Genomic DNA, 288358 nt, shown 5'->3' with positions numbered 1-288358 from the left:
CCAGCAAAACAATCACTAAAAAATGAATAATTTTCTGTTCTAGTTTTCAATTTAAAAAAATAATTCAGAAACACTTTTTTTGCAATTTTTTCTTTTTTTTTAAGACAATTTTTCAATGAAAGGAATTTCTCATTCAAAAAAGTTCAATTAGCTGTAGTATTTACACAGTGTCATTGCTATGTGCACTGCTTTACAGATGTGTAAACAGAAAAGGTTCTTGTCCAAAAAAATTTAGGCCCAGATCAGCAAAGGTATTCAGGCTCCTAACTTTCATTGATTTCAGTGGAAATTAGGAAACTAAATACCTTTGTGGATCTGGACCCTACAGTCTCAGGCCCAAATCCTGCAATTGGGTCCCTATAGTCATACCTGAGCAGAGCTTCACTGAAGTCAAGGGGGCCTCGCATAGCAAGAATCTGCCAGCAAGAGATCTGATTTCAGGATCAAGAGCTATACCAGACAAGAAGCAGACAAAGAAAAGAAAAGGGATGTAGCATAAAAGTAAGGTTTTTAAGTTTCTGCATTTTTTTAATATGACTACATTTTCAGAAGGCATTCGGGTGACACCAGGTTTCCTGTATAGCATTTAAACAGTGTGAGAGAAGGGAAAAAATCCAAAGTAGCTTATGACCTTTTTCAGTACTTAATGCTGCTGCAAATGAAAAAGACGAACCAGTCCCAGAAGGAATGAAAAATGCTTCCCACTATTCTTTCATACAAAAGCACTCTTTTTGCAATGAGTCATCTGGGAACTAAGCTGAAATTATTCCTCCCCGCCCCCCTCTGCAGCCCTTAGCAAAGGGTGGGAGGAGAATAGATCACCTTTGTCAATCATTATTTGAATAGGGGTCATTGTGTTAAACTGTCATCTTGGTTTGCTAATGATTGATAAGTTAGCTCTGTGAACCTTATAGCAGACAAGTGGCAAATGTGATAATTTACTCTCACCCCCACCCCTTCCTCAGGACTCATGTAAAGCAGGCTGAGATTTAAAGGTGACATTGCTTGTTTGCTCTTCTATGGGATACAGTACAAAGAAAAAGAAAAGCATGCAAAATGCAGAATTGCTATTATCAAATCATAATTGATATAGCCATATGAGTAAAAGCCTGGGTTTAATCTTTACATGTGTTTTCAGATCATATTAAGATACCAGGCTATTTGCAAAGTGAATGCTGCTTGAATGTTACCAGGAAGGCTCGCTACTTTCCCTTTTTTAATATTACCAGACAGCCATGGTTTTTTTCCCCTTAGGATTATGATGAATATCTCTTATGAGTGATAAATCTGCCCATAACAGAGTTTTTTGGAAGTTCTCCCCCCCCAAATTAATGATATGTTGCCACCAACTCTTGCTTTTGTTATCTTCACACATCAGAGGCTAAGTCTACACTTGGAGCTAGAGGTGTGAAGTCCCAGCTTGTATAGACATATTCATGCTAGCTCAATGAGAGCTAGCACACTAAAAAAGTACATAAGAATAGCCACCCTGGGTTAGACCAATGGTCCATCTAGCCCAGCATCCTGTCAGCATCTGGACCCATGAGAAAGAGGCCCATAAGGAATTTCACCAGGATTTCAACAATTTCCACCCCACCATCAACCTCATCCTGGACCAGTCCACACAAGAGATCCACTTCCTGGACACTGCAGTGCAAATAAGTGACGGTCACATAAACACCATCCTATACCGGAAATCTATTGACAGCTATACTTACCTACATGACTCCAGCTTTCATCGAGACCACATCACATGATCCATTGTCTACAGCCAAGCTCTAAAATACAACCTCATTTGCTCCAATCCCTCAGACAGAGAGAAACACCTACAGGATCTCTATCAAGCATTATGGAAACTACAATACCCACCTGCTGAAATGAAGAAACAGATTGACAGAGCCCAAAGGGTACCCAGAAATCACCTACTACAGGACAGGCCCAACAAAGAAAATAACAGAATGCCACTAGCCATCACCTTCAGTCCCTAACTAAAACCTCTCCAGCGCATCATCAAGGATCTACAACCTATCCTGAAGGATGATCCCTCACTATATTATTGCCCTTATATAAATCGATGGTACGCCCTCATCTCAAATACTGCGTACAGATGTGGTCTCCTCATCTCAAAAAAGATATACTGGCACTAGAAAAGGTTCAGAAAAGGGCAACTAAAATTATTAAGGGTTTGGAACGGGTCCCATATGAGGAGAGATTAAAGAGGCTAGGACTCTTCAGCTTGGAAAAGAGGAGACTAAGGAGGGATATGATAGAAGTATATAAAATCATGAGTGATCTGGAGAAAGTGGATAAGGAAAAGTTATTTACTTATTCCCATAATACGAGAACTAGGGGTCATCAAATGAAATTAATAGGCAGCAGATTTAAAACAAATAAAAGGAAGTTCTTTCTTCACGCAGCGCACAGTCAACTTGTGGAACTCCTTACCTGAAGAGGTTGTGAAGGCTAGAACTATAACAGAGTTTAAAAGAGAACTGGATAAATTCATGGTGGTGAAGTCCATTAATGGCTATTAACCAGGACGGGTAAGGAATGGTGTCCCTAGCCTCTGTCTGTCAGAGGGTGGAGATGGATGGCAGGAGAGAGATCACTTGATCATTGCCGGTTAGGTTCACTCCCTCTGGGGCACCTGGCATTGGCCACTGTCAGTAGACAGGATACTGGGCTAGATGGACCTTTGGTCTGACCCGGTACGGCCTTTCTTATGTTCTTATGTTCTTATTATGTTCTTATGTACTCTCACAGACTTTGGGAGACAGGCCAGTCCTCCCTTACAGATAGCCCCCCAACCTGAAGCAAATACTCACCAGCAACTACACACCACACAACAAAAACACTAACCCAGGAACATATCCCTGCAACAAATCCTGTTGCCATCTCTGTCCACATATCTATTCAAGGGACACCATCATAGGACCTAACCACATCAGCCACACCTTCAGAGGCTCATTCACCTGCACATCTACCAATGTGATATATGCCATCATGTGCCAGTAATGCCCCTCTGCCATGTACATTGGCCAAACCGGACAGTCTCTACGCAAAAGAATAAATGGACACAAATCAGATGTCAAGAATTATAACATTCAAAAACCAGTTGGAGAACACTTCAACCTCCTTGGACTCTCAATAACAAACTTAAAAGTGGGAATTGTTCAACAAAAAAAAAATTAAAAAACAGACTCCAATGAGAAACTGCAAAACTGGAATTAATTAACAAACTGGACACCATCAAATTAGTCCTGAATAAAGACTAGGAGTGGATGGGTCACTACAAAAACTAAAAGCTAATTTTCCCATGCTAATTTCCCCCTACTGTTCCCCCTTCTTGTCAACTGTTTGAAATGGGCCACCCTGATTACCACTACAAAAGTGATTTTCCTCCTGTTGATAATAGCCCACTTTAATTGAATTGTCTCGTTAGAACTGACCCCCCGCTTGGCTAGGCAACTCCCATATATATACCTTCCTCTCCATGCATCTGATGAAGTGGGTTTTAGCCCATGAAAGCTTATGCCCAAATAAATTTGTTAGTATCTATGGTGCCACAAGTACTCCTCATTGTTTTTGTCTTCCAACAGTGGCCGATACCAGATGTTTCAGAGGGACTGAACAGAACAGGGTAATTTATAAAGTGATCCATCCCCTGTCATCCAGTCCAAGCTTAGTGGCAGTCAGAAATTTAGGGACACTCAGTGTCATGTTCTTCTGTACCAAATATAGACTACTCATAGAGCTTGCTTATACACACCAGATGTATTCATCAAAAGATTTAATTCTAGATTTCTAATTAACAACCCGAACCTGTAAAAACTTGGTCATCTGATTGTCCATTAGTTGCAACATCTGGTTGTGGTCAGTTTGGAATCCTTACGTCTTCTTCGTGTGCTGTATTGGCCACCTGTAGAGTTTGCTCTTTAGATTGTTCTTTTTGGCAAACAAACTGTAACTGTTGATGGTTTCTGTTGAACACTCCACTGTCAGTCTCAATTGCATATGATCTGGGCACTGAATTCTTTTTATTTATGACAGCTGGAGTTGTCCATCTTTTTGCTCCATCCAATTTGACATGGACATGGTCACCTGGTTCTAAAACTGGCAGTTCTGTGAGTGACATCTGTTGTAAAAGTGTTCATAAACTCATTTTGCCTTTTTATCTGATTTGGCTACTCTCTTCATGTCTGGCCACTTTGGAAATATGTTATTTTCTAAAGTTGGAACTGTTCTGAGTTGTCTTTCCATCAGGAGTTGTGCTGGACTATATCCAGTAGCTGCTATTGGTGTTGATCTGTAATTTACAAGAGCAAGGAATGGATCTTCCTACTGTAGAATTTCCTTGGCTGCAGGTACATGTAGGGATGCATAGCTCCCGAATCGCCAGCCCATGGGCGCGGCAAACTGCTCCCATGGCTACGAGGCAGGAGTGACCTTCAATCCAGCGTTTGTGTTTGGGAAACTTATTTGGCTGATTTGATTGTTCCCTCGCAGCTGGTGTTCACGCGCTCAAGAGATGGGTTCGTTATCTTATGTGCATGTATACTGCCTGGCTTTTCTATGCGCAGGAATGTAACCACTAAGAAGTGTTGTAAACAAAGTAAGGAGAGAAATAAAAACCCCAGGAAAGTTTTCCTGGGAGGCTTTTTGCAAGAGGCTTGTAAAGCTCTCTGGCTACCAACAAACCTGGCGTTCTGTTTCCTGCGTCGTCACCACAGCTGGTGACCCCGACGTGATACCCCTCTACTCACCGGCTGGATACGCCGAGCGCGCCCGCGGCTGTTTGCCGCCCCTTATTCGTGAGTATGGGGGGGAGACTTTCCAGTGCCCAGAAGGAGCACGCAAGAGAGTTACAAAAGATTATAAGGCAGCGATCATGTGTCGTTGTCTCGGTCGCTCATATTGAGGACCTTCTAAGGGAAATAGATCGCCAGTGCCCCTGGTATCCGGACTGCAGGTCATTACAGCTTATTGATTGGATACGGATTGGGATCACCTTGTATAGTGAACCCCGTGCCCCAGTTCAGCACCTGCTGCTCTGGCAGCGTTGTAAGGAGGCGCTGGAGGGGTTCGGCCCCGACGGCCTTAAGCCGGTTTCCCTTTTGCCCCCAGGTGATGGGCCACCCCCCTCCTGCCCGCAGCTGACCCCCCCTGCGCCGCCGCCCGTGGCGGCGCCCCCATGCCTACCGGGCGGGCGGGGGGGCGCTGTTGCCGCGGCGGTGCAGCCGGTGTGCAAGGCCGGTCTCTTGACCGACAAGGAATCCAAGTGTGGGTTCGAGGCGTTCCCCGTCTCTAGGCGGGATAATGGAAACGGGGGGCGAGTAGTGGACTGGGAAGCTCTCCCCTACTCGGTTCTGCACAAGCTCCGGGGGATCTTGAAAGGTGTGTCAAACGGTTATCACTTGCTCCCCCAAGATTGGAAAGACATATGTCGCATGGTGCTGTCTCCCGCGCAATACGTTGTGTGGGACAGCGAGTACCAGCGAGAGGCGCTTGCGGCAGCAGCACAAGGTGGGGGGGCTTATCTTGCTGAGCAGTTATATGGCACAGGGCAGTTTTCGGGCATCCCCGAGCAGGCGGTGGGCACGCCCCAGGTAGCTTTTCCCATCATTGGCCAGTGTGCCCGTCGCGCGTTTCGCAGGGTCCCCGCTGCGAGCGAGTCCTCTAAGTCCTTCGACCCTGGCGGAGTTGCTGCAGGCGTGTACTGATGTAGGCACTCAAACCCATCAGATGGCCCTGCTGACAGCTGCCCTGCACAAGGGGCAGAAGCCTCAGGGGAACTGCTTTAACTGCCACCATCCATATTGATGATTAGGCGTACGGCCCTCCCCCTCCGTTGGCTCACTGATGAGCCCATATGGGTTGCGCAGTGGCCGCTTTTCCACAGAATATGTGCAGTGTATATTGTAGCAGAGGTAAAGGAAATGCAAACCTACCAATATAGGTTGTGTTGTCTTGTTCAGATCACTGTGTGTTTGAAAGCAGGAGGTAGAAGTAAAAGGCAATCAAAAGACTGGGAAAGTTAATTGTGTCCCTTTTAAGTAAAAATCTTTAAGCTGTAGATAGCTTTGGATTTGGAAGCAAGCCAGAAAGCATTTGTATTAATGCAAGTTTCTAACTAATAAGGTAGAAGCCACTGAAATCTAGGCTGCCTATGAACACATACAAGGAAACATTTTAAGCAATGACTGACTGCCCAGAAGGGGTAGACCTCTGTTCTTTTGTTTTTCAGATCATCAGAGAAAACGGATGCCAGCTGAACAGCATTCAATGTACCATGCATTTACTGGCACAATAGGGATTATTTTTGTGTTTTATGGCAAAAATTGTTGTTAAGAATTGCATACCAACAGTCTTTGGAAGCAAGGACATGGAAGGTTAACCCACTCCCCATATTGCCCATGGGATCCTTCTGGCTACCTCAGATTTCTAGCCAGAGGGCTGGGGAGGGAGGAAAGCGATTGGACACCAGAGGTTGTACCGAGTGCACTCCTCAAACGTGGGTGTGCTTGTCCCGGTTTGTTGCTCCAAAGCTCTGTAATAAAGTTATTTTACTGGAAGAGTGAAGGTTTCCTTTGTAGGTTAAAAGAAGCCGAGAAAGGGAGAAGAGGAAAAAGCACAGAATGAGTTAACTGAGAGGAAAATACAGCTAGCAGGCTCATCCAAGGCCACAGCCAAAACTTGGCTGACCCCCAAGACAAGGGGGGGGGGCTTAAATGTGCCCGAGCAACTATGAGATCTGCAAAACACTGCCAGGCATTAATGAAATGTGTTAGGTTTCTTTTCTCACAGGTAGAAAAGTGTTATCCAAAAATCCTAGCACCCCTGCCATTTATTAAAACCAGGAGATTGAGTCTATGTAAAGTCCATCAACGAAAGACTGCTTTGGCTCCATGCTGGAAAGGCCCTTTCCAAGTCCTGTTAACCACCAACACTGCTGTGAAGTGCCAAGGACTGACTGCCTGGACCCATGCTTTTCACTGCAAAAAGACCCCTTCACCTCGGGAGGACTCTTTGACTGATGATAAGCCTATTTCTCCTTCTAGTTCTGCTGTGCCTTTTGGACAGCAGGAAAAAGAAAAAAAAGACAAGGTGAAGTGCTAGTAACCTCTCCCTTGTCCACTGACAGACCTACTGTTGCTCTGAATTTTTCCAGAAAAAGCAAAACCATTACAGGGTGATGTGCTAGTAACCTCTCCCCTGTATGATGCTAAACCACACTGTTTCAGGAAAAGAGAAGAAGGAACACTTGCTTCATTGAAACCACAAAGTCCAGGGATTCCTGACTACAAGAGACATTAAGAACTGACCCTGGTGAAGAAACAAAAAATTATACACTAGCAGGAAGAAATTTGTGGAACCCATTCTTGGGAACGTGGTATTGATTGGATTTTGGGGTTTATTCTACAGGCTGCGCCCTGTGTTTTGGATAAGTCCTCAGTATGTATTGCCTTCCCTAATTGGATTTTAAATGATAAGTACCAAAGGCACCTTGTTGCCATTGCCCCTGCTATCTCCTTTATTACACTATTACCCCTGTAACACATCCAAATACAGACAATGACCCAGAAGTTGCTGACAGAGATGGTATTGAATATCACTGAGGCTGGGAAGGCATTGCAGTGGGATCTAGCATGTTCAGGCTTGGCCCACTGCCCTTACAGACACATCAGGAGTACCATCTGATCTGTGGCCATGGAGACATACTTAGAGACTTTCTCGGTAAAAGTGCAAACGTTCTCAATGCTCCTTCCAAGCATATGGACCGGTTGAGGGGGTGTGGCCTCCCACATACCGAATCCTGCCGGGTCCATGGGGAGGATGCATGTGGGATTGAGTAATTCACCAAAACATCTGGGAAATTAGACTACCTGGTATGCCCAGTTAATTTTAGTCAGTGCTCCTGGGATTACACCTGACAGGACACTTACTTTTTCAAGTTAATGACAGCTGTGTGTATGTTAATGACACCACATTACAAGACATTTGGGTCCACCTGGCACAAGTATTAAATCAATCTGATTTCTGCCTGGCCGTTGCCCCGGACATGCAAAGTCTGTTAAGTACCTGCCTTGTTCCTGTCTGCAAACCACCCAGCAACATCTGGGGTGTGAGACAGTAAAAGAAATGTGTCGTTTTAAGCTTACTGATAATAGTTTTGCATGCAATAGCAAATTGATATGCTAAAATGTTATGCTTAAGTTATCCGCCAAGACGTTTTTCCTTTTTGGTGGGATTATATCTAGTCATAGCTACTCTTAGAGTGGATAAAGACCCTTTTATAGTATGGGGTCCTAGTTTTGATTTTTGGCGTTTTACTTTGCTGCTTTGTTTAATGTATACCCAATCTAGTGACATTGTGCATGCTACCCTGCAAAGGTGCTTTATTTAAACACCGCATCTATAAAATAAAAGAGGGGGGGATGTAGGGATGCATAGCTCCCGAATCGCCAGCCCATGGGCGCGGCAAACTGCTCCCATGGCTACGAGGCAGGAGTGACCTTCAATCCAGCGTTTGTGTTTGGGAAACTTATTTGGCTGATTTGATTGTACCCTCGCAGCTGGTGTTCACGCGCTCAAGAGATGGGTTCGTTATCTTATGTGCATGTACACTGCCTGGCTTTTCTATGCGCAGGAATGTAACCACTAAGAAGAGTTGTAAACAAAGCAAGGAGAGAAATAAAAACCCCAGGAAAGTTTTCCTGGGAGGCTTTTTGCAAGAGGCTTGTAAAGCTCTCTGGCTACCAACAAACCTGGCGTTCTGTTTCCTGCGTCGTCACCACAGGTACAGCTCTCTAAACCTCTCTGTTCAGTAGTGGGTAATGTGGTCTGATAGTAATATGATCAAAATCATGTTTCATTCAGAAATAACTTAATTCTGTTGCAGTGAATTGTAGTCCATTGTTTGTCACTAGTTGTTCTGAAATACCAAAGTTAGCAAAAGTGCACTTCAGTTTCTCGATAACACTGCAACGTGGTATGTCTTCCAAGTACATTATTTCTATAAACTTGGAAAAATAGTCCACTACAATCAGGTAATGAGGTTCTCTGAATTTACAGATAGTCTCTTCTAAGGTCTGTCTGGTAGAGATGTTGTTATTCTATATGGTTCAGCATTGTCTCTTAAGTTTATTTGTACTGGATCTTCTTTCAAAAGTCCAATATCATCAAATCCTCTGTCAAGTTCTTCCATCTTTCTCACTAGGCCCCTCATGGCTGCCATGCAGTGGTTGAGAAGGTTGTTGGTCTTTGATGCTTTGATCACATGCCCTCTGAATACATAGCCTTTGTCTTTGTTTCTTTGGTGAACTGACCCATTCAGTCCAGAATATATCCAGGGCACTAAGAGCTGTGACAGGTGACTTCAGCTCTGGGGAGGTGTCATAACTATAAAGGGAAGGGTAACAGCTGTCCTGTGTACAGTACTATAAAATCCCTCCTGGCCAGAGACTCCAAAATCCTTTTCCCTGTAAAGGGTTAAGAAGCTTAGGTAACCTGGCTGGCATTTGACCCAAAGGACCAATAAGGGGACAAGATACTTTCAAATCTTGTTGAGGGGGGGAAGGCTTTTGTTTGTGCTCTTTGTTTGGGAGTTCATTCGCTCTTGGGACTGAGAGGGACCAGACATCAATCCAGGTTCTCCACATCTTTCTAAACAAGTCTCTCCTATTTCAAACTTGTAAGTAAATAGCTAGGCAAGGCGTGTTAGTTTTCTTTTGTTTTCTCAACTTGTAAATGTACCTTTTACTAGAGTGTTTATCTTTGTTTGCTATACTTTGAACCTGAGGCTAGAGGGAGGTCCTCTGAGCTCTTTAAGTTTGATTACCCTGTAAAGTTATTTTCCATACTGATTTTACAGAGATGATTTTTTACCTTTTTCTTTAATTAAAAGCCTTCTTTTTAAGAACCTGATTGATTTTTCCTTGTTTTTAGATCCAAGGGGGTTGGAACTGTATTCACCAGGAGTTGGTGGAAGGAAGGAGGGGGAATGGTTCATTTCTCCCTGCTTTAAGATCCAACGGGTTTGGATCTGTATTCACCAGGGAATTGGTGAAGAGTTTCTCAAGGCTTCCCAGGGAAGGGAATCCACTTGGGAATGGTGGCAGCGGACCCGATCTAAGCTGGTAGTTAAGCTTAGAAGTTTTCATGCAGGCCCCCACATTTGTACCCTAAAGTTCAAAGTGGGGAAGCAGCCTTGACAGGAGGGTTGAAAGTGACTGTAAGTCCCTTCTGAGATGACTATGACGTCAGTCCCTGAGTTAATTTTAAAGTCAGTAGTCTTGCCATGAGTATTCAGTTTCACTCTCCAGCAGGCTCTATGTCATTAGAAATGATAGATCCCAGAAACAATGGCTCTTGCTTGTCTGTAATATGAGTCAACTCCCTGACTGCTTTGGTGTGGCAAACAGCTGCAAAATGTCGATATGTCATACATGTATTATACCATGTGCCTCTGGTTGGACATGCATTATCTCTTGGGATATGACCTTTGTCCCTCTGAGCCTGGTTGTTCTCTCTCCTGGCCTCAGGAATTTTGTGATAACTTTTTAACACAAGTTTCTGTTTATAGTTTCTAAGATAGTTTCAGATTTTTCAAGTTGCTCCTGCCTTTTGTTTTGTTGTTTGACTAATTCTGTCTATTTTGCTATCTGTACAGTTGTGGCTAGGGTTAAATCTTTCTGCAGTAGTAGCTGCTGAGGAAGGTTTTTATCTGTTAACCCAATAGCCAGCCTGTCTCTGATATTTTCGTGTTTTGCAGTCACAAAATCACTTTCAGCCAACGTATGAAGAGCTCTTATAAAATATTCAACCTATTCCCTTGGTTCTTGAATTCTCTGGTGAAAACATGCTCTTTCATAAACCACATTTCTCTGAGGTATAAACATACCCCAACATCAAACATAGCCAGAACCTTTTCATAATCATCTTTCTGACTGTCCTCAATACAATCAAAGGATTTAAAGCTATGCTATGCTTGCTTTTCAATCGCATAAATTAAAGATACCTGTATATTTCCAATTTCTTTGTGGGGATTGGTAGCAATGTGAAATATTGCAAAATATTGTTTCCAGTCTGTCTATTGTGAAGGTTTGTCAAAACTGAACTTCTCTGGGGTAGTGAAAAGTGGTATGTGACCCAGCAACCTTTATTGCTCTGTTTCTTCTGCTTCTGTTCTCAGTTTACTTCTGACACCATGTAATTTCTTCTGTACCAGATATGGACAGGTTATAGAGCTTGCTTATACACACCAAATGTGTTCATCATAAGATCATTTAATGCTGTGCCAGATATGGCTAAGGTTTGTTTAAATAAGGTATTTTATATGAATTATATGAAGAAGTACTTCCTTGTGTTTGTTTTAAACCTCCCACCTATTAATTTTGTTGAGTGATCCCTGGTTCTTGTGTTATGTGAAGGGGGAAATGATATTTCTTTATTCACTTCCTGCACATAATTCTTGATTTTTAGACCTCTATCATATCCCCCTTAGCCATCTCTTTTCTTAGCTCAACACTCCAGTCTTTTTAATCTCTCCTCATATGAAACTGTTTCATACCCCCAATAATTTTTGTTGCCCGTTGCTGTATTTTTTCAAATTCTTTAGATATGTGGAGAGAGAGAGAGAGAGAGAGAGAGAGGCTGCAACCACAACTTCATGCAATATTCAAGGTGTGGGCGTACCATAGATTTATATAGTGGCATTATAATATGTTCTCTTATTATCTAATTATTTCCTAATGGTTCCTAACATTGCTAGCTTTTTTGACTGTCATGGCACATAGACAGAAGTTTACAGAGAAATATCCACAATGACTCCAAAATCTTTTCTTTAGTGGTAACAGCTAATTTAGACTCCATTAGTTTGTACGTATAGTTGGCATTATGTTTCCGAATGTGAACTACTTTGCATTTATCAATGCTGAATTTCATCTGCTGTGTTCCTGCCCAGTCACCCAATTTTGTGAGATCCTTTTGTAATTCTTTGGAATCAGCTTTAAATTTAACTATCTTGAATAGATCTTCAAATGTTGCTACCTCACTGTTTACCCCTTTTCCCAGATCATTTATGAATATGTTGAACAGCACATGTCCCATTACAGATCCATGGGGGACCCTCTTATTTATCTATCTCCACTGTGAAAAATGATGATTTATTCCTACCCTTTGTTCCCTATCTTTTAACCAGTTACTGATCCACAAGAGGACCTTCGCTCCTATCCTGACTCCTTACCCTGCTTAAAAGCCTTTGGTGAGGAAGCTTGTCAAAAGCTTTCTAAAGTCCAAGTACACTATATCCACTGGATCACCCTTGTCCACATGTCTGTTTATCCCTTCAACAAATTATAATAGATTGGTGAAGCATGATTTCACTTTAAAAAAATCTGTGATGACTCTTCCCCGGCATGTTGTTTTTACATGTGTGTCTGATAATTCAGTTCTTTTCTATAGTTTCAACCAATTTGCCTGGTACTGAAGATGATAATCATCCATGGATTTCTTTTGCTCAGTTTTATCCCATTATAGACATATACCCCTCTTAGGATAACGCTAAACAAATCCTCTCAATTTTTGTTGTTTATTGCCTTAAAACACATGTGGACTTTTATTCTTCTCTTCTTTTTTCTTTAGCCAACACAGTAAACACAGTTGCATATACAGTTGAACCCAAAGAAAATCTGTAGCAACAGAAAAGACCAAAGATAATTTAACTGCATGTCCATCTCATATCAGCATAAGAATACTTATGCTAAACATTCTGTTCCACCTTGTATTTCCCAGACCTGAAGAAGAGCTCTGTGCTGCTCCAAAGCTTGTTTCTCTCACCAACAGAAGTTGGTCCAATAAAAGACATTACCTCACGCATGTTATCTCTCTAATATCCTGGGACCAATCAGGCTACAACAAAACTGCATATTCTTATTAATACCAACTTACCTTTCCTATTTTTGTTGGAGGAATAGTCAGATATTTTTAATGTAAAATATAATCAGGATAGAAACATTAAAAGGTCTTCTTTGTAACATGATAAAGAGAGTGGGGAGGAAAGGACAAAATCTTTTGTTTCATTTGTAGGTAACTTTTCAAGATGAACAGGCACAGTAAACCTTTTAAAAAAATTTGGGGGGGACCTCCTAAAATCCAACCACAGTAGCAGAATTTGTACATCAGATACAAAAAATGATAAATACATTTTAAAATGAAATAGATGTAAATATCTTAGGATCTAATTCTGCTTCCATTCATCAATGGAAGAGTTGTCTTTGACTTCAAAATATGTAGTATTGAGCCTGTACTTTCTTGCCAGGACCGAAGTTTAGCATTCTTTGCTTCTCTTCACTGAGGCCTCAATCTAATATTTAACTACTAAAGTACTTAAGTTTACAAATAACTTAAGCAAATGAGTAGTCCCACTGAAGTCAGCAGTCTCTGTGAAGATGCAGGTGTCTTTGTTATCACATTGCAAGATCAGGACCTAACATGCTAAAAAACAAAAACAATAACAGGAGGCATTTCTGGTTCAGTTTCAGCTGCTTTTGATGCCATGCACTGTTTCAGAAGACAGAATGAACCCAAAGCTTGGTTCTTAATGAGAAAAAAAAGTGTTTGGGTTGATTGCTTGAAATAGGGGAATCTGAATTTAGTCTTTCATGCACAGATGACAAGTAGTAAACAATACCAGAGGTCCCCTGAAATTGGATTTTTTCCCCCCAGGGAAATGAAGTTATTTTTTTTGGTATTGCAAACAGAATCTTCTACATTAACCTTTCCCCATCATTGGCTTGGAGAGCTCTCTAAAGTAAACTAACATAAGAAATGTAGGGCTTGGCAATGTTCATTTCTCTGAACATTTCAGGTAGTGCTAATTACAATGCTATAATGGGAGCAGATGCTGTTCTCTACTTCTGGAACTCATGTTCACACATGGTACAGTCTGATAACTGCCTGCTACCCACAGGCCCAAAGTTTCCCTTTTGAAGTATTCAAATCAGCATTATGTCAACTCTCTTTCCCTTTTCACATGTGACTTGTCACACGTACATGATCTTTATTTTTTCTCCAGTACTTGTCACAATATCCCCCACATCCTCATAGGATGAATAAATTAACGTAATAATTTAATCAGTCATCATGTGATAGATAACACCCCCTTTCTTTTGTTTATATACACACCACACGCACACCCGTCATAATAATTGCTTCATTTACAATATTACTGCAGAGGCTCAAATGTGTTCTCTTTCCCTCTGCCTCAGACTTTCTCCTGTCTTTCATATATATATTGTTAATTTTGGGTTAGAAGATAAATTTAAATTACTCTTCCTATATATGGTTTGGTTTGCAGTGAGGTCTGTTCTCAAGCTGATAAAATGAAAATTAAAAATGTATTCTCTGTCTCTTATAAAAGATGGCTGAAAAGAGTAAAGTTAATAGCAGAGTCAAATTTGAATGAGGCTTATTTAAAGGGACAACTAATAATTGAAGATTTTGCAGTTATTGGGGATAACCAAAAAAGTACCATCCTAAAAGAACTGAAAGGGGGGAAAGTCATTTTAATCTTTAGGCCATATCACTCTGACTAATCAGTATTTGATATTCATTAAATGAGGAGGCATCTTATAATCAGTAACCTGTGAATGATTAAATTTATATAGAAGCATTAGATTAAATCTGGGCTGAACAAGAAACCCGTTAACCAGAAGCATGCCAAATCACTAGATAGTAAACTGAATGCTCTTAAACAAAGAAGTTGTTTTCATGGCTTGTGTAGAAAGTACCCCTTTCACCCTTGCTTTTGTGAGACACACCTGATTGCCTCCTGACAGAACACCTTGTGGCCTGTTAAATATTAGGAAAAATAAATAGTTGCTATTAAATCTGATCAGTTGATGTTCTTCTGAGCATCCGCAAAGAGATGAAATATCTCTCTCAGCTGTTTGGAAACCAGTGCAGATACAGTGACACACTCAGTCTCTTTTACATATGTCCCAAACCACCTGGCAAACATCCAGAGTGGTTTATAAGGAGGAATAACTGCAAAGTCTTGATTGTCATGGTTATGATGTTCTCACCACAGCTATCACCTGGGAAATGGAGGAAGAGGACCCCAGTAGTTTCTGTCAAACTTGGATATTGGTTTACAGCACACAACATAATTCATTATATACAGAGCTATAAAAGGCCTGTGCATGGTAGTAAGAAAAGTAAACCACACACACATAAAAATAATAAAGACATATATACTCTAGCCACCAGCTTAAAGAGTGAGAGAAGAAGAGAAATGAACTAGATACAAAAAGTGGGAATTTTAGAAGTGTTTGGCATTGACCTAACTCTACCCCCATTGAAGCATTTACCATTCTCTTCAATTGGAGCAGCATTAGGGCAAGGCTGAGCACGTCTGAAAATGCCACCTCCCAAAAAATCATAGACTTGGATCGATAACCAAGTGCTCACTTCAGTGTTTCTTGGAGAAGAAAAGCTCCCATTAAAACCAATGGGAGAGAGGTGTTTGTTTCCCTCCCTGCCTCAAATACCAAAGTACGTCCCAAGGCTCCAAACAAAAAGAAAGAGAGACTGAGGGCATAATTTTAATCTCTCCTGAACACCTTCATCCAAACAAAACAAAAAGACCAGCTCCACGGTGTGAAAAGAAACCCAGTCACTTATTGTTACACTGGTTATTATAACAGACACCTATCACTGAAGTAACTGGCCCAACTTTGCATAGTTTAAATCAAGGCAAACCAAAAAAAAATCTCAAATGAACAGTGTTAATCTAGCAACCCCAGGCAGTACCTGGCCAACTCACCTGAAAGGATCAAAGGAAGGGATTGCCAGGAGAAGATTAAAGGCCTGCCCTTGAATATTGCTGAGCACCCTCATTTCCCATTGACTTCACTGAGACAGCAAGTGTATTCAGCGCCTCCCAGTATCAGCTCATGAGAGGATTAGTGCTCCTCAGTCTTTCTCTTTTATCATTTTAGGGTAGCAGGTTAGCTGCTCTGGAACACCGCTAAGGGATTTCAGTTTGTCATTAGATGAAAGCCTGAACAATACGTCAAATATCCTTGGGAGAGCGGGTATAATGCCTCTTCATATTACCTTCCTGCAGTGTGTGCATTTCAATAGTTCTGCCTGGTCTTTCCAAAGGGGCACAAATGCATGAGAAGTCTCCTTGAAAACACACACACACACACACACACACACACACACACACCGTACTTAGGAGAGCTAGTCAATAGCTACTCCTTCTACATAGGGCAAAATAGTCCCAAGTTCACAATGGGAAGTGGAGCAAGGAGCAAAAGGAATCTTACAGATTGTGAGCTCAGTGTAAGGACCAAGGACAACCGCAGTCCCTGCACTCAAGGTAGTGTAGGAACTGCTTCTTCCATGTGACCCCCAACACTGTGAGGTACCCAAAAGTAGGTCTGTTTTGGATGAGTTGGAATAGTGTCATTAAAACCACTAGTGCCCTGTTGACATACACCATAACTAGTGTATGTGCCCTTTTTATGAGCCAGTTACTCAGCTAATGTAAACTGGCCAAGCTTAGTTGGAGCCTATGGAGATCAACTGGTGTAAATCAGTGTAACTCTGGCCCTGTAGTTGGGGGTGGGGGGAGTGCTTAGATATTAATGTGATTGAGCCATATAAGCAGCTAGGTAGGGACTGTCTTTTTGTTCTGTGTTTGTACAATGCCTAGCATAGTGGGATCCTGGACCATGACTAGAGCCCCTAGGTGCTCTGATAATACAAATAATACATTATAATAACAGATAGACAAATAGACGCAGATGAGATAAATAAAGAGCATGTCCTGAATAGTGGTACCTCTATGGCCCTATGGATGTGCACCATACTTCCTAACATTTCACTGAAATTTTGCATTTCATCAAACGAGTCAACAGAAACAACATAGTTCCTGAATGCACATGGTATACAGGTATATGCCAGATTGTTAAGTCATTTCTCATTACCATCAGTTAAATGTTTACACAGAGATATCTGCTAAATAAGTGGCATCGCTCAGCATCCTATCACACATCCTATCCTTTCTGATTACCAGATAGGTAAAATCAGGGCTAATAAGTATTTTCTTTGGAAAAATGGAAAAACTCTTTCAATAAATGATTTGATAAATATCATCCTAACTTCTCTAGCTATCGTGAATCTGTTGCATTTATTTTGGCAGCTGGAGACTAGGATCACCTTGGTTCCAGTAACAGGAATAAATGCAGGAGTGAAGATGGAGAGGGAAGTGTTTTATAGCTCCCAGGGTCACAAATTGAAATTTAATTAAAAATTGAGATCCAAAATCTAGTTGTGTTTCCCCACCGACAGAGCAAAGAGGGGAAACATTTAAAAATTATACCTTCTTGTAGCACATCTTTAAGGGCATTTGCACCATTACATGTTTAATTTATAGAATTTGTGGAAATGTTTAGCATTTTATTACTAATTTAAAATGATGTGATTGATTTTGCAATGCTAAAATTACTAATTGTTTCACTTTAATCTTTCCTAATTAACCTGTAAAGTAACACTTTAATAATACTAATTTAATTTAAAATGACATTTTAAAATAGTTGGCAAAAAGCACCTCCATAAGTCAAAGAAACAATATGCAAAGTCAAACTCACCACTCCAGCTATAGTAAAGAAAGAGATGGTGAATAACTTAATATTAGAGATCCGTGTTTGGAGATCTTTAAACATATGTTTATATACGATGCTGAGTAAAGCTACTATCAGTGTATTTAATTGGCTAATTAACCATTTGCTTCTGAACGCACACCCTCCTATGAAAATTGTGGCCTCAATCATACCAGGTGCTGAGCCCCTGATTCCAATCTACTAAAGTACTGAAGCATGTGCTTATCTTTAGGCACTACTAATCCCATTAAAGTCAGTGGGACTATTCCTCTGCTTAAAATGATCATCATCTTGCAGAATCAAGCCCTAAGTGACATATATATCATATCTCATCTCTCTCTCCATTTCACCTGTCTATACTTGAATTTCATTGCATTGTCCTTAGCTGCCTACTCAAAGCTAGGTTCTCCTCGAAATGTCAATTTACCACTGAATCTCAGAATGGGAAGTGAAATTGAACCCAGCTAATGATAAATGCAACATCTGTAAATCCAAGTCAGAAATTCTGTGACAGACTATGTTAATGGCAAGTGATGTTAGGAGCTGAATGTAATCCAGACATACGTTACAGACTATCAGTAAAGGATGCAGAGTCTCAGGGCTTGTATACAGGGGTGGGTAATGTGCTCTACAAGGGTGTGGTTTCTAAACTGGTCTGTATAGACCCTGATGCTGCACACTAAGGTTCTCTAGGGGCACTTTAACATAGTACTGTTGCAAACTGTGCTACATTACAGCACACCAGCAGGGTCTACACACACACACACACACACACACACACAATTACATTCCTCTGAAAGAGAATGGCTTGGATGTATGCACACCTCTGGATACAAAGAACACATGTAATGAGTAGAACATGTTGGAATCATTAATAATATTTGAAATTATTAATATTAGTATGGGAAACCACCAAATACTAATTTAACTATAAATTCCTTTATTAAAACCAGAGGACAAATGGTACTTATGCAATTGCTCTAAACATACCTAAATAATAAGCAATTTGCCACATCCAAACAGTAACAAAATATGTATAAGTATTTGATCAAGATACTTACAAACAGCATAAATCCAGTGGTGCTTAGACCCATATCAGTTGGCTCCAACATGGTCAGGGAGGTATTAGCAATGAACACTTTAAGAGTATGTCTACACAGCAATGTAAACCTAGGGATAGTGGGACTTGAGTTAGCTGACCCATGTCAGGGAACCCTGGGCTTCAGTGTCTACACTGCATTTTAAACCCTAGGTTAAGTACTTTCTGATCCATGCTCTAACTCGAGCAGTGCAGAAACCCGAGTCAAAATAACCCTATCCCAGAATGCCTAGCACCCCACCCCCACCCCCAGCATCAACACACTAGCCCTACAGCCCATCCTGTTTCCTAACTATGGCGGTGCTATTGAGGAGACTCAGGTGCCCATAAGGAGCACGAGTACATAAACTGCATAATTTGCTCCTTTGGTGGCTGTCTGAACAGGCTTTGTACTGAACTACCACCTAATCTGAGAATTGGGCTCTCCACCTCTAGGCTGAGTCACATTGGCAGGAAAATGCCCATGTGCACCTGCCCTGAAGGTAATTAGGACATCAGTCTCCAGGGCTGTCAAACTATTATAATGAAACTTTACACTTCTTAATGTTTAAAATGAGATGTTCATTGAAGGTGTTGTTGTTTGTTTGTTTGTTTTATTTTTGTCTGTTTGTTTTGAAGTTTGACATAAAATGTAGGTTTCAGAGGAAAACCACACACACACCACAGCCTGGCTGCTGTCATCTGTGGAGCGGTGAAGTGCATCCCCGGGGCTTGGGGTTCAGTGTGCTCCAGAGCCCTCTGGATTCCTTATCTCTGCCTCCATTGCACTGGGAGACAGGGATAAGGGATCCCCGTGAGGCTGTGGGGAAGTTTTGGGACTGGCTCCCACTCAGTGCCCTCATAGTATGCACTGCTCAGGAGCCTCTGCATACGCAACCCAAGGGAGGGTGGGGGTAGGGGGGGCAGGCACAAGAGACAGAGAAACTGGATTTCTAGTAGAAATACTGACCCAGCCTTAAATATAAGCTCGTTGGCAATTGTGTGTAAATAAAGGGGGAGGGGGAGAAAGAGAGAGGGCAGGGAGAGAGAGAGAGAGAGAGAGAGAAATTACATGTCTTTTCAGAGTACTGTGTCATGGAATATATCTTTTACATGCATCATTGCATGTCTGCTTACATCAGGTTGAATCCTATCATCTGATGCACAAGTGTCAACGTACCCTGATGCAGTGAGACACAAGTGTCACATTGTGTGCAAGGCTTAAGGAAACCCTTTGTATTGTAGAAAGCTCCAAGATCAGGATAATAATTGAACTGACTGTGAACCTGTGAGTTGGCCTATTTGAAGACAACCTAAAGTACTTATATGCATAGGAAGTCAAGATCTTGTAACAGAATTCCAGTGAACTAAAGTATTGTTTCTGGTATAATGGAGGGAATGATCTTCATTGTTAGTAAACAATAGGTTATCTTTGTTTTCTGCTCTACACTTAACTGCCTGAATAAAAATACATTTCCTTTGTATTAATCTTAATGTAAATTCCCTTGCAGCTGGGACCACTGAGATGCAAATTCATATTTGTTTTTTTTAATGAGTAAGACTTTGAAAAAGTTTTACATACTAAGCAAACATAAATGGTTTGACAATACAAATATTATTTATGTCCAAATAAACAGCTACGTGCAACAGGGCACCATCATAGTGAAATGTTATTCCCCTGCAAAATAAAGTCACTACGATCCGAGTATCACGTGAACAGAAGGAGCCCACCTGCAAAATACCCTCCCTTGTTCAGCAGGGGAATGGCAAGAAGGCCAGCAGAAGGGGGCACTAACTGCAATGGAAGGGACTATATAAATCCCTATTATGACCTCAGAGGAGAGCAGCAATACCAAGATTCACCTGGATCCTCTTCACTATCTATGGGAAGCAAATCCAGAAAGGTTGGGAGCAGGAGATGGTGACAATTTCTCTCCTTTTCCCCTCCTGGGTTTCACCAGAGAGGAGGAGTGCAAATGTGATGATCCCCTTGGAATGCAGCATTGAGCACCTGTCAGGTAGATGATAACTGCTCCAATCTTAAAAAGATGAACAACACAGAACTAAGTTATACTAAAGTAAAAAATTCACTATCGGCCTGATTCAAAGGCTACTGAAGTCAATAAAAAAATTCCCTATAAGGGTATGTCTACACTACGAAATTAAGTCGATTTTATAGAAGTCAATATTTAGACAATGATTTTATACAGTCGATTGTGTGTATCCCCACTAAGCGCATTAAGTCGTCAGAGTGCGTCCTCAATACCATGGCTAGCATCGACTTACGGAGCGGTGCACTGTGGGTACCTATCCCACAGTCCCCACAATCTTTGCTGCCCATTGGAATTCTGAGTTAAGCTCCCAATACCTGATGGAGTAAAAACAATGTTGCGGGTGGTTTTGGGTACATGTCGGCAGTCTCCCCTCCTTCCTTCCCTCCCTCCATGAAAGCAACGGCAGACAATCATTTCGTGCCTTTTTTCCTGGGTTACCCGTGCAGATGCCATAGCATGGCAAGCATAGAGCCCACTCAGCTCACCACTGCTGTGGTGAGCATAGTAAACACCTCACACATGATCCTGCAGTATGTACAGAACCTGGCTAGGAGCTGCCGGCACAAGGACGATTGTGAGGAGGACATGGACACAGACGTTCCTGAAAGCATGGGATGTGGCAATTGGGACATCATGGCAGAAGTGGGGCAGGTTGATACAGTGGAACACTGATTCTGGGCCCAGCAAACAAGCACAGACTGGTGGGAGCGCGTAGTGTTGCAGGTATGGGATGATTCACAGTGGCTGCGAAACTTTCGCATGCGTAAGGCCACTTTCCTAGAACTTTGTGAGTTGCTTTCCCCCACCCTGAAGCGCAGGAATACCAAGATGAGAGCTGCCCTGACAGTTGAGAAGCGTGTGGCAATAGCCCTGTGGGAGCTTGCAATGCCTGACTGCTACCAATCAGTCGGGAATCAATTTGGAGTGGGCAAATCTACTGTGGGGGCTGCTGTGATCCAAGTAGCCAAGGCAATCAATAACCTTCTGCTAGCAATGGTAGTGACTCTGGAAAATGTGCAGGTCATAGTGGATGGCTTTGCTGTAATGGGGTTCCCTAACTGTGGTGGGGCGATAGACAGAACGCATATCCCTATCTTGGCACCGGACCACCTTGCCAACCAGTACGTAAACTGCAAGGGCTACTTCTCAATGGTGATGCAAGCACTGGTGGATCACAAGGGACATTTCACTGACATCAATGTGGGATGGCCAGGAAAGGTGCATGACACTCTCATCTTTAGGAACTCCGGGTTGTTTGAACAGCTGCAAGAAGAGACTTACTTCCCAGACCAGATAATTAGTGTTGGGGATGTTGAAATGCCTATCGTTGTCCTTGGAGACCCAGCCTACCCCTTGCTCCCATGGCTCATGAAGCCATACACAGGCAGCGTGAACAGTAGTAAGGAGCAGTTCAACTATAGGCTGAGCAAGTGCAGAATGGTGGTAGAATGTGCATTTGGATGTTTAAAAGATTGCTGGCGCTGTTTGCTGACTAGGTTAGACGTCAGCACAACCAATATTCCCATTGTTATTGCTGCTTGCTGTGTGCTCCATAATATCTGTGAGAGTAAGGGAGAGATGTTTATGGCTAGGTGGGAGGTTGAGGCAAATCGCCTGGTGGCCGATTTTGAGCAGCCAGACACCAGGGCAATTAGAAGAGCACAGCTAGGTGGCTGCCCATCAGAAAGGCTTTGAAAACCAGTTTCATGATTGGCCAGACTATGGTGTGACAGTTGTGTGTGTTTCTCCTTGATGCAAACCCGCCCCCTTTGTTGATTTTAATTCCCAGCAAGCCAACCACCCTCCCGCATTCGATCTCAGCTGGCAAAGGAAATAAAGTCACTATTGTTTTGAAACCATGCATTCTTTGTTTATTAATTTTAAAAAAAGTGAGATAACTGACAAGGTAGCCTGGGTGGGGTGGGGGAGGAGGGGAGGAGGGAAGATCAAGGCCACATTGCTTATAGTAGCTACACTACAAATCAAAACTGTTTGAATGACAGCCTTCTGTTGCTTGGACCATCCTCTAGAGTGGAGTGGCTGGGTGCCCAGAGCCTCCCCCCTCCCTCCACCCGCGTTCTTGGGCATCTGGGTGAGGAGGATATGGAACTTGGGGAGGAAGGCAAGCGGTTATACAGTGCATGCAGCGGCGGTCTGTGCTCTAGTTGCCTTTCCTGCAGTTCCCTCAGACACCTGAGCATGTCCATTTGCTCCCCCATTAGCCTCAGCATCGTCTCCTGCCTCTTCTCATTGCGCTCATTGTATGCTTTCCTGGCCTCTGTCACTGTATGCCTCCATGCATTCAGCTGTGCCCTATCAGTGTGGGAGGATGGCATGAGCTCGGAAAACATCATCATGAGTGCGTTTTTTTCACCTTCTAATCTGAAATAACCTCTGGGACGCAGATGATTGGGAGAAACATTCTGGGTAGAAACATTTGCACCTGCGGAGGGATAAAAAGGGAGAGTAGAATTTAAGAAGATACATTTCTGAGAACAAAAGGGAGATCTTTTCACAGTAAATCAAGCAATTCACAGCAGACAGCACATGTGCTTTAGGTACAAGGTCGCATTTTGCCTTTTATATTGAGCGCCTGCCAGCATGGTGACACATCACACACAGCTGGGCAACAGAATTCAGTTTCCAGGCAGCCATGGTAAGCCAAAAGGTATGCGGGGTTAGCTTCTTCCGTCTTCATAACATGTGGGAATGGTTTCAAACTGCAGCGCCCTCCTTTCCCATAGGAAGCAATGCTGGTTGGGTTTGCCATTTAAAAGGAGGGGCTGCGGTTTTCAGGTGGATGTGCAGCAACCCCTCCCCCCACTCCACCGCGTGGCTTTTCTCTGGGATGAGCCCTTCGCTCCTCCCCCCACCATGTGGCTATTCTCAGGGATGATCCCTTTTAGCCAAGTGCAAACAGCCCAGCATGAACGGGGTCCTTTTACTGTTCCCTTACAAAAATTCTCCTATTTCATGAATGATATCACTCTCCTGAAGCTAACACAGAAAGATATAGACCATAAGTTGCTTGAATGTGACCAAAACCCAGGACCATTCGCTGCCATGCTTTGTGCTGCAATGATTCCAGACTACTTGCTACTGGCTTGGCATGGTAAAGTGTCCTACCGTGGAGGACGAAATAAGGCAGCCCTCCCCAGAAACCTTCTGCAAAGGCTTTCAGAGTACCTCCAGGAGAGCTTCATGGAGATGTCCCTGGAGGATTTCCACTCCATCCCCAGACACGTTAACAGACTTTTCCAGTAGCAGTACTGGCCGCGAATGCATCCCAAGTCTTCAGGGCAAATCAAAAATTAAACACAATTGTTTTTAAACCCTGTAGCATAGTTACAAATGTGCACTCACTAGAGGTGCCTTCTCTGGCTTCAGGATCCGAGAACCCACCTTGGGAGGGTATTGGCTCCAGGGTGATGAAAAGGTCCTGGCTGCCAGGGAGAATGGATTTTCTGCTTGCCTGCAGCGCATTCTCCTCCTCCTCCTCTTCCTGTTGCTTGAGACTCCCCCCTTGCAGGTGTCCATGGACAGTGGTGGGGTAGTGGTAGGGTCCCCCGCTAGAATGCCATGCAGCTGATCATAGAAGCGGCATGTCTGGGGCTCTGACCCGGAGACCGTTTGTCTCCTTTGTCTTTTGGTAAGCTTGCCTGAGCTCCTTAACTTTCACGTGGCACTGCTGTGTGTCCCTGTTGTAGCCTCTCTCCACCATGCCCTGTGCGATTTTGGCATATATATTAGCATTTCTTCTTTTTGATCGGAGTTTGACCTGCACAGATTCTTCTCTTCATACAGCAATCAGATCCAGTGTCTCCTGTTCGGTCCGTGCTGGAGCTTGTTTGTGATTCTGGGACTGCATGGTCACCCGTGCTGCTGAGCTCGCCACGCTGACCAAACAGGAAATGAAATTCAAAATTTCCCAGGGCTTTTCCTGTGTACCTGGCTAGTGCATCGGCATTGAAAGTGCTGTCCAGAGTGGTCACATTGGAGCACTCTGGAATAGCTCCCGGAGGCCAATACCATCGAATTGTGTCTACACTACCCCAAATTCGACCCAGCAAGGTCGATTTTAGCGCTACTCCCCTCACCGGGGAGGAGTATAGCAGTCAATTTTAAGAGCCCTGTCAAGGTTCCTTCCCCACTCTGAACTTTAGGGTACAGATGTGGGGGACCTGCATAAGAAGCTCTAAGCTCAATTAACAGCTTAGATCTGGTCTGGCTGCCACTAATTCCCTTCCCTGGGTAGCCTTCAGAGACTTCACCAATTTCCTGGTGAACACAGATCCAAACCCCTTGAATCTTAAAACAAGGAGAAATTAACCATCCCCCCTCCTTTCTCCCACCAACTCCTGGTGGATCCAGATCCAACCCCTTGGATCTAAAAACAAGGAAAAATCAATCAGGTTATTAAAAAAGGCTTTTAATTAAAGAAAAGAAAGGTAAAAGAAAACCCTCTGGGAGAGATTAGCATACCAGCTACTCTCACAGACAACAGATTCCAAACATAGAGGATGTTCTCCTGGACAAAAACTTACACAAAAAATACCCAAATATCCAATTTGACTATTCCTCTAATTGCACAAGACAGGTTACAAAGAAATAAACATAAACCTATTTATTTCCTTCACTAATACTCTAATACTCACTACTTAATAAGAGGCTGAATTCTGGAGCTTTCCCACTCCGGTCCAAAGTGAAAACTCTATAGACAAAGGGAACTTCTCTCCTTCCCTTTGAACCATCTTGTCCTCCCATTGGTTCCTCTGGTCAGGTGTCAGCTAGGCTAGGTGAACTTCTTAACCCTTTACAGGTAAAAGAGGTATTAACCCTTAACTATCTGTTTCTGACAAGCCCTTTAGGTAGACGGAACGGGGTTGGTTGTGTAGACACATTGCTTATAAAATCGACCTAACGCAGCTAAATTTGACTAACCACATAGTGTAGACCTGGGCTAAGAGAAGTGATAATGCACCGAAATGTCCGGACACAATTTGGGACATTTACTCCACTTCACCCTGTAAAGTTTCACTGTATTAGCTGTGATTGTAACAGAGTTTTACTGTGTCATGTATTACAGTGCATAAAGAATGCCTGTATAGAGGGCATTTATGATATACTTAAAACATTAAGAAGTTTATAATGGCAGATGGAAATTTCCCATGAAGGAGCAGACAAAATGCTTGGTGGTAGTATTGTTACCTTCTCCTCCTTTCCCTGCTATATTATTTTTATTAATGTTGTGACATGATCAGTGTGTGTGTGTACATGACAAGACATAAAATAACCTGGCAAGACATAAAAGTCAAAACATTTCAACTAATTAATTATAAAATACAATACAATTTGTTCCATCAATTAAGTCAAAACCAAATCTTTCAACCTTATCAAAATGAAATATTTACTTTAAGAACATTGTCTATGATGTTTGCAATACTTAGTATATAATAATGTAAGACACAGAATATCCATCTTGTGCTTCTGGTAATTAAACAATGCTACAGAAGACCTCGAAACAGTTATACTAATGGCAACAGTACAGTACGCCAAAGACAAATCTTTTCAGATTTGTCTGCAGAATGTAAGTTTTCATGTAGAAATGAAATCTCTCACCCTGTGGTTGTGGAGATAGCCTTCACTCCCCAAATCAATAGATTTCTGTGTTGTTCACTCTGCGGCTAGACAGACTAGAACAATCTAACACCTGGAGAGGTCTGAATTTCTTTCACCTGAATAGGGTTTTAACTTCAAAAGTTTATTTTTGACCATTTAAATACGTAGGGCTCAAGTTTTGGTCTCTTACAAGCCCAAGAGCAGACCAGGACCAAGTCTCTGAGGCTATGTCCAGATTGCAATTAAAAACCCATGGTTGGCCCATGCCAGCTGACTCAGACTTGTGGGGCTCAGGCCAAGGGGCTGTTTAATTGCAGTGTAGACAATTGGGCTCAGGCATGAGCCCCGGCTCTTGGATGCTGCGAGGTTGGAAGGTCCCAGAGCTCAGCCCAACCTCTGCAATTGAACAGCCCTTTACCCCATGTCAGTTCGCACGGCCCAGCCATGGGTGTCTAACTGCAGCGTAGACATATCCTCTGTCACACTTGAATTCCGATTGCTCCCGTTCCCGAGGAAGTAAGCTGTGCTAGCCCTAATCATGACATATGTATCCCTCTATGCAGGCTCAGCTGTGTTGGCCGGATTATTGACGAACACAAAGCCAAGGCTACAGCCACTCCCTGTTCACTTCCCATATCCCTGGGTGGAAAGAAGAGTAGCAGCCCCAGGGAGGCTTTTCTCGACCCACAGACTGCACTGCTACCTATGACCCACACAGGAAGGAAATGTGCTCCCTACACCACCTTACTCCCCTGTGCAGGTGCATTGGGGCACATGCAATCTCCTCCTAAGACACTGAGGGCAAGTTTGCGAAGAGGCCTCAGATGGGCCTGCTGTGAACATGCCATGTTATGTGTGAAATCAAAAGCATGGATGAAGTTTTGTGCACTCTCCCTTGTGACTTCAAATGACACAATTTTTGTACCCAGTTTGCAAATGCAAGTAGATTTGGTGCATGTACATACTATGAATGGTAGTACACCAAAACCAGGCTGAACACGCAAAACCGTGTACAGACGAACAAAGGCAACATTGTCAAAATGTATCCCTTAAATCTAAGAGACTGGAATGTCATTATGAAACATTTTATGGTGTTAAAGACTCCCTGACCTTTCAAGGAAAATGTTAACAATAGTTCATTGGAAACAACGGTCTCAAATGATCCCTCATGGAAAAAATTGATGAAGATCGACAAACAATCCTTATATTTCATATTTTTAAAAATTTGATATAGATTTGCTTGTAAGAGAAGTAAGAAGAAAGTTACAAATGCATGAATATCAAATATATCTGAGGGTTTTTTTTGAAAAGCCAAGCGTATTATGTGTTCAAGTATTTTCAATGTAAAATCATTTCTGAGAATAATTTAAACTTCAATAGCAAGATTTTAAGACAACCGTCTGAAGAACATTGCAAAATAAAAAAAACGTCATGGAACTGCTAACAAAACTGAGAGACAAACCAAACACCCTTATTCCCCTCCAAAAAAGTAATGTAGGTTCAGCACAACTGTACGGAATATTATTTTATAAAGTTGCAATAATACCCTGTCTAGATTAGAAAATTAGGTCTCATATTTAAAACCATGTTAGCTAACACATTTTAACTAGCACATTTTTAAACATGCCCTCATAGGCCCAAATAACCTGTTAAATCTTGTCTACACTTATTTTTAAAAGTGTTCTAGTTCATCTGTTTTTAAACATGACCGATTTTTGAAGTCTAGACATGGTCTGTATACACTCAGTTGGCTAGTAAAGTAGAACATATGTAAGGATAAATAACATCAGTCCTATGTAAATACAGATAGGAGAAGAAGGAAAAGATCTGCTGGAAGGAGAAAAGGAATCTATAACAGAGCTAGAATTGATCAGATTTACTCTAGTCTGTACAAGGCTCAATATGTCTGTCTGTTCTCCCAGGTCTCTATCACTATAGTCTAGGAAAGAATACCAGCTCATACAGTATTGTGGAAGTTTTTCTTAACCTTTTATAAGAGGGCTCAGTTTATCCACGTCAAGAATGTTCCCATTTTATTTTTACAACAGTTTAGTTTGGGTGAGTGCAGTGATTTTCCAGTTGGCAGACAGAGCCATTCTGGATCGTAAGACCCAGATCCTCATTTAGTTAATAAAAGTCAATGGAGTCATTGGAATTTACACCAGCTGAGGATCTGGCCCTGAGGTTATATCTGCATTAACAAAACTTCTTAGCCACAACTCAGCACTGGAGCAGCTTCCCTGCTGGTTGCAGTTGTAAAGTGGTACTCCGGCCAGAAGTGCTTTTTCAATGAAAAATAGGTTTTTCTATTAAATAAAAAGTTTCCACAGAAGGTGTCTGCTTTCCATGAAAAATTTCAACTTTTTGCCCAAAAAAACTGAAAACCCTAAAACATTTAGTTTTTTTATGAATATTCAAAATTAAATATATGAGAGAGAGAGAGAGAAAGAGAAGGAGGGAGAAAGAGAGGAAGCGGGAAGACAGCTCAAACAAAAGATTCTTCTTAGGATGAGTTATGACTGAGAAATAATTTTATGCTGCATTTCTAATTTGGTTGATGAGAGGAAGATTTATTTAAAAATAATGTTGTGGGTCTTTCCTTCATACTGAAGATTGATATTCTCTGAACCTGTATGCCCGAATTTTTCAAACTTGGATACCTAAAATTATGTCAGGTGTATGCTAGAAGGAGTTTGCCTTTATAGCTATACTGACAAACCCTCCTAGCGTAGAACCAGTTATACTGGGAAAAGATTGCTTTTGCTGGTATAGCTTATATCAGTTCCCCAAACAAAATAAGCTATACCAGCAAACTCAATGTTATGATGGTACAACTACATCTACCCAGTATAGAAATATCATAAAAAAACCACAACCCTAACCAACATTCTTATACCAGCAAGTTGCTAGTTGTAAACCCAGCCTTAGCCATGTAATTTCTAATTCACACTTGGATAATTGATCTGAATTTCAGAGCTGCTCTGCACCACAGCTTCCACTGAAATATGGGAGTTATGGGTGCCCATCAATTCTGAAAGATCAAGCCCGTTATTGATGTGTCTAAACATGGATGTAGGTGAATTTAGGCACCCAAGTTTGATTATTTGGCCATAGCTGCAATTAGATCATTAACCAGCCAGTTTTCATTTACTAAAAACCTGGACTAGATTTGAAAGAGGTGAAAAACTCTTAATTCTATTGTCAATCCACTCGACCATCCAGTCTCCTTGTGGATGCATGCTTATGTAAGCAGAGTCAGGATGAGCTCTACCCTGACATCTGGTGGTGAATTCTGGCGAGTGTGGAAAAGAACTCCAGGGGCTGATCTTGTTTGCATAGGCACACCCACTCTCCTGGCATGAAACAACAGCAACTCAAAGTGGTTACTTTGGCTGGTGTGGGATCCCCAGTTTCTCTGTTATTGGGGCAGGAAGAATAAAGTTTTGTTACCCTGATTCTGTGAATCAAGGCCAGTGGAACTGTTGTATGACAGAAGGACTGAGTGAGTCATTCACCATTACCTAAGTAGCATTTGCTTGTCAAGGGGCATGGGTTACAAAACCCAGTGAATTGAGAGAGGTTGGGGGCAAGTGTTGGTACCTGGTGGTGTGGGGTCCCTTTTGTGGGCCTGAAACACCAATTGCACCTCCTCCTCTCTCCACTGTTGAATGTCAGAGCTAACTTTGATTCCTTTAGGAGTCTAGTTACAGGCTGCTGAGCTGAGTTCACTTTGGGCCAATAGTGCACCAGCACTGGGGCTCCCTTACTACTAGCTGAAATCACTAAGAGCTGAAATCACAAAAGAGCTAAAGCTATTTAAGAGCTGAGATCACTGAGGCTGTGTTAACTAGTGGGGGAGCCTGAAGCTATATTGCTAAGCGGCTGGTGGAGCAGCTAGCAGAGTGGAGCCTCGCAGGGGCGAGTGGAGCGGAGCGGAGTGGCTCACAGGTCGGTGAGCGGAGCGGAGCGGCTGGAGGAGCAGCTAGCAGAGCAGTGCAGAGCGGAGCCTTGTGGGAGCGGCCCAAGGGACGGCTGGAGCGGAGCGGCGCGGCTCACAGGTCGGTGAGCGGGGCGGAGCGGCTCACAGGTCGGTGAGCGGAGCGGAGTGGCTCACAGGTTGGTGAGCGGAGCGGAGCAGCTGCCAGAGCAGTTCGTGGGACGGCAGGAGTGGGACTGCGGGTGGAGTGGAGCGGCTCGTGGTGAAGGCTGCGGTGGAACCCCACGGAGAAGCAGCCGGTTGGCCTCGGATCACATAAGGTGCCCCTTAACACCCTGCTCACCCCACCCCTTGAACTCTGGGGCTGCACTGATCAGGGACAGAGACTTTGGGGGGTTGTCGGACTTTTGGGACTTTGGTGATTCTTGGGTTGCTGGACCCAAGAGACTTTGGGATTGGTGGACTTTTGGGACTTTGGTGATTCTTGGGTCGCTGGTTTCAAGAACCAACGGGAAAGGACACGGCCCAATTTGCTGGGGTGGGTCTTCGCTCATGGTTTGGTCTATGAACTCTAGTTGTGGTGTTTTCCCAATTTAATGCTATGTCGTTTACCTCATGTTATTAAACATTTTCTGCTACACCGAGGCTCTGTGCTTGCGAGAGGGGAAGTATTGCCTCTTCGAGGCGCCTAGGGGTGTGTGTAAGATTTTCCCAGGTCACTGGGTGGGGGCTCGAGCTGGTTCTGTGTCACGCTGTTGGGAAGGGACCCCTATGTACTGAACCCGGCCCTTGCTGCTATCAACTTGGCCTGGCAGAAGGGTTACATTTTGGGGGGCTCGTCTGGGATCTCTGGGTCAGTACCCCTCGCAAGCACATCTTGGGTGATTCATTAACTTGGGAAAACCTAAAAATCTTCTTGTTGTTGTTTTGATCTGATATATTTGTAAAAAATTTTACAGTTTGTATAATGGCCCTACACTTGCTAGAGGACTGGTGCAAGGGGATGAATGTTAACCCTAGGAACTGTCTTTTGGTAACGGGGGTGCCGGAGGCGTTAGATGAGGGTGCAATAGAACCTATCTTAAGGGTATCCACTGAGTACCTGAGTAAGTGCAAAATGCGTGGGCGCATGTTTGTGAGGGAGGAGGGGGGCTTTTGCTGTACTGTGCGAGCTGCCATCGGCTGTGGAACCCCTACAGGTTCCAGGCACGATAGCCGTGGAAGATGGTGAGTGGACGGTAATAACCACTGGGAGCCAGCCCTCACCAGTCCCTGCCTCTGATGTAGAGTTTTTAAAGAAAATGTCGGCCTTTTTGGGGAAAGAGGGAAAGACTTTGGCTGATATGCCAGGTCTGTTGGGCCTTGACCCAGGAGTCCCACACCGGGAGAGTGCTCCTTCACCTGATGAGTGGGTGAAGGCTTTGGGGCAAGCATTAGAGAAGGTTATGCCACCCCACCCTGAGTCAAGCCCCTATCGTAAACTGAGGTTGTTTTCTGGGGGTCCCACCCCAATACCTGGGGAGGAAGCATTTGAACCCTGGCTGGAACACACCACTGAAATGCTGCAGGAGTGGGCGGTGCCTGATGCTGAAAAGAGAAGGCGACTAGTAGAGTGCCTCAGGGGGAGCCCTAGATGTGATTCGCACCCTGAAGCTCAGTAACCCTGGGGTCAAGGTGAAGGACTGCCTAGAGGCCCTTGATCATGCCTTCGGGAGAACCGAGGGCTCAGATGATGTCTATTGCAAGTTCCTCAATGCCAGGCAACAAAAGGGAGAGAAGGTTTCTGTCTATATCCAGAGGTTGGAGAAACTATTGCAGAGAGCCATCATGAGGGGAGCAGTGGCAGTTGGGCAAATGGACCGGACTAGATTGGCTCAGATTGTGAGAGGAATTCAATATCAGAACCCAATCATTCTCCACCTCCGATTAAGAGAACGGCAAGACAATCCACCGAGTTACTCTCAGCTGATAAAAGAGGTCCAAGAGGAAGAAGAGAGGCAGGCAGCTGGCAAGGTTTGGGAGGTGCAGTCACACCAGGCGACTGGCACAACATCCATCCGAACGCCCAAGGCACTGATGGTGAATCCTCAAGAGGAACTTACCCAACGAGTGCAGGTCCTGACACAGAAAGTGGCTGAATTAGAGAATACCATCGATTCAGCAAATACTTCAAGGTACAAGGAACCCTCCACTACCACGGTTCAGAAGACTACATTTAGAACCTCTGCCCCAACGAGGCAACAAGGGAAAGGACAATCCTTCTTCTGCTACCGGTGTGGCCAGGGTGGGCACATTGCTGCAAGGTGTCAGAATGCAGAGAATCCCACGCTAGTATATCAAAAGCTGAGGACCACCTGGGGAAAGTCGGGAAACGGCCCCAGGGCCTGGGAAGGGAGCCGCCTAGGCCTACAGGGTGTGGAGGCTCCCCTGGAAAGAACCATGCAGCCCGAATCCCACCAGGATTGATAGGACCCCGAGCGGAGGTAACTATAAAGGTTGAAGGAACAGAATGTAGAGCAGTGCTTGACACAGGATCCCAAGTGACTATCATATTCCAGTCTTTCTACCAGCAGATGCTTAGGCATCTGCCTATACGGCCCCTGACAGGGCTTGGCTGTGTGGCCTCAGCATGGATGAATACCCCTATCAGGGGTATGTCATAGTACACCTGGAATTCCCAGAAGAGATTGCTGGGGTAAGACAGGAGGTGGACACTGCTGCTTTAATATGCCCTGAACCTAAAGGAGCCTCTGATGTGTCCGTGCTAATAGGCTCTTTAAGGTACTCGCAGATTACTGCAGACAGCGAGCAGGGGACCAATATCTGAACACCTTGGTGATACACACACACTGTGCCGCAGCCTACAGAAAAATTGAGGACACAAGAAAAGTGATGCCTGATTTGCCAGTGGGAGCATTGAGGTATGCGGGCCCGGTCCCCTTAGTGGTTCCTGCAATGACAGAAAAGGAAGTGATTGTCATGAGTACCTGCCTAAAAGACAGTAAGGGAACATTAGCAATGGTAGAGCAGCCGACCGAGGGAGGGCTCCCAGAAGGAGTGCTGGTTCTCAGTGGAGTCATAACCCTACCTGCTGAAGCCCAGGAAGAGGTGACTATACTGATTGCTAATGAAACACGCCGTGACATGTTTATAAAACCAGGGCAGAAGATTGCAGACATCTTTGAGCCTGAAACCATTGTGAGACCCCAGTGTGAAGCTGAAGTTCCAGTGATGGATCCTGCAAAGTTTGACTTTGGGGACTCACCATTGTCTGAGGAGTGGAAGGATCGCCTGTGGAAGAAGCTTTGCGAGAGATCCAAAGTATTCTCACTGCATGAGTGGGACGTGGGATGTGCCAAAGGAGTGGAACACCACATCAGGCTACAAGATCCCCGACCCTTCAGGGAGAGATCTAGGAGGATTGCTCTCTCTGAGATGGAAGACGTATGCCATCATCTTCAAGAGCTGATCGCGAATGGTATCATTACAGAGTCCCAAAGCCCCTACGCCTCTCCCATTGTGGTGGTTCGTAAGAAGAGTGGGAAAATCCGTATGTGTATTGACTACCGCACTCTAAACAGGCACACTACAGTTGACCAATACACCATGCCTCGAGTACAAGATGCCTTGGACTGTTTGCTGGGTAGCCAGTGGTTCTCTGTGTTGGATCTTCGGAGTGGATACTACCAGATCCCTCTGGGAGAAGAAGATAAGGAGAAGACAGCCTTCATCTGCCCGTTAGGGTTTTACCAGTTCGAACGCATGCCCCAAGGGATTTCTGGGGCACCTGCCACATTTCAACGTCTCATGGAGAAAGTCGTGGGAGACATGAACTTACTACAAGTGTTAGTTTACTTGGATGACCTGATTGTGTTTGGAAGAACCTTGGAGGAGCATGAAGAAAGACTTCTTAAAGTGCTTGATAGGTTGGAGGCGTATGGTTTGAAGCTTTCAATTGACAAATGCCAGTTCTGCCGAACCTCAGTGAAGTATGTGGGTCACATTGTATCCCAGAAGGGTGTGAGTACTGATCCTGACAAAATAGAAGCACTCACTACCTGGCCACATCCAAGTAACTACAGAGAACTCAAGACCTTTCTTGGATTTAGTGGTTACTACCGCAGATTTGTGAAGAACTACGCTACGATTGTAAAACCCCTGAATGATCTTACCAGGGGATACCAGTCCAACAAGAACAAATCTAAGACCAAGAATAAGAGGAGGCCTCCAAAGCCTCCTGTGCAGAGACATTATGGCCCCTTCGAACCGTTTGGGCCAAGGTGGGATGAGAGATGTGAGAGGGCTTTTCAGGAAATCATTAGTCGCCTAACTCATGCCCCCGTCCTAGTCTTTGCTGACCCAAGCAAACCATTTATCCTACATACTGATGCCAGTTTGGAGGGTCTGGGAGCAGTACTGTACCAGGAAGTGGAAGGCAAACAAGGATCTTGCTATCATGCAAACACACTTAATATTAATGAACTACTAAGGCCTCACCCGCACACTGCAAGTAATTTTATTCTGCATGTAAGCAGAACTCTCTCTTAAATGAAGATTTTTGCAGAACATGTGATGTTCACAAGATTGTGGCCATGTCTATACTTACTGGGGATCAGTGTTGCTGTGATGGATGTAGCAGCGGTCAATTTAGCAGGTCTAGTTAAGACTCACTAAATCTACCTTAGAGCACTCTCCAGTCAACTCCAGTACTCCACCAGAACGAGAAGATTAAGGTAAATTGACACGAGAGGCTAGGACAAGAAGCAATGGGCTTAAATTGCAGTAAGGCAGCTTAGGTTGGACATTAGGAAAAACTTCCTAACTGTCAGGGTGGTTAAGCACTGGAATAAATTGCCTAGGGAGGTTGTGGAATCTTCATCATTGGAGATTTTTAAGAGCAGGTTAGACAAACACCTTTCAGAGATGGTATAGATAATACTTAGTCCTGCCATGAGTGGAGGGGACTGGACTAGGAGGCCTCTCAAGGTCCCTTCCAGTCCTACAATTCTATGATTCTGTGTCCTTAGTCTGGGAATACCAAGATACAGGCTTTATTTTAAGTCTGTCAGCTCCGTTTTAACATTAACAAAGAGAAGAAAACAATAAGGTAATTTTCTACTTTTTAAAAAATGGAAATAGAGTTCAGTGCCATAAGGACTTTGTTACCTTGACACAGCAAATTGTCTTTTTTTTCCCCTACCCACTTACAGAGTATAATCAGGCACACTTTCACTTGCAGAGGTAATTCGTGCAGATCTAATAACTTCCCAATTTACTGGGAGGGCAAAATCTCAGTGATTCCTCTTCAATCACCCTTGATGATTCTTGAGGTTCAAAGGTTTTGTTCAGCTCTTGTGTTAGAGAGTATTCAGTATTCTCTGTTTTCACAATGTCAGGCAGTCCAACCACTCCATGATTTTTAACCCACAATTTATTTTCTACTTCAGGGTTTTAATTTCTTTAATAACCTGTATCTGATTGTGGCACTAAATAGCACACTGAATAACTTTCCATGTAGTGTCAGATACTCTATCTGAGACCTTCTCATGATTTTTGCTCCACTGAAGTAATAATTTCATGTAGTGAACCTGTTCCCCCATTTATCATCTCTTTGGCTTGAGTCATCATATCAAGTATTTATTTCCAATGAACAATCATTAAAGAGTTTAACTTGGTGCTTAAAGATGACTGTGTGTCTTTAGAGAGCTACCTGTCCTTAGGTCCTGTCAGATTCAAGAGAGAAAGGGGGAGTTTGAGAGGGACAGCAAGAGATCCTGCTGCAGAACAGGCCACCAGGTGAGAGGTGAGAGTACTAGCTATTGGTGTGAGTGAGTTTGCTCGACTGTTTGAATTTTAATTGTGATTCTGATTTCAGATTACTTCAGTTTCAGTTACAGCTGCTGTGGCAGTTGGGACTGAGTGCCTGACCTTGTTCCCTTGATTGCCTTTGATTGGCCTTCCCCAGTGTGACTCATGAGTGACTGACCTAGGCAAGTAGGCTTTAAAAGCCAGAGGCAGAGCGACCAGGGGAGCAGAGCAGACAAGGGGCTGCAGATAGGGGAGTTTGACAGAGGGAGGCTTACGATGGTTAGGAAGACCCGCAACACCTGTGCCACCACTGCTTCTATCTCCTCCACCTGCGCCTGTAGCCAGACAGAGCTCCTGAGCATGGATGCTTCTACCCAGATCCTGGTGTGGTTTTGCAGGGACTGTAACTTGCAATTTCCACTTACTGATATCCAGGCTGTGGGGGCATCCAATCCAGGTGCCTGCTGGTGGAATTTCTGAGGCAGCAGGTGGCAGAGCTACAGGAGGAGGTGGCTAGGTTAAGGAGCATCCAAATCCACGAGCAATTCCTGGACAGTGTCCATGTGGAGACAGCTGAGGTAGCTGTCCCAGTACACAGGACTGCTGACACACCACTGGTGGAGGAGGAGACTTCTCAGGGTGGACAGCTGGTTACTTCTGGCAGCAGGCAGGGCTCCACCCCTGCTCCGAACCCTTCCACCATGGTAATAAGTAACTGTTATGCTCTTCTTGATACCGGAGAGAAGGAATCACCCCCTACAGTAAAGGAGGAGAAGCCTCGTACCCCTAAACTTGGAAGGTCTGCTACCACCACTGTGAATAGGAAATGTAGGGTAGTGGTGGTCGGAGACTCTCTGCTGAGGGAGACGGAGGCGTCCATCTGTCGCCCTGACATTTCATCTCGGGAGGTATGCTGCCTGCTGGGGGCCCGTATCCGAAATGTTACGGAGGCATTATCGAGGATTATCCAGCCCTCTGACTACTACCCCATGCTACTCATCCATGTGGGCACAAATGATACTGCGAGGTGTGACACTGAGCGGATCAAGAGTGACTACAGGGCTCTGGGAGTACGGGTGAAGGAGTTTGGAGCGCAGGTGGTATTCTCTTCGATTCTTCCTGCCAAAGGTAAGGGCCTGGGCAGAGACAGATGCATCATGGAGGTGAATGCCTGGCTGTGAGGATGGTGTCACCAAGAGGGCTTTGGCTTCCTCAACCACAGGATGCTATTTAAGGAAGGATTGCTAGGCAGAGATGGCGTTCACCTTTTGAGGAGGGGAAAGACCCTATTTGGACACAGACTGGCTAACCTAGTGAGGAGGGCTTTAAACTAGGTTCGACAGGGACAGGTGAGCAAAGCCCACAGGTAAGTGGGGAACATGGAGACCTGGGAGATGGGTCAGAAACAAGAGGGAGTGTGGGCTATAATGGCAGAGAGAAAGGAGGGTCAGGGCAAAACTGGGAGGCAAGATCAAACCAGTATCTTAGATGCCTATATACAAATGCAAGAAGTATGGGTAATAGGCAGGAAGAACTGGAAGTGCTTATAAAAAATACAACTATGACATTGTTGGCATCACTGAAACTTGGTGGGATAATACACATGATTGGAATGTTGGTGTGGATGGGTACAGCTTGCTCAGGAAGGATAGACATGGGAAAAAGGGAGGAGGTGTTGCCTTATATATTAAAAATGTACACACTTGGAATGAGGTGGAGATGGACATAGGAGACGGAAGTGTTGAGAGTCTCTGGGTTAGGCTAAAGGGGTAAAAAACAAGGGTGATGTCATGCTAGGAGTCTACTACAGGCCACCTAACCAGGTGGAAGAGATGGATGAGGCTTTTTTTAAACAACTAACAAAATCATCCGAAGCCCAAGATCTGGTGGTGATGGGGGACTTCAGCTATCCAAATATATGTTGGGAAAATAACACAGTGGGACACAGACTATCCAATAAATTCTTAGACTGCATTGCAGACAACTTTTTATTTCAGAAGGTTGAAAAAGCTACTGGGGGGAAGCTGTTCTAGACTTGATTTTAACAAATAGGGAGGAACTCATTGAGAATTTGAAAGTAAAAGGCAGCTTGGGTGAAAGTGATCATGAAATCATCATGAGTTTGCAATTCTAAGGAAGGGTAGAAGGGAGTACAGCAAAATAGAGACAATGGATTTCAGGAAGGCAGATTTTGGTAAGCTCAGAGAGCTGATAGGTAAGGTCCCATGGGAATCAAGACTGAGGGGAAAAACAAGTGAGGAGAGTTGGCAGTTTTTCAAAAGGACACTATTAAGGGCCCAAAAGCAAGCTATTCCACTAGTTAGGAAAGATAGACAATGTGGCAAAAGACCACCTTGGCTTAACCACGAGATCTTGCATGATCTAAAAAATAAAAAGGAGTCATATAAAAAATGGAAACTAGGACAGATTACAAAGGATGAATATAGGCAAACAACATAGGAATGCAGGGGCAAGATTAGAAAGGCAAAGGCACAAAATTAGCTCAAAATAGCTACAGGATTAAAGGGAAACAAGAAGACTTTTTATCAATACATTAGAAGCAAGAGGAAGACCAAAGACAGGGTAGGCCCACTGCTGAGTGAAGAGGGAGAAACGGTAACAGAAAACTTGGAAATGTTTCTTGGAAAGAGATGCTTAATGACTTCTTTGTTTCGGTCTTCACCGAGAAGTCTGAAGGAATGCCTAACATAGTGAATCCTAATGGGAAGGGGGTAGGTTTAGAAGAGAAAATAAAAAAAGAACAAGTTAAAAATCACTTAGAAAATTTAGATGCCTGCAAGTCACCAGGGCCTGATGAAATGCATCCTAGAATATTCAAGGAGCTAATAGAGGAGGTATCTGAGCCTCTAGCTATTATCTTTGGAAAATCATGGGAGACAGGAGAGATTCCAGAAGACTGGAAAAGGGCAAATATAGTGCCCATCTATAAAAAGGGAAATAAAAACAACCCAGGAAACTACAGACCAGTTAGTTTAACTTCTGTGCCAGGGAAGATAATGGAGCAAGTAATTAAGGAAATCATCTGCAAACACTTGGAAGGTGGTAAGGTGATAGGGAATAGCCAGCATGGATTTGTAAAGAACAAATCGTGTCAAACCAATCTGATAGCTTTCTTTGATAAGTTAACGAGTATTGTGGATAAGGGAGAAGCGGTGGATATGGTATACCTAGACTTTAGTAAGGCATTTGATATGGACTCGCATGATATTCTTATTGATAAACTAGGCAAATACAATTTAGATGGGGCTACTATAAGGTGGGTGCATAACTGGCTGGATAACCGTACTCAGAGAGCAGTTATTAATGGTTCCCAATCCTGCTGGAAAGGTATAATGAGTGGGGTTCTGCAGGGGTCTGTTTTGGGACCGGCTCTGTTCAATATCTTCATTAATGACTTAGATATTGGCATAGAAAGTACGTTTATTAAGTTTGCAGATGATACCAAACTGGGAAGGATTGCAACTGCTTTGGAGGACAGGGTCATAATTCAAAATGAGCTGGACAAATTGGAGAAATGGTCTGAGGTAAACAGGATGAAGTTTAACAAAGACAAATGCAAAGTGCTCCACTTAGTAAGGAACAATCAGGTTCACACATACAGAATGGGAAGAGACTGTCTAGGAAGGAGTACGGCAGAAAGGGATCTAGGGGTTATAATGGACCACAAGCTAAATATGAGACAACAGTGTGATGCTGTTGCAAAAAAAAGCAAACATGATTCTGGGATGCATTAACAGGTGTGTTGTGAGCAAGACTCGAGAAGTCATTCTTCTGCTCTACTCTGCGCTGGTTAGGCCTCAACTGGAGTATTGTGTCCAGTTCTGGGCACCGCATTCCAAGAAAGATGTGGAGAAATTGGAGAGGGTCCAAAGAAGAGCAACAAGAATGATTAAAGGTCTTGAGAACATGACCTATGAAGGAAGGCTGAAAGAATTGGGTTTGTTTAATTTGGAAAAGAGAAGACTGAGAGGGGACATGATAGCAGTTTTCAGGTATCTAAAAGGGTGTCATAAGGAGGAGGGAGAAAACTTGTTCACCTTAGCCTCTAAGGATAGAACAAGAAGCCATGGGCTTAAACTGCAGCAAGGTATGTTTAGGTTGGACATTAGGAAAAAGTTCCTAACTGTCAGAGTGGTTAAACACTGGAATAAATTCCCTAGGGAGGTTGTGGAATCTCCATCTCTAGAGATATTTAAGAGTAGGTTAGATAAATGTCTATCAGGGATGGTCTAGACAGTATTTGGTCCTGCCATGATCGCGGGGGGGGACTGGACTCGATGACCTCTCGCGGTCCCTTTCAGTCCTAGAATCTATGAATCTATGAGACTGCCACTGTTTCAAAGTCACTGGCTTGTTCTGGCTGCGTGATTCAATCCAGAGGAAGGCATTCACACAGACAATTATTTATAAAAGCATGTTTGAGGGCAGAACTAAACGCGAAAGAAATAACAAAGTCAAATGCCTCAATATCCAAGTGTTACACTCAACTCATTTTTATTTGTGACTGAAGAAAGATTTCATGTTAAGTCTTAATAGGGCAGACTCCATTAATGCCTTTTTCTGCCAGCTACAGGTAAGTACAGATTTGCTTCTGAACTTGGACCTGGTCCTATTTATCTTTGCTCATTTTAAAAGCACACAAAATTGATTAATTTACAAGCGGATTTTTTTTTATTGTCAAGATTAAATAGCTGATCGTGTATTTATGCAGCATCGACAACTGAGCTCTGATTGATCAGTGCTGTCACTTTTCCCCCTCGTCTAATGTTCTCTCTTTTTAAATTTTTTGCATTTATGTCTAGAGTTGTGGCAAACTGTTTTACAATCTGTGATTATCAATGTACATAAAAAAGATTTTTTTTATTTTTATTTTTTTAAAGAAAGTGAATTCTCTGTTCAAATTAACAGGGTTATATTGGAAATGGCAGTGGTGTTACCCATTGAATATGGTGCAGTAGAATGAAAACCAAGGTTATGAGTGTGAGAGAAAGAGAATGTACAGCTCTGGTGGGACATAAACTGAGAGCCTCATACTCTTGAGTAATATATCCAATTTCAAGTATTTTGTGAAATTTCAAATGTCCCTGGGATTTTTCAGAACATCTGTTGTTAACTCAGGATTTCAGGTATTTTGATGTTAGAAAACACCTGCTTAGAGTGCACCATTTTTGCTGACTTGGATCTCTTGTGGAAACTTCTATTCTTATTGCTTTAATTGCAATGCAGTACATCCTCAACAAAGGACTTCCTTTTACAACGTTGCCAAATTCAGTATAAACTAGCCAGAGAAACCTGAGGTCCAGAAAGCAGAGTTTTATAGTATGTGCATGGCATTTAAGAAAAAAATGCAGTGACTGGCAAACCTCTGCCCCATATGGATCCCTCACTATTGTGTGTTTGGACCAGTAGCCAGCGTGGCATGGAAGGGAAGTATGTGATTATAGCCTCTTTTCAAAGGACCAATTTTGGTTTAAAAAAGCAAACAAAAACACCCTATAACTGCAGATCTGTCAGGAAAAAAGGTTCATTGCTCTTTTTATTGTCTGTAAAATGCCAAGAGAGTTTCAAAGAAATAGCAATAAATGTGAAAAAGGACCATTCTGTTCCCTTTTCCTTACCACAATGGCGCATTAGCTTGCTGTGTGGTTTGGCATCAATTTTTTTTTTTCCATTTGTATTTGAGTAGGTCAGGAAAGTCTCTTTGTACTAAAGGAATGCTGACACTTTAAAAAAATAGACTTTTAAAATATTCTGCATACAGCAGCTACTCCTGCTGTCAGTAAGACTAAAATTTAATACCAATGGAAAGTGCAGAGAGTCAAATGTATTTCTGCAAAATATCATGGAGCACATTTAATCAAAGACATGTCAATGCATCAAGTAAAATGAGACATTTCCGATCCTCAGAACCAAAGTACGGAAATCCATTGAAACTCATTGAATTAAATACCTGATAAAAAAATAAAACTGATGAAGATAACAACATCGGGCTTCATTTTGCTAACCCAGAGTATTCTTAATAGTTTTATTGATTTCAGTGAGATTATCCATGCAGGGCTAGATTCTGTCACTCTTAAACATACCCTTACTCCCATTAAATAGTACCTTCTTCCATGAATATACTCATTGATTTCAATGTCATCTAGGGATGGAGTATTACACAACAAGAGTAAGGGTGGAAGAATTGGGTTCTAAATGAACAAACACACTTTTAGAAGAACAAATTCATTTTTATAGCACCTTTAGTGCAATCAGGGGTTAGAGGGTCAGGATGATCAAACAAAACAAAATCATTTGAAGATAGTGCTTCGCTAAATGCCACATACACAGGTAAGAGTTGACAAAGGAGTAAATTTCTGAAATAATGGCCAAAATTTCCAGACCTGGCTGCTGATCCTAAGTGGCTGATTTTCAGAGGTGTGGAGCACTCTGCAACCCCACTTGAAGTCAATGGGGTTAGCAGAGTACTTCTTAGAATCAGGCCACTTCTTTTGGCTTTATGATGTAAATATATACTATGTACTCCTTGCACCAGCTACTTGAGTCCTGTGAATCTCACTCTGTAATGTTTTATCATTATGGAAGATTTATTGCCCTCTAATAATAAACTTACCTCTTATTAATAAGTTCCTTACCACTTTTAATTTGCAGAATACTGAGTAGAACTCAGAAGGGTAAGTAACTGTGATTTTATGATCCTTTTAATCAAGGATGGGGAAACATCTGCATATCTCCTTGGAAAATGGGAAAGTAAAGATGCAGGCCTTGTCTAAACTACAACGGTAAATGGACCTAAGTTACACTACTCCAGCTACATGAATAACATCCAATGTTTGTTTATGAGGTCATGCGAGACAGTCTCAAAAGTCTTACTAAAGTCAAGATGTACCACATCTACCACTTTCCCCCTAACCAAAAGACTTGTTCCCCTGTCAAGGAAAGCTATTCGGTTGGTTTGACATGATTTGTTCTTGACAAATCCATGCTGTTACTTATCACCTTATAACACTGGTCTACAATTTTTGAAATGTCGTCTGCTTCAGAGATAAAATGTGCTATTTATTATGCATTTTGATGTGCTGAATTCAAATATGACAATTAAAACAACTGATTGGCTACTGTTTCTAAGATATTTAAGTTTTTTTTTACATTTTATGTGTATGTATATTGTGTAGATAGTAGAGTTTTAATCATAAATTGTAAACCTAGGTCTTTTCATGTGTTTATGGTTGCTTTACATGATAATATTTCACCTGTCCTATTTATGTAACACTTTAAAAATCAGCAAAAGATAAATAAAATTTATTATGAAACAAAAGGCAAAAAACTATTATGTACATAGTTTAGTCCTATTCAGTGTCTACTCGACGCTTCTTGACTTGTCTCTTGTATTCATTAAATGGAGCATCTCTTGTCACTGTCCAGCAATAGTCTGCAAACACTGATGGGCTTCATTTACCCTGATAGCATTTCTCCATTGTTGCAATGTCCTGGTGAAATCGCTCTCTGTGCTCGTCGCTCACTGCTCCGCAGTTCGGTGGAAAAAAATCTAGATGAGAGTGCAAAAAATAAAAAAAATGTATTGCCACAAACTGGAAGGCTTTCCATGCCGTCTTTTCCTTGCCATGCAGTGCATGGTCAAGTGCATCATCTCAAATCTGAGGACCAACAAAGATACCTTCCTTTATCTTAGCTTCACCTAACCTTGGAAATTTTCCACAGAGGTACTTGAAAGCTGCTTGTGTTTTGTCAATGGCCTTGACAAAGTTCTTCAGCAGACCCAGTTTGATGTGTAAGGGTGGTAACAAAATCTTCCTTGATTCAACAAGTGGTGGATGCTGAACACTTTTCCTCCCAGGCTCCAATGACTGTCGGAGTGGCCAATCTTTCTTGATGTAGTGGGAATCTCTCGCACGACTATCCCATTCTCAGAGAAAACAGCAGTACTTTGTGTATCCAGTCTGCAGACCAAGCAAGACAGCAACAACCTTCAAATCGCCACAAAGCTGCCACTGATGTTGGTCATAGTTTATGCACCTCAAAAGTTGTTTCATGTTGTCATAGGTTTCCTTCATATGGACTGCATGACCAACTGGAATTGATGGCAAAACATTGCCATTATGCAGTAAAACAGCTTTAAGACTCGTCTTCGATGAATCAATGAACAATCTCCACTCATCTGGATCGTGAACGATGTTGATGTCTGCCATCACACCATCGATGTTGTTGCAGGCTACAAGATCACCTTCCATGAAGAATAATGGGACGAGATCCTTTTGACGGTCACGGAACATGGAAACCCTAACATCACCTGCCAGGAGATTCCACTGCTGTAGTCTGGAGCCCAACAGCTCTGCTTTACTCTTGGGTAGTTCCAAATCCCTGACAAGGTCATTCAGTTCACCTTGTGTTATGAGGTGTGGTTCAGAGGAGGAGGATGGGAGAAAATGTGGGTCCTGTGACATTGATGGTTCAGGATCAGAAGTTTCATCCTCTTCCTCTTCCTCGTCTGACTCAAGTGAGAATGATTCTGGTGCATCAGGAACTGGCAGTCCTTCTCCGTGGGGTACTGGGCGTATAGCTGATGGAATGTTTGGATAATGCACAGTCCACTTTTTCTTCTTTGACACACCTTTCCCAACTGGAGGCACCATGCAGAAGTAACAATTGCTGGTATGATCTGTTGGCTCTCTCCAAATCATTGGCACTGCAAAAGGAATAGATTTCCTTTTCCTGTTCAACCACTGGCGAAGATTTGTCGCACAAGTGTTGCAGCATATGTGTGGGGCCCACCTCTTGTCCTGATCTCCAATTTTACAGCCAAAATCAAGTTGATAGGCTTTCTTAACCATAGTGGTTATACTGCGCTTTTGTGATGCAAAAGTCACTTCACCACAAACATAGCAGAAGTTATCTGCACTGTTCACACAAGTACGAGGCATCTCTGCTCACTTTGGCGAAACAGAAATGTGTCCCTTTGCAAAATCAAACACTGACAAATAAGAGAGCACGACACTGTATGATTTCTAGAGCTGATATAGGGCAATTTGTTCAGCAGAGTGATGTAATCTTTGTTATGATTGCATCATCCATGACTTCTAGGAATAACATGATGCAATTCATATCATGTATGACGCAATACCAGCTTCAGATTGCATCATTCATGGTTTTGCCTAAAAAGCAAGTACTGTCCAAACCCAGTCATAGATTTATTCATAGATCCAGTCAAAGATGTATTTTAGTCATTTCTGGTTTAAATTGAGATCCCTTCCTTTTATGACTCACTTATCCTCCGCCATTCCCAAGTCAAGGGTCGTATATACTGACCCAATAGCATATCTTGAAAACTAGAGCCAATCAACAATTTTAAGCATCATTTTCAGTGACCCAGAATTAGTAAAGTTTGACTACATTTATTTCAGAAGCATTTTGGCTGTAGAGCTGTGTTATCTTTTAGGTGTTTGCAAACTGATTGTTTAATTATTTGTTCCATTATCTTTCCTGGTACTGAAATTAAGCTGACTGGTTGTAATTCCCTGGGTTGTCCTTATTCCCCTTTCTATAGATTGGCACTATATTTTCCCTTTTCCAGTCCTCTGGAATCTCTCCCATTTTCCATGACTTTTCAAAGATAATCTCTATTGGCTCAGATATCTCCTCAGTCAGCCTCCTGAATACTTTAGGAAGTATTTCATCAGGCCCAGGTGACTTGAAGACATCTATCTTATCTAAATAATTTTTAACTTGTTCTTTCCCTAATTTAGCCTCTGATCCTACTTCATTTTCACTGGCATTCATTAAGTTACAAGTCCAATTGCCACTAAATATTTTGGTGAAAATTTAAACAAAAAAGTCATTTAGCACATATGCCATTTCCACATTTTCTGTTATTGTTTTTCCCTACTCATTGAGTAACAGGCCAACCAGGGTCCTTGGTTTTCCTTTTGCTTCTTGTAGCGGGGTGAACGCCTGCTCCAGCCCTGAAGGGGTTGGAAAAGCCCTGCAGAGGGCTGGGGCTGGGTAAAGGGGCAAAACCCTGGCTGATTGGGGAAGTGGCTGCAGCTGGGGCCACGCCCCAAACTGAGCCACTCAGCCTTATAAGAAGGCCAGGGTAGGTAGAGTTGAGGAGAGAGAGGACAGGAGAGAGAGACAGGCCTGGCTGCAGGGAGTGCACCTGGGGACCTAGAGTAAGGCAGGGCTGGGGGAAGGCCTTGAGGGCTGGGAAGCCCTAGGCCAGCAACTCCCCACGCTGCAAGGCGTGGTCCTAGGCCCAAATAGGTATTGGGGTTGCACAGGGGCAGCCAGAGGGTGGGTAAAGGCAGCCAGTCCAAACCCCTTGTTGCTGGTGATGATTGGCTGATAGACTGCAGTCTGCCCCAGGGCGTGGGGGCTAGATGGTGACTGGCAGTAGCCACAACTGGGGTGAAATTGGAATAGGGGGTGGGAGTTCCCCTGGGTGGGGAGACCCAGAGAGAGAGTGGGGTACTGCCAGGGGGGGCAGCACCTAAGCCAGGGCACTGGGGTCTGGGAGGGACATGAGGGCCAAAGACAGGTGGGACACCTGGCCTGCAGAGGGCACTCCGGAGGCTGGTGAGCTAATTCCCAAGATGACCAGCAGGAGGCGCTGCAGGGGTGAGTCCATGCCTGCCTACATTTCTAATGTATTTGTAGAATGTTTTCTTGTTACCCTTTATGTCTCTAGCTAGTTTAAACTCATTTTGTACCTTGGCCTTTCTGATTTTGTCCCTACATACTGTGTTATTTGTTTAGTCATCCTTTGTAATTTGACCTAGTTTCAATTTTTTTTTGTAGGACTCTATTTTGCATTTTAGATCATTAAAGTTCTCCTGCATAAGTCAGGGTGGTCTCTTGCTATACTTCCTAGCCTTCCTATGCAGTTGGATCATTTGTTCTTGTGCCCTTAATAATGTCTCTTTGAAAAACTGACAACTCTTCTGAACTGTTTTTCACTTTGCTTCCCATGGGATCTTATGTACCAGCTCTCTGAGTATGCTAAAGTCTACGTTGTTGAAATCCATTATCTTTATTGTGTTGTACTCCCTCCTACCATTCCTTAGAATCATGAACTATACCATCTCATGATCACTTTCATCCAAGCTGCCTTCCATTTCCAAATTCTCAACCAGCTCCTCCCTATTTATCAAAATCAAATCTAGAACAGCCTCTCCCCTAGTAGCTTTCTCCACCTTCTGAAATAAAAAAAGTCTCCAATGCAGTCCAAGAACTTGTTGGATAATCTGTGCCCTGCTTTGTTATTTTCCCAACAGATGTCTGGATAGTTGAAGTCCCCCATCACCACCAAATCATGTGCTTTGGATGATTTTGTTAGTTTAAAAAAAGCCTCATCCACCTCTTCTTCCTGGTTAGGTGGTCTACAGTAGACCACTATCATGACATCACCCTTGTTTTTGACCCCTTTTATCCTTACCCAGAAACTTTAAACAAGTCTACTATTTCCATCTCAATCTCAGTCCAAGTGTATACATTTTTGATGTATAGGGCAACACCTCCTCCCTTTTTCCTTGCCTGTCTTTCCTGAGCAAGCTGTATCCTTCTATACCAATATTCCAGTCATGTATATTATCCCACCAAGTCTCTGTGATGTCAACTATGTAAAGTTGTGTTTATTAACTAACCTTTCTAGTTCTTCCTGCTTATTCCTCATACTTCTTGCATTAGTATACAGACATCTAAGATACTGATTTGATTTTCCCCCTATGTTTTCTCTTGTCTCTCCTTTATCCCTTCCATAACAGCCCTTATTTTTGCTATATATTAGAGAACAAAATAATGTATTTTTGCTCTGGAGAAGGTGGTTATGTTTGTGCACCACTGAACCAGTGACGTTGAGATGGAAGCAGAGGACCTGGATGTTAACTCTCATGGTAGTCAGAAAAAAGTGGTTTTAAAGGGGAGATAGTTAGACTTTGCTGATACTAGCTAATGTGTGTATCAGCTGTACAAACTGCTCTAACAGTTCTCTTTCCTATGTGCCCTTGACATCCAGGGCTTTTCCCATAGCAAGTTATTCGCATTGCCGGGAGAGGTGGAGTGCTGGGTTGGTATAGGTGGGACTCACAGGCTGGGTCTCCTCTACTCTATCTGAGACTGATACAAAGATTAGCAGGAGGGGAGCCTGGTAGAGCTGTTGCAGGGTTGCATTTAATAACTGGGCCATTGGGGTCATTGCAGTGTGTTCCTCCTGGCGCCATCCCTCTCCCTCAGAAACACCCATCTTTTTTGGGGTAGGGTTGTTCCCCATATCAATTCCTAAGGCATCTCCAGATTGCAATGGGGGCAGAGTCACCAGTGCTTCTCCCTACACCTCTTTCCGATTCTGGGAACTATTTCTCCCTGGACTTACAAACTGCTCCTGGTTTCTGAGATGAGGGGGACAAGTCACAAGTGCTCCTACCACACTGCCTATTCCTCTCTCATTTTGGGTGCATGGGGAGGGGTGGGATTGAGAGGAGTTACTCCCCCTCTTCCCACACCCAGGAGTAGAGGGGGGAGCAGGAAAAAGGCAAACCTACTTCCAGATATCTTAGTGCTGCTGCAGCCTCTGCAGGAAGTATCCACTGCCCCAGCTGTCCCCTCACATATCTCAGTAATATAGGCATCTATCTGGGCAGAGCTTTGACATGCAATCCAGAATAAAAGGAAAAGGCGATCACTCTGTGCTCCTAAACATATAACATAAAATCAAGAATGTCCATTTACTCACCCTGACCCTCATTTTTACTATATATATATATATATATATATATATATATATATATATATATATATATATACACACACACACACTCACAAGTAAAAACACAAAGGTAAAAAAAATTCAAAAGCACCTAACTGACTTAGAACTTTTTCAAAAGGGGCCTAAACCTCACTGAAAGTGATTGGGATCTGGGCTTCTAAATCACACAGAAGTTTTTGAAAATGTTACCAAAAGCACTAATGTCATTCAACTAAAGTTTTCTCTCTGGCCCTCACTCCCAGGAGGAAAAGTTGCATGCTTTGGTTTTGAAAAAGCGTTTGTTTTAAGTAAAATTGATACACTTTGTGCTGCCATCTGGCAAAACAAGGTCAAAAGTGAGTTTTGCATTTGGAAAAACGGCGAGGTTTGTTTGTGGTCATTTCAATTTCCTGCAGTAGTGAATTTCACAGTCTCATACCAGCCATCTCGAAAGCATTGTCTCCTGCACACTAGCTTCATCCTTGTGACACAGTTCCCCTAAGGAGCAGGGCTATTAAGGTTCTGGAGGGTTAGATGGTACCTAAAATAATCTGTCCATTCAGAGCCTCAATAAGGAATAAAACCTAAAATTTGACTCAATGTTCTATAGTGAGCTAACAGACTGAGCAGTGTATAGTGTTTACTTGCTCTTGGTAACTCATATTGTTGCTTTGTAGCTTTTTTAGAGCTAATTCTTTCAAGCACAAGGTAAATTGAATTACAATAAAAAGAACAGGAGTATGATGCATCCGAAGAAGTGGGCTGTAGTCCACGAAAGCTTATGCTCTAATAAATTTGTTAGTCTCTAAGGTGCCACAAGTACTCCTGTTCTTTTTGCGGATACAGACTAACACGGCTGCTACTCTGAAACTTGAATTACAATAACCTTTTCATGAGGTAATGGAGGTGTGCTTGATTGAGATCAGCTCATTACTAGGAAGAAGGGGCTGAAGTCTTCACTTCCTAAATTGGTTCTTATGGAGGCTGCTATTTGTAAGACCAGACTCAGTCTAGAAAGATGTGTAACCTGAAGACTGCCTTGAAGATTTGTATACTTATGTACTCAGCTAAAGAAGAGAGCAGCATGAGGGCAAGCTCCTTGAAGGGTTTTTCTCTGCCTACAAGCATAACCTCTGTCTTGCTTGGGTTTAGCTTCAGTTAACTCCTCCTAATCAACCTGCTGATCTCAGCTAGGCACCAGGACAGCAAGCTGATACTATAGATTGTGAACAGTTGAGTATAAGCTGTATATGATGAGCTACTGAGCCCATGAAATCTCACCCTTTCACCTGTATCTAGTAGCTAAATGTAGTAATCTGATTCAGAATTGAACTGCATTTTGTGTAGTCATTTACACTAGTTTTTACAGTGGGCGTGAAAGGCTACTGTTCTGATTTGATAGCATGTTATATCCTTTTTGCACTCACTTTTCACTGGGATAAGTGACTACATAAAGTGCAGGGCAGCAGAAAATGAGTCCGAGGCATTTTGTTTCGAGATTTATTTATTTAGGTCTAGATTATATTTTGCCTTCCTATAGGTTTGCTAAATATCCAGATCAACAAAAATAAAGTGATAGAAGAATGAAGTCAATAGTCTCTTCGAGATACATATCCACATCAGAAAGTGCCACACTATCAAATATAGCTGGCAGTCTTTTGCTATTCCAGATTGATACTCTAGCACAAAGGTACAGTACGGAGAGTTAGGATTGAGGAGCCTTCACGGAGATATGTGATGAAGTTTTGTATATTGCCCGCATGTTCAGCAACTACATCCAGAGCTATTGGTTTCTCACATACATGAGCACTGCATTCATGCTTATGAAAGCTAATCTAAGAAGACTTCAGAATCTAGTGCTGGAACGTGGTGATGGCTCACTGAAAAACAAATTGAAGAGATGAGCTTAAAAAAAAAAAAAAAAAAGAGAGAGACCCAGTGACCCAACCCTGACCCAAGTGCTGAGTGGACTTGGAACACTAGTGAAATCCTGATGGAAGGATGAGGAAGGGACAACTGCCCCCTGAGCAGTCACCTCAGAGCACCTTTGCAGCCACCCCAAAATGATCCTTGCCACGAGAGAGAAAATCTCTGCTCCACTCACAAATATTGCAACTGGGAGATCATTGGGGAGTGCCTTCCTCAAGATATGGAGAGTGGGTTCTCCCCGGCTGAGTAACACCAGAGAAAACTGAGGGACTGAATGCTCCCCTCTTCCCTGGAGCACAATACAGTAGAGCAGTTCAGGTGGCAACATGAGCTCATCAGTCAGAACATACAATTTCTCTGAGAAGGGCTATTGGAAAATGGAAATAGCAGAGACATCCATCTCTCCTTCACCCACAAGCACCTGTTTTCAGTAAACAGAGATCCCTCCTCCCCCCCCCCCCAGTCTGCATATCCCTCTTGCTCCAGATAGCAGGAGGCTTTGATAGTTAGTATCAACCCAGGTTGGCAGTAGCCCCCACAGGCCCTGTGCAGGAGATGCAGAGTAGGATGTATGGAGAGCCAGTCATAGGGCACTCCTCAGTGGTGGTAGGGGAGCTCCAAATGAAAGGGCTTAAAAGAAATTTCTACAGCCAACTCCAGAAATGAAAAAGGAGCTATTGCAGAGCCAGAAGTCAAACCAGCAGAGAAGAAACCACTTCTTGGACAAGCTGCTAAAGAACAACAGAGAAAGCCACAGAAAGATGAAGACTGAGAGTCAGGTTCTGTGACCATATGCAAAGAGTAAGTCCATGCCAGCTTGGCCAATCTTGAAGAACATGGAGCAGCAGAAGGGGTGGGTTCGTTATATTTTAATGTGTTAGAACACCTTCACTTAACCTAGGAATAACTATATAAATAGTTGTTTTTTGTAATCCTATTCCTGAGGACAGTATTGAGTCTCAGTCATTAAAACATACATCCAGTTCACTGAGTCATTCTGGGAGCAACTAAACTTATTGCCAGTCCCTCTCATCACTTTTACCTGTCAGTGCCACAGCAGTACTGATTCTTGAGCCAAAAACATTAAACACGTCAGGAAGGGTACTATGTGGATCTGCTGGTAGAGACCACTGAGAAACTGAAAGACTCCAACTAAAATACTTAAAATATGACATTCAAAATCTAGGAAAGATGAATACTGGAAATGGAGATAGCAGTTGCAACAAGTGAAATTACCGTCAAGGGAAATGTAATAAAAGCATAAAAGGGTAAAAAAAATGGGGAGGGGGCAAACATTCTGGTCTTAAAAGCAACAAAGTTAGGGGCTGAGATAGCAAAGTAACCACCATGGACAAAACAGAACTTTTTTTTTTATCCAGAAGAAAGGATTTCAGTCTTGAAGTAATGACTAATAAGTTATGTTGTAGCCAGAACCTGAGAGAGCCAATGAAAGCAGACAGAATGATCAGAGAATGAGCTGGTGATCTAGGCTCAAGCAAACAAGGAGACATTCTAGAGACAGAAGACAGAATTCAGCCTTTTAGCAATTACCTGATGATAGGTCCAAAAGAAATTTCTACAGCTGATTCCAGAAATGAAAAAGAAGAATCAGCAGAGAAGAAACGCCTTCTTGGACAAGATGCTCAAGGATGACAGAGCCACAATGAGATGAAGAAGGTTGAGAAGGGTCTGTGATCATACACAAAGGGTAAGTCCTATCTGGATGTAAATCTTGACACTTCAGTATATTAATAGAGCGCTACGCTTGGTTCAGTAATATTATTCTGTAATTCAAGCCATGTAATTGCATATATCAGGGGTACACTTGGTCACACAGTAGGATGATTCATCTGGTTCTTCAGAATAGCCCAAAAGGAATTCACCTACTTCATTTCAGAAACCTTTATTGTTGTCTTTATATGTCTGTATGGTATCAGATTGGTAACATAAATCTGTCACAAAGAGATTCTCCCTATCTTCCTGGGGCTTCAGGTGATCAGGCTGAGGCTGCAAGATCTTTAGGGGAAGAGATGAAGGAGCACACCAAGTGACTAAGTTTAAAGCTTTATTAATCAAATAACAGCGGTGAGTGCAGGGCGCGCCCCACGTCACTCAGAGGGAGGAAGAAAGCGATAGTGCCAGAGCCCTAACCCATTTTCATACTTACTCATGCACAACCCAAGCCTGAGTGTAATGTAAGAAGAAGGGGGGGAGGGTAGAAGAGAGTTCTGCCCCGTGCACAGGTCGTCTAGGGTCCGCTGTAAATCTCCGACTTGCTTCAGCTCTTGGGAGGGTTTTAAGCCCTGGGTTCTTCCAGGGGTGTTTTTGTCCAGAGACCCTCGTCCCCAGTGCTCTTGGTACCAGTCCGAACCGGCTTTCCGTGGCTCCCTTAGTTTCCCCAAAACACACTGGTTTCAGGGTCACGAGACTGTTGTTTTTCCACTCCCTGACCTTCGTAATCTTACTAGTTTTTCAACCCCTTCAGTTCTGTCTGGCTCAGTTCTCCTTTCTCACGGCTGGTCGGGGTTGAGCTACAGGCTTCTGGCTGTTTGGCAGCAGAGAGCTTGTTTGTATGCGCTGGCCTTGGGCTGCAATTTCGTTCCTTATGTTCAGGCCTCGCTGGATCGTCGAGTTAACCCGTTCCTTTCTCCCTTCCTCCCCCTTCGGCCTCTTGTAACCTTCAAAGGAATCTTCCACTCCACACTCAGACCTTCAACCCTTCCCAAGATACCTTCCAATGCATATAAAGGCATTAGCAATATACAATGCTGGTGCTGACCCAGGGGACCCCATAGGGGGGCCATTTATTGTGACAGTCCCCCCCCTTGACCCCAAATCAACACCCCGTTGTAAGGGGTCACCACTGAGGTTTCCACCCTCCCTCTGACACTGTGGCTAGTGTCACCATTGGCCTCCTACACAAACAGCAATATAGCAAAAAACAAAATTAGTAGGGCAGCAACAATTGCATACACAATCCAGTGATGGCTTCTGGCTTCATTAGTAACATAGCATAACACATCCCCTTGTTGACATAGATGCCCCACCTGAATGGCTGTGGCAAAGGCAGCTTTCTCCAGGTTGAATGTGTGCTGCAACATTGTAAAGGAGGAGGCATCTGTTTGGAACAGGGTAAATTGCTCCCTGGTGTGTGATAATGGAAGAAAAACATTGGGCGTAATCCATGAAAAATTAAACACAATATAGTTAGAAATATTTACAATACTTTGAATAAGAGCAGGCCAATGCACTGAAAAATTTTGCGCTTGAGATTGTAACAGCAAGTCGAGGGGTACCCTGGGGTAGTGGTCCTCCAAACACATGCAGAGGTATTGGTAAAGAAATGTGTTTTAGTGGAGGTGTATCCTTCTCAGCAGATGTGTTTACCCACCTCATAAAAGCGCCCTGGCATTTCCCTTTCTTTACACATTATTTGAGGGAGCTCCATAGGTCATAGCTGCCAGGTGTTGCCCTCTGCAATCCATATGTGGTGAAAGTCAGGGGATGCAGTCAGCACATACCTCTTAGCCATGTCATGGGGTGGGGAGACACTTCCCACGTTGCGATGGACCACCCAGAGGCAGTGGCCCACACTTCTTTCATGGGCCAAAGGCCATGAAGGTGCAGGCCATGCCTGTGCACTTTCAGTTAGTGAGCTTCCAGGAAAAGTGAAAAGGCCAACACTCCCTGGGAATCCCTGAGTGGAAATGGATTTCCCTGGGCCATGCTCCATGGAGCACATCCTCCTAGATGCTATGGACTTGCTGGGTCAAATATTGTTGGTGCTGGGAGCACACAGAATCCCAAGCTAGTTGGCCTCCATCAGTCCCTGCAAGGCGTCTCGCGTGTGGAGGGCCAATTCAGCAGTATGTTTGAGGGCGGAAGTGGTCACTGTAAGGTGGGTGAGATCTGCACATGCAACCAGCCCCATGGCCTTTTCCAACTGTCCCAACCACTCGTCTCTCATGGCCCCTTGCTGAATATTCCAAATGCTAGCTGCCGAATTGGCCCCATCCCACAAGGAGCTCACCAAGGTCTGCTTTTTCTGGGAGGACAATGCCTGCGTAAGGAGCACAAGTTGGAGGTTGGCCCCCCTGGTACAATTGGGAAGGAAGGCTGGGATCTGAAATGCTTCAGAGGCAAGTAATGTCTAAAGCCCCCAAGGTAGCATTGAGGAGGATTCAGCATTGAGCATCTGCCTCCCATTTGGTGGCTGGTAAAATTTTCCACCACCGCTGGTGGGGAGGAAGACATGGAGGTGCTTTCCTAAGACGATTCCCTGAAGACTGGGGGCTAAGCGAAGGAGGCTACAATTTAGAAGGGATACTGGAAATTGTTCGGGACACGTAATGTTTACCTCCCCACACTGGTGGGATGTGTGTGTGGATGAGTGGGTGGTATAAGTAATATACCAACATTTGGAACTACGGGGACTGGGTTAAACCCTACACTGTCCGGATACAAATACCACAACCACATCCTGATTCCAGCTGTCAATGTGAAGCACTCACTCTGATGGCATGTTGAACTCTTCTGTAATGTTGAAAACCTCCACATTTACCTTCTCATCAGTGGTCCACTCGAGCCATTGCTCCCAGGTTTCTCCTTCCCAGTGGAACCAAAAGTGTTGGCAGTACAGATAGAGATCTTTCTCCTCTAAAGACTGGTGGAAACAAACTCTTTGCAGGGGGTTTAGATGGAGATGGGACGCGATGTTGTCCTGGGCGGTGCTGTCTCGCGGGGTATGGAGTTCTTCTGGGTTAACCCCATCTGGGATGCAATTGGGGAGGGATATGCAGGGCCAGGGGACCTGGGGCTCTCGGCAGGGGGCCCCCCCTGGGAAAACGCCCAGGTAATACACGGTGCCACATTCCCAGGATGATGTGCCACAATTCTCCCCTCCCCCCCTCCGCCAATGGATAATAAACCTTTTCTTCCACTATAGCCAGTTTTGGATCATGGTAAAATTAACAAAGGAGGACAAAAGCATCAGAAACCCAAGATTCCCATAAAAATATGCCACCAAACATACATTGTATCACAATAAAGGATTCTTCACGCCTGAAGCAGCAAGAGCAGTCCCACCACTTCTGTTCGGGGTGTCCCTGGGCTCTCACTATTACTGCCTGTTCTGTTAACAAAGCAAAAGGGAAAGGAAAAGAACAACATAAATACATCTATTGGGGGAAATTGAGGCACATACAAAAACTATTTAAGTCATTCGTCATCCCATTACACCCATCCCTTGCTTCTGTCATGGATGTTATTTGTCTGGTTTAGGAGGTCATAACAACAATATTGCATCCAGAGATCAGAAATTACTATCGCTCGCCAAAGGGCCTCCCATTCCTCTCCAGGCCATATGAGGAGTGGGCTAACTTTCCATATCTTTGCTTCCAGAGCTTGTTGGTGTGCGTTTTTTAACAACAATTTTCCCAATGAAAAGGTCTGGCCTTACTATGCTAGAAACATAGTGCATCCATTTGTATTGATAAGTATCAAACAGCAATCTTTTTCTTTGCTTTAGCCAGTGTATCAAAACGTTAGTGATTCCTGATATTACCCAAAATATTTTGTGTTCCAAGGTGGACAAAGCAAGTATCTGCATTTCAGTACATCTCATAGCTATAGCAGTATGGTTTTTCATTTCCGTTTGTTTCTGTATTAGGCTGTCCTGTAGGTGGGACAGAGAGCTTAATTTATTTTTAATTACCTCCAGGTTTACAGTATTTATAATCCCTGCTCCTAATATGGTGTCTACTACTTGAGTATGTTTCCCTGCAGTATTTTTAATACACAACAGTGCTAGCAACAAGACAAACAACACAAGACAAAACAGAGAACACAAAACACAATTTCTAGCGTGACAGTAGATTCATGGTATTTTGGGTTGCTCTTCAGCTGGTATCAGCTTTTCCTGATTTTCTGAAAGACAAAATGAACATGTTTCCACTCCTTTCGAGGTGGCAGATTATTGCTTAAAATATTCCTTTCTTTTACAATTACTCTTGCAATTTGCAAGCAAAACAGAGGAATTACCCCCATATTTTCCTGTGTTTCTTCTATAGGCAGGCCAGGTTTCAATGGCTTCTACCTTTATCAGTTAGGTAATTTGCATTAACACGGACACTTTCTGTCTTGCTTTTGGATCCAAAGCCATTAACAGCTCAGAGACTCTGTCTTAAAAGGGACACAATCAATTTCCACCAGAGTTTTGATTACTTTTCACTTCCAACTCCTGCTTTTAAAACATGCAAAGATTTGAAAAAGAAAACCCAACCTATTGTGGCTCCCTTTGGAGTTGGGTCTCATATAGAAAATACCACCTGAACATATTTCTTTATGAATCTCTTTTCCATGCCCATGCTTATACAAAACACAAAAGTTTATATCAATCCCACATCTGCCCCTAAGTTTTTACCCTTCTGCCTTTTATACTCGGCATACATGTCTAACAAATCCTGCCAAGTTTGCACAGTTTTCTGAAGCTCCACCATGGAACCCCAAGGGATTGTGTCCCACCTTGGTGAGAGCCCTCGCCAGCCGGGAGAGGTCCTCACCCCTGCTTTGAAAGAGGCAATAGGGTCCCGTCCCTTTTTGTCACCCTACCGTGGCTCGGGCATCAGGTCCACCAGCCTCCCATGACACCAGTGGACCAGGCAGCGGGACTCCTGTGTCCGCGCTACCTAATGCCCGTGCGTCCAGGCTTGAACCCATCATGGATATCCGATATCATGACCTTTCATTTCCTGAACATGCCGACACAATTTGTTAGTACAGCCAGTTAGAACAGTTGGTGCACTCCTCAGAGCCGCCACCCTCCGCACTTTTTCACCAGAAATGTGGCAGATTTATGTTACCAATCTGCCTGGGGCTTCAGGTGATCAGGCTGAGGCTGCAGGATCTTTAGGGGAAGAGATGAAGGAGCACACCAAATGACTAAATTTAAAGCTTTATTAACCAAATAACAGCGGTGAGTGCAGGGCGCGCCCCACGTCACTCAGAGGGGAAAAAGAAAGCGTTAGTGCCTGAGTCCTAACCCACTTTCCTACTTACACATGCACAACTCAAGACTGGCCAAGCCTGAGTGTAATGTAAGAAGGTGGGGGAGGGTAGACAAGAGTTCTGCCCTGTGCACAAGTCGTCTAGGGTCCACTGTAAATCTCTGACTTGCTTCAACTCTCGGGAGGGTTTTAAGCCCTGGGTTCTTCCAGGAGTGTTTTTGTCCAGGGACCCTCATCTCCCATGCTCTCCGTACCAGTCTGAACTGGCCTTTCGCAGCTCCTTTAGTTTCCCCAAAACACACCGGTTTCAGGGTCACGAGACTGTTGTTTTTCCACTCCCTGACCTTCGTAATCTTACTAGTTTTGCAACCCCTTCAGTTCTGTCTGGCTCAGTTCTCCTTTCTCACGGCTGGTCGGGGTTGAGCTACAGGCTTCTGGCTGTTTGGCAGCAGAGAGCTTGTTTGTATGCGCTGGCCTTGGGCTGCAATTTCGTTCCTTATGTTCAGGCCTCGCTGGATCGTCAACTTAACCCGTTCCTTTCTCCCTTCCTCCCCCTTCGGCCTCTTGTAACCTTCAAAGGAATCTTCCACTCCACACTCAGACCTTCAACCCTTCCCAAGATACCTTCCAATGCATATAAAGGCATTAGCAATATACAATGCTGGTGCTGACCCAGGGGACCCCATGGGTGGGGGGGGGGCATTTTATTGTGACAACTTGACTTCAGTATTTCCACTGAGAGCGCCCCCCAAAATATTTTCTAAAAAGGTTTCAGTGTTGCTCTAATCAGACCTCAATATATTTGTCATACAAGAATCTTGAAAAGAGCATAGTCCGTGGAAATAATCCATACCTCATACCTACAGTGTTTTACTGAATGAAAGGTACAGTGCATGCTAGTGTTGGGGTAGAAGCCAGCTGGATAAAGCAGTAGACGGAAGAGCAGTGTTGAAAATGGAAAAAATTGAAAGCGAAATTACTGTGTACTCAAGGGAAGAAACAAGAGAAGTATAGTGAGATCTGAATAATGAAATGTTAGAAAGAGACTCCCACAGTGGTAAGTTTTAGGATCTCACAGCACTTTGTTTACTTTCTACCTCACTGGCCTGAAATAAGAAATGTGCACTCAGGTCATGGGGAAGGAGGTCTAGTCAACGCAATGGAAGAGGGAAACAAAATTCAGAGCTAATCAGAGGCAGATTACATGACTAAGTAGGTGTTTTATGGAATTCAGTGTTTTTATAATTAGGGACTAAAAACATGCCAAGGGAATAAGTGTACTCTCAGAGGTGATATGCTACATAGAGTATCACAAATCCAGGGAAGAATATGAATACATTTTGTGACTATGAGAACTACAATATTTCCCACACAATATCCAAAAGTAACTAGTGATTTTGGATGCCCAATTTAAGATGCCTTATGGGAGCCTGACTTTCATAGGACAAGTGCTCAGTACTTTCTGAAAGCCAGACCACAGTAAGGTGTCTCCAGTTGAGCACCCCAAAACCCTTTATTCTCATCTGGTGTAAACTGACCTAGCTTTTGACTTGAATGGAACTACATCATTGTATATCAGGTGAGGATTCAGCCCAATCATTTAAAACACATTAAAACTCTCATAGACCAACAAAGAAACTGGCCGTTCTTGGTTTCTGAGTCCAAGACTGCTGACGTATAAAAACCTGCATTTTTCTATTTACTAGTTGTTATGCAGTAGGGCTGATTCACTACTGTTGTCCATTGAGATCCATAGAATTACACTGGTGTCAAACTGGAATAATGTAATAGTGAATCAGTCCCATTGTCTTCTTTCCATACAATTTCAGTGAAATATGAATGACAGCCTTTCCATATTCTTAATATTTTCATTTTATCACTTAATATGACCAAAATATAAGAAGTAAATGAAAGGTCCAAGCCACAATGGAAAAGAGGAATCCAAACAATGATAGACTTAATACTTCAGGAACATGGACAGCAAGGTGTACGTCACACTTCTATAGTGTGTTGCATCATGTTCAAAGTGCTCTACAACTGTTCATTAACTAAAATGCCTCCTTTCATCCTCCCATAGTAATTAGTAGGAAAATGGGAAGATGTTAGCAGTGTTAATTTGCACACATACAGTACAACGTAATACCTTTGCCATTTATTAATTGGTGTGAAAGGAGAGAGAGATTTTTAAATTGGAAATGGTTCAAGGGAAGGAGAAGCAACACTGTTACCTGCTCAATTTAAGGCACCCTGCCTATACCCTACCAAGGGCTCAAGGCGTGACCCAATCAATTTAGGCACCCCCACCCTTTCCCTTCCGAGGGCTCAGGGTGTAAGGCAGCTATCCTTACCCATGGGACTCAGGAATAAGCCTGGTCAATTTAAGTACCTGCCCTTTCCCTCTGGGCTCAGGGCTCTATGGGTCTGCGAAACCTTTTCCCAGTAAAAGAGCCTTAAATAGATGTTTAGAGCACAGCTGTGTATTAGCAACACACACAGAATACATATACCAAGCAAATCTCTTATGCTCACCTCTTCCAATATACAGACAAATTTCACCCGGTGACCACTCAGGATTCATTCATCAGGGGTTACCGGCGAAGCCTCTGCACATCACGGTCGTGCAGAGGGGTCAGAGTTCTAGCAGCTTGATGTTTCACTGCAGTCCGGAAATAGTTCCCAAAGAGCATTGTTTTTCATTTATATTATATAGGTAAAACTAGCTACCTCCTTCAAATTTACTAAACCTATCACATTATACAAAGTTTTTAATCAATTACACACTGGCACCTATGTATCCTCTTTCCTGCCCAAGTTTTTTACATATTATCTTTCATGCCCAAATTGTAACTTAGTTGTGACCTTCTCTATTTGTCCAGATGGTCAGCACCACTGGTCAGAGTTTATTTTACCATTTGTTGAGTCTCTTTCTGTACCCTCTCTAATTTCCCAGCATCTTTACAACATTGGTTGTTATAACTCTTGTTAGGGACATTCCTGAGGTGGGGGTGCAATATCAGCAGCAGAACATTCCTTTTTTTCCAATTTTAGTAGTGAACTCCCTGAGTTTCGCCCAAGGCTGGTTTAATATGCGGGGGGGGGGGAGGGGGAGCATTGATCAGGTCTCAGGCCTACAACATGAGAGGGGGGGAAAGGGTACCAAGATACTGCAGGGTAAGAAGACAGCAATATGAAAGGGAAAGATGATCAATAAAACTGAAGGACATAGCTATCTGGGGATAGGTACTTATTACTATTTTAGCAAAAAGGGGAATAGAATGGAAATAACCTCCTTTCCGCCCATCCACAAAGTGATGATGAAGAATTTCTGCTTGCTGAATCAAGAGTAATACCATCTATAAGTCATGTCCATTATAGCCCAGTCTGGGCATGTCTATTTTACCTATAGTAGCCTCACAAAGCCCACATACTATTCAGCCCTGAGGTGCTGTACTAAACAAAACATGAGGAGTGTGACTCCTGCATGAACTCCTGGATTCTTCCCTTCTCTCACCCAATACCTAGCAGCGGAACCACATCAGTAGAGCCCCTCAAAGAAAAGAACACACCTGTTGTATGAAACATTTATTGAAAAGAAAAAAAGATTTTTCTTTTATTTCACTGTTTTTCACAATAATTTTCATTTTACACCAAAAATTTTCAAAACAACTTTTTCTTGGAATTTCTCATTTTCCACACACACTCACACATGCCTCTTTATTCCAATGGAAAAGTATGAGGGAGGAAATTTAAAAAGTGAGACAATGTAGGGGGAAAAAATTCTGTCTCTTAAAACAAACATTTTTCACCCTTTCCAAGCCATTTTTTTTAAGTGAGGAAATGGGGATTTTCCCCACAAATGAAATTAAAATATTTCTAAAATTTCAAGAGTCTAAAAATTTCAACAACAAATAAACTTGATGATGCTGTCTTTTCAACAAAAATATTTTCCAGCCAGCTCTTACCTTCTCCCTCTCCCCCACCCCTAAAGCCACAGGTTAAAAGCAGAATTTGGCCACACAAGTATACTGAATTGAGCAGGAATAGTTATTTCTTTTTTGGACGCTTGTGATCAACAATGCATGAGAGATTTAGGAAATTTTGATTCAGTTCTGGCATCTGAATTTCTCCTCATTTCAGACCTTGTTTATACTACTGCGGTAAGTCTACCTAATTTACGCTATTCCAGCTATGTGAAAAGGTAGCTGGAGTCAACATAACTTAGGTCGACTTACTGCAGTGCCTACACTGCACTGAGTCGATGGGAGACACTCTCCCATCGACTTACCTTAATCTTCTTGTTCCGATGGAGTACTGGAGTCAACCGGAAAGTGCTCTGGGTTTGATTTAGCAGGTCTTCACTAGACCCGCTGTTGACCCCTGCTGCATCGATCGCAGCAGCCTCAATTCCTGGTAAGTGTAGACCTGGCCTCAGTAAAATGTCAAAAAATTTCTCAGAAAAGGGTTAGAGCTGCTAACAGCAGGAGTGCATCTAACTGAAGAAATCAGTACTCATCCATCTGATGAATAAATAATATTTTTTAAAGAATAGAAAACCTTAACAAAACCTTCTAACAATCTTCTATTGCATGGTCACAGCAAGAACTACAAATATATACTTAGAAGTACAAACAAGTCCTTTTTATCCGGAGAACCAGTACATCGCAGGCAGCAGCAGTACAATGCCCCTTATTGATCTGCCAAACTCTACCTCTAACAAGTAATTCAAAACCCACTCTGGTTCAGGTCTTGGCCTCTCTGTTGAGTTTGTCAACAAAGATGCTACTTAGTGCCAGTTCTGAGGGGGAATATGTGCATTGTAATTAGGGCAATCAAATGATTTTAAAAATTAATCACTATTAATCATGAGATCATAGAATAATAGGACTGGAAGGGACCTTGGACATCTAGTCCAGTTCTCTGCTCTCATGGCAGGACTAAGTATTATCTAGACCATCTCTTAAAGGTGTTTGTCTAACCTGCTCTTAAAAATCTGTAATGATGGAGATTCCACAACCTCCCTAGGCAATTTATTCCAGTGCTTAACCACCCTGACAGTTAAGAAGTTTTTCCTAATGTCCAATCTAATTTAAGGGCATTGCTTCTTGTTCTATCCTCAGATGTTAAGGAGAATAATTTTTTTCCCTTCACCTTGTAACAACCTTTTATGTACTTGAAAATTATTATGTCCCCTCAGTCTTCTCTTCTCCTGACTAAACAAACTCATTTTTTTTTTCAATCTTCCCTCATAGGTCATGTTTTTTAGACATTTAATCATTTTTGTTGCTCTTCTCTGGACTTTCTCCAATTTGTCCACATCTTTCCTGAAATGTGGTGCCCAGAATTGGACACAATACTCCAATTGAGGCCTAATCAGTGAGGAGTAGAGCGGAAGAATTATTTCTTGTGTCTTGCTTACAACACTCCTACTAATACATCCCTGAAGGATGTTTGCTTTTTTTGCAACAGTGTTAGACTGTTGACTCATATTTAGCTTATGATCCACTATGACCCCCCGATCCTGTTCTGCAGTATTCCTTGCTAGGATACAAGAGGTCCAGCAAACGAAGTCTCCAAACTGTAGAATGAGTCAACCTGAGCTGACTCAGGAAGTGATACCTTCTGGAAGTAATAACTGACAAACCTGTGTACGAGGTGGGTGAGGTAATATCTTTTATTGGGCCAACTTCTGTTGGTGAAAAAGAGAAGCATTCACCTGAAGAAAACCTTTGTGTAGCTTGAAAGCTTGTCTCTTTCACCAACAGAAGTTGGTCCAATAAAAGATATTGCCTCACTCAGCTTGCCTCGCTAATATCCTGGGACCAGCACAGCTACAACACTGCAAACTTGGGTGCAGACCTACCAGGATCCCATATGGATTATGGGTAATACCTGGAAAGCTTAGCATGCATGTACATTGTTTTGATATGTTTTCTCTCTAATGCTTTTGTCCCAAATAAATGTACTGTGTTTTGGGAAACTATCAAAGCCCCTGGGAGACAGCAGAACTGCAGATGCTGGGCTAAAGTCAGGGCTACTGGGATAAACACAGAGAATTACAAAGGGGACTGCAACCCTAAAACTTTGGTCTGGAGGGAGAGGAATGCGGATTCCTGCCCCGACAGACATGACCATTAGAGGCCTGAGACACAGTGCTCTCAAGAGGCCGCGAAACAGTCAGAGGTGCAGTTAACCCAGAACTGTTATTAAGATGGTCATAACTCTCAAAGCACTACCTGAACAGCATTCAGAAACAGTGACTTTAAGATGAAGGATTCTGTGTCCTATAACCAAGCCCCAGTGCCATCCTATCTCTCCAAGGTAGTTTTCCTGTTCTTGTGCCAATGACCTCTTTTCCCTATTTTGTCAATGAGCAGATTAAGCCGCAGAACAATATAATGAATTTATAATTTAATTTTCAGCTTTCCATTACACAAAATTCACACACATTTTGTCTTCACTAAGTAAAAAACAAACAAACAAACCATTGTTCAGTAGGCATATTTGTAGCTTTGCAGGAAGAAAAAACTAATTCCATTCATATCCTGAAGAAAAACTGCAGTACCACAAAGGCAAATTTTCACCAGTTTGAGAACCAAATCCTTTTTATACTTCAGTCCCTTCAAATCTGAAGAATAAAATAACCACCTAAAATGTGTGTGTTCATGATTTCTGCCTGTGGATTTGTAAATGGCAAATTGCATGTGACGACTTATTATCGGAATGTCTTGTTTTGAATATAAGCACCATCACTTATTTACAGCTTCTCAGTCACTTTATCAGCAGCTAGCTTAATTCAGAGATGGAAGATAGCAAATAAATAAATACAAATATTTGGAGGATGTAATTTACTGTTTTGTTACATGCTTCATTGTTCAGTATATTATTCCTCCTTGTTTTGATAAAAGCCTGCTTTTATTTAAGGAAAGACTTTTTTCAAATACTTATGAGGAAAATGAATAAAATAGGCAAAGGACATATTTCTCTCTGTGACATTTTAGGAGCCATTTATTTAAAATAAACCTACAATATGGGAAAGTTAAAAGGACGTGGAAGCCATTTTTAAAATAAAATTAACAAAACACATTTAGGACTTCATGTTACCATCAGATCTGCAATGTAAAGCTGCAAGAGTTGACTTCCTTTACATTTTTAAGGAGCTCTCAGAAATTCCTAATTTCTCAGAAATTAACTCAGGGTCAGGTGGTTTACTTTCCTCCTGCGAAAGGGGTAACCTCTCAAATTGTTCACATCTTCCTTATCTGATATGAAAATCCTATCTAAAAAGGCATGCTTTGATCAAAATGTAGTAGACTTAGCAGAAAAAATTGTGACCGAGTCCCTGGGATAGACTACACTGAGAATACCACACTCAGGGCTGACTGCAAGAAATAGGACAGACAATCCCTAAAAACTGGTGGTTTATTCTATAATTAGATTCACCAAACCAGAAACAAGAGCGCTTCTGTAGCACCACACTGGTTAAACAGAAGCCAAACACAGTCCCCTGTAGCTATTCTAGCCCTTAGCTACCATCCAGACAAACAGGTCCAATATAGTGAGAGGTTACTGGAAATCCAATTTACCATATGTGAAGTTTTAATAATCCCAAAGGATCAGACATTTACCCCCAGGCCAATATATCCCTCAAATCTTTACCTAAATACAACACGGTCAGCCAATCCTTAGTAATTTAACTAAAGAATTTATAAATAAAAAGAAAACAAGAGAGTTACTGAATGGTTAAAGAATCATATACATACAAGTGATTTTCAGTGTTCATAGATCAGGAGCATAGCAGTGATGGAATAGACTGCTGGCTTGCAAAAGTCTCTCTGGTGACTTCCAAAAGATTGGAAGACCCTCAGTCCATAGTTCAAAATACTCCTTTTAGTTGTAAATCCACAGTCCAGAGCAGGAATTGGAGCAGGAATAAGGCAAAGCAGTGATATCACAGCTTGTAATTTATAACTCAGACCTGGTGCAGGTAAAGTTTCTGGCCCAATATGGAGTCCAGGGTCACATGAGCATGAAAAGTCACTGGTAAAAGATGGAGTCTTAGGTCACATGTCCTCATCTTATGTCCTTGCAGGGTTTGCTGAATCACAGGGACAGCCATTGGTCCCATGCTGTCTGAGGCATCCACAGGAAAGGCCTACTGGGTGGGATGAGTTTCTTCAATGGCCCATTGTGAGCTGAGTGTCCTTAATAGGCCATCAACACCTAGCTCTCTAGCCCTGATGTAAATCTTCCCAGGCATACAACACATGGTTGAGATACAGATACAGAAACAATATTCATAACTTCAGATATAAAAATGATGCATGCATATAAAGAGGATTGTCATACTTAATATATTGTAACTTTTCCACTGACACCTTATATGATACATTTTGTACAAGATTAGTTGCAACTGTGCAACAATGGTAGCAACAATGATATAAATGGTCAGCTTCAATCAGCCAGCATCACACAAATATACAAGATTATCACCTGTAAAAGACAATTAGTAAAAGGACTGCGGGGCAGATCTACTTTAGGAGCATAACCTTCTTGAGTCCCATCACAAAGTCATTGAGAAAGTGACCACTGAGTCTGTACATATGCCTTCATAGGAATCTAAAGTTTTGGAGTGAAGCTGACATATGAAACCATAGCCCCAACCACCACCCAGGTCTTTCTTACAGTCATTGGTGGTGAATCAAAGACCCGCTGCTTCACTTCTGCATTATGCATTGCAGCAGTTTCTTGGGTTTTAGACCAAAGTTATCATTTGAGTTTTTCTCATTGTAATCTGGAAGTGTGGTTTCCTCCTAAAAAGTGCAGTTGTATAAGTAGCAGTATGGAATTCCCTGTTAACATCTGTCAATAGCTTCCAATTCAGACATGCACAGTTTACAAGAAAAAAATTAAAAAAATAAAAACCTTTTTTTAGGCAGTCCCGTAAACTCAGCTTGAATTGCAGATTCAATGGTGAGTTGTTTCCAGTTCAGGCATCATCACCCATTGTCTCCAGTTCAGGTGCTGAAACCTGTTTTACTTCTTCTGACAGCTCATGAGTTGCTCAGATTTGAGTACCTAACTCTAGCAGTAGCTTACCTAGTCAATGATCCAGATCTTTAGTTTTACCTTCACTGATTTCAAATGAGTTACACTGATTTATATCTACTGAGAATCTACTGAACCAAACAAATGACTCACTGAGATCAAGTCTTCATAAGAAGCCTTTTCAGTTTAAAGGTTACAAGCAAACAAAAGCATCTGGGGTTAGCACAGAGGAGATCCACAAGCCTTAAAAAATAAACAGAAATAAACCTGATCGCATCTACCTAAACATTCTGATCTACTTACACATTTGGGTTGTTAAAAGTAGTTCTAGATATGATCTGATGATTTTCATATCTGGTTCAAACTTTACACAGCATTCCTGCTACCCTATTTCTTCAGCCCAGAGAGCAACAGACAAAGGGAAAGTTTCTTTCCCATTTTAAAAAGTTGTAGCCTTTCCATTGGCTCTTTTGGTCAGGTGCCCACTCCTTTTCTTTTACCTATGGACTTGTTAACCTAGTAGGTAAAGCAAGCAGAGAATAGCTACCAAGAGAGTTTTTACAGCTAAGTGGCTGGCTGAGTGTCCATCAAAGGGAGCTACTCCCCCCTTCATTTATCATAACTCCATTATTCTGTTACTTCTTTTGGGATCTTCTGTCACAGAAGCTAGGGCAGGTCTTTCTTCTGTCTCTAGATTCACTCAATCCAACAGCAAGGAACTTGTCAGACATGGATTTTTAGTCCTCAGATAAGATGCATCCTTTTTGCTGGCAACGTCTACGCTAAGGATATATTTGCTCACAAGTGGAGTTGGTTTCTCTTGTAGCCAAATGATATAATCCCTTTATTTTGCTCAATCTCTATTTGGTTTGCCTGGACAAGTCTGGATTAAATATTAAATATGCATTGGAACATGGACCTGGGTCTCCCACAGTTCAGTGAGTTCCCTAACCATAGGGCCAGGGGATCTTTCTGACTCTCTCTCTCTGGCACAAATAATATTGAAATATATTATGTAAAGTGGAATAGCTTCAACACTAGAACCCCACCCTGGACTAGCCCACAGCACAATGGTTAGGGTGATCATGTGGGGGAGCAGCACCCTTGGGTTCAAATTCCTACTAGGTTCATTCTACATCATGCCTGAGAAATATTTCTGAAATCTGGTAAACCAAGGTTCTCAATATTCTTTATAATGTTCACTCCTTCCTACTTACCATCACATGAACCACCCCATTCCTGTTTGCATAACATCCCTATGGCAACTACAGAAATTGCTTGTATAGAGAGGTAATGTTAGGAAATTATTTAACATTTTTAGCTGCCTTTTAAAGTGATTATGCAGCTGGAAATCTCAGAGGAAAGATAGCATTACGAGACCATCCTGTTGAATATCAGCAAATACTGTTTGGATTCACAGTTCAAAAATTGGTGTGTTAAGAAGCATGTGGAGCTAATTAACATTTTGAGTCAGCACTACTCTCTAGTATTAGGAACCAAATCAAAGGCTTCTTTTGCTATATCACTTTCAAAAATGCATTTGAATGAAATATTCCTCAGCCGTACACGTTGTCACTGCCAGTCAGTCTCTAAAATGAGGGGATCTTCATGAGGCAATTATCAAAGGAGAACAAAATGTTACTTAGGTGTAAGTAGAGTTATGTTAGTATATTGCCTCTGCTTATCCACATTAATTCACCAACCTGCCTTAGATTCTCAGAGCTATTAGTTGATATTTTAAAAGTGCCGGAAAGGGACTAAGAGCAGCTAAGCTCCCTCAGATAACCTTAATCTAAGCATTCTATTCACTATTTTTGGATGATTTCAAGATATTAGGTGCCACATGATGATCTGCAGAAACAATGGACTAGATTCTGAGCTTGTGATTTCAATGGAGCTACACTGATTTACACCAGTTGAGAATCTGGCCCATTATATTACAGAAAACTCCAGTTACAAGTGAAAAGACTGTTTCTGAGGTGGGTAAATTTATGTTCTTTTATGTCTGTCTGTGTATGATTTATTAATTATTTTCATTTTTTTAACATATAAGTTAGGTAGATAAAAAACTCCAAGTGTAAAATCTAGCACTTGAAAACATTTTGTGAATTTGTTTTGCTCCCTAGAGGACTTTGGGTATTTTAAAATAATTAATGATTTATGAGGATACTGTCATGGGTGGTTTTTAAAATATGCCAGGGAAGACTCTGTCTTCTCTGGTTGCAGCCACTGCCGTGGGATGCTGGGCTGGTGCTGCTCCAGCCCGAGCTGGCCAGCGTGGCTGAGGCTGGTCCAGCCGGGCTGGCTGGCATGACTGAGGCTGCTCTGGCCCAGGCCAGGGCTCGGATCAGTTGGCCAGCTAGGGCCCCTCCCGGAGCTCCTCTGGCGGTTTGGGGGATTCCGGCCCACCAGGGGTTTCTCCGGCCGCAGGAGGAGGGTGCGGGGGGGGCTTAGGGCTCCAGCCATGCAGAAGGGCCGGGGCCACAGGGCTAGCCTCCCTGAATGGGGGTCCACCTGCCGCCCATGGATACTGTATTATATCTGGGAGAGATGACTATTCCTTCCCCCCCACACACACACACATACAAATGATCCTTGTGGCCACCCTAAGAACTGAAGAATGTTCTTGGATGAAAAATCGATGTTGTAATGCACCGCCTTGGTGTAACCATGGAAAGGAATGACAAGGATCTCCTCCATAAATGGTCACAAAATAATTATAATAAATAGATTAAAACACAATGCATGTGGCTGTGGCTATATACTTGCCTTCAATATTATTTGATTTTTTTCAGTGAATATTTAAAATATTTTATGTTAAACAGCTTTTTGTTAATTGCAAGGTATCCTATGCTGTGCAGAACATGAAAGCCAGATCCTCGGTTGTTGTACTCAGATACTGCTCCATTGAAGTCAGTGGAGCTACAATGGTTTATAGCAGCTGAGGATCTGACACAAAGATGGGAGGTGACTAACAGCTGTGATGGGCATCACTGTTGTCTGCCAGTGTTGAAGATTAAATTTTGATATTGATAGGAAAAATAGTGTAAGAGGCAATTTATGCATATGTGACATTATTAGGCTTTCAATTACTTCTTCTGCCCCTCCCCTTTGGATCTAACTGAAATCTCATGTGATTGTATCCATCTTGTTTCTTTCATCTTGTTTAATTCACTGATTTTTTCCCCCCGATTTGTTTTCTCTCCTATTCCTTTTTCGCCCATTTTGTTTGTTTGCCATGGTATTTTTAGGGTGGGAATGGGTTTTGTTTGCTAGGATGAGTCATCTCCACTCTCTCTCACACAGACACACTAACACACAAGAAGACACTGAAATGTCCTTTATTTCTTCCAAGCAAGCCAGTCTCCTGTTAGCATGTAATTTGTTTTGTCTAACAGATTTCTTATCACTGATGAACACTATGTAAGATCTACTTTCAACTCATATACAGATTTTTTTTTTAATTCCCTCTGGAGATTGTCTTTCTACATGCATATTTCTGCTGTAATCTATAGGTGAAGGCATGTTTTTTATACTCAGAGCACCTGGAAACTTTGCTGATTCCTGACATGTTTATTTACTCTAACATAATTCTTTCCTGGTTAGTCCAGATGCAGGAACAATAACACTGCTCAATTTTTGAGAAGTCGTCTTCTTCAGAGATAAAATGTGCTATTTATTATGTATATTGATGTGCTGAATTCAAATATGACAATTAAAACAACCGATTGGCTACTGTTTCTAAGCTATTTAAGTTTTTACATTTTATGTCTATGTATATTGTGTAGATAGTAGAGTTTTAATCATAAATTGTAAACCTAGGTCTTTTCATGTGTTTATGGTTGCTTTACATGATAATATTTCACCTGTCCTGTTTATGGAACACTTTAAAAATCAGCAAAAGGTTTATATAAATAAAATTTATTATGAAACAAAAGGCAAAAAACTATTATGTACATAGTTTAGTCCTATTCAGTGTCTACTCGGCGCTTCTTGGCTTGTCTCTTGTATTCATTAAATGGAGCATCTCTTGTCATTGTCCAGCAATAGCCTGCAAGCATTGATGGGCTCCATTTGCCCTGATAGCATTTCTCCATTGTTGCAATGTCCTGGTGAAATCGCTTGTCATGTTCATCACTCACTGCTCCGCAGTTCGGTGGAAAAAAATCTAGATGAGAGTGCAAAAAATGTATCTTTAGTGACATGTTGCAACCAAGGCTTTTGTATGCCTTGAGGAGGTTTTCCAACAACAACTTGTAGTTGTCTGCCCTGTTGTTTCCAAGAAAATTTATTGCCACTAACTGGAAGCTTTCCATGCCGTCTTTTCCTTGCCACACAGTGCATGGTCAAATGCATCATCTCGAAGAAGTTCACGAATCTGAGGACCAACAAAGACACCTTCCTTTATCTTAGCTTCACTTAACCTTGGAAATTTTCCACAGAGGTACTTGAAAGTTGCTTGTGTTTTGTCAATGGCCTTGACAAAGTTCTTCATCAGACCCAGCTTGATGTGTAAGGGTGGTAATAAAATCTTCCAGGTTTCAGAGTAGCAGCCGTGTTAGTCTGTATCCGCAAAAAGAACAGGAGTACTTGTGGCACCTTAGAGACTAACAAATGTATTAGAGCATAAACTTTCGTGGGCTACTGCCCACTTCTTCGGATTCATATAGAGTGGAACATATATTGAGGAGAGATATATATACACACTTACAGAGAGCATGAACAGGTGGGAGTTGTCTTACCAAATCTGAGAGGGCAATTAAGTAAGAGAAAAAAATTTTTTTGAAGTGATAATCAAGCTAGCCCAGTACAGACAGTTTGATAAGAAGTGTGAGAATACTTACAAGGGGAGATAGATTCAATGTTTGTAATGGCCCAGCCATTCCCAGTCCTTATTCAATCCTGAGTTGATTGTATCTAGTTTGCATATCAATTCCAGCTCAGCAGTCTCTCGTTGGAGTCTGTTTTTGAAGTTTTTCTGTTGTAAGATAGCCACCCGCAGGTCTGTCATTGAATGGCCAGACAGGTTAAAGTGTTCTCCCACTGGTTTTTGAATATTATGATTCCTGATGTCAGATTTGTGTCCATTAATTCTTTTGCGTAGAGACTGTCCGGTTTGGCCAATGTACATGGCAGAGGGGGATTGCTGGCACATGATGGCATATATCACATTGGTAGATGTGCAGGTGAATGAGCCCCTGATGGTATGGCTAATGTGACTAGGTCCTATGATGATGTCACTTGAATAGATATGTGGACAGAGTTGGCATCGGGCTTTGTTACAAGGATAGGTTCCTGGGTCAGTGTTTTTGTTCAGTGATGTGTGGTTGCTGGTGAGTATTTGCTTTAGGGTGGGGGGTTGTCTTCCTTGATTCAACAAGTGATGGATGCTAAACACTTTTCCTCCCAGGCTCCAATGACTGTCGGAGTGGCAAATCTTTCTTGATGTAGTGGGAATTTCTTGCACAACTATTCCATTCGCAGAGAAAACAGCAGTACTTTGTGTATCCAGTCTGCAGACCAAGCAAGAGAGCAACAACCTTCAAATTGCCACAAAGCTGCCAGTGATGTTGGTCATAGTTTATGCACCTCAAAAGTTGTTTCATGTTGTCATAGGTTTCCTTCATATGGACTGCATGACCAACTGGAATTGATGGCAAAACATTACCATTATGCAGTAAAACAGCTTTAAGACTCGTCTTCGATGACTCAATGAATAGTTTCCACTCATCTGGATCGTGAACGATGTTGAGGGCTGCCATCACACCATCGACGTTGTTGCAGGCTACAAGATCACCTTCCATGAAGAAGAATGGGACAAGATCCTTTGGACGGTCACGGAACATGGAAACCCTAACATCACCTGCCAGGAGATTCCACTGCTGTAGTCTGGATCCCAACAGCTCTGCCTTACTCTTGGGTAGTTCCAAATCCCTGACAAGGTCATTCAGTTCACCTTGTGTTATGAGGTGTGGTTCAGAGGAGGAGGATGGCAGAAAATGTGGGTCCTGTGACATTGATGGTTCAGGACCAGAAGTTTCATCCTCTTCCTCTTCCTCGTCTGACTCAAGTGAGAATGATTCTGGTGCATCAGGAACCGGCAGTCCTTCTCCGTGGGGTACTGGGCGTATAACTGATGGAATGTTTGGATAATGCACAGTCCACTTTTTCTTCTTTGACACACCTTTCCCAACTGGAGGCACCATGCAGAAGTAACAATTGCTGGTATGATCTGTTGGCGCTCTCCAAATCATTGGCACTGCAAAAGGCATAGATTTCCTTTTCCTGTTCAACCACTGGTGGAGATTTGTCGTACAAGTATTGCAGAACATGTGTGGGGCCCACCTCTTGTCCTGAGCTCCAATTTTGCAGCCAAAATAAAGGTGATAGGCTTTCTTAACCGTAGTGGTTATACTGCGTTTTTGTAATGCAAAAGTCACTTCACCACAAACATAGCAGAAGTTATCTGCACTGTTCACACAAGTACGAGGCATTTCTGCTCACTTTGGCTAAACAGAAATGTGTCCCTTTGCAAAATCAAACACTGACAAATAAGAGAGCACGACACTGTATGATTTCTAGAGCTGATATAGGGCAATTTGTTCAGCAGAATGATATAAGCTTCATTATGTTTGCATCATCCATGACTTCTAGGAATAACATGATGCAATTCATATCATGTATGACGCAATACCAGCTTCAGATTGCATCATTCATTGTTTTGCCTAAAAAGCAAGTACTGTCCAAACCCAGTCATAGATTTATTCATAGATCCAGTCAAAGATGTATTTTAGTCATTTCTGGTTTAAATTGAGATCCCTTCCCTTTATAACTCACTTATCCTCCGCCATTCCCAAGTCAAGGGTCGTATATACTGACCCAATAGCATATCTTGAAAACTAGAGCCAATCAACAATTTTAAGCATCATTTTCGTTCTAAGTGACCCAGAATTAGTAAAGTTTGACTAAATTTATTTCAGAAGGATTTTGGCTGTAGAGCAGTGATTCACGACATTGACGACATACAGTAGATTATAGACATAGCATTATTTGTCTCTTTGATGGAATGCACCCATTCACACTACTATAATATTTTTTGTTCAAAATATGCCTTAAAAGATATCACTTGAAAACTAATAACTTGCTGGTCAGTAATATTATGGTGAAATGTATGTAGCAACATGAGATGTAAAGTTATGAACATAAGCTGATCTCATGACTAAAGTGTGTTTTACCAGACAAGTCTGGGGAATGAGTAAACCTGTTTCTCAAAGACAAAGGACAAATTGACACTTCTAGCCATCTATCATCAAAGCTGATGAACCCTCCCCTATCGAATGGCCATTCTTTGGCAAGGAAGTGCGTGCAGGAACAAACAGAGCTGTATCTTAGCAAACAACAGCAGAAAAACCTCTCCCCCCACCAGACACCATATCTCTTTGCTCTGTGCTGGAAAGAACTTGATGTAGGGTTCACTCTTAGGAAAATGCATTTCAAAGGGTGACTGAACTATACAAGTGCGGGGTATAAATACTGCAGGTTATCTCTCTCTCCATGCATCTCTCCTTTCCACCTCAGAAGACAAAAGAAACAGCCCATGACTTTGGGAGCAGATCCTGGTCTGAGAGTCTGGTCAGCAATGTATTGAAAACACATGGTAAGGTACTTCACCTAGTTTAGAAAGCGTTTTATCTTTATTTTTCTTGTAACCATTTCTGACTTTGTAGTTAAATAAACTTGTTTTATTCTTTAATTAAAACTAATCCAGTGTTGGGAATTGTTTGGGTAACTTCATGTAAGGTATCAGACTGTTGTATATTGATCCCCTGAGAAGGGCAATGGACCTAATATATCTGGACTGTCCAGGAGAGAGCTGGACAACGCAAAACACATTTTGGGAGGGGGGAATCTGAAACTGGGAGTGTATTGGGGTCACTCTGCAAGTAGTAATCAAGGCTGCTGGAAGCCAGACTATGTTTGGTGTTTGCTGACAGGCTGCTGGCATCCAAACTGTTGGACCAGGGCCGTGGCTATACACACAGGCTCTCAGAGTGTGATCTATATGCTGGTAGGCTGTTTGTGAGGAGCCCAGGTTGGGAGCTACAGCAGCAAAGTATTGTGAGGAACCCCAGGTTGCAGAGCCAGCGGTGACACACTGGTCTGGATTGCACCCCAGGGTATCATAGTCTCCACTGGGGAGTTCATCTTTCTGTAGCTACTACAGCACTTATGTTTAATACTCTTCTGCATTGGTTTCCCATGCAAGATTTTGAGAGTGAGCAGTAGTATCCTTCTCTTCGCTGCCCTTGAATTGTTGTATATGAAATATGTCTGATCACTATCAGATATCATCACTACTTTTTATATACACATATCAGAAACACAGGCATTTTTACTTCCTTGTAACATCATGGGCCATCCCCTCACAGCCCCTTGCAGCCCAGTGTGATGCTGCAGGTGTGCCACACCTTAATTCTCATCCTGCTACCCAGAGGGCGCAATCTGTTCACTTTAACAGCCCTGGCCAAGGAGAAACCAACACATGCTAACAAAATAGCATGCCCCCTGTTAGCAGTCTTTCAGGATAAGAGAAATTACAATATACACATCAAAAGGTCCTCATCTCAGGACCCTGGTTCAGAGCTCCCAAACTTAAAGTCCACAAAACCAAGTTTCAAAGTCTGTTTAGGCTGGTCTCCTGAAGCCTCAAAAAGAAACCATCACACACTGCAGCCTGTGTGGCTTCTAACCCCCATCCAGCTTCTTAGTCCTGTTTAGAGAGACCAGCACTAGGCTGGGGCAGGGCCTCCTTGATTACACCACAGCCTGTCCTGGTCTTAGGCTGTCCCTTAAAGAGATAGTGCACTGCATCACATGCCTCCCCCCAGAGCTCAGCCCTGGGGAAAGTTCAATTGTCTGCCCATACCTATATGGGCACTTAAAAGGGCAATCTAACTATTGGACTTCATTAGGGCTGCTGGCCTAGCCACCTCCCCCTGACAATATCATTCTCCAGCCAAAGGGGCATGTCCTACTTAGCAAGGAAACCTCAAGACCCTTAGCCATGTTTTTAGTCCCATCAACAATGTACGTAGAGACAGGAATTGCATTCCCCAATGTCCTCTGTAGCTTGTGTAGTGAACAAACTCCTTCATAGTCTTTGATAGTCATAATTCAAAACAAACTGCATATCTTGTAAGGCAAGCCCTCCAGTTGCACTGGAGGTAATGAAGAGCATCAAGCTTGCACCATTGCTAAACCAGCATAAGGTTGCCTCCTGGTCTCTTCAAGAGCAGCCTCCCCAGGTACACTCACAAGCACATCCGTCATAGTTAAGGCTGCCTTTCATCCAGCCTAAATCACTGATAGGATTTAGGATCACTACTGACTGCTTATTTCCCTCTACAATCTTCAGAAAAGCTCTTATGAGAGCCCACTTCCATTCTCTTGCACCCACACAACTATATGTGATGTTATCAGTGGAGCAAACATTTTTATTCTCTTCCCCTTGTGGGATCATCTTTTCTTTTGGGATGAACTTTTTTTAGCTCCACGTTGGTTAGTGCTGCTGTTCGCAGGCATTCAGTAGGGGACCAGACCCATGTCTCTCTCTCGTCTGCTTTGGTTTCCTCCTGGATGGGTGTTTCTACACCACTCACATGATGGCTTTTCCCTTCAAAGGGCTGATACACAGGCTGTACAAGGCAGTGTTTCCCTTGACATTCCCCAGAACTTTACTCAGGGCTGCCCTCTCCACCTCCAGTGGTTCCACCTTCTTATGCTGGGCCTCAACGATCTGACACTGCTGGAGGATTTTCTTGTAAAGCTCTTCCTAGTTTTTCTCCAACAGCAAGTACTATTGCTCACAGTTTTCTTCTTTTGCCCTCAAGCAGGCCAATTCCCACTCCCATTTTATGGTTTGAGCCAAGAGACAGTCCTTGAAGGAGCATATTACTTCCAGCTCCTGCACGGCCTCTGCTTTTTTTATGCCTGTAGTAAGTTCCTCTGTTGAAGGACTTCAGCACTGATCCTCTCAGATGCAGTGGCCCTTTCTTCTAATGTTTTTAATTAGCGGAGGAGTTTTCTGGGAAACTGTAGAGGGTATCCCATTATTACAGCTTCTCTGATGCTCTTCTAGCCGTACTATCCTGGCCTCCAAGGCAGGAACGGAAGACCTATACTTGAATGCCATCGTTTTTTCCATTTCCTGCAACTTGGCCTTCAAGTTCATATTTACCTGGCTGACCTGCCAATTTATTTCATAAACAAGGACAGGCACCTCTTTGCATCCCCATCACTTCTTGACTGAAGGGGGTTTTCAGGATCCTGCAGGCAATCCCCATGCATCAAGGCCCAGTATGACACTGCAGGTTTGCCCCACCTTAATTCCACCCTCCCGTTTATATGTGTGTGTGTCTGGGGGAAAAGAATAGTCCTCTGTCCCAGATATAATACTTGAAAATAGCATGTCCCCTTTTCAAAATAAGGTTTCAGGACTGGAACATTTACAGTACACTCTTCATAAAGGCCTCACCTCAGAACCTTGGTTCAAAGATCCCAAACTTAAAGCCCACAAAACAAAGTCTCAAAGTTGGTTAGACTAGTCTTTTGGAGTCTGAGAGAGAAATTACCATCCACTGCAGCTGGCATAGCTACTAGACCCCTCTCTTTTGCTTAGCTTCCTGTTTCTGTTTTAATATCCCAGCCCAAGGTGGGACAGGGCCTCCTTGATTACACCCAGCCTGTAGGCTTGGGGTAGTGCACTCCTTACACATGTATATCACACACACAATTTGTGGATTGGTGAACGGTACGTAAGTATATAAGGATGTACAAATTACGAACACACAATTTAAAAATAAATTAATTAGAGACAGGTTTCAGAGTAGCAGCCGTGTTAGTCTGTATCCACAAAAAGAACAGGAGTACTTGTGGCACCTTAGAGACTAACAAATTTATTAGAGCATAAGCTTTCGTGGACTACAGCCCACTTCTTTGGATGCATACACTCTGTATGCATCCGAAGAAGTGGGCTGTAGTCCACGAAAGCTTATGCTCTAATAAATTTGTTAGTCTCTAAGGTGCCACAAGTACTCCTGTTCTTTTAATTAGAGACAGAGTTTTTTAACATCCAGCTCAGTCAGCAATGCATTTTTGCTTTATTTCTGGCTTATGGAGATATTTTTTCCATACTGTTTTAAATTGTAGTTATTGACCTGGAATAACAGGTAGTTTTTTTAGTTGTAATTAAATTGTCTAAACACTCTAAATGATACTTATTTTTCTTTTCTATATGATTTCCGGTGAAAACATAATTCCTGACCTTATCTGCAACTTACAAAATACATAAGAAAACCTTTTTGTTCTATTTGCAACTCCCACATATCACTTGATTTTTCTTGTTAAATGGGATAAGAATCTGTTGAGTGTAGCAATTACCTTAATTCTTTACATCCTTTGTTAAAAAAAGCAGGTCTCTGCAACAGACTGGAAAGCACTATTTTCATGTATATCTACATCTTGTTTTGAAATCTGCCAGTGACTTTCCTGAAAAACATTGGTGCAGAAAGGAAAGTTTACTTTACCTTTCATTTTCATTTTACAATATTTGTGCTTCAGAATCATAGAACCAAAATCACTTTTTTCCTAAATTGGTGTAATTTACACATTCTTCTGTCCTCTTCACTTGGTGTGTAACCCCACCTTAGACTCCCTTAGGTTAATTAGAGCTAGATTCTCAACTGATGTAAATCGATGTAGCTTTATAGTGGAGCTATCATTATTAAAAGCAGTTGAAGATCTGACTCTCAAAGTCAGACACATACTGACATGTCACTTAAAGCCCCTTTAGAACATCACCTTTTAATTTGCCCCACTGAGTCTAACTGAATGTGAGGGAAACTAAACTTGCATAACTTACACATAACGGGTCCAGAGAAGAGAGATGTTGAAGCAAATGTATCAATCATATGCATCAGTTCAATGAACAAAAGTCATCTGATTCATATTTTATAAGTGTGCATTGGATGAGGCAGGACTTCTCTGCTTTGAGTCCCTCACTGCATATTGTTCAAATATTAATTCTAAGATGTGCATTTTGTATGGTGCACATTGAATGGATCAATGCTCCTGAATTTCTTGTCTCATTCACTGTACATTTCATAACGTCCACCAGGGTATTTGCCTCATCTTGCAGGGTAAAATCAGCACATTTCCTAAGGTACCCACAGGAGCATTTTGCTTCTATGGACCTCTTACAGGGTAAAAAAAAAAAAAAAAAAAATGCAGGTGGTTGAAAAATCACCATGTAGATCTTCAGGCTTGGATTGGAGCCTGGGCTCTGGAACCCTGTGAGGGTGGAGGATTCTAGAGCTCAAGCTCCACCTGGAGCCCAAACGTCTACACAGCAATATTTAGCCCTATAACCCGAGCCCCACAAGCCTGAGTCAGCTGACACGAGCCAGCTGCAGGGCTTTTATCCCTGTGTAGACATACCCTTAAAGTGCTTTGGAGATGACATTCTGATGTTGTCTTACCTTCTTTGGTTTTCTAAACCATTACCACCAGCAGCCCCTGAAAAAGCAACAAACACAAGAAAATTTCATTTAAAAAAAAATGTTATAGCTCTGCTGTTAAACACCTAAGTCTTGAAATGTCAAAGTGAAAGTTGCAGGCCAGCTCCTCAGTTGGTGTATATCAGCATATTGCCACGGGCTTTAATGGAGCTATGCCAAGGGATCTAGGTAAGTTTACACCAGCGGAGTATTTGGGCCTTCACTTTTATCTTCTTCAGTCACTCCTGTCTCACAACATAGGTAGACAACTGATTCCAGAACGGAGTAAATTTACATACAAAATCCTGTGAGAAATCCTCATAGTCAGAAACACTTGACTTTGTAATTGGATAGAGGCATACTGTATAGCAGGGGTGTCGGAATGGAGAAACCGGGGGTGTCATAACTATAAAGGGAAGGGTAACAGCTGTCCTGTGTACAGTACTATAAAATCCCTCCTGGCCAGAGACTCCAAAATCTTTTTACCTGTAAAGGGTTAAGAAGCTCAGGTAACCTGGCTGGCATCTGACCCAAAGCACCAATAAGGGGACAAGATACTTTCAAATCTTGGTGGGGGGAAGGCTTTTGTTTGTGCTCTTTGTTTTGGGAAGTTGTTCGCTCTTGGGACTGAGAGGGACCAGACATCAATCCAGGTTCTCCAAATCTTTCTGAACAAGTCTCTCCTATTTCAAACTTGTAAGTAAACAGCCAGGCAAGGTGTGTTAGTTTATCTTTATTTTCTCAACTTGTAAATGTACCTTTTACTAAAGTGTTTATCTCTGTTTGCTGTACTTTGAACCTAAGGCTAGAGGGGGGTCCTCTGACCTCTTTAAGTTTGATTACCCTGTAAAGTTATTTTCCATCCTGATTTTACAAAAATGATTTTTACCTTTTTCTTTAATTAAAAGACTTCTTTTTAAGAACCTGATTGATTTTTCCTTGTTTTTAAATCCAAGGGGGTTGGATCTTGATCCACCAGGAGTTGGTGGGAGGAAGGAGGGGGGATGGTTAATTTCTCCTTGTTTTAAGATCCAAGGGGTTTGGATCTGTATTCACCATGGAATTGGTAAAGGTCTCTCAAGGCTACCCAGGGAAGGGAATTAGCTTTGGGATGGTGGCAGTGGACCCAGACCTAAGCTGGTAGTTAAGCTTAGAAGTTTTCATGCAGGCCCCCACATTTGTACCCTAAAGTTCAAAGTGGGGAAGCAGCCTTGACAGGGGGTCATGGTCCTCGCACTTTTTACTGGACTATAAGGGTGAGCCTTAGAGGGGGAGGGAGAGAGGAGTGAGCAGGGGGCGGGGTCTTGGGGAGAAGAGGCAGTGTGGGGATGGGGTTGTTGGGGAAGGGGCGGTACAAGGACGGGGGCTCTGGGAGAAAGAAGAGGCGGTGTGAGGGCGGGGCCTCTGAGGTAATGGGCATTGCAGGGGTGGGGCCGTGAGGGAGACAGCATGGCATGGGAGGCGGGGCCACGATTCAGGATCCTATGGCTCCTCCACTTCAAGGGCACTTTTTCCATTCCTGCTGTATAGACAACCACTTACAACTATTCTGAACATAAGAACAGCCATACTGGGTCAGACCAAAGGTCCATCTAGCACAGTATCCTGTCTTCCAACAGTGGCCAATGTCAGGTGCCCCAGAGGGAATTAACAGAACAGGTAATCATCAAGTGATCCATCCCTTGTCATCCACTCCCAGCTTCTGGCAAACAGCGGCTAGGGACACCATCCCTGTCCATCCTAGCTAATAGACATTGATAGGTCTATTCTCCATGAGCTTATCTAGTTCTTTTTTGAACCTTGTTATAATCTTGGCCTTCACAACATCCTCTGGCAAGGAGTTACAGAGGTTGACTGTGTGTTGTGGGAAGAAATATTTCCTTGTGTTTGTTTTAAACCTGCTGCCTATTAATTTCATTTGGTGACCTGTAGGTCTTGTGTCATGAAAAGGAGTAAATAACACTTCCTTATTTGCTTTCTATACACCAGTCATGATTTTATGGACCTCTATCATATCCCCACTTAGTCATCTATTTTCCAGTCTGAAAAGTCCCAGTCTTATTAATCTCTCCTCATGTGGCAGCCGTTCCATATCCCTAATAATTTTTATTGCCTTTTTCTGAACCTTTTCCAATTCCAATATATCTTTTTTGAGATGGAGCAAGCACATCTGCATGCAGTGTTCAAGATGTGGGCGTACCATGGATTTATATAGAGGCAATTTGATATTTTCTGTCATCTTATCTATCCCTTTCTTAATGATTCCCAACATTCTGTTAGCTTTTTTGACTGCCGCTGCACATTGAGTGGATGTTTTCAGAGAACTGTCCACAATGACTCTAAGAGCTTTTTCTTGAGTGGTAACAGCTAATTTAGACCCCATCATTTATGATGTATAGTTGGGATTATGTTTTCCAATGTGCTTTACTTTGCATTTATCAACATTGAATTTCATCTGCCATTTTGTTGCCCAGTCACCCAGTTTTGTGAGATCCCTTTGTAACTTCACAGTCTACTTGGGACTTAACTATCTTGACTAGTTTTGTATCTGCTCTGTGAAATTTCACAGCCATAATGGTGAAGATAAAGTAATCTTTCCTCCTTTGCTACACAGCAATGGCAGAAGACTTCAGAAAAGTTTATGGCACAGTTGGTCAGACTTGGCATAGGACTTCCATCATTGGCACTGTAGCCATCTCCCAATCATTTATCTTTCACAGGCTAGCCATAAGCATCATGGAAATCTCTGAGGATGAAGCTGGTGGGGAAGACATTAAGGTTTTGTCTACACTGCACTTTCATCGTTAAATCATTTGTCGCTCAAGGGTGTGAAAAAACACACTCCTGAATGGCAAAAGTTTGAACGATGAAAAGCACCAGTGTGGACAGCGCTTCATTGGCAGGAGATGCTCACCCACCAACAAAGCTACTGCCCTTCATTGGGGATGGTTTTATTTTGTCAGTCGGAGCGCTCTCTCACGGCAACAAATAATGGCTACACTGCTTACCTTACAATAGCGTGGCTGCAGCGGCACAGCCTCACCATTCTAAGGTGCGCAATGTATACATAGCCTTAGGCTAGGTCTACACTACCTGCCTGAATTGGCGGGTAGAAATCGACCTCTCGGGAATCGATTTATCGCGTCCCATCGGGACGCGACAGTCGATTCCCGAATCGACGCTCTTACTCCACCAGCAGAGGTGGGAGTAAGCGCCATCAACGGGAAGCCGCAGAGGTCGATTTTGCCGCCGTCCTCACAGCGGGGTAAGTCGGCTGTGATACATCGAATTCAGCTACGCTATTCATGTAGCTGAATTTGCGTATCTTAAATCGACTCCCCCCTGTAGTGTAGATGTAGCCTTAGACTTTGCCCTTCACAAAAGTTATACCACTTTAACTATACTGAAATAGTTAAATCAGTACAATGTCCTAAGGCTACATCTACACTACGGGGGGGGGGGGAGGGGGTCGATTTAAGATACGCAAATTCAGCTACATGAATAGCGTAGCTGAATTCGATGTATTGCAGCCGACTTACCCCGCTGTGAGGACAGCGGCAAAATCGACCTCTGCGGCTTCCCGTTGACGGCGCTTACTCCCACCTCTGCTGGTGGAGTAAGAGCGTCGATTCGGGGATCGACTGTCGCGTCCCGATGGGACGTGATAAATCGATCCCTGAGAGGTCGATTTCTACCCACCGATTCAGGCGGGTAGTGTAGACCCAGCCTTAGTGTGGGTGCAGTTATACCAGTATAGGAGAGCTTATTCCTGTATGGGAAGGAGAATAAGCTATACCTGTATATGGCAAATAACTATACCAGTATAATGGCACCTTTATAGTGGTATCACTGCAGCCAAACTAGGGGTTGTACTAGTATAACTATATTTAAATTAAAAAAAGAATCACACCCCTCATTAATATAGTTATACCAGTTGAAAATCTGTGTGTAGATAAAAACCCTTAGTGAAGGATAAGGGTCCGGATCCTTAGTCAAGGCTAAAAGATTGTCAAATCCTACCAAACCATAGAGAAGGGGTCTCAAACTCAATTTACCTTAGGGTCAGTGCCAGTCCTCAAATCCTCCCAGTAGGCCAATAATGTCACTGAAGATGGTGTTCAGAAAAGAAAACGTTTATACTGTATTTATTTCAAATTTCTTAGAAATAATAAAACTGTCATACAACTTTATACAATTCTTTGCCTGCCAGAGAGTTTATAGTGTTTGCCAGACACCTGGCAATGCTTCAGTTCTGTCAGTTTGTTGATGTTTGGCCTCAGTGACTGAGCAGTTGAAACCTTCAGGATTGCAGCAAGGTGTGCATCAGATAGCTGTGTTTGGTATTTTGACTTGTTTATATTCATTGTGCAAAAAAGTAACGCTGCCTCCATGGTTGACTCAGCCCGGCAACTAATGATGCTGCCTCTATGGCTGACTCTACCCGGTGACTAGTGATGGTACCTCTGTCCCTCTCCCTCAGTCAATGGGAGCTGCGGGGGGTGGCACCAACAGCAGACAGAGCCAGCAGCATGGCTGCATGCGTCTCTCCTCGGCAAGCCGCAGTGGGGAGGTTCTCGGGCCGCAGATGGCCTGTGGGCCGGGACTTTGAGATCCCTGCCAGAGACAGAGTTGTCCATTAGCTGACTAGTATACACCCTTAGAGCCACCTGGAAACACACTAGTTCCATGAACATGTGAAGCTAGATCATCAAAATAGGTCTCTTGCTTCAGAGGGAAAGATGCAGCTCCAAACTAAAGGAAGCAATGGTCAGTCAATGACAAGAATGTAACCCCATTTCCATCTTCTGACCTCCAATCACATCTCAGAAACAAAATGTAGATATACAGAGACAGAAAATGCCTAGGAGAGAGAGACACAAAATCCTCTACAGCCAAGAAATCTTTCACTGACATGGAATGATCACCATCAATTGCATGAAATTTGAAATCAGCAAGAATGGCCTTACTATTTAAAAGGAGATGTATGGCTTCTAAAATGTCTGGTGGTGGATTGCATACAGTCCTCACACATACAGAAAATTCTTTGGAATGAATAAGTCCAAGAAAATTAATTATTTTGAACCATTAAATAGTAAGAGGCTTGCATACATTTACATAAAGCCTGATTTTGGCCCTGAACATGTGGACAGAGATAGAAGTAGCAGAATAACTAAAGACTGAGTATGGTCAAAAAATAAATCCTGATCTATGTTAACAATAAATCATTGCAACCGAAAGCATTTTAAATAAACCTTGGAAAACAGGAACAATTTTTCATAAACATTTGCACAAAAAGAATTGTCTCATTTTTGGATGAAAAGTTTGTGATCCCCCCCCAGCTCTAGTTTTAAAAATCTCATATACTTTTTACTGGTTATGCTGTGTATTTACTTTTTATTTTCCCAGCAGTTTGGACGTTGTTGAGGTTTGTGCCTTAGAACAATTCTGCTAAGTTGATGTTGTTAAAAACAAACAAATAATACTACTAAAACCTATTTTTTTTCTTTTTTGTCATTAATGGAGGCATATCTATTGGTCTCAGTTTTTGTAAAATACCGATCTTGCAATTTGCAACCAAATTTGACTTAATAGTGTCTTATTTCTGGAAACATTGAAAGACAATATGTAATGGCCAGAGAACTGTGAAGGACTTGAGAGCTCAAACTAGCATGATTAAGATGGGGTGTTTTTTAATCATAAATCTTCATTGTTTGTTTCTTTCATAAGGCACTTAGGTAATTGCTCGGCAAAAAGCATTGTGAAAATTCAGATGGGGATACTAACAAAAATGAATCATTTAAAGAATATAGCATTACAATAGGCTATATCAATATCAAATTAATCAACACTGAAAACCAACAGGCCTAGAAAAGTGAGAGTATAAAGAAATGAAAAAAATAATCAACAAGAAAATTGAAAATCAATGTTAAAATTAGCAAAGAACATTCAATATGAAAGTAAGTGAAATATGAATAACATGGAGATTTGAAATGCTTTAATGTTAGGAACCAGATGAGCATTGCTTTGTCCATAGGGTAATTAAAGTAATTGAACCTTATCTTGTGTATTTTATTTGACAGAACATGAAGCAATGGTTTCAAGAGGCAGTCGGTGAGGTCTAGGTTGGATATTAGGAAAAACTGTTTCACTAAGAGCGTGGTGAAGGAATGGGTTACCTAGGGATGGGTTACCTAGGGTGGTGGTGGAATCTCCATCCTTAGAGATTTTTAAGGCCCGGATTGACAAATCCTTAGCTGGGATGATTTAGTTGGGGTTGGTCATGCTTTGAGCAGGGGGTTGGACTAGATGACCTCCTGAGGTCTCTTCCAACCCTAATCTTCTATGATTCTATTTATATTTTGGGGCCTTTTTCTTCAAAAAAAGTCACACCAGACAGATTGAAACTATGGGTGTTTAAGAAAGCCCAGAGGAGGCCCTGGTAATGCAGTTGTACTATTTCACCCATGTCACACCATTATGATGTCAGTGTAAATCCAACAATCTGCACAAGGGGCTCTGATTATAGGATTGGGCTCTACATTTGTGTGATGATTTGGGGGCTCTATCTGTACAATGTATGAATCCTGGTTGACATTATAAAATTATAAGTCATTACTATGAAAATTGCTGTATCATGAATGCCCCTCTGCATGTGCATTCCCCATGAGCTTCAGGGTTATGTCAGGTCTCTGCCAGAACAGAGACAACATATGGTTGTTAAAGGACTGTCAGTTCCTGAAAGGTCTTACTTGGGGAGAACAAAAGAGTAACTGCACCATAGGGAAAACCAGTTCTCTCACTATTCCCTCTGCAGGGGACTGGTGTTGGGAGAATGGAAAATACCCAATCAAGACATAGTTGAAAGGAACTCACAGGTGGAAGACTGGGAGAGACACACAGGAAGTTTGGACAGCAGGAAGGAAGGAGAAAGAAGGCCAACGTCTGAGAAGAACTGCTGGGAGAGAGAAATCTCCATGTGTTAGAACACCAGCTATGTAATGGGTCAGAAGAGCTCTGCACAGGCCCCAAAACTCTGATTCCTGCCCAAAGAATGCTCTGGAGTGGTGAGGAAAATGAAGCAAGGAAATTCCTGTAAGATTTATTATTTTTGCATAGATCTATGTATTTCACATGTGATTAAGCAAAGAGCAATAATATGTTATTTTATGCAAAGTATCTCTGTGTTGTATGCTGCACCTACAACATGGCCACTTGAAGAGGTAAACCTGTGGGTGGAGATCTGAGAAAGAGTATGTTTAATCTCCGGGCCTGAGGTGTCAGCACTGGTTCCAGGGACTGGATAGAGGGTGCTAGCTCTTGAACCCCAAGAGTGTCTGTAAGGACACCAAGACAGATGCAGTGAGTGGACTTTGTTCAGATTCTGGTGACTTAAAGCACCTGAGGATTCAACATCTGAATCCCTTCACAGGAATCAGAGGGAGCCAGACCAGATCTATGACAGTTTGTCCATGGGGAGCGCGAGCCTGACTACACCATAGGGAAAACCATTTCTCTCACCATGCCCTCAGCAGGTGGCTGCTGTTGGGAGAATGGAAAATTCCCAAACAAGACAGTTATGAAGGGCTTTTGAAAATCTATGTTTTGGGTTTAAGTGCCTTAATCCCTTTGTGGAACTCGCTCTAAATGATTTAACCAAGGCCACCCAGGAAGTATATGGCCAAGCAGAGAACTGAATCCAGGTTTCCCAAGTCCCAGGCTAGCCCCTAATCACTGGACCATCCTTCTACTTATTTTTGTATTTCTTTTGCCCTATGTAAATATTTGCCTTTGTAAAAGTTACTCTTTAACCTTTTGTGATTTAACTCACATGATTCAATAAAGGATTGGCTGCTTACATCCCAGACAAATAAGGTATGTAATAACCAAGGGAGAAATTAATCCATATACCAAAACTCCAGCACAAGGCCCTTCACTTAACCCCTGGGTAGAGCTATATGGTGGGGGCCATGCAAGTTGTCTCTGTGCCAGTCCCACATAGGCCAGTACAGAGAGTGGCATTGTGAGTGGGAGGGGAGGCATACTGCAGGATCCACCACCATGAATAGGCCATGGCCCTAACACTCCATGGATGTGTATGGACAGTGGACATTATTCCAGCCCATAGTCATTTAATGCCTCTTCTGCACCTTGTAATTCATCTGCATTAATCCCAATTATTCTGGCTTTATGTGGGTGAAGTGATTTTTCACTCTGAGATGCTAACTGTCAGATGTTGCTAATACAGGGCATGTGAATTGGGGACAATTATGCATACAGCATGGTTCTGCATACAACATGGGTTTAAGAAAGGATGGACAGGGATTTACATGTGTCAGATATTTAGAATCAAATTTCAGTTTGACATCTCTTGATAAATTCTGTTTCCAAATGTGTGGGCATCTGACATATTCCAATATTTTTAGAGGTTACATATTTCAATATATTCTTGTATTAGTTTTTGTTTTTAAACAAAAGTTTCAGCTTCATCACATTTACAGGCAAGAATTGAAGAATGAAAAGAGTCAGTGAATTTTGAATGTGGGTAAAACAACATTTGGGTAGTCTGACATTTTGCTTTCAAGGGTCAAGAAATAGAGCAATTATAGTTGTAGTAGTCTAGACAGCAATATCTCACAATAAACTGTCTTGCTAATTGCAGAATGTTTACAGAGAAGGTTATAACAGGCATGAAGCAAGATTGACTGGAACAAATTTGCTCTTTTTACATCCTTTTAAAAATAGATCCCACATTTTCCTCAATATTTCAAATCCTTGGATAAATATTGAGATGCAGTTGTAACCTCTTTTTTATAATGGCAAAATTATGCCCCCTGACGTTCTGTCCTTGCCCCATCTCTTTTCCCCAAGACCCTGTCCCCGAGGCTCCTCCCCTTCCCCCGGAGGCCCCACCCCCGCCAAACAGGAGTGGGGAGCAAATGCCAAAAATGCAGACATGCCCAGGTGGAACTCACTGTATTGGTTTTAACCTTTAAATCCTCAAATTATTTGGGTCCAGATTACCTGAGAGACCAGCTCACCTTTCTGGGCCATTCTACTACATAATCAGCAGAGAAATATGAGCTGATGCTCCCTAAGTACAAAAGAGAGAGCATTCCTGGCATTACTCAGAAAGGCCCTTTGACTTGGGACATGCTTGATTGCTACTAGAGTTCAAGTTTGTTAAGCAGGCAGGATGCAAACCTTATCTATTTTTTTTTCTTACACGTTGAAGAAAAAAGAGCAGAGGGGCTACTTACGGGGAAATGTTTGCATTAGGATTTGTTTATAATTGCAAGTGCATTATGCAAGGGATAGAAGCAGATTACTGGAAATTTTAAATGTTGGCAAGGGGAGGGCCAGAACTCTGAGATAGGTACTTTTTTGTCTATCGTATACATCAAATTAAATAAAACTGTACAAATAAAGTAGGGCCAATTGTATGGATTTAAATTTTTATATCTCACAAACCACCAAATATTTGAAATCACCAACTCTGACAGGAAAACAATCATAGAATTATAGAAGATTAGGGTTGGAAGAGACCTCAGGAGGTCATCTAGTCCAGCCCCCTGTTCAAAGCAGGACCAACACCAATCTCAAATATCACTAAAGAAGTGTGAAAATAGACCGCACAATCTTTTATTTATTTAGATTTATATCCATACACAAGAAAAAGGTGCCTCTCATATGCTCTCTGTGGCATCAACAAAACTTAAAGATATCCCATAATCAAAATAACACTCCAATTGTAGAGTCTCTCAGGGGTCCAGAAGAGAAGATGACAGTTAACTGTACGCATAAGAGTCAAAGTATATTGTTTGTTATTTAAATTACATTCCTATTGGCCATACTTCTCAAGCAGATAAATATTGATCTGCAGTTAGAAATTTAAGCTTACATTTTAAACCTAACATTTTACTTTTACCTTTACAACAAACAAACAAGAACCCAAGAAAGGGAAATTACCTGCATATATTTGCTTAATATCTAACCCCTTTAGTGTGGAATTTTATGGATTTCAATTACCTCTAACTCTTATGAGAGACATTCGTCTTTCATTTTAACTGCCACTGTCAAATAAGAAATGTGTGAACTTTTTATTCTTATTCCCTGAGGTCAGGCAAAAAGATAGCATCCTAATTTTCTCAAGAATCACCACAGCCATTTTACATTTTGTATAAAATTCCAAAAACAAATTAGTTAAAATGAATTTAGGGCTAGTGGATTCCCTGAGGGAATGAAATTGTACATTTAGCTATGAGAGTTATAACACAATCAAAGTTAATATGCAGCCCTTCCAATGTGACTCAACACTTCACTGAAGAGGATGGGACCCCCTCTTGGAATCAGAAGATAGTTTAGTCTCCACTCCTATTCACTTCCATATAACCTGTGCAGGTCTCAGAAACAGTCAGTGTGAGTCCATATGCTGTATTGGCACTTCTCTGATGTGACCATCTTCTTCTCTAGACTCTCAGCTTTCACTAAAAGCAGTAAGTCGTTTATAATGTGAAGAAAACCTCAAAAATGTGACCCAAAGGTAGCCAACACAGGGGTGTCTGTAAGAATCCGCAGAATGCCTAGAACAATAGCTCTGAGACACATGAACTGCCTTTCCATCTCAGTAGGGTGCTAACTCAGATGCCCAGAGCTGAGAATCATATGACATTTACATTAACTATTTAAATCTTCATTTAAGAAAAGAAAGGGAGGATCACAAAGCTGCACAATTTACCGTGACACTCTGTATTTTTTCTCCCAATCAAGAAGGCAAGCCCAAGGAAAGCAACCAAGCCCATGGGCATATTCCACTGCAGAGGGAGTGGGGAAGCTAAGCAGAACTCAGAGAGCACATAATTGCATTTTGAATTTCTGCACAGCCTACAGTGAATGGTCTCTCATTTGGATTTCTCACCTGAGTTGCATTTGTGGAAGAGTACCACTACCTTTTCCCCCTCTAATCTGACACCTAAGTTTATGGAGCTTTTAAGGTTCCTTTCACCTTTGTATTATATTTAAGTACAGAACAAAATGTTGATAAAAGAAAGTCCAGAATATTTTATGTTTTCTCTTTCCAGGATCCCAGGGGACAATTTACATGGTAAACCCATTAAACTGCTAGAACCTTGCTTACACTGGGGCTTCTAATAGTGTTGCAATTGGTGAAGCTAAATGGATGGTTTGAACCATAAGATTTGTTTTTTTTTTTCTGAAATCCCCAGCCTTGGAAGGTTTTGAAAATAAGCTGGCAGTCAGGTCCCATTCAGCTAAGAGATCTGTAGGTTAGGGGCAGGACTTTGAAATCTGCTCTGAAATAAGTGAGGATGCATTTGCACTTTAATGCACAGGTGACGTGTTCACGTCACCATTTGCTGGTATCAGGCATGCTGCTGAGTGCTGCATCAATCCTCTTATAAAGTTATGTTCAATGATGGGTAGAGCAAGACACAGTACTCTAACATGAAGATGAAAAAAATGTATTGATCACAATGGCTAGAAGCTAGGAAGAACACCATTTCATGGATATTTTAAGACATCATAAGGCATTCCTCACCATTGCAGCAATGCGTGTCCAGGAGCATGATGGGTCCAGCATAAATCTGAGACTCCAGACCACTTTGAGGAACTTCCTTTGATTTTAGTGACTGAGGGCATCAGACCACTTAGTGTGCTTCACCCTTTTTACTAACATAATTTTCAATTTTTCATTGCATGAGTTGAGCCAAAGCTTTTCATCAGTCTGCTGATTTCTTCCAGGTGTTGGGACATATTGGCGATGCTGCAGGTCTGCAAACTGTGGGGAGTGTGTTTGCCAAAGTGAAATAATAATTGGGGGGCTGGTTTCACTCCTTTGGGGATGAGGAGCCAGAGGGGAGAGTCCTTAAACTTCAACAGGAAGTCCTGCATGTTGCAGTCATGTCTGCTCAGGAGCGCCTGCTGTCAGTGATCCTGAGCTGCAGACCCCCAGTTGAGTAGATGTTTCTACCAAAAAGGTCCAGCTTTTAGGAGTCCTTCACCTTGGGAGTCTCTCCATCCTGAACTCGGCTTTGTTGGGGGAGGAGGAGGTTGTCACTGGCTGAGGGCATTCCTCCTCATTTTTGCACCGGATGGGTGACACCATATCGGCTCCTGGTACTCAGCACTAGCCTCAGTATTGGAGTTTGGATTGAGGACTGCCCGAAGAGGTGGTGGAGCCCTTCCTTCTGAGGTCATCGAGTAGGAGCGCCTCGACTAGGGTCCCTACATTGGAGAAACACCCACAAGTTCCAAAAGGGCCAATTAATAGACACCAGCCAGTGACCAAAGGGCCAAGTACCCAAAGGCATTGCCTGGTTCGGGTCCACCACTACCTAGGGCCGACAGGAGGAGTGTCAGGGTCAACTCCTGGCATGTCTTCAGGTCCCACCACTTAACACAGTTCTCAGTGATTTCAGTTGTTAGTGGGGGAGCCTCACTGCTGGTGCACGCTGGGCAGTCTCTTGCATCAGAGACACTGTCCCAAAACAGTTCTAACGCTTAGACCCAGGTATCAGTGATTTCAGTTCTGCAGTTTGTAACGAGACTCTCAATTGCATTTCTGTGTTGCTTCCTGTTCTGAAGCCCAATGACAAGGGAATCCAGGACATTGACAGAAAACAGGTGCTTACTTGGTCTCTGCCGAGTTTATCAATAAGCGTGTCAATTTTGTGCCAAATGGAGTTACGCATTTAAGAGGTGCATACTTGTCCACTGGCACATGAACTGAGCCCACCAACTCATTTCACATAGGCCACAAGCTTTCATTCACTCCTAACCTAGGCTGAATGTTTACCAGCATACTATAGGTGAAGGACGTTAATCTCATAATCCATTCAACAAGCCACCTCCAGCCATACCTGTTAAAAAATAACAAAAATCTATTAATATTTTGGTAGCACCCACTATGTGTTTAATACTATTCATAATAGAGTTCCTGCCATGAATTTCAAAGTTATAACATTCATAAAACAATTACTAACCAAAATTATACTTCACAGGATAAGGCACTCTGACAGGGTGAAACAATGTATATATTAGTCTGATTATTAGAATCAATTATTGACCTACTGCAGGGAAAAAAAATCATCATCATCAACAATACATTCATCCCCCACCCCCACTTTTTGTGTTTTACTTATAAAACAAACAAAGTTATTTGCATAACATAGATTTTGGTCTGAAGCAAATAAACGCTAAGGGTTTGGGAATGTTCAAGATACAGTCATCAATAAGAACAATGTTAAGGGCCATAATCAATAAGTTTACAAGGCTGCACTCATAGGCCACAATGAAATCCATTTGACTTAATCAGGTTTCCTATTTTTCTGGCAAATATATAGCAATTTTGGACTATAGCCAAGCCCTGTCTACTGAGGACAATTATAAACCACTGCAGAACAACTTGCATGATCCACACAGCTCCCAAGTCAAAGTAGCATATTAGCAAACACATTCTATAAGGTTGACAGATTTCATTTATTTTCTTTTTTCCACCTTTTATTTCACCCTGTGACCATTATTTACATTTCCTTTCTTCTTCCTATCCCCCCCTCCCCCTTTTTTTGCACTAGAATAAAAACTCCACAGCCGTGCTTGGAATTCAGATGAATGATTTCATAAGCTTATCACATATACTGTAGGTAGACTGCAGCAGTCATAGATCAAAAACATGAAACATTCCCTCAACATAAAGGTACATTTTGCTGAAGCCCCCTTGTAAAGTCTATGGTTTAAGGACATTGCTCACGTTACCATACAACTCTGAACTCAATGAGCTTCGCATATTTTTTGAAAGATGAATGCCTTTTCTGAAGCTCTCTTTTCTCCCCATAGGAGCACTCAACATTTACATTCTTCAAGGATTTCAGGTGACAAAGTTAGAAAACTAGGGCCCAGCACTGAATACCTAGCATTCAGTGCCTCACAGGATAGGGTTGTCAAGGAGCATGAGCAGTAATTCTCATGCACAAACAGAAGGTAACAAACTGGGCAGACACTTGCAGACTCTTATCTTACACATTTTACTAGGTGTGTCAAACAGGCCATTGTGAAACATCAGGTAGGTGTTTCCTGGCTACAGATAGCATAGAATTGCCTGTGTTAGAAATATGCTGAATGTGAAAATCAGTTCTATTTATCATCCTTTCATTTTCCCTCAAAACTTTAAATACCATATTTAATAGACAAAGGTGTACGGACAGTAACAGGCAAAAGTTCTTCCCCTCATGCAGCCTGAATTACTAGGACTGCGATCCTTGCTCTGCAGAAGCAACTCCCAGTTTAATTGCTTGAGTACCGTAGCCCCACAGGCTCTCCCCTTCTTCTGCCTGTGGAGTCGAAGGACTGGAGGTTTAGCATGGTGGTTCTTGCCCAACCCTTCCCGCAGTCCACTATCCCTGCCCACCCCATGGGCACAGTCATTAAAGGAGTGAACCCACCCTGTGAAGCTTTCCTTAATTATGCTCTCTGTTATCTATCAACTCTGTGTTCTTGGGGAACTAGGGCACAATACCCAGCCTGTCTGCGAGTACCCAGTACCCAGACATTACCAGGACTGTCTCACAAAAGTCCTTCCCCCCACAAGCCTCTGCGTGAACCAAAGCCGATCAGAAGAAAGACTAACAAAAAGCAATGAAAAGGCAGTGGAAGACACACCTAAACCCCTCCGGACAAGGGTGACAGGATTAAGGAAACTTTCCTAACCTCATTTGCATCAAAGATGGGATGGGGAGGCATCCCCATTAACATACAGAATGTAGAACAGAGATTCCAAGGCAATAACTGCACTGAACACTGGGACCAGAAAAGCAGGGAAGCATTGCATGATGGGGGATCTCTGCTCCAGATGTTAATGAACTCATGCCTGCACACACCCAGCTCAGTAGTTATCAGACCAATTCTAGTAATAAACCCTTTATTGGTATCCAAAATACTGAACTGCCTAATTGCATTGTGAGCTCCCTCGAAGGAACACCACCCATAGCCAGGAATGATCAGTTCCTATCATCTAGCTTGAAAACAACTTTGATATATTCCCTTGAGTCATCAGTTTACACGTAAACAAATCTAGTGTTCTCCCTTGAACCATTATTCCTTCCCTACAAAACTCCTACCCATGCTCAAGTAAGTGCTCTGATGCCTGGATCCAAAATCTGCATCAGTTCCATTGGGACTTCATCTTCTCCTGACTGATCATGCTGGGGGCTCTGCCTGTCTCCAGCACTCCGGACCCTTAGCTACCACAACCACCTGGGAACCCTGATCAATTCAAGCTTCATGGAGTGGTGAGAACTCTCTCTAACCTTCTGACCCTGACTTGTGTGATCAGTTATAGTTTTCTAAATTTTATAATCAAATTTAAGTTAGATTTAATATTATAACTGTTTTGTTTGTTTGGCTCCCCTTATATGGTTATTACCTGGCAATAAATAACTTTCATAGTTAAGCTGGTTGCTTCTCTCTCTCTCCCCCCCTCGTAGGTGTTTTTTGGCTTCCCCATTCGCTCTGCAGCAATGCTCCTCATACCTAAGTTAAAGATCCCTGTAGCGCCCAAAAATCCTGTGAAGTTTGCTCATCAAGTGGGTCACTACCAGAAAAACATGAAAGTGGGGATAGGGACATGATGAACTGAGTCCAGGGACATATAAGGGGTCAGCTCGGGAGTGCTGATTAATCTGTTCCTCTCAGACGTGCTCTGTTAATGTGTGTGTTTGTCTGATTCTGAGGCAGGAGGAACCCAGCACAGGGAACCTAGGTCCTGCAGGATAGCTCCATTGGGAGGGAACTTGTATAAGGGAGAAGTAGAGCTCCATATGAGAACACAAGTGACACAAGCAGTACATTGATAGAATTACAGAACCCCTCCTCCCACAGAAAAGTAACCCTAAGAAATGAGCTTACCCCAAAGTAACAGACAAATCTGGTAACATCTCACATATGCACACTTGTGCCAGAGTATCTGCTAAACCTTTGTCAGAGGAGGAAGGATGTGCCTCTTAGCATACACAGCCAAAATTCATCACTTGACAACAGATTTTATTATTTTCAGCTCTCCAATTCTCATGTCACACAATTACGATAAAAACCACACCACCTAAATCAGCCTGAAGATTAAAGACCAATAACACATATTCAAATGTAATGTTCTTAATTTTTTGACTCCCTCACATGTGTTTTCCCTACATGTGTTCCCTTTGTGTTCTGGTTTCTATAATGTGCATGCTATTCTCTGTACACCTTGTTTTCTCTCTAAGTTGAGATACCTGTAAAAAAAAAATCCAAAATGGCCAGATGATATGGTGATGTATGCTGCATTAGATCAGGCAGAATTTTCCAAACTGTGTTCTAAAATATCCCAAGTGTGGACAGCTGGCTGGCCAGATGATGCTGTTTCAAGAAGAAACACAAAAGATGGAATGGGAGATTAAAGGAATAGTAAAAGACAACTCTATGTATTCTCATTGAAAAGAGTATTACAATCTATTGTATTAACGACAGCTAAAATAATACATATGGATGTTGTATGATCATGCATTAGAGCAGAGGTGTCAAGGAGATAATGTCTCTATTAATATGTGGCCCCTAGGAAAAAGTTTGGGAACCCCTCATATAAAGATGCAGAAGTTCCTTTAATTTCATTTCAGGTTGGTGGCATGCTCTTCTACTTCATCTCAGGTCAAGTGATTCAGTATTTGTAAGTCAAGACTGAAACCATTTCTCATGTTCCTGTTTTGATGTTATGTGATTTACAGTTTTCACATTATTTTGTACACCATGCTGGCACTTGTCAAGGATGATTTATAAATATCTAAACCTTTCATTGACTCAAACTCAGCTGCTATCCTGTCATGGAATCATAGAGTTTGAAGGGACCATAAGAGTTATCTAATCTAACCCTTTGCCAAAATGCAGGATTTGTGGTGTCTAAACCAGTGGTCCCCAAACTTTTTCACTTGTGCCTCTGCGCCCCTCCAGGGAGCTGCGGTGAGAGGGCAGTGAGTGGAGTAGGATAAGGGAGGGGGAGCTGTGCTCCAGAGTGGAGCGGTGACTGGGGCAGGGTGTGGGGGGGAGAGGAGCTACAATCGGGACAGGATAGGGGAGATGCCAGTACTTCTCTTTCCCGAGTTTCAGAATAGCAGCCGTGTTAGTCTGTATCTACAAAAAGAACAGGAGTACTTGTGGCACCTTAGAGACTAACAAATTTATTTGAGCATAAGCTTTTGTGGGCTACAGCCAACTTCATCAGATGCATAGAATGGAACATATAGTAAAAAGATATATATACATACAGAGAACATGAAAAGGTGGAAGTAGCCATATCAACTGTAAGAGGCTAATTAATTAAGATGAGCTATTATCAGCAGGAGAAAAAATAAACTTTTGTAGTGATAATCAAGATGGGCCATTTTAGAGAGTTGACAAGAAGGTGTGAGGATAATTAACATGGGGAAATACTGAATTATGTATAATGACCCAGCCACTCCCAGTCTCTATTCAAACCCCAGTTATTGGTATCTAGTTTGCATATTAATTCAAGTTCAGCAGTTTCTCGTTGGAGTCTGTTTTTGAAGCTTTTCTGTTGCAAAATTGCCACCTTTAAATCTGTTACTGAGTGACCAGAGAGGTTGAAGTGTTCTCCTACTGGTTTTTGAATGTTATGATTCCTGATGTCAGATTTGTGTCCATTTATTCTTTTGTGTAGAGACTGTCCGGTTTGGCCACAGCAGAGGGGCATTGCTGGCACATGATGGCATATATCACATCGATAGATGTGCAAGTGAACAAGCCCCGATAGCATGGCTAATGTGATTAGGTCCTGTGATGGTGTCATTTGAATAAATATGTGGATAAAGTTGGCATCAGGCATCTAACTCCACATTCTACAGGCCATTATCCTCTGATCCCACTGATGATTACCAAAAGAAACTACACCATCTGCTCAAGAAACTCCCTGAAAAAGCACAGGAACAGATCTGTACAGATATGCCTAGAACTCCGACCCGGGGTATTCTATTTCTACCCAAGATCCATAAACCTGGAAATCCTGGATGCCCCATCATCTCAGGCATTGGCACCCTAATAGCAGGATTGTCTGGCTATGTGGACTTTCTCCTCAGGCCCTACGCTACCAGCACTCCCAGCTATCTTTGAGACACCAATGACTTCCTGAGGAAACTGCAATCCATCGGTGATCTTCCAGAAAACACCATACTGGCTGCTATGGAAGCTCTCTACACCAACATTTCACACAAAGATGGACTACAAGCTATCAAGAACAGTATCCTCCATAATGTCACGGCAAACCTCACCCACAACTATTTCACATTTGGGGACAATATATACACCTCTATCTTGATACAACGCTGTCCTCGGGAGCCAAAAATCTTACCACGTTATAAGTGAAACCGCATTATATTGAACTTGCTTTGATCCGCTGGAGTGCGCAGCCCCGCCCCCCCGAGCACTGCTTTACTGATTTATATCAGAATTTGTGTTATATCGGGTCGCGTTATATCGGCGAAGCGGTGTACCTTCAAGTCCAGGGAATTAGCTCATTTCCAGCTCTGGAGCACCCTCTGCCAGCTGATGTCTCGCCTACCGCTGGGCCCTGTGCCCCTCCCGGACCCCGGTGCCCTTTTTATCAGGGTTCTGTCCTCTGAAGTACCCCCGCAGTCTATGGGTCTCCCCATCCAGGGGAACCCCCAACCCTCTATCCCCACCTTGCCTCAGTGGCTACTGCCAGTCATCATCGAGCCCCCGCTCCCCGGAGCAGATGGCAGTTTATAAACCACTCATCATCGGCAAGGGGGGTTGGACCAACTGCCTCTGACTATATCTGGGTTGCCCCTCTGCAGCCCTAGTACCCTTTAGGGGGCCCTCACTCGGCCTGCAGCCTGGGGCTTTGCTAGGCTGAAGCTCCCCAGCTCCCTCTGCCCTTCCCCATAGATTCATAGATTCTAGGACTGGAAGGGACCTCGAGAGATCATCGAGTCCAGTCCCCTGCCCTCATGGCAGGACCAAATACTGTCTAGACCATCCCTGATAGACATTTATCTAACCTACTCTTAAATATCTCCAGAGATGGAGATTCCACAACCTCCCTAGGCAATTTATTCCAGTGTTTAACCACCCTGACAGTTAGGAACTTTTTCCTAATGTCCAATCTAAACCTCCCTTGCTGTAGTTTAAGCCCATTGCTTCTTGTTCTATCCTTAGAGGCTAAGGTGAACAAGTTTTCTCCCACCTCCTTATGACACCCTTTTAGATACCTGAAAACTACTATCATGTCCCCTCTCAGTCTTCTCTTTTCCAAACTAAACAAACCCAATTCTATCAGCCCTCCTTCATAGGTCATTTTCTCAAGACCTTTAATCATTCTTGTTGCTCTTCTCTGGACCCTTTCCAATTTCTCCACATCTTTCTTGAAACGTGGTGCCCAGAACTGGACACAATACTCCAGTTGAGGTCTAACCAGTGCAGAGTAGAGCGGAAGAATGACTTCTCGTGTCTTGCTCACAACACATCTGTTAATGCATCCCAGAATCATGTTTGCTTTTTTTGCAACAGCATCTCACTGTTGACTCATATTTAGCTTGTGGTCCACTAAAACCCCTAGATCCCTTTCTGCCGTACTGCTTCCTAGACAGTCTCTTCCCATTCTATATGTGTGAAACTGATTGTTCCTTCCTAAGTGGAGCACTTTGCATTTGTCTTTGTTAAACATCATCCTGTTTACCTCAGACCGTTTCTCCAATTTGTCCAGATCATTTTGAATTATGACCCTGTCCTCCAAAGCAGTTGCAATCCCTCCCAGTTTGGTATCATCTGCAAACTTAATAAGCATACTTTCTATGCCAATATCTAAGTCGTTGATGAAGATATTGAACAGAGCCGGTCCCAAAACAGACCCCTGTGGAACCCCACTTGTTATACCTTTCCAGCAGGATTGGGAACCATTAATAACTACTGAGTATAGTTATCCAGCCAGTTATGCACCCACCTTATAGCCCCATCTACTTCTAGTAGCCCCTTGTATTTGCCTAGTTTATCGATAAGAATATCATGCGAGACCGTATCAAATGCCTTACTAAGACTATCATGCGAGACCGTATCAAATGCCTTACTCCCCTGCACTGCTCCACCCTGGATACCCTCCTCAGCTTCCCAGACAGCCAGGTCCTTCTCTCTCAGTGAAGCTAGAGAGAGTGTCTGTCTTTCTTCTGGCCCACAGCCCTCTTATAAGGGCCAGCTGGGCCCTGATTAAGCTGACCACAGCTGTGGCTGCTTTCCCAATCAGCATAGCTTTCCCTGCTGTAGCCCTCTCTAGGGCTGCTTTATCACCCTCAGGCAGGAGCGGGGTCACCACCCCTCTACAGCAACCTAAAATTGCATTTGCTTTTCTTGCAACGGCACTACATTGCTGACTAATGCTGAGGTTGATATCCACCACAACTCCAAGATCCTTCTCAGCAGTGCTCTTGCAAAGCCAATTTTTCCTCATTCTGTATTTGTGCATTTGATTTTGCTTCCCTAAACGTAGCCCCTTACATTTGTCTTTGTTGAATTTCATTTTGTTGTCTATAACCCAGTTTTCCAATTTTTCAAGATCCCTTTGAATTTTAGCTCTATCCTCCAAAGTATTGGCAACTCCGCCCCCGCCCAGCTTTGTGTCATCTGTAAACTTGATCAGTATGCTCTCTATACCTATATCAAGCTCATTAATAAACATGTTAAACAACACTGGACCCAGAACAGATCCCTATTGAACCTCACTTGAGACCTTCCTCCAAACCGACATCATTTCATTAATAGATACTCTTTGTTTGAGGTTGTTTAATCAGTTATGTATCCACTTAATAGTAGTTCTGTTGAGGCTCCATTTCTCTAGCTTACTTATTAGAATATCACGTGGGACTGTGTCAAAAACCTTGCTGAAGTCCCGGCATATTATGTCCACCGCATTCCCCCCTATCCACCAAATCAGTTGCCCTGTCAAAGAAGGAAATCAAGCTGGTTTGGCATGATTTGTTCTTGGTAAATCTATGTTGGCTGCCAGTGATTGCCTTCATCCTGCAGGTATTTGCAAACTGAATGTTTTATAAATTGCTCTAGTAGCTTCCCAGGTATTGAAGTCAAGCTGACTGGTCTTTAGTTTCTCGGCTCCTCCTTTCCCCCCTTTTTAAAGATGGGCACTATCTTAGCCCTTCTTCAGTCTTCTGGGACCTCTCCTATCATCCATGAGTTTGTAAGTATTATTGCTTGTGGCTCTGAGATTTCTTCAGCTAATTCCTTCAGTAACCTTGGGTAAATCTGACCTCACTGATTTGAATTCATTCCAATTGGTCAGAAGATCTCTGATATCTTCTTTAATTATCCCGATCTGCATCCCTTCCCCTTTATTTTCTATGGTAACTTCGCTAGTTGTCTGGTCACATGTCATTTTTTGTGAGAAGACTGAAACCAAGTAGACATTGAGCAGCTCTGCCTTCCTATCATCTTCCATTACTAGCTCACCTTCTCCATTGAGCAGTAGACCCACACCATCTAACCTTTGATCAAACGCTTTCTAACCTTTGGTTCCAAGCAAAGCGCTTGAGAAAGTTGCATCTTATCTCTCTACTCAATACTTCTCACCTAACAATATACTTGAATATGTTTTCATTCTGGGTTTTGCTGGTAGTGACACAAAAGAGGTCGGAGAGGCCTGCCCCATGTAATTAATACCTCCACATTTTTGCTGAGGAAGGCAGACATTGATTTTCTTTTCCTTTACTAGATTGCAGCCTTTGACCCTGGATTAAGCCATCCTCCTGGACTGCTTACACACCTATGGTAAAGTCTGTGGTTCCCTCCTATTGTGGTTTTGTGATTCTCTATTAAAACCACATTCTCTTCATCTTTGGTAGTAGCTCTTTCTTTGAGCCAAGAGAGTCCCTTTTGTTTTAGTTCTCAGCCCTCTCCTCATATTTTTTCTTCTTGTTCCTCTGCTCTCATTTTTCTATCATTTTTACACTATAGATACTGTTTTTGACACCCTGACGGACTCCCTCCCTGTCCAGTCTCTCCACTTGTCTTGATTGCATAAACGGGTGGCTCCATCTCATGTTTTGTATATGCTGGAGTGGGGAATACTTACATGTGGAAGATCATAGAAAATAGAGCTGTAGTAACTGGAGTGAGAGAAGGCAAAGGGAAACTCAACTAAATGTCTTAAAGACAGTCGTGTTTCTCATGCAGTCTCCACAACTGCATTTCTCTAGTCCCCTCTCAGATCCACTCTTTCCACTTGCTTCCACTGTTAATAACTATGGCATAATCCTACTCTGTTCTCCCTGTTCCATACACAACAACAAGGGGACAGTCATTGATATTAAAAGGTAGCAAATTCAAAACTAATCAAAGGAAATACTTTTCACTCAACATATAATTGGACTGTTGAAGTCAATGCTACAGGATACCGTTGAGGCCAAAACATAGGAACATTCAAAATGAAATCAAACTTTTATATAGATAACAAATATCCATAGTTATAATGACAACAAATTCTGGAAGAGATTTTAAACCTCATGCTTCACAGTTTAAATCAATCTCTAATAATAAGGGAATGGGATGGACCTAACATGGTGGGACATTATCCTACATTGTAATATGAGATTTCTTGCAGTTTCCTCTGATATACCTGGTACAGGCCACAGTCAGAGACAGGATACTAGACTAGATGGGACCACAGATCTGATCCAGAATGGCAATTCCTATATTTCTATGGTTGAACTAGAGCATTTATCTTTTAGAACGACATCCAATCTTGAAACAAGTCCCTCAGCTTTTGCCTTCTGCAAGTGATTATCACAATAGAAAGCCTCATAAAAGTCAAATTTCATTTTGAAATTATTACAGTTCCAATGCAATGATTTTCATCTAAATAAATTCTATGAATCTCCTGTCTGAACCTTTATTTGAAACCTAAATGGTCTAATTATAGTCCTGAAATTTCTTCCTCTACTGCAAGATGAATTCCAGTGATGCTCCTGGCATAACAAAAAGACACTGCATCCCTGCAGGGTAGGAAGAATGTTATGACCCCAGGAATATAGAGTCTCCAGTGAGTTATTTTCCTATTCAGACAGTTGTATCTTTCCCATTTTGCTGTCCAGATTTCAATTTCAATCCTTAATGACAAGGCGTATTGTCCTTAGTGAGTGGAACCTATGAAGTTTAGGATTTATTCATTCAAGACTGAAGATGCCACATTACTGGATATTTGGCATAAGCTACCAGAGCATTCAATCAGAACAATACTGGAAACACTTGATTTCACAGAAACACGTATCTTAACCACAGAATGTTAATGAAATATACAATTATTAGTTTCCCCTTATTTGATATATTTTACATCTGTTTATCTTGTTGGATGGCAAGACTGGGCCCCTCATATTTGAGAGTGAGGGTCTGTGGCCAGACCATTATGACCCCAATTCAAGAAAATCATCCGATTTAGGACAGCATTTAAGCACATACTTAAGTTCCATTCCGTCAATGAAACTAAGTATGTGCTTAAAAATCAGTCATGTGATTAACTGCTGCCCTGAATGGGAATGGACTTGAGCACATGAATCTGAATCAGGTGCTATCTGTGTGGTCAAGAATTACAGATTAATGGCCAAGCATGTTGAATCAACTTTTGCCAGCACCAGTCTCCATATAAGCTCAGATGAAGCACCCAAATGTCCTGAATGTTCACCTGAAGAATGATCTGGTGACAGGAACTGAGTGGATTTTTCAGTCCGATCCAAATAGGACTTCAAGCAGAAAAAGAAAACCAAAAAAACAAAACCAAAATACCGCAACAACCCTGTTCCCGACCAATGGTCCTGAGATACTGTGCTGCAGCATCGCAGCATCTAGAGCCAGAAAAGGGTGAGGGGAGGTAGACAAGTACATATGTTGAGGCTTGGAGAATTGCTGATCAGGCAAAAACATTCACTTTTGGCTGACCTAATATGTTTCATTGCATCCACTTCTCAGTCACTGGGGCTAACAAGTTGTTTTCATGACTGAGCAGTTTTTGGTTTCCAGTGGGATGAGGAAGAAAATGGCCGTACTAGTAGCTGCTTACTTTATTAGGAGTCTTTTGAAGTATTGATACATCTGAACCCAAGGCCAGGAGTAAGTAAGCAATGGTAAGTAGTAAGTACATTTGGATGGGTTTTTACTGGTTGATGGATAAGCCTGAGGAGGCAGATGTTGGTGTTGTCAAGCCAAATACCATTTTGTTTTGAGACGTTAACTACACTGATGGCATTACCCTGTTGGTTCAGTTTGGTAAATCACCACAGTTGATGGCCAATCTGGTTGGGCAAAAATTGGTAGGGTTATTATATGTATTGGGCATTACCATCAAGCAGCCTCCTACTCTGGGTAACAACCAGCTCAATTATCAGAGGGGTAGTCATGTTAGTCTGGATCTGTAAAAAGCAACAGAGAGTCCTGTGGCACCTTTAAGACTAACAGATGTATTGGAGCATAAGCTTTCGTGGGTGAATACCCACTTCGTCAGATGCATGTAATGGCCAGATACATGTCTGATGAAGTGGGCATTCACCCACGAAAGCTTATGCTCCAATACATCTGTTAGTCTTAAAGGTGCCACAGGACTCTATTGCTTTTAACCAGTTCAATATTAGCCTGTCTAGATGGGTTACTCAGCAGGCAGAACTATCAAATACTTGGAAAGTGTCACACACAGAGCTGGAGGATGCTTGAAAGATGTGGCTGCTCATATAGTAGCAGCCCCTGCCAAATTCTGGGCCCTTTGGTGGCCTCTGTGGAGATGTCAGGACATCAACTTGCTACAAAGCTGCAGATTTACAGAACCATAGTTATACCAACTTTATTATATGCCAGTTAAATGTGGACACTGAGGTAGGCTGAAGAGCAGCAGATTGACATTTTTGATTCTCATCTTCATCAGCTGTTCCATATTAAGTGGCAGGACAAAATCAGCAATAAGGCTATTAATAGCCAAACCCAGTAAGTGCCTCCATCAGCCCTGTTTCAGTTTCAGCAGCTTTATTGGTATTGACATATTAGTATTAGTAGCACGGAAGACCAACAGATTGCAAAGTGTGTTTGCTGAGGAATGCCACTACACTTGCTGATCACATGGTTGCCAAATGCTTTGATGGCATGATAAAATTGCCAATGAAGGACACATACCAAACATCCAGCTAGATTGTCTTAAGGACCTAGCCAGAGATTGATCTGGGTAGTGCTTGACCTGCAAGGAGGCTACATCTCTTTGGGATTTGTCCTGATGATTACTAAGTAGGAAGTGAGGTATCCTTTGTCTGGCCCAGTTTGAAGGATTACAGTTAGGAGAAATTATCTCATTTGATAGAAGCCTAATATGGCACAAACAGTGCTAACAACATTTGCAGGTGACACAAAGTTGGGAGGTATTGCCAATACAAAGGAGGACCAGAATATCATATAAGAAGATTGGACGAACTTGAAAAGTGGAATAATAGAAATGGGATGAAATTTTATAGTGCAAAGTGCAAGGTCATGCACCTAGGGACTAACAAAAACAATTTTTGCTATAAACCGGGGACTTAGTTGGAAGTGACACAGTAGGAGAAAGACCTGGGTGTACTGGCTGATCACAGGATGACTATGAGCAGTCAATGTGATGTGTCCGTGAAAAAGGCTAATGCAATCCTAGCTAATGCACCAGACGAGGTATTTCCAGAAGAGACAGGGAAGTGTTAGTACCATTATACAAGGTGCTGGTGAGATTTCATCTGGAATATTGTATGCAATTCTGGTCTCCCATGTTTAAAAAAGATGAATTCAAACTGGAACAGGTGCAGCGAAGGACTACTAGGATGATCAGAAGAATGGAAAACCTATCTTATGAGAGGAGATTCAAAGGGCATAGGTTGTTTAGCCTAACCACAAGAAGGCTGTGGGGAGATATGATTGCTCTCTATAAATACATTAGAGGGATAAATACTAGGGAAGGGGAGGAGTTATTTAAGCACCAATGTGGACACAAGAACAAATGGATATAAACTGTCCACCAACAAGTTTACGCTTGAAATTAGACAAAGGTTTGTAAGCATCAGAGGAGTGAAGTTCTGGAATAGCCTTCCAAGGGGAGCAGTGGGGACAAAAAAACTAACTGGCTTCAAGAATGAGCTTGATAAGTCTATGGAGGTATGATGAGACTGCCTACAATGATATGTAGCTGATGTGTGACTGCTGGAAGCAAATATCTCCAATGGCTGCTGACGGGACACTAGATAGGGAGGGCTCTGACTTACTACAGTAAATTCTTTACCAGGTGTCTGGCTGGTGGTCTTGCCCACATGCTCAGAGTCTAAATGATCACCATATTTAGGGTTGGGAAGGAATTTCCCACCCAGTCAGATTGGCAGGTTTTTTCCCTTCCTCTGCAGCATGGGACAAGAGTCACTTGCAGGTTTAAACTAGTGTAAATGGTGGATTCTCTGTAACTTGAAGTCTTTAAATCATTATTTGAGGGCTTCAGTAACTCAGCAGAGGTTAGGAGTCTATTACATGTGTGGGTGGGTGAGGTTCTGTGGCCTGCAACACGCAGGAGGTCAGACTAGGTGATCATGATGGTTCCTTCTGGCCTTAAAAATCTAGGAGTCTATGAGATTAAGTGTAATAAAAGATGGCTGTATTGAATGGGATTTACTGCTGGGTTAAGGGGAGTTTTCTGACTATGTTAATTTGCTCAGTAAAAGATGAAACCATTAACTATACCAGAATTGAAGGGAACAGAATTTATATCCATTTATAAGAACATAAAAATGGCCAGCCTTGGCCAGACCAATGGTTCTTCTAGCCCAATGTCCTGTCTTCCAACAGTGGCCAATACCAGATGCTTCAGAGGGAATGAACAGAACAGGACAATCACAAAGTGTTCCATCCCCTGTTGTCCAGTCTGAGCATCTGGCAGTTCGAGGCTTAGGGACACCCACAGCATGGGGTTGCATCCGTGACCATTTTGGGTAATAGCATGGGGTTGCATCCTGATTGAATATCCATTTTCCCACGGTGGCACTGCCAATGCACTTTTGTTTTGCCATAAATATCCAATATTTATCTAAGCGTATATGTCTTAAGAACGTATTTGTAATGCTTTGGTGAGAGGCCCTTTGGAACAACTTTGTAAATGTGACATGTGCCTTGATTTTTTTTTTTAAACTCCAAGTTCAATTAAATGTATACAGCACTTTGAAAAAGTTACTAATTACAACTTATTAGAGCTTGTTCTACCTAATAAGTTCCCAGTTGGAATTCAGCAATTATGAACTAAAGGGATCCCCAAAGGCACCTGTTTTACACTTGAAAGCTCAGAATTATTGCTGTATGGTAACACTTTCTGATATGCAACATTAGCCATGAAGGAACTGTGCAATAGCATTTCTGTTATCTTAAATGGCAACAGAAGAGGTAGAATTTACATTACTTTAGGTGGATTGTAGATACAATATAAATAGTCACTAGAACTTCACCACAGGGTTATACAAAATTATATGCAAAATAATATGACAGTAAACAATATTCACCCACCTGCACTTTCAGATCCTTGGAGGAAAGGCATTGCAGATGAAAAACTATTATTATTATTGTGCTTGACAATATTTTTCTGATACCATCCAATTAATAATCTACTGATAGTTTGCAATAGGATATTCTTAATTTTTAAGGTATTTAAATAGTGTACTCAGAGATACAGACTGTTTTAAATTTGCTTTCAAAAAGTGTAAACACATTTGGATTTGTTTTTCTTAGTAGAAAACCACAATTAAAAAAAATCCACGTGATAGCTTTAAGAATTTTAGCGAGTCTTCCAATGTTCTTTTATTTTTTGCTTTTTATTAAAAACAAATACAAACTAAAAGTGAGCTGCAGAAATGCTAGAAAAAGTATTTCACCTCTGAGTTCTTGTTTGAGTTACATTCTGTTATCTTAACAGTTCACTTATTAAAAAAAATGAACAAACAGCACTCTAATCATTCAACCATTTAATTTATTTTCACAGGCATAATAGAAGGAAACTTCTGATATTATTCACTGAAATAAAATACCTGTTTCTTATTTTCAACATTTTTTACATTCACTATTTTCATGGAAGAAGTTTTACTGTGATTACGAGAGTAATTTAGGATTTACCACAGCTAAAAGGTTATTTTTTTCCCCAAACTTAGAATGCAATCATTATCTCCATACAAGAGTAAAGATCTTTTAAACTAGTGTTTCCCAATCCAGGGACTGGGGCAAAGTAGTACAGGGAAGTCAAGACACAGAGGAGAAGAGCAGTAGGGAACAAGAATTTTAACAACCCTGGATATGTTCCACCGTACAAATTATACTTATTTGTTTGTTTATGGTAGCACTCACAATGGGCTTGATACTTTCCAAAAAGAAAATATAGTCACTTTCCTGAACAGCTCACAATCTAAAGATAGACAGAAACGGACTCGGGTTAGCAGGAATGAATATAACATATAGGGTAGCAACGATGGTGCTTGGCAAAATAAGATTAAGCTACAAAACAAACAAAAATATTACTTTTGGTATTAAATCAACAGAATTCTCTGTAAAAATGTAAAGAGTCTTCAGAAGGATTTAACTGCGGAGATGATAGGGGGCTTTGTGAAGGCTCATGAAGGCTAAAGGGGGCAGCATGAAAGAATGGAAAAAACACAGAAAGGTTTATGTGAGAAGCTGAAAATGGACAGACAAGGCTGGCATAGTTGGGGGAGCAAAATGAATGGGGAAGAGGCGATGTGACATGAGACGGGGGGATAAGTAGGGAGTAGTAGAGTTACAGAGGCTTACACAGAGTTCAGTGCCATTGAGCATATGGCCATAGGAAGCTGACAGTGGGTTCCCCCTCCACCCCATTCCAGAAAGGGGAAGTCACAAAAGAAGAGAACAAAAAAGAACAACATGAAAGTAAAACACCCAAAACCAAAAAATCCAACCAGAAGATAAGAACAGGAAAGACAAAGGGATAGGCAAAGGATAGGTGGTGGCAACTATGCCGCACAATGGTATAAGGGGACAACAGTCTTATATTGAGAACCATTGTTCTAAGCAGTCTGTTATTCAAGCAAACCCGAGCAAAAACCTCCACATGTTTGAAGCAGATTGTCTTTGCAGTTTTGCAGATGCACTGAGTGTACATGACATTATGCAGATGACAAGACTAGTAGAGGTGAAGGGTAGGCAAGAAGAAACATTCCTTCCACTTAGCACTGAAGAAGACAAACCAAGAGTATCCAGTGAAATTTAAAAGTAAATCATGAAAGACTTCACTGTATTATTTTGGAAAGAAAAATGAAAAATAGGTAATTTTTTACTCTAAATTTTCATTCCCTACCCCCCAATCTCCAACTAAGAACATGTTGGAATATATTAGTCCTTAGTCATATGGTGGTAAACCAAACAGTTCTGGTTCAAAGTCCTCCATAGAGTTCAGCACTAGATTTGCTTCCTTTGTAAGATCTTGATTCAAATTTTCATCTGGAATCATAACCACTTGCATCCCAGCTGCCAATGCTGCTTTCACTCCAAGTGGAGAATCTTCAAACACAAGACACTGAAAAATGAGAAAATAAAGACATAAAGGTTAAAATGTTGTAATTACTTGTATTATCATAAGAAAGGATGGCACATTATATATAGGATCATATGCAAAGTCACTTTCTTGAGTTGAGTAAATGAAGTATCTATAGGGCCTGATTGTGCACTACAGAAGTCAGTCAACAAAAAAACCAAATCAACCAACCAAACAAAAAAGCAAATACAGTACGGTACTGTGTTAAATGTAAACTACTAAAAAAATAAAGGGAAAGGTTTTGTTTTTTTTTTAAAGTGTTGACAAGGTAAGGAAACTTTCTGTGCTTGTTTCATTTAAATTAAGATGGTTAAAAGCAGCATTTGTCTTCAGCATAGTTAAGTTTCAAAGCTGTATTAAGTCAATGTTCATTTGTAAACTTTTGAAAGAACCATAACGTTTTGTTCAGAGTTACAAACATTTTAGAGTTACGAAAAACCTCCATTCCCGAGCTGTTTGTAATTCTGAGGTTCTACTGTAGCTATATTGTATTCTCTCAAACAACAAACACCACAAAATGTTGGACCAGATCCTCAGCTGAAGAGAGTTTTTTTACTGTGATAAGAAAATCTGTCCCACTGCCTTTAAGCATCATGAAGAAGTCCAATAAATTATGTTCTTGTTAAGAAGTAGTTGTTATATTCTTTTTCCAGGAAAGAAGGAATTGCTGCTTCTTGCAAAACACATAAGCACAAGTGAGTTCTGAGCACATTCAACATGCTTAGATGAAGTTTAGTGAGAAGAAAACTGTCAACACAGCTTGTCTGGATACCTGTGAGCTCTCTTAGGTTCAAGAACTGTTGCAGTTTTGGCCCATATTACTGCTTATAACAAATTGTGAACAAGTGATATTCAAAATGCATGAGCCACTTAATGTCTTTTCAGATGTGTTTTGTACTTAAAACAAGTGTTTTTTCATGGTTTTCAGTTTTTGGATAGCTGGGCTCCATTCAGAATATAGCAAACAATTTAGTAACAAAAAATGAATGCATGGCTTAGGAACTTAAATGCTGCGTCTTCTGCTTAATGGAGATCTCAATTAGAGACATAATGAAATGAAAACCATTAACTGGGGCCTGATACATAAAGCCACACCACATGAAATAATTTGTATCAATGAATGTCCATATCTGTGGTTTCAAAAGAATTCTGTTGTTAGTTTGTTCTATATTTAAACCTGAAACAATTAGTCATATCCTGACCCCACTGAAGTCAATGGTAAAACTCTCACTGATTTCAGTGAAGCCAGGGTTTCATCATATATTTGTAGCAATAATTTATCTGAATAAGCAGTATTAGTAAACAAAACAGTTAAGACTATTTGAAAGCTTTAGAAAACCGTTAGGAGCAGATAATATATGTGCATATCTTGTGCATCTAGAAAGGTTATTTGCATATATCTGTTTATTGCTCAGCAGAGATGTTCTAAAATTGATATTATAATCTCTATTTTAATGCAGAAAGGGTTTAGATGGGAGGAGAGGTCATTCAACTTGTGCAGTAACTGTGGTTCTTCGAGATGTGTCCCCCTATGAGTGTTCCACTTCAAGTATGCATGCGGCTCTTGACCCTTTGATCAGAGATTTTCTGTTAGCAGCGTCTGTTTGGCAAGCATGTGTGTCCTATGCCTCTTCAGGCTGGATACCAAGGCTATATATATACTCTCAGCTCCTTCTTCACCCAAACATCCCCCAAGGAGCAATTCGAAGCAGAGAGGAAGGAGGGCGGGTGGTGGAGAATCCATAGGGGACACATCTCGAAGAACTGCAGTTACAGCAGAAGGTGAATAACCACTTCTTCTTTGACTAGTATTCCTATGGCTGCACCACTTCACGTGACTTTCGAGCAGTATCCCCAGAATTCAAAACCAAGAGCAAAGAGCCACATCAGAACCAAGAGCCACATCAGACTTGACATCATGGAGCAGGGCGTAATGTTTAAAAAAAAGACAGTCACCTGTTCTATAACTGGTGTTCTTTGAGATGTGTTGCTCATGTCCATTCCATATTAGATGTGTGTGCTCGCCACATGAACCTATGATGGAAGTTTTTCCCTCAGTGGCACGTGCATGTCGCGGTATAAAGGGCTCTGCCAGCCCCCTTCACTCTCAGTTCCTTCTTGCCGGAAACTCCGATAGTGGGGAAGGAGGGCAGGTCATGAAATGGACATGAGCAACACAACTTGAAGAACACCAGTTACGGAAAAGGTAACTGTCTTTTCTTCTTCTAGTGCCTGCTCATGTCCATTCACTATTAGGTGACTCCCAAGCAGTACCAATGGAGGCGGGTAGAAGTTCATAGGCATATAGATTGCAGCACAGCTCTGCTGAACCCAGCGTCATCTCTGGTTTGCTGAGTGATGGCGTAATGCACTGTGAACATGTGAACTGAAGACCACGTCACAGCTCTGCAAATATCCAGGATGGGAATGTATGCCAGGAAGGCCGCCGAAAATGCCTGAGCTCTGGTCGAATGGGCCCTCACAGTTGGCAGTGGTGGGACCTTTGCCAACTGGTAACAGGTCCGGATGTAGGAGGTTATCCAGTTGGAAATTCTCTGCGAGGACACTAGAAGGCCCTTCATCCTATCTGCTGTAGGGATGAAAAGCTAGGTTGACCTGCAGAAGGGGTTGGTACGCTCCAGGTAAAACGCCAGGGGACGTCTGATGTCCAGCATGTGCAGCCTCCTTTCCTCACTAGTGGCATGTGGCAAAACACCAGGAGGAAGATGTCCTGATTGACATGGTAGGAGGACACCACCTTCGGCAGAAAGGCTGGATGGGTTCACAATTGAACTCTGTCCTTGTAGATCACAGTATATGGTGGCTCCTATGAAAGGGCTTCGATCTCTGACATTCATCTCATCGATGTTATCGTCACAAGGAAAGCGACTTTCCATGACAGGTGGGAAAGGGAGCAGGAGCCCATAGGTTTGAAGGGTGGGCCCATGAGCCTAGAGAGAACCAAGTTAAGGTCCCACTGTGGGACAGGAGCCCGAACTGGCGGGAAGAGTCTCTCGAGGCCTCTCTGGAATCTGACCAACATGTCATGGGAGAACACAGTCTGACTCTGGAACGGCGGGTGAAATGCGGAGATAGCCATCAGGTGCATCCTGATGGAAGAGAGGGCCAGTCCCTGGTTCTTAAGATGGAGCAGGTACTCCAGGATGGATTGTAAGGAGGAGTGCAACAGAGAGATAACATGCTCAGATGCCCAGTGGGAGAACCTCGTTCACTTGGCCAGGTAGGTTGCTCTAGTGGATGGCTACCTGCTTTCCAAGAGGACTTGTTGGACCTCATTAGAGCAGGCCCGTTCCTCTGCATTCAACCACACAGCATCTACGGCATGAGGTGGAGGGAGATAAGGATGGGGTGCAGGAGGTGGCTATGGTCTTGTGAGAACAGATCCGGCTGGTTGGAAGGGGTCAAGGGGTGGTCGTTGCCAGGTCCATTAGCGTGCCAAACCAATGCCGGCACGGCCACACCGGGGCAATCATGATGACTTTGGCCTTGTCCCTCTTGATCTTTGACAGGACTCTGCTGATGAGCGAGATCAGCGGGAACGCAGGCATCAGAGCCCCCGACCATGATAGAAGGAAGGCATCGGGGAGAGAGTCCTTGCCCAGCCCCTGCAGGGAACAGAACTGATGACATTTCCTGTTCTATCTGGTGGCGAACAAGTCCACCTGGGGAGTTCCCCACCTCTGGAAGAGCATGTGGGCTACCTCTGGATGGAGCGACCACTCGTGGTGAGAGGAAAAGGACTTGCTGAGGCAATTTGCCAGCACATTCCTGACACCGGGAAGATGACAGGCCTCCAGATGGATTGCGTGCTTGATGCAGAAATCCCATAGACGGAGCGCCTCTTGACAGAGAGCCAACGAGCGCACTCCCCCTTGCCTGTAGATGTAGAACATAGAGGCCGTATTGTCTGTCAACACCCTAACCACTTTGCCTGACAGATGTGGCAGGAAGACTCTGCAGGCCAGGCAAACTGCTCTGAGCTCTCTGACATTTATGTGCAATGTCAGTTCCTCTGGTGACCACATACCTTGGGTCTGCAATGCACCTTGATGCACGCCCCAGCCAAGATCCCAGGCATCTCACCTCAGTTCGACTGAGGGGCATGGAATGTTGAATGGGACTCCGCCTAGGGCTGCCTTGGAGTCGGTCCACCATTGCAGAGAGGTACGTATCTCTGGCTGGACGATGGCGACCTTGTCCAGATGATCTCTGGACTGGGAATAGACCATCGACAGCCACTGCTGGAGAAGTCGCATGCTGAGTCTTGCATGGTGGATGACATATGTACAGGCTGCCATGTGACCGAGCAACTGGAGGCATACCTGGGCTGTGGTCAGAGGGACGTGGAGGTCTACCATCATCCGGAACCTGTTTTGAGGCAGGAAAGCTCTTGTGTAGGTGGAGTCGAGCACCATTCTGATGAACTCTATCCTTTGCACCGGAACTAATGTTTACTTCTTGTCATCCACCAACAGGCTCAGGGACCAGCATGTGATCTGCAGTATGCGATATCCCATTGGACTTGAGTCCTGGAGCCGCCTTTGACCAGCCAGTCGTTGAGATACAGGTATATCTGAATACTCCGATACCTGAGGTAACCTGCTACCACTGATATGCACTTGGGAAACACCCTCGGTGCTGTCACTAGGCCGAAAGGGAGGACCGCAAATGGGTAGTGGTCTGATACCTCTGTGAAGCATAGGAAGTGTGTCTGTCCTTGGAAGATTGCTATATGAAAGTACGCGTCCTTCAAGTCGAGGGGGGCATACCAGTCTCCTGGATCCAGGGAGGGGATGATGGAAGCCAGGGAGACCTTGCGGAATGTCAATGCCCTCCTCCAGGATTGCCAAAAACTCCTTCCTGGTGTCCTCGTGAAATCTATCCTCGAACTTGGCCATGGCTTGCCACATATTGAAGTCATAGCTTCCAAGGAGAGCTTGGTGGTTGGTGACTCTCAACTGGAAGCTGGAGGAAGAATAAACTTTCCTCCCGAACGGATCTAGCCCCTTGGAGTCTTTATTTTTGGGGGTTGCTCCCGGCTGGCCTTGTCTTTCTCGTTTGTTAATGGCCACAACTACCAGGGAGCTTGGGGCTGTGTGAGTGTATAAGCATTCATGACCCTTCACTGGCACATAGTACTTTCACTCTGCCTTTTTTGAAATAGGGGGCAGGGAGGAGGGCGTATGCCACAAGGTGTTAATAATTGTAGATACCCCTTAGCTGGTACTGTAGAGCAGAGGACATTGAACAAGGAGTCCAATGGTTCCTCCAGCTCCTCAGCATAGATCCCCAAATTGGAGGCGACATGTTTCAATAGTTCCTGATACGCCTTAGCGTCATCTTGTGGAACTGGGAAGGGGGGCAGTAATCGCCTCATCAGGGGACAAGGAGAACGAGGCTAGTACTGTGGGCTCCACCGCCTCCGGTGGTAGTCCTAGGGGTCCAGGTGGACCTAAGGGGTTTCCTCTCCCAGGATGACTGTATCCGGAGGGGGGCGAGACACTGTGGCTAACGGTTTGTCCAAGGTCCCTGTCACTGATCTGGGCACTTGCCTGGGCTGGGTAAAACCACAGAGGTTCCAGGGGTACCAGGCCTCCTGCTTCCTGATCAATACCGAGACCTGGAACGGGAGCTGGATCAGCATGGTTGCCGGGAAGACCTCCCCAGATGAGGGGACCCATGGCGTGGCGACTCATACCAATGCTCCGACAGTCAGTGACTTTGTTCCTGGTACCATGCATCCAGCCCCACATGGAGGCCCTGAAGAAGGAGGCTGTTGCAAAGAAAATTGGCCATGAGGGACTGCTCAGCCCTGTTAAAGTTACGAACCAATGAGAATCAACCTTTCTTTAGGAAAATAACCATGTTTTGTATTTGTACTTTTTAGTTAAAACTGGTGATTTAAATCAAAGTTTCCTGCTTGCTGATTTAAATAATGATTAAAATTGGAGATTTAAATCACTGTGACATAAATCAATCTACCCAGGTCAAACAAAACCCTTTTGTCCTGCTTTCTTTTTAAAATACTAACTCCTTGTCCATCAATATGTCAGCAACCATTTGGAATCAGTCAAGGGAAAGTAAAAGATGCTTTCTGTCTTAGAGATTTGATGAGGCATGACTTAATTAATGACTTCCAGTGGGCAATGGAAGTGCTCTCTAACTTCTTATGTTAGTCTTCCTTTATATGTTCACAAAATTTTCTTAATTTGTTTTTCATTGCAGTTTGAGGACTAATATTTTCAATCTGTTGATCATTATCATTATGTATAAAGAAATGTCTGGCTAATGTTGTGAAGCATGGAACAACTGCTGTCAAAACGTGGAGCACAGTCCCGCCTGTGGGTTTGGTTGTTAACAGTATACTTAGTTTGTGGCATATATCCATGTCTCTAAGCTCTCAATGCATTCTGAAAGCAGAAAAAGCACAAATCTGACACACACTGCCTTTTTAAAGAGTAAGCTTAAATGTAGAACAAAACAAACATTTTTTAATCCATACTATACATAGAAACATACTTCACTAGTCTGGCTTGCCTTATTGGCTTCCATGATGTCACTAAGCTTGTGTATGAGAGAAGCAGATGATTATGGAAGGTAATATGCATAATGGAAAAGCTTAACTAATTCCCTGGAACTAGAGGCAATTAAAACTCTTAATTACCAAAGAAGCCAGGCAAATGACCCATAATTATGATGGCTTTAATGTTACAGGAAATAAATGCACCAGTTCTTCCTTCTGCTTTACTTGCTACTGACATCTATTGTCAGCAGCATGGCAAAATTTTTACTGAATGATAAAGGCTTACGGAGGTTACATACAGAATGGGATTAACAACTGTGGTGCATAGCGATGGCATAAACTATTCACTGCCTAGGCCCACCCATGCAGGGGACTGGACTAGAAGACCTCTTGAGGTCCCTTCCAGTCCTATAATTCTATGTGCTAAATGCAGAGATATGAAAGTAGCCAAGTTCTTCAGTGTTTTGCATGAATATTGCAATGTCAGTATCCCTCCAACAAAGAGATGTGATTATACAGCTTTTGGTTGGCAGTTTCTACATCCTTTCCCCCTCACTCCATCTTGTTCTGAATGCAGTGTTCAGTACAGCTGCTATGACATGTCTCAGAGAGGAATATTGTTGACAGTGTTGCCTTAAGACAGTTTTGACTTTGGCAGTAAACCAGATGGCTAGAAGAAAATAAAAAAATAAAACACTACATTTAATTCTTTGACACCACATATGCAGTTAATAATTTCAACAAGGAAACAAACTACCAGCAACAAAAAACAAACCATCAAACAAGAGGCCCTAATGCGCACACATTTTTTCTGAGAAAGTGAGGTAAACATCCTAGTAAGGATGAAAGTAAGGACTTTCAGTTAGGACCCTAGGTTAATACAAACATGAGTAATATATAGCAGGAGCACTCCAATCTCTATACAATAGACAACTGTCTGTTATATTTTTGCACCCATCATAAATGGCTTAAATCTTAACAAGATTAAAAAAGGGATTGGGTAGTTATATAGATACCAAGAATATCCAAAAGTTCTTATAATTAATAACACACATTTTGGAAGGGATACTAAATCTTGTGCTTCAGGGCTTAAGCCAATCTCTACTAGAGATCACATCTGAGGCACAGGCATAAGAATAAAAAAAAAATCCTTTCATTATAGATATATATGGCCAGTTATGATACTGCTATATCACCAATGTGACAAGGGAGAAAATTAGACTTGGGGATTTTGTAATTTATATACATATGTTGTCTGCTAATTAAGAAATTTCTCATTTGGAAGAAGAATGGTGAGAAAGTTCCATCCTTTTTGGAAAAAAAAACTATAATAAACTTTTCAGAATATTTCTTACATGCTATAATATGGATTGTACTTTTGATAATCATATCAAAAACATTCAGCTTGAATCTGCAAAGCACTTGAATGCATGCTTAAACCCACCGAGGCCAATGGGCCTGAAGCATCTATTAAAGTACTTTTTTTAAACTGAGATCTTACTAATGTAGTATCAAATAATTCACTCTCTTTTTTGAAAGAGCTAGAAGAACAAGAATTAGATATCTGGTGTTTCCTCAATTTTTTCTGTTATATATTTTACCTTATTTGCTGCATTTCCTAGATTTTAAGAGTCACAGATAATAAAGAGACTGAAGAGAAAAGCATCCAATTACAGTCTGCATTTTTTGTTACTGCTCTTACCTTTAGCCTACCTCTTGGCCTGCTCAAAGCAGATTCTGACTTGGTTAAATCTTTCTCACTGGAGAAGGCACCCCCTTATGGATACTGCCATCATATTAAGGCGTAGATAGAATTAAATTAGTATTAACCTCTCTACTGGGGAAACTAGTGGCAGAATGCCAGCTTCCTTTCCCAGCATGCATAAAACCTATTTCAAAACCTTTGGGGATATATCAGAAAACCATGTCCTCATTAAAATAAATGCCAAATGAAGTCACGGGGACAGGAGTATTTAGCCTGTCTTATTCAAGAGAAGAAGGATTAGCAGATTTTTCCACCAAAAATAAAAAGGAGAAACTTTTTCTGAGGTAGAGGAGACCTCTTCTGTGCTTTCTGATGGATCTTTTGACTCTCAAGCTCTTGCTATTTGCAAGGTTTAGATTGTAAAAGAAAAAAAAAAAAAGGAGTTAACCTTTTGTGTTGAACCCCAAGATGCAAGCAGCCTTCCTGAAGTAACCCTGAGTAGGCTGAAGAGAAAAGTTGGAGAAAATGGCAGAGAGAGTCTCTCTCCCCTTCAGTTAACAGGTTCTGCCAAAATATTGTTACTGAAGTTTGGAATCTGGATGGATGTCCAGATAGCAGCTATGACAAGGAGGGCTTTTTTCCAATCTGTGCTTTGTGAGAAGGTTATAACTCTTTCAGAAGTGGTCTTTACTACAGTTAACCGGGACTTTGTTCACACCAGCTAGGACTGTTACAAGTGACTACTGTATTTATCATTAAATGACACTGAAATAACATTCAGTGCAGAATATGACTCCAGTTCTATATTGGTGCTTCTTGTAGATTGCATATTATTAGGGCTGTCGATTAATCACAGTTACCTCACGGTATTAACTCAAAAAAATTAAAATCGCAGTTTTAATCACACTATTAAACAATAGAATACCAATTGAAATTTATTAAATATTTTTGATGTTTTTCTAAATTTTCAAATATATTGATTTCAGTTACAACACAGAATACAAAGTGCACAGTGCTCACATTATATTATTTTTTATTACAAATATTTGAACTGCAAAAAATGATAAACAAAAGAAACAGTATTTTTCAATTCACCTCATACAAGTATTATAGTCAATCTCTTTATTGTGAAAGTGTAACTTACAAATGTAGATTTTTTTTGTTACATAACTGCACTCAAAACAAAGCAATGCAAAACATTAGTGCCTACAAGTCCATTCAGTCCTAATTCTCATTCAGCCAATTGCTAAGACAAACAAGTTTGTTTATATTTATGGGAGATACTGTTGCCTGATTCTTATTTACAATGTCACCAGAAAGTGAGAACAGGCATTTGCATGGGACTTTTGTAGCCATCATTGCAAGGTTTTTACGTGCCAGATATGCTAAACATTCAAATGCCCCTTCAGGCTTCAGCCACCACTCCAGAGGACATGCTTCCATGCTGATGATGTTCGTTAAAAAAATAATGCGTTCATTAAATTTGTGATTGAACTCCTTGGGGGAGAATTGTACGTCTCCTGCTCTGTTTTACTCGCATTCTGCCATATATTTCATGTTAGTAGTCTCAGATGATGACTCGGCACATGTTCATTTTAAGAACACTTTCGCTGCAGATTTGACAAAATGCAAAGAATGTACCAATGTGAGATTTCTAAAGACAGCTACAGCACTCAACCCAAGATTTAAGAATCTGAAGTGCCTTCTAAAATCTGAGAGGGATGAGGTGTGAAGCATGCTTTCAGAAGTCTTAAAAGAGCAACACTCTGATGTGGAAACTACAGAACCTGAACCACTAAAAAAGAAAATCAACCTTCTGCTGGTGGCATCTGATTCAGATGATGAAAATGAACATGTGTCGGTCCGCACTGCTTTGGACTGTTATCTAGCAGAACCCGTCATCGGCATGGACGCATGTTCTCTGGACTGGTAATTGATGCATGAAGGGATCTTTAGCGCATCTGGCATGTAAATATCTTGTGACGCTGGCTACAAGAGTGCCATGAGAACACCTGTTCTCACTTACAGGTAATATTGTGTACAAGAAGCGGGCAGCATTATCTCCTGCAAACTTGTTTGTCTGAGTGATTGGCTGAACAAGAAATAGGACTGAGTGGACTTGTAGGCACTAAGGTTTTACATTGTTTTATTTTTAAATGCAGTTTTCATATATAATTGTACATTTGTAAGTTCAACTTTCATGATAAAGAGATTGCACTACAGTACTTGCACTAGGCGAATTGAAAAATACTATTTCTTTTGTTTTTTACAGGGCAAATATTTGTAATAAAAATAAATATAAAGTGAGCACTGTATATTTTGTATTCTGTGTTATATTTGAAATCAATATACTTGAAAATGTAGAAAACATCCAAACATATTTAAATAAATGGTATTCTATTATTGTTTAACAGTGTGATTAATTGTGCAATTATTTGTGATTAAATTTTTTAATCGCACGACTAATCACGATTAATTTTTTAATCGCTTGACAGTCCTACATATTATACTCACACTCCATAGATTGAACTGACATGGAATTTCTTTCATGGACCAAACTGATGAGATTCAAAAACTTACAAATGTCACATGTAAATTCCATAATCCGGAACTATGTGGTTAGATACCATCAGAATACCTCTCACACCACCAACTCTCTGCACACACTTGGAGAGAGATACTTTAGGAGCAGAACCCCGGGTCTCGCAAGACTTAGGAAGCCAAACGCCTTCAGGTGCTTGGAGCTACAAGGGTGTGCTGCACCAGAGCAAGGGTCCCTCTAGTACACTTTAGGATGGCTGCAGGTGGAAGCCCCATTCCTGACACCTCAGGTACTCTAGAGCTAGGGAAGGGATTCTGATTGCTGGAGTTCCTAAGCATCTCTGGAACACATCCCCTGCTCTAATGGAGGTCAGGGACAGCCACAACTAGTTTCCTCCATTTGAGAAGCTCCAACAACTCTGCTGACTTTACAAGGTTCCACAGAAGACCCTTCGCAACCACCTATGCTAACCTCACATGTCTGTAGAAGCCTTTTCCTTAGGGCAGGTCTACACTTAAAATGCTGCACGGATGCAGTTGCACTGCTGTAGTGCTTTAATGAAGACACTCTATGCTGATGTGAGAGAGCCAACATAGCGCTGTCTACACTGGCGCTTAGGTCGGTATAACTACATTGCTGGGGGGAGAGGGGGGGTTTTCACACCCCTGAGTGACTTAGTTATACTGAAGTAATTCTATAGAGTAAACCTGCCCATAGTCCTTTACAAGGACCACTGGTCAATCTGCCTCTATAGCTTATAAAATTAGCTAGAGATGTCTCTCAGCCCTTTCACACCTCACATGGTCTGCAAAACCCTTTTTCTTACCCCCATTTCTCTCTACAATTCACAGACAGATTAGTCAGTTCATTGTGGCACAAAGGGCTTGCTACAACAGTTAACTCCAGTTACACCACTTGAGCAAGCCTAGCTGGAGTGAGACCAGAGCGAATGTACTGCAAAACAATACCTGAGTTACACAGAACCAGGGGTTGAACTAGTAGTTGTAACTTGAACTGACGCATCCCAACTATATTACTAGCTCAGAGTCAGTAACACTTGAGCTCCAACTCACCCCCTTCGACAGGCCAGCTAGCTCAGGCTTAAAGCATGTCAAGCTAGAGATTTTTGTGTGTGGATGGGAGTCCGGTTAGAGGAAAAACATAAATTACTCAGTAAAAAAATGCAGTGAAGATAAGTGCTCAGTTACACTATGTATGTATGCACAATGCATCCTCCTTTATATGTGCATTTACGGCCTGGTCCAAAGCCTACTATATCAATGGAGAGACTCCCATTGTCTTCTATGGGTTTTAGATTAGACACTTAGCGTATGTCTACACAGCAATGAAACACCATGGCTAGCCAGGGTCAGCTGACTCGGGACTGCAGGGCTCTGGCTATGGGGCTGTAAAATTGCAGTGTTGCTGGAGCACAGATGTCTACACAGCAATTTTTAGCCCTGCAGACCAAATCTTCAGCTGCAGATTTCCAGTTGTAAATATATATACTTTTAAAAAGCGATTGTCTCTTTATGATGGCAATTGTATATTTTCACTTTCTTCATCTTCAAAAATGGACATATATTTTTGCTCAAACTTGTAAACAAAATTCAAATTTAAGTAGTGACTAAGGAGGAAAATGTCAGCCTGAAAGATGAAAGTTTCATAAGGTTAAGTGTGGCTGATTAAAGGGGGTGAGAATAAAAACAGTCATCCAGAAAAAATGTATAGTATTATCGATATGGCTGAACGATGAACAGTTGCTACTAATATGACTGTTTACACTGATGGCTGGAATATGGGAATTTTCATGAGTCATTATACAAAAAGGCAGACACATGTACCTTACATATAAAATGGTGGGCTTCTATTTAGCACTTACGTTGGTGGTGGGAAAAATAAATTATAAAAGGAACAACAACTTCTTTACTAATATGTCACGATGTCTGGTAGGTTATTGTTTAGGTAATTTGCATTTTCTTTTTTCCTACTCTTTGATGAACATAAAACTAGGAACAAGGAAAAATGTGTTTAAGTGACCCATTTACCAGTAGACTTATTGAAATACTGAATAAATGCATTTTAAGCAGCAACAGTATTTGCAAATGTGGTGTCCTACTGTTTTAACCGTCTGCAGGCTTTTTTTTTTTTTTTTTTAAATACTACATGGGTTCTCTGTTCTTTTTTGATATTTCATTCAGTTTCTTGGAAGTGTCTGCAAAGGTTTCAGTAGCAATTATTAATCATAGCTGGTTTTACTATGAGGGCATATGCCAATTCAAATAAACAGGGAAGGAGAATCTTACAAAGTATTAAGTAGGCTGTCCAGGGAAATTATATTTCCTCTTGTTCTCTTAGTTCCATTAGGGAAAATGAGTACTAGGCTATCATGTTTCTAACTACTCCCCAAATAAGCAACTCAGCTAATTTTTCAGCCATTCTCTAGGATTTTAAGGTTCATATTAGACACAATCAGGAGAAGCATGTGAACCTAATCTTTTTTCTTAATTCATATTTATATTAATTTACTACTATGACAGATGGGGCAGCTCAGTACAAGAATAAGATCAGTTACAGCACAGGTGCAAGGTTAAAGCAAACATCACTTGCAGTAAACAGAAATCAGTAAAACAGGAAGGGAAACTTACATTTGCATATCTTAAATGCCCTTTAGTGAGATGGTAATTAGAACACTCTGCATGCCTAGCTGTTGCATAAATAACATTTTACTTTGAGGCCAAAACCAGCAGCTATTTTTCATAAAATTATTCAAAAAAGGTTATCTCGAGGAGGTGGAAGGGAGTGGGAGAGTTGGGGAGGGGATATAAAGGAGAAATTTAAAATTTCTTGCTTCTATTCAGGATTCAATCAAGTGAAAGAATGTGCTTCTGTGACTGACAGTTGGACACAGACACTGTGACTCTGTGAAGTAATGAGAAGGTCACATTTACATGTGAGGTTACTCTGATCATTCCGGATGGCTGGAGCATTCTTTTTATAGAGGACTGTGTGTTTAGAGGACAACACACTAAGAACTTTGTAAGGCATCTTGTGTCACAGGCCTCAAGAAATTCCCAGGCATTTCTGAAACAGTGTTCGATTATATGAACAGCAGAAATCTAACTCAATCAACAGTAGCTTGGAATAGCAATAGAGAAGTATTGTTCTTTTATGGAGAATACAGGGCAAACACTCAAGATGCTCACTGTTGATGATGACCACTGCTATTGGGTACTATATTTTCTGGTATCTGCCATTTACTGAACTCCACATCTAGCCTGAAGGAGGAATTCTGTGCAGTGAAAAGACTATCAGTGATATCTTCCCTTCCACATGAAACTAATATTAATACATTGACCCAAACCACTGAGTTTTCCTAATAAAAAATAATGCAAAACTCACATTTGTTGTTGAATCCAGACTGTGACCCTTGTGCTGGACTAGAGCCAGGATGACTTACATGATCAATGTAAGATGCAACAGCAGCAGGCCACAGATAGGAATAAAACAGGGCCAGAGGAAGAAATTGGTGATATCTTAAGGTATGTAGGGAAAACTGATATATAAAAGGTCAGTTCCTGAATGAAGATAATACCATGAATAGGAGCCTGTGGCCAAGGCCTTCTGCAGAACATTGTCTAACCTGAATCTTGATGAAAATCCTGCAGTACATAAAGTAATCTGGAAGCTCTTACGATTTTAGACATAAGAAAACTTCAGCTCAGTGCGCAGCAGTGGTCAAACAGGTTCAGAACCATTAGGAAAGGGACAAAGAATAAGACAGAAAATATCATAATGCCCCTATATAAATCTGTGGTGCGCCCACACCTTGAATACTATATGCAGTTCTGGTCACCCCATTTCAAAAAGGATATAGTGGAACTGGAAAAGATTCAGAGAAGGTAAACAAAGACAATGAAGTTATGGAATGGCTTCCATACAAGGAGAGAATAAAAAGATTAGGTTGTTCATCTTAGAAATGAAGATAACTAAGGGGGGATATGATAGAGTTATATAAAAACATGAATGGTGTAGAGAAAGTGAATAAGAAAGTGTATTTCCCCATTCACATAACACAAGAAGCAGGGGTCACCCAATGAAATTAATAGGCAGCTGGTTTAATAGAAACAAAAGGACGTACTTTTTCATACAATGCACAATTAACTTATGGCAGTGACACCGACTTTCTAGTCTGCTGCGGAGTTCTCAAGCCCCCCAGCCCTGCCCCTGGCCCCGCCCCCACTCCACCCTTTCCCCAAGTCCCCATCCCCGCCCCACCCCCATTCCACCCCTTCCTCAAGCCCCTTCCCTGCCCCGTCTCTTCCTGCCCCCATCCCGCCCCCACTCCACCCCTTCCCCCAAACTCCCACCCTGCCCCCACTCGACTCTTGCCCTGCCTCTTCCTGCTCTTTCCCCTGAGAGGTCCGGCCGTTACTCTTCTCCCTCCCCTCCAGCATGCCACTGAAAAGCTGATCGCAGCAGGCGTGAGGCGCTGGGAGAGAGGGGGAGGCACTGATTAGTGAGGCCGCTGGCAGGCAGAAGGCTCGGGGGGGGAGGGGCAGAAGGGAGCTGGTTGCCGGTGGGTGCTAAGCACCCATTAATTTTTTCCCTGTGGGTGCTTAGCAGGGCTGGAGCACCCACGGAGTCGGCGCCTATGACCTATGGAATGTATTATCGTAGGATGTTCTTATGGCTAAAAGGTATAACTGGGATCAAAAAAGAATTAGATAAGTTCATGGAGGACAGGTCCATCAATGGCAATTAGCTAAGATGGTCAGAGATGCAACCCCATGCTCAGGATGACGCTAAATCTTTGACTGCCAGAAGCTGGGAGGGGAAGACAGGGATGAATCATTCCAACTGCCAAGTTCTGTACTCTCCCCTAAAGCTCTGGTACTAGCCACTGTTGGAGACAGGATACTGGGATAGATGGGCCGTTGGTCTGGCCCAGTATGGCTTTTCTTATGTTCTAATTAGGACCACACTTTCAAAACTCATCCTCAAAAGAGTGGCTGCAGTTTTATACATATAAATTTGACAATCAGATACCTATTTCAGAACCTGGTTTAAGGCTAGCTTAAAGTCTGGCCCTAAGTAGGATAAACTGATTTGGACTCTCACCAAACTCCAGAAGAGTTCTTCTAATATCAAGTTCAGTACACTGTTTATGGTAACATCAAAAAAGATATCAAAAAAATCAGTCCATATGTCTAGATGCCTCTTGAATTGGAGTATCCCAGAAACATTAAAAAAATTATATGCACATTATTAGCATTGTTAGCTAGTTACCTGGAATCCATTAAAACAGGTTTAACCCTAACTCTTTTTTAACCATGTGTTGGAAAATACACATATTCATTATGGGCTGGCTTTCAGAAAGGCCTGCTCGTAGCCTCCTTCTGCATGAGTTCAAACACCACTGTGCATAGGTTTTCAAGCACTAACAATTGTAGGCAAAGGTATTAGAATCAACTACACAAATATGCAGGTGTCAGGGCTTGAAAAAGCACATAACATTGCACTCATACAGAAAGAGGCCAAACAGTGAGACACCCTGTAACATTTTATCTTACAACCCCTTGAACCAGATCCAGATCCTCTTGCTTTTGCTAGGTGAAGTTAAGCTTCCATCTTTCCCTTCCTTTGTGAGGAGAGCCTAAAAGAACCCACATCCTGGGTCTGAAGCTGAACCCTCTCCTGAACAAACCAGATAGTGCCTTCCACAGAATACTTTTGACTGGGACTTTTTGTTTGTCTCTGAATCACTTTCAGTCCCAAGTTCCTGAGAAATGCATAAATGTATTGGCTTTAGAGGGTACAGTATAGTTATGTTCTATATTTGCAATCTATAGTTTTATTATTGCAAAGTCTATTTATTGACCTTTCTTGTTTGTCTTTAAAAATAATAGCTCCTTTGCAGGGGATATTAAATTCTTATTCTGTTTTATAGGGTGCTTTAGTTTTATTTCTTCTTTACATCCAGTTCAAAGTCAGTGAGACATTGACATAAAACTATTTGTGGGTACAAGGTGTAAATCTAATATTGTTTGCTAAGGGACAAATAAACACACAAATGTAAAATTATTATTATTATTATTATTACTATTTTCCTCAAATAAACTAATTTACCCGCCTCTTAAAATTAATGGGAGCACACTTATGAAAAACTGCTTTTTTCATTTGTAAGAATCTTGGTAGCTTAGGGACAGAGATGTGAAGGTAGAAAAGGAATCAGACCAGGGGAAAGCAAAAAATCATGCCTACAATTAGGGCACAAGTAAAATATGTCATTGACATAATTAACATATCTAATTATTTTGAAAGATTTCCTTGCTCTATTATATAGTAGTTTTGGGAAAGTTCTTCCTATTTCTTTTTTTTTTTCCACTTACAAAACTGGTATAGCAATAATCTCCCTCCGCCAACTCATTATCTTCTCTTGAGTAGTGTTGTCCTGACAGGAATATATGTATTCATATTGAAATGTACATGACTAAACTGATTTAAATATCTATGGTACTGTCTAGTTGTTGTATAACCTTTGTTAGAGGCTTTAAAAATTACCTACCTTTCTGTGCTATACATGTCTCAGGTCACAGACCCACTTCTTGATTTGTTCAGGATGGGAAGAAAGTGCAAGGAGGCACTTTCACCTTCAAACAGACTCTCATTGGGTTAGAAAATGGGCATGAGAAAGGTGGGACTTTTATCAATCAGAATATGGCCTTCTCACCAGCCACACAATGGGCATTGCCACCAGTCAAAATGTGAATGAGGAAGACAGGTATGTATACATGCTACATTTGAATTCTTCACACTCCAGAGGCAACACTGCTTTCCTGTTTTTCTATGGAAAAAAAATGCTTTTGGCTGAGATTCAAAATGAAGAATTTCAGTATGAAAAGTTAAAAATTATATGCAACTGGAAGATCTTTTAGAATGGAAATGTCAAGGCAATATTAACTATTAACACTCTATTCACTTCAGCTATAATAAACATTTTCTAATGCTCTTTAAATTACAATATGTTGTCTAATGTCAGAATGTGGCTTTCAATGTAGGACAAAAACTAAAAAAATTAAACAAAACTGAAGCAAAAATTACTTGTTTCCATGAAGATTTTTCTTACCATTATTATTAATGTGGAATTTGGATACCATACACCTGAACTAAAAACAGAAGGATCCTCACCGGGAAATTGGTGGTTGCAACTCTTCAAATCACAAGAGAAGCCATTTTCTAACACTAGCTCTTTGGAGATTAATTCAAAAAAATCAAATATCAAGGTTGTTGGGTTTACATCAAGCTGCTGAAACAAACCATGATTGAAAATTTAACGTGAACTATCTTTATTAAAAAAACGAAAACACAAAACAAAACAAAAAATCCCTATGATGTTATTAAGGAAATGTCTGCCCTTCCGGCAAAGGGTTACAGAAATAAGATGTGGAGGAGGGTCTGAGAAAAAGAAAAAAAAATTCAACACTAGCCATATCATGATACCAAGATGAAGAGCACAAGGAGCAGAGACAGACCCCAAAATGCAGTAATAAGAGAATTAAAATAAAAGCTACAATAACAAACAAATATGTTTCTATAAGGTTTCAGAATTTGAAATAAAAAGGGATTATGGCTAAATCTAGGTCATTTTTCAGAGGTTTTTCTACAATGAGACTACAGTTCATTTATATTCAAATTTCCATCACCACTGTAATGTTAACTACCAAAAGGAAAAGTTGGCTGTAAAAGAACCTATTTGCATCTGTTTCAAAAAACAAAAAAAGAGAGAGAAAAGACTTCAACGTAATCAGTTTTATGTGTGATTAGAAAAATCTCCATATTATTGGTAATTAATAGACAACAAAATATTCCCTCTAAAATAAAGCACTCTCTATAGATTGATAATAAAATATATTTAATTAACTGATCCTATGACTTTAAAAGGGCAAGTCCATAATTCTGAACCTCTCAGACCGCAAGACTATTCTGAGTGTAAAGGGCAGGCAAATCTCTGAACATTTTTAACACTGAAGTTAGGGAGAAAGGTAGGAGACAGGCAACATATTTACCCTCCCTACCATTAATACAAGATGGTCTAGTGAATAAAACACAATAATTGAGCAAAGAATGTGGACTCTCTTCCCTGCTCTGTCACACAATTTCTCTGTATACTTGCACTTTACCTCTCTGGACCCGTTTCTTTATCTGTAAAGTAGGACTAATAAACATTTACCTCACAAAGATGTTGTGAAGGTAATATTTATGAAGTACTTTGTTGTCCACAGACAGAACATGCTATGTAAGTACTAAGTATTAGCACTTACTACATATAGCACTAAGTAGCGGCGGCCTTCCCTCTCCCCCATTTATTAAAGCAGATTCTGTGTTCATACAGATAATGCAAGGAATTACACAGAACACACATACTGGAACAATTTGTTATGAGCAGTGAATGAATGTCATGCAGATAATTCCCTGGCATTGACCCTATAGTAGGAGTTAAGCTGAATCGTACCATAAGGTCAATTGGTTCTGTGTAACACCCATAACAACTAAAGTAAGTTAAACATAAATTTATTTATTTCTACATTACTACTATTTTCTGTACCTTAATTGAGATGTAATATCTTGTATATTATATGCTGCTGTGTTTTATCAGCTTTATCTTGACTATCCTAATGTTAGAACTGGCTGTATACTGTTGCTTCAAGCAAAAATTATCAAGCAAATTTAGGCTATGAGAAAATCAAGGTTGCAAAGAGATTGATATGTATGTCTTATGAGAAAGTGATAAAACAGGTTATTTCTCCCGTTGTTTCCGTTCAACTGTGTTCCAAATTCAGTTTCTTACATAAATATTAAAATTAATAGCTCTGCTCTGAAAATGAATTTACATTTTAAAAGATACTCATATCTTAATCTTCTATTTTCATGTTTTGAAAACACATTTTTATCAAAAATTTGGCTAGTAATGTCATATTTTTACACAATAACTTATAAGTGCATAGGCACATGCATATAAGCATATATTGCTCATATTCAGCAATTAAGATGGATTTACTTTTCCATTAAGCTAATGTTTTCATATGAGAAAACATCACTAAACTATTGTTATAGTACACAAGTCAACAGTTTTCCTCCTGATACGGGCACATATACAAACAAAATAAAAAGAGAACTTCTGTGAAGGGATGAAGGGGACAGACAGAGTAAATCTCCCCAAGTGAAAGAAGACAGACTTGGGACAGCAAAATAGGCCAAGTGCTTATTAAAGTAGGGACATAAGGCTCAATTACATACCTAACTATGATGGTAATATAGCACAAACATTAGTTTTGGAATCACAGGGACTGTGGTAATAACCACTTTAAATTAATGGTTGTTATAGAACTTCCACTGTAATTAACCTCTTTCAGTTACTCAGAACTTTCCCAAACAAATAGCTTTGGAGGCAGTTGGCCTGTAACTAGCCTTTTTTTAAGTTTGACTTTTCTTTAAGAAAGAGGAAATTACTAACCTGTAACTGGAGGTTCTTTGAAATGTGTGATCCCTATCTGTATTCCACTGTGAGTTTACGTATGTGCACGATGCACCTGGCTCACCTGGTGCCTCTGACCGAGTTCCTTCTCTACCATGAATCAGAGAAGATCTGTGGGCGAGGGGTATTGGAATACAGATAGGGACCACACATCTCAAAGAACCTCCAGTTACAAGTCAGTAACTTCCTCTTCTTCTGAGAGTGATGGTCCCTATTGTATTCCACTGTAGCTGACTGACAAACAGTACTTAAGGAGGGTGTGAGGCTGTAGATGGTAGAGCTGAGCAGAGGACCACTGTCCCAAAGGAGGCATCAGCAGAGGAGTCCTGCACCAGGGAATAATGTCTCACAAATGTGTGAATGGAGACCCACGTGGCTGCTTTACAGATAACAAGGAGGGGCACTTCCTGAAGTGATGCCATAGTCGTTGCTTGTGCTCTTACGGAATGAACTCTTATCCCACGTGTGGGTGGAGGGTAGATTTAATAGCTGATAAGATTTAGCTTTGTAAATAAGTTTTATCTTGTAGGATGAAGCCAAAGCTACAGACATTGGAGGTTTTGGATCACGTGGTGGTGAAAAGGAACTGGAGAAGCGGTTGGTTCACCCCACCTTTTATCCCTCAGACAGAGGCACAAGGTGAGTAAGGGTGCATGCACAGACCAATAGATACTACTTTCAAATTCTCCAGCTCTGGGAGCATGGTTCTCATGCATAAACTCACAGAGGAATCCACTAGGGACCACCACATAAAGAAAAATCCTACATCTCTCTCTCTTCTAATATTCTAATCAGAAACTTTGTGCATAACTCATTAGCATAGTAAGATGACAGCTGGACAGACAGGCTAGAATTTTTAATTTAAAAGTGAAACTACTGCCCATCTCGTTGCAAAAATGACCTCTAACTGGCAATATGCTCATCATGTGGCTACGGACATTATATTTCAGTCTAAATCACTTGCTCAAGCAATGGAATAATGGTTTTACATTAAAAAAAAATCACAATCATTACTCAATCCTTGGTCTGAAATATTCTGAATTTGGTGACCTTTCAGGCATGCTGCAAAAGACTCCAGTTTGATCGGAATTTTAGAAGGCGCTGCAGGTCTGGTTCCCATATAGACAAAGGGGGTAGAATTTCCCCAGGTGTCAGAGTTGCTGCTGAAATTATTACTATAATGCTAGTGGGATTGTATTGCGTTATTAGTAATGTTCAGCCACCTGAAGCTTTGGATAGACATCTTTTATATTTTTAATAATCAAATAATGTAAACACATACTACCTATATTACTTCTCATACACACCAGCTAAAAGCTAACTTATTTTTACATCCTATTCCCCAACTACCTCCAACCAACAAAGTAACCAGATTTTACTGATATACATGCAGGTGGCAAAAAGAAATAAGAGGGAAAGTGATTTAAAATAGTTTAAGGCTGGGGTATTTACAATACAATAGCTAAAATGTTTCCCATTTAAAAATATTCAGACATTTTTGTCGGGTATTCTAAAATAATTTAACATCTGGTTTTATTTATTCAAAATGTATAATAATAGTGCAGAGATAGTTAGCTCTGTAATGGAATTTCGTTAATATAAAGGTAAGGATGATGAACGAGAAAAAGTAAAGACAAAATACACTACTAAGTAACCATTAGAGCACCTATGACAAGAGTATAAACCTTCCCATTTGGAGATGAGTTCATCTCCTTAAAATTGATACAGAAAGTTCCATATTTCTCCACAACCAACACAATGGCAGCTGTCCCCAATCCTGCATATACTTATGGATATGCTTAATTTTGAAGTCAGTCAGATCAGAAGTTAGCACATGCATATGTGTTTGGACGATTGTAGCCTATATATGTTTTGGAAAAAGAGCTGAATTCTTTATTTTTTTTAAATCTGTGTAGGTGACCACGCTACATACAAATAGGACAGTGGTGACCCGTTTCATATCAGCAATTGTGCATGGTAACCACACAAAATAAGGATCCTGAGAGGAAACCAGCCTGCTGCAGGTATGTCAAGATGACAAAGTATTCACTACCCCACGATCCATCCAAGGAGCTCTACGGGCAACAGGAAAACAAAAAAGGAAAAAAAGGAGACAGGTTGTCAGGTGGAACACTGGGGAAAAATCCCAAACATGTCTTGATTTTGTATACAGAAAGCAGTGTAGATACTTTTGCAGCCCCTGTGTAAGAAATTGCTAGTGTTTTCCTTTGATAATTTATTATACCATGTTTACTTGTTTTTAAAACTGTGTTCCAGAATGAGATTTGGTATGCTAAATTCTAAGACACCTTCTCTGGTGATTGCACCTGGACACAAAGAAAACTGGGGTGTTCCAATGAACCCTCACAGGAGTTTTAATTCCTGGTAGGGCCATGCACGCTGCACAAGTAAAAAAGTATCAGATGAAAAACAGTCCACTGGTTCTGCAGGCTGAAGGTTGGGGGACAGGCCAACAACTTATCCTCCTAATAAAGTTAAGTTACAGACACACAAAAAGATAGCCATTCTGGCAAACTGCATGATAAACTGGGATGGCAAACCCTTGTTTGTGCTCTAAGTTAAGTATGACAGCACAAGACGGATTCAGACTCAAACTGAAGACTGTAGAGATGTCTGATCTACCTTTATACATTACAGACCAGACCCTTTGCTAGTGTGAACTGGTGTGGCTCCACTGACTTCGGCTCAGGTTATGGCCCAAAAATCTCCATGATGTAGCAATTTGTAATGGAAATGGACCATTTCCCTTGGGAATGACATCTGAAATCTCTCTAAATTAAGAAATTACAGTTGGTTTAAGAACAGATATGTTCACCAACAAATCCACCTCCACTTCGAAGGCTGTGGGATACAGAAATTACCAAGCCCCGGCACACCATGGCCGGCGTGAATGCAGGACTGACTATTTCCTATTTTCACAGGCTTACTGCCTTACTCTATGCCCCCTTGTGGCTACTCTAAACATTCACAACTAATGCCACATACTCCTTTCTGGAAGGGTGATAAAACCTTCACCCAAGTTTTAAATTAAACAACAGGAATAAGATATCAACACAAAACAAGAATAAAGAGCCCTATGAAGGACAGGATAGATTGCCTGAACTTTCAGCATTGCATCAGGGATTTATTTTGCCCTTTTAAGATGTTTAGCCACTAGTCCTCTGACTTTCTGGAATTCTCAAGATCTTAGAACAGGAGTACTTGTGGCACCTTAGAGACTAACAAATTTATAAGAGCATAAGCTTTCGTGGACTACAGCCCACTTCTTCGGATGCATATAGAATGGAACATATAATGAGGAGATATATATACACACATACAGAGAGCATAAACAGGTGGGAGTTGTCTTACCAACTCTGAGAGGCCAATTAATTAAGAGAAAAAAAAAAAAAAAAAAAAAACTTTTGAAGTGATAATCAAGCTAGCCGAGTACAGACAGTGTGATAAGAAGTGTGAGAGTACTTACAAGGGGAGATAGTCAACGTTTGTAATGGCTCAGCCATTCCCAGTCCTTATTCAAACCGGAGTTGATTGTGTCTAGTTTGCATATCAATTCTAGCTCTGTAGTCTCTCTTTGGAGTCTGTTTTTGAAGTTTTTCTGTTGTAATATAGCCACCCGCAGGTCTGTCACTGAATGACCAGACAGGTTAAAGTGTTCTCCCACTGGTTTTTGAGTATTTTGATTCCTGATGTCAGATTTGTGTCCATTAATTCTTTTGCGTAGAGACTGTCCGGTTTGGCCAATGTACATGGCAGAGGGGCATTGCTGGCACATGATGGCATAGATCACATTGGTAGATGTGCAGGTGAACGAGCCCCTGATGGTATGGCTGATGTGATTAGGTCCTATGATGATGTCACTTGAATAGATAGAACACTTTAACCTGTCTGGTCATTCAGTGACAGACCTGCGGGTGGCTATATTACAACAGAAAAACTTCAAAAACAGACTCCAAAGAGAGACTACAGAGCTAGAATTGATATGCAAACTAGACACAATCAACTCCGGTTTGAATAAGGACTGGGAATGGCTGAGCCATTACAAACGTTGACTATCTCCCCTTGTAAGTACTCTCACACTTCTTATCACACTGTCTGTACTCGGCTAGCTTGATTATCACTTCAAAAGTTTTTTTTTTTTTTTTTTTTTTTCTCTTAATTAATTGGCCTCTCAGAGTTGGTAAGACAACTCCCACCTGTTTATGCTCTCTGTATGTGTGTATATATATCTCCTCATTATATGTTCCATTCTATATGCATCCGAAGAAGTGGGCTGTAGTCCACGAAAGCTTATGCTCTAATAAATTTGTTAGTCTCTAAGGTGCCACAAGTACTCCTGTTCTTCTTTTTGCGGATACAGACTAACACGGCTGTTACTCTGAAACTTGTCAAGATCTTAGGTAATCCTCCAGAAAAGCAGGAAACTGGCTTTCTCTTGCTGGGTATCTCCTCCAAGGGAGAGGATCTGGAAGACACACTGGTGATTCTATGTGGGCAGAGAGGATGTTGTTCACAGGTTCAGTCTTGGGGTATCAATCCGGATGTATTGGAGATCCCCAATTCAGATGGATGATTCCTGCTGCCAGCATAACAAAACAGGATCAAGGTGTCCTGGCACATCCCTGCAGTGTCCCCTGTGGAAGCAGAGTGAGAACTCTGTTTTTCTCCGACACCCCTTTTCTTGAGAATCTTTCACCAAAAAGTGTTTTCCTGGATTCAGTTCTACCAAGAATACGACTATGGTGCCTGTCAAAGTCCCGCTTCTGCTGGGTTTTATGTTGATCTTCCTTATTCCGTAGTCTCAGGAAGTTTAGCAAGAAAGGGTTTAATTGGGAAGGGATGGTTGGGATAGTGGACATCAACGTCCTTCCCATCAACAGTTCAGCAGGGCTAAATCCATTTGCTAGAGGTGCTGACCAGTATGCAAAGAGGATCTGAGGATTTAGAAAGAAGTTGGTTTATTATCTTTACGGTATGTTCTGCTTCACCATTAGTCTGAGGGAGCTGTGGACTGGATGTGACATGAGTGAAACCGTAGGTATATGCAAACATCTTAAAGGTCTCAGAGGAAAACTGAGGACAATTGTCAGACATGACTCACTCTGTAATCCCGAAATAGGCAAATATGGGTTTTATCCTCTCCACAACTGCACATAAAATGGCATTGAGCTGCCTGACAATTCAGTGAATCTTGAGAAATAATCAATCAAATGATTGTATTATCCAGATAGAAAAAATCAGTCCCAACTTTCTGCCATAGCCTGTCTGATAGAGCAGATGGTAGTAATAGTTCCAGTGGATTGGTTCTCATGTGAGCACAAATATCACATTTCTCAGCTCTCTGTTGTAGTTGTTCATCCCAGGCCACCAAACAGATTGTTTAGCTCTCTCCTTGCATTTTGTAATGCCTTGGTGTCCCTCATGCAGTGTGTCAAAGACTTCCTGTTGCACTGATATACGGATAAAGAGTATGGAGCCCTGCAACAACAAACCTTCAATTATGGTGAGATGCATGAAAACCATCCAATACAGTTTCATAGGGATTTCTGCCTGTTTTGTCCAGCCTCTGTAGTGAGTCATGACTTGACTCAGTCATTTTTTTTCCAGTTCTTGCAGACATTTTTCTGTAATTGATAAAGTTGATGGTACTGCATCTAAGGCCTTGTCTACACTACGAGAGTAGTTCGATTTTACTTAAATCGAATTTTTGGAATCGATATTGCAAAGTCGAACGTGTGTGTCCACACTAAGGACAGTAATTCGACTTTGTGAGTCCACACTAACGGGGAAAGCGTCGGCATTGGAAGCTGTGCACTGTGGGCAGCTATCCCACAGTTCCTGGAGTCCCCGCTGCCCATTGGAATTCTGGGTGGAGCCGCAAATGCCTTCTGGGTAAAAAAAATGTGTCCAGGGTGCTTTTGGGTAACTGTCGTCATCCGTCCATCGCTCCCGCCCTCCCTCCCTGAAAGCGCCGGCGGGAAATCAGTTCGCGCACTTTTCTAGTCAGTGACAGCGCGGACGCCACAGCACTGCGAGCATGGAGCACACTGCGACCATCGCTGCAGTTGTGGCCGCTCTCAACGCCTCGCAGCTTATCATACACCTTTCCCTGAGGCAGATGCAGATAAGTCAGGCGAGGAGGCTACGTCACCGCGGTGATGGCCTGAAGTCTGAGAGTAGCACAGACCTCTCAGAAAGCAGGGGACCCAGCGCCGAGGACATCACGGTCGCAATGGGTCATGTTGATGCCGTGGAACGGCGATTCTGGGCACGGGAAACAAGCACTGAGTGGTGGGACCGCATAGTGCTGCAGGTCTGGGATGAATCCCAGTGGCTGCGAAACTTTCGCATGCGGAAGGGAACTTTCCTGGAACTTTGTGAGTTGCTGTCCCCTGCCCTGAAGCGCAATGACACCCGGATGCGAGTAGCCCCGACTGTCCAGAAGCGAGTGGCCATAGCCCTCTGGAAGCTTGCAACGCCAGACAGCTACCGGTCAGTCGCGAACCAGTTTGGGGTGGGCAAATCTACTGTGGGGGTTGTTGTGATGCAAGTAGCCAAGGCAATCGTTGATGTACTGCTGCCAAAGGTAGTGACCCTGGGAAACGTGGAGGCGATCATAGATGGCTTCGCAGCGATGGGATTCCCAAACTGCGGTGGGGCCATAGATGGAACTCACATCCCTATCCTGGCACCGGACCACCAGGCCAGCCAGTACATTAACAGAAAGGGCTACTTTTCCATGGTGCTGCAAGCACTGGTGGACCACAGGGGACGTTTTACAAACATCTACGTCGGATGGCCGGGCAAGGTTCATGACGCTCGTGTTTTCAGGAACTCTGGTCTGTTTAGACGGCTGCAGCAAGGTATTTACTTCCCGGACCACAAAATAACTGTTGGGGATGTGGAGATGCCTATAGTCATCCTCGGGGACCCAGCCTACCCGCTAATGCCCTGGCTCATGAAGCCCTATACTGGCGCCCTGGACAGTGAAAAAGAACTCTTCAACTACCGGCTGAGCAAGTGCAGAATGGTGGTGGAGTGTGCTTTTGGCCGTCTCAAGGGGAGATGGAGAAGCTTGCTGACTTGCTGTGATCTCAGCGAAACCAATATCCCCATTGTTATAGCAGCTTGCTGTGTGCTCCACAATCTCTGTGAGAGCAAGGGGGAGACCTTTATGGCGGGGTGGGAGGTTGAGGAAAATAGCCTGGCTTCTGATTACGCACAGCCAGACAGCCGGGCGATTAGAAGAGACCAGCGGGACGCGCTGTGCATCCGGGAGGCTTTGAAAGCTAGGTTCCTGAGTGAGCAGGGTAACCTGTGACTGTAAAGTTTGTGTACAGAGAAGCCGAACCTGCCCCCGTTTCTTTACCCAGTTAATGTTGACTATCCTCTCCAGTTACATACCCCCTTCTCCCCCCCTTCCAACACACGTTTCGAAATAAAATCAGTTCTACTTTGTTAATGAACACCGTTTTCTTTACTACTGTTTTCGCGGGAATTTTTTAAAACTGGGACGCGGATTGTGGTGCGGAGCGGGTGTAGTGTAGTGACGCAAAGAAAGCTTCTAAACTCAAGGATTGACAGGCTCCGCTGTGGTGGGCTGGTTCTTTCAACGGAGCCTGTCACCCCTCCTGATCGGGACTGTGTGTATGGGGGGGCTATGTGACTTTGTGGCAGGGGGAGGACGGTTACAGATCTCCTGCTGTGTGGCTCTGTGATCCTGCATAAGGACCGCCGCTTAAGATCTGTAACTGCCCTCCCCCGCCACAAAGTCACAGAGCAACCCACCCCCCACTACAGAACATGAAAACCACCTCCCAGACTGACCAGGGCAACTAGTCACTGCACTGTGTATGTGCCCTGCTGCTGTACCTGCCCCCGCCTATGTACCCTGCCAAAGGTGACTGTCCTGTCCAATTACCATCCCCCTTTCCCCCCCTCCTCCAAAAGAACATGATGGAAACATTAGTTAACAGAAACATATTTTTTATTATCAACTACACATGGAACTGGGAGGTGAAACTTGGACGGGGGCTTGTGTCAGGCGGGAAGGAAAGAACTTGTCAAATTTTGGGGAATGAGAGCCTTCTGCTACTAGAGCTCTCTGCAGGGGTGGAGTGAGAGTTGGCGTGGACTCTGCCGCCTCTCCTTCTGTGCACTTTGGGTGAGGGGGGTATGGGACTTGGTGGCGGGGGAGGGCGGTTAGAGATGGACTGCAGTGGGGCTCTGTCCTCCTGCAGAACATCCACAAGGCGCCGGAGCGTGTCCGTTTGCTCCCTCAGTAGTCCAAGCAGGGTTTGAGTCACCTGCTGGTCTTCCTGCCGCCACCTCTCCTCCCGATCCATGTTTGCTTGCTGCATTTGGGACAAGTTCTCCCGCCACTGGGTCTGCTGTGCTGCCTGGGCTCGGGAGCCGGCCATAAGCTCTGAGAACATGTCCTCCCGTGTCCTCTTCTTCCTATGCCTAATCCTCGCTAGCCTCTGGGAGTGTGATGCCAGGCTAGGTTGTGAGACAGTCGCAGATGGGGCTGTGGGAATGGGAAAAAGGGAGTGAATTCCTCAGAAAGATAAATGTAGTTGTGAACAAAGAACATAGTCTTTCTCTGTGAACAAGACCATGCACAGCACCTATCACATGCGCACTCAGCACAAGGTCGAATTCTCGGCCTTCGCATTCAGTGCCTGGGGTCTTGCACAGCACATTTGAGAACCGTGTCAGGACAACGGAATTTCTGTTGCAGGCAGACATGGTAAGCCGTAGACTCGTGGCAGCTTAAAACTTTAATATTAGCAATGGCCTCATTTCACATTGAAATCAATGTCGGTCCCTGCTGCCAGCAATCCGGCAAGCAGGAACTCTGCTCCTGTCCCACACCCTCGCGGCTGTCCCCGGGAACGATCCCTTTCGGCTGCCCCTCTCCCGCCTCCACCGCGTGGCTGCAAACCAGCGGTTACAGTTCTGTAAAGGAACGGTAAAGCAGTCCCAACACTAACATTCCCCTACCTCATTCAAAGCAGGTCACCATGAGCGACATCACCCTCATGAGGATCTCTGACAGCGAGAAAGAGAGAATGCTCCGGGAAAGCCTCCAAAGACCAGGGCCGTATGCCGCCCTGCTGTGCAGAGCAATGATTCCCGAGTACTTGCTTGTCTCGTGGCGCGGCAACGTGTCGTACTACGGAGGACCCAATAAGGCCGCTCTCCCCAGGAACCTAATGCAACGGATTTCCAATTACCTCCAGGAGAGCTTCCTTGAGATGTCACAGGAGGATTTCTGCTCCATCCCCGGACATATAGACCGCATTTTACTCTAGCTGCTGTAGCAGTGACTAAACAGTAGAGCGGCTTGGGCAGGACAATCATGCAAAACTGGACATTGCTAGATTTTTTTTTCAATAGTTGCACTGCCCATGACTGAACCGTTAAGCGCCTAGGGCAAACTAATCATGAGAAACCCATTTTTTTAATTGTTAATATTCCTGTTCTGTTAAAAATAAATGTTTAGATGTTTACAACACTTACTGGCTGATCCTTCCCCAGATTCTGTGTCCGGGGTAACGGCTGGGGACGCTTCGTAGGGGATCTCTGTAAGGGTGATGAAGAGATCCTGGCTGTCGGGGAAACCAGCGTTGTGAGTGCTGTCGACTGCCTCGTCCACCTCTTCTCCTTCCTCATCTTCCCCGTCCGCTAACATGTCCGAGGATCCGGCCGTGGACAATATCCCATCCTCAGAGTCCACGGTCACTGGTGGGGTAGTGGTGGCGGCCGCACCTAGGATGGAATGCAGTGCCTCGTAGAAACGGGATGTCTGGGGATGGGATCCGGAGCGTCCGTTTGCCTCTTTGGTCTTCTGGTAGCCTTGTCTCAGCTCCTTGATTTTCACGCGGCACTGCGTTGCATCCCGGCTGTATCCTCTCTCTGACATGTCTTTAGAGATCTTCTCGTAGATCTTTGCATTCCGTTTCTTGGAGCGCAGCTCGGAAAGCACGGACTCATCACCCCACACAGCGATGAGATCCAAGACTTCCCGATCAGTCCATGCTGGGGCCCTCTTTCTATTCTGAGATTGCACGGCCATCACTGCTGGAGAGCTCTGCATCATTGCCAGTGCTGCTGAGCTCGCCACAATGTCCAGACAGGAAATGAGATTCAAACTGGCCAGACAAGAAAAGGAATTCAAATTCAAATTTTCCTGGGGCTTTTCCTGTGTGGCAGTTCAGAGCATCCGAGCTCGTACTGCTGTCCAGAGCGTCAACAGAGTGGTGCACTGTGGGATAGCTCCCGGAGCTATTAGCGTCGATTTCCATCCACACCTAGCCTAATTCGACATGGCCATGTTGAATTTAGCGCTACTCCCCTCGTCGGGGAGGAGTACAGAAGTCGAATTAAAGAGACCTCTATGTCGAACTAAATACCTTCGCGGTGTGGACGGGTGCAGGGTTAATTCGATGTAACGGCGCTAACTTCGACATAAACGCCTAGTGTAGACCAGGCCTAAGGGAACATCAATTAGCAGCGCCTCCTGTATACACTATTGCTGTGGTATCTGATATCAAGGTCCTGGTATCAACTGTGATGACAGGGTAGGCCCACTGCTCAGTGAGGAGGGAGAAACAGTAACAGGAAACTTGGAAATGGCAGAGATGCCAATCTATGGGGTAAGTCAGAGATGCTTACTGACTTCTTTGTTTCGGTCTTCACCAAGAAGTCTAAACGAATGACTAACATAGTGAATGCTAATGGGAAAGGGATAGGTTTAGAAGATAAAATAAAAAAAGAACAAGTTAAAAATCTCTTAGAAAAGTTAGATCCCACACAAAAAAGTAGATCTCTTAATAAAGGTTTACTAAACAGAGAGAAAAATGGGAAAAATAAAAAGAAAGTTTATCTAGATTTACACCTTTAATGAGCTATGCTAAAGTGTTCACAGCTTAGTTATATATATATAACTATATATAGTTAATGTATGTATATATAGTTATATAGTTACATATATAAACTATATATGCAATTCCTCATTTTGAATTCCCCTTCCGAATTGCAGCCCCACTCTCAGTCCAGAGGGAGAACAAATACCTCGCTCTCTCACACTCCACCCATTTCCTCCAATCTTAGGAGTTCTGAGTTGAGTCTCTCATTAGATTAGGTGGGGCCACCTTCCTTCTCAACACCACTACTTTCCAAGGCTCTGAGATTAGGGTTGCCAACTTTCTAATTGCAGAAAATTGAACACCCTTGCCCCGCCCCTGCCCCACTGTAGGAATATTAAAGAAGGTACTAACAGTAATTCCCCCAAGTGACAGTGACCCCCTCATAATTTGTCCCCCACACTTTAAAATCCACCAAGTACAAAAATCTCTTGGGTCTTCTGTTAAAATTTGTAAGCTACTGTCTGTAGAAACCATTGATTATATCTATCCTGTAAAAAATACTTTACTACTATGTAAAACTTACAAACAAGTTAACTGACTTTGTTCTTGAAGTAATTGATACAATGCAAACAAACACTATAAGCCGTTAAGTGACTTTCACTTCATTCAACGGCTCCTAGAACAGAACCCCCACCCTCTGTGATTAAAGGGCCGGAAGTCTCAAATGAATTAGCACACACCCTAAAAGTGGTGGAGACAGTAAATTAAAATATGGTTAAAATATGAAATGTATGCTAATAAATGCTTAATATACATACATGGTTAGGAAGGTGCCAGCCTAAAAAGAAAGTATCCATCGGCCAAAAAATGTGTCAAGTGGATGACCAGAAAACCCCCGAAGGGTAAACTGGGATCCACCCCATCACCTGGAAGGATAAGAAACACAAACTTTGAACTGTGTGGAGCCACCAGAAATGTGCCACTTTGAACAGGAATGTGCCATCTGCTGATTAAGTGAGCAACAGCAAAATAAAACAGCTCCCATAAACTAACATAAAAATTAATTCCTATAAGAATGGACTCTAAAGACTAATAACTTTGAGTCTCTGGTTCTGCTGCCAACCTTTAGGAGCATCAGGTGCATCTAACACAGACTCGGCTCCATCCTCATGACCAAGATACCTGGCCAGTAACTTGGCATGAGCAACTTCTAGGCTGGTAACTATAACCCCTATACAGAACTTGAATAAATAATTGTGTAAAGAAATCTATTTATATATATGTGTGTGTGTATAAAAAATAAGCAGTGATAAAAATAAGTAGTCAAACAACGTTGTTTACTTTTATCTTTTGTTTTATCATTATATTTACAATAAATGTGGCATCTTTGCCTTATCCCTCTTAATAAAATCCTGCTGGTTTTTATTCTATTGGTATAACACCACCCCTTCCCTGAGGCCCTTCCCCTGCTCACTCCATCCCACCTCCTTCCGTTGCTCGCTATCCCCCACCCTTGCTGACTTGCTCATTTTCACCAGGCTTGGGCAGGGGTTTGGGGTGTGGACTCTGGGGATGAGGGGTTTGGGATTCAGGAGAAGGATCTGGGCTCGGGCTGAGGGGTTTGGAGTGTGGGAGGGGGTTTCAGGTTTGGGCAGGGGGCTAGGGTGTGGGAAGGGGTGCGGGCTCCAGGTTTGGGTCAGAAATGAGGGATTCAGGGTGTGGGAGGGGGCTCCAGGTTGGGGAAGAGGGTTGGTATGCGTGTGGGTGTGTCTGTGTGTGTGTGTGAGGGCTCTCACTGGGGGTGCGGGCTCTGGGGTGGGGCCAGGGATGAGGGGTTTGGAGTGTAGGAGGGGGTTTCGGGCTGAGGCTGAGGGATTCAGAATGCGGGAGGGGGCTCAGGGCCATGGTGCTGGCTCTGAGAGGGAGTTTGGGTGTGGGATGGGGCTCAGGTCTGGGGAAAGGGGCTGGGGTGTGGGGAGTAAGCTCCGGGCGGCACTTACGTCAGGCAGCTTCCAGAAGTGGCCAGCATGTCCCACCGGCTCCTAGGCACAGGGTAGGACAGGAGGGCTCTGCATGCTGCCTCTGCCTGAGGCGCAGGCACCGCCCCGAGTGCTGGATCTGCAGGTCCCATTGGTCAATGGGAGCTGCGGAGGTGGTGCATGCAGACGGGGGCAGCGTGCAGAGACCCGTGGCTGCCCCTGCACCTAGGAGCCAGTGGGACATGCCGGCCGCTTCCAGGAGCTGCACAGAGCCAGCTACTGCAACTAACCAGATTTTTAGTGGCGGTGGTCGATTTTTAGGGATCGCAAAATTGGATGTCTGGCAACCCTACCTGAGACCAACCACCTCAACCCCAAAGGGATTTTCCCTCTTCATTAAGCCCCAAATTTGCACTTCATTGGTTAGGTAGAAACTCTCATAAATCAGGGAAGTTGACTGGTCTCTGATCCTAACCATTGCTCAACGGGATAAGGAATTCAAGTCAGACTAGGTGGTATTTCTCTTAATATAATTCTCACTTCTCTCGTGTCTCTGGGTTATGAAATATTTACTTACTGGCAGACAATGTCACGTAAGCATTAGTGATAACAATGACACCACTGACAGGCAGTTTGGAATTCCAATTATATTTATATTCAGAGTTCAAAAGTAATTTGCTTTAAGTATAGATACATTTTATTATATTAAAAGGGTTTGATAGCAATAAGACCATTCAGTAGGTAGAGATGAAAACCCAACATAAGATGGAAAGGAGAGAAAAAAAAGACGTTTGCCTTTACTATTCCTATTAATACTGAACCAATATCTCAGCACAGTTGATTCTAAAGGCGTATCCTTCGGAATGAGATATAAAAGATGTTGTGGGGTAGGCTATGACCACTACGATTACCTTTTATTTTTTTGAAGTGTTAGGGCCTAATTTAGGTATGCTAATAAAATTCCAATTCAGATTACTTATTATCTTTACCATCTATTCTCATAATTAATAAGTATTTTGATTGCCCAACAATGAGTGAAGTACTTCAAACACAGGCAATGACACTGTCCACTTCTACAAACGTGTGTAATAATGCTGATTTGTACTGGTTGTCATATTTCCACCCTGGGTACATTTCTGTATTGGGTAGTCTGGCATACTACTGATATTTGTATTCTACTGCACATTTATTTCTTGAAGTCCTTCCATTGCAAAGGCATTCACTGTACCATACAACTAAAACCAGAAGTGGTTTTGCTTTTGTTTTTATTCTTCCCAATCCTTCTGTATATCCCATTAAAATCATTTTCTAAAGAACCAGTTGTGGAACTGCTGGAATTACTTTGGCACAAACTGCTGCACCATGTCCCCCGCCACCTGAAAAAAAAGAAAAGGAAAAAAAACCCTATTTTTTCTGTTCCAGTTGAAATGTATGGGAGTTATGTTTCACATAGATGTGTAAGGAAATGACAAACACATCTTTGAGACCAGGTAATGTCAAGGTCTGAAACCCTGATAGATTTAAATTCTCCAGAGTTCATAATGTAATTGTTACTGGACAGAGATTATGATGTTGACAGAAGTTGGCATCTGTGTTCCCTCTAAGGTGCACGCCCGCATAGGAGGCCATCAAGGGCTGCACACCTAATTACTACAGCCGCGCAGGCGTGCACACAGGGGCATAGCCACAGCTGAAAGTAGGGTGAGGTGGGGAATAAGGAGTGGGTGGGTAGCAGTGGGGTAAGGTGGGGGACGGTGATGGGGGAGCTAGGGGCATGCAGATCTATGGTAGCAAGAGGACTCCCCGCAGCTCCAGGGCTGCGGCCTGGAGAGACGCCTCTCCCCTGGCCCCAACTCTGGGGCTGCGGTGGGGAGAGATGCCTCTCCACCAGTTTCTGGGCTGCAGGGAGGGAGGGGGGAGGACAGGACAGGAGAGATGCCTTTCCCCAGGCCCCAGCTCCAGGGCTGCGGCAGGGAGAGACACCTGCCTGTCCCTCTCTTTGCTTTAAAAAGTTAAGCTTTCTAAGTAACATTCTCTTACTAGCTTATTTCTTTTACATGGCTTTTGTTTTAAGTGTATACAATTTTGCCTAAAAGTTTAAAGGTCAAGTGATGCCAAACTTCTAAAGTATTTATAAAAATCTTGCTGTTTTAGAGTCTAGTGCCGGGGTTCTCAAACTTCATTGCACTGCGACCCTCTTCTGACAACAAACTGCACAACCCCAGGGGTGGAGACTGAAGCCTGAGCCTACCCAAGCCCTGCTGCCCTGGGCAGGGGGACCATTTGAGGATGTACCATCATTAGAGTATATTTTGAGAATCCAGACCCTCAGAGCAGCATTACCAAAAAAGAAACATTTTTGCATTTATGGGGGCAGCGGTTAGGGTTAGGGTTCATACAAGTAAACACCTTAAGCAATAGAGCTTGTGCTGATTATGCACTGTATGTGTCTTCTGACTTTTAAAACAAACTTTGTATTTGTGGATAATCTAAGCACTATACCCTGATGCACAGACACTCTTTTCTTAACCTGTGTAATATATAATTTTTTAACATTAGCTTTAATAAAATTTTTAATTCTTTTTCCTTCTTCTTCTTCTTCCATACCTATGGCAACTTTTAAAAATATATCTATTATATGTATGTTTTTTGTTTCTACTGGGATGCACATCCGCACATTACCTCAATATTGGTGCTGAACATAACAAAATCCATTCTGCACACAGATGGAAAAAATCAGAGGGAACATTGGTTGGCATGCATTCACTTGTTTAAGAATTGTAATATTTTTAACTTTTGCCAAATCAGATGATTTCTGAGTGTGCTTTCCATCAAAAAACCTGCAAACTGTGCAAAAGATCTGCAAATAAAGGCATTTGCAAACAACATGAGAGCCATTGTCAAGCTACCACAAAAAATACTGAGCCCTTTTGCTGTATTTATAAAAAATAAAAAATAAAAGGTGGTGGGGGGAAACTGTTTTGTCTGTCAGGCAATGCAAAGCTTTTAATATCTCTAGCATTCAGACTTTCAACTGAGATTTATTACCTTGTCAAACAAAAGCAATTTTACAACATATACAATTGCAGTTCATTTCAGCACATTTATTGCTCTATAAACAGAAAATCCAGATTTCCCTTAAAACACTTGTCTCTTTTCTCCTTGCAGCAAGAAAAGAGGTGTCCCTAATAAGAGAAGACAGGGAGAACAGAGTATTCATGAACCTATAAAATTCTCAATATATAAAAGTATAAAGTTTAAAATTACATAGAATTATACGACTGTTGTCTGTGCTTCCTAAGCCAACTCAATGGGAGTAGAAACATACAAGTTTCTAAAATTCTTCTTGGATAACTCTATATCCACCTAACTGACTACTCCTTGTGCTAGCTAGCCCCAACCCTGAATTGGTAGGCCAAGGCAACATTCTCCAAATCTTAAAAAAACTCCAAAATATTCTAAATAATTGATACACTCTTGGAAGATATTTTATAACTATATGTGCATTCAATTAAAATTCAGTATAAAAACTTTGAAAACATGTAAGCTTACATGATTACAGAATAACTATTATTATTTACAGAAGCATCCGCTATATGCTAGGCACATTCCAAACACTCAAGAAGAGTTCACAGTGTATAATTACATTATATTTCAAAAACTCAAGAGTAAAAGAACATTTTTTAGAACTCTTAACTGATCATGGGAATCCAGTATAGAATAGAAGCCTCTCCACAAACCAAACAAGTGAATAAGACTAATTTGTAATCATATGGACCCATCTACTGGGTATCAAAGGAAAATGATACCAAAAAGCAGATCTGGTGGTCAACCAACCCAAGAGAGGGACTGCCCTTCTCCAACACTCCCGCTTTTCTTGGTCACTAATACAGAGGAAAGCCAATATAGATTTTTGAATTCCTAGATAATTTTCATACTATAATCATATTGGAAAAGGAGATACTATTATCACATTATCAAAATTAATTTTAGATCTATAATTTAATCTTTTGGTCCTTCAGAATCTAGAGTGTTGTTCCCTATTTTCTCAAAACAACTGCAAAACAGATATAAATTTTCAGTTAGCCAAAAATGTTCTGGTGTTGAGCAACCTGCCAAACACTCTATAGCAACAATTAAGTGTTGCAGGCTATCGGGCCTTTCAAAATATCTTGCCAGCAAATTCACTCAGTTTTAGACCAAGTGATTCTTCGTGGAAAGAGAAGTATGTCTTTAGAGCGGCTAAACACAAAGTCATCTTGGGCTTTGACTACACTATGAGTTTTATATTCAGCATGGCTGAGCCATGCCTTTGCTGCTGCTATCAGTGCTACTATGGCTATGTATACTCACACCAGCTCGATGAGAACTAGTCGAGTACGTGTACATGAGCAGGGAAATCACACATCTAGTTCACAGTGTAGACATAACCTTGGAATATATTTTAGCTTTAGCAGATGGGGTAACTGCTGCAGAGACTTAGGTCTGTAACCTTTGAATTAGCTCCTTTTTCTGCTTGCTGGTGAAAGAGGAAAGAAATTTAGAGCCTACTGTTGAAGATGACTGCCAGTGCCTCTCTGAGGATAAATAAGATACCTCCTTCATTTAAGGCTGACAGATTTAGGCCTTTGCATCAACTCATCTGTTTTTAGGAAAGAACAGGTAGCTCCAGCAATATCAGGATTTCTCAAGTCTCCCTGACACCTGTCAAATTGGCTTTAAGCCTAGATATTATACAGGGACTAGAATAGTTGTACTGGTTGATGATCTACAGCCAGATTCTTTTAGAGCTCTTTGCAGAACTGGTGCCTTATATACTATGTTAGAAACTATACTAAATATAGAAATCAATAAAAAAAACCAGATGAGGCTCAAATTAGACATCCTGCTTTTTCACTCTTTTCCATGATGCTATTATTCCAATGTTTGGTCTGATCCTAACACAGTATGTCACAAGCATTATTATGTCTTCATACTGAACAGTAACTGAAATCCTTTTATTAAAATACAACATTCTAAGATGAATTTCTTCATCCTTGGAGTGACACTGAGCCCGAAGCCCTTACTAGTAATCACTTTACACAAAGCCAGATCACACACACAACTCAGACAGTGAATCTGGGGACTTAATTCACAGATTTTTTTTTTAAAGTTATATGAAAGGTTATGGGTTTGAACTGGTTCTTTAAAAATGAAATGGATGTATTTCAGAATTTTCTGAGAAACTATATTTGGGATGTTCAGGGCTGTTTATGAATAACTAATTTACCCCAGGACTACTTAACTTTCTGCAATACACTCCTCTTTCTCTTTCTACTCTCTGTCCCCACCTCTATCCCTATCCCCTCATACTCCCTACAGGAACTCAGTTTGAAAAACATAACAAATAAAAATAAATCCATTTCTTTTGTGATGGATAGAAAAGCAGTTCCACATTTTCATTTTAAAAATAAAATGGTAGTCAACTTAGTGAATATTAATCATCCTTAGCTAAGGAACTGTACATGCTAATGCTATATGCTCAAATGGCAGGTGTTGTAGCCGGCCGCGGCCCCCCATCCATGGCTTCGCCCCCATCCATGGCTTGGCCTTCCCCAGACAGCAACAGCTTCTGCTCCTGGGGAGGAGGGGCAGCCCATTTCCCCCATCTACTCCCCCTTTTGCTTTTTCAAATGCAGTCTGTCTGTGTCTGTGCAAGTTTCTTGTACACCTTGTATTTGAAATACAGTTTGCAGTTTCCTGTCTGAACCACATATAATAGCGGAAGTCCCCGCTGATGTCGCATGCTTACTTAAAGCTATATTACCAATTGTATTCATGCTTATGAATATGTAATCAACATGTAAGGAGTGAGTGAGATAATGTGAGTGTAAGAAACCAATCGCAAGGCTTGAACCGAAATATTACTGTGTAAGGATAATCAAGGTATTTATGGGACTGTATATAAACCTACGGCAGTAGCAGCCAGAGAGAGATGTAACCCACAACAGCAAAAACTCGGGACCGGACTGGAAGCAGTAGAGCCCTCCTGTAGATCCGAAGGGACAGCGGGACTCTCGTCGCCTAGCGGTTCGATCTCTGGGAAGCTTGAACCTGGCCAGTCTCAGTTCACCCAAGATCAAAAGCAACATCCACACCTCCAGCCTGTCACCAGTATGAATGGGATGTGTGTGTGAGTATAACTGTGCAAATAAAGGAAGCAAGCAATAAATCAACCCTCAATACTGCTTTAGTTTGACCTTTGTGGTTATTTCTTGGCCTGATTCCAGGGAACGGGCAACAGGTGTGACTGTTTTTAAAGTACATTTACAGACAAATTAATTTAAAATAATCCCTGTCTTAATAAAACAGCCGCATTAATGCACTCCCATCTGACAATTCAAAATCAAATGTCAACTTTGGAACATGCTGGGTGCTTTTCGATTTCCAGCTGAATGTAAAATGAGATAACGGTCAAAAGAGAAAAGAGGACAGGAACAAGGTGTCCAACAACTGAGAATTACTATTTAATATAAGAGGGAATGGAGGATGAAATGAAAGCATAAACCCCAACGTTAGTGGCTAGAGGGGAAACATCTTTCAGAGAGAGATGTTTGCGACACTTTGTACCTCAGAGTGGCACCCTGCAACTCCCATATTCACCACTGTCATATAATTATGATATGTTTTGTACAAAGTATGACTTAGGTATCATTTTTAAAGTCTTGATCTGTTGAACATTAATATCCTGTTGGATAGTTTGTGCTATTATTATAGGTGAGGTTATGAAATACTGCTGTATGTTACTGAAACATGCTGCAAGGTTGGAAACACCCACAACAGCCTTTCAAGTAAAACAATGGAGTAGCCAGATGTGCTGATGGCCCCTTAAAGAGAATCCACTCTCCCAGTGGTCATCCCAGAAACTTCTCAGAGAGAGCACAGAGACAATGGAGACTCATTGCCCAATGAGGGTGGACTCCCATGACACAAACTTAGATCTTTCCAGCAAGCTAAAGAAATTATAAAAGAAGGGAAGTGACATCATCACTTTCCCTCTCCCTGTCCCCCTTCCCAACTCAACACCTGGAGGAACATCTGGAAGACAAAGACTTTGAATTGGGGAGGGTGATCCCAGGCTGGGAAAGAGTCCCAGCCTGTGTACTGAGGATCTGTGACCTGTTTGTACCATTTGTCAGGGTGAGAAAAGCTGTTTGATTCGAATCCTGTTTAGTTTGTAGAACTCAGACTGCAAATTTATGTTTATTTCTCAGATAACCAATTTTGATCTCTACGTTTGCTACTTATCATCACTTAAAATCTATTTTTTGTAGTTAATACATCTGTTTTATATTTTACCTAAAACAGTGTTTTGATTGAAGTGCTTGGGAAATCTCAGCTCAGTTTACAAAGGCTAATGTGTGTCCTCTCCATATCGAGGGAGGAGTGGTCTGGGTAATGAACTTACACTGGCCACGCTTCTGATTAGTAAGACGGTACAGTTCTGGGGTTCAAGGCTGGGGAGCTGGGGGGAACTGGCTGTAGCCGCTCTATTGTTGGTTCATGTAAGGCTGGGAAAGCATTAATGTAACTCAGTTGGATGCGTCCCTGCCTGTGGATTTCTGTGTAAATGGACTACCTGCCAGAGGTTTGTGGCTTGATACAGCATGTGACATTATCTGATAAAATATGACCATGCAAAATCATCATTGCTACCACTGTTACATAATTGCAATGAATCTTATACCAAGTGTGACACATGGCCAGAAAGGGTTAAGGAGGTTGCAGGATAAATGGCCAAAAGTCAAGCATTAGAGACATGTTAAAAAAGGATGTGAAAGGTAATTAGGGCCCCTCCATGCTAGAATAGGCTAGAACTTTGAAATGCAAACTTGTATTACTAGAGAAATGAAGGTGATCCTAATTGTATACGTGAACTTATATCTTGTAGGATGTTAGCTATGTAAACAGACAGTTCCTGTCTGTCACTATAGCTATTGATTCAGAGATCAAAAAGACATATTAACATTTAGATGAACTGTAAACATAGTAACATCACTGTATTCATCTCTCTTTGAAATGTGTAGCAAATCATCTGCCAATGGTGGAAAAATGGGCAATTGCCTTATGTTAATCTGTGTAGCTAATTACTGGCAATTCTTAGGACATAGGTCTACTTCAAAATACCCATGATCGCCTATTGTTCGCCGAAGTGCTCTGACATGTCAAAGAAGGCCTGAAACCATATGACTAAAAGCTGCCTTGGGTCCCAATCCTTTTTATCTCAGATCTGCTTGATGCTTCATGAAGGGAAAGTTTACGCCCAAGATTGAGATCGCCAGTCCTAATCTGGAATCACCCTGAATATGAACAATGGACAATAACCTATGAGATAATTCTGAAAGAATTCTTTGCAACTACAAAGATCACCATCTCTTCTATGAATTTGATCTCAAGAACTGTACTCATGTCTGTATGTATACCAGTGATTCCCAACTGGGGTTCGTAAAATCCCTAATAGCAGACAGAGCTGTCCCTAAGGCAAGCAGCCCAGAGCTCCTGGACTTCCAAGAGCTAAGGAGATCAAAGCAAACAAATCTATCACACTGAAGAGATTTAAATTTCAAGACTCCTTATAAGAAAATGGAAAGAGAGGTGGATATTTTTTGCTGTTTTTAAAATTAAATAGGCAGCTAGTCTTGTTTTAAAATTATTATGAAGAACAAGTTTAAGCTTTGTTGTAACATGCGTTGTTTGCTGGGACTACTCAAGACCTGAGTGCTTGTGTAGGAGGACCTCTTTGAGTTGGCTTCTTAAATACCTTCATGCTGTTTCACATCTGATACTCCTTCATGAAACATAGGAGCCTTGTCTTATAACAAGCTTATTCAAAATGATACAAGCTATGAAAGTGAAATCTTGGAAGAGTGTTGCTGTTTTCATAATGTAATAAAAATATGGTAATGATAAATGATAATTAATAATAAGTAGTGTGTAATAAGCATGTCATAAAAACAAATTTTATATTTCCAAGATCGCTGCTTTTATATTTTATACTCAGGGAAAGGAGAAAATCGCTCGAAATATTCATTTTTAGGAGGGAGTTCACGAGACTTGACATTTTAGTGAAAGGGGTTCACAGGTTGTTAAAGTTTGGGAACCACTGATGTATACTGATCTTTTAACCAATACACTCTCTCTTTTCTTTTTTAATAAATTTTAGTTTAGTTAATAAGAATTGGCTGTAAGCGTATATTTGGTAAAATCTGGAATATTCATTATGTAATGTGTCCGATCCTTTGGGATTGGTAGAACTTTCTTATATGATGAATAAGATCTTCAGTAATCCTCATCATATTTGACTTGGGTGTCTGGGTGGAGGCCTAAGGCTGGGTTGCTTTATGGGAATGTTGTTGGCTTCTGGGTAACCAGTAAGGTATTATAGAAGCTGTTTTGTGCTGATTTGGTAAATCTAAGTATTGGAATATCCATTATCTTTGGGGACTGTTTGCCCCATTCTTTGCAGTTCACCCAAATTGAGTAATTCCAGAGTGGCTCTCTGGGATCCTGGTCACACAGCATGACTGAATGAGAGGGATACCTAAACAACAAACTAAAAGAAGCAGTTAGAGGCAAAAAGGAATCCTTTAAAAAGTGGAAGGTAAATCCTGTTGAGGAAAATAGAAAGGAGCATAAACTCTGGCAAGTCAAATGTAAAAATATAATTAGGAAGGCCAAAAAGGAATTTGAAGAACAGGTAACCAAAAACTCAAAAAGTAAAAGCAATTTATTTTTTTTAACTAAGCACATCAGAAGCAGGTAGCCTGCTAAACAACCAGTGGGGCCACTGGACAATCAAGATGTTAAAGGAGCACTAAAGGGGGATAAGGCCATTTCATAGAAACTAAATGGATTCTTTGCATTGGTCTTCACAGCTGAGGATGTGCGGGAGATTCCCCAAAGTGCACCATTCTTTTTAGGTGACAAATCTGAGGAACTGTCCCAGATTGAGGTGTCATTAGAGGAGGTTTGGGAACAAATAGATAAATTAAACAGTAACCAGGACTAGATGGTATTCACCCAAGAGATCTGAAGGAACTCAAAGGTGAAATTGTAGAACTATTAACTATGATACCTATCTTTTAAATCAGCTTTTATACCAGATGACTGGAGGATAACTAATGTTACACCAATTTTTAAAAAAGGCTTCAGAGGCTATCCCAGCAACAACAGGCTGGTAAGCCTAACTTCAGTACCGGGCAAATTGGTTGAAACTATAGTAAAGAACAGAATTATCAGACACATAGATGACCATGATTTGTTGGGGAAGAGTTAACACGTTTTTTGTAAAGGGAAACCATGCCTTACCAATCTACTAGAATTCTTTGAGGGGGTCAAGCAGCATGTGGACAAGGGGGATCCAGTACATATAGTGTACTTAGATTTTCAGAAAGTCTTTGAAAAGGTCCTTCACCAAAGACTCTTAAGCAAAGTAAGCTGTCATGGGATAAGAGGGAAGGTCCTCTCATGGATCAGTAACTGGTTGAAAGATATGAAACAAAAGGTAGGAATAAATGGTCAGTTTTCAGAATGGAGAGAGGTAAATAGTGGTGTCCCCCAGAGGTACTGAGACTAGTACTGTTCAACATATTCATAAATGATCTGGAAAAAGGGGTAAACAGTGAGGTGGCAAAATTTGCAGATGATACAAAACTATTCAAGATAGTAAGTCCAAAACAGACTGTGAAGAGTTACAAAGGGACCTCAGAAAACTGGGTGACTGGGCAACAGAATGGCAAATGAAATTCAGTGTTCATAAATGCAAAGTAATGCACATTGGAAAGCATAATCCCAATTATACATATAAAAAGATGGGGTCTAAATTAGCTGTTATCATTCAAGAGAGAGATCTTGGAGTCATTGTGGATAGTTCTCTGAAAACATCCACTCAATGTGCAGCTGCAGTGAAAAAGGCTAACAGAATGTTCGGAATCATTAAGAAAGGGATAGGTAAGACGACAGAAAATATCGTATTGCCTCTATATAAATCCATGGTATGCCCACATCTTGAATACTGTGTGAAGATCTGGTTGGCCCATCTCAAAAAACACATATTGGAATTGGAAAAGGTTCAGAAAAGGGCAAAAAATAAAAGATGAGGGGTATGGAACAGCTTCCATATGAGGAGAGATTAATAAGACTGGGACTTTTCAGCTTGGAAAAGAGATGACCAAGGGGGATACGCTAGAGATCTATAAAATCATGACTGGTGTGGAGAAAGCAAATAGGGAAGTGGTAGTTACTCCTTCTCATAACACAAGACCTAGAGGTCACCAAATGAAATTGATAGGCAGCAGATTTAAAACAAACAAAATGAAGTATTTCTTCACACAACGCACAGTCAACCCATGGAACTCACTGCCAGAGGATGTTGTGATGCCCAAGACTATAACAAGGTTCCAAAAAGAACTAGGTAAGTCCATGGAGGATAGGTCTATCAATGGGTATTAGCCAGGATGGGCAGGGATGGGCAGCTTCTGATTGCCAGAAGCTGGGAATGGGTGACAAGTGATGGACCAGTTGATGATTACATGTTCTGTTCATTTCCTCTGAAGCACTTGGCATTAGCCACTGTCAGAAGACAGGATACTGGGATAGATGGAGCTTTGGTCTGGTCCAGTATTGCTGTTCTTATGTACCCCAGGTTGGTGGGACAGAGGGCTCATCTCTCATACAGTCCAGGTTGCACCCCGAGGGCCCTGTAACAATGTTGTAGTACACATTCTCAGATAGCGCTTCTTTGCATATCTTCAGGAGATTTTACATTTAGACATGTAACATCTTTAATGTTTGAAGAGAGTCTGCTGTAATTTTAGCTTGTCACAATTTTTTTTGGATATTATGTATCACCCGAGGACTGTCAAAGCACAACGAGTTTATATTATATACTTTTTAACTCACCTACTATTTCCTGACTTTTCCACGTGTCCTTATATAAAAAAAGAAAAAAAAATGTTTGGGAAAGTGGTCACAAGAAATGGGAGAGTGAACATTTATTCCTGATAATTTATAATGAAACTACTATAAATGCCTAATATAGCCACAAACTCACATTTCTCGTTTTCACCTTCAAAGCCCTAAATCATTGTACACACAATTTCTGAACATCTTGCTTATTCTCTCACTTAATTGCTCTCTTGATGTCTTTCTTCCCCTTTCAACCTTGTGCCTGTATCATGCTTGGAACAATCTTCACTTCAACAAGTACATACACTTTTTATCCTCCTTCAAAAGCCTCTTTAAATCCCACTTCTTTCAAGAATCTTTTCTATGTTCTTCTCCCTGCACCCACAGTCATACTGCTGAACTACTGACTGGGATTATCTTTTTTAAAACCACCTTTGCTTGTCCTTTAAACCAGTGCTTCTCAACCTTTTGATACCAGGCATCAGCTTGCTGCCTTCCTAAACTGTGTCAGGGACTGTGTCTATCCATGGACCAGTAGTTGAGAAACACTGCTCTAGACCATACCTTGTAAGAGGTACAACACAGAATCTGGCCCTGAGCTACTACAGAGATGACTGATTCTATTCTCAACTCTGTCAGAAATGCAAGCTCTGTTATCTCACCTGGAAAATATAGGGAAGTATACTTTCTTGCCTCCAAAGCAGAGTTCAGAGTCCTTGGACAGTAAAAAGGGCTGCGAAATACAATGGATTAACAATAATCAGTGGGAAATCTGGGGCTAAAACTCATGGTCTCATTCTTGGCTCCCAGTATATTTTACTCTAGGCCAAAGTGGCAGCAGCTGCTATTGATACTACATTGTACACCCATTTTAAGATTCTCAGCGTGGAGGACATATAGGGGGGCAGGAGCATGCTCAGTGCACATGGACCATGCAGGGATTTTAGCAACAACTCTCTAACAAGCTCTACTGAACAAGTAGAAATGATGATTTTCAGAGGTTTATAACTTGACCAATTATGGGTAAATTTTCAAGATGCGGGTTGACCACCACTGCTCTAATAGCTTTGAAGAACAGGGCTACAGGCTGGAGACTCTTTTGCTTCCTCCTTCAGTCACAGAAACAGTGGACTGCAGTAACGTACTCCGGAGGTGACAAGAGCATGATCACTGTGACCAGATCCTTCACGGGGAAACAGGGATCAATTTCCTAGGAAGTAAATGTAGAGGAAAGAATTTTTTGTCACACTGATGGTACCCAATTGCTTAGTCTTAGTGAGACAGTAGGATCTTGAAATTTTGAAACAGCTTAAGTATGAAGTGGCTGAGCTGCTAACAAAAATATGTATTCTCATTAAACACTGCTACTGTTTCAGAAAACTGAAGGGTGACAAATGTTGTAACTATATTTTAAAAAAGGCTCTGGTGTGATCCAGGGAATTATAGACCACTAAGCATGTCGTAGTCTCACTGCCCCAGAGCACCCCACTTGTGGCGTGAAAAAACGGTTACTTAACTTTCGACCTTTCGTAACTGTTGTTCTTTGAGATGTGTTGCTCATGTCCATTCAGTTCTAGGTGTGTGCCTGCCCAGATGCACAGCCATCTGAGATTTTTGCCTTAGCATTACCCATAGTGCTGGTTGTAGCGCCCTCTAGCGTGCTGCATTCATGACGCGGTGTATATCAGGCGCTGCCAGCCCATGCCCTCTCCATTCCTTCTTGTCAACAACTCCGAAAGAGGGGCAGAAGGGCGGGTAATCGAATGGACATGAACAACACATCTTGAAAAACAACAGTTGGGAAAAGGTAGGTAACTGTTTTTTCTTCTTCAAGTGCTTGCTCACGTCTATTGCATTCTAGGGGACTCGCAACCAATATCATTGGAGGTGGGCTCGGAGTTCACCGTCATGCAGTTTGCAGCACAGCTCTGACAAAGCCATTGAAGTTCCACATGGTATCTCTGGCCTCCATTATCCTCTCCCTGGATCCGGGGGACTGGTATGCTGCTGTCGACTTAAAGACACTTACTTCCATGTCTCCGTATTCCCAGGACACGGACGGTTCCCTCATTTCATAGTGGCAGGGCACAACTTCCAGTTCACGGCGCTACCTTTTGGCCAGTCCTCAGCCCCAAGGGTGTTCACAAAATGTGTGGTGCCAGTAGCGGCTTACCTCAGACATTGAAGGGTTTAGATCTTCCCGGATCTAGATGATTGGCTCATCAAGGGCAGGTCACCAGAACAGGTGCGGAGAAGCCTCAATCTGGTACGCTCCACCTGGAACGACCTGGGCCTGTTAATATACACAGAAAGGTCCACATTGATGCTGGTCCAGCACATAGAGTTTATCGGAGAGGTTCTCGATTCCATGCGAGCCAGGGCCTTCCTCCCAGAAGCACGCTTTCAGGCCATGGTGGATCTTATTGTCCACATGAGGAGACATCCGATCACCATAGACTTGCCTGCGGCTGATGGGCCACATGGAAGCATGCACATATGTGGTCAGGCACGCCCGGCTTCATCTGTGACCCCTACAAACATGGCTAGTAACAGTCTACGTTTCCAGCAGGCACCTCCTAGACCAAGTGGTCACGGTACTGGACCGTGTCCTCTCATCCTTGAACTGGTGGCTACACCCCAAATCAGTGCTGCGAGGAGTTCCCTTGTGTCCCCTTCACCGGCGCTCACCCTGGTCTCGGATGTGTCAGATCTGGGCTGGGGAGCCCACCTGGATGAGCTCAGCACCCAAGATTGCTGGATGCGGCAGGACTTAGCTCTTCATATCAATGTCAGGGATCTGGTTCCCCCATGGGACCTGAGTCTGGTGCTCTCAAAGCTTATGGGCCCTCCTTTTGAGCCCCTAGCTTCCTGCTCCTTTCCTGGTAGGTATCCTTCTTGGTCACCATAACATTGGTGCAGCGGGTGTCCAAGATCAGGGCACTCACGTTGGAGCCGCCCTATAAAGTCTTCTACAAGGACAAGGTCCAGCTGGCCCACTTCTGGCTTTTCTGCCCAAGGTTGTTTCCCAGTTCCACACGGTCAGAACATCTACTTACTGGTCCTCTGTCCGAAGCCTCACACATCAGATGAGGAGCGCAGGTTGCATACTCTTGATGTCAGACAAGCGCTCGCCTTCTACATCGATAGAACACAGCTGTTCCATAAGTCATCACAGTTGTTTCTTGCTGTTGTGGACAGGATGAAGGGCTGCCCGGTGTCAGCCCAGAGAATTTCATCTTGAATCACGGCGTGCATCCATTATTGCTGCGAGCTGGAGAAAGTACCCCCGCCAACGATTGTGACAGCTCATCCCACTAAAGTACAGGCATATCCGGTAACCTTCCTGACACAGGTGCCAATCCAAGAGATCTGTCGGGCCGCCACCTGGTCATCCATCCATACGTTCGCGTCGCACTATGCACTGACCCAGCAGGCACGAGATGAAGAGAGGCCACAGAGGTCCAGGATGGGTCTGAGGCCCGTCTTGGCCTTCAGGATTAGGAAGTATCGGGAATAGAATCCTCTTCCTTCCATGTCCCGAGGAACCGCCTCCACAGCCCCCAATTGCAGGAGCTTGTCGATCTCCTAAAACAGGAGTTGGCTTATGAGAGGAGTCCCTGAAGGGGGATGGGGAAGCTGGGGGGCGGGAAGGAGGGGTATCCACAAACTGCAAGGTGTAGCCCTGAGCTACTATGTCCAGGACCTAGTGGTCCGAGATAACCTGCGACCAGGCAGAGCGGTAGGGGGAAAGGTGGTTGAGGAAAGGACGGGCAGAATCCGGCTAACTGACCGGGGCATCACTCACGAGCGCACCCTCAAAGCGATTGCTTTTAGCCCCCCGGGTGCTTAGTGGGTCTGGGCTGGGCTGGCAAATGAGGGGAGGAAGTGCAGCGATGGTTAAACCCGGTGTCCCTTCTCCTTGCAGATCCAATCTGGGCTGCCAAGGCCTCAATGGTGGTGGAGGCCAGAATGGTTTTCTGGCAGACTGTGGGGTATGCATCCCCCATGAGCGAAGGGTAGCCTGAGTGTCCTTCAACCCATGTAGCCTGCCATTCGTTTGATTGGAGAAGAGCCCAACTTCAAAGGGGAGGTCCTGAATAGAGGCCTGCATCTCCTAGGAAAGGCCCACCGTTTGGAGCCAGAAGCTGCATCACATAACCACAACTGATGCGAACACCCTCGCCACCGAGTCCCATGCCATTTGCAGGGAGCATCTGGCTGCTGCGGTCCCTTCCTCTACCAGGGTACCAAACTCCTGAGCCTGACCCTGAGGAAGGGAATCCTGGAACTTCTGGAGGCTCTCCCAGAGGTTAAAATTGTATTTGCCCAGCAAGGCCTGATGGTTCGCCACCTGGAATTGTAGGCTTGCTGTTGAATACATTTTCCTGCCAAATACATTGAGTTTTTTGGTTTCTTTACTGTTGGGAGTAGAAGCGGTGGGGACCTGCTTGTCCTTTTTATTGGCTGCAGACACAACCAGTGAGCCCAGGGATGGGTGAGTATAACGGTACTCGAAACCCTTGGCTGGCACAAAGTATTTTTTCTCAGCCCATTTCAAGGTGGGTGGATGGAAGATGGAGTTTGCCACAGTGACTTGGAGATCTTAAGGACTCCATCGTGCACGGGCAGGGTGACCCGGGTGGGCGTGGAGGCCAAGAGGACATTGAACAGGGTGTCCTCCTGCTTGGCCATCTCCTGCACTTCCAGCCCCAAGTTCTCAGCCACCCGCCTGAGAAGGGTTTGGTGTTCTTTAAAGTCATCCGGGGGAGCTGACCCTGGAAGGCTCTGCGACTGCCTTGTCCGGGGAAGAGGCTGCAAGTGGAGGCGCTGGGGGCTCGGCAGCCATTGGAGAGGGAGGTTTGGGAGTGGGCACTAGGTCCTCCATCCCAACCTCTGAATGACCTCCCGGTACTGGGCCTGGTGGGGCCGTCGATTTCTGCTCCGACACGGCCACTGATGCGGGCTGCAAAGGGGACATTGTCATCACCGGAATGCCCCATGCTCGCCAATATGGCCACCGTGTTAGTCACTGTCCTTGCTGCCACTGCAGTACGGCAGTGCAGTTTCCAGTGCCCAATCCCGTTGTGAGGACCGGGACGATGGGCTGAACTGGACGTCCACACCAGAGGAACCACTCTCCGGTGACCAGGGAGGAGCCGTCGACACCTGAGTCTGCTTGCTGGTCATGGCTACCAGTGAGCACTGACCAGTCGTAAGCAACCGGTGGCTATACCAGGGAGAGCAGTCCCAGTACTGGGGAGATCAGTGTCGGGGAGAACGGTGTTGCAGCGTCGGGGAGAACGGTAACCTGAGGGGGAGCGGTCCCACGGTGACCAGGACCAACGTCTAGATGCAGATTGGCAATAGGGCAAATGGCATCAATCCTAATACAGGGAGCGTTGACCCTGCACTGGGGAATAACGTCTTGATGTCTGGAGGGAGAGTTTGGGTTACCGGCGGCATAATTGCGACCTGCCATGGGATTGCTTGGCCGGCGATCTGCAGTGCTCCCCCACCCCCAGAGGGGTCTTAATGGCTGGCTTGCACTCTCAGCGAGCCTTAGCTTGGTCCTGCGGCCACGGAGATGTCACAGAAGCAGGTGAAGATCTGTGCACTCTCTGTGCCTGGGTTTGGGATGACGACAGTGCAGGCAGGATGGTGGGTCACATACTGCTCACCAGACTCAGTGACGGACCTTTAAGTGGGCTAAGAGCCACAGGCGCGGAGGCACGCTCGTGCTGCTCCAGAGAAGGTTGGCGGATAGGCCCGTTCCCTCTACTGGATGACTCTTAGGCCTTCTTGCTCGGCACCGGTGAGCGCTTCTTCGCCGCCTTCTTTGGCGCCAGTGACAACAAACGGTGCCGAAAGGAGCCAGGCACCAGTGGCGCACTGCGCATGGAGGCTGAAGTACTCTGTGCGGCCTGCGTAGAGGGCTCAGAAGCCAGGTGGAAAGCGGATTCCTTCAGGAGAGCTCTGAGGTGAATGTCCCTCTCCTTCTGCGTGCGAGCCCAAAAGTTCTTACAGATCTGGCAATGCTCCTTGATGTGTGATTCCCCCAAGCACTTAAGGCAGCTGTCATAAAGATCACTCACAGGCATAGGTCTGCCACAGATCGAGCAGGGCTTAAACCCAGAAGCTCAGGGCATGCCCCGCTTGGGGCGAAGTCCCAACTGGGACCTTAGCTATCAGCTAACTACACTACTTAACAACTACTTAACACTAAACTACAATTAAAGAAAGGCCCGAAGTCATGAAGTCCAATGGAAGAAAACTGCTAGCTTTTGACTGACCACCATGGGCACTAAGAAGGAACAGAGAGAGTGTGGGCCGGCAGCGCCTGATATAATCTCTGACGGCTGCGCACGTGGGCGTGCGCACACCTAGAATGGAATCGACATGAGCAAGCACTCAAAGAAGAAACCGTGACTCTTCCCCGCTTTCCTCATAACCTTGGTGGTCTTGTACGGTGATGACTTGGCCCTCCAGCCAGGTCACATTATAGTTCCACCCGTTCCAGGCTCTCTCTGTCCCAAACAATATCTGACAAAATAGTAACGGGTTTCACAGTGGTAGCCCTGTTAGTAAAATTTGCTTATGACTAAAAGTTAGGTAGGTTAGTCAGGACCAGAGGGAACTGTGAGAAATTTCAGAGGGACCTAAACAAGCTAGGTGAATGGGCAACACAATGACACATTAAATCCAATGGTTGACAAATGCAAAGTAATGCACATTGGAGAGAAATAATTAAACTACACGTATATCTTCCAGAGGTCTATACAAATTGTATCAACTCATGAAAAGGGCCCAGGCATCATTGTAGACAGCTCAATGAAGACCTCTGCTCAATGTACATGTTCAGTCAAAAAAGTAAACAAGATGTCAGGTTGCACAAGGAATGGGATGGTAAATAATATGGAGAATATTATGATACCTTTATATACATGAATGGTGCAGCCTCCTCTGAGTACCATGTCATCCCAAATCATATAGGATATTGCAGAGCTAGAGGGGGTTCAGAGAATAGCAATGAGAATAATCAAGAGCCTGGAAAAAAGTCATATGAACTGAGATTGAAAAGACTGGGATTGTTTATCTTACGAAAATTAATAAGAAGGGACATGATAAACTTACCCACAAAATGTGTAATTAAAGCTATGGACTCATTGCCACAGGAAGTCATTGATGCCATGAACTTAAGATTCAAAAAGGGACCGGGTATGTATATAGATAAGAATACCCAGAGTTATAATTCATAACAAATTTTGTGGAAAATATATTAAGCCTCACGCTTCAGGGCTTAAGCGAATCTCGAACTATCAGAGAGCAGGATGAGATGTGATGGAAAGAGTAGAGTACTCCACATCTGCCTGCTGTGGGGTTCTTACACCTGCCTCTCACATATATGGTGCTAGCCACTGTTAGAGTCAAGGTACTAGACTAGATGATCCAGTATGGCAATTCCTATATTTTGCATTATTTTGATTGATAGGAAGGGAAAGGTATCTTTGATGGAAGGGAAGGACAGCATCACTACTATTACGTTGAAGTATTTCCTTCTTCAAATCAGAAACACTTCAGCCTTGCACAGGCTTAGTTTGAACCATCTGTCTCATGTTTGAATAAATACTCACTATTATTATAAGATAAAGAAATTCTGGAATGGAAGTGTTAAGCACGCTTTAACAGATAAACCTGTCCCTTTTCCAGCTCTTCTCTGTGCTACTACAAGGTCTTTTATATTTATAATACTAATCTATCACAATAAAAATATTTTGTTTCCAAACACACTTCTTTATGGAGTACATTTTGTAATCATCTTATAAGAACAGTCATTTCATGATATAGCGATCAGTGTACTACCACTGCATAAAATCCTTTGCCCTGTTTAGCCAATAAATAATCTGTCAGTGCTAACTGATCACCCTGTACATAGCTTTTCTGAAATGATGGTAAAAATCCCACCAACAATATTAAAAATGCATCCTCACCCACACAACTGAATAAACTCGGGGGGTGGGGGGGAAGGAAGGGGTGGTGGGGGGGACGACAGCATATCTGAAAATTATCTGCAGTTTCACATTTCATGAACAGCAACAATATTTTTTTAAAAATATAAAGAGGGCATACAGGAATAAAGTGACACACACTGGGCCCTCCAAAGATTTCTGCAGGGCTTTCTAAATTAATAAATTACAAAGAAGCAACAAAAATACCAACAACAATTCAATTGCTTGTTTTAGACTTCATTCTTTGTTCTAAAACTCTGAAGAAGCATGTTTATGCAGGCACTGGCATGATTGCAAAGGTAATTTCAGCTATATAGAAGATCAGTGCACTAGATCTTTTTGAAAGAGGATTTATTCATTGCTTGCTGTAACCCAGAAGACATTAAAAACATTTTAGAGAAAATACTTGTTAATTAAAATCTAATTATTCAATGATTACTATGTTTGGCGTCTCCAAAAAAAATGCTCAAGGTCTTGAAAAGAAAAAAGATAACTCAATGAGCAGATTATCAGAAAAGAAGTATTTCCCCCCTTTTTTCCCCTACTTACCATGAATAATTAATATGTGATAATACCCATAATGAGTTCTCTAAAACAATTAGTAACACATCTCCAGTGACCTGCTAATCTGAATATAATGCTTTCTGAATTTGTTGGTGAACCAATCTCTATGTTTATGTACCCATAGCACGTAGAAGGAAAGAAGGCTGCAGAACATAATTTATTATTTTGCATCAGATTTCATCAAGTCCCTTAGCAACTACTTGATACATTATCAAGACAAATGCAAGGAATTTTTTTTCTAAACTAGCGGTACCCCAAAGAATAAGAACCAATTACAATTCTCCTTTTCGACTATAATCATAGGAATCAAGTGAAAGAAAACCTTGACCAGAGAATTTTTGTATGAAATTTGAATGCCTTTTTTCATCTTCATAAGACGAACACATCCATAAACAAACATGCAGTGCAGTGTCTAGAACACTTAAGAGCTAAATTACTTTCAAACCATGCAACACTTCATTTTTCTTCTACACATGTATAATACAGCTAGTGGGAGGGAGGAGAGGAGGGGAACAAATCCTGTTGATGAAGTATTAGGATTGAAAGAAACTTTATAAATATCTCTTTCCTTTAGCTGCTTTGTAAATAAAAAATATAATTCCTTTACAGGGGACAACATTTATACCATGTCCTTAAAAGCCCTACATTCCTAAATGTGGTCCTAAATGTAGTTTTCTTTTTCCATCTCTATTTTTGATGGCTGCCCAAACTGCAAAAGAGCATTACAGATTCACCCCATTAGTCTGGAGTCTGTTGATATTTTTCCATCCCTCCACATTGCTGCAACAAACACAGAAAGTAAGTTTTGCAATCCCAGAAGTCACCTTCCAGCCTGGAAGGTACAAATTAGGGTTTACATGCTGAGACTATTTAGAAGCAAAAGCTGGTGTAGGATGCAGCCACTTGCTTATTAAGTAGTACATCACACAGAGAGCACATTACACCAGTTCTCTGTGATCTTCACACACTAGTTAGAAGCTTCTGGGTAGTATTCAAGGTGTTGGTTTTAATCTATAAAGCCCTAAATGGTTTGAGATTTGGTTACCTCAGATCACTTCTCTCCATGTGGGATACTGACACAACTGCAGTCAGTCAGGCCAGTCAAGCTAGACTCTCTCTGACTTTTAAAAAATAGGGGACTGGAAGCAGAACGTTTTTTCTGCAGGGTTCCCAGGTTTGGAATCTGCTCTTGACAAAGTTACAATAACTAGGATTTAAAAAAGGACAATCTGGAAGGGACATAAACCCTCATATTTCAGGGCATGAGCCAAACTCTAACTATTGAGCGTTAGGAAACAATGTCCTGCATTGCCAGCTTCAGGGTTTCTTGTACTATCTTTTGAAGCATCTGGTACTGGTTCCTGTCTGGGACAAGATAATTCATTCCAATTCCTGTGTTTCTTTTGTGCATCACTACCTGAACTAGTTAACTTTCCAGGCAGACTGCAAACCGTATCTTTTTTAACCAGGCGGAGAGGAAGTAGGTGAGGGGTTACTGGCATGGAGGTTTTATCTATGGTCACTTGTATTAAAGGGATTCATTTAATTTTGAATGCGCCCATTGCAAATCTGTTGAATGTGTGATCATTTTTATTTTTTGTTTAAAATTTCTGTACATTACACTGAACTTAAGGTGCGCACTTAGAAACCTGAAATATAATATATAAATTAAATTAAAGATTTCATGGACTAAGCAGGAGTCACTAGGTGATTCCTGAACTTAGGCTTCTCAAATGGCAGCACATTGAGCGGTAGCTATTTCCTTACCGTGTACATTATTTATTGTAATTATTGTACATAAAATACAGCCTGCAAAACTGTGAGTGCTTTTTAGCATCTATTCTTAGCCAGGACATTGTAACTTTTGCTTTTAGATGTGGTTCTCACCACAGTTGTCCATGTTTTTGTCACCTCCAGATTACATTACTACAAGGAACTCTCTTAAGAAAGCATATTTTGCCTGTACTTCACAGCATTCACTGGCTTCTAGTTCATTTCTGGTAATACACCTCTACCCCGATATAACGCTGTCCTCAGGAGCCAAAATTTTTTTACTGCGTTATAGGTGAATCCACATTATATTGAACTTGCTTTGATCTGTCGGAGTGCGCTGCCCCCCCCCCCCGGAGCACTGCTTTACCGCGTTATATCCGAATTCGTGTTATATCAGGGTAGAAGTGTAGTTTGGATCCTGGCTATCTCCCTCTCTCTGTCTTATCAGAGGGTGGAAAGCAGATTTTATTTATTTACCGTGTGCATAGTTGTCTACACCCAAACGATGGCATCTTCAGTGGCATGATGCAGTTCTTCTAGGCCACCGCTGAACCTAGTCAGCAGGCATTCATTGACAATGTGCGTCATCATCTGTGTTGTGCTGCAGCTGCACAAAGGGCTGTCACAAAGGCCCCAGCACAGAGACCTTGCCTGAGCTAGAATTTGTTCAACAGGGACCACTGGCGATGGGGCAGGTCAAACCCACACGGACAGATTGTGGGGTTGGTGATGAGGGACTGGTTGGGGATTATAACAGATATCCATTCCTCTCACCAGAGGGTTTCAGCTGTCACATCCTGGCACGGTGGATGAGACCATAAGGGGCGATGTGATGGCAAACGTGCAGCTGGCAGTTTAAAAAAATAATTGTGCAGTGGCTGGCTTAGGTTAGCGTGTACTTTCTCCAGTAACCTGCCAGTGGCAACCTCTCATCCGATATGAGGAGGAGCAATATTGCTCAGAACTGGAAGCCATGGGAGTGGAGTCAGATGCAGGGTTCCAGAAATGATGCGCATGGTGGCATGTAACTGCGTATCCACCAGTTTGGTGTGTGACAATCGACTCCAAACTGGTTCGCAGTACTCTGCCACTGAATATGAGGTGGCAAGAGCTGAGGTCTGCAAAGTTGGACCATGAGCACCCCATGATGAACCTGCCAGTTTGCTAAGAAGATTGTTGTGCGTCTAACGTTAGCTGCTGTCTTCTTCAGGTGGGCATGCTAACTCAGTGTGCAGTCTAAAGTCACACCTAGATAGACCAGTTCTACTTCATGTTTCACCTTCTTTCCATTCAGATAAACATTCAGTTCTTGGGTTGGGCTGGCATGAAGAAGATGGAACAAACTGGAGACTGTTTTTATGACGCTTGGCTGGAGGCACCAAGTCTTACGGTAGTCAGCTAACTTTATCTTGTCCCAGTTTAAGGTGGCATCAAGCTCCTGAAATGTCCAGGCCTGGGTACCGCAACATATGTCATCTGTGTAAATTAACTTTTGTGACTCCGTTGTTGGCAGGTCATTGATGTAAAGGTTGAATAGGGTTGGAGAAAGCACAAAGCCCTGGGGTAACCCATTGTTCTGTCATCTCCAAGTACTCCTCTTCTCCCCCATGTGGACTCTGAACTGCCTATCATGGAGGAACAGTTCAACTATGCCTGTGACCCAAGGTAGCAGGACCTGTGATACCCTCACGAGCAGGCCAGTGTGCCATACCGTATCGTACGCCGCTGTTAGATTGATGAAAACAGTGCCTGTTTTCAAGTGTCTCTGGAAGCCATTTTCAACAATTGTGGTCAGCGCGAGTACTTGGTCGCATGTGCTACAGCCTCGGCAAAAGCCAACTTGGTCAGGGCTCAAAATTCTCTCCACGTCAGGTAATATGCGCTGTAGGACCAAGTGCTCCAGTGCCTTGAAGCAAACTGACAATAATGATATGGGATGAGAGATTGATGCTTGACTTGGGTCCCCTCCAGACTTTAGGAGGCCAATGACTTTTGTGGTGCCATATCTTCGGTAGCCTACCGTCACTGATGACCCTGATGAAGAATTTCACAAGCTAAAGCTGAGCACGGGGGTCAAGGTTTTTCAGGAATTCTGGAGATATGTTGTCATAGCCCGCAGCTGTTCCACACTTGATGCTACCCAGTGAAAGCAGGTGAAGCCCCTGAGCAAACTCAGGGTTTAAATGGTAGGTGACAGGAGACTGGGCATTTTTAGTGCAGTGCCCTTTATTCTTCTGCAACTCACTCCACAAAGCTCTAACCTGTTGAGTTTGGAGGCATATTGGAAATCACATCCGTTTTGTCAACCTCTCTCAGAGGATGGTTTTAGTGGGATGTATAGGGATGGGTGGGTTGTATGGTTCTGATGTGTTAATAGTTCTACCTGATTTTTTAATACATATTATATTGTCTAATAATGAATTGGAGGTGGCCCTATAGCATGGGATGAGTAAGAATAAGGCCATAACAAGGTTCCATCAGGAATCTTCCCTCAGCCTCATTTTGGGGAAAGCTGACAATTATGAGGAAGGTGCCATTCACACATTTTTCCCACAAATGGAGCTTTTCCAGCTAACATCCACTAGTCTCCTGAAAGGCGCTCTCACTGATAGGCACCTAGTAGGGTCAGCTCACCATACTAACTTGAGTAACTATTAGCTGAACCATTTGCAGTCAGAACAGAGGGTCATCACTCTCTATACTAGCTTATTGAGAGACCAATGAAGAAAGAGAATAACTGCTAATGCGTTAAGCAGTTCCAAAGTTCTGGGCACTTTCAGTTCCACCTTCAGTATACCCTGAATTTCCCAAAGTAAGCCTATTCTCAAAACATCTGTGATCTATAATCATTTGCTTTCCACATTTGTGCAAGCAATTACTGTGATTATGTGCACATAGATGGAAAGAATGTACACAAACAGCTACTAATTTATTTCTTTAGATTTCTCCAGCGTATATCCAAGGCACTAGCTTCATTTTTTTTAGGTCAATTAAACAAATACTATACTGTTTACTTAGTGGGATTATCCCATAACACTAGCAAAGCAAGAGAAATCCAAAAAAACCCACACCAAATAACCAGAACCCAACTCCTTCTCAAATGTCCACAAAAAGAGTTAGGGCTTTGCAATGTGCCTAGAAGAACAACAAATTCAGGCTCTGACTGACTGGGGAGGAAAAAAAGTTCCACAGTCCAGGACCCTGTAGGGAAAACCCTTCAATCAGGAGTTTCCTCCCTTTCAAACTGAAGTAACCCCGTCTTCAATGCCTCCTTTAGTTGCAATTATATCAGTACAGAATGGAAAGTGAGGTAATTCCCCAGATAGCCAGGCCACAGTCAGGGCTTTGTAAGTCAATGCCGGTACTTTGAATTTCACCTGGAAATTTACTGGAAACTAGTGAATATTGTGGAACACTGTTGTATGCTCTCCGCATAAAGTCCACATAGTAAGTAGGTAGCCACATTCTGCTCTTGCTTTAGTTTATGGATACTCTCTATACGCAACCCCATATAGAACATATTACAGCAGTCCACACTCAACCAACTGACCATTTATACATGCAAGTCCCTTTTGTGTGTGTGCAAAGGAATATATGAATGCAATCCACGCACACAGATATTTTGAAAATCTGGCTCAATTGCTCTGTTAGCCAGGGTTTATAATTGGAAAGGTTTATAGCCAGAAGTATGATGATAAAACATTTGATAATAAAATAATAATAAAAAAAATCTACCCACAGGAAATTGTATGCCATGTATAAAGCATAATGGTTTCCATTATGCATTCCTGTTTATAGCCATACTTCAGCTAAGGCAAAAATCACAACTGACTGAGATCTATTCAAGAAAAAGGAACAGAAGAATTTTGAAAAGAATGCTATTGGCACAGCTTTTTATTCTAAGGTGAAAATTTGTCTTTTTGCATGTACTGTTTTCGTTACTTTTATAATAAATAAAGTGTCTAATTTGTGAATTGTAAGCATTCAGAAAAGAGTGAAGCCCATTTATGTACAAACAGAAAAAGTACAGATTAACAATGATTGACTCTAAAATACATAACTTAAACAGCAGGGGTTCCAATTTGCAGCTACAGTATATAACTTAATGACAGACTATTCATGCCTTTGTAACTCCCTTACCTTATTTAAAGTATGGCTAACAAATTCAAAGTCTCAGTATGTACATTAGACACAAGAGAAACTCCTTTAAGTAGATGTAATATGACTAATAAGACGTTAAAAGCTTTCAGAACATCAAATAAGTGAAATGTGTGTACTGAAAGTGGATCAGCTGTGAAAAGCTGTCAGAAAATTATGTCGGTGAAAAAATAAGAACAAAATCAACTAAAAAAAAAAATGGCAACCCTTTTTAGGTATGTTCCAATCACAGCGATGAGCATGTTTAAACCTAAACAGTTCCTTCACTCTCTCTTTAATATTGTTGTACAAATTACAGCATGGCCATAGGGCCTGGAATTCGCATTACTCTTTCACCTCTTCATTTGTAACAATCATGTCCCAACAAAGGTCTCTTTGAAAAAAGGAAAAAACACAAAACAAAATAGGATTTGATACAAAAACCAAATGAGACACACAAATCTTAATGTAACCTGACCAGTCTGAAGAACTGCATTGAACATTCATCGGAGTCATCACAGACTACTATTCATGATTTTGGGTTTCATTAAGCAAAAACTACTAAAAAAAAAAGGGGGGGCGGAGGGGAGCACAAATCAGAGTAGAATTATTTAAAGTAATTGACTTAAAACAGGCTGAGGCTTTGTATAACAGTTGAAAAATCTGTTGTTTTGCAATTTTAGATTAAAAACAACAGCATTTATAATTTAGTTCACTATAAAGGTAAATGACACTACTTGTTAGGGATGTAAATATCGGTTGAAAAAATTAACAGGTTAAATGATTAAAATTATATCGTTTAACCGGTTAACCATTAACCAAGGTTTCTCAGGTGGGCTGGCGCAGGGCAGCAGGGGCTGAGGTCCCTCGGCCCAGCCCTGACTGAGGTCCTGCCGGGGCTACAGTCCCAGGGTCCCAACGGCCTGGTGCAGCCGGGGCTGGGGCCACTCCAGCCTGCCCGGCCCGCTGTGGCCTGGGTCCTGCCTGCCCGCCATGGCTGGGATCGCTCCAGCCCACCCGCCACAGCTAGGACTGGGGTCCTGCTGGCCCGGCCGAGGCTGGAGTCCCTTTGGTGTGCCGGCCTGACATGGCTAGGGCTGCTGCAGCCGGCCAGCCCGGTGTGGCCCGGCAGCTGCCTGGGTAAACAGTTACGGTCCGGATAACAATAATATCGGGGTTAGCCATGTTAGTCTGTATCCACAAAAACAACAAGGCACCTTAAAGACTAACAGATTTATTTAGGCATAAGCTTTTGAGGGTAAAAAACCACTTCTTCAGATGCAAGTCTAATGCTTACCGGCTAACTGGTTAACTGTTTAACCTTTTACATCCCTACTACTTTTAGGGTTTTATGTTATTTAAATTTCACAGAACAGCTATAGGAAGGAAGGTAGGTCGTAGGCAGGCAGGCAGGCAGACAGAAAGAAAGAAATTATGGCTCTGATTCTGCAAACACTTAAGCAAGCACATAAATATATTCACAAGCTTTGTCCTATTGACCTCAGTGGGATTACTCATGTACTTACAGTATGTGCATAAATGTTTGCATGTGCATAAGTGTTTTCAGCATCAGAGGCAGAAATATTTTTATTAAACACTTTTGTCATTTCAAAACATAATTGCTTCAGTGCTAATAATGATGTTATTTAAAGGGAAGGTGGTGTGCGCAAACCCCCCCCCCCCCTTTTTTTGTTACTTTATTAGTGTTAGGTGGTATCCTGAGTGAATGGGTTGCACATTTCAGCAAACCATAGGGGTTGGCAGAGTATGTTAAAAGCTGTATTAGAGAACTGCTGAAAGAGGGGAGTTAAGTTCATAGCGAACCCTAACTGTGCATTTGGCGGTTTTCAAAAGTTTGAGTTTTGCTCTACGTTCTGCGAGGGAATGACATACCACCAAGCAACTTTAACCCTGAATTAATTAAGTTGCCATTGAATATAATAATAATGTTGGTCAAATTCTGAAGTCTCCAGTCTGTATTGAAGAAAATTTCCCATCCATTTCAACAGTATTTTTGCCTAAGTGGGTGTGAGTGTCTGTCCAGCCAAACACAGTGCAGAACTGGCACCAGCATGAGTACTTCAAGATTTCACCCATTTTTTTGTTTTGTTTTTGTTAAAAGTCAACAACCCATGTAAATTTATAACATCAGCTTTAACACAGGGAACACAGAATCTTGAACTCAGGTCTTTTTCTGTGACTATGAAAAGTTCATATGTTTGCTGTTAATTTTAGATCTACAAACACAAAAGAGTCAACTCATCCCTAAACTGAAATTCAGTATGGCCATGGAAAGAAAATTCTAAACATTCTGAAGCAATGTTAAGAAAAATGGAAACTGACTTCCAGAGGCTGGACGGCAAAAGTCAGAAGATATTATGCCAAATCTGCATGTGGAAAAAACATGGTTTACTGAAAATAATCCTTATTTTAAGATCTAGTCTTCTTTTTGAAAAAAATGCAAATTGGCCTTTTCTTGCCTCTGCTGCTTCATTAGCCCCTCCTTTAGGTTCACACAATGCTTGCTTTATGATTATTATGCAATTTTGTCATGTACATTTTGGAAATCGGGATTCTGGGGATTTTTCTTTTTTTATGCTCTCAACATTTTGTGATTTTAGTGGATATCCAGATGTGATGGGAAAATCTGTTGCATCATTTGCGTTAAGAACCTTGTGTTATGTCAAATAAAAACCTGAGGCTGCATGGAAGGCTAAGAAAGAGCAGGAGCCCACAAACAGCACTGTGGTAACATAAAAAAAAACAGACCAATGAACTCTTAGGGTATGTATATACTGCAATGAAACACCCATGGCTGACTAGTGTCAGCTGACTCAAGCTCGCAGAGCTTGGGCTGTGGCGCTATAAAATTGCAGACATTCGGGGTCTGACACCTGGTGAGAAGGGTGAGTCTTGGAGCCCAAGCTCCAGCCCAACCCCAAACACCTACAAAACAGTTTTTAGCCCCTTAGCGTGAGCCTGAGTCAGTTGACACAGTTGAGACAGGCTCTGAGAGTCATTGTCCCATTTTTTTTTTCTGTGTAAATGTACCCTTAGTGACAGATTTCACTACTCTTTTCACTAACAGGTTAAAGAATAGACTATTTCAAAATACCGTGGAGAGTTAAAGTTTAAAACAAAACAAAAACCTGGCTATAATTTAGATGATACTGTGTTCAAATATGTTAACTGCTACCACAGAAAAAGCCCAGTTCTAGTTGTTTGCAGTGAAATGGGAGAACAGTTTATTTGAGGTGCAACATTTGGAACACAAAAACAATACCTGTGACATCTAACTCTTTTTTATGATGAAATTTTATTATTTCTGAGATTTTCATGATCCTCTCACAACTTTTCCTCCATAGTGGATCAATAAAAAGAACAATCAATTATTGTTTCTGAATGGTTAGGGGGTCAGAACCCCTTGATCCTAATGTTAAACCTCCGCAAAGATTGTTTCTATCACAGAAGCTCATGTTTACCTCCTCCCCCCCCCCCAGCCATTACTAGACAACCTCCTAGATATTCTTATTCCCTTTGCCTCAAATAAATTACTCCAGTACTTCCTTTCTGGTACTTTGATAATTGCACAACATAACTTTTAGCCACATTTATCTTAAATAAAAAAACACAACCACACTAAACATTTCAGTTATTAAAGTAAAGTAGTCAGAGAATATATTGCACATATATTTTGTATATCAATATACCACATTACAAACTTTAAATCTCTGGTTATCTAATAAATAGTTATCTGGAAAGATTACTTTCACATGATACCAACTTCAAATTCTGTGTTAAAGATAAGCAAAAAAAAAAAAAATAAAATAAAAAAAAACACTACGATATACAAAGAGTAAAACAATAGTCTTTTTTTCTTTCTAATAAAGAACCTTTAAAAATGAAATATCAGGACTATCAGCGCCTCACTTCTTGCTCTAAATTGAGGTATCAGCCTTGTGTGACATCACTATTGAGATTGTTCAAAGCTTAGACCCACTCCTGCACACACTTAGTCATACAATTAGTCCTTACGCATGCAACAACTGTCCAATGTGTACTACTCACACAAGAGCTACTTGCATGAACAAGATATTTGGGGACAGGCTGGGGACTCCTTGTCAGTTGTTTATCAAAAAGAGAAAAATGAAGGTCTGGTATTCACATTCTCCCACATGTACAAAAGACACATGAGATTGATTTTAACACACACACACACACACACACACACACACACTTATTCACTTATTTATCCACTCCTGCCCATGTAAATAAGGTGCTTCAATGAAATGGAGAGTCCATTCAGGGAAAGGTTGAAATACACTAACTAACTGCTGCAAATACGCCTACATATACATTGTTCTCCGTGGACCAGCAATACACTCTGTCTAATCTACACCAGAGTTTGGATTAAAAAAAATCACAATTATGAAACAATTTTCTCAGCAATAATGAGGATCTCAAAACTTCTTTATAGGCTTCATATTTCACGCAGAACAGAAAAAAAGAACAAAGGCATGATTTTAAAGAGCAATTGTGTTAATTTAAAATAGAAATGACAATATTACTTAAATAGGTAGCCATTTCTCTTTCAGATATTTACCCTCACAGGTTTCTGAATTGGAAATTTAGCAAATCTGTATAAGAGAAAGAAAACACCTTTTCTTTTTCAAATGATATTTCTCAGTGCTAGGTTTTGAAATCATAAACCAAGAATTATGACCTCATAGATTCAGCACACAGGATGAAGAGATGGCATGAAGGAAATCTATATCCTCTTTACAAAAATGTATCTTTAACGTTTAGACATTTAAGAGGTAAATAAGCCACAAATGTTTGAAAAGAAAACTGTCCTATGTTTAAATAATGTTTCTAAACTTTGAGCACAAAAGCTCAGCTTTCATATTTATACATTGAAGTTTCCTGTTACTTCACAGTACCATGCAGTAAATCAAATGTAATTTGCATTATAAAACATTTTATACTGAACGAACAGGACACTTTCAAATAATTTCCTGCTTCTACAGTATACATTTCTTCGGGAACAGAGAATGCTGTGTGGTTGTTTTTTTAACTCCCGGGGGAATTCTGCGCCAAAAAAATTAAAAATTCTGTACACAATATTTTAAAATTCTGCAAATGTTATTTGTCAAAATAATGCTACATGATCATGCCAGTTTCAATTATTTTGGTAATTTTTTTTCCCAAAATACCTATCAGCAAGTATGTCTGTAACAATACAGACACGCACAAAACATTCCCCTAGGAGAGAGTTAAAGAAACCCCTGTGACAACCCAGGTTCTGTTTCTCTTTCTCCTCCCAGAGCCCAGCCAGGGGGCCAGACACCTGCACTCCTCCCGCCCCCAGAGCCCAGCCACAGAGCTCCTCCTAGCCCCCTCCACCGCGCCAGAGCTCAGCTGCAGGGGCCCTGCTGCTCAGATACCGCACATACATCCTCTGGAGCCCAGCCATGGGGCCCTCCTAAACCTCCCCAGCACCCACTTGTGTCTCCCCCAGCCCAGACACCCGCCCCCATATACCTCAGAGTCCAGGGATCCAGAGGGAGAAACAGCCTGATGCTATGTTCCAGGCTTGTGCGGAGTTTCCTGCACATTGCTCTCTCGTTCCCTCAGGGTGTGTGGAGAACTGCAGCTGCTGGGAACCCTCTAGCTCCCTCCCTCTCCCCCCCTGGCAGTGTCTTCTATGTGCGAGCTAGGCTCTGCCGGGGCCACAGCCAGCAGCACTGCAGCCCATTTCTGTGGGGGAAAGGAAATTCTGCGTGCACAACATTAATTTCTGCAAACTTCTGTATTGTGCAGCAGTACAGAATTCCCCCATGAGTATTTTTAATTTGCTATTAAATCTCAATCTCAAAACTTGTCATATTAAACAACAAATTAAAAAAACTCAAAATGTATTCTGAATTGTTTATTGCTGACTTTTCAGCTAATTCCATCCCTACCTTTTCTGGAGGAGGAGGAGGATGAAATCTCTTTGCACAAACTAAAAACGCATCAGGCTGTGGTTTGCTGTTCTTCACATCTGGGTCATCTCCCAACACAATATGATGAAATAGACTAAAGAAGTCTTTGTGTTTGCTTGTTTTCATCTGAAATGTCACTCCGGCTGAGCTAGTGGCAATAGCTATAGGTACATTGTGTTGGTGTAGATGGCGGATCAGCTTTTCAACCCCTGAAAGGCAAATTAACATGTCTTTTAATATTCATGTCCTATTTACAGTACTTCAGGCTGTATCATAATGAAGTCGTTTTACTGAATATAATAAGGATTCATTTGTCCTCAGTCATTCTTGAAAGGAATTTTTATTAAGGTTGTCTCCACTGCAACCAGAGGTGTAATTACAGCATATGTAGACATACCTGAGCTACCTTTGATCTAGCTAATTTGAATAACTATAGCAGCAAAGCCACAGCAGCATGGGCAGCACCACAGGCTGAGGAAGATTGCCAGGGACCCTGTGTACTTTCTTTTGCGACTAGCCCTTGCTGTCGTGGCTTCACTGCTATTGTTATTTGAGCTAGCCATGGTTTGTCTACACATGCTGAAGTCACACCTCACATGGCAGTGTAGGCAAACCCTAAGTGTGAAATATTTTTGCTCAACAGAAAAATCAAAGCGTGTTTACCAAGATAACAGCAGATAATTATTCTTAAATGCTGATTTTTTCCAAAGCTACTAGACTCAATTCCCCTTGTCTTAGCTACACGAGTAAGAAGGGAGGGGGGGGGGTACTTCAGCCATCAATGAGCTGGATACAGTTCCTTCATTCTGCATAATTGATTAGCATGAATTAGAGAAGCCTGGAAGCTGCTCTAACTTATACTGGCGGTGTAAAATCCCTGAAGGACCTCACCTCAGTGGAAAATCAGGGCGGCAGAGCTCCAACATATCCCCTGTAGTGGGGATAAGCATGAACAAAAGGCCAGAGTAGTGGTCTGCTATCCTCAAAGAAGAATTACAAGGCAAGTACTTTTTAGTTTCTTCACTTTTATAGACTCAAGGAAAAGTAACATGACACAATGTGTTATTGTGACAATATTAAACTACAGTTCCATTTTAACTGATAGACCTATCGTGATTTACTCAACAACTAATAAAAGACAGAATGATGTGGTTTGCCCAAGACTTCCCAACCAACAAAGATGCAAAACAAAGCTACAGTGCTTAATAGATTAAAATTAAGTAACAAAAATAATATTTACATTTTCTAAATTGCTGCACAAAATTGATTGAGGAAAGTTCTACCTGTTCAAATAGCTAAATCCGAGACTAATTTAGGTTAAATGCAGATCAGAGAAAAGCTAGCAGATTTAATAAAATTAGATTAATAAAATGAACTTTTGAGGGGAATGTATTCAAAAATACACTTAACTAACAGACTTCACATGGGACCTTGGTGCTTTAGTTAGGACCTTCTATCAAGAAACTTTCAAAAAAACATGGAGCCAAATTTTCTAGCATAAATGGTTGCAATATCCTCAGTTTCAATGGAGATTTTTCCCATTCACTCCAGAAGAAAATTTGGCCCACAGAGTATTAAGAAATGTACTCCAAAATAATAAATGAAACACAGGGGAATTATTATATGCACTAATGAACAGAGGAGGAAAAAATGAGTTATCTATACACACTTTTCTGATAAGTCAGGCATTCACTGTCACAAAATCTGGACAATTCAGCAAAACTCATTCAGCAATATTATGGGGTATTAACATTAATAGTATGTATGTGAGTGTATATACAGTAAAATCTGTGTTATCCGGCCCTGTGCCAACTGGAAAGCTCTATAAACAGGCACTTCTAATATTCATAGAAAGTCTGGTTTATAGTCCGGTTGGCACAGGGCCGGCAGGCTTCCTACCTGGCTCTGCGTGGTTCCTTGAAAGCGGCGACATGTCCCTGCTGCTCCTAGGCGAAGGAATGGCCACAAGGGATTTGGAGTGGGGGGTGAGAAGGGGTGCAGGACGGGGTGTGGGTCATGGGCTCTTGGAGGGAGTTTGGGTGCGGGAGGGGGCTCGGGGCAGTGGGTTTGGGCGCGGGACAAGATTTGGGGTGGTGGATCCAAGGGGCGCTCACCTCGGGCGGCTCCCTGCAAGCAGCAACCTGTCCCGGCTACTCCTAGGCAGGCCTGTGGCAGGCGGCTCTGCGCGCTGCCCCTACCCCGAGCACTGTTCCCACAGCTCCCATTGGCTGCGGTTCTCATCCCCTCACCCAAACTCCTTTCCTCTTAGTTAAACAACATATTTCACTTCCTGGCACCCCCCCCCCCCGATTTCTCCCAACATGCCAGATAAAAAAGCTTTTACTGTACATATGTATATAAACAATACATGGCTAAACAATATATGTATAATGTTTATACACACATGTGGAAGTGATGTCCATATAATAACCTGCACATAAATAGAATGAATATGGCATCATTCATTTCTGATAGCCTCACTTGCCCTCTCCCCACTAATCCAACTCTAACAGAATTTATTCTACATTTCAAAACTATTAGCAGCTTCAAATAGTCACTATTTTTAAAAAGAGAGAGAGACAGAGAGAAAGAAGAAAATAAAATAAGCCCATTACAAGAAATCTCCATCTCCATTCTCCCCTCCCCACAGAAAACAAACAACTCCTAGAAGTCCAGGACGGATAAGATTCAATCCAAGGCCAATCACAGCTTTTCTGTATATAAAATTGCTATTTTCAATAATTTTTAGATTATGTCTCCTTTCAAATTCTGTACAATTGAGCATGTGGTAAGCAAGGTGAAGGGATATGAAAAAATATTTCCAATTACACAACGTACACTACTCTATTAAGGTTCTTATCAACACAGGATCTGAGTACTTTCTAGTAGTTTAATTAAGCACTGTGACTAACATCTGTCATATGTTTGTTTTCCCATCCTCTCCCTAAGAGAGAAATCTTAAGCTGGCCCACTGTGAAAGTTCCATCTCCTGCACAGACAATCTTTGTCCAGATTTAGGTGGGCCTAGTATATTAGCTCCAATTAGATGAGCTTGATGTTGTCCTTTGAGTAGATTCTCTGAGCTTGGCCAGGAGCAGAAAGTTCGACTCTGGACAGCAGTTGGCTGATGTATACAGGGTGGTTTTTTTCTGTGTCGGTCAGATTATTGTGTGCTGAAGGAGAAAGGGGTGATTCCTTCTCTGAATGAGGTGTTCACAACGTTGGACAGGAGTGGCACCACTTGCTCATGGCTTTCTTTCACAAGCCAGGAACGCCATGATTCAGATTCTCCCGTCTTGGGTCGAGACTCCTTTCAGATGTCAAACCTCCTGATGAGCGAATGTACTGAACTCCAGGAATGCAGAGAGGTTATTGTTTGATGGGTGAAGGCAAGGTGGTTTCGGGTTGTTTGGGAACCCTTCCCAAATGTGTAAAAAAAAAATTCTGTATAATACATAGTATAAACAGTATACATGATTGTTTGGTATAAAGCTTTTATTAGCATGTGTTTGGGATGGCTGCATTACTCATGACTGGCAAAGCCATGAGTGTGTTAAACAGATAATCTCAAAAGCGTGCCAATAAAGTGGTTATACCACATTATCATATAGTCTGTATTTGTCAAATATTTCACAGAGGGGGAAATGAATGTTTTAGTTTAAAACAAATGTATTGGTACAATTTTAAATTAATCTTCACCCATAACGACAAATTATTTAATACCATGAATTCAACTACACCACATGCTCAGGATAAGGAAAATTATATTAAAACATTAGGTGAAAATGCCTAATATACGATGCATAACAATAAGATTTTTAAGGTCCAATATCTTGGAAGCTTCCACAAGTAGAAAAAAGTGCTGTGTATTCAACTGTTCAGCCAGAAACCTTTCCCTTTCTGGTCACTTCTCTCTCCCCCTCTGGCCCTCCCATGTCATGTTATGTTTCTTTTGCTTCCCAGGGAATTTTCTTCACTGCAGCACTTTACAAGGGGTGGAGGAAAAGTGAATTGAAGAGATAAGTGGGGAGACTGGAAAACCTAAAAGCAAATACCTGGGAAAGATGGAAAGAGAGAGAAAAAAGAAAAGGGATGTGACACAGAGGGGAATGGAGAGAATCCCAATTTTATATTAAACTGACAATCCCATTCTAATCCCCCAAAATGCCTTCCCACCCACCTTTCTTTCCTCCCTATGACTGGAGGGATGTTCACAGGCCCTTTCATGTTGAATGGACCTTGAAAAATGTGTTAACTACTTTTGTTAAACAATCCATTCCGCCTTGAATTTGGCTATGACACTCTGAGTACACTTCCCAGATCTGAAAAAGAGTTCTCTGTAAACTTGAAAGCTTGTCTATCTCACAAACAGAATATAATCCAGTAAAAGATAATACCTCAGTTAGGGAATAGAAATGGGATTGTTAGAGACACAAGGTGGGTGAAGTGAGTGACAGACACAGAGAGATGCTGAGACGCAGAGGGAGGGAGTAAAAGATAAACTGAGTACGAGAAAGGAAGGGATGACAGACAGAGAAAATGGAAAAGTTAATCATAGGAAAGCTACTGAAAATTTTTAAAGGAGTGAGTTGCTGGGTGGTGATATTCATGTGATAAATTGCATTTATCCTAAAACTGACCACCTCATCTACACTTTGTCTACTAATTCTTCTTCACCAGGAATAACCAGGCCCCAAGCAGCTTTAAAACAGACTTTTTTTTTTTGGTTAAAATAAACTTGCCAGCAGTAAATTTCCTTCACTTCTCCAAAAAACGTGGAATACCTTCTCCAAATGTATACTTACCTGAGGCCGATGTTGGTACACACATAGGCCAGAGACCCATTTAAGTTCTGATATCTTGTGACCTACCTAGGCTAGAAATGGGTCTTCATAGTGTTGGAAAGACATACACACAGCCTTTGTATTTTTCTAGCTTCATTTTGCAAATACTAATATCCTAAACTAATCTTTCAGTCACTGTTTCTTAAAATTACAAAATAGAAAGAAAAAAACCATGACACTTTTGGCATCAACTCCCATCATTCCCACCTTGGCTGACATTTTAGATAATGGATAATTACGGGGCTGAGGGCATGACAACTCAAGTTTGATTGTAGAGGAACAATGGAATCTTTTTCTCTATGCTGTGTGCATACTCAATCAGGTAGACAATATTTGTTTATTTATTATTCCCCCATCATACAAACACTCACAACAATTTATGATGCAATATTAAGAAATCTGACATTTTATTTATAGCATCTTGTTACAACATGCCATTTACAGCCATCTGAGACATTTTTTGGCAGTCTATAAAAACAACAATCCTGCCTGCAATACAGCCTCCCCAATCCCTCCCAAGTAGCCACATGCCCAGGAATTTTCAGGAACCGGAATTCCTCTTACTGTTAGAAAAGTGGATATATTAGCAAACAGTCAATCAACTAATCCATCCATCTGGAAACTCAATTAATCTGTAGATGTGCCTCTCCACAGATTTTTTCTGTGTTCTCCAGAATCCAGCCAGTCAGTTAATAATTAAAGTTTCTAGCTTCATTGTTTTTGAAGACAGTCTTTACTATGCAAATGAATTCACCTTTCTCATTACATTTCTAGACAGAAATAAAAGCATGAACAAAAGTGTAAACTTCCTTCTTTAAAATCAATGAAGCATTAATGTAAAAACCTAGCTGTGTCCCTTTAAATGCCTACACTAACAAAAAAAGTAGCACCCTTTCCTCTGAAAAATGTCATATTCTGTTATCTCAATGAAATGCAATTATAAATACATATTAACTTTTGTTTCTGAAAATTTATGTGAAGTTAGAGCCACCACTAATGTGAGAAAACAGATATTTAAACTGCTTCTTATGTTATAACCAGAAGTTTTACTTCAAATGTGATTTAATGTAAATAACCTGTAGCATTTTACAAGTAGAAGAGTTTTTCCTGTAAAGAAATATGTCTAATGACTTTGCAGTTTTTAGGTCTACCCCTATCCCATGTGTCCTACTTATCAAATGGTTAATTTTCCCCGATTTGTGATCTCTTCAAGTGGCTTATTTTCTTCAATCCCATGGCATCACAGTTTCAGCTCAGGAGTCACAGGGTATGTGTACTCAATTTTCCCTAGAGCCAGTTGGCTAAAGAAAAGCACTGTTGTGGAAAGGTTACCTCTTCAGGGTTCTTTCTCAAATTCCCCTAGGGCACATGTCATGGTATGATTCCTCCCCCTTTGCATTTTGATTTTACTAGTTCTAAGGGAGTCTGATACTGCTACATCAGAGGTTCTCAAACTGTGGTCCAAACTGAGCTCCATTCAGGCTGTCTGCAGATAGTTCCCTCTAAGGTGCGCGCCTGGGCGGCTGCACACAAAAGAATGAAGGGCCACCCACCTAATTAGTGGAGCTGCGCAGGGGCGCGCGGCTCCACTAATTAGGTGCCTGGACCTTGGAGAAGGCGCACATGTAAGGTGAAGTTGTGGCCTTGTGGGGAATAGGGGGTAGGTGGGAGGGGGCAGTGGCGTGAGAAGAGGGGATGGGGGGGAATTTGGGACATGCAGTGCTGCAGCGGCCAGAGAAAGAGGTGACTTTCTCCAGCTCCAGGGCTGCAGTTGCCGGGGAGAGATGGCCCTCCTTCTCAGCCCCAGTTCAGGGGCGGCTGCAGTGGGGGAGAGAGGGAGAGACCCCCCCACACTCCTTCCCAGCCCAGCTCGGTGGCTGCTGCAGTAGAGGAGAGAGGGCACATCCATCACATTAGAAAGGTAAGACTACTGTTATTAAAAAATGAGTTGTGTGCTTTTATTTGTAGAACAAAAAAGTGAATTATTATTAAGTTTTTTTTTTTAATATAGCTTTTTTATCCAAAGCGCTTTACAATACTTAGCTAATAGTACAAACTACATTTGGAAAGATCATCAAGTGGTCCGGCGAGACCCTCAGCAATTTTCAAGTGGTCCGCGAAAAAAAAAAGTTTGAGAACCACTGTGTTAGATCATAGCTATCTATGTATAGCTACCCTATTTGTATTGGCTACTTAATTTGTTTTTTAATAACTGGTTAGCATACTAGACTCTACACCCAAGAATGCAGGTAGGTTCCAAAAATAAGACATTAGGAAAAAACAGCTATATTTAAAAAAAAAGTGTGCTGTGTATCTAAGTGCAGCTGCAAATTAGTGTGTGCTCCTGACACTGTAACAGTGCAAAAATTATGCTAACAGAAGTTTTCACCACTCTTATTTTTCCTTCAGAATGTTTTACAAAAGATCCAGACCAACAAAATCCATTTGTATATGAATCAGTTAACACTGGGTGATTATTTACAATGTATTACCATATTCAGGTAACAGTGCAAGTATTACATTGATTCAACCATAAAGTATTTTACTGGGGAGATATAATTTTTTCGTATCTTTCTTGTATTATTATTTTATAGAAAAAGTTAAAACAAGTGCTAAATAGGAAATTAAATTATATTAAAATTATAAGAAGCCTCCCACCAAACTATGCATAATTGACATTATGTTCCCATTTACGCTGATCTTCAAACAAAACCTGGAAATTTCTTAATGCTAAACAAATTACAGTCATGCCAAAAACAAATACTACCCTACTACCACCAAACCACATGCTGAAAATTCATGTGAACTCATGATCTTTAACTTCTAACTTAGGGGCCCAGAATCTGCTCTCCTCCCGCTAAGGTTCTTCTATTTTCTCCATGTCCTAAGTGACACAGCCAGATGCTTGAAGCACTCCCAGGAGATGGCCCAGAATCTGCTCTCCTCCCGCTAAGGTTCTTCTATTTCCTCCATGTCCTAAGTGACACAGCCAGATGCTTGAAGCACTCCCAGGAGATGGCCTTTAAGTGCATCCAGGTCTGGTCATCCTTCAGAGATTGGCTCACATATTCATCCCAATGTAACAGCCAGTTAAACAAATATCGTTAGTAAAACCAGGTTTACTTACCTAAGAAGATAGTGAGAAAAATAAATGAAAGTTAAGCAGAACATCTTCCAACAGACCTTTTGTCCATCTTTAGCCAATCCACATTACACAAATAGGCTTTGGAATTCAGACCTAGGCTACTATATTATTTATTTACCACAGAGGTGAGAAAGAAAGCAAAATGTCTGTAAGCAGGTATTACAATTGTATGTGTAATCAACAATTTCAAACTTTTCTACAGATGCAGCTGCACTAAACAAAACCTTGTCAGATGGAGAGTAAGTGGTTATATGGGGCAAAGTTAAGGTCGCTTTTGGAACCTTGTATGATAATGATATTTTACTAATTTACATTTGTCTAAAAGAGCATGAACTACTACTGTATTTGAATATTTATCTAGCTTTCCATTACTAATCATTTCACATTTTAAACCATTTACTTTATTTTACAAATAAAACTAACATTCCTTGGTATACATACACAGTAGCAATCTTACTTTAAATATTTTGTCTGTTCAGTTTTGTATATATTAATATTCTAAAATACAAGCAAATAATCAAGTAGTGTAGGTGGAATGTTGGGATGCTTATTATGCTTTCTACATCTCTTCCTCTTATGGAATCTCCTGCCTTGATTATTTAGCCAGGGATTTACATTTAATCCTCTTTAGACACAATTTTGAAGCGACAATATTTAATAATTCCAATTTGCATCAGAAGACCAGGGATCAGATCATCATAAGTTAACAGTCAGCAGACTAAATGAAGGGAATACATAAAGACCATTCAGTGCAACCCAGTTGTGCTCCTTCAAATTAATGTCCTCTATTAATTAACCATGGTGGTAGATAGAGTACCATGTATTTTACTGTGTGGTATGGCATGGTATGGTACACAAACCATAACAGAATGATGCAGTATATCACAAAAGAGGAAACTTTATCTGAAGGACATGTCCCAATTTACTGTAATTTTGTATCTATGAATGTACCATGTTTTCCAAATAACTGGAAAGTTCTATTGTTAATTGTTCTTGCTTCCTTTTTCTCCACCCCTTTCTTTTAAAATAGAAAATAAATATTGTGTGTAATGGTTGTGCATTTTTGACCATTGGGTAGAAGATGAAGAGCAAAATCAATAAATAAAAACAATAAAATTGTAAACTGATCTTAGTTAAGTAAGCCGAGATGGACAAGGATCAACTTCAGATGTCAGCATCTTTAAATCCTGATTAATCACAGATGTCAATGAAATTAACAACTCTGAAATAAACAACCAACAAAAAAGACTAAATTGACAGGATTCAAGTACTGGGAAAACAGAGACTTCCTACAAAAATAGCTCAGCATTTTCATTTTGAAAGTTTAGGAAAAATATAAGATAAAATACAAAAAAGCACAAATTAAAGCAGTCTTTTCCCCATTATTTCCCTGATGCTTCTCTTCAGTCTCACTGGATTCAGCTGCAACCTTGGTGACAATAATTAGTTCAATCAGTTGACAACCTAGGGATAGTTTGTACTGAACAAGATACTGCTACTGTGTCCGCTTTTACTTTCTACTTTCATTGATCACTGACAACATACACTGAAGAAGTTCCAGGAAAAAAAAAAAAAAGAAAGCTATTATGGCTTGGCTGGAGACAGCATGTCCCACCCTGATTGTTCCAGGGATCCTATACTATTATTTTGTATGGGGCCTTTTATATGTAGGCAGTTGTCATGCTTTAAAGCCATGTGATGTCATCTACTCATTCTGATGTAAAAACTAAGTCCAAAATTCCTGGCTCCATTTAAATCAATGGCAAACTCCCATTGCTTATCCAAAATTGACAAGGTGGAAAGTAATTTATTTTGTATTTTCTTTGGTCACTGCTATCTTTGCCAACTGGACACAGATATGTGTCAGAATGTGACACTAAAGACAGTACCAAAATTGCCAGAGAGAATAAAAAAATAATTTCTACTTTTACACCTCTACCCCGATATAATGTGACCCGATATAACACAAATTCGGATATAACGCGGTAAAGCAGTGCTCGGGGGGGGGGGGGGGGGGGCAGGGCTGTGCACTCAGGCAGATCAAAACAAGTTCAATATAACACGGTTTCACCTATAATGCGGTAAGATTTTTTGGCTCCCGAGGACAGCGTTAATTCGGGGTAGAGGTGTATTTTAATGTAAATGGAACAAGTATTTGTAGGAATAAGTGCTAAATACAAAGGACCTGCTTAGGAAACAGATATTCTTATCTTCTGGTGTTTTTCAGAGGTTTCTTCTTGGGCCTACTCATCCAATTCTCTAATCTTTTCTAAATGTAAATTAATCAGATATTTTCTGAGCAACAATCTACTAAGATTCCTACAAGAATAATATGAACTTTCCTGCAGTAAAATTCCTTAAAAATTAATGCAAATTCCAGGGACCCTTTTGAAGCTTAAGTTGAGAAAAATTAGGGAAAATGGAGAAGGTACTATTCCCCATATTAACCTTCAAAACTGAGGACAACTCCTTTTTAGGTCAGAAGACCCAAATTAAACAAACGGTTGTATTCTTTGGATAGCAAATCACTGTATGAATATCACAACACGCGATGACTTTGCACCACCTGTTCACTCCTTCGGTGGGGGCCAACAGGGCATTGAAATATGCAATAATATTGAGCTTTGAGCATTTTGCAATTCCGAAGAAACCCCGTACTGTAGGTCTGCTGTTGGGTCTCCATAAGAAAAACTGGAAACTGGTTGAAGTCAGTGTTGCAACTGTGATAATTGGGAGCTAACATTTTCTGAAACCAGGAAGGACAATTAGAAGAAAAAAAAAAATCTCTCAAGGTGGGTTCAGTTTTGGGCCTGTCATTCTTGACAAGTAACCCTTTAGGGCATCTAGCTGACAATCATCTAGGACAGTGAAACAATTCTGAAATAGTTTCAGGCAATCTGGAACATCTGGTCACACTTACAAGTTCATTAACTTTCCTGTACACTTCTAAACACGTTTTTGTTATAGATAGAAAAATTAAAATGATAGAGAGACTCAAATTATAATATGGTCTTTCAGTTTGTTTGTTTTTTTTACTTTGTGCCAGAACAACAAACACTATAGCATCTACCCCACTTAACTCCCCCCCCCCCCCGACTATCAGTTAAAACAATGATTTCAAAATATTACTGCTCTTCTATTAAAATATAAGCACCAACTGTAGTCAATTAAAGCAAACCATTCACTAGGGAATTTTCACAGATTAAGCCACAAATATTTTCAGATTCAGGTGAAAGGTGAAACTGAGCAACTACAGGAGGCCTCAGGCTATATGCATGAAAATTGTCAAAGTCTTCACATTACCTTAAACTTTTCTGAATGTTTTATTTTCTCTCCTTGATTTGTTCTTTTTTTTTTAAATCAAACAAAAAAGCAAACCCTTCTTTAAAACAAACAAAAATAGGTAATTTTAAATTGATTTTATATATACTTTGAGATGTTTATGGAATGAGATGTTTATGGATGTAATTTAGTAAAGAATATTCTATTTTACACCTTACCTATTACATCTTTGCTTCTCCTTCCCCCTGCAATCCCTTCTGATTTTTAAAGCAATCAGAATAGTTATATAACAATCACATGACAAAACAAGACAATCCTCACATGTGCTATTTTTCTCATATTGATGCAATTGGGAAATATGTTATGATAGCCTGGTATTTACAACTAACAACAGTAGCTATCACTAGAGTTAAGGTAGCTTCAGTTTCCATTATAACTCAGTGTTTATACATGCTAAGTTTCCAAAATATTCAACTTTTGGACTCATATATGGTTTTTGCTAAATATATATATTTATTTAATTTGCTTAAACTAATTCCCTTCAGTCATTTATACACACACATACACACACACACACACATACAGAGACAGGCAAACACACGGGAAAGACAAAATAGAGACTCTATATAAAAATCACACCTGCTTAAAGAGGGTTACACCAAAAATGGCCAAAGTTTAAAAGGTGACCTGTTGCATAAGTGTAGTTCTTAATAGAGAGTCTGTACTTTGCTAGGCTTGAAAAAAAAAAGTGCTAAATGAAATTATAAATTGAAAAAAAAATCACTTCTGAGCATGTTCATCGTGTATCAGTATTAATCAATGTTCACTGCATAGCCTTGCAGAAATTGTCTCCAATCAAAATATCTATCAGAGCAAAGATGGAAACTCACTTCCTTTCCCGTCACCCCTCACACCAATAAGATGTGAATTTCAGAGCCTAACGTGGACCTTTACGCATTAATAGTTTTGATCACAAGAACTGTTTTCTTAAAAAGGCCTAGGTAACTAAATGCAACATCCTACCTTTGATTTGACAGGAACATTTTTTGTTTCAATTGTTTTGAATCTAAACATTTTAGGGAAAATGTGGAACAAAATTAAAACAATTTCATTCCAAATTTGTCATGGAAAAGAATTCCCGTTTTTTTTTAATCGACCCTAAATTTTGTTTGCTTTCTCATGAAATACCATACTACTGTACATGTTCTGTTTATAGCTCTTTGATTCTTATTGTGATATTTTGTTCATCTGTGCTAGCTCTTCTTCTCCCCGCCCTCATTTTATTTCCCTTTTCTGTCATCCTTTACAATTATCTTGCCTTCCTCCCACCCATGCTGCGTGCATCTTTCCCTCCCTGTATAATTACAACACCCTTTCCTTGTACTGCTTCTCACCCCTCTTACTGTCTTCACTGCTCCTGCCCCTCTAACATTCTTTCTAACTAGGTTTTCATGCCACATCCATCACCACAGTAATCTAAATGTTGCTCCTATGCTATGGCCTGGTCTACACTAAGGGTTTAGGTTGAATTTAGCAGCGTTAAATTGAATTAACCCTGAACCCATCCACACAACGAAGCCATTTACTTCGACATAAAGGGCTCTTAAAATCGATTTCTGTACTCCTCCCCGACAAGGGGAGTAGCGCCGAAATCGACATTGACATGTCGAATTAGGGTTAGTGTGGCCGCAATTCGACTGTATTGACCTCCGGGAGCTATCCCACAGTGCACCATTGTGACCGCTCTGGATAGCAATCTGAACTCGGATGCACTGGCCAGGTAGACAGGAAAAGCCCCGCAAACTTTTGAATTTCATTTCCTGTTTGCCCAGCGTGGAGAGCACAGGTGACCATGCAGAGTTCATCAGCACAGGTAACCATGCAGTCCGAGAATCGAAAAAGAGCACCAGCATGGCCCGTACAGGAGATACTGGATCTGATTGCTATATGGGGAGAGGATTCTGTGCTAGCAGAACTATGTTCCAAAAGACGAAATGCGAAAACATTTGAAAAAATCTCCAAGGGCATAATGGAGAGAGGCCACAATAGGGACTCATATCAGTGCCGCGTGAAAGTTAAGGAGCTCAGACAAGCCTACCAGAAAACCAAAGAAGCAAACGGAAGATCTGGGGCAGAGCCGCAGACATGCCGCTTCTACGCTGAGCTGCATGCAATTCTAGGGGAGGCCGCCACCACTACCCCACCTCTAACTGTGGATTCCGAGGAGGGGGTAATCTCAGCCAGGCCTGAGGATTCTGCGGATGGGGAAGATGAGGAGGAGGGGGAGGAGGACGAGCTTGCGGAGAGCACTCCGTTCTCCCCAACAGCCAGGATCTTTTTCTCAGCCTGACTGAAGTACCCTCCCAACCCTCCCAAGGCGGTATCTCAGACCATGAAGCTGTGGAAGGGACCTCTGGTGACTGTACCTTCCTAAATATAAAACATGGTTTAAAAGCAAGCGTTTTTTAATGATTAATTTGCCCTGTGGACTTGGGATGCATTCGCGGCCAGTACAGCTACTGGAAAAGTCTGTTAATGTGTCTGGGGATGGAGCGGAAATCCTCTCCTGGAGGTACTCCAAAAAGCCTTTGCAGAAGGTTTCTGAGCAGTGCAGCCTTATTCCATCCTCCATGGTAGGACACTTGACCACGCCATGCTAGTAGCAAGTAATCTGGTATCGTTGCATGACAAAGCCTGGCAGCGTATGGTCCCGGTGTTTGCTGGCATTCAAGCAACATCCATTCTTTATCTTGCTGTGTTATCCTCAGGAGAGTGATATCATTCATGGTAACCTGGTTGAAATAATTAAATTCCAGTAAGGGGACAGAGGTGGCAGTTCCTACTGAGCTGTTTGCCTGTGGCTGAAAAGAAATCCTTCCCTGCAGTTAGCCAAGTGTGTGTGTGTGTGTGTGTGTGTGTGTGTGTGGGCGGGGGGGGGGAGGAGATTGTTCTGTAAAATGTATCTTTTTAAATACTTCTCTCCCTTTTTTCCCTCCCTCCCGCACCTGCAAATTTTTCAAGCCTTCCTTCTCCGTCCCGAAGGCTATCTCAGATAAGGCGGCGAAAAAAACATACACGAGACAAAATGTTCTCGGAAATCATGCAATCGACCCGTGATGAATGAGCTCATCTGAATGAGTGGAAGGGCATGGTATCCCAGTACAGGAAAGCTGCCAGTGAACATGAGGCCATGAGGAACGAATGTGAGGAGAGGAGGAACACTCGAGATGAGACATGGCGGGATGCAACACTGGTGCTGCTGCATAAGCAAATGGACATACTCCGGCATCTGGTGGAGCTTCAGGTACGGCAGCAGGATCACAGAGTGCCGCTGCAGCCCCTGTATAACTGCCCTCCCCCCTCACCATGTTCCATAGCCTCTTCACCCAGACATGTAAGAACGCGGGGGGTGGGGGGGGCTCCATGCACCCTCCCACTCCACCCCAGTGGACAGCCCAAGCAAAAGGTTGTCATTATTTTGAACTTTCGAAGTGGCCTTTTCCTTCCCTCCTATCCTCCTCCCAAATGAGTTAATCAAGGGTTTTCATCAAGGAAAAACAAATAGAAATTTGTAGCCTGGCCAGTCATGAAACTGGTTTTCAAAGCTTCTCTGATGCGCAGCGCTTCCTGGTGTGCTCTTCTGATCACCCTTGTGTCTGGCTGCGCGTAATCAGTGGCCAGGGGATTTGCCTCAGCCTCCCACCCTGCCATAAATGTCTCCCCCTTACTCTCACAGAGATTGTGGAGCACACAGCAAGCAGCAATAACAATGGGAATATTGGTTTGGCTGAGGTCTGAGCGAGTCAGTAAAGTGCGCCAGCGACCCTTTAAATGTCCAAATGCACATTCTACCACCATTCTGCACTTGCTCAGCCTGTAGTTGAACAGCTCCTGACTACTGTCCAGGCTGCCTGTGTATGGCTTCATGAGCCATGGCATTAAGGGGCAGGCTGGGTCCCCAAGGATAACTATAGGCATTTCAACATCCCCAACAGTTATTTTCTGGTCTGGGAAGTAAATCCCTTGCTGCAGCCGTTTAAACAGATTAGTGTTCCTGAAGACGCAAGCATCATGAACCCTTCCCGGCCATCCCACTTTGATGTTGGTGAAAGGTCCCTTGTGATCCACCAGTGCTTGCAGCACCACTGAAAAGTATCCCTTGCGGTTTATGTACTGGCTGCCCTGGTGCTCCGTGCCAAGATAGGGATATGGGTTCCATCTATCGCCCCACCGCAGTTAGGGAATCCCATTGCAGCAAAGCCATCCACTATGACCTCCACGTTTCCCAGAGTCACTACCTTTGGTAACAGCAGCTCAGTGATTGCTTTGGCTACTTGCATCACAGCAGCCCCCACAGTAGATTTGCCCACTCCAAATTGATTCCCGACTGACCGGTAGCTTTCTGGCGTTGCAAGCTTCCACAGGGCTATCGCCACTCACTTCTCAACTGTGAGGGCTGCTCTCATCTTGGTATTCTGGCACCAAACCAAGTCACAAAGTTCCATGAAAGTGCCCTTACACATGCGAAAGTTTCACAGTCACTGGGAATTGTCCCACACCTGCACACTATGCAGTTCCACCAGTCTGTGCTTGTTTCCCGGGCCTAGAATTGGCGTTCCATAGTTATAACCTGCCCCATTAACAGCATGATCTCCAAAGCGCCGGGGCCCGTGGTTTGAGAGAATTTTGTGTCCATGTCCATGTCCTCATCACTCTCGTCGCTGCGCTGCAGTTGCAGCCTCCTCCTCGCCTGGTTTTGCAGGTTCTGGTTCAGCATAAACTGCACGATAATGCGCCAGGTGTTAACAATGTTCATGACTGCTGTCTTGAGCTGAGCGGGCTCCATGCTTGCTGTGGTATGGCATCTACACAGTTCACCCAGGAAAAAAGGTGCGAAACGGTTGTCTGCCGTTACTTTCACGGAGGGCGGGGTGAGGCTGTACCTAGAATCACCAGCGACAATGTTTTTTGCCCCATCAGGCATTGGGATCTCAACCCAGAATTCCAATGGGCGGGGAAGACTGCGGGAACTATGTGATAGCTATGGGATAGCTAGCCACAGTGCAACGCTCCGGAAGTCGACACTAGCCTCAGTACATGGACGCACACCATCAAATTAACGTGCTTAGTGTGGCGGCATGCACTCGACTTTATACAATCGGTTGGCAAAAATCGAATTCTGTAAATTTGGAGTAATCCCGTATTGTAGACATACCCAGCATGAGGTGAACTAGGCTCCTGATTCCTGAAGTACCAAAACTGAGTCTCTTCAGAGATTGTAACTCTAGTCCATTTTACGCTGATGCTAGGACACCCAAAACAAAACAAGCAGCCTATGAACACAGTGGATGTACTGGAAGGAAGCAGAGATTGCGGAGAAAAAATAACACAGACCATAAATACACACTGTACTGTTTAGGGTACTTAACCAAGTGTGTGTTACCCATATCTTACATGAGTCATATCCAATTGTGCATGAATGGGAAACTTGAAGATAAATGTAGCCTCTTTGTGCAAAGGCTACCTATCTCTATTTCCAAATCATTTGTAACTCCTACATTGAATCTGATGTCAGACCAAACTAAAGCTCTTCAAGATTTCATCACCCTTTTTAATCAAAGAAAAACTAACATTACCATTCAGACCTCTGGCAACTTGACTGGATTTCTAGTTGATTTGATCATAATCCTTTAAGACTATGAAAGCAATTATTCAATAGAAACCTTTGTAGCTTTTGAGCACAAAAATGTGCCCAAGGAAAATAAAATACTCATTCCACACAAGGAGGGTGGAGCAGACTGTGCCAAAACTCAAATGGTTTTAAAAAATGTTTTTGGTGTAACTTGATGCTTTACAGACCTGGGAATCACAAATCATTATCTGCACGTGGCCTTGATCCTCAAGTGAAACTGGTATTGTTACTGTGATGACGGGAAAGTAATAAGGGTGGAGCCATCCACCATTTGCTGTAATTGCTATAGATCTAGTGTTCAGTAAACCTTAGAAATATCTCCTATGTTCAACTGTTTCATTTTCATTATGAAACATTCTTTAAGAATATCATCAGCAATGCTACATTACTAGATATGAGTCAACAATGTTATACTGTTGGGAAAAAAAAAAGTGAGCATCGTTCTGGGATGTATTAGCAGGAGTGTTGTAACAGAGGTTACTTACCTGCAACTGGAGGTTCTTTGAGATGTGTGGTCCCTATCTGCATTTCTCATTTGGGATACATGTGCACACTATGTGCTTGGGTCCAGAATATTTTGTAGGAAGAGTCCATTGGCCCGCATGTGCGCTGTAGCTCTCCTCACACTCTGAACGGAGGACCCAAAAGGTGGTGTGGGTCCATACCTCTCCAATTTCCCATTCTTACTACAGTTCAAATAATCTGCAGCAGAGGGGATGGAGAGAGGGTAGTGAAATACACATAGGAACCATACATCTCAAAGAACTCCCAGTTATAGGTAAGTAACCTCAATTTCTTTTTCAAGTGATGGCCTCTATGTGTATTCCCAGTGTGGAAGATTAACAAACAGTAGTCAGACAGGCGGCTGTCAGGACACAGAAGTGATAGACACTGTCATACTGCTGCCCCTACAGATGTATCCACAGCTGATGACTGGACCAGAGCATAATGTCTCATGAAGGTATGCAAAGAGCTCAAAGTAGCTACCCCCCATATCTCTGGCAGGGGCGCATCTCTCAGAGATGCAGCTGAAGTAAACTAGTGGAATAAGCCCACATCCCCTCTGGAATGGGAATATAAATAGTTGGTAACAAAGGGTAATACAACCCGAGATCCATTTTGAAAGTGTCCGTGTCAATATAGTTTGACCCCTCTATCGCTCTGCTATGTAAACAAGTAGTTTAGGTGTCTTTCTAACATCCTTTGTTCTTTGCAGATAAAAGGCCAAAGCCCTTCCGTCTATCTTCATAAGAGGCATGTGGTTGTGGAAAAAACACTAGTAGGTGACTTATCTGAGTTAACATGAAACTCTAAAACTACTTTAGGAATTAATCTAGGGTGGGGTGTAATGAAACTTTTTTTTTTAATATATAGACGGTAGTATACAGTGGGTCTGCCATGAGCATTCCCAGCTTCCTTACTCTTCTGGCTGACATTATGGCTACTAGAAAGGCCAACTTCATGGAAAGAAGGCCATAGAGCACATAGCTAGAGACTCAAAGGGGGGTTTTAGTGAGTGACAATAAAACAAAACTGAGGTCCCACTGAGGTGCAAACTTCACCAATGGTAAAAAGGATCAGACAATCCCATTTAGAAATCTAGTTGTGACGTGATAAGTGAATATGGTATGGCTACAGGTTTCAGAGTGGTAGCCGTTTTAGTCTATATCAGCAATTATATTTTTATGGTATGACTATTCATCAGAGGATGGAAAATTGCTGATTGCTGCTGGATGTACTCACAGATAACTGAGAGTAAAACTTAAGCATAAGTTGATACTCTAAGATAGCAGGGATCCCAACTGATTTTGGAGGCAAATTGATTTCAGGAGAAATGCCTCCATTTTGCTGTGTAACAGCTTCTCATAGAGTTTTTTCTGCTTTAGTTCAGGATGGACTACACCCTTTTAGAACATAAGTACTCTGTTTCAGACAGCCATCCAAATGCCACACCCTGACTTGCAACAGTCCTGGGCTTGGGTGCTTGAAGTTACCCCATAGCTGTTCTAGAAGGTCGGGCAACATGGGGATGTTCATGGGTGGATGAACTGAGCGCTTCAGCAGATCCATAAAGAACTGCCTCAGCCAGTTGGGTACAATCAGGATGACTCAAGCTCTGTCTTGGCAGATCTTCTATAGAACCTGTAGTATCAATGGGATGGGAGGGAAAGCATACCGCTGTCGACTCCTCTGACACACCAATAGGGCATCTCCCATCAATCTCTTGCTCATAGCTGCTTTTGAGATTTACCAAGGAAGATTCCTGTTCTCCTGCAAGGTAAAAAGGTTCCCGGCCAGCATTCCCCACTGGGTGACAATATTGTTGAAAACTGAATTGTGGATCTCACATTCATGATTTGCAGAAAAATGTCTGCTCAGGCAGTTCGCTAGGGCAGTGGTTTTCAAACTTTTTTCTGGAGACCCAGTTGAAGAAAATTGTTGATGCCCTTGACCCAACGGAGCTGGGGATGAGGGGTTTGGGGAGTGTGAGGGGCCTCTGGGCTGGAACAGGGAGTTAGGGTGTGGGAGGGGATCGGGACTCTGGGCTGGGGGTGCAGGCTCTGGGCTGGGGCAGGGGATTGGGGAGCAGGGTTGAGGCATGGGCTTACCTCGGTCAGCGGCGCAGTGGGGGTGCTAAGGCAGGCTTCCTTCCTGTCCTGGCACTGTGGACCGTGCTGTGCCCCAGCTCCAAGGTGGAGGTGCACAAGCAGCTCCGCACCTGCAGGCACCGCCCCCCCCCCCCCCAGCTCCCGGCTAGTAGGAGTGCAGAGCCGGTGCTCAGGGAGGGGCAGTGCGTGGAGTCCGGTGGCCCCCCCGCTTAGGAGCCGGACCTGCTGCTGGCCGCTTCAGGGGCGCAGCGTGGTGTCAGAACAGGTAGAGACTAGCCTGCCTTAGCCAGGCAGCACCACCAATGGGACTTTTAATTGCCTGGTTGGTGGTGCTGACCAGAGCCACTGAGACCCAGTGCCTTACATTCCATGACCCATGTCATAACTATAAAGGGAAGGGTAACAGCTGTCCTGTGTACAGTACTATAAAATCCCTCCTGGCCAGACACTCCAAAATCCTTTTCCCTGTAAAGGGTTAAGAAGCTCAGGTAACCTGGCTGGCATCTGACCCAAAGGACCAATAAGGGGACAAGATACTTTCAAATCTTGGGGGGGGGGGGGGAGGAGAAGGCTTTTGTTTGTGCTCGTTGTTTGGGAGTGCGTTCGCTCTCGGGACTGAGAGGGACCAGACATCAGTCCAGGTTCTCCACATCTTTCTAAACAAGTCTCTCCTATTTCAAACTTGTAAGTAAATAGCCAGGCAAGGTGTGTTAGTTTTCCTTTGTTTTCTCAACTTGTAAATGTACCTTTTACTAGAGTGTTTATCTTTGTTTGCTGTACTTTGAACCTAAGACTAGAGGGGAGTCCTCTGAGCTCTTTAAGTTTGATTACCCTGTAAGGTTAATTTCCATACTGATTTTACAGAGATGATTTTTGCCTTTTTCTTTAATTAAAAGCCTTCTTTTTAAGAACCTGATTGATTTTTCCTTGTTTTAGATCCAAGGGGGTTGGATCTGTATTCACCAGGAGTTGGTGGGAGGAAGGAGGGGGAATGGTTAATTTCTCCTTGTTTTAGATCCAAGGGGTTTGGATCTATATTCACCAGGGAATTGGTGAAAGGTTTCTCAAGGCTTCCCAGGGAGGGAATCCATTGGGAATGGTGGCAGCGGGACCAGAGCTAAGCTGGTAGTTAAGCTTAGAAGTTTTCATGCAGACCCCTACATTTGTACCCTAAAGTTCAAAGTGGGGATTCAGCCTTGACAACCCACAGTTTGAAAACCACTGCATTAGGGAGTTTAGCACTCCTGGTAAATATAATGCTGATAGAGTTACATAATGGCTGATGCACCAATTCCAGAAGGTGACAATGTGGTGGGGAACGCTGCAGAGGCTGGATTCCTAGATCCATAAACCCCATGTTGGGGACATGGATCAGCCCAGGCTTGGGAAGCTAATGATACAACCGTGTACTAAATTCGGTGATGAATCCTGGTCACGTGCCACCGGAGGCACGTTGCACATATGCTAAGAAGAAGAACCCACTGTCCCTTGCCTCGTGGCTTCTGAGGACGTTGGTGGTAAAACAGCTGAGGAAGCGGTCTTGCCTTATATCCATCTATAGTGTTTTCTCATAGGGGCAGGGGTACAAATGCCCAGCGAGCAAAGTGTTGTCCTCAAGTTTTTAAGGGGGTGAAGAGACTCATGGAATAGGTTGATAATATCGAAAGGCAGATCTTGGATGGTACTCTGCACCTCTCTAGGAAAACTGAAGGATTCCAACCCAGAGTGTCTCCTCGTAGCAGTGATTGTAGCCATTCCCCTAGAGGCACTATCTGCCACATCCACCACAGCTTGGAGGGAAGTTTTGACCACTATTCTGCTCTCATCCACTAAGGCCTTGAAGTGGGTCCTATCCTCCTCAGGGAGTCCCTAAATTGAAAAAAATATTGTTAGAATTAGTAAAATAATATTTGGCCAAGAGGATCTGAATAATGTGAGATCCTGAACTGGAGGGAGGTGGAAGAGAAAACCTTCCTCCCCAGAAGGTCAAGTTGCTTGTGTCTATTATCAGAGGGAGTAGTCTTTGGTTGCAGCTTGGACCATGCTGTAGCCACCCGCACCACTAAAGAATTAGGCAGTAGTTGAGAGAACAAAAACTTATTCCCTCTCCCCTGCCCCGTGCCAAATACGAAAAAGTAGTGTATCTTGGGCCTCTTATGGTGGGAGCACAAGAAGCAGGAGTATGCCGAACTGTCCTTACCAGATCCATGATAGCCTCATTGATGGAGAGGGCCACTTGATTGGGAGACTGGGACCAGAAAGCTGCAGAATGTCTACTAAATTGTGCTGAGGTTCCTGATCTTTCTCAAGTTGAATCACTCTGTGCATGAGCTCTTGATATTTTTAAAGTCATCCGACATAGACGGAGAAGATGGAATAATCGCCTTGTCCCCTGAAGATCACTCCCAGAATAGCTCACCTTCCCCTTCTGAATATTTCAGTGGGAATGGTTGTGGGTATCCACAGAATGGCAAATAGGTCTCCTGTACCAATCCTGGGTGTCTAGGGGAGGGTTCCCACGGTCCCCAATATTGCCAACTGGCTGAGGAGGACCATCTGTCTCTTGGCCAATCATATCTGGTTAGAGACTGGAACCCCTAATCTTCTGGGTCTCCTGCCTAGTGCCACCTCCATCCAATGCCTAAGCAGCTCCTGTAGGACTTCAGATTCATCTGTTGAGAAAGCTGAATCCCTTATCTCTGGTACAAATGGTTGTGCCCCAAGGCTGGCAGGTGGGGTAAAAGAATGACTCTGCCTTGCCAGGATAGCATCTTCCTCTGGTGTATCCAAATCCCAGAATAGACAGTCCCAATAAGGGGGGTGAATGTGCACAGGGAAGAGCAAAATGTTTTCCAGGGAGATGTAGGAGAGTCCATTGGCGGACTTATCAGAACCAGAGCTTCCTTGGTTACTATGGTGGTTGGCTCCCTCCAGGGCTGTGTCACTACTGGTACATATTGGCTCTAAAAGCGGATGGGAGTACCAGGAGCTGTTTATCCCAAGCCTTCACCATCAGAACCATTGGATCTGTACCCTTGCGTGCCTCCCTCTCCTGTCTAGATTTATTTAGGCCTAAGCACTTAGTGCCCATGTGTGCTAACTTTGATGGGGTCAGGGAGTGATCCTCTCTATTTGGAGCAGTCTTAGATGAAGATGGCTTGCCCTTGTGTCTATGAGAGTGCCATTTGCTCTCATGTGAAGCCTTTTTTTAGGCTTAAGAGTCTTAGCCTCTGCTTGGTGAGACTGATGTATGGGGCCGGACTGGACAGGAGGGAGCAGAAGGTCCCCCAGACCAGATCTCAATGGAGCTTCAAAGTCTTCCCCAGAAGATATTTTCTGAGTGTTAGTTCCCAACCATCATGAGTTCTGGGGGGAAAAGATACTATGAGACTCACCCAGGCAGCAGAGGCAGTATTGATGTTTGTTGCTCTCTGGAAAGGAGCAATGGAAAGAAATAATTTTTTAACCCTGGGAAACAGGGCATAATCCAAGACTACTCAGGGTGACAATGTCCCTGGGTGGGAAGAAATGGGGGGGAAAAAAACTAACTATACTTTGTATGTAGAGTATACAACAAAGACTACTAAAACGACCTCTATATAATACCTTACCGCAATGATGCAGTAAAAAGGGAGCTGATTACATCAATGATTTCAACTCATATCCTGAGGGGGTAAGAAGGAACTGGAGAGGTGTGTGCCTGCACCACCTTTTATGCCCGTGGTTCAGAGCACAAGGAGAGCTATGGTGGGGGTATAGGCCAAAGGCACTGCTAACAAAAAAATCCTGTTTCAGGTACATGGTATGCATGCATATCCCATATGTGGAACACACATAGCAACCATTATACAAAGAAGTAATTCTTCCACTCTACTCAGCACTGATAAGGCCTCAACTTGGTGTACTGTTTCCAGTTCTGGGTACTTCAGAAAAGATGTGGATGACTTGGAGAAAGTCCAGAGGAGAGCAACAAAAATGATTAAAGGTCTAGAAAACATGACTTACAAAGAAAGATTGGAAAAACTGGGTTTAGTCTGGAAAAGAGAAGACCGAGGAGGGACAACAGTCTTCCAGTAGGTAAAAGGTTGTTATAAAGAAGAGGGTGATAAATTGTTCTTCTTAACCACTGAGGACAGGACAAGAAGTAATGGGCTTAAACTGAAGCAGGAGAGATTTATGTTAGATATTAGGAAAAACTTTGTAACTGTAAGGGTAGTTAAGCATTGTAACAAATTAGCTAGGGAGGATAAGGAATCTCCATCACTGAAAGATTTTAAGAACAGGTTAGAAAAACACCTGTCAGGGATGGGTGTGAGGGATGGTCTAATACTGAATCCTGCCTAAATGCAGGGGATGGACTAAGTGACCTATTGAGGTCTCTTTCAGTCCTACATTTCTATGACAATTCCTATGCTCAAATATTAAAAAAAAAAAAAAAAAGTAGGGCTGGAAATTACTAATCTATTTCCAAGCCAAGGAAATAACTAGCTACTAGTAACTAATGTATTTTTCTCACTTTCCTGCACTTTAAACAATAGCAAAGATTCTTTTCAGATTGCAGCTGGGTCCATGTTCCAAGTAGTATTCTTCCCCTTTCCAACACCCCTTCAAAAACTACTCCACTCATCCCATAAATTAATTTACATAACTGCAATGCAATGTTACACTTGTAACCAGTCAGAAATATAAAAAGAAGAAAGTGTCATTGGTACTTCCTGAGAACTCTGTCAAGCTGACATTTCCTAGGCCTAAACCGAACCTAGATTAATGGGAGACAATTTGAGGTTTAATAATCTGCTAAAATAACAAGTTCCATCCTGCACAATATGCCACATTATGTGATAACATGTACGTAAAGGGCAATGCAAGAAAGAACGGTTACTTACCTTCTGTAACGGTTGTTCTTCGAGATGTGTTGTTCACGTCCATTACACATTAGGTGTGCGCGTGCCGCGTGCACGGATGTCGGAAACTTTTTCCCTTAGCGGCTCCCGTCGGGTCGGCAGGGCCCCCCCTCCCGCCAGAGCGGCGCCCCGCTCTAGGGTATATATATCCCTGCAGACCCGACCCCTTCGGTTCCTTCTTGCCGGAGACTCCGACAGAGAGGAAGGAGGGTGGGAAGTGTAATGGACGTGAACAACACATCTCGAAGAACAACAGTTACAGAAGGTAAGTAACCGTTCTTTCTTCTTCGAGTGATTGTTCACGTCCATTACACATTAGGTGACTCCCAAGCTTACCACTGGAGGTGGGTAGGAGTCAAGGTACAACTGACTGTAGCACAGCCCGTCCAACCTCTGCGTCCTCTCTGGTCTGATGGTGGATCGCGTAGTGGGCTGTGAACGTACGGACGACCAGGTGGCCGCTTTACAGATTTCCTGGATAGGAACCTGTGCCAAGAAGGCCGTCGAGGACTCTTGGGCCCTAGTCGAGTGAGCCTGGATCTCTGGGGCCGGAACATTGGCGAGCTCATAACACGTGCGTATACAATGCACAATCCATGCCGATAAGCACTGTGTTGAGATAGGCAGGCCTCTCATACGTTCCGCAACGGCAATAAACAGCTGAGGTGTTCTGCGGAACGACCTGGTCCGCTCCAGATAGAACGCCAATGCCCTCCGAACATCGAGGGTATGGAGGCTGCGGTGGCAAGGGTCCGTATGGGGTTTAGGGAAGAACACTGGTAGACAAATGTCCTGCCCCATGTGAAACTGCGAGACCACTTTTGGGAGGAATTTGAGGTGCGGTCTCAGTTGCACCTTATCCTTATGGAAAACTGTATAAGGGGGTTCTGAAGTGAGGGCCCTCAATTCCGATACCCTCCTGGCCGATGTGATGGCCACGAGAAACGCCACCTTCCATGAGAGGTGCATGAGGGAGCAAGTGGCTAGGGGTTCAAAGGGAGGCCCCATGAGCTTAGTTAGGACTAGGTTCAGACTCCACGCAGGGACTGGTGGGCGCGAGTAGGGAAACACCCTCTCCAGCCCCCTGAGGAATCGGGCTACTGTGGGGTTGGAGAACACTGACACTCCCAACTCTCCCGGGTGGAACGCCGATATGGAAGCCAAATGCACTTTAATCGAGGCGGGGGCGAGCCCCTGATGCTTGAGGTGCAGTAAGTAATCCAGGATCAATGGAACTGAGGCCTGCAGAGGCTGTATGTGCTGAGGCTCGCACCAGTGGGAGAACCTCTTCCATTTGGCCAGGTAGGTCGCTCTTGTGGAGGACTTCTTACTACCAAGGAGAATTTGCTGAACCTGGTGAGAGCACCTGTGTTCCGCATCGTTCAGCCAGAGAGATACCATGCCGTGAGATGTAGCGACGACAGGTTCGGGTGGAGCAGGTGACCCCTGTCCTGTGTGACTAGGTCGCGATGGAGCGGGAGGGTAATCGGGTCGGCTATGGACAATTCCAGCAGGGTCATGAACCAATGCTGTCATGGCCACGCCGGGGCGATGAGTATAATTGTCGCCTTGTCCCTGCGGGTCTTGAGGAGGACCTTGTGGATGAGCGGGAATGGAGGAAAGGCATACCTCAGGCTCCCTCCCCACGGGATCGTGAAGGCATCTGCCAACAATCTCGGGCTGAGGTTCTGAAATGAGCAAAACTGAGGGCATTGTCTGTTGTCCTTGGTGGCGAAAAGATCCACCTGGGGAAAGCCCCACCTCCGGAAGATTGAATGCAGGATGTCCTGCCTCAAAGCCCATTCGTGCATGTGGTAGGATCGGCTGAGACGGTCCGCTAACCTGTTTTGGATCCCTGGGAGATACGTTGCAATAAGATGGACCGCATGGGCTATACAGAAGTCCCATAATTGGAGTGCCTCGCGACAGAGGGGAGAGGACCGGGACCCGCCCTGCTTGTTTATATAGAACATGGCGGTAGTGTTGTCCGTCAGAACTGCCATGCTGTGACCTTCTATGGTGGCGTGGAAGGTCTGACAGGTGAGGCGAACCGCCCTCAGCTCCTTCAGATTGATGTGAAGCAACCTGTCTTCCCTGGACCACAAGCCTTGGGTCCGCAGTTCCCCCAGGTGCGCCCCCCAATCCAGGTCCGATGCATCTGTGACTAACGTCAGAGTGAGTTGTGGGGCAGCGAAGGGGATCCCTTCGCAGATCTGCTGTTGATCGAGCCACTAGCGGAGCGAGCCCAACACCCGAGCCGGGATTGTCACCACCAGATCCAAGGGGTCTCTGTTGGGGCGGTACGTTTGGGTAAACCACAACTGCAAGGGTCTGAGCCTTAGGCGGGCATGTCTGACTACGTGTGTGCAGGCTGCCATGTGTCCCAGGAGCTGCATGCAGCACCTTGCCGTTGTCGTGGGAAATTTCTGGACGGAGCTTACGGCCTTTTGAATTACCAAGAACCGCGACTCTGGGAGACTTGCCCGCGCGGTCGCCGAGTCCAGGACTGCACCTATGAAGTCCAGTCTCTGTGTGGGAGTTAACGTGGACTTGGGCACGTTGACCAGTAGGCCGAGCCTGCCGAACATCTGTAAGGCCAGCGTCATGTGAGAGCGGACCTCGGCCTCCGACCTGCCTGCAAGGAGCCAGTCGTCTAAGTACAGGAACACGCGCGTCCTTCTTTTCCGAAGGAAGGCTGCTACCACAGACATGCATTTCGTGAACACTCGCGGTGCCGATGCTAGGCCAAAGGGCAGGACCGTAAATTGGAAATGGCGCTGGTTGACGGTGAAGCGCAAGAACCGCCGGTGGGCCGGATTGATGGCGATGTGAAAATACGCATCTTTCATATTGAGGGCAGCGTACCAATCCCCCGGATCCAGGGATGGGATAATAGTTCCAAGGGAGACCATACGGAAACGCGTTCTGACCAGAAACCTGTTTGGTCCGCGCAGGTCCAAAATAGGATGGAGGCTCCCTTTTGCCTTGGGAATCAGGAAGTACCTGGAGTAGAATCCTTTTCCCCTTAGGTCTGGTGGGACCTCTTCCACTGCTCCCAGTGTGAGGAGGGTCTGTACCTCCTGCATGAGAAGTTGCTCGTGAGAGGGGTCCCTGAAGAGGGATGGGGAAGGGGGATGGAAGGGAGGGAGCGAGGAAAACTGGAGGGTATAGCCCGCCTTCATTGTGCGCAGGACCCAGCGGTCCGATGTTATGCGCGACCATGCCCGGTAGAAATGGGACAGGCGGTCCTTGAAACTTAGAGGTGGATCCGGCCTGGAATGTGGTACGCTGTCCTCGAGCTTAACTTCAAAAGCCTGGTTTATTCCCTGGCTGCGCCTTGCCCTGGCCGTGACCTTGGCCTTGGTTAGGCGTATTGTTACGTCTTCGCCAGTTATCCCTGCCACGACGGCAGTACGGTTCGTGCTGAGGGCGAGGGTGGTACTGCCTCTGTGGTGGTTGAGGCTTAAAGGGCTTGCGCTGTGTCACCGGGGTATGCATTCCTAACGACTTTAGGGTCGCTCGCGAGTCCTTGAGGCTATGTAGCCTGGCGTCCGTTTGGTCTGAGAACAAGCCTGAACCTTCAAACGGGAGGTCCTGCAGGGTGGTCTGCACCTCTGGCAGAAGGCCTGACGCCTGTAACCATGCAGAACGCCTCATCACTACCCCTGACGCGATTGTCCTAGCCGCTGCATCAGCTGAGTCGAGGGAGTCCTGCAATGAAGTTTGAGCCACCGCCATCCCCTCGTCCACCAGGGCTGTGAACTCTGGATGTGCGTCCAGAGGTAGGGAGTCTTTGAACTTGGAGACTGATGCCCAAGAATTAAAATTGTGTCTATTTAGAATTGCCTGCTGATTAGCGATCCTCAGTTGGAGGCCCCCAGACGAATAGACTTTCCTTCCGAATAAGTCCAATCATTTTGCCTCCTTGCCCTTGGGCGCAGGGGCTTGCTGGCCATGACGCTCTCGTTCGTTGACCGCAGAGACTACCAGCAAATAAGGAGACGGGTGCAAAAAGAGGAAGTCAAACCCCCTAGATGGGGCGAAGTATTTTCTCTCCACGCCTCTTGCAGTTGGTGCACTGGAGGCAGGCGTTTGCCATACCGTCATATAGTTGGACTGGACTGTCCGTATAATCGGGAGAGCGACTCTGGAGGGGCCCTCCAGGCTCAGGATGTCGACCCTGGGGTCCTCCTGCTCTACAGTCTCCTCTGCTTGCAAGCCCAGATTGAGGGCTACCTGGCGAAGCAGGTCCTGGTGCGCCCGATGATCAATCGGGGGAGGGCCAGACACTGTCGTGCCCGCTACTGCCTCGTCCGGCGAGGAGGAAGAGGTCGGGGCCTTTTGCCCATCCTCACCTTCCTGCAACCCGTCATCGACTGGTTGTTCCTCTGGGGCCTGTCCCACGGTGTGGGACTGGGACGGTACCGTGCTCGGTGCCGAGTCCACTCCCTCCCGCTCCTGCGGTCTAGAGATCGTTGCCTCCTTGTGAGAGGGCGGGCGGTACCGCGGAGAGCGGGATCGGTACCCTGATGGCCCAGATCTCGAGGCCCTAGATGGGGGCCCTTGCTGGTGATAGGCCCAGGGTGTCCAGAATGGCCATTGGATTGGTTGGCCCCATTGGGGATGGCCAGAGGCTTCGTAGTCTCTACTAGCCTGTGCCCTATGGGCATACCCACCGTACTGGCCCGAGTCAGTCTCCGACACCACGGACGGTGATCTGGAAGGCCACGGCAGAGCCATGGAACGGTGCCGGTCCGGGTTTGGGGAGTAGTGTCTCCGCGACTGGGACGTGGAGCAGCGTCTCACCGACCTGGACCTGGATCGGTACCGGTGACCACGGGACCGGGAACGACTACGGGCGGTCGGTCTCGGGGAACGTGCCGCCGACGCATCCCGGTGCCAACTCGCGTATGGCTGCTGAGTGGGTGCCGACCGCTTACTGAGGCCCGACGGCTGTGGCGCTTTCTGCGTGGAGGGCAACCGGGAGTCCACCGAGGCGGAACTCGACCGTGACCGGTGCCTTGAACGGTGCCGAGATGGCAACCGTGATGGGCGCACCATCGCCAGCTTGCCTCTGGGTGGCAGTCTCGGCGGAGCGTCCTCAGTTTGTGGAGGGCCCTCAACGGACAATGCAATGAGGTCTTTTGCTGCCTCAAATGTGTCCGGAGTGGAGGGCTGTTCCAAGAGCTCCTCCAGCCCTTCTTCCTCACTCGACGCGCCTATCCCGGGGCTCAACGGGCCTTTCGGCGCCGGAGCCACTACCGGGGCCTGTGCCGGGCCGTGCCGGCCTTAGGCGCACTCGAGATCTTCGCTGGCGCTGCCCTCTTATGCGGGGAGCGTCCTCGGGCCTTGGGTTGGCCCTTCAATTTTGTCGGCGAAGACGACCGGTGCCGTACATGCCCCCGTTGGGTCGGTGCCGTGGGCTTCGGGTGACCCGCCGGCGCCAGTTCCCGAACCGATGCCGGGGCCCTCCGCACTGAGGCAGACGGTGCCGCCGAAGTGGAGGGGTGTAACGCTGTCTCCATGAGCAGCTGCTTGAGGCGAAAGTCTCTTTCTTTCTTAGTTCTGGGCTTAAAGGCCTTACAGATCTTGAAGCGCTCTTTCTGGTGAGCTTCCCCCAGGCAGCGGAGACACGAGTCGTGGGGGTCGCTCAATGGCATAGGTTTACGGCACGTGGCACAAGCCTTGAAGCCTTGGGCGTGCGGCATGCCCCGCCGCCCAGGGCCGGTGCCGGGGTTGACCAAACAACCACAGCAAGAACTTCAAGTACCTAATGAGCTGTTAACTACTAAGCTTAACACTAACTACTAAAGAACTTGATAACTGTTGCAGATAACACGAATGACTATGCTAAGGGACACTCTCAGACAAGAGACAGAGTTGTTCCAACGCTGCCACGGACGGTAAGAAGGAACTGAAGGGGTCGGGTCTGCAGGGATATATATACCCTAGAGCAGGGCGCCGCTCTGGCGGGAGGGGGGGGGGCCTTGCCAACCCGACGGGAGCCGCTAAGGGAAAAAGTTTCTGACGTCCGTGCACACGGCGCGCGCACACCTAATGTGTAATGGACGTGAACAATCACTCGAAGAACGTTTCTTGCACTCACTCATGGACCCCATGAAGTTAAGTATAATTTATACTGACAATGTGTTCCCTCACACAGAGAATATAAATTATGTAAGAAATAAATTATACCCAACTTTAGGTGTTTGGGAGTAATGTAATGAATATTTGATCAGAAGAATGACTTTGTACAGTCAAGAGAGCACTGTTGCAAGTTCGTGTTTCTACCAATCTAAAAGAAGGTGGAAAAGGGATCTTGGCAGTATGTTAAATTGGCTATAAATTTTGTTTAACTGATCTTTTTTTATTTAATTATATAAATATAACAATGTTTTAGTTTTTCTTCTGACTCTCCTAATTTTTTTTAAAGAGTTTCTATGGCTGTGTGTTTACAATTTGATCTTACTATGATTGGTCAACAACGTTTTTGACTGTTCAAATTGCCAGAGCTCCAAGAGGTAATTTTGGCTTTACTTTTATTAAAAAGTTGATGAAATCCTGAAAAGCTTTAATTTGATATTGATCCCAAGCAAAAGTAATGGTGCAGCTGATATGGGACTTGATTAATAAAGACTCAAGGAAGGCAATATAATTAATGCCAATCAACACGGGTTTATGGAAAATAGATCTTGTCAAACTAACTTGATATCTTTTTTGATGAAATTACAAGTTTGAGTGCTAAAGGCAATTGTGTTAATGTAACATACTTAGACTTCTGTAAGACATTTGACTTGCCACTGCACAACATTTTGAATTTTGATTAAGAAATTATAACGAGACAAAATTAACATGGAATATATTATATGGATTAAAAATTAGCTAACGGACATGCCTCAAAATGTAATTGTAAATAGGGAGTCATCATGAAAGGGTACATTTTAGTGGGGTCCCACAGAGATTGGTTCTCAGCACTATGCAATTTAATATTTTCATCAATTAGATCTGCAAGAAAACAAAAAAATCCTCACTGATAAAGTTTGAGCAAGTGGTAAATAATGAAGAGGACAGGTTACTGACACAGAGTGATCCAGATTATTTTATAAACTGGGCAAAAGCAAACACAGTTTTACTACAGCTAAATGTAAAGTCACAGAACCATAAACAAAGAATTTAGGCCAAACAGACAGGATGAAGGACTATATCTTGGGAAGGAGTGACTCTCAAAAAGATTTGGGGGTCATGGCATATAATCAGCTGAATGTGAGCTCCCAATACAATGTTGTGGCCACAGGACTAATGAAATAATTGGCTATATAAACAGAGAACTCATGAGTAGAATTTAAAAAGTTATATTACTTCTGTATTTGGCAGTGCTACGATTACAACCGGAATGCTGTGCTCAATTCTGGTGTCCACAATTCATAAAAGATTTTGAAAAATTTGAGAGGTTTCAGAGAAGAGCCACTATAGTGATTAAAAGATTGGCAAATATTCTTTAAAGTGAAAAATTCAAGAAACTAATTCTGTTTAGCATAACACGAGGAACAGAAATTTAATAACAGAAGGCTCTTAAACTACTAAAGATATAACATCCAAAGATATAAGTTCCAATGGTTGGAAGTCGAAGCAGGACAAATTCAGACTAGAAACAAGGTAGTTTTTTAAAACAGTAATTAATGGAAAATTTTAAGTCAAGAATGGATTTTTTTTTAAAGTTTTTAAAGTACCATAAGTATGCAAATGAAGAAAGCAGGTAGTAAGAATATAACCAATTTTTGTTGATGCTATTGTTTGGAGTTACATACAAATGGATTATTTAAAAATAAAATAAAATAAAATAAAATGTTAGCAAAAAAATTATTTTTCAAAGAAGCAATTTTTCAACAAAAATACATTTTGTTAGCAACAATTTGACCATTTTGTCCACTTGTAGCCATGGCATTTCAAGAATGGGTAAAGTGAATTTTCTTTCTTCAGATATGCCATTTTGTTTACAACCCATTTAGCAGTTCCCAGGGAACTCTCTGCTGCTCGGAGAAGAGAGCAGAAACATGGCTGAGATACAGAAGACTTAAGAAAAATAGAAATGGGGGCACACACACAATAAATTCAGTAATTTTAAAGAATAAATATGTTATTTGCTGATGGGAGTCAAGAAGCTCACAGCTACCTTTGCTGCTTGGTTGGCATCAAAACGGCAATGAGCTTGTTGACTCCCTTCATGGCAGTAGCTGTAATTCAATCCACTTGTGAAGGTCAGCAGAAACTAATTTGAGACAGAATCTGAAAGCAGACCAATGGATTAACATTTTCAACAGCAAATGGGATTTAGGACCTTAATTCCCATGGATTAGACTCCTGAGTGACTAAGTGACTTCTGAAATGTTTATTTGTAGTCTATTAAATATACTTTACTTTTATAATTACCTTTAAAATATAGCACAGAAGAACTGTCTTACACTCTACTATGCGTCTTGCCTTTCAGCTTCTTGCTATTTTTTGTAGATTTTTGTGTTCTTTCCAAGGAATATATTTTTTTCTGAGGTAGACCTCCATATCCCTGATGGGGGAACTGAGAATCTCCTCCATATTTTACTCCTTCACTTATAATACCATCCTTCAGAGCCTCCTTGTGGCGGGGCTGCTACTGAAAGGGGATGCTCCTAGACACCTCAGAGAGTAGGAAAGCAAAACTGATAATTCTCCCATATGTTTCTCACATATTGAAAAGCTGTCTATTAGCTTGATATTCAAATCTGTGCACACCATTTTCACAAGTCCTCTAGCATCATTTTTTGAAACACAGATCCTCATTCATGTGCTAAATCAGACATTTTCTTTCTGCCGTCATAAAAGTTTGACAAGAATGAAAGACAAATTATTTCATTTAATTAGTTCAGCCTTCAGCTCTGACCTCAAAATGTCTAAATGCAAATGAGATTTACAATTTTTAAGAGATGTAAGGGATGTAGAGATATTTCAGATTCCTCTACATTTATTTGGCAAACAGTTCTCCTTTTAAAGAACTCACTTATTACACAATCCAGAATATTACTGATCTTCTTATTACTTGTACAAAACAGCCGATAAGTCACAGTTCTGATCCATCTCCAATTAACAAGATCCAGGAGGTCAAAGCTATCCTTCTCTTCAAGAAGGAAAAGAAAGCCAACATCAATTTGATGAATCCAAGTTTAAAAAAAAAAAAAAAAAAACAGCCAAAAAATAAAGGAGAAGATACAAATGTGAAGCCTGTTTGGGGAGAGAGGGGGGTAAGAAAGCTTTTTAAAAATATTATTATCATTTATTTATTTGCTTAATTGACTTTTATGTTATTCTATGTTCTCGAACTTTGAAATTTGCTATGAGAAAAGACGGTTACCTACCTTTCGTAACTGTTGTTCTTTGAGATGTGTTGCTCATGTCCATTCTAATAGGTGTGTGCGCGTTTGCACTGCGTGCACGATTGTCAGAAGTTTTTACCCTAGTAGTACCCATTGGGTCGGCTGTGGAGCCCCCTGGAGTGGTGCCTTTGTGGCAGTGTATATAGGTCTCTGCTGACCCGCCGCCTATTCAGTTCTTTTTAACGGAATATTTTGACAGAGGGGAGGCAGAAGGGATTTGGAATGGACATTAGCAACACATCTCAAAGAACAACAGTTAGAAAAGGTAGGTAACCATCTTTTCTTCTTCGACTGATTGCTCATGTCCATTCCAATAGATGACTCCCAAGCAGTTTCGACGGAGGAGGGGTCAGAGTTCACCGAGTTGCTGATTGCAGTACTGCCCTGCTGAAGGCCACATTGTCCCTTGCCTGTTGAGTGATGGTATAGTGTGACGTGAAGGTGTGGATGAAAGACCACGTTGCTGCCTTGCATATGTCCTGAATGGGGACCTGTGCGAGGAACATAGCAGAAGAGGCCTGAGCTCTTGTGGAGTGCGCCGTCAACGCCAGGGCTTGGATCTTAGCCAGGTCATAGCACATTCTGATGCAGGACATGATCCACGACGAGATGTGCTGGGATGAGATGGAAAGCCCTTTCATCTTTTCAGTGATTGCAATAAAAAGCTGTGGTGACTTACGAAACAGCTTTGTGCGTTCAATGTAGAAGGCTAGGGCACGCCTGTCATCCAGGGAATGGAGTGCCCGCTCTTTGTTGCTGGCATGAGGTTTAGGAAAGAATACCGGTAGAAATATATCCTGGTTAATGTGAAATGGTGATACTACCTGGGTGAGGGCGTAGCTGCACCTTGCAAAGGGGCTCGGAAGTCAGTGCTCTGAGCTCGGAGACCCTTCTGGCTGAGGTTATGGCCACCAGAAAAGCCACCTTCCAGGAATGGTACGATAAGGGGCAGGACGCGAGGGGCTCGAAAGGGAGAACCATGAATCCGTAAAGGAACATGTTAAGATTGAGGAATGGGTTGCCTCACCTGGGGGTAAAGCCTATCCAAGCCCTTAAGAAAACAGCCCAGCATGGGATTGCTAAAGACTGGCCTGCCCTCCACACCTGGGTGGAAGGCCAAAATGGCCACCAGGTGTACCTTAATAGATGATATTGCCTACCCCTGTTGCTTCAGGTACAAGAGGTAGTCTAGCACCAGGGGAATAGAGGCTTGCTGCGGGGAGGTATTTTCTGTATGGACCAAATGGAGAAACGCTTCCACTTCATCAGGTACGCTGTGCAAGTGGAGGGCTTCCTGCCTCTCAACAGAACTTCCCTAACAGAGTCCGAGCACTGCAGTTCAAGATGGTTCAGCCATAGAGTTTCCATGCCATGAGGTGGAGGGACTCCAGGTTGGGGTGTTAGTTGGCCATGATCCTGGGCGATGAGGTCCAGGAGCATAGGACGGGCCACTGGCCTGTCCACTGATAGATTCAGCAGTGTGGTGAACCAGTGCTGTCGGGGCCATGCTGGTGCTATGAGGATCACTGAAGCCCTGTCCTGCCGGATCTTGAGGAGGACCTTTTGTATGAGGGGGAAGGGCGGGAACGCATATAGCTGATGACTCGTCCATGGTAGGTGAAAGTCGTCCGATATGGAACCATGGCTGTGGTTCTGAAAGGAGCAGAACAGCTGACACTTTCTGTTGCTCCATGTAGCAAACAGGCCCAGGTGGGGATAGCCCTACCTCTGGAAGATCGAAAGGGCAATGACCGCTCTGAGATATCACTCGTGAGTGTTGAACGAGAGACTGAGGTGGTCCGCTAGTTCGTTCTGTGCTCCCGGCAGATAGGAGGTCTGTTGCTGGATGCAGTGTATGATGCAGAAGTCCCACAGTAGGCAAGCTTCCTGGCACAGGAGAGAGGAACGAGCACCACCCTGTTTGTAGAACATCACTGTGGTGTTGTCCATCAGTACTGAGACACATTTGCCATGAAGATGAGCCTGAATGTCTAGCAAGCCAGGCAAATTGCTCTCAGCTCCCTGACGTTGATATGCAGCGATAGTTCTGGTTGTGACCACATGTCTTGAGTTCTGATACTGCCCAGGTGTGCTCCCCAGCCTGCCTGCAATGCGTCTGTGAGCAGCGACAGTGAGGGCTGTGGACCAGCTGAGTGTTAGCTGAATATACAAATTATATCCAGATTTTCTGTTTCTGTTTTTTTAAACTTGCTCCCCTCCCCATCCCTACCCCCACATACATTCCTTTTACCCCAAGTCCTTTTAAGATATTAGGAAATTAGATATAAATACAGCCACCCCTCAAAAAAAAAAAAAAATTCTAGACTACTGGTAGTGCATCATAAAGGCTGAAAGGTCAAACATTCAAAATGCAGAAAGTTCCAAAAGTTATGTTCGTTACAGTTACATTAATTAGGCTACTTTACACGTACCTGGAATTTGCTATTCTGCCCTCTCTCATTATATTTTGACATAAAATATTGCTGTTTGCTCCAGAAATATTAACTTCAAATTTTATGTTGGTAACAAACTTAGTTTAGGATTTTCTTCTTTTGCATGCCTGAACTTGTTACTTAGGGTTTTTTCCCCTCTCCCATTACATACTACAAACTTAAATGAAAGAAAATGTTATGAATGGAACTAAGATTACAAGTTCAAGCATTCAGAATATGCAACATGTATACATGGACGGACACATAAATCTGTCTACATGTGTAAAGGCATGCATATTGTTTATTTTACCCAAATACACTAGCAAGGGTCGGCAACCTTTCAGAAGTGGTGTGCCGAGTCTTCATTTATTCATTTTAATTTAAGGTTTTGCGTGCCAGTAATACATTTTAACATTTTTAGAAGGTCTCTTTCTATAAGTCTATAGTATATACCCGTAACTAAACTATTGTTGTATGTAAAGTAAATAAGGTTTTTAAAATGTTGAAGAAGCTTCATTCAAAATTAAATCAAAATGCAGAGCCCCCCCCCCAGACTGGTGGCCAGGACCCGGACAGTGTGAGTGCCACTGAAAATCAGCTCGCTTGCTGCCTTTGGCACGTGTGCCATAGGTTGCCTACCCCTGCACTAGAGTGTATAGACATACACACCTTAAAACAAACTTGTTGAATTTCACAGATGCTCTCAAATATTATAAAGCGAAGACTAGATCATAAAACTTATAAACTTCATGCATATTTATCCTGTCCATGTGTTTTCCTGTTCTTTAAAACATGTATTAAGAGCATCTGTTCCATAAGTGTATATGAAAAAGCTCTCAGCATCCTCAGTACCTTTCTACCAAGTAAACAGGCAATTTTTAGCAAAACCTGTCAAGCCAAGAGTGAAGAAATCAGGTCTGTGAGAGAAGGTGCTTTGTGAAAGGAGGTTTTAGAACTATACAATAGTCACAGTGTTTAAATAATTTCATATGCAGTTATTTAAATATTGAAGAGAAACACCTGGCATCAATGCAGCATTAGGAAATATTTTTTCCTGCTTCATTTTACTTTCATGCAGTAGCTCCTCTTTGGTCATCGGAAGTTCAAGTACATCTCGAATAATCTGTGCTCCCTCCAATGCTTTTTTACCCATGACTAATGATTTCAAGTCCCAGGTATACGCCTTTCCAAAGCGTTCACAGATTTCTTGAAAAACCACAGTATAAAGATGCTCAGTATCTGCAAAAAAGAGAAAGAAAAGTTATTTGTAATAGGCAAGGCCAGAATCAGTACCGAGCTCTTATGTCAAGAACACCCAAACTTCGCCTACTTGGACGGTCACACTGGCAATTTGTTAGGTGCCACAAGGGTATACCTAAATGGAACTCATCACAGCTGTCCTTATATTTAATACAGAAGTGAGCCAGACTGCCGAGTCCCACATAGTACACCAAGTATCAGGTATTCTTACTCATCAAAAGCAACACTTCTATGTTATAGGAAAGTGCTGTGGGCCACGATAAAGAACTATATTGACCTGCAATTTCACTGTCTCTATCTTGCCTGGGCTACTACACACTACATGTAAGAAGCAACCTACTAATTTCATCATGGGTGGACCCCAAAGCAGACAGGTTATATCACAATACTGTTCCAGATCAGCACAAATTCAAGTGAGTTGGCACTGAAAGGTGTCCCCAGATTGTTAGCTTGAGAAAGGAGAAAAACTGTTCACTTAGCACTACCAGCTGGTGCTCTCAGCAAGTTGAGGTGAAGATGAATTGACAAGATAATGCTTAAGATGTCACAGCTTTGTTTTTCCTTCGTTTCTGATATGTTGAGAATTTAAAAAATAAAAATAAAATTGAGATCAACTAGAAAAAAAAAGAAACCTAAACCTTGATAAAATTGAAAATTAATTCCCATCCAGCTCAGCAATCTATGGAAAGCTAATCAGGGAATCAAAGAACAAAATTACAGAAGATTAAAAGTCTCCTACACAGGTTCAAAATAAATAAGTTTTAAACTATCTATAGGTGAATATTCAACATTAGAGGTAAAGATCCCCAAGTTAACCCCTTCCCCCCCCTTTTTTTTAAACATATCACAGCTGTGAAGTGCTGTTTTTCATTCAACAGAAATAATTAATAGCATCCAGATTGCTGACTTAAAAATAGACAGTTCTGAATTGCTTCTGTTTACAGACTGAATAGCATTTCATAGAAAACTCTGCACACACACTTTACAAAATACCTGATAATAATTGCATACAATTACTATTTCAATATGATAGTACCTAAGACCCCAGACAAGAATCAGGGCCCCTGATGTGCTAGGAACAGAACAAACAAGTATCAGATAAGATGGTCCCTACCTTCAGACACCAGTTCAGCAAGGTGTGTGTTTATTTAAAGCACCTAAGTAGTCCCACTGATTTCAATGAAACAACTCTCATACTTAAACAGTTAGGCTTAAGTACCTTGCTGAATTACGGTCCCAAATTGCCTCCTTCTCTTTCTTTTGTCATTAAATTATTTGACAATAAGAATTTGCTTATGAAGATTATGATCTTTGTTCCAAAGCGATTATGTCACTTCTTACACTCCACTTGAATTTATAAAACCTGGGCATTGGACAAATGGCTGAAATGGAAATTCTAAAAATCCCTAGTTTCTTATATCATGACTTCAGGTAAAATTATGAATTTATGAATTCTTAAGAAACAAAAAGGTTTTCAATCTGATATTTTCATTATTAAAGAATGAAGAACCCTTGCAGTCCTCCTGTGCACATAGCTGCAATTTGGAAGGGTCTTACCCAGTTGTGGAAATTTTACTCCCCTGGGCAAATCTGTAGGACTATAGCACAATTAATAAAGTAACTGAAATAACTCTGACTTAATCTTCAGTCAGAATCTGGGACAACATCTAATTAAAAATAAATAAAATAAAACTCTCAGTGCCTATAAGGTGTATATTTTTGTGTTAAAAAACCAACAGAGCCAACCGTGAGAGAGAGAGAGAGAGAGAGAGAGAGTGTGTGTGTGTGTGTGTGTGTGTATCTCTGTGGTGTCACAAACACACACAATTAGTTCCATGTTTTTTTTTAATACAAAAACCATATGTGAACTTCCCCTCGGAACTCAGCAACGTCAGCTAGCTATCCAACAGTAACAGTACTCTTAGCTTTGTTATCCATGCTGACATGGGAGTATCTCAAAAAAAGTACTGAACATACTTCAGCCAGAGGGGAAGTAAAATATTATATATAAAAACTAAGGTGTGATTGTCAAAGGCATGAAGGGGGAGCTTAACTCCCATTGAAAGGCAAGAGGAGTTGTGTGCCTAGCTCCCCTTTATACCTTTGTTAAAATCCCCCCCATGTTAATTGTGTCCTTCTAAATTTCATCCCATCTCATATTGTTTACATAGACGTAGTCAACATGACGTATTGCCCACCAACTTCATTTCACTGGGGATGAGTGATTTTATTTCCTAGCCACAAAGGTATTCCATAGTCATTTTTACAGTGATCCTTCTTGTGTAGAAAAAGGAAAAGCTACACCATTGTTGTTGCTTACATTGTGTAAAAGCCAGTCACAATAAATACAGATAATGTGACAAGAATTATAGAGTAGAGGTGTTGGATTGCTCTATTTGTGATCCAGCAGAAAAATATGCTGAAGCATACCCGGAAAGCCTGGAGGTGACTTGTATCACAGTACACTGTAAAACATGATTGTTTATAATCTGTTGAAATCACCAAAGAGAATCTGAATTAAAAGAACAGACCTAGCCAGGTTAGGGTTGTGTATTGTGCCCATCACTGTAGCATCTAAGCATCTCCTCTTTATCAGCTGCCTATGAGCCAGGAAGATACTTGAAGATGGCAAAATGTAACTTATTAATGAATAAAGCTTGGATCTAATTTTTTTTGCCTGTTTTATTAATTTATTACAACACATTTTAACTTAATCTACAGTTTATCAAGAAGATAAGGTTAATAGGCATAACCTTCAGCTATAGATAAGGCTATGATTTAGTCATGGGTAATTTTAGTAAACCTGTGAACCTGTCCATGACTTTTACTATACATACCCCTGACTAAATATTAAACGGGTCACTGCTGTGGGGCGTAGGGACCGCTGCTGGGCGGGGGCGCATCTGGAGGGGCCGCTGCTAAGGGGGAAATCAGGGGGTGTTGCGGGGGGAGGGTGCTCCAGGGGTCTGCTGTTGGGGGGAGGGGTGAAAGCAAAGAGAAGACACAAGAGTGGTCATGCGTCCCTTCCCAGCAATATGTTTCGGTAGCCCAGGGCAGCTGCCAGAGAGGTAAATCACTGTGGGGCAGGAGGTGGGACTGGAGAAGACCCGGCTAATGGCTCCTACCCTGCGCTGGGCTCAGCTGCTAGTCCCGGCTGGGCTGGAGAGAACAGGACTTCCTCTTCCCCTGCACGGCATCCAGGGCCAGGTCAGACCCACCCATCAGATTTCTCCCCCGGCTGCAGGAAGCTCTGCAAAGTCCCCCCCTACCGCTTCCTGCACTCATCACTCCTCAGCTGCAGGGGGAGGGATCCCTGTACAGGGAACTGCTCCCCCATCTGCCCAACCCCCATTCATCCAGACCCCCTGAAATCCAGACGCTCCCGCCAAGCCTACCCCCACAACTCCCAACCCCCGTGCTGAGCCCCATGAATAACGTAGCTGAAGTCTAAGCATCTTAGTTCGAACTTAAAGGTACTTACCGCGGGTCCACACGTGGCAGGCAGACTCCCCCGTCGACTCCGCCTACTCCTCTCGCGGAGCAGGATTACCGGCGTCGACGGCGAGCACGTCTGGGATCGATTTATCGTGTCTAGACAAGACACGATAAATCGATCCCAGAAGATCAATTGCTTGCCACCGAACCAGCGGGTAAGTATAGACGTACCCTAACTGTGGTATGTAACCTATTGCTTAAATCAGCCTCTGAACCAGATGACTGGCAGATAGCTAATGTGATGTTGATTTTTAAAAAAGGCTCCAGAGGTAATCTTGGCAATTACAGGCCTGTAAGACTAACTTATATACCAGGCAAACTGGTTGAAACTACAGTAAAGAACAGAATTATCAGAGACACAGATGAACACAATATGTTGGGGGAAGAGTCAATACAGCTTTTGTAAAGTGAATTCATGCTTTACCAATCTATTAGAATTCTTTCATGGGATAAACAGACATGTGGACAACGGTGAGCCAGTGGATATAGTGTACTTGGACTTTCAGAAATTTTTTTATAAGCTCCCTCACCAAAGGTTCTTAAGCAAAGTAGGCAGTCATGAGATAAGAGGGAGGGTCCTCTCATGGATCAGTAACTGGTTAAAAGATAGGAAACAAAGGGTAGGAATAAATTATCAGTTTTTAAAACAGAGAGAGGTAAGTAATGGTGTCCCCCAAGGATCTGTACTAGGACCTGTGCTGTTCAACATATTCATAAATGATCTGGAAAAATGGGTGAACAGTGAGGTGGCAAAATTTGCAGATAACACAAAATTACTCATGATAGGTAAGTCTAAATCTGACTGCAAAGAGTCACAAAAAGATCTCACAAATTTGGGAGACTGGGCAACAAATTAGCAGATGAAATTCACTGTTCATAAATACAAAGTAATGTAAAAAGCAAACAAAATGTTAGGAACCATTACAAAATGGATAGATAATACAGAAAATATCATAAAACCACTATATAAATCGATGATATGCGCATACCTTGAATACTGCATGCAGTTCTGGTTGCCCCATCTCAAATATATATATATATGTATGTATGTATGTATGTATGTGTGTGTGTGTGCATATATATATATATATATATGCACGCACACGGAAAAGTACTGACAACAGCAACAACAATTAGGGGTATAGAACAGGTGCCATTGAGGAGAGATTAAAAAGACAGGGACTGTACAGCTCAGAAAAGAGACAACTGAGTGGTGTTATGATAGAGGGCTGTAAAATCATGAATGGTGTGAATAATGAAGTATTATTTACCCCTTTACATAAAACAAGAACCTGGGGTAACCCAATGAAATGAATAGGCAGCAGGTTTAGAACAAACATAAGGAAGTACTTCTTCACAAAATGTACAGTCAACCTGTGGAACTCATTCTCAGGGGATGTTGTGAAGAAGAAAAGCATAACCGGGTTCCAAAAAAAACCCAAACAAACAAAAAAAAAAACAGATACGTTCATGGAGGATATGTCCATCAATAGCTATTAGCGAAGATGGTCAGGTACACAATCCCATGCTCTAGGTGTCCTTAAACCTCTGACAACTGATACTAGACAGGAGGGGATGGATCACTCAATACATTACCCTGTTCTGTTTTACTCCCTCTGAAGCATCTGGCACCAGCCACTGTCAGAAAACAGGATAGTATTCAAGATGGACTATTGGTCTGACCCAGTGCAGTTATTCTGATGTTCTTAGGATGATCTCTTTTAGCACAGAGTTCTACAGTGTAGGACCTTCTATAAAGATAGTGAAATTTATGAGGAACAGAATTATGAAGCTGACAGTTCATTTGTTACAGAGGAATACAGCTGAGATCATCAATCACAATCATGGAGAGTAGCTTCAACTAATTCAAGGGAAGGCTTTGAACACTAAGCCAAATTTGATTTTGACTTGGCATTTACTGAGGCGCTGGTGTAGTGGGGAAATGGATAAGCAGCAGAAACGGACATCATCAGAGGATTGGTAACATGCTTTACAAAGTTGTGTATGATTATCACTATTTTACAGATGAGGCAACAGACACAGTAAAAGAATACATCACCTCTGCTATTCCAGTGCTAGGCCTCTCTTGAGCACTGGAAACTATATCAGATTTTGGGATGGATCTTTAATATGGTCAAATGGACATTAGGTTTTAGTACAAGATTACCACATTGACTGCTGCCTATGATCCATATACGATCTGATATTTCCTAGATAGAAATTCTGCAAAACAGGCTTTCCTGTAGTATTTTGGCACATCTGCTTCTGGACCCATTTTTCTACTATAAACAATGGAAGTAGTAAAATTAAATTTCTGTACCAGAACCTGGAGTTTGCCCAATATACAGCCTTTGCAGTACCACATTCTAGGAATTGTGCACCACTTCTTGTGAATACCAGAGACATTGAAACTATTTAGGTGAGCTCCCCTTATCAGCCATGCCAAACAACAATGATCCAGGTGTGCGTGTGTGCTCCAAAACCCCTCAGGATTGTTGTGCCTGTCCAAAATCTAATCCGGATAGACGGAGAACAAAGAAAAATGAGCGTGGTTCTATGGAGACAACACACTTGGAAAGCTCCAGGCATTGCTAAGTAATAACTTCTCATTTCACTCATAACATTTTCTCTGAAAATTCCCCTTCTAGCATCTGCACCAGCCTTTTGGGTGAAAGCTCTTGTTTCTTTATCAGCAGTGCAACTCTACTCAGGTAGAAATGGCAGAAGTATTAGTGTAGACAGCACCAGTGTTTTTCCTGTTACATCTTCAAAACCTAAGAACAGTGCTAGAGGACACAGGAGTTTAAATAAACCACCAGTGAACTGCACAGACAGCAATGAAATTGTGTGAAAACCACTGAACATGCAGCAAAGGACTCTGCCAAGAGCAGCAACCCTAGAAGAGGACAGAGGAGAGTTTAGTTAAGGAAAGTCAAAACGTTGCCCTTCCAAAAAGGGTATGTATTCAGCTCCAATACTGAGAGAGTAGGGTTGAGTTAATCACACACCATGGCAGGCTTCCAAATCACCATATTATGGAAGCAAGTCACTGAAGCAGCCACAAGTGTTTTGCAGATAGAACACTGTACATACACATTCCCCATTCTTTTCTGTCCTCTCTTTTCCTCTGTGTGGTTATGTCATGTCTGTCCTAAAAGCAGATGCCACAGCGCCCAGAGGCATTCTGGCACTTGAACCTCCTACTTGGTCACAACATGACTGATTATAAATCCATTTAGACTTGGCCCTAACATGACTGAATACTAATCAACTTATACAATCTATGAACAGAGATCACTTTTCCCTTAGACTTCTTCCCAAATACTATGAACAATACAGATGACTTTCTAAAGGAGACTCTAGGTATTAAACAACAGTGTTTTTCATATGCAGATTTTGAAGGCTGGCCTCAGGAGATATATCATGTTGATGAAGGAAGAAGAGCAAAAGGGTAACTGTCTGACTGATTTGCAATTCTGACACTACCTTGGGGGTAGAACTTGAACTGAGATTATACCATCAATACAAAAATGGATAAAGAGGATGGAATATCATTTTGACATTATGAAAAAGACTGTAAATGCTGGATAGTCCATATGCTACAGCAATCAGCACAATATAAGAATCTAAGAGAATAACAAAGTGTATGCTGTGCAAAGTATGGTCTGATTTTCACAACTGCAAGAGAGTTTAAGAAGCAAGTCCATTTCTCTACTGTATCAGTGTTAAGCAGTTGTTGCCAGCTCTCACAATTTTACAAATCTTGTGATCTTTTCAAATTTTTAAATAAAGTTCCTCCTGCTGGAATCAAGAGTTTGCATGAAAATTTCAGCTTTCACTAAAAAAAAAAGTTCCTAGTGCTCATAGTTGTAGACAAATACCTGAAAACATGAAGAAGTGCACCCAAAGGCTCAAAGACCAGAAAAAATATATTTTATTATTTTTTAAACTCTTGTGATTTTTGAACTCCTGGGGTAGGCAATGGTGCAGTCTCCCACTAGGCAACTTGCCTGTATTAGTTATTAGGGCATATAATAAAAACGCGAGATTGTTTTACCAAGAGGAGTCTGTTAAAAAGCCATCTATATAGTTTTCATGCAGATACCAAGAGGTTTTCCCAGCATGAAAATTAGCAGAATTTCATTCATAAAAATTGACACTTCTGCTGGTGTCACATCAGAAATAACAGCCAAATTCACACAGTTTGACAAGGAAAAGCAGACAATCAGAATTGGGGGGCCTTTCTGAGTACAGAATGTGGTAGAGGCTGTTTGTCCAATTAAAAGAAAATGCAGATGTCAGTGCACCTGACTGAGGAGAGGCAGTCCACCAGACATGGCTCTTGGCCGACACCTTGCAACCAGAGCAGCTTCTCAAGCTGCTGTCTCAGCAATCCAACAAAACAAACAAAAAGCAGAGTAAAACCCCCAAGAAGCTACCAAACAACTACTAAGAGCTGTCATTACAAGACACTTGTAACTGTAAAGATAGGGTGCAACACATCCAGAAGCATGGAAAAAAATGTGGAAAGGATGGTTCCACAACTCGCGAAGCAGGACAAAAGGGAAGAACAGTGGGAGTCTGAGTGTGGGCTTTTTATATCCTTTATTTGAAATGGACATTTAGAACCTTAGACAACTAACCTCCGATTCTGGGTGAGTTCTTATTTTTTCCACAGTTCATCCAATCCTTGACCGTGAAAGGAAACAGAGCACTAATGTAAAAGCATATGACAGGAGTAACGTGATGGCTGAGGAGCAAACAGGGTCAACTGTTTAGTAGTTGACTTTTGAATTGCTTACAGAGTAGCAAGAGAATAAGGGGGGGACAACTGAAAGTGTAAAAATACATATTCTCAAAAAAGACTCCCATAGAGTATAACCCTTAATGTGACATTATTCAGTCCTGCACAAGGATACCCCACCAACACTAACTAGACATTTCTCTTGTGAGACTAATGCTGCAATTTCCCAATATTGAATAGGCAAAGGAAAAAAAAAAACAATTGAGTGGGGTGGCTAAAGCTCCACTTTTCTTTCTATTCGAGAACAGGTGAGGTTTTAGGGCCTGTCTATACTGGCAACGTTAAAGTGCTGCCGCGGCTTGTGTAGTAACAGCACAGCTCCCAGCGCTGGTGCACTGTCTATACTGGCACGTTACAGTGCTGAAACTTGCAGCGCTCAAGGAGGTGTTTTTTCACACCCCTGAGGGAGAAAGTTGCAGCGCTGTAAAGTGCCAGTGTACACAAGCCTGTTGTGGGACACCACAGGAAGAGATGTAAGTGAATAGTCCCACAAAAGCAGTCAGTTGAGACCCAAATACTCTATATAGGGTGTGTTTTGTATTTTGAATTGTTGGGTTGATCAGTTTACAGGGTCTGTAACAATGAGCTTGCTTTGTAAAACTTATGCTTACCTTTTAATTTAAAATCTGAACCAAAATAATTAGCAGCCACTGAATGAGTCATACTACAGTAATAGTTGCTTTAAAATTAGAAGCTAGTTATACAGGTCTTACAGCAAAGTATTCAGTAAATCACCTCACGTGGCTGTTAAACTATAGCTTCTGAAAGCTAAGGGAAAAATAATGAATATGATTGCTGAGAATTAAAATTACTGATGCTAATTTAATTGAGTGATGATTTGCAAATTAATTTTTTTGATTAGCACTTAGCATAATTCACTAAAATTATCAATTATTCATCATAATAGGGAACAGGTAAGAAGTCTGTTTTAGGTTACAATTTTTACAAATCTACGTTACTCTAGACTCTTTTTTCTCACAATATTGCGTTAACATAAATTTATGCCATCCAATGATGCATGAGTATACTATACATTAATTACTGCAACAAGTCTAGAGAATCACTACTGTTGGCCACACAAAGTTCTATAGGACTTCTCATTCTTCCTGTGTGGCACACCCTGCTGAGAATTCAAATTACTGCTAAGATGCTCACTATGAAAATATGTTTATAGTGTCCAAAATAATAAATGAACAGAACTAATCTCAAGGGACATTGAGATTTGCTTCTGAGGGTTTGCATCTTTCAGTGGAAGAAACAGCTCAAGCTGACTTTGTTTGTTTTACATGCAAAGAAATATTCTGTGTTCACAGGCCAAAAGAAGTCTGTTGACAAATATGAAGGGCCTCCTAATTTACATTTAAAGACACCCTATTTTCACCTCTATATTTTTTTAAAAGAAGAATATTTCTACAGCAGTCTAGTATGCACATCTTAACCCTATCTATAATGTCATACATAGAAGTAACCCCCAAATACATAACACCAATCAAACACGCATCATTCTGATACTGAGTTGTATAAATGCCACCAATCAGATAAACTCTATACCAAAAAGGAAGGAGGAGCTATATTTTGCTTCCTTAACTCTCCAACTAAAACAGGCAGTAAAAGAAACCCCTTCTTTGAGAAGGTGGGGAGTGAGAATACTCCTAAAGCACACCACATTGCTCTTCAAAAGAGAATGCTTGATCAGGAAGTCACTGAATGCTGAAAGAGACAATGGATTGGATTTTCAAAAATGCTTAAGTGGTTTAGGAACATAATTCCCACTAAAAGTCAGTGACTTATGCTCCAAGTCACTTAGGCACTTTTGAAAATCCTGCCCAGAATGCCCATTACATTTTACATTTTTGGTTATATTTTAAAGGCTGCCTGACATCTAGTAGAAAATGAAACAGTCTCTTTTCCTTCACAGCACTGGATAAATTCAAAACTTAACTGCACAGTACATCAGATAAACACCACTACATGGAAGAATGGAGACCTAGAGGCTAATAAAGCTACTCTTTTGTTTCTCTTTCAGAAAAATGGTAGAACATTTGTTTGCTTAGTAAACATGCTGATAACCCATATTTCTATATGATGTTAATTATAAGCCATCTAGCTTCTTGCTTGGGTATGTATTTCATTTGATTCTCCAAGAAACAGACTACTTCATATTGGCTGATTGCCAATGTTCAAAAGGAGAAGTTTCAAAGCTACTGCAAGGAGATCCCATGATATTATTTATTTTAAATAGACTTATAGCAGGAACTCCTGGCCCAAGCCAAAGCACCAAAGGAAGTCAGGCCTTTGGGATTTGCATGGTGAGGATGATGGAGCAAGAAGAGAGTTGTGTTATACGAATTGTATCAGCCTTTCTTTGAAAAGCAAAAGTCAAACAATAAAATGTCCACACTGCAAAATGACCTTAACACCCTGGGGTCCTATTCTCTCCCCAGAGGGTAGCGGTAATTACCACAAACTTCAACGAGAGGGAAAATTTTGTTTTAAAGAATTAACTAGGCCATACATATTTTAAGTACCATGTGGGGAATCTCCTGGATAAACCTTACTGAATTAAGTATAATGCCTTTGGGGCCCATTGTATTAAAATACAATTGTTTATTGTTATTGTGGGGTTGTACATAACTTCTCTAGGAGATGTGACTAATGCAACCCTTTGGAAATGTTAGGAACTTCAAAGGACTTTATGAAACAATGTGAATGTTTAAAATTAAATGGGTATCCCAGGAAGTCTCTAAGAGAATATAACCCCTCCAATTATGAAAGAACTCAGCCATTCGAAGCTTAGCTGAGGGGAGGGGACCCACTGTATGGCTGATTACCTATCTGCAGTCTATTCAAAGACCACACACTGAATAAAGGATCCACTCACAAAATAATGGGGGTTCTTGTTCTGAGCAATGGGTGTTATGAATTTGAAATCACAGGAAAACCTCTGGTTAGGGTCTGAAGGACTGCTCCACTGTCACAGCCCATTTTGGAGTTATGGTGATCTCCAGTAAGCTTATTAGCCTGTGTGCAGGTTCTTTTTTGTTGTTTTTAATATGTTTTCTCTGTATTGCTTTTATCTTATGTATAAAATGTGCTTGCTTAGAAAGAGCTGTGTGGTAGATTAACTGTGGTAATTACACTATTAACAGTCTCTGAAGAAAAGGCAAAATAAGCCAGTTTAGGCAGTCTGTCTTCTGCTCGGGATATACAGCAGAACCCCATTTATCTGATCTAATTGGGACTGGGCTGGGGTCAGATCTGATAATCAAAAATCCATATAGAGAATGGGAAAGTGCCATGCTGCAGCACCATCTAGTGGCCACAGGAGAAATCAGCCCCTTCTGCACCTCTGTGTGCTGGTTGTCCAGTTAATATGAAGAGCCAGATAATGGAGGGTTGGATAAACAGTATACGTAGAAAACTGCTCAGTGTGGAAATACCCTGGTTAGAAGTGTGAGAGACATGGGCTTCCAGCAAAGAGAGGCAACAGCTGGGGACCTAGAAGCATAAAGTGGGTTCCCTTGCTGGAGCACAGAGGGAGAATATGTATGCATTTCCCCATTATTGTGATACCATGTTCTACATATTCATTAAGGAACAAATATTACTCCCTGCCCAGAGCCTGAGTAACAGGGGTTATGTGCTTGGGAAGTTCATGGGGGTAGGTGGGAAGGAATTCTTCTCACCCTCGGGTAATGAAGCTGCTCCACAGCTGTTACTCAGCAGCCCCTATACCAATACCCTATAAGATCTGGTACAGTCACATTTATTCTATAAAAAAAAAATTCCAAAGTAAACTTCTACCCACGAAGCTCATCTTTATAAAACCATCTCCAGTGCACAAAGGAATCACACTTCCAGTTCCAGCATACAGGGAGACAAATGAAACAACTGTGATGAGTTTACATTAAAAAAATGCTCCTTTGACTTCTATCAAATACAATCATCCCTGCACTCCATCCAAAATTGGCATACTAGTTCAAAGCCTGCAGAAGTCTGTGAAAATTTCTCTCACAATCTACTATTTTCAAAACTATGTAACCTAGCCATAAAGATACTATCCTAGATGAAAACTTATCCAACTTAACAAACAAGGAATCACTTGTTTCAAATACTGTTCAAATAAAAGGAATATACTTATCAAATAAAAAAATATTCAAAACCACCCTCATAATAGAAGTCTGAAAATAAGTTAAAGGGAGAATACTGGATTCATTTTTTTCCATCTCCTAGAGTTCTTTTTCTTTTTTTGAACGGATAATTGTTTCTATCCTCTATTAGCTGGAAAGTCTTCACAACACTACTTTAAACTAAGCCATTGTTTAAAAATACAAACACAGATATGGAAACTGATGCCTAGAGAGATGACATCAGCTGCGCAAAGGACTAAATACCTCATAACAGACAATCTCCCTTCATTCAGATATACTGTGGGAGACAGAGTCAGGAAGCCCAGCCAACAGAGGAGAATAGGGGTATAAGGTACCATGGTGGCGTTTCTGAGTCCAAGTATTTTTTGTTCAAAACTCAAAATATTTAGGCTTTGGGACAAAGTATTTCAATTTTTCACGAAAGAATCAAAATTTCCATGGAAATTTGACAAAAAAGTGTGTGTGAGGGGGAGAATCTTTTTTTTTTTCTGTTTTCATTTAATTTTTCCAGCCAGCTCTACTCCCAGATCTTGTGCTCAGACCACACCTCTCTCCAGCTTTACATCAGAGTTAAGTCAGAAATTCATTTAGCCCCAAACCTAGAGTTTCTTGTTTAAAATATTGTAAAGAAAGCAACATTAGAGAAGATTCAAGCAAAAAGACAAACATCTTTTCCCAACATCCCTCCCAACAATAAATACAGTCAATTACAAAAGGTTTAGATAGAGAACCCAGTTAATGAGCCAAGAGCAGATGTATGCTAGTGAGCCAAATTCATGTGAGGACTGAAGCAGAATTACAGTGCTGGAAGAAGAATTTGTGAGTGTTGCTATTAGGGCTATATTTTCAACTATCTCAGAGGAGAGAGACTGTGTCTTGTATCACTAGAGACCTGTTCTGGGCATAACTGAAATGTTATGTTATGATTGTGCTTTGAATGTGACGGCTTAGAGTTACAAGAATCACCGCTGTGTATCCCATTAAAAACGTGAAAAATACATACAAAAACTGAAAGGGTAGAAGAAACTTTAGTCTATCATTTCATTCTTCTGTGTGATCAATAGTGTTGAAAATAAAGGAACAGATATGGCAAACCGGCTTAGGTGTCATTCTATTATTGCTAAATCATTCTTTTTCCTATCTCAGTGTTGCAAACACAGGTCAAAATTTACATCTTGAGAGACAAGTGGCTTTGCTCCTCTGTAGTTTAGATTTAAGAAGCCTGACATTAGATTCACTTTGGTGTGGGGCACTCAGTACCACTGAGAGCAGCGGGTGGCCATGCAAATATAAACAAATGGTCTGGCGGCCCACCAACAGATTACCCTGACGGGCCGCAGGTTGCCCACCACTGCCCTAGTCACTGAACATGCAAATAGTAAGAGGTAATTCCCAGCTGTGAGGAACTTACAATATAAATAGAGCTAATCAAAATTTCAATGGGGGAAAAAAACTTTTTAAACAAACTGTAATTGAAATATTTTGGGGGTTGTCAACCAGCTATTGAGCTGGTGAAAATTCTTTAACTACAAAAAAAAAAAAAAAAAAAAAAAAAAAAAAAAAAAAAAATTGAGAGGAGGTCAAAATTGTCAACCAGCAATTTTTTAATTCCCACCGTATTTTTTCCTTTTTAATTTCTATAGTTTTCTTGACCAAGTCTTCTAAATAGACAAGACAGATAGTAGAGCAGGAGTAGAGTTCCATTAGCTTCAATCAAGATTCAGTAGAATAATTCATCTCAACTTGCCAATGTGATACACCTAGGTTTTGCAAGAGGGACACAAGGGGGGAGGAGAGATGTATTCTTTTAGTCCACCATTTACCACCGTTCGCTAAAACTGCTAGAGAAAAGTACAAGAGCAGATCAGACGTATTTTTCGAGTTCTACATCCAGTCAAAAAGGGTCATTGGCCTGGAGCAGCAAACCGCGGCCAGTGGGAGCCGCGATCGGCGAAACCTGCGGACGGGGCAGGTAAACAAACCAGCTCAGCTTGCCAGGGGCTTTCCCTACACAAGCGGTGTCCCAAGTTTGGGAAACACTGGTTTAGGGTAAAAAGAGAAGAATTAAGAGGTATGCAAATTACTAAGGAAAGAGACGCTGGCAGCCGAAGGATTTTTTGTTCTGTACAAAGCATGTTTGGTCTCTACTAGGCCTGCACCAGAGGTAGCTGTCCCCTAGGCTGTCTATTTCCACTAATTAGGCTTCTCCATAGTGGCTTTTAAAGAGATGAGAAATTCTAACACAAAATAGCAAATCTATCATGATATTCCATTAAGAAGCTGTTTTAGTGCTGTGAGTTCTTCCATGTGAACGGCAAACCTAGCTGCTGACACAGTTTACAGGATTAAATTCGATGACACATTGCCCTCACAGAGAAAGTATATCTGACTCTTGTAAAATACCGTTGTGTAAGTCCCCCCCACCGTGATATAAAGGATAATTTTAAACACCAATTTTGTTGCAAGCTCGTAGGAGATTTTTTTCTTTATTACAGTGACACTGTTCATGCTGCTATTGTTAAGGTGTGTCAGCACCCTTATAAGCCCTTATTATATTTTAAGAGCTTTATAACTCCGCCATAAAAAAACAAAATTAAAAGCTACAAGAGAGCGTAAATGCAGTTCCTTCATTTAGAGAAGTGATTCCTTTTGCAAGCATCTTACCTTTCACTGAAAATTTAGCATCTGTCTATCGACAGACAGAATCAAACTCTCATTGACTTCAACGGGAATCAGAACAGGTCCTAGAGCGTGTATAGGGAGCAGTTAGATTGTCATTATAAACCAAACTTATCACAGTGTATCACAGTCACTAGAATGCAAACTGAAGTTTAATTAACAGACTACAGTTGACTCAAAGGCTTCATTATGGTCACTGGGGGTTAATAATACATTTTTCAAACTTGGACCCCTCCTCCCATTAAATACAGTGTTATCTGATACGTGTATTATTTTTTACAACTTTATGTGTCTTACAATGCATTTACTCTCCTGAGCCTATGCTCCTGGTGCAAGCGCTGAAAGTTCTGAAGTTGTATGCTGATGGCTTTAGGCAGGGGCAGTATGGCTTGCCACTTAAGTTGAAAGTTGAACCCTAGTAGCTCTGGGGCCTCCTCCTGTCAGTTCCTCTATTTCTAGTTGACAGCATAGGAGATCTCAATGTGTGCTGCCCTCCTACTCCTATGATATTGTATCACATCTACTTATTCCACATTTCATGAACTCTTTGGGGGGGGGGAGGGGGAAAGACATATTTTTTGCCTCAAATATTCTTTGACAAGTGCTTAACTCTTTTCCAAAATTTAACGCAAGGGACGACAATATTTCAAAGATGAAAGTATGATGGACAATGCCAAAAGCAGCAGAGAAGTCAAGAAGAAAGAGGATAAAATTCAAGCCATAAGCTTTGACCAGGAAAAGGCCATTAGAGACCTTAGTCAGAGCAGTTTTGGTAGGGCTAGAGCAGAGGTTCTCAAACTGTGGGTTGGGACCTCAAAGTGTGTCACAATCTCATTTTAATGGAGTCATGAAGGCTGGTGTTAGACTTGCTGGGTCCAGGACTGACGCTGAAGGCCGAGCTCAACCACCTGGGGACAAAGCCAAAGACTTCAGCCCTGGGCGGGGAGAGCGGTAAGATTACATGCCCCCCATGCAGGGCAGAAGCCCTTGGGCAGCTTTGGCCCCTTCTCCCCCGCCCGGGGCGGCAGTGCTTGGGCAGACTCAGGCTTCGGTCCCCCCTCCTGGGGTCATGTAGTAATTTTTGTTGTCAGAAGGGAGTCACGGTCCAATGAAGTTTGAGAACCGCTGGGCTAGAGGAAGGTAAGCAAAGGCACTCTGGATATGAGTCAACAGTGTGCCCTTGTTGCCAAGAAGGCTAACGGTGTTTTGGGCTGTATAAGTAGGGGCACTGCCAGCAGATCGAGGGACGTGATCATTCCCCTCTATTCGACATTGGTGAGGCCTCATCTGGAGTACTGTGTCCAGTTTTGGGCCCCACACTACAAGAAGGATGTGGAAAAACTGGAAAGAGTCCAGTGGAGGGCAACAAAAATTATTAGGGGGCTGGAGCACATGACTTATGAGGAGAGGCTGAGGAAACTAGGATTGTTTAGTCTGCAGAAGAGAAGAATGAGGGGGGATTTGATAGCTGCTTTCAACTACCTGGAAAGGGGGTTCCAAAGAGGATGGATTTAGACTGTTCTCAGTGGTACCTGATGACAGAACAAGGAGTAATGGTCTCAAGTTGCAGTTGGGGAGGTTTAGGTTGGATATTAGGAAAAACTTTTTCACTAGGAGGGTGGTGAAGCAATGGAATGGGTTACCTAGGGAGGTGGTGGAATCTCCTCCCGTAGAGGTTTTTAAGGTCAGGCTTGACAAAGCCCTGGCTGGGATGATTTAGTTGGGAATTGGTCCTTCTTTGAGCAGGGGGTTGGACTAGATGACCTCCTGAGGTCCCTTCCAACCCTGATATTCTGTGATTCTATATGATTCTAAAACTTCATTTAAGACTACACCCTTTCCAAGTTAGACGTTTCAAAACAAACTTATAAGTTAGAACACACAAGAAGAGCATTTAAAATGGAATCGAGTAGGGGAGGGAGAGAGAAAGGAGGCTAGGCCTGGAAAGAAATAGTAGAAGGAAAGGAATTAGAAAGGGTAATCATTTTTTTCCCTTCAAACTGCCTTGAGATTTATCTGTGAATAAGGCTAGGGCATCAATGAAAAAATAAATTCCTCCCACGTGCTATCATAATATAAGGCAGGAGATACTCTGAAACTCATAATTTTAGTATGGAAATTAGTATTGTTCCTTGAACAGGTATCCATTTAAAGATAAGCTACAGAAGTTCACTGAAAATTCAGAAAATAACTCAAAAACATATGGTTTCAAAAGAAAAATAGTGAACAACTGCTTTAACACCCTCTGTCAGGTTAGAAAGGAAAAGAGAGAGAAAAGAGAACGTGCAGCATTCTCATACTCACATGTCATATAATAAAGAAGTATGGGTAGGGAGGGAAAGGACTTCATTAAGATTTGCTAAAAAATGTGCTTTTACTGGACCATGCTCAGAAGCTTTTCTTTTTTCTACTCCCATTACTTGTAAGTTTCCCCTCTCACTCTCAAAATATAGACAATCAACTATTCCTTAGGTAGTGGTCAGCTGAAAGAAATTCACTCAGGGGTATCATTTCAGATTTTGGTGTGTTTGTCACCATGATTCCAGGGGCTACTTTGACTTTTTTTCTTTTCTTTTCTTTTTTTTTTTCCAAATAAGAAGTTAGAAATTAGCTGACAGGAGCACTGTATCTAATTCCTACATAAAGAAAGAAATCTAAATAAATACTAGTTCAGCTCTAATACTAATGTTCTGACATCCTGTGTCAAGTCACTTAAGGGACAGTGTTAGGTTTAAAACTGTAATGTATATTCTTACTTTGTTACTAACTCTTGAATACAACAATTAAAATAACTGTAGAAAAATCTAGATTACTTTCTATCAATTCGGCTACTTACTTTTTGCAGTCCACCAAGCTTGGAATAAATCATAAAACTTTTGGAAACATCCTACTAGGGCTAGGCCCCAGGAGTTGATACTGCACCTGCCTGGGTTCTAGGGTGTTACTACACTACAAATAATAGACTAGAAAGTGACTTTAAACAGTAATGAAATTGACATTTTCAAGTCACTTTCACAATATTGTCAATCCCAAATGTTCAAAACTCATGAGTCAGGCTCACCAAAAAAATTAGGAGATTATATAAAAATAGTAGATTTGGTGTTCTTTTTATTTGCCTTCTGATTTTTGACCCTTTAGGGTGCACTGGGATCAAATTTTGAAGCTTTCTCCACAGCCACGAGGGCTAGAAACTTCATTTTTCTTTAAGAATGAAGGCTGAAATAATCACTTATCCACCTGACTCCAGGAACTGGGGCTTTAAGGAAAACAATAATTATCATGAGACTCATGACATTTTCTGTTTAAAAGCTAGTTATTTCCCCCAAAGTATCTTAAACACAACACTACAGTGATTTGAGTTGCAGTTCTGACATGAGAATATTTAAAACCAAACACCAAGAAAATTTCACATTTTAAAGTTGAGAAAAAAAATGAGTCTTCTGAGATCTATCAGGGCCACTGCAGGCAGGAAAGGAAAGGAAAATAAACAGGCACAGAAGTGCTGGGCTGCTCTTCCTTTTGTAAAATTCGAAGGGTCAAATCTTCCAGTCCTTAACCAAATAAAACTTCTATTGCCGTCAGCCCCTCCCCACATACATATTAACATATGCTCAATAACTATACAATTCACACTTAAATATCTGAGCCCTCTTATCAAAGGCTACACATTTTATATGCATTGGCAGAGGGACTACATTTTCTGGCATATTCTGAACAGTGCTGAGCGCACAGATGGTGCCCATTGAATAATACAAATCACGACAATAATAATCAACTTTATGGACTCTGTGGATGTAATTTTTGTTCTTTGTATTGGAATCGGCCTGAATACCACTGAAACCCTAAGAATTTGAGGCATAAACACATCTGATATTCAGACGGCACTTTTTCATTCCTTCCTTTTCCCAAACTTGGAACAAAAAATAACAAAACAAAATGGTTTTCAGTTAAAACGTAAAATTTTACAACAGCCATTGCTCTACAACGCAGCCTCAGGCAGAACCTGCCACCCCTTGGGGGTTTAGTGATCTCCTCTCATCTTCTCTCTTTCTTCATCCTTCCTGATTTCTGTGCTGCTTTTCATGCTGTCAATCATGACATCTTTCCCAATCGTGTAGGACCCTTTGCTGGAGTCTCTGAGAACTGGCCTTCTTGGTTTTGCTCCCATCACATTCCTTGTTTTTGCTGCCAGCAAAGAGATAGGCTAGTGTAGTAGACAGGGACCTGGGTTCTACTTCTCCCATGGACTTCCTGTATGACCTCAGGCCAGTGCCTTAGGGAGAGAGTTTCAAAGGTTTTTAGACTCCCAAAGATGCAGCTGGGCATCTAGTGGGGTTTATAAAGCACCCAATCTTCTAAGTGGTTTTGAAAATCTCACTGGGTGTGAAAATACCTTTGAAAATTTGGTCTTATGTATCTAGGTGCCTCAGTGCCCCATCTGTACAATGAGGATAACAGCCCTGCTCTATCTTACAGAGGGGCTGTGAGGAGACATAGGTAAGACACTGTGAGGCACTCAGATACTATGGTGATGGGGCCACATAAGTACCACAGGTAAAGTGGGAACTTCTCTAAACCAGTGGTTCTCAACCAGGGGTACGTGTACTCCTCGGGGTACACAGAGGTCTTCCAGGGGGTACATATTTGCCTAGTTTTACCACAGGCTACATAAAAAGCACTAGCAAAGTCAGTACAAACTAAAATTTCATACAATGACTTGTTTATACTGCTCTATATACTATACTCTGAAATGTACGTACAATATTTATATTCCAATTGATTTATTTTACAATTATATGGTAAAAATGAGAAAGTAAGCAATTTTTCAGTAATAGTGTGCTGTGACACTTTTATATTTTTATGTCTGATTTTGTAAGCAAGTAGTTTTTAAGTGTACTTGGGGGTACGCAAATCAAATCAGACTCCTGGAAGGGGTACAATAGTCTGGAAAGGTTAAAAGTCACTGCTCTATACAACTGCTATCCCTTCCCTTGGTTTTGGACACTTCATTGTGCCTACCCCCATCATATATCCCTCTTTTCTGAATGTAACCTTGAATATATGTCTTCTGAGTCCCCTGTGGTCTGTCTTCAACATTCCCCCCACACACCCCAGGGATTCCTGTTTTACAGGCTCATCTAATGACTTCCAGATCCTTAATTTAATTGCCAACAGTTTGTAGGCTGACCAGACAGAAAGTGTGAAAAATCGGGACAGTGGGTGGGGGGTAATAGGAGCCTATATAAGAAAAAGACCCAAAAATCGGGACTGTCCCTATGCAATCAGGACATCTGGTCACCCTAACCCTTTGTTATCTTGATCACCCAGCCTCTGTTTATAAACAAAAAGAACAGGAGTATTTGTGGCACCTTAGAGACTAAGGTGCCACAAGTACTCCTGTTCTTTTTTGCAGATACAGACTAACTGGGCTGCTACTCTGAAACCTGTTTATAAACAAAATACCAGACTCCCTGCCCCAAGGGCACAAGCTGGGAGCAGCACTTCTCTGCAGAACTCACATTCCACACCCAGGCCCTGCTGCAGTTAAGAGCTCTGCCTGGGGCTAGGATGTGCACCAGGAGCAGACCTTCTGGAAGAAACACACACGCCAGCCAACCCCCACCCTGCCTAAGTGGCATCCCTGAATTAACCTCTGTTCCACATTGCACTGGAAGTTAGCTGAGAATTTGATCATACGCAGATCATATGCAATGGGTGAAGCTAAAAATTCTTTTTATTAGTAGGAGAGAACGATTTGAGGAGATGTTATTCTCTCTTCTTCTAAAAAGCAATACTGTTGAGACAGGTCATACTGTACCTAATGGTTAAAAGAGAAACTTTTTTAGCTACCCCACTGCCTCTGAAGCATCTCAAATTTTATTTATTTTTTCTCCATACAAATTTTCAGTGACACTTTCTCAATTTCATCCTTGGGAACAACTGGCATGGGATGTAAGGGGGAAAAGTCCATTCTAATTTTTAACTTTAAAAAAAACCCAGTCATAACAAACTGTAAAATCAATGACCTTACAGTATTATGTATACGTTAAACATTTTACCAAATTAAATTTTACAATTTCATTAAGTGTTGCATAAAAACTAAAAATTATAGGAAGGAAAAAAGTAAATCTACTAGAACAATAGTGGCACTTCCCATTGTTCCTCATTCTTCCTCATTTCCTCACTCATGGAAAATTAAATAGTTTAAAGGAAAAAGGATAAATATAATAAATATATGATCTATGGCAATAATAACAATGTAAGTTGTGCAATGAGGCCGTGATTAGATATTTTACAATACCTTAGTGAACCAAAATATTTTAATTTTCCTGAGATATGTTTGTCATAAAATGTTGTTTTTAATTTTTAACGAGTTGAAATTTAGCATGCTGCGATCTGCTCTTTACTGCTGCCTCTCCCCTGAGCTCCAAGACCTAAAGCAAACACTGTTCTGTTAGCCACAGGAAAAAAAAATAATGCTGTAAATGATGATGCTCAGCATAAAAAGATCCACTATTTTTCTAATGTTACTATTCCTTGTAACAATGGGCCTGTAATGGAAAGTCAGTGATATATCATCTTAGACAGTTGTCTTATTTGTGCACACAGGGGTCTAATCTCTTGTCTTGAAGCATACCCATGGTGTCAAATGTACATATTCCACAGCAAAACAATTCCAAAGTCAATGAAATATCATTTTACTTGCCATAATAAAAGATCTTTACCACCACCTCAAACTATTTACATGTAGGAGCTCGCTGACATATGATCAGACTGATGCTCCATGCTTAACACTGACTTCCTTCATTTCTATCTGTCTGATACACTGCAGACATCTTTCCCCTAAACAAACTCTCTCTTTGGCTCCATTCTCTTCCAACTATTACTGAAGTCCTGTCTCCATTAGAAACACTCCTGAATCAGCATTACTACTTCTATACTCAACCCAAACCCTTCAAGAGACTTCTCTTAAAGACCAGTCAGCAACGGAACAAGAGTCAAGCAATACAAAATCATTAATGATCTGGAGGATGGCGTGGACTGCACCCTCAGCAGATGACACTAAACTGGGAGGAGTGGTAGATACGCTGGAGGGTAGGGATAGGATACAGAGGGACCTAGACAAATTAGAGGATTCAGCCAAAAGAAACCGGATGAGGTTCAACAAGGACAAGTGCAGAGTCCTACACTTAGGACAGAAGAATCCCATGCAATGTTACAGACTAGGGACCGAATGTCTAGGAAGCAGTTCTGCAGAAAAGGACCCAGGGGTTACAGTGGATGAGAAGCTGGATATGAGTCAACAGTGTGCTCTTGTTGCCAAGAAGGCTAACGGCATTTTGGGCTGTATAAGTAGGGGCATTGCCAGCAGATCGAGGGACGTGATCGTTCTCCTGTATTCGACATTGGTGAGGCCTCCTCTGGAGTACTGTGTCCAGTTTTGGGCCCCACACTACAAGAAGGATGTGGAAAAATTGGAAAGAGTCCAGCGGAGGGCAACAAAAATGATTAGGGGATGGAGCACATGACTTATGAGGAGAAGCTGAGGGAACTGGGATTGTTTAGTCTGCAGAAGAGAAGAATGAGGGGGGGGATTTGATAGCTGCTTTCAACTACCTGGAAAGGGGGTTCCAAAGAGCATGGATCTAGACTGTTCTCAGTGGTACCAAATGACAGAACAAGGAGTAATGGTCTCAAGTTGCAGTTGGGGAGGTTTAGGTTGGATATTAGGAAAAACTTTTTCACTAGAAGGGTGGTGAAGCACTGGAATGGGTTACCTAGGGAGGTAGTGGAATCTCCTTCCTTAGAGGTTTTTAAGGTCAGGCTTGACAAAGCCCTGGCTGGGATGATTTAGTTGAAGATTGGTCCTGATTTGAGCAGGGGGTTGGACTAGATTACCTCCTGAGGTCCCTTCCAACCCTGATATACTATGATTATATGAAAATGAAAAAAGTTTATCTCAATGGGAGTTAGGTGTTAAATGGATTCATTCTTGTGCAACAAGTAACAAAGAAGGGAAATACAATTTCAAATAGAAAACATCCAGAAAGCATTGCCTAGCAGTAAGGACAGCTGCAGAGCTGAGTACCTAGGGTAGCAGAAGGATTTGTCATTCAGAGGTTTTAATCAGTGATCAGACATTCTGAAGTAAAAACCAACAGCTGCTATAAAGAATGGCACAATGAAGGATGCAAGGAAGGCACTCAAGTATGGAACAGGCGCAATGTCCTTATTTATAAATGAAGATCATAAAAAAAATAACTATGTATTAAATAAACAATTATTTCAATTCTTAGGGGGAAATATGGAGGGAGAGCTTAGACAGCAATTGAAAATCATTGAAACAAATAAAGGAAGCTGAACTCATACAGGTACATCCAACTTCACAGGAACCTTACCCCCAAAGAATATAGTAAGTTTAAACAACAGATGGGGGATAGGTGGAAAATTAAGGAAGATGAATTGTTACTGGTGCCCATTGAGAAACTTTCAAGAGCTGGAGTTAGACCTCTCTCAATGGAAGGCCCTAGAAAGACTTCCTACCAGATGACCTTTTCACAGATATCTCCTGCCCTAGCAAAAACTGGGGCAGACAAGGGAAGAAGGAAATCAAAGAAATAAATTATATTTAGCAGTTGAACCAAGCTTTCACAAGAGCAGGGTTCACTTAGATGTAACTTTTTGCCAGTCTTAGTACCAAGGTACTATGGTGAGGGGTACTCTGTAAATAGGGCCCTATCAAATTCACAGTTCAATTTGGTCAATTTCACAGTCATAGGACTTTTTAAAAATAATACATTTCATTATTTCAATTATTTAAATCTGAAATGTCAAGGTGTTGTAATTGTAGGGGTTCTGATCCAAAAGGGAGTTGTTTGTGTGCGGGTGGGGGGGGGGTTGCAATGCTATTGTAGGGGGATCACAGTATTACCACCCTTATTTCTGCACTGCTGCTGCTTTAGGGATCTGGGGCAAAATCAGTACTTGGTCCTGCTAGTGAAGGCAGGGGGCTGGACTCGATGACCTGTTAGGGTCCCTTCCAGCTCTATGAGACAGGTATATCTCCATACATTTTTTATATTAGCTGTGTGGCTCGAGAGTGGCGACTGCTGGCTGAGAGCCCAGCTCTGAAAGCAGCACTGCCTCCAACAGCAGCACAGAAGTATGGATGGCATGGTATGGTATTGCCACTTCTGTTCTGTTGCCTTCAGCGCTGGGCCCTTGGCCAGCAGCCACCACTCTCTGGCCATCCAGCTCTGAAGGCAGCAGCACAGAAGTAAATAAAATAAATAAATGGAGATATCCTATCTCCTAGAACTGGAAGGGACCTTGAAAGGTCATTGAGTCCAGCCCCCTGCCTTCACTAGCAGGACCAAGTACTGATTTTGCCCCAGATCCCTAAGTGGCCCCCTCAAGGACTGAACTCACAATCCTGGGTTTAGCAGGCTAATGCTCAAACCATTGAGCTATCCCTTACTTCTGTACTGCTGCTGGTGGGACGCTGTCTTCAGAGCTGGGTGCCTGGCTAGCAGATGCTGCTGTCTGGCCACCCAGCTCTGAAGGCAGTGCAGAAATAAGGGTCGGAATACCGCAACAACCCCCCTACAATAAACTTGCAACTGCCTCTCCCCTGCCCTCTTTTGAGTCAGGACCCCCAGTTTGAGAAATGCTGGTTTCTCCCAAGAAATCTGTATAGTATAGTACACAAAAGACCAGATTTCATGTGCGAGACCAGATTTCATGGTCTGTGACGTGTTTTCATGACTGTAAATTTGGTAGAGCTCGCTATATAAATATGAGACACTGAAAGAATACTAGAAGCTGTAGAAGAATAGAAGGGAAATGTGTGCAGAGCGAGTTAATCTTGATATCCACAACAAGTAGGCTGCCCTCACTAAATCAGAGGTAGAAAGGAATAAAAGAGAAGCCCAGAGAAGGTCAGCAATATTACTGCTAACCATTGTTCAATTATTGAAAGGGAGCCACCTGAAATAAAGATTCCATATTCCAGACTAACTACTCCATAATGAGGAAACTAGATTAAGATCTGTGTCATAAACAAAACAAGATCCTATGTTACCTTCCCAGGTGCCAGGACAAATGATGGCAATAGCAGGATACGGAATCCTAAAGAATGTTGAATAATTCCTAGAGATTTTAGTCCAAATTAAAAAAATAAAAAAAAGAGCTCAAGAGTCTCTTTAGAGATGTGGTAAAAGAAACGAAGACAACAATGATGCAGAAGATGTTAATCTTCTCCTTTCTACTCTAGTATTGGAGATCAATTGATGGTTGCATCAGATGGGTAGATAGAAGCAGCACCAAATGTTTAGATACAACTGATCTTGCCAGAGAAACTCGGTTGCCTATAACTAAAAAAAAGGACGGATGAAGTGGTAGATGTCTTTGGGTTTTAATAAAATATTTCAGACAGTGTTACACGAAATGTCACTAAACAAGAATCCAAATCTGCTTAAAGATGAACATGGACATATGCACTCAAAAATGATTGAAGGATTGTAAACAGTGAGTTACAATATATAGGAAAGGTATCAGAGTGGTAGCCATGTTAGTCTGTATCAGCAAAAACAACGAGGAGTCTAAAATAAATTTGTTAGTCTCTAAGGTGCCATAAGGACTCCTCGTTTTTGCTAATATATGGGAAAGTATCAAGTTTGGAGGGAGAGTAAGTTGTCTAGTACCTGTTTAATGCCTTCAATAATAAACTAAGGGAGAGCATAAACAGCATTTTAATACATTCACTAAACTGGGAGGAGCTGCAAACACTGGTGAGGCAGAGTAATAATACATAAAGGGACTTACGTAGCAGACAGCAAAACAGATAGAAATTTGCAATGAGAAAGGGCAGCAAAGGAGACAAGGATAATTTTGCCTGTATATACAGAGGCACTGTGAGAGAGGGCTATAACAGTCCTTTGTCCACATGAATATGATTACTTCAGGAACAGGTTTTTTTAGTCTTGAGCATTTCATTACTAATGTGATATTGAGAAACTGAGGAAATTAAAGTAAGATCAACACAGACAGGGAACAAGAAAGACATGGAAAGAATAAATAAGTTAAAAACGTATAGCTTGCCTGAGAAAGAAGTAAATGTGGTAATCTGACCATGGGAGAAGAAGCACATGACAGAAGTCAACAAGGAAGGAAGGAATTTATTTATTACAATAGAAGAGGGCATAGCTACAAGTACAAGGAACTAAGAATAAGAAAAAGAAAATTATCAATTAGATTGTAGTTAAATTTTGCAAGGACAGTGGTGGAAACCTTGTAGTTTGGACTACACAGAAGTAGAATGAATTAAACATTAGTAAACATTTACATAATAAGGAAAAATCCTGCATTGGCAGAGTTTAACTAGTTGATTATTAAAAACAAAGGATGATTGGACAAACACCAACAAAGAAAAAAAAAATCCGTATCTGAGTCACAAGTACATAAGCCATACTGTGGAGAGGAACAAAGACCCTCCTGTAGAAAAGACAAGAGATATAAGGCCTAATTTCGATCTCAACAGCAGTGTAAATTAGCAGTAGCTGCACACATCAGACTGAAACAGACAGTGGGAGAGAGATAGAAAATGAAGGAAGATGGTGTGATGCTATATGATTGAAATATAACCACGTATATCATTAGTATTGACATTGACAATTGCAACAAATCTTGTACAAAGCATGTCATGTAAGGTGTTGATGGAAAAGTTATGGTTTGCTAAGTATGATTATCCTGTTTAAATCCATGTATCATCATTGTATCTGAAGTTATGCATATTTGCTATGTATCTATATCAAGATAATTTGCATCCAGTCTGGCCAGCTCATTGTGAATAGACTATTCAAGTTTAATGGCCCATTAAAGGACACTTCACTCTAACAATGGGCCATAGAAGAAGCTTGTCCAGCCTGGTGAGCCTTCTTCTGGATGCCCCAGCCAGAATATGGGTAATGGCTGCCACTGTGAGTCAAGCAAGGCATGTAAGTGCATGTTACTTGCTCTTGTGACCCTGGACTCCATCTTGTGCCAGTAATTTTTCACAAACTATGCTGTGAGCTTTGTTTTGGGACATTAAAATTCCAAGCACATGGCAGAGAGTATAAAATAATCTCCATGATGCCTCTTTCCTGCTCTAATACTCTGGACTATGGATTTACAACTAAAGGAGCATTCTAATCTGTCTGAGGGCCTTCCAATCTTCAGAGCCCTGTGCAGATACAAAATTTGTATCTGCATCCGATCCACAATCTACAAAAGTGGTCCGCGGATATAAAGCAGATATCCACAGATTTGCAGGGCTATAGATACAAAAATTTGTATCTGCATCTGATCCAGATATCCGTGGATTTGCAGGGTTCTCTACCAACCTTTTGGAAGTTACCAGAGACTTTACAAGCCAGCAGTTTATTCCATCACTGCTACAAACCTGATATAAGAACTTTGCAATGGTTGTATGTATATGATTAGGGCTCTACCAAATTCACATCCATGAAAAATGTGTCATAAACCGTGAAATCTGAAATCCTCCATGAAATATGGTGTTTTGTCTAATTTTACCCTATACTATACAGATTTCATGGGAGAGACTAGCATTTTTCAAACTGGACGTACCAACTCAAAAGGGGGTTGTGAGGGAGTAGCAAAGTTATTGTAGGGGGGTTGCGGTATTGCCACCCTTACTTCTGCACGGCCTTCACACAACGCACAGTCAGCCTGTGGAACTCTTTGCCAGAGGATGCTGTGAAGGTCAAAACTATAACAGTGTTTTTAAAAGAATTAGAAAAGTTCATGGAGGATAGGTTCATCAATGGCTATTAGGCAGGATGGGCAGGGTTGGTGTCCCTCGTCTCTGTTGCCAGAAGCTGGGCATGGGCAACAGGTGATTACCTGTTCAGTTCTTTCCCTCTGAAGTACCTGGCATTGACCACTGTCGGAAGACAGGATACTGGGCTTGACGGATCTTTGGTCTGACCCAGTATGGCCGTTCTTATGTTCTTCAGAGCTGAATGGCTGGAGAGCCAGGTGCCTAGCTCTGAAGGCAGCACCCCACCAGCAACAGCGCAGAAGTAAGGGTGGCAATACTTCTTCACTGCTGCCTTCACAGTTAGGTGGCTGGAGAGTCACGATTGCTGGCTGAGGACCCAGCTCTGAAGGCAGCAGCACAGAAGTTAAGGTGGCAATACCATACCATGCCATTGTTACTTCTGCACTTCTGCTGGCAGCAGTGCTGCCTTCAGGGTTGGAGCCCTGGCCAGCAGTTGCCATTCTCCGGCTGCTCAGCTCTGAAGCCAGCACCACCTCCAGCAGCAACCCAGAAGTAAGGGTGGCAATAGCACAACCCTCCTTCCCCCCCTCCCCATACACACATGCAACTGCCTTTTGGTTCAGGAACCCTACAGTTACAACACCGTAACACTGCAGATTTAAATATCTGAAATCATGAAATTTACTATTTTTAAAATCCTATGACCTTGAAATTGACCAAAATGGACTGTGAATTTGGTAGGGCCCTATATATGATCTATTAACCATTTAAACTCTCTTCTTCTTTTCTCTTATAAATAAACCTTTAAATTTTAGTTACTAAAGGATTGGCAAAAGCATGATTATAGGGTAAGATCTGAATTATACATTGACCTGGCTATGTGGCTGATCTCTTGGGATCAAAGAACCCTTTGATGAAATTGGTTTTCAATAACCACTCATCAGAAAGGCTAGTGTCTGGGTGGTGAAATAAGGGCTGGAATGCCTAAGGAGACTGCATTATTGACTTCTTGATAACCAATGTGGTGAGACAGAAGTTTACTTTTGTTATTGGCTTGTTATATCTCATGATGGAATAACCACCAGTTTGGGGCGAGTCTGCCCTATTTCTCAGCAGTTTGTCCTGAATCTGGTATTCTCAGCTGTGATCAACTGAGACATGGTGACAGGGTTTATTATGTTACTGATGCTCAGGGAGAAATGATCAGGAGTTGAATTTCAGTGGAGCCATGATTTCACCCTTTGTATCAAAATTACCATTAAAAACAAACAAACAAAAAACTAGTAAGTAAATACAATAAATCTTGCAATAATAAGGAACAGTAGAATCCCTTATAAAAATCCATTTTACAGTAATAGAGAGCACCGTTATTTCAATTTTCAGTATTTTACATCATAACAATAGAATATTTAAATTGTATTTACAAAAACAACGAGAAGTCCGTGTGACACCTTAGAGACTAACACATTTATTTGGGCATAAGCTTTTGTGGGCTATAACCCACTTCATCAGATTCATGGAGTGAAAAATACAGTAGGCAGATATAAATAAACAGCACATGAAAAGATGGGAGTTGCTTTACCAAGTGAGGGGTCAGTGCTAACGAGGCCAATTCAATCAGGGTAGATGTGGCCCATTCCCAACAGTTGACAAGAAGGGGTGAGTATCAATAGAGGGAAAATTACTTTTTGTAGTGACCCAGCCACTCCCAGTCTTTATTCAGGCCTAATTTGATGGTGTCAAGTTTGCAAATTAATTCCAGTTCTGCAGTTTCTCACTGAAGTCTGTTTTTGAAGTTTTTTTTTTTTGTTGGGCCTGAATAAAGACTCCGTGCATCTGATGAAGTGGGTTATAGCCCATGAAAGCTCATGCCCAAATGAATTTATTAGTCTCTAAGGTGCCACAAGGACTCCTCGTTGTTTTTGCTGATACAGACTAGCACGGCTACTCCTCTGAAAATTATATTTAGTTTTCTATAAGAAGTTAACTATAAGGGCAACCTAAAAAATTAAATTGGGGTTGAAAAATCCATTGCTAACAAACAAGCACCCAGGCTGAGACTAGAAAAGCACCCAAGTGAATTAGAAACAAAAGTTCCATTATTCTGGAATAACAGTTTCCAAACAGAGAGTTATACTGGTAAAACTATAGCAGTATAATTATACTGGTAAATTTCCTCATGTAGACAAGTCCATAGGTACCTTTGAAAGCCCAGCCTAACAGTCTGATTACAGAGCCTTTACCCACAATGGGACTACCTGCATGAGTAACTGCTACTCAATATATGGATGGCAGAACTGGGCCCTAGGGATAAAATCCTGGGCCTGCTAAAGTCAGCGACAGAACTTCCATTGACTTCAATGGGGCCAGGATTTCACCCAAGTTCTTTATCACAAGCCACTCTGCTGTAAATGACTAGCGTATGAGGGTGTCTCACTGTGATTGTTTCTGTAATTGTAAGCATTTGTAATTGCCTATCCTTTGCCAGTACACACAACAATAAATTCAAATGTTGCTAATCAGTGTATTGCATCATTTTTTATTAAAAGTAAATAGAAAATTAGAGCAGGAGGGGGTGTATTATAATGCAAAATTCCACATTTTTTTCTCTCTTAATGAGATTCTAATCTACCCATGACCTTTTTATTACTGCATCTTCTGATTATTTACATCCAAAGCAAAATAATTTGAAAATTATATACACCCACAGCATATGCAGTTGTAAACACAGACCAACATTTTCAAACCTCTTCGCCTACAGCGGGGTTCCCAAAATCCATACTTAGACATGAATAAACGAGGCCTGATTTTTTAAAGTGCTGAGCACCCACATATCCCATTGAAATCAACAGGAGCTGTACATGTTCAGCAACGTTTAGAAGCTTGCTATTTTACAGCCTCAGAAGATTGATTCATGAGTCCAAGCCATAACAGAGAACAATTTACAGAGGATTGATTGTTATTTGAACTGGTGCTATATGCCAGTGATCTCCAAACTTTTTTGATCGCGCACCCCATCAGTAAAAAATTTTTGAGCATGCACCCCCTGCTCCCGGCCGAACTATCGAATCAAAAAAAAAAAAAAAAAAAAAAGTCGCTCAGAGTCCCGGCCGAACTGCCGAAGGGAGGGGAAAAAGGCGGCGTTGCTACGCCGCTGCTCCTCCTGCCGCGCACCCTGAAGGATCCTCTTGCGCGCCCCCTGGGGAGTGCGCACCCCACTTTGGAGACCATTGCTATATGCTATCCTCCAGAAGAAATAGGAAAGTCTTTTAATGTCTCATTAACATTATAAAACAAAAGAGTGTGAACATAAGCGAGTTCCACTACAGAACTCCCATCAAAGTCTTTTTTTACAACAACCTCCCATGCTACTTCTGCATGAAGTAACAGATACAGAAGGGTAAGCATTAACTCTTTATCTTGTATTAGTGTTGATAATGCTGTCAAGAAAGCAAATATGAAAAATCCACATGAATCGAATAATAATCCCAATTGCATGAATCAGTTAATTCCTTCTGTGCTCCAGAAACAACAATAATTCCTCCCTTCCAGCTGTTCTTCCAGAGATCTGCAGATTTACACTGACTCAGCTTATACAGAAAGGTCATCTATCACACATACTCCTTTCTTAAAGGACACAGCCAGGTATAGAAGTTTAGGACAAAAGTGCGTGCTTCATTATTTCTAAAAGTGTCAATCCCCCTCCATTCACCCCTCTAAAATTCTACTATTAAATATCAGTATTTTCCTTATGCTTTACTTTACATTAAAATAGATTTTGTTCAGATTTAAGTATAATGCTAAGAAATGTCTTGCCTGGATTGGTTTGTTAAATTGCTTTCTGAGTGAAGGAATGGTGTCATACCCTCACAGTTTGTACAGAACATAATCTTCCATTTAAAACCTTTTACCACTCTAAGTCATGGTGATGGGCACTACATAAAACTAAATAGCTACAAATGGCTTGTTTACATAGTTCATTGACCTGCACCAAAAAGTGTAAATCAGGGATTGGCAACGTTTGGCATGCAGCCCGCCAGGGTAAGCCCCCGGTGGGCTGGGCCGGTTTGTTTACCTGCCACATCTGCAGGTTCAGCCGATCGCGGCTCCCACTGGCCGCAGTTCACTGCTCCAGGCCAATGGGGGTTGAGGGAAGCCGCAGCCAGCACATCCCTCATCCCACGCCGCTTCCCGCAGCCCCCATTGGCATGGAGCGGCAAACCGCGGCCAGTGGGAGCCGCGATTGGCCGAACCTGCAGATGCAGCAAGTAAACAAACTGGTCCGGCCCGCTAGGGGGCTTACCCTGGCAGGCAACGTGCCAAACGTTGCCAATCCCTGGTGTAAATTCTAGTATGCGATAGCATGTTGCACACTAACTGGCCCATGTGGACCCTCCTAGATGCACTAAACGTTCCCGAATGTGTGTTGCCATAGTCTTGTTTCAAACAGTATTACATTAACATGCACTAGGGAACTTTAGGTGCACACCAGCCGGATCTGCATGGGCCAGTTAGTTAGCGCATACTAGTATTTACACCCCTCTGGAGCAGACTAATGTACCATATGGATAAACTCAAAGACTTCCAAATGTAAGTAACTGCAGTAATTAGGCTTATTGCATATTGATACATTAATGAGCAAATTATAGGAGCACAGATTTTATAAAATATGTAAATATATAGATGTAGTTTATAATATATTAGGCCCTAATCCTACACACACTTACACACATATTTAAAGTTAAACCCATCAGTATTTCTTTGCAGGACTGAGTGCTTACGCTGTGGATCTAGAAAAACTCCAAACTTTATTAAAAATACATAGAGTAAAGAACATAAGAACGGCCATACCGGGTCAGACCAAAGGTCCATCTAGCCCAGTATCCTGTCTACCGACAGTGGCAAATGCCAGGTGCCCCAGAGGGAGTGAACCTAACAGGCAAAGATCAAGTGATCTCTCTCCTGCCATCCATCTCCATCCTCTGACAAACAGAGGCTAAGGACACCACTCCTTATCCATCATGGCTAATAGCCATTAATGGACTTAACCACCATGAATTTATCCAGTTCTCTTTTAAACGCTGTTATAGTCCTAGCCTTCACAACCTCCTCAGGTAAGGAGTTCCACAAATTGACTGTGTGCTGCGTGAAGAACTTCCTTGTATTTGTTTTAAACCTGCTGCCTATTAATTTCATTTGGTGACCCGTAGTTCTTGTATTACACTGGTCTACAATTTTTGAGAAGTCGTCTGCTTCAGAGATAAAATGTGCTATTTATTATGTATTTTGATGTGCTGAATTCAAATATGACAATTAAAACAACTGATTGGCTACTGTTTCTAAGATATTTAAGTTTTTTACATTTTATGTCTATGTATATTGTGTAGATAGTACAGTTCTAATCATAAATTGTAAACCTAGGTCTTTTAATGTGTTTATGGTTGCTTTACATGATAATATTTCACCTGTCCTGTTTATGTAACCCTTTTGCTGATTTTTAAAGGGTTATATAAATAAAATTTATTATGAAACAAAAGGCAAAAAACTATTCTGTACATAATTTAGTCCTATTCAGTGTCTACTCGGCGCTTCTTGGCTTGTCTCTTGTATTCATTAAATGGAGCATCTCTTGTCACTGTCCAGCAATAGTCTGCAAGCATTGATGGGCTCCATTTGCCCTGATAGCGTTTCTCCATTGTTGCAATATCCTGGTGAAATCGCTCGCCCTGCTCATCACTCACTGCTCCGCAGTTCGGTGGAAAACAATCTAGATGAGAGTGCAAAAAATGTATCTTTAGTGACATGTTGCAACCAAGGCTTTTGTATGCCTTGAGGAGGTTTTCCACCAACAACCTGTAGTAGTCTGCCTTGTTGTTTCCGAGAAAATTTATTGCCACTAACTGGAAGGCTTTCCATGCCGTCTTTTCCTTGCAACGCAGTGCATGGTCAAATGCATCACCTCGAAGAAGTTCACGAATCTGAGGACCAACAAAGAAACCTTCCTTTATCTTAGCTTAACCTTGGAAATTTTCCACGGAGGGACTTGAAAGCTGCTTGTGTTTTGTCAATGGCCTTGACAAAGTTCTTCATCAGACCCAGCTTGATGTGTAAGGGTGGTAACAAAATCTTCCTTGATTCAACAAGTGGTGGATGCTGAACACTTTTCCTCCCAGGCTCCAATGACTGTTGGAGTGGCCAATCTTTCTTGATGTAGTGGGAATCTCTTGCACGACTATCCCATTCACAGAGAAAACAGCAGTACTTTGTGTATCCAGTCTGCAGACCAAGCAAGAGAGCAACAACCTTCAAATCGCCACAAAGCTGCCAGTGATGTTGGTCATAGTTTATGCACCTCAAAAGTTGTTTCATGTTGTCATAGGTTTTCGTCATATGGACTGCATGACCAACTGGAATTGATGGCAAAACATTGCCATTATGCAGTAAAACAGCTTTAAGACTCGTCTTCGATGAATCAATGAACAGTCTCCACTTATCTGGATTGTGAACGATGTTGAGGGCTGCCATCACACCATCGATGTTGTTGCAGGCTACAAGATCACCTTCCATGAAGAAGAATGGGACAAGATCCTTTTGACGGTCACAGAACATGGAAACCCTAACATCACCTGCCAGGAGATTCCACTGCTGTAGTCTGGAGCCCAACAGCTCTGCCTTACTCTTCGGTAGTTCCAAATCCCTGAGAAGGTCATTCAGTTCACCTTGTGTTATGAGGTGTGGTTCAGAGGAGGAGGATGGGAGAAAATGTGGGTCCTGTGACATTGATGGTTCAGGACCAGAAGTTTCATCCTCTTCCTCTTCCTCGTCTGACTCAAGTGAGAATGATTCTGGTGCATCAGGAACTGGCAGTCCTTCTCCGTGGGGTACTGGGCGTATAGCTGATGGAATGTTTGGATAATGCACAGTCCACTTTTTCTTCTTTGACACACCTTTCCCAACTGGAGGCACCATGCAGAAGTAACAATTGCTGGTATGATCTGTTGGCTCTCTCCAAATCATTGGCACTAGAAAAGGCATAGATTTCCTTTTCCTGTTCAACCACTGGCGAAGATTTGTTGCACAAGTGTTGCAGCATATGTGTGGGGCCCACCTCTTGTCCTGATCTCCAATTTTGCAGCCAAAATAAAGGTGATAGGCTTTCTTAACCGTAGTGGTTATACTGCGCTTTTGTGATGCAAAAGTCACTTCACCACAAACATAGCAGAAGTTATCTGCACTGTTCACACAAGTACGAGGCATCTCTGCTCACTTTGGCTAAACAGAAATGTATCCCTTTGCAAAATCAAACACTGACAAATAAGAGAGCACGACACTGTATGATTTCTAAAGCTGATATAGGTCAATTTGTTCAGCAGAGTGATGTAAGCTTTGTTATGATTGCATCATCCATGACTTCTAGGAATAACATGATGCAATTCATATCATGTATGACGCAATACCAGCTTCAGATTGCATCATTCGTTGTTTTGCCTAAAAAGCAAGTACTGTCCAAACCCAGTCATAGATTTATTCATAGATCCAGTCAAAGATGTATTTTAGTCATTTCTGGTTTAAATTGAGATCCCTTCCCTTTATAACTCACTTATGCTCCGCCATTCCCAAGTCAAGGGTCATACATACTGACCCAACAGCATATCTTGAAAACTAGAGCCAATCAACAATTTTAAGCATCATTTTCGTTCTCAGTGACCCAGAATTAGTCAAGTTTGACTACATTTATTTCAGAAGCATTTTGGCTGTAGAACAGTGTTATGAGAATAAGTAAAAAACTTTTCCGTATCCACTTTCTCAACATCACTCATGACTTTATATACCTCTATCACAGGCCTGCACAACACGTAAAGCGGCGATGGCCATATTACTCCAAAGAAAACAGCTGAGGGCCGAAACTCCCCGAGCTCCGCCAACCCCCCCCAGCACCGCCCGCCCCACGGAAACAACCCCCCAGCTCCGCCAAAACAACCCCGCCGCCGTGCCACCTGCCCCACGGAAGCAAACCCTCCTTCCCCAGCGCCGCCCCACCAAAACAGCAGTATTGAACCTCGGTAATATGTTATAGTGGGCCCCTAAGGTAGTATAATTAAGGTAGAAGAAAAATGTCTTTTTGGTAGAAGTAGAATAAGATCTTCCCCCCACTTTGTAATCAATTGCCCTGTTGAATGAATGAGGTGTGAAGGCGTGGAAGGCAGGCACCTCCAGACAGCTGCAACTCTTGGGAAGGGAAGGGCCGGCTCTAGGATTTTTGCCACCCCAAGCAAAAAAAAATTTTAGCCGCCTCCCCTTTCTTTTTCATGCCCCTCTGCCCCCGGCCCAACCCCAACTCCACCCTTTCCGAACCCCTTCCCCAAATCCCCAGCACCACCTCCTCCCCTGGCGTGCTGCATTTCTCCCCCACCCATTGGTTCCTGCAGGCCCCCCGTGACCTCACGCCCTAGCTCACCTCCGCTCCGCCTGCTCCCCTGGGCGTGCTGCTGCTCCGCTTCCCCCCCCTCCCTCTCAGGCGAGGGAGGGCGGAGCAGCGGCGCATTCAGGGGAGCAGGCGGAGCAGAGCTGAGCTAGGGTGGGGGGGCGCAGGAAGTAATGGGGGGGTAGAGGAACCACTCCCCGCTCCAGCTCACCTCCCTCCCAGCCTTGCTGCGCGAAACAGCTGTTTCGCACGTGGCAAGCCTGGGAGGGAGGGGGAGAAGTTGAGCGGCGGCAGCGCGCTCAGGGGAGGAGGTGAGCTGGGGCGGCAAGGGCACTTTTTCCCCATGCCCCCAAGTCAGCACCTCTGATGGCCGGCGCCAGAATGCCGCCCCTAGAAATGTGCCGCCCCAAGCACCTGCTTGTTTTGCTGGTGCCTGGAGCCGGCCCTGGGAGAGGGGATGGGAGCCAGACCAGATCAGTAGAACAGATCAGCCACCGACTCACCACTCGCCTTCTCAGCCCCCCACCACTCCGGCTCACCTGCCCCCCCGCCACTGCCCGCCCGCTCGCCTCCTCAGCCCTTCCCTCCCCCGCCTCACGTGCCCCCGCCTGCCACTCCCGCCCGTTCGCCTCCTCAGCCCTTCCCTCCCCTGCCTCACCTGCCCCCCCCGCCACTGCCCGCCCGCTCACCTCCTCAGCCCTCCACCCGCCCGGCTCGCCTACTCATTCCCCGCCACTGCCCGCCCGCTCTCATACACAGCCCCCCTCCCTCACCCGCCGCTTGCCTACTCACCCCCCCCCCCGCGGGCCGCACAGTGAGTCCATCTACTTGACCCCCGCAGGCCGCACAGTGAGCCTACGTGAGCCACATGCGGCCCCCGGGCCACATGTTGTGCAGGCCTGCTCTATCATATCCCCACTTAGTCTCCTCTTTTCCAAGCTAAAGAGTCTTAGCCTCTTTAATCTCTCCTCATATGGGACCTGTTCCAAACCCCTAATCATTTTAGTTGTCCTTTTCTGAACCTTTTTCTAGTGCCAGTATATCTTTTTTGAGATGAGGAGACCACATCTGTACACAGTATTCGAGATGTGGGTGTACCATTGATTTATATAAGGGCAATAATATATTCTCAGTCTTATTCTCTGTCCCCTTTTTAATGACTCCGAACATCCTGTTTGCTTTTTTGACCACCTCTGCACACTGCGTGGACATCTTCAGAGAACTATCCACGATGACTCGAAGATCTTTTCCCTGACTCGTTGTAGCTAAATTAGCCCCCATCATGTATGTATAGTTGGGGTTATTTTTTCCAATATGCATTACTTTACATTTATCCACATTAAATTTCATTTGCCATTTGTTGCCCAATCACTTAGTTTTGTGAGATATTTTTGAAGTTCTTCACAGTCTGCTTTCGTTTTAACTATCTTGAACAGTTTAGTATCGTCTGCAAACTTTGCCACCTCACTGTTTACCCCTTTCTCCAGATCATTTATGAGTAAGTTGAATAGGATTGGTCCGAGGACTGACCCTTGGGGAACACCACTAGTTATCCCTCTCCATTCTGAGAATTTACCATTAATTCCTACCCTTTGTTCCCTGTCTTTTAACCAGTTCTCAATCCACGAAAGGACCTTACCTTTTGTCCCATGACAGCTTAATTTACGTAAGAGCCTTTGGTGAGAGACCTTGTCAAAGGCTTTCTGGAAATCTAAGTACACTCTGTCCACTGGATTCCCACTTGTCCACATATTTGTTGACCCCTTCAAAGAACTCTAACAGATTAGTAAGACATGATTTCCCTTTACAGAAACCATGTTGACTATAGCTCAACAATTTATGTTTTTCTATGTGTCTGAAAATTTTATTCTTAACTATTGTTTCGATTAATTTGCCCGGTACCGATGTTAGACTTACCGGGCTGTAATTGCCGGGATCACCTCTAGAGCCCTTTTTAAATATTGGCGTTACATTAGCTAACTTCCAGTCATTGGGTACAGAAGCCGATTTAAAGGACAGGTTACAAACCTTAGTTAATAGTTCCGCAACTTCACATTTGAGTTCTTTCAGAACTCTTGGGTGAATGCCATCTGGTCCCGGTGACTTGTTAATGTTGAGTTTATCAATTAATTCCAAAACCTCCTCTAGTGACACTTCAATCTGTGACAGTTCCTCAGATTTGTCACCTACAAAAGACGGCTCAGGTTTGGGAATCTCTCTAACATCCTCAGCCGTGAAGACTGAAGCAAAGAATCCATTTAGTTTCGCTGCAAAGACTTTATCATCTTTAAGCGCTCCTTTTGTATCTCGATCATCAAGGGGCCCCACCGGTTGTTTAAAAAACATTTTGCTATTACCTTTGGAGTTTTTGTTTAGCCGTTCTTCAAACTCCTTTTTGGCTTTTCTTATTATATTCTTGCACTTAATTTGGCAGTGTTTATGCTCCTTTCTATTTGCCTCACTAGGATTTGACTTCCACTTTTTAAAGGAAGTCTTTTTATCTCTCACTGCTTCTTTTACATGGTGGTTAAGCCACGGTGGCTCTTTTTTAGTTATTTTACCGTGTTTCTTAATTTGGGGTATACATTGAGTTGGGCCTCTATTATGGTGTCTTTAAAAAGCGCCCATGCAGCTTGCAGGGATTTCACTTTAGTCACTATACCTTTTAACTTCTGTTTAACTAACCCCCTCATTTTTGCATAGTTCCCCCTTTTGAAATTAAATGCCGCAGTGTTGGGCTGTTGAGATGTTCTTCACACCACAGGGATGCTGAACACTATTGTATTATGGTCACTATTTCCAAGCTGTCCTGTTAGTTACCCCTTGGACCAGCCCCTGCGCTCCACTCAGGACTAAATCTAGAGTTGCCTCTCCCTTTGTGGTTTCCCGTACCAGCTGCTCCATGAATCAGTCATTCAAAGTATCGAGAAATTTTATCTCTGCATTTCGTTCTGAAGTGAAATGTTCCCAGTCAATATGGGGATAATTGAAATCCCCCACTATTATTGAGTTCTTAATTTTGATAGCCTCTCTAATTTCCCTTAGCATTTCATCATCACTATCACTGTCCTGGTCAGGTGGTCGATAATAGATCCCTAATGTTATATTCTTATTAGAGCATGAAATTTCTGTCCATAGAGATTCTATGGAACATGTGGATTCACTTAAGATTTGTATTTTGATTCTACATTTTCTTTCACATATAGTGCCATTCCCCCACCTGCACGACCTGTTCTGTCCTTCCGATATATTTTGTACCCCGGAATGATTGTGTCCCATTGATTGCTCTCAGTCCACCAGGTTTCTGTGATGCCTATTATATCAATATCCTCCTTTATCACCCATCCTATTATTTAAACTTCTAGCATTTGTGTACAAGCACTTTAAAAACTTGTCACTGTTTATTTGTCTGCCCTTTTCTGATGTGTCAGATTCTTTTTTATGTGAATGTTTATCATCTGATTTGGCCCTTCCATTATCCTCTTTCATCCTCTGCTCCTGACTATAACCTGGAGATTGTCTATCATTAGACTCTCTCCTAAGAGAAGTCTCTGTCCAATCCACATGCTCCTCTGCAGCAGTCGTCTTTCCCCCATCTCCTAGTTTAAAAACTGCTCTACAACCTTTTTAATATTTAGTGCCAGCAGTCTGGTTCCACTTGGGTTTAGATGGAGCCCATCTCTCCTTTATAGGCTCCCCCCATCCCAAAAGTTTCCCCAGTTCCTAATGAATGTAAACCCCTCCTCTTTACACCATCGTCTCATCCACGCATTGAGACTCTGAAGCTCTGCCTGCCTACCTCGCCCTGCACGTTGAACTGGGAGCATTTCTGAGAATGCACCATAGAGGTCCTGGATTTCAGTCTCTTCCCTAGTAGCCTAAATTTGGCCTCCAGGACATCTCTCCTACCCTTCCCTATGTCATTGGTACCTACATGTACCACGACCACCGGCTCCTCCCCAGCACTACACATAAGTCTGTCTAGATGCCTCGAGAGATCCGCAACCTTCGCACCAGGCAGGCAAGTCACCATACGGTTCTCCCGGTCATCACAAACCCAGCTATCTATGTTTCTAATGATCGAATCTCCCACTACTAACACCTGCCTTTTCCTAAGTTTCACATTTGGCTCTAGTGTAGTTTTCTCTGTGTGTATGTGTATGCGGGCATGCACACACGCATTTCACATTTATAGTACATGCACCAATAAAGCAACAGATCCTCCCCCAGCATGTGTGGATCCACTTGCAGGACATAGCCTTAAAGCATTATTGAACAAAACAGTAACTCCTCACTTAAAATCGTCCCGGTTAATGTTGTTTCGTTACTGATCAATTAGGGAACATGCTCATTTAAAGTTGTGCTCCCTTCTAATGTCGTTTGGCAGCCGCCTGCTTTGTCTACTCCTTGCAGGAAGAGCGGCCCGTTGCAGCTAGCTGGTGGGGGCTTGGAACCAGGGTGGATTGGCAGCCCCCCACCAGCTCCCTGCTCCCCTAAGTTCCCTGTGCAGCAGCTGCCCAGCAGGCTAGAAATTGCAGCTGTCCCTCCCCACACTGCCATGTGCTGCTCCTGCCCTCTGCCTTAAGAGCTGCTCCCCGAGACTCCTGCTTGCTGTATGGGGAGAAGGGCAGGAAGAGGGCGGAAAATATCAGGGTGTCCCCCTCCCCTCTGCTCCTGCACCCCACTTACCCCATTTTCCATAGAGCAGCAGGGGGGACACACCAGGGCTCAGGACAGAGGGAGCTTGCAGCAGCTGAGGTCTCAGCAAGCTGATCTAATTAACAAGGCAGTGTACTTAAAGGGGAAATGCGCATAGCTCCCTCCATTCCTGCTACCTTGTAGAGTGAGAGAGTTAACCCTTGAGTGCTCAGTCAATTGCTAGTTCATCATTTAGCAGTAAGGGAAATATTCCACCCTCTGACTCCTCCACCTCAACCAAGCTTCACAATCATCATCACTGTGTACCAGTATTAAATTGTTTGTTTAAAACTTACACTGTGTGTTTGTGCATGTATGTGTATATGTATGTGTATATATTAATGTAAATGAGGGGGTATGTATATGTATATATATAGTCTTTTGTTGGGTGAAAAAAATGTCCCTGGAACCTAACGCCCTCATTTACATTAATTTTATGGGAAAATTGGATTCGCTTAACATTGTTTCGCTTAAAGTCACATTTTTCAGGAACATAACTACAATGTTAAGTGAGGAGTTACTGTATAGCACTTTCAGAAGAAATAATGCAGAGGATTCAGGAAAAAAGTGGTGCTGCTTTTGGATAGGGGATTATGGACAGGATGGGAGGAGGAGCCTGTTTGAAGGGCACCAGGACTAGGATTGCAAATGGGAAAGATTGATAAGCATTGGGCTAGTACTTGGGAATTTGCTACAACCAGAAGTGAAATTGACTAGATCATTCTCAAGAGTCCAAACTGAACTAAAATTAAACAAACAATTATGATTTTTAATTTGACAAAATCTCTAGGTAGAAGCATATAACAACTAGTACACATCAGCAAGGACAGGACTAATTTCCACTTCAAACTCTGAATCTGCAACATGCTGCTAATGGGAAGATCCCTGCTCAATGATTTCATCAGGACTCTGCAGAGGATCTGCTTGTGCACAAGACATTGCAGGATCAAGACCTAACATACTTATTTGAATGCTCGTCCCTAGATAATTTATTTAAAACATTGTTGTTGTTATTGTGAATTATTTGGCCTTGTTTAAAAATTATTCCTCAGCTATTGAGGTGGGCTGATAAATAAATCCATGTATTTATTTAAATTTATTTGACAAATTCCACAATATTCTTGAATAAATTATTTTAGTTGCTTGTGGTTTACCTTCAAATATTAGCTCAGTTTTACCCATTATTACACTGCACAGGCTGCAGAATTCATATCATATTTATTTAAGATCTAATAAGAACAGGATAAGAGTAAAAAGGGCAAAATTAAATCTTCTTCTGTCTAGAGGTGTATAGCTTATTCATTGTGATGGATTTGGAGCTGCCGGTATTAATTTATGAATACTAGAAGTTGTAGGTGTTTGACTGATTGCTGAGAGGAGGTTTACTGACTCTTAACCTAGTTATTGAAGGGCTTACTGTATACACACTGAGTTAATTCAATAAGCATGTCAATACATGCAAACATGTGGACAATAACCCAGGATTACTGACTTTAATTTTGCTATCCCTGACTTATGCTGAACTGAACAGGTTAACCCATCTGAGAAAACCAAACCAAGGAGGAGAACACCACAACTTGCACCTGAATTGTAAGTAATGCACAGAGAAAGAAAGTGAAGGTGAACCCAGACTCTAGAGGCTGAGGTAAGACAGACCTACATCGGACTCCATGTAAGGTAGATAAGCATATAGACCTTCTGCTGGTTTTTAAATCTTTTTTCTCGTGTTATACTTAACAATAGGAGCAAAGCAAAGAATACTTTGGTTTAAGAAGGCTGTTATGGGCCAGTGTATTCACCAACAATCACCAGCTCCCAAGGGAAGAACCACAGGTGACAGTCAGATCTGCTGGTAAATGCACGCGGTGGCTTAGCCCAGCATTCTGTTTAAGAGTGGGGGAATACAGGATTCCATCCCAAACACAGGTAAGGACATGAGACACAACACTTGAGGGGATGCTCATGAAGAAATGGGGTACCAGGCCCCGACCAGTACCCAGTGGAGGGTCCCAGTTTGTATGTAGGGCAGGCAGATGCCCCACGGGACAAAGGGAATCAGAGAAAAGGCCAATAGGAGTGTATGCAGTCACCAGTACAGCAGCCGGACTCCATCCAGAGTGTGTTCATCAATTCTGCAGAACCCAGAGAGGAGGATAAGCTGAAGTTTGAGAGAAAAACGTTGCACTTGGGAGGCCATGTGACTTGTTGACTGGAAACAGGAGAAGAAGCATTGGCATGAGGAGACAACGCAAGACCAACCAGACAGAACAAGAGTGTCAGTGACACTATGGCCTGGAATTGGAGAGGATGTGCCAGTGGCTCACAGATTTGACAAGGAGGTCAGACACCATACCATATCCTCAGGGCCACACGATTCAATTCAGAACTCATCTCAAAAGCATTTCAAAATATACTCATGTCATCCCCATCCCTATAGTGAGGTAACAATTTAGAACAGTGGTGGGCAATCTGTGGGCCACGGGCCACACACGACCCGTCAGGATAATCTGCTGGCGGGCTGCGAGGCAGTGTTTACATTGACCATCTGCAGGCATGGCCACCTGCAGCTCCCAGTGGCCGTGGTTCACATTCCTGGCCAATGGGAGCTGCGGGAAGTGGCGCGGGGCCAGTTCTCTTCTCACTTATGCCAGTGTAAATCAGGAGAAATTGTTATGTAGTTACACTGGCATAAAGCCAGCGTAAGGACTCAAGCTCCATAACTGCAGATGCAGTCCTTTTAAACGTGGCTCTCCTGGGTACAGCCATAATCCTTTCAATATGTACATAACGAAACAAAATGGTATTCTTGATTAAGACTGCTGTATTCCTAGAGACTCTTCTCACCCAACCCCATTCAAAACACCTGTTTTGGGTAATGCTGGGCAAGTAACATAAATGGTTCTAATGATGTCTCCTGAAACGATTTTCCAACTGTTCTTTGGTCATCAGACAGATGCAGCCAGATGTTGGTTAGGGCTTGTCTACACTAGCACTTTACAGTGCTGCAACTTTCTCACTCAGGGATGTACAAAAACACCCCACCTGGGTGCTGCAAGTGCTGGTAGCTATTCCCCTCATGGAGGTGGATTTTTAGAGCGCTGGGACGGGAGAGCTCTCTCCCAGTGCTGTGCCGCGACTACACAAACCATGTTAAAGCGCTGCCACGTGCTTTAACGTTGCCAGTGAAGACGTGCCCTTACTTTCCAGATCATTCTTTTTGTCTACACATTAAAAGGCCAAATAACATTATTCTATTAATATACAAAATGATAACTATTCCGTTTTAGCTTACTCAATCATACCAGATGGTAAGAAGACTAATGCGGAACAAAAAAAAATAAAAAAATTAAAAAAATCTACACACACAGTCTCCTCTTACATAAATGAGGCACTCAATTGTGATAAATCCCAGTTGAATCTTTATGGTTTGGAGCCACTAGATGATAATGAACACTTGACATTGAAAAAGCTATTATCTAGTATTATAAAAATATCATGCTTGTCATTGACTTGAAAGTCAACATATGTAAGTTTAGAAGATAAATCATATATACATATATAATATAGATATCCTTCAGAACATGTTATGCTAGCTGTTGTATACTTTCTGCTAATTCAGTAGACTTTTTTTCCTGCTTCCATATATTAAATGTCAGTCTCATGTGCAGAAATGTCGGGATCAAACAAGAGACACCATGCCCTAAAAATAATAAATGGATCAACTATGTGTAGGTGTCTGAAAGCCCTTCTGTTCTTTGGATTTTATTTTAGCCAGCTAACCCACACAGTAAGTGATGAACAAACATGTATGTGGTTAGAGATTTAATTCCATTAGATTCTCACAATTGTAAAAAGTAGGTCTCTTTAAGCAAAAACTAAAGGGTCCTAAAAATAACCTACCATATAAGATCCAAGCATTTATTATTAAGAATAAAATATTCTCCTTTGCTTTAGGGAAAGCATGTGGTGATTCTGCACCATAAAAATGCTGTTTAAAAAAAAAAAAAAACTCTTCAGCAGTACATCAAAAATTTAAATTTAGTTATTCCTACTCTCTGGGGGTTGTACTACACAGTGAAGTCTGTACCACTTTTAAACTACTTTACTAAATCTTGCTGCATATGTAAAATAAAAGAGAGGCTTTAAACAAATGTTACTACTGTATATTAGAATAGTGACTGATTATTTCACTATAATTAATGAACTGTGAGAGTTTCCAATAAAAATGCTATTTATTTTAGTTGTTTAATTAGGGAGATTCTGCCGGTAATGTGCACATGATAAATCGTGTTAAAAAAGGGGGAAAGGAGGGCACATGCTAAAATTTTATCCAGTAGCCCAAGGGCAAAGAGAAGACAATCCAAAAGGAAAAAAAAAAACTGCTGAAGAAAGAGAACCAAAATTATTAAAAATACATTGTACTGAAGGGGGAAAAAAATGCTTTGCACAGTGATTTGACTAGAGCAACAGAGGGACTCAGACAAATGGGGGTGGATTTCCATAGATGGTTACAGGGAACAGAGAAGTTGCTGCCCCTAGCCCAGTTCAGATGGCATCTCAAGGTGGAAATAAAGGACAACTTATCAAACTCAACTATGTTAAATGAACTTGGGGGAGAGACAGGCACTAATTTGATACATTTCACAACTGTTGCTGCCCCTTGATCAGTTGCAAAGCAAGTTCAATTTTCAATATTGCAGAAATTACAACTCAACTGTTAACATTTCTTTAGACCAAGACTTTCAAAATTAGTTGCTTAAAATTCTGCTAATAGTTTAAGCATAAAAATAGGTGCCTAGAATTTTCAAAAATGATGAGCACTCAGTAGTTCCAATTCAATTTAATGGGAGTGGCTAAGTGCTCAACAATTTTGAAAAATCAAGCCACTTCTTTAGGTGCCTAACAAAGGATACAAAGGACTAGTTTAAGGCATCCACTTTTGAAATTTTGGCAATGCTCTTTTAAAATGTTGTTCCATGCAGATTTACTTGACATTAAAAAGTATGTATATGATTTATTTCTTCAACATTCATATGCAGTATTTAGGTTACGATATTTTCTTCCTTTAAACTATTAAAATTAACTTAATATCAAAAACATCAAACCAAAATTAAAGGTCAGACTCTGATCTCACTCCATGTTTATGTCAATATTACTGTGCTGCTCATCCTTGCTCAGAGCACTAGTATGTACATAATTAGAAGAGAATATCATAAGTATCTAACCACTCATTTCTCTCCCCCAAAAATAATTTAATTACTCCAGACCAGGCTGGATAAAAATCAATGATTTTTTTAATAAAAAAAATTGATATTTTTTTATTTAAATCAGATTTTTTTGATAAAATGCTTTTTGAGGAAAAAACCTATTTAAAGATAGTTTTAATTAAGATACATTATAGCTCAAAGATATCTCATGGAATAGGGATTATACATTCTAATTCTATAGTATGAGACAATATATTCATGTAATGTTTAAGAAAAGTTTTGTAAACGAGTTCCAATAGTTCATGGATTAGGGACCCAATCTTATGGGGTTCCACAGGCTTTTGTATAGATTATTTAGATTAATCTTTCTATCTACCCAGTGGGACTTAGTGCTCAGTCTAGAAGATACCACCGGAGATGTTTAGTTTTGCAGTTCTCAAACTGTGGATTTGTGTCTCCAGAGGTAACATGCTTGTTAATAGCAAAAATGTTTTTAAATAAATAAATAAATATACAGAGGAGAGAAATAACAGACCTCAACTCTATTGTCCTTCTGCAAATTTGTGTACACAGAGTCAATCCCTTAGCACTCTCTAAAAGTGCAAAGTTTCAAAAAGTTCAATGAATAGAAGATTGTTGGGGGCGGAATAGATTTGGACAAGGAGAAGAAGTCTGGAGATAAATGTGAGAAGCGAGGGACATATGCTTGTTTTGTTAAAATATTATATGTTTGCTGTTGAAGAAAAAAAATCCAGAATACTTAATGTTGTTGTTTTAGTTAAACAAAACAATTTAAATGTCTGTCTGGTGATGTTCTCCTCCTAATACAGCATGGCAAGAAAATCCTCCAAATATTAATGATTAACCTGTTGAATTGGAGATCGTTCACCTCCCAATGACTTCATAAATATCTGCTTCAATTACCTTCGGTAAATGAAAAAAAACAAACAATCATTCATTTTCTGATATAGCTGTAAAACTAATCTGAAAAGTTTTCAAAATAAGTCACTGTTTAAAAATGTACCTTCTAAAAATGAAATCTACATCTATCTCTATCTCTGAGTTGTGAAGAATATGTATTAAGGTTATAACAACCTGCAAGAATGCACTTTTATGTAGAAAACCATGATTAAATCTAGTCTTCCTGACCAGTGATTTAAATCATGATTTAAGTCAATGTGATTTAAATCAAATCCACCCTGCTCCAGACATTTTTAACCACATGAAAGACAGAACCACTACATTGGATCAAATTCTGGAAGCCACCTGACTGCCTGACTTTTTGCTTTCTAAACTTCACAGCTCTTGTTTACCATGTATACTCACAAAGACCATATTAAAGTTGTGACAGAACCCAAGACAGGTAAAGGTTGAAACAAGCCATAAACCCTCTGATACCTAATTTATAATGGTGTGCATTAATAAAGTCATTAAGGTGGTGTCCCACTGTGCCTTGTACTGGAAGACACTAAGGTATATTTTAATCAGAACTACAAATATTCTCATTTTCCCATTATCATTTTACTCTTCTTTAAATGCATTTTTGTGTATGTACGTTTCCTTCATTTTTAAGAAGGAATCACTTTAGTGTTTTAGTATAAGAATTACTGAAAAATACAATTTTAATCTGAAAACTACTTCACAATTTGAAGGAAGGAAAAAAAGTTAGTCTTAATCCAGCTGGCCCAAGCACTTCACTAAATCAGAGCATCTGCACACAAGATGCTGTAGCTGAAGTTTGACTTTTATTTTAACAAATCCAGAAAGTGACACAAAAACTAGGGTATTTATCTATAACAGCCTGGAAGAGATTAATTTAATAACAGTGAAGAGCAGGTTTAATACCTGGAGTGTCCCAAACACAGCAATCTCAGGTCCAAGAACTTGGGATCCCATATAATTAATTTCCCAGTATGATGTACAGCTCATATTCTAGGAAAATCTTAAAGCTGCTTCACTGTATGAACCCCCTGAGTCTGGGGGATTAAACAAGACTCAGAAGGCTAATTAATTTCATTTTGTGGTACCTAATAAAGACAGACTCTCAAGTATTATAAGAGTATTATTTTTAACTAGAGACAGTATGGTCTTTCACAAAAATGCCTTTGGACACTGTCTGTAACTTAAAGCACCAATCTTAAACACACTTATACAAGAGAAGTACAATTAAAAATCAATGAGACTGCTCATGAGCATAAAGTTATTCAAGTTATTCATATATATAAGTATTTGCAAGCTCAGGACCTACATACTCTACTCCTGGAAGAGTTCTGCACCACTGCGCATGCGCAGAATGTATATTCCCTGCAGAAAAAGGACTTCCTGATGGGGAAGCAAAGGGAAGCCACAAAAGCAGTCATGCAACCCTCCCCAGCAGTCTGTTTTGGGGGCCGAGGGCAGCCAGCATCGAGGCAAATCACTGTGGGGAGGTGGGACTGGGGAAGACCCGGCTGGTGGCTCCCACCCTGTGCCCGGCTCAGCTGCTAGTCCCGTCAGGGCTGGGGAGGACAGGACTTCCTCTTCCCTTGCACGGCATCCAGGGCCAGGTCAGACCCATCCCCAGATTTCTCCCCCGGCTGCAGGAAGCTCTGCAAACTCTCTCTCTCCCCTCTCCTTCTCTCCCCCTGCTTCCTGCACCCATCACTCCTCAGCTGCAGCGGGATGGATTCCTGTACAGGATCAACTGCCCCATCCGCCCAACCACTGTGCAGCCAGATCCCCTCATACGCAGATGCTCCCGCCAAGCCTAACCCCCACACACACACTCAGAAGCGCCCCCGATGAGCCCCACTCCCCCTGCACCTGGACCACCCTGACGAGCCACCCACACCCGGATCTCCACCTAGCTGCATCTGGACCCCACAATGAGCCCACACCCATACCCCCTTGCCAAGCTCTATCTTCCACACACCCAGACCCCGCCCCCTGCTGAGCCTCAACCACCTTCACCTGGACCCCCCTGCAGAGTCCCATTACCGTTGCACCCAGAAACCCCGAACAAGCCCCTGTCCATCTAGATCCCACACTGAGCTGCCCGCACCCAGATTGACCCACCCGGAGCCCTCTCAACCCACACTTGGATCCCCCCACACTAAGCCCCTCCACACTTGGATCCTACCTTGCTGAGCCTGCCTGCCCACAACTGGTGCAACTGGCACAGAGGGGCAGGGTCTAGGGTATTTCTGGGGCAGGCCCGTTCCTTGCGCTATGTCTGGGTTGGGTGCAGCCTCACCTAGAGTGACCAGACAGCAAATGTGAAAAATTGGGACAGGGGGGTGGAGGGGAATAGGAGCCTATATAAGGAAAATCCCAAAAAATCGGGACTGTCCCTAGAAAATTGGGACATCTGGTCACCCTAGCCTCACTGCTGAGTCTGTGTCCCAGGGGGAGCTGCACATTAATCTCCCACCTCTGTGCAGCCAGTGGCCTGTGCTCCCCAAAGCCATGCTGGAGCCTCCACATTTATTTGACAAATAAAATTTGCAGAATTCTAAAATATTGTGTGCAGAATTCCCTCAGGAATAAATGTTTACTCATGTTGGTAAATTAGACTCTGACTTAGAGGAGCATCTGGGCTGCTAGAAGTTTGTAAAACTTCTATTTAAATTAAAAATACTCAAAACTAACAAGAACAAAATCCTAAAGACCAATATAAATATTTCCATTTAAAAAACAAACAAACAATGAAAACAGTGGGGTTTAGACAAAATAATATCCCCCTGCAGTGCCGCACTTAGAAGCTGAAAGTGAAATTGAGTATAAACATGTGATACTGACTTCACTGATTGGCACTGTCCCTGATGAGAGAACTGCAAAAGGTGAACAAAGTGCCTAAATAGTAATGTTAATGAGCCTTTAAATATTTTTTTTTCTTTTCTTGTATAATGCAAGGTACTATGAGCAACACGGGTAAATAAATTTGTTTGCACAATATTTTTGAACTGATGCCCCTTTAAATTAAATGGAGACAATGAATGTGGAAGGGTAACAATGGATATTTTCCAGAAGGGAAACAGAAAAATTAATTTATATGATGGGATAAACAAAAAGGACCTCTCTCTTCCTCCCTTTCTTCAGGGGAAGGCATACACACCCAAACCATGCTTTTCCAGAATTCTTCCAGGTGAAAAGTTTGGTTTCCTACACTATGACAGGCCAATTACTTATCAGAACCAAAATCCGTACACAAGGATTACAGTAATCTACAGTAGTGGTGCAAAGTAAGGCTTTCATCCTGCAGGCACTTATGTATGTGCTTAACAGTCCCACGAACTAGTGAAATCAAGGCCCAGTTACAGCACTACTGTAGAGCTGTAGTCGTTCGAAGTAGCACTGCAGAACAGTGTGTTTTACTTACTTATTACAGGAAGCAACCAACCCGGTTGAAATGAGACCAAGCCCACTCACCAACTTTTCTACTAATAATGTGTTTCTCCAAACAGCTGCCCCAGTCCTGCCTATTGCACTGGAGCTGTAAATTGTCCCACTGTTTCCCCCTCAAATCAGATGTTTGGATTGGAGCCCGGTACCTTGTACACCAAGGAGGCCAGAGGACTCTCGCAGGCTGGGGACTGCAACCCCCTTTCATCCCCACAGCAGGCTGGGCTTACATAGCTACCCCGGCACACCCTGGTGGCATCCCTATTCAGTGAGAAGGGCACAGGAGAGTGGAGCAATGGTCAGAATTGCAGCAGCCCAGGGACCCAGCTCGAGCTTGCCCCCGCACAGAGAGGGCTAGCAGCGAAGGGCGCCACTCAATCACCGGCGCGGGCTGTGCCACCCCTGGACAGGGACACAAGCGGCTGCGCCCGGCGCGGCAGCAGGAAGGGGCCGAACCGCCCTGCCCCACACGGCCGCAGCCTGGCGTGAGAGCAGCCGGGGCCGGGCGGGAGCAGCGGAGGCGCGGGCTACGCACCCAGCAGGAGACCGTCCATGTCAAAGATCAGGTGGGTGGCGGGCCGCGGCGGAGCGGGGCGCCAGGAGGAAGCGGCCATGGCGGGGCAGCGGCGGCAGCCGGGAGCACAAGCGGAGAAGCCGGGCGGCGCAAGCGCTGTCAGTCGCTGGCGAAGGGGAGGCGGGCGCCTGCTGCGGGTGTTTGGTAGTGGGGGAGGCGCGGAGCTGGAGCTGGGGCTGGTGCCGTGCGTTGGAGCAAGGGCTGCGGGACGCTCACACGAAGTGCTGTGCGCTGCACCGCTTCGCCCCAAGGGAGAAGGGAGCGGGTGCTGCAGTTTTCTGTCTCTCTCCCTCCAGGGCGGCTCTGGATTAGGGAGAGAAACTAAACCACGTCCGGAGAGCATCTGGGCCACAGCCGCAAAAGCAAACTCCATTTGTAGCCTGTGTCACTAAGGCTGTAGGAGCCTCTGTAGTACCCAGGCACAACCCCCACAGTGTATGGAGGCCTGGCCAATTTGATAACTAGGCATAACTCATATCTCTACCCAGAGGCGGAAGCAGACTGAAATAATATGTCTACACTACGAAATTAGGTCGATTTTATAGAAGTCGATGTTTAGCAACCGATTTTATACAGTCCCCACTAAGTGCATTAGATCGGCGGAGTGTGTCCTGAATACCATGGCTAGCATCGACTCACAGAGTGGTGTACTGTGGGTAGCTATCCCACAGTCCCCGCTGCCCATTGGAATAATGGGTTAAGTTCCCAATGCCTGATGGGGCAAAAACATTGTTGCGGTTCGTTTTGGGTACATGTTGTCAGTCTCCCCTCCCTCCCTCCCTCCTTGAAAGCAACGGCAAACAATCATTTCATGCCTTTTTTTCCCCGGGTTATCTGTGCAGACGCCATAGTACAGCAAGCATGGAGCCCACTCAGCTGCATACTGCTTTTGTGAGCATTGTAAATACCTCGCGCATTATCTTGCAGTATGTGCAGAGCCTAACTAGGAGCCGCTAGCACGAGGAAGATTGTGAGGAGGACATGGACACACATGTTCCTAAAAGCACGGGATGTGGTAATTGGGATATCATGGCGGCATTGGGGCATGTTGATACAGTGGAACGCCGATTCTGGGCCCAGCAAACAAGCACAGACTGGTGGGACCGCATAGTATTGCAGGTATGGGATGATTCATAGAATCATAGAATATCAGGGTTGGAAGGGACCTCGGGAGGTCATCAAGTCCAACACCCTGCTCAAAGCAGGACCAATCCCCAACGAAATCATCCCAGCCAGGGCTTCGTCAAGCCTGACCTGAAAAACCTCTAAGGAAGGAGATTCCACCTAATATACAACCTAAACCTCTCCCACTGCAACTTGACACCATTACTCCTTGTTCTGTCATCTGGTACCACTGAGAACAGTCTAGATCCATCCTCTTTGGAACCCCCTTTCAGGTAGCTGAAAGCAGCTATCAAAGACGTCCACTGCTTTCCCCTCATCCACAGAGCCAGTTATCTCAGCATAGAAGGCAATTAGATTAGTCAGGCATGACTTGCCCTTGGTGAATCCATGCTGCTGTTCCTGATCACTTTCTCTTCTCTAAGTGCTTCAGAATTGATTCCTTGAGGACCTGCTTCATGATTTTTCCAGGGACTGAGGTGAAGCTGACTGGCCTGTAGTTCCCCGGATCCTTCTCCTTCCCTTTTTTAAAGATGGGCCCTACATTAGCCTTTTTCCAGTCATCCGGGACCTCCCCCCGATCACCATGACTTTTCAAAGATAATGGCCAATGACTCTGCATTCACATCCGCCAGCTCCTTTAGCACCCTTGGATGCAGCGCATCCAGCCCCATGGACTTATCCAGCTTTTCTAAATAGTCCTGAACCACTTCTTTCTCCATAGAGGGCTGGTCACCTCCTCCCCATACTGTGCTGCCCGGTACAGTAGTCTGGGAGTTGACCTTGTTCGTGAAGACAGAGGCAAAAAAAGCATTGAGTACATTAGCTTTTTTCACATCCTCTGTCACTATGTTGCCTCCCCCATTCAGTAAGGGGCCCAAACTTTCCTTGACCACCTTCTTGTTTCTAACATACCTGAAGAAACCCTTCTTGTTACTTTTAACATCCCTTGCTACCTGCAACTCCAAGTGTGATTTGGTCTTCCTGATTTCTCTCCTGCATGCCAGAGCAATATATTTATACTCCTCTCTGGTCATTTGTTCAAGCTTCCACTTCTTGTAAGCTTCTTTTTTGTGTTTAAGATCAGCAAGGATTTCACTGTTAAGCCAAGCTGGGCGCCTGCCATATTTACTATTCTTTCTACACATTGGGATGGTTTGTTCCTGTAAACTCAGTAAGGATTCTTTAAAATACAGCCAGCTCTCCTAGACTCCTTTCCCCCTCGTGTTATTCTCCCAGGGGATTCTGCCCATCAGTTCCCTGAGGAAGTCAAAGTCTGCTTTTCTGAAGTCCTAGGTCTGTATTCCGCTGCTCTCCTTTCTTCCTTCTGTCAGGATCCTGAACTCGACCATCTCATGGTCACTGCCTCCCAGGTTCCCATCCACTTTGCTTCCCCTACTAATTCTTCCCTGTTTGTGAGCAGCAGATCAAGAAGAGCTCTGCCCCTAGTTGGTTCCTCCAGCACTTGCACCAGGAAATTGTCCCCTATCCTTTCCAAAAACTTCCTGGATTGTCTGTGCACCGCTGTATTGCTCTCCCAGCAGATATCGGGGTGATTGAAGTCCCCATGAGAACCAGAGCCTGTGATCTAGTAACTTCTGTTAGTTGCCTGAAGAAAACCTTGTCCACCTCATACCCCTGGTCCGGTGGTCTATAGCAGACTCCCACCATGACGTCACCCTTGTTGTTCACACTTCTAAACTTAATCCAGAGACTCTCAGGTTTTTCTGCAGTTTCATACTGGAGCTCTGAGCAATCATCCTGCTCTCTTACATACAATGCAACTTCCCCACCTTTTCTGCCCTGCCTGTCCTTCCAGAACAGTTTATATCCATCCATGACAGTTCTCCAGTCATGTGAGTTATCCCACCGAGTCTCTGTTACTCCAATCACATCATAATTCCTTGACTGTGCCAGGACTTCCAGTTCTCCCTGCTTGTTTCTCAGGCTTCTTGCATTTGTATATAGGCACTTAAGATAACTCGCTGATCATCCTGCTTTCTCAGTATGAGGCAGGAGTTCTCCCCTCTTGCGCTCTCCTTCTTGTGCTTCCTCCTGGTATCCCACTTCCCCATTTACCTCAGGGCTTTGGTCTCCTTCCCCCAGTGAACCTAGTTTAAAGCCCTCCTCACTAGGTTAGCCAGCCTGCGTGTGAAGATGCTCTTCCCTCTCTTCGTTAGGTGGAGCTCATCTCTGCCTAAAAATCCTTCTTCTTGGAACACCATCCCATCATCACAGAATCCAAAACCTTCTTTCCGACACCACCTGTGTACCATTCGTTGACTTCCACTATTTGATGATCTCTACCCGGGCCTTTTCCTTCCACAGGGAGGATGGACGAGAACACCACTTGCGCCTCAAACTCCTTTATCCTTCTCCCCAGAGCCAGATAGTCTGCAGTGATCCGCTCAAGTCATTCTTGGCAGTATCATTGGTTCCCATGTGGAGAAGCAGGAAGGGGTAGCGATCCGAGGGCTTGATGAGTCTCGGCAGTCTCTTCGTCATATCATGAATCCTAGCTCCTGGCAAGCAGCACAATTCTCAGTTTTCCCAGTCGAGGCAGTAGATAGATGACTCAGTCCCCTTTAGGAGGGAGTCCCTGACCACCACCACCCACCTTCTTCTCTTGGGAGCGGTGGTCATGGAACCTACATCCCTAGGACAGTGCATCTCATGCCTTCAATTGGTGGAGTCTCCTTCTGCTCCCTTCCCTCAGATGTATCATCTAGTCCACTCTCCACATTAGTACCTGTGGAGAGAACATGAAAACGGTTGCTCACCTGTATCTGCATTGCTGGTATATGGATGTTCCTCTTTCTTCTTCTGGAGGTCACATGCTGCCAATTTTCTTCATTGTCCTTCTGTCCCTGTTGTGCAGCCTGCTCTGATTCTTCAGAATGTTGTGCCCATAGAAGCATATCCTGACATCTGTCCAAGAAATCTTCATTTTCTCTTATGAAACGCAGATACTTGTTTCTCCAGACCTTGAACCTTCTCTTCCAATATGGAGACCAGTTTGCAGTTTGTACAGACAAAGTTGGTTCTATCCTGTGGAAGAAAGACTAACATGGCATATCCTGTGCAGGTCACAACAGCTGAATGCTCACCATCTATATTACGTTCCTTCTCAGATCTTCCTCAGCTGTTGAAGTAACTACTCGGAGAAGCCTGCAAGATGAAAGCCGCAGTGGGCTCTCCCCAGGCGAACTCCCAGTCAAACTCCCTCTGTTAGCCACTCTATGATTCTATGAACTCTACGTACTCTGTTTATGCTGTGGGTGGTTTCCTATTGGCACTGTTGAAATCTTAGCCCCAATCTTGTAAAATCGTGCAGAACTTTAATGGGATTTGCAAGAGTAAAGCTACTCATATGTCTTAAATGCAGGATCAGAGCCATAAATGGTGCAAAGTGGCTCAAACCTATCTAAAGATTTTCTTGAAGAAAACTAGGGTGACTAGATGTCCCAATATTAGGGGCTTTGTTTTTTATAGGCGACTATTACCCTCCCCCGCCCAATCCTGATTTTTCACACTTGCTATCTAAAGAAAGCATAAAATGGAGTCAAAGAAATTGTGTAAACTAGTTTGCTTACGTGGTAGTTTGTTATATGCTGGTTTGTTTATGGCATGATGAACTGCTGATTAGTTGTTTTCAGAAGTCCAAAGAGGTTGCAGAAACAGACTAGAATCTTCTCACAATCAGGGGAGTCTCCATACATAGCCTCTGGAATTTCTTTTGATTGAGCAATTTTAATAGGACAAGGTTGTTGCCACCCCTTTGGGCCATTTCTTGGCTGGGGAGCATTTGGCATCTTACACAGCATGTAGGAGGTGTCAAAATCATTATTACATGTACTAAGTGGCATTTTTTTTTTTTTAACTTTATTCATGATTTTTCATTGCTTGGAGTTGGCAGTTCTGCTTTAAGCCTTGTCTAGTCTGGAAGAAACTGTGCTCTTTTAAAACATGTTGGCTTCCACACCACTATGCACAGCATGTAAAATTTAAAAGTCTTTGCCAAATCAGGACCTGAGTGCATACTCGTGTGACCTTGCTGAATGGGTATTAATAATGATTACAGCAATTTCCTCTCTGCAAGAAATAATTGTATTGTCACCAGACAGCATGTTTTTACTTTTGGTCTGGTGTACACTGTAGATAGGATTGCCAACTTTCTAATCGCACAAAACTGAACACCTTTGACCCGCCCCTTTCCCAAAGCCCCGCACCTTCTCCGAGGCCGTACCCCCACTCACTCTATCCTCACTCACTTTCACTGGACTGGGTCAGGGGGTTGGGGTGTGGGAAGGGGTGAGGGCTCCGGGTGGGGGTATGGGTTCATAGAATCATAGAATATCAGGGTTGGAAGAGACCTCAGGAGGTCATCTAGTCCAATCCCCTGCTCAAAGCAGGACCAATCCCCAACTAAATCATCCCAGCCAGGGCTTTGTCAAGCCTGACCTTAAAAACCTCTAAGGAAGGAGATTCCGCCACTTCCCTAGATAACCCATTCCAGTGGGGTGGGGCCACAATTGAGGGACTCAGGACTGGGACAGAGAGTTTGGGTGTGGGAGGGGGTGAGGTCTTCAGCTGGGGGGGTGTGCATGCTCTGGAATGGGGCTGTGGATGAGGGATTTGGGGTGAAGGAGGGGGCTTCAGGCTGGGGTCGAGGTGTTCGGAGTGCAGGAGAGGACTCAGGGCCGAGGCAGGGGGTAGGGGTATGGTAGGGGATGTGGGCTCTAGCTGCGGGTGTAGGCTCTGGGATGGGGTTGGGAATGAGGAGTTTCAGATGCAGGAGGGGATATGGGCTCTGGGAGGGAATTTGGGTGCAGGAGTGAGCTCAGGGATGGGATGGGGGTTGGGGTGCAGGAGGGAGTGTGGGGCTCTGGGAGGGAGTTTGGGTGCGGGAAGAGGCTCAGGGCTGGGGTAGTGGGTTGGGGTGCAGGAGGGGTTGCAGGCTCTGGGAGGGAGTTAGGGTGTTGGAAGGGGTTTCAACTTGGGCCGGGGATTGGGATGTGGGAGGGGATTCAGGGTGTGGGCTCTAGCTGGATGGCACTTACCTAAGGGAGCTCCCAGAAGTGGCCAGCACATGTATGGACGGCTCCTAGGCAGAGGGGCCAGGGAGTTCTGCCCATGCCCGCAGGCGCCGCCCCCACAGCTGTCATTGGCCATGGTTCCTGGCCGATGGGAGCTGCGAAGCCAACGCTCAGGGTGAGGGCAGCATGTGAAGCCCTCTGGCCCCGCTGCCTAGGAGCCGGACATGCCGGCCACTTCTGGGAGCCACGCAGAGCCAGGGCAGGCAGGGAGCCTGCCTTAGCCCTGCTGTGCTGCTAACCAAACTTTTAGCAGTCTGGTCAGCGGTGCTGACTGTAGCCGCCAGGGTCCCTTTTTGACCCGGCGTTCCAGTCAAAAACCAGATGCCCGGCGACCCTAACTGCAGAGTTAAATTGGCGCAAGGCAGCTTACGTCGATCTAACTATGGAAGTGTCTACACTTAAATTTCGCTTCAGCTGACATTACTGTCCCGCTATGCCCACTTGATAACTTCATCTCCATGAGAGATGTAGAGTCAAAATCGATATAGTTTGGTCAACACAGCATTAGTGTAGACACGGCAGTGCTTATGTCGACTGTTACTAGCTTTCAGGAGCCACCGCTGACAGTACAATCAATACAAGTACTGCTGGTGAGGATGTGCACCGCCAACACAATGAGCAAAGTATAGACATGCACAAGCTATGTAATTACAGCGGCAGCCAGGGCTATCCCTCCGGGGATACGGGGCCCAGGACACCCCTTCTCCCCCGACCTGGAGGGGGGGGACCCTGATTTGCCATACCCTAGGGATGGCTCTGGAGGCAGCTGTATGCTAACATAAGTTAGGTCAACTTAATTTTGTAGTGTAAACATGGCCCTTGTCTCAGATACCAAGTATGTCACTTTTCCTAATAATTTTATCAACTGGGAATTGGATTGTGATCTTTAAAAAGCAAACAAACACACACACAATGCATGGACAAAAGAAAAAATGTGAATCTCTTATATGGCAAATTCCTTTAAAATTGACGTAGTGCTTAGAATACCAGCATATCAATTGCTTCAAAAGCTGCGATAAGAGTGTAGGCAGTTTATCAGGGTTTCTAGCAAGGATTTGTTTATCAAGCATGTCTAACAAATACCAGTGTAGTCAGTGATTAGAAGGGTAGTGGTACATATAATTTAATACATTTTCCTTAATATAATATTCTAATGAATGTAGCTTTGTCACCTACATTAGTTGATAATGTGACAGTACTCACTGACTGCAAGAAATTACATCATAATGAGCCATGTAACGTGAGACAGTGATTTTCATATGCAAAAAAGAATGTTTTCTGTACATTTTGTTTTAAAAGAGATTCCTTCTAACTTTTTGAAAATGTAACCAAACTATTTTACCAAAAAATTGGTCTGTTTCATGCAGAGCTTTTGAATATGTTAAAAATTGGTGAATCCCAGGCAGACCCCATTTTATAAATCAAACAATCCTTGTATTCTAAAGACTAGTCTTACAGCTGTATGCTCTGCATTACAAAATTGTATTGTGTTTAAACATGATTGTGATCAAGTTAGCTGACCGAAAGATGACCGTAATTTGCCCTATTCTACATTGGCTGGGTCAATTGTGATCAGCATTATGTCAGCTAATTCTTCACAGTTACGTTCCAATACAAGAAAATCCTCCAGTATAAATAGACAAGCCCCCTTAGATTTATTCAGTATAATTACATCCACTTAATGGACAAATGAAGGGGGGGGAAGTCCAAGCAGACACAATAACGTCATAGTATAGTATCCTCACAAACAACTAAAACAGCTAATTCCAGTTTTATTGGATGCTATTACATAATTTGACTCATAAATATCACAACAATAGTGTTTTATTGAAACTGGGGAAGAAAAAAAGGGAGGGTGTGAAGGGAAATGGTATAACTGTCTTTCTTATTTTAATGACTTTATTTTTAATTTTAAACTTTTCCATGTGATGTGATGAGGTATGACCCATTTAAATAATTTGTTCAGTTGTGATTTGTGAGACCATTCAGTGGGGCATTGGTCCTGTACCTGGTAATGCACCTGTCATTGGTCACTGTCGGTACAGAGGGTACTGGGCTGGATGGACCTTTGGTCTTACCCAGTATGGCCATTCTTATGTTCTTATGTTGAGATCAGTGATACCCAGACGGCTAATAAGGAGCCATGGTCTGCTTGGTGAGAAGGATGGAAATGGGATATAGGGATACAATCATGCTGTTAGGCCCTGAACCTGCACAGATTAAGCAAATACTTAACTTTACATACTGTGAATAGGCTCAATGATGCTCAGTGCATATAGCTAAGCATATGCGTAAGTCTTTACACCAGTGGTTCTCAATCAGGAGTGCGTGTACTCCTGGGGGTACATGGAGGTCTTCCAGGGGGTACATCAACTCATTTAGATATTTGCCTAGTTTTACAACAGGCTACAAAAAAAGCACTAGCGAAGTCAGTACAAACTAAAATATCATACAGACAATGACTTGTTTATACTGCTCTATATACTATTCACTGAAAGGTAAGTACAATATTTATATTCTAATTGATTTATTTTGTAATTATATGGTAAAATGAGAAAGTAAGCCATTTTTCAGTAATAGTGTGCTGTAAAACTTTTGTAGTTTTATGCCTGATTTTGTAAGCAAGTAGTTTTTAAGTGAGGTGAAACTTGGGGGTACGCAAGACAAATCAAGCTCCTGAAAGGGATATAGTAGTCTGGAAAGGTTGAGAGCCACTGCTTTTTTACATGATCAGGGCCTTACTTGGTATGGTCACGTGTAGAGGGTCAGTTATATTTTGTTGGTTTTTAATAAATATAAATTAACACCTTGTGGACGATACTGGAAAAGGATATTTTTTAAAAATACCTCAGTCCCCAAAAAGAACAATGTTCTTAGGTTTTGTACAGGCAGAGAGAATTTCACCTATAGGCAACATCTGTTGGAAATGTTCAGGTGCATGTGAGTGCACCTGAATGCCCATTTTGGGGCGCAATAGCCAGTTTTAGGTATGCAGTTCAAGTACAATTCTTTTGTGTTAATAATGTTACCTCAGTATCATTCCCTAACTCAGGAACTGGGCCCTGATTCAGGAAAGAATTTAAGCATTTACACAACTTTAAGTCAATGAAACTTAAGAACATGCTTAAGAACTTTTCTGTGTTGCATTGGACTTAGTGTGCTTTCAGAATTGTGTAACTGTCCCTGAAGTCATTTGGATCATGCCCTTAAAAACAAAGGAAAGATTTACATATTTTTCTTAAGTTATTGTATTCTGAAATGCATGGATGAGAATGTGTAACATTTTTTGAAATCCCATTTTAAGACCTGAGACTGTTCAGAAACGTGGGCCCAGTAATAGCAGTCTTTACAGAAGAGAGAGAAACATGCTTTACCGTATGTACCACTCTGAAATTACTTTTGCTTTTCTTGTTGTCCTGCAGGCAGCTGTGGCAAAGAGGATAAACTGATCTAAATCTATTTTGCTTTGAATTTTAAAAGGAGTCTAAAGACAAAAATAACCCAGTAACTTAGAAGCCTTCACAATGACTTAAATAAAAGCTTGTAAACCAATTATTAATAATACATTACCTGGAGTGATTTATAATTAAATGAAATGAACAAACTGAGATTCAAGACAGTTGCAATACTTGAGTCTGCTAAGCCCTAATAAAAGAAACACATTCCAATTGTAAGGGACTGGGGCATAGGCAGTGTTGCATAGCAGTCACAATTAGGCTGATGTCCACAAGTCAATGACAGCCACAAGGCAGCAATCAGAGAGCAGGGAATAGAGTAATCACTAGAGCCAGGATCAATAAGAAAGAGTCAGGCTCAGAGTCAAGCTGGGATCAGAGATCAGAGTTAGTTGCTAGGCTGGAATCAGAAGGCAAGAGTCAGGCTGGGAGTCAGGCTGGGGTCAGAAACTGGAGAGACTGAAAGCAAAGTGAGATCTGGGATCTGGCATCACAACAGGCCAGAAGCCTGTGTGGTGTCCAGACAATTCCCTGGGGCACCCTCCAGGGTTAAATAGTGAGCATGAGCCAGGGGTGAAAGTAACTTACAGGACTTACCGGTACAGCCGGAGTCCTGAGGGGGGCGTGGCCTCATCCGGAAGAGGCGAGCCCTCTCAAGACTTAAAGGCCCTGGGGCACTGGCTGTGGCTGGGAGCCCCAGGGCCTTTAAATCAACCTGAGGCTCCCAGTTGCAGAGGTGGCTAGAAGCCCCCGGGGCTCACGGGCCAATTAAAGGGCCCGGGGCTCCAGCTGCCACAGAGCTCCAGGACCTTTAAATCCCCACCGTAGCTGCGGGGGGGATTTAAAGGGCTCGGGGCTCCCAGCAGCGTCGGGAGCTCCGGGCCCTTTAAATCCCAGCCCCAGCCCAGCCGCCAGAGCTGCGGGCGAGATTCAAAGGGCTCTTGGCTCCCCGCTTTGGCAGGGAGCTCCGAGCCCTTTAAATCCTGGCCCCAGCTGCGGAAGCCGGTGCAGTCCGGCACGGCGTACTGGCAAGAGCCAGTATGCCGTACCGGCTTACTTTCACCTCTGGCATGAGCCAATCAGAGGGCTGCAGGGTGCTATCATTTTCGAGTCCAGTCCCCTTCCCTCATGGCAGGACCAAATACTGTCTAGACCATCCCTGATAGACATTTATCTAACGTACTCTTAAATATCTCCAGAGATGGAGATTCCACAACCTCCCTAGGCAGTTTATTCCAATGTTTAACCACCTTGACAGTTAAGAACTTTTCCCTAATGTCCAACCTAAACCTCCGTTGCTGCAGTTTAAGCCCATTGCTTCTTGTTCTATCCTTAGAGACTAAGATGAACAAGTTTTCTCCTACCTGCTTATGACACCCTTTTAGATACCTGAAAACTGCTATCATGTCCCTTCTCAGTCTTCTCTTTTCCAAACTAAACAAACCCAATTCTTTCAGCCTTCCTTCATAGGTCATGTTCTCTAGACCTTTAATCATTCTTGTTGCTCTTCTCTGGACCTTCTCCAATTTCTCCACATCTTTCTTGAAATGTGGTGCCCAGAACTGGACACAATACTCCAGCTGAGGCCTAATCAGCGCAGAGTAGAGCGGAAGAATGACTTCTCGTGTCTTGCTCACTGTAGAGATGCATAGCTCCCGAATCGCCAGTCCACAGGCGCGGCAAACTGCTCCCATGGCTACGAGGCAGGAGTGACCTTCAATCCAGCGTTTGTGTTTGGGAAACTTATTTGGCTGATTTGATTGTACCCTCGCAGCTGGTGTTCACGTGCTCAAGAGATGGGTTCGTTATCTTATGTGCATGTATACTGCCTGGCTCTTCTATGCGCAAGAATGTAACCACTAAGAAGAGTTGTAAACAAAGTAAGGAGAGAAATAAAAACCCCAGGAAAAGTTTTCCTGGGAGGCTTTTTGCAAGAGGCTTGTAAAGCTCTCTAGCTACCACAGACCTGGCGTTCTGTTTCCTTTCCTGCGTCGTCACCACAGCTGGTGACCCCGACGTGATACCCCTCTACTCACCGGCTGGATACGCCGAGCGCGCCCGCGGCTGTTTGCCGCCCCTTATTCGTGAGTATGGGGGGGAAACTTTCCAGTGCCCAGAAGGAGCACGCAAGAGAGTTACAAGAGATTATACGACAGCGATCATGTGTCGCTGTCCCGGTCGCTCATATTGAGGACCTCCTAAGGGAAATAGATCGCCAGTGCCCCTGGTATCCAGACTGCGGGTCATTGCAGCTTTTTGATTGGATACAGATTGGGATCACCTTGTATAGTAAACCCCGTGCCCCAGTTCAGTGCCTGCTGCTCTGGCAGCGTTGTAAGGAGGCACTGGAGGGGATCGGCCCCAACAGCCCCAAGCCGGTCCCCCTTTTGCCCCCAGGTGATGGGCCACCCCCCTCCTGCCCACAGCTGACCCTCCCTGCGCCGCCGCCCGTGGCGGCGCCCCCCTGCCTACCGGTCGGGCAGGGGGGCGCTGTCGCCGCGGCGGTGCGGCAAGCGCGTGAGGCCGGTCTCTTGACCGATGAGGAATCCAAGTGTGGGTTCGAGGCGTTTCCCGTCTCTTGGCGGGATAATGGAAATGGGGGGCAGATAGTGGACTGGGAGGCTCTCCCCTACTCAGTTCTGCGCGAGCTCCGCAAGGCAGTTCGTGAGACCGGGGTGCGGTCCACTTTCACCCTGGGGATCTTGGAAGGTGTGTCAAACGGTTACTTCTTGCTCCCCCAAGATTGGAAAGACATGTGTCGCATGGTGCTGTCTCCCGCGCAATACGTTGTGTGGGATAGCGAGTACCAGCGAGAGGCGCTTGCAGCAGCAGCGCAAGGTGGGGGGGCTTATCTTGCTGAGCAGTTATATGGCACAGGGCAGTTTTCGAGCATCCCCGAGCAGGCGGCGGGCACGCCCCGGGTAGCTTTTCCCATCATTGGCCAGTGTGTCCGTCGCGCGTTCCGCAGGGTCCCCGCTGCAGGCGAGTCCTCTAAGTCCTTTGCGGTTACTCGGCAGGGTGCCACCGAACCATTCCACCAGTTTATTGACCGCCTCCAAGAGGCAGTCCAGAGGCAGATTGATAACCCGCAAGCCCAGACTGAACTAATGATAAAATTGGCTTACGAAAATGCCAATGCAGACTGCCGCCGTGCCATGCAGGCAGTGGTCGGGCGCCCCGGGTATACCCTGGCAGAATTGCTGCAGGCGTGTGCTGACGTAGGCACTCAGACCCATCAGATGGCCCTGCTGGCAGCTGCCCTGCACAAGGGGCAGAAGCCTCAGGGGAACTGCTTTAACTGCCAGAAGCCCGGACATTTTTGGCGGGAGTGTCGGGCCCCTGCGGGGGGCATGTGTAAAAACAAACCCAAGCCCCGGACAGACCAGAGGCCCCGCACGCTGTGTCCGAAATGCAAAAAGGGCTACCATTGGGCTGCGCAGTGTCGCTTGGCCGGGGGTGACAGCCGGGTCTTGGCTGCTAACCGAGACAACCCCCCGGGAAACTAGTAGGCGGGCCTGCGACCAGCCCGAGACCCAAGGCCGCGCCCCTCTCCGTGCACGACGCCCCCGCCGCCACAAGGGGCAGTGCGGGGATTGACCTTGTTAATCAGGAAAATATGGATATCACTCTCCCCGGGGAGGTCCTCCTCATGCCGTCCCAGATTCAGGGCCCACTGCCGGAGGGCATGGTGGGCCTTGTCCTACCCCGCTCGTCCGCCAGCAAGCAGGGCCTGTTTGTGGTGCCTGGGGTGGTGGATTCGGACTATGGTGGAATTATCCATGTTCAACTGTGGAGTCATCTCCCGAAACGGCTGTTTCAGGGAGATGCCTGGGCGCAACTCATACTTGTGCCCTACTCCCTTCCGGCAGGGGGAAGAAACGTTCCCCGAACCGGAGGCTTCGGGTCCACCGACCAGCGCACTATTCACCCACAAGTGGCAGCAGTTGTTAAAGACATTGGAGCACCCCAACCCAAACGCATTTACTGCCTCAACGATCAGCCGTTCGAGGGTGTTATTGACTCTGGGGCAGACATTACCGTCATTGCCGCTGCGCAGTGGCCCGCCCATTGGCCCACAGAGCAGGCTCCGGCAGTTTGGGGTGTGGGCGGGGCACAGGACTCACAACGAAGTGCCCGATGGTTGGAGGTTAGGGCGCCCCAAGGCATCCGCCGCGCCCGTATCCGGCCTATCATTCTCCCCGTCCACCTCAACCTGTGGGGCCGTGATTTATTGACACAGTTCACTGCCACCATCCATATCAATGATTAGGCATACGGCCCTCCCCCTCCGTTGGCTCACTGACGAACCCGTATGGGTTGCGCAGTGGCCGCTTCCTTTAGAAAAGCTGGAGGCCCTCCAGCACTTGGTTAATGACCAGCTGAAGGCAGGACGTTTGGAGGAGTCCACTAGCCCCTTTAATACCCCCGTGTTTGTGATTAAAAAGAAATCTGGCAAGTGGCGCCTCCTGCAGGACCTTCGCGCCATTAACAAAATTATACAGCCTATGGGTCCCCTGCAGTGTGGTACCCCTAATCCCAACCTTATTCCCTGTGATTACCGGTTATTTGTAATAGATTTAAAGGATTGTTTTTTTACCATCCCCTTGCACCCTGAGGACCGGGTGCACTTTGCCTTCACTGTTCCGGTTTTGAATCACTCCCAGCCCACTCCACGCTATCAGTGGAATGTGCTCCCTCAAGGCATGTTGAATAGCCCCACCTTGTGTCAGCATTTTGTTGCGCAGGCCCTACGGCCCTTCCGCGCAGCACACCCAGATGCCTTAATTTACCACTACATGGATGACATCCTGGTGGCTCACCCCGTCCTCCCTGATGACTGGCTGGACGAACTGCGCCACCAGCTTGCGGCGTGTGGCCTGGTTGTGGCACCGGACAAGATCCAGCGTCAGCCACCCTTTTTGTATCTTGGTCACCGCATGCTCCAGTCATATGCCCGTCCAGTTTGTCCCGAGTTGGTATTGCCCAACCCTCTTACGTTTGTACAGCTTCAACAGTTATTGGGGTCCCTTAATTGGATTCGTCCTTTTTGCCCTCTGACTACCTCCATGCTGTCCCCTCTTTTTTCTGGCCTTCGGCAGGGCCGTCTCCCCGGAGATATCATTCCCGTTTCCCAGGAACAGCGCCAAGCGGTCACCCTCATTAACCAGACCCTGGCCCAGGTGTGGGTCGACCGCCGAGAAAGGGAACAGCCCCTTTTTGCCATTTTGCTTCCCACACTCTCACAACCGACAGCTGTCCTCGCCCAGGAGGGGGCGGCAGCGCGTCTTCGTTTAATTGAATGGATTTATTTGACCCACTCCCCTCCGCATACTATTCAGACACTCCCTCAACAGGCCGCAGAGCTGATTTTTAAAGTGCGAGAACGGTCCCGTACCCTCTTGGGTTGGGACCCTGTTGCCATTATTGTCCCCATCCCGGCTAAAGACTGGGAACGCACTGTCTCTTGCAGTGCCACCCTCCAATTGTCTCTTGCTGACTATGTTGGGGAAGTTAAATATCACATTCCCCCTGACCCCCGTCTTTCATTCCTACAACAACGTTGCCTTCACCTCCGGCCGTCTTTGTCAACCATCCCCATTAAGGATGCACTTACCCTTTTTACGGACGGCGGCCCAACACGAGGTGCGGTCAGCTGGCAGGTGCAAGGCACTTGGCAAGTCCGCTTTACCCTGCCTCAGCGCTCCCCACAGCGCGCAGAGTTGGCTGCTGTCATCCTGGCCTGCCGATGCTTCCAGGATGACCCTTTTAATTTGATTACTGACAGTCTTTATGTTACTAATGTTCTTAAGTCTCTTCCAGGTTCCTATGTGTCGCCCTCCTGTGATGACAATTTGTTGGCCCTTTTTCTTACCCTGCAACAGCTCCTTTCCTCCCGCTCTAGCCCACTGTTTGTGGCACACATTCGCAGTCACACCACACTACCGGGCCTATTAACAGAAGGCAACACGGTGGCCGACCAGGCGGTCAAATCGGTGGCCTCAATTTTTTCCTCCCCAATCGAAAGCCACGCCTTTTTTCATCAATCCGCCAAGGCCCTTGCCAAGCAGTTCACTCTCCCATTGTATCAGGCGCAGGCCATTGTTCGCCAGTGTGACCTTTGCGCTTCTCTCTCCAATAGCCCGGAGGTAGGGGTTAACCCTCGTGGAACCTCGGCCAACCAGCTCTGGCAAATGGATGTTACACATTTCCCTCCCTTTGCCCCCTGGCAGTATCTTCACGTGTGTGTAGATACCTTTTCCCATTATGTGTGGGTCACCCCCCAGAAGGGTGAGGCCTCTCGTCATGTTATTAATCACATGATTCGCGCTATGGCAATCATGGGTCACCCATCCCATCTTAAGACCGACAACGGCCCCGCCTACTGTAGCTCGGCCTTTGCCTCCTTCTGTACCACGTGGGACATTGTCCACACGTTTGGTATCCCGTATAACCCCACAGGCCAGGCCATTGTGGAACGAGCCAATCGTGCGCTCAAACAAGCCCTGGTCCGCCAAAAACAGAAAGGGGGGATTCCCGTAGGCCTTCCTCCCCGCCAGGAATGGCTGGCTGCAGTGCTTTTTACCCTGAATCATTTGAATTTGACTGACAACTACTCTGCAGCAGAATGTCATTTTAGCAGCTACCAGGCCTTGCCCCGCCCCTTTGTTAAATATCGCAAGGCCCCAGACCCTCAGTGGCATGGCCCAGTGCCCCTTATAACGTGGGGACGAGGGCATGCTGCCGTTTCTCTTCCTACAGGTCCGTTGTGGGTCCCGGCGCGTAACGTCCGCCCGTGGCACGGCGATGGCCTGGCACCAGGGACTATCGAACCCCATTCCACAGTTCAACCTACATCTGCAGGATCCCGAGCGTCCTCGCCAGCGCCCCCCGCGGGAGCCCCCGCAGCGCATAACCTGGGGACAGGTTAAAGCCCTTTCATTGCAGGCCGAGCAGCTGCGAGTGCAGCAGCAGCTAGAACCTACCGCAGAAAATTACCTTGTGACATTGTTAGCTTGCCTTAATGCTAATTCACTCCTTATTTTGTGTGTATTGGGGAGTTTCCTGTTGGCCCCTAGCTGCCAAGGCGAACCCCAGATGGAGCAGCGGCTGCAGTTTAACACCTGGGTCCACCTGGCAGAAGTATTAAATCAATCTGATTTCTGCCTGGCCGTTGCCCCGGAAATGCAAGGTCTGTTAAGTACCTGCCTTGTTCCTGTCTGTAAACCACCCAGCAACATCTGGGGTGTGAGACAGTGAAAGAAATGTGCTGTTTTAAGCTTGCTGATAATAGTTTTGTATGCAATAGCAAATTGATATGCTGAAATGCTATGCTTAAGTCATCCGCCAAGACGTTTTTCTTCCTTGGTAGGATTATATTTAGTTATAGCCACCCTTAGAGTGGATGAAGACCCTTTTATAGTATGGGGTCCTAGTTTTGATGTTTGACGTTTTACTTTGCTGCTTTGTTTAATGTATACCCAATCTAGTGGCATTGTGTATGCTACCCTGCGAGAGTGTTTTGTTTAAACACCGCATTTATAAAATAAAACAGGGGGAGATGTAGAGATGCATAGCTCCCGAATCGCCAGTCCACAGGCGCGGCAAACTGCTCCCATGGCTACGAGGCAGGAGTGACCTTCAATCCAGCGTTTGTGTTTGGGAAACTTATTTGGCTGATTTGATTGTACCCTCGCAGCTGGTGTTCACGTGCTCAAGAGATGGGTTCGTTATCTTATGTGCATGTATACTGCCTGGCTCTTCTATGCGCAAGAATGTAACCACTAAGAAGAGTTGTAAACAAAGTAAGGAGAGAAATAAAAACCCCAGGAAAAGTTTTCCTGGGAGGCTTTTTGCAAGAGGCTTGTAAAGCTCTCTAGCTACCACAGACCTGGCGTTCTGTTTCCTTTCCTGCGTCGTCACCACAGCTCACAACACACCTGTTAATGCATCCCAGAATCATGGTTGCTTTTTTTGCAACAGCATCACACTGTTGACTCATATTTAGCTTGTGGTCCACTATAACCCCTAGATCCCTTTCTGCCGTACTCCTTCCTAGACAGTCTCTTCCCATTCTGTATGTGTGAAACTGACTGTTCCTTCCTAAGTGGAGCACTTTGCATTTGTCTTTATTAAACTTCATCCTGTTTACCTCAGACCACTTCTCCAATTTGTCCAGATCATTTTGAATTTTGACCCTATCCTCCAAAGGAGTTGCAATCCCTCCCAGTGTGGTATCATTTATAAACTTAATAAGCGTACTTTCTATGCCAGTATCTAAGTCGTTGATGAAGATATTGAACAGAGCCGGTCCCAAAACAGACCCCTGCGGAACCCCACTCATTATACCTTTCCAGCAGGATTGGGAACCATTAATAACTGTTCTCTGAGTATGGTTATCCAGCCAGTTATGCACCCACCTTATAGTAGCCCCATCTAAGTTGTATTTGCCTAGTTTATCGATAAGAATATCATGCAAGACCGTATCAAATGCCTTACTAAAGTCTAGGTATACCACATCCACCGCTTCTCGCTTATCTACAAGACTCGTTATCCTATCAAAGAAAGCTATCAGATTAGTTTGACATGATTTGTTCTTTACAAATCCATGCTGGCTATTCCCTATCACCTTACCACCTTCCAAGTGTTTGCAGATGATTTCCTTAATTACTTGCTCCATTATCTTTCCTGGCACTGAAGTTAAACTAACTGGTCTGTAGTTTCGTGGGTTGTTTTTATTTCCCTTTTTGTAGATGGGCACTATGTTTGCCCTTTTCCAGTCTTCTGGAATCTCTCCTGTCCCCCATGATTTTCCAAAGATAATAGCTAGAGGCTCAGATACCTCCTCTGTTAGCTCCTTGAGTATTCTAGGATGCATTTCATCAGGCCCTGGTGAGTTGCAGGCATCTAACTTTTCTAAGAGATTTTTAACTTGTTCTTTTTTTATTTTCTCTTCTAAACCTACCCCCTTCCTATTAGTATTCACTATGTTAGGCATTCCTTCAGACTTCTCGGTGAAGACCGAAACAAAGAAGTCCTTAAGCATCTCTGCCATTTCCAAGTTTCCTGTTGCTGTTTCTCCCTCTTCACTGAGCAGTGGGCCTACCCTGTCTTTGGTCTTCCTCTTGCTTCTAATGTATTGATAAAAAAGTCTTCTTGTTTCCCTTTATTCCCGTAGCTAGTTTGAGCTCATTTTGTGCCTTTGCCTTTCTAATCTTGCCCCTGCATTTCTGTGCTGTTTGCCTATAGTCATCCTTTGTAATTTGTCCTAGTTTCCATTTTTTATATGTCTCCTTTTTCTTTTTTTAGATCATGCAAGATCTCGTGATTAAGCCAAGGTGGTCTTTTACCACATTTTCTATCTTTCCTACACAGCGGAATAGCTTGCTTTTGGGCCCTTAATAGTGTCCCTTTGAAAAACTGCCAACTCTCCTCAGTCGTTTTTCCCCTCAGTCTTGATTCCCATGGGACCTTACCTATCAGCTCTCTGAGCTTACCAAAATCCGCCTTCCTGAAATCCATTGTCTCTATTTTGCTGTATTCCCTTCTACCCTTCCTTAGAATTGTGAACTCTATGATTTCATGATCACTTTCACCCAAGCTACCTTCCACTTTCAAATTTTCAACGAGTTCCTCCCTATTTGTTAAAATCAAGTCTAGAACAGCTTCCCCCCCCCGTAGCTTTTTCAACCTTCTGAAATAAAAAGTTGTCTGCAATGCAGTCCAAGAATTTATTGGATAGTCTGTGCCCCGCTGTGTTATTTTCCCAACATATATTTGGATAGGTGAAGTCCCCCATCACCACCAGATCTTGGGCTTTGGATGATTTTGTTACTTGTTTAAAAAAAGCCTCATCCACCTCTTCCACCTGGTTAGGTGGCCTGTAGTAGACCCCTAGCATGACATCACCCTTGCTTTTTACCCCTTTTAGCCTAACCCAGAGACTCTCACACTTCCGTCTCCAATGTCCATTTCCACCTCAGTCGAAGTGTGTACATTTTTAATATACAAGGCAACACCTCCTCCCTTTTCCCCGTGTCTATCCTTCCTGAGCAAGCTGTACCCATCCACACCAACATTCCAATCATGTGTATTATCCCACCAAGTTTTGGTGATGCCAACAGTGTCATAGTTGTATTTATTTATTAGCATTTCCAGTTCTTCCTGCTTATTACCCATACTTCTCACATTTGTATATAGGCATCTAAGATCCTGATTTGATCTTGCCTCCCAGTTTTGCCCTGACCCTCCTTTCTCTCTGCCATTATAACCCCACTCCCTCCTATATCTGACCCATCTCCCAAGTCTCCATGTTCTCCACTTACCTCTGGGCTTTGCTCACCTGTCCCCATCAAACCTCGTTTAAAGCCCTCCTCACTAAATTAGCCAGTCTGTGTCCAAACAGGGTCTTTCCCCTCCTCGAAAACTGAACGCCATCTCTGCCTAGCAGTCCTTCCTGTAATAGCATCCCGTGATCGAGGAAGCCAAAGCCCTCCTGGCAACACCATCTTTGCAGCCAGGCATTCACCTCCACGATGCACCTGTCTCTGCCCGGACCCCTACCATTGACAGGAAGGATGGAAGAGAATACCACCTGTGTTCCAAACTCCTTCACCCGTACTCCCAGAGCCCTGTAGTCACTCTTAATCCGCTCAGTGTCAAACCGTGCAGTATCATTTGTGCCCACTTGGATGAGTAGCATGGGGTAGTCGTGGATAATCCTCGACAATGCCTCCATAACGTCTCAGATATGGGCCCCCGGCAGGCAGCATACCTCTCGAGATGAATTGTCAGGGTGATAGATGGGCGCCTCCGTCCCCCTCAGAAGAGAGTCTCCGACCACCACTACCCTACGTTTCCTATTCGCAGTGGTGGCAGCAGACCCCCCACAGCCTTAGGGGTACGAGGCTTCTCCTCCTCTGCTGTAGGGGGTGATTCATTCTCTCCTGTATCAAGAAGAACAGTTACCTATTACCATGGCGGGAGGGTTTGGAGTAGGGGTGGAGCACTGCCTGCTGACAGAGTAATCAGCTGCCAGTGTCCACCCTGAGCCATCTCCTCCTCCACAAGTGGTGTGTCAGCAGTCTTGTGCACTGGGACAGCTACCTCAGCTGTCTCCACATGGATACTGTCCAGGAATTGCTCGTGGATTCGGATGCTCCTCAACCTAGCCACCTCCTCCTGTAGCTCTCACCTGCTGCCTGAGAGACGTGCCAATAGAACATTCATATCACATCACACCATTGTTTATTCTGTGCCAAATCCTAAAGCACCCCAATGCTTCTTGATCTGTTCGGGCTTGACTGATCTTCAGGTTGTCATGATGGTACAATAAGGGGTGCAGAGTACAGAGGGTCTTGACTAGTCAGGAAGGCCCAGCTCTACCAAGGTATTTAGGCTCCTAGCTTCCAGTGAAATCAGTATATTTGTGTATAGGGGCCAAAGTGCTTTAGACATTTCACTGTCTCTGCGGATCCTGACATTCACTTCTCCCATGCAGGATTCATAGAGGCCACTACTATCCTGGGGCAGCAGAAGCCCCAACAAAGTCACTTGTGTGGAGTGAAGAAAGAAAAGTATTTAGGAATCAAGGTTCTTACTGTGAACCCTCCAAAAACTTGATAGAAAGGATATTAGGAATTTTACGAATCAGGAAACATAAGGGGCCCTCTCTCCTTCTCGCTGAGAATGGGGTGTTTGGGGGCCAATCAGATTGCTAGTTGAATGCTCTATGTATATTGTTACATATATATGGTACCACCAAAAAAAAAAAAAGAAAAAGAAAGGGAGATGTAATGTAACCAAGTTAAAATATAATACTTACAGTGTTAATCAACCAGCACATAAGTACATTATATACCATGGATTATAGCATACCATTGATGTCCAAGCAGAACTCCCTGTTGAAATCAGTGAGGAATTGTGATTAAAAAAAATCAATGGTATTATGGTCTTGTGGACTGTATTTTACTTCAGACAGAATTTGGAATTCTAATTAACTTATTTTATCACTTGATTGAAATATTTTCCTGGCCTGTCAATTTCTTTTGTCTGAAGTAGTGCACTATAGCTTTTTTCCTGAACTGCTGTCCTATGTCTAGATCAGAAGTCATTCCAAAATGGTCAGTTAAGAGACATATAGCAGAGAAGACCTGCTTAGCAACAAGTGCACCAGCAATAAATTCCTCCAGAGCTTTAAAGCTAAACAAAAATTCATACATGTTTAATTTTTTTTTCTGCAAAGTAGAAGAGATATGCACAATAGATGAGTGTTCCTATTTTCTCTTTAACTGGCAAGTAATTGAGCCAATAACAATGAAAAGATTTTTGTGATCCTTTCTCACTGACTTGTCCTCCCTTGCAGCTTTTTTCTCTCTCCACAGTAATAAATAAATAAATAAATAAAACAAAAACCCTCTATGGCTGATATAGGGCCTGAATCTGCACCACTTAAGTCAAAGGGAGCTTTGTCATTGATTTCAGTAGGTGCAGGATCAGGTCTATAATTATTAGAAAACACTAATTACTCAATTAAAACTAGCTAGAGATGCAGAAGTATAGAGGTTCTTAAATTTACCTACTTTCCCTATAAGAAAATGGAATGTTCCCAAAGGAGCATAAGTTTGTCTGGAAGATTGACAGTCACCATTCAGGTACCTGAATAAGTAAGTAACTAGACATGGGACCTTTATCTCATCCATCTAAACATAATTCTAAAATTTGGGGAAACTTTGCAGACTGCAACACTTTCTTGCATCAATGAGTGATCTTAATGGAACTACTCATGGAATAAGGTGCTGTTCAACATAAAGAAGAGTATCAGAATCTGGCCCTCTTAATATCAAGATGATAAGCTTTCTGCTTCAATGTATGATTCAAATCTCACTTGCAGTATTCAAAATTTCCTTTCACAAGCTACAGTGTGTGTTCTGATGCCACTCATCTAATTAAAAAATTAAACCCATATCTTTATGGGCAATCATTGTCCATTTATTTCATAATTGAAATTATAAATTTAAATATTACTCTTAATTAAAAGAGGTCTAAGAATAAATATCTAACCCATGAAGAGCAAGTACTTAATACAAATTGAAAGGGATTTGTGCGGGCTCCAAGTATGAGAAATGAATTCATCATAAATCCGATGATGCAGCTATCTACAAAATAGGTTACAGAATGATTTGTTGTGTAATTATTTCATAAATATTAGACATGTCATTTAGACCATTTGGTACCACAATCTATAACAGATTAGCGTTGTGTTAACAACTAAATTTGACAGCCTTACTCCATAATCTACTGTAATAGTTTTAACTGAATTTTTTAGCCTAACAACTGTGCCCTCATCTGAAACAGAAAAACTAGGTTAATGCAATTTCCTAAAAGCTAATAACAAGATTTCCAATATTAATAGTAATGTATATTCTAATTATGTAAAAGGTGAAATCCTGAAATCAGCCACCTCATGCTGGGATCCTGTCTGATCTTGCAAACTGCACAGGATCAAATTGAGTTCTTGGATGGGAGAACTCTTAGGAAAACCTAGGTGCAGGAAACATTGGATTTGATTCAGTAGGTGGCACTCTTGTCTCTGAATCTGTACCAGACCAAACTTCTTGCATCGTGTTTGAGGACCTCCGCAGTTAGAGCTGGGATTGATTTGCAGTTATTAAAGATCTCATGTTGCTTTATTTTGTAAGAGTAGATGTGTCAATCTTGGTAACCTGGCCAAATTTCAACTAGGCCAAATATAGATTCAGGTGCGTAACTTAAAACATCATTTTGGCATTTAGATAACAAGGTATTAGGTTTTGGGTTTTGCGGGATACACAGGTTGCTGAAGTTTTGTGAAATTCCTTTTTTCACCTTATCTAGTTAGAAAACCTTGTACACTCTTCTCACATGGACACAGTCAACATTATCCACTTTCATCATTTCCATGTTTTACTCATAACTCACTCTATCTAGGATTTGACACAACCACTACAAAAATACCAAATCTGGTAACACATATTTCTAAATTCCTCATTAGCAATACAAGTGACGATCACCACAGAAAATCACAGATTCCACTGGCTCCCAATGTGGTTCAAATAGTAATTCTAAGTCTTAGTCCTATGTTACAAGGTATTCCTGGAGTTACTGAATACTCCAGAAATTATCCTTCCACAATACCCATTGGTGAATATGTTCCACAGAGTGCTGCAGTCAAATAGACCCAGCAGTATGGGTCTGACTATATGGCAGTGAGAAAACAAATTATACTTGGTTTTGGAATCCCTATTACAGAATTTTTTTTCTAGAGATATCAAACTAAGGCTATGACAAGCAGTGAACTGATCAAGGTTCAAAACACACCTTTTCATTGAAGTTTTTCTACAGTATAGATTCATCTTTTTGTTTCTTCATTCTTTTGTTTTAAATCATAGCCACACAAAGTCCAGAGGAACAGAATAAGAAAAAACTCTGTCTTTTTGTTGTTGTTTTGGGATTCTGTAATTGTATACAGTATGTCCTAAAACTACCCCTTAGATTTCAGTGTGATAGACGGTTTTAAAAGTGCAGAAGTATGGAAAGTTAAACTAAAAGAAGTCTCTCTCCATATTTAACTCTTTTAATGGCGTGTGTCCTTTGCACCCGTATTCAAGACCAGAGAAGCATTTGTAGACTTATTTGGAGATATTGTAAACTCTTTGATTAGACAGATTAGATTAGAGTGCAGGAACATTCAACCATTTCATATTAAAGGACTGTTCAACTACGTAAAGGACATGCTCAGGTTGTTGGTTGGATTGGGACCCAAAGTTCAACTTTCCTAACATTCTTTGTGGTCATTGTGTTTTCCATGTGCTCCTTTCTGACAGCAGCCCACATCTTCACTGAACATTTAAAGAGTGGGCCACCTTCTAGCTTACCCATTTGATCCACTGTTCCATACTTTTGTGCCCTCTTTCTCTTTCTGAACAGAATTTAGAAGCAAAGCTAGTTTTCCTAATCTCTGAGAATGGTCTATAGGTATTGTGCCCATTCCAACCTAAACACAGATATTTCTTTTAAAAAATAACACTATTACATATCTGAGAGAAAATCAAAGCAAATAAAAGTGAAGTGCTATAAAATCTTATATATTTGTTTCTTCTAATGTCTGGTCAGAAACCCCACT

At 42.8% G+C, this 288358-nt stretch overlaps 1 protein-coding gene across 1 annotated transcript; it reads right to left on the bottom strand.

The window, feature by feature from the left end:
* Nucleotides 1–107533: 107533 nt before the first annotated feature.
* PUDP (pseudouridine 5'-phosphatase) lies at nt 107534–263638 on the bottom strand. The gene is made up of 4 exons (XM_054008260.1): nt 263487–263638; nt 212092–212310; nt 174736–174965; nt 107534–109128 (listed from the first exon to the last, which is right to left on the bottom strand). The coding sequence occupies exons 1-4, from the start codon at nt 263563–263565 to the stop codon at nt 108952–108954; spliced, it is 705 nt and encodes a 234-aa protein (XP_053864235.1). The 5' UTR covers nt 263566–263638; the 3' UTR covers nt 107534–108951.
* Nucleotides 263639–288358: the final 24720 nt, after the last annotated feature.

The sequence above is a fragment of the Malaclemys terrapin genome, chromosome 1 (assembly GCF_027887155.1).
Source record: "Malaclemys terrapin pileata isolate rMalTer1 chromosome 1, rMalTer1.hap1, whole genome shotgun sequence".
NCBI classification, from domain to species: Eukaryota; Metazoa; Chordata; order Testudines; family Emydidae; genus Malaclemys; species Malaclemys terrapin.
This window is presented reverse-complemented; position numbering and strand designations above follow the sequence as displayed.

Coding starts and splice junctions, on each gene's coding strand:
- PUDP (XM_054008260.1), bottom strand. CDS start 263,565: ATGGCCGCTTCCTCCTGGCGCCCCGCTCCGCCGCGGCCCGCCACCCAC. Junction 212,311..263,486: donor CATGGACGGTCTCCTGCTGG/GTGCGTAGCCCG, acceptor TCTTTTTTGCAG/ATACTGAGCATCTTTATACT. Junction 109,129..174,735: donor CTCCTCCTCCTCCAGAAAAG/GTAGGGATGGAA, acceptor CTCATTTTTCAG/TGTCTTGTGTTTGAAGATTC.